Source organism: Mustelus asterias, chromosome 4 (assembly GCF_964213995.1).
Source record: "Mustelus asterias chromosome 4, sMusAst1.hap1.1, whole genome shotgun sequence".
Lineage (NCBI taxonomy): Eukaryota > Metazoa > Chordata > Chondrichthyes > Carcharhiniformes > Triakidae > Mustelus > Mustelus asterias.
The window spans coordinates 152343268-152561356 of NC_135804.1; the positions used below are offsets into that span (position 1 = coordinate 152343268).

Sequence of the window (218089 nt, forward strand, 5' to 3'; positions counted from 1 at the left end):
CCCCCTAGTAATTGACTCTTCCACCCTGGGAAAAAGCTTCTGACTATCCACTCTGTCCATGCCTCTCATAATCTTGTAGACTTCTATCAGTTCTCCCCTCAACCTCCGTCGCTCCAGTGAGAACAAACCAAGTTTCTCCAACCTCTCCTCATAGCTAATGCCCTCCATACCAGGCAACATCCTGGTAAATCTTTTCTGTACTCTCTACAAAGCCTCCGCATCCTTCTGGTAGTGTGGCGACCAGAATTGAACACTATATTCCAAGTGCGGCCTAACTAAGGTTCCATAAAGCTGCAACATGACTTGCCAATTTTTAAACTCAATACCCCAGCCGATGAAGGCAAGCATGCCGTATGCCTTCTTGACTACCTTCTCCATCTGCGTTGCCACTTTCAGTGACCTGTGTACCTGTACACCCAGATCCCTTTGCCTATCAATACTCTTAAGGGTTCTGCCATTTGCTGTATATTTCTTATCTGTATTAGACCTTCCAAAATGCATTACCTCACATTTGTCTGGATTAAACTCCATCTGCTATCTCTCCGTCCAAGTCTCCAACTGATCTATATCCTGCTGTATCCTCATCACTATCTGCAAATCCACCAACCTTTGTGTCGTCCGCAAACTTACTAATCAATCCAGTTACATTTTCCTCTAAATCATTTATATATATTACAAACAGCAAAGGTCCCAGCACTGATCCCTGAGGAACACCACTTGTCACAGCCCTCCATTCAGAAACGCACCCTTCCACTGCTACCCGATGTCTTCTTTGACTGAGCCAGTTCACCTTTGATCCCATGCGATTTCACCTTCTGCACCAGTCTGCCATGAGGGACCTTGTCAAAGGCCTTACTGAAGTCCATGTAGACAACACCCACTGCCCTATCCTCATCAATCATCTTCGTCACTTCCTCGAAAAACTTGATCAAGTTCGTGAGGCATAACCTCCCCTTCACAAAACCATGTTGCCTCTCACTAATGCATCCTCTTATTTCCAAGTTGGAATAAATCCTGTCTTGAAGAATCCTCTCCAATAATTTCCCTACCACTGATGTAAGGCTCACCGGCCTGTAATTACCTGGATTATTCTTGCTACCCTTCTTAAACAAAGGAACAACATTGACTATTTGCCAATCCTCTGGGACCTCCCCTATAGCCAGTGAGGATACAAAAATCGGGCCTGGATTCAATTCCCGGCTTGGGTCACTGTCTGTGTGGAGGTTGCATATTCTCCCTGTGTCTGTGTGGGTTTCTTCCGGGTGCTCTGGTTTCCTCCCACAGTCTGAAAGACTGCTAGTTCGGTGCATTGGCCATGCTAAATACTCCCTCAGTGTCAGGGGAATTAGCAGGGTAAATACATGGGGTTGTGGGGATAGGGTTTGGGTGGAGTTGCTGTTGGTGCAGACTTGATGGGCTGAATGACCTCCTTCTGCAATGTAGGGGTTCTGTGATTCACAAGATGTGGTTTGGAATCATTATGCTGAGTGAGGTCTCACTGTAAACCAATTTTTCCTTCCTTTTGGTCATTTGGTTTTTGACAAAAATAGAATCTGAGAGATTTTGGATTCAAACTGATCACCACTGTTGTGGGAAAATTGCCACTTCGGAGTCAGATTTGGAGGTTTCAACAACACAGTTTTATTTGACGAAGCTTTGTGGAGAAAGGCACTGGCACTCCGCAGTACACCAGGCAGCTCCCTTCTCTCAATGATACAATAGGAGTGGTTAATTTTTATACTTTTCAGACAATGGATAGTCCGGACATTAGCCATTTAACACATCGTTACAGCCAGACATATACAGACATTGGCTTTTAACATCATGTTGTTTCATAGAATGGATACATTTCCTCTTTCAGTGATTTATCAATGACTTTAGTTTCGGTCTATACATACAGTAATTGGTTTTCCTGCATTTATGTATTCCTGTTCCCATCTGTGGCTAATCTCTTAATCAGACCCTATCACCCTTATCTTAAAGTGCCTCAAGCCCTGGCTGTTTCCTGTAGTATTTGTTCCCTGCATGTTTAACTTTAAATAACTGTCCGTCCTGTATGTTTCAATTTCAAGTAGCTGTCTGCACTGAAAGCTAGTGCCTGTTTCATGTCTCTTTCCCAGGTGACTGTTTATGTGCCAGACAGCCATTTTAAGTGTTATGTGCCCATCTTTATGTTTTCCCCACTTCACCACCAATACAATTTTTTGCAATACATAAGGAGTGAGCTTGTCTAATATGTTTTTTGATACCAAACAGATGCAATGCTGGAAAAAATGAAGTTATTGCCCATTTGTGACTCAAACTGCAGCATTCCTTGTGGTGACAATGCTTCCACAATAATCGGTGTCAATGCAGTGGAACTGAAGGAATGACAAATGGTGAAAAGAGAGAAATTACATAATGGAATTAGGTTCTTTGGGTGATCCAGCCAGTGTTGGGAGTTTATCCAGAACATCAGGGGAGGTGAAGGCCGAGTGGGATTATCGCTGGACTATTAATCCAGAAACTCAGCTAATGTTCTGGGGACCCGGGTTTGAATCCCGCCATGGCAGATGGAATTAAGAATCTACTGATGACCATGAAACCATTGTCAATTGTCAGAAAAACCCATCTGGTTCGCTAATGTCCTTTAGGGAAGGAAATCTGCCGTCCTTACCCGGTCTGGCCTACATGTGACTCCAGAGCCACAGCAATGTGGTTGACTCTCAACTGCCTTCTTAACAAGGACAACTAGGAATGGGCAATGAATGCTGGCCCGCCAGTGATGCCCATGTCCCACAAATGAATAAAATAAGTAGTACTCTAATCCCATATGCCTGAACTGTTTACATCACTTTATTGTCCTTATGTACTGATCCTTAAATGTCAACAGTTTCTGTTTGAATAATTGATATTATCTGCATCTGCTTTTCTTTGCATTGTTACCTCAGATCTCGCCACCGCCACCCCCCCGCCCCCCCCCCCCCCCCCCCCCCCCCCCGCCGCCCTCCCTCACCACCAAAGATTTATCTTTGGCCCTGTCCTATTTTTCATTTTCTTGCTGGTCTAATGGTTAAAATTCAATGCTTTCACTGCTGTGGCCTGGTTCCATTCATGGCCACTTTCTGTTGAGTAGACTAGGCCCATGTTCTTGACAGGGTAGACATTGAGAGGTTGTTCCCCCTTACTGGGGGAATCTAGAGCACGTTGTGATGAGGACACTGTCTCTTAGAATCATACAGTGCAGAAGAGCCCCTTCGGCCCATCAAGTCTGCACCGAAGCGTGAGAAACTCCTCATCTCCCATCCAATCCCATCTGCCAGCACTTGGCCCAAAGCCATGAATGTTATGACGTGACGCGTGGTCATTATTATTCAGTTATTAATCTAAACATCTTCCCAGCATTCCAGTTTAATGAGGCAAACACGAACAGGAGTCGACTCTTAATTAATACAACAATTTATTTATTTATTTAACACTTTATGTACCAACTCAACCCTAAACAGTTGCAACTTATTAACTCTTTTACTGAACTTTAACTCTTTTACTGAACTTGAACTGTTAACTGACTATTAACTTTTACTTATTTAACTGAAAATAGATACTTGGAAAACCTTGGCCAAGAAATATCCTCGATGTAGAATCTATCTTCTCTCTGAAGATTCCTTCAGGGCACGTTTCTTATGATAGTTAATCTCAAGAGTTGTCATTGCCAAACAAAGGGCTGCAATGTCTTTTATCTACAAATTCTTTCAAATGCTTCCAGAAGATTCTCTGTCATCCAGCCAACTGTGTGACCAGAAATGGATCACATGGCTCGAACGTCCAATGAAATTACTTGTACAGGGGCGGCACGGTAGCACAGTGGTTAGCACTGCTGCTTCACAACTCCAGGGTCCTGGGTTCGATTCCCGGCTCAGGTCACTGTCTGTGTGGAGTTTGCACATTCTCCTCGTGTCTGCGTGGGTTTCCTCCGGGTGCTCCGGTTTCCTCCCACAGTCCAAAGATGTGCGGGTTAGGTTGATTGGCCAGGTTAAAAATTGCCCCTGAGATTCGTAGGTTAGCGGGATTAGCGGGTAAATATGTGGGGGTAGGGCCTGGGTGGGATTGTGGTCGGTGCAGACTCGATGGGCCGAATGGCCTCCTTCTGCACTGTAGGGTTTCTATGTTTCTATGTTTCTAAACGACACCATTACGCTTACTTCAGATGACATGTCCCACACACAACAGCAATAAAATTCAATGCCACCAAGCCGACTTGAAAGTAAACAACTTCCATTATTTAGTCAACACAGGAAGGTCAGCATGATTTGGACAGGCTGAGTGAGTTGGCATCTGCATGGCAGATGTAGCATAATGTGGATAAATGTGAGGTTATCCACTTTGGTAGCAATAATAGGAAGACAGATTATTACTTGAATGGGTGTAAATTGAGAGAGATGGATACTCATCGAGACCTTGGAGTCCTTGTGCATCAGCTCCTGAAAGTAAGCATGCAGGTACAGCAGGCAGTAAAGAAGGCAAATGGTATGTTGGCCTTGATAGTGAGAGGATTTGAGTATAGGGATAGGAATGTTTTGCTGCAATTGTACAGGGTGTTTGTGAGGGCACACCTGGAGTATTGTGTGCAGTTTTGGTGTACTTATCTGAGGAAAGATGTCCTTGCTATAGAGGGAGTACAGCGAAGGTTTACCAGGCTGATTGCTGGGATGGCAGGTCTGTCAGGCGTTTGATAAGGTGCCCCATGCAAGGCTCATTGAGAAAGTGAAGGGGCATGGGATACAAGGGGACATTGCTTTGTGGATTCAGAACTGGCTTGCCCACAGAAGGCAAAGAGTGGTTGTACATGGGTCTTTTTCAGCATGGAGGTCGGTCACCAGTGGAGTGCCCCAGGGATCTGTTCTGGGACCCTTGCTCTTTGTGATTTTTATAAATGACCTCGATGAGGAAGTGGAAGGATGGGTTGGCAAGTTTGCTGATGACACAAAGGTTGGTGGTGTTGTGGATAGTGTAGAGGGATGTCAGCAGTTGCAACGAGATATAGATAAGATGCAAGACTGGGCGGAGAAGTGGCAGATGGACTTCAACCCAGATAAGTGTGTGGTGGTTCATTTTGGCAGGTCGAATAGGATGGAAGAATATAATATTAAGGGTAAGACGCTTGGCAGTGTGGAAGATCAGAAGGATCTTGGGGTCCGGGTTCATAGGACGCTCAAAGCAGCGTCACAGGTGGAGGCTGTGGTTAAGAAGGCGTATGGAATACTGGCCTTCATCAATAGAGGAATTGAGTTTAGAAATTGGGAGGTAATGCTGCAGCTGTATAGGACCCTGGTCAGACCCCACCTGGAGTACTGTGCCCAGTTTTGGTCGCCTCATTACTGAAAGGATGTGGAAGCTATAAAAAGGGTGCAGAGGAGATTTACAAGGATGTTGCCTGGATTAGGTGGCATGCCTTATGAGGATAGGTTGAGAGAGCTAGGTCTTTTCTCCTTGGAGAGGCGAAGGATGAGAGGTGACCTGATAGAGGTGTATAAGATGTTGAGGGGTATTGATAGAGTGGATTCTCAGAGGCTTTTACCCAGGGCTGAAATGGTTGCCACAAGAGGTCACAGGTTTAGGGTGCTGGGGAGTAAGTACAGAGGAGATGTTAGGGGTAAGTTTTTCACTCAGAGGGTGGTGGGTGCATGGAATCGGCTGCCGGTAGTGGTGGTGGAGGCGGATTCGATAGGGTCTTTTAAGAGACTTTTGGATAAATTCATGGAAGTTAGTAAGATAGAGGGTTATAGGTAAGCCTAGTAGGTAGGGACATGTTCGGCGCAACTTGTGGGCCGAAGGGCCTGTTTGTGCTGTAGCTTTTCTATGTTCTATATGAGAAGAGACTAAGTTGGTTAGGATTAAATTCACTGGAATTTAGAAGAGTGAGAGGGGATCTCATAGAAACTTATAAAATTCTAACAGGGTTAGACAGGGTAGATTCAGAAAGAATGTTCCCACTGGTGGGGGAGTCCAGAACTAGGAGTCATAATTTGAGGATAAGGGGTAAACCTTTTAGAATGAGGTGAGGAGAAATTTCTTCACCCACAGGGTGGTGAATGTGTGAATGTGGCTCAAAGGCTGAATGGCCTACTCCTGCTTCTAGTTTCCATGTCATAGTTTCCAGACCAGAACCCTGACTCGGTAACTTTACGACCTGTACCTGCTTTTAATTATAAGTTATCCAGAAATCCCAGCATGCTTAGCTCTCAGCCAGAATAGCCATTTTAAAGCCACTGTTGCCATTATTGTTGTAGCCATTATTTCTCCATTTACATCATCCAGGTACTTTATAAAGGATGTGAGGGAACCCGCCTCTACCACCCTCCCAGGCAGCGCATTCCAGACCGTCACCACCCTCTGGGTAAAACATTTTTGGCATGACACTATGGAGTTCTGTGGAACAAAGAGACCTTGGCGTGTTTGACCATAGATCTCTGAAGACAGTAGGGCATGTTAGCCGGGTTCACCAGACTGATTCCTGGAATGGCAGGACTGACATATGAAGAAAGGCTGGATTGACTGGGTTTGTACTCACTGGAATTGAGAAGAATGAGAGAGGGTCTCATAGAAACATATAAAATCCTGATGGGACTGAACAGGCTAGATACGGGAAAAATGTTCCTGATGTTGGGGAAGTGCTAGAACTAGGGCTCACCATCTAAGAATAAGGGGTAAGCCATTCAGAACTGAGATGAGGACGAGATGAGGTGGTGCAGGTAAGTGATTGGCTGGTGATGAGTAAGTCGTTTTTCTTTTTTTTTTCTCTTGGCATTGTAGTTGTTGTTGGAAGTTAACTTAAGGGTTAAGTCATGGCTGGAGATCCTAGACCCGTGTCATGCTTCTCTTGTACAATGTGGGAATTCAGGGACCCTTCCGGTGTCCCTGGCGCCTTCACATGTAAGAAGTGTGTCCAACTGCAGCTCCTGTTAGACCCCTTGACAGCTCTGGAGCTGCGGATGGATTCACTTTGGAGCATCCACGATGCTGAGGAAGTCATGGATAGCATGTTCAGTGAGTTGGTCACACTGCAGGTAATCATTACTGAGGGAGAAAGGGAATGGGTGACCACCAGATAGAGAAAGAGTAGGAAGGCAGTGCAAGATCCCCTGTGGTCATCTCCTTCCAAAACAGTTATAGCATTTTGGATACTGTTGGGGGAGATGGCTCACCAAGGGAAGGTGGCAGCAGCCAGGTTCTTGACACCGTGGCTGGCTCTGCTGCGCAGAAGGGCAGGGAAAAGAGTGGCAGAGCTATAATGATAGGGGACTCAATTGTAAGGGGAATAGACAGGTGTTTCTGCAGACGCAAACGAGACTCCATGATGGTATGTTGCCTCCCTGGTGCAAGGGTCAAGGATGTCTTCGAGCGGCTGCAGGACATTCTGGAGGAGGGAGGGTGAACAGCCAGCTGTTCCCTCATCCAAATGATTAATATATATTGTGAATAGCTGGGGTCCCAGCACTAATCCCTGTGGCACCCCACTAGTTACTGCCTGCCAATTTGAAAAGGACCCATTACTCCTACTCTTTGTTTCCTCTCTGCCAACCAGTTTTCTATCCATCTCAATACACTTCCTCCAATCCCATGCACTTTAATCTTGCACGATAATCTCTTATGAGGGACTTTGTCAAACGCTTTCTGAAAGTCCAAATATACCACATCGACTGGCTCCTCCGGTCAACTCTACTAGTTACATCTTTTGTTTCCCTTTCAAAAATCCATGCTGACTCTGTCTGATTTTGCCACTGCTTTCTAAAAGCTCTGCTATAAAGTCCTCGATAATGAATTCGAGAATTTTCCCCACTATCGATGTTAAGCTTACTGGTCTATAATTCTCTCTTTTCTGTCTACCTCCCTTTTTGAATATTGGAGTGACATTTGCTACCCTCCAATCTGTAGGGACTGTTCCTGAGTCTATAGTATCCCGGAAGATGACCACCAATGCATCCACTATTTCCAGACCCTTAAATACTCTGGGATGTAGCTTATCCTGGGGATTTATCCACCTTCAATCCTATCAAAGTAGATGTCAAAGTCGATACTTCTGTAGATTTCTAATGTCAAATTTAATATTTGATACATCCATCCAATTCAAAAAAGGGCAGATGTCAAACATACAGTCAAACATCCCAGAAAATGAGTTCAGTGGAACAAAGCTTCATAGGAAAGTGTGTTGCTGGAATCTTGGAAACAATGAGATGCTTTGGACATCTAAATGAAGGCACATTCATCATGAGCATCTTATTTTGTATTTTGGCTACACTATAGAACATAGAACATAGAACATTACAGCGCAGAACAGGCCCTTCGGCCCACGATGTTGCACCGACCAGTTAAAAAAAAACTGTGACCCTCCAACCTAAACCAATTTCTTTTCGTCCATGAACCTATCTACGGATCTCTTAAACGCCCCCAAACTAGGCGCATTTACTACTGATGCTGGCATATACATATATTATATATAGATACACGAGCTTCATAAATATTAAATTATGGGTCCTTAATCTTAGTATTCTGCTCGATTTAATACGTGGCTAATCATTTGTCAACTGTGAAGTATTGGAGCGTTTATCGAAGACTAAAGATTAATCTGATTTGCTGTTGAATTGCACATTTATAATTCAGAACTTTTGCTTGCATGGCATGAGTGAACAAAGAGCAACATTTATTTTAAGAACAGCAAATACATAATGTATGTCCCACTTTAAACCACAAACTGGATTCACATTTAATAACGGCAGGAGCAGGTTTCCACAAACATCCCCATTCTCAGCCATAGACAAACTAACATGAATGCAAAAGATTGGGATGCTGAGTGGATGATGCTCCTTAGAAACATAGACAATATGTGCAGGAGTATTCTGCTCTCCACTCAGTGTGATCATGGCTGATCATGCACTTTCAGTATCCCACTCCCGCTTTCTCTCCATACCCCTTGATCCCTTTAGCCACAAGGGCCATGTCCAGCTCCTTCTTGAACATATCTAACGAACTGGCCTCAACAGCTTTCTGTGGTAGAGAATTCCACAGGTTCACAACTCTGAGTGAAGAGTTCTTCCTCATCTCAGTCCTGACTGGCTTACCCTTTATTCCATGACTGTGAACCCCGAGTTCTGCAGTTCCCCAAGAATCATAGAAACATAGAAGATACGAGTAGGAGAAGGCCATTTGGCCCTTCGAGCCTGCTCCACCATTCATTAAGATCATGGCTGATCATCCAACTCAATAGCCTAATCCTGCTTTGTTCCCCAAAACCTTGGAGCCCATTTGCCCCAAGTGCTATACCCAGCAGCCTCTTGAATACTTTCGATGTTTTGGCACCAACTACTTCCTGCGGTAATGAATTCCACAGGCTCACCACTCTTTGGGTGAAGAAATGTCTCCTCACTTCCGTTCTAAATAGTCTACCCTGAATCCTCAGACTGTAACTCCTGGTTTTGGTCTCCCCCACCATTGGGAACATCCTCCCTGCATCAATTCTGTTTAGACCTGTTAGAAATTTATAAGTCTCTATGAGATCCCCGCTCGTTCATCTGAACTCCAGCGAAAACAATCCTAATCTAATCAATCTCTCCTCATACATCAGTCCTGTCATCCCCGGAATCAGCCTGGTAAACCTTCGCTGCACTCCCTCGAGAGCAAGAATATCCTTCCTCAGAAAAGGAGACCAAAACTGCACACAATACTCTAGGTGTGGCCTCACCAAGGCCCTGTATAATTGCAACAACACATCCCTGCTCATGTACTCGCAATGAAGGCCAACATGCCATTTGCCTTCTTTAACACCTGCTGCACTTGCATGCTTACCTTCAGTGACTGGTGCACAAGGACACCCAGGTCCCACTGCACACTCCCCTCTCCCAATTTACAGCCATTCAGATAGTAATCTGCCTTCTTGTTTTTGCTTCCAAACTGAATAATCTCACACTTATCCAAATTATACTGCATCTACCAATGATTAGCCCACTCACCCAACCTGTCTAGATCATGCTGAAGGATCTCTGCATCCTTGTCACAATTCACCCTCCCACCCAACTTGGTATCATCTGCACATTTTGAGATGTTACATTTTGTTCCCTCATTCAAATCATTAATATATATTGTAAAGAGTTGGGGTCCCAGCACCAATCCCTGTGGCACTCCACTAGTTACTGCCTGCCAATTTGAAAAGGACCCATTAGTTCTTACTCTTTGTTTCCTCTCTGCCAACCAGTTTTCTATCCATCTCAATACACTTCCTCCAATCCCATGCGCTTTAATCTTGCACGATAATCTCTTGTGCGAGACTTGGTCAAACGCTTTTTGAAAGTCCAAATATATCACATCTACTGGTTCCCCCTTGTCAACTCTACTAGTTACGCCTTTAAAGATTTCCAACAGATTTGTCAGACATGATTTCCCCTTCATAAATCCATGCTGACTCTGTCTGATCCTGCCACTGCTTTCTAAATGCTCTGCTATAAAGTTCTTGATAATGGATTCAAGAATTTTCCCCACTACTGATGTTAAGCCTACTGGTCTATAATTCCCTATTTTCTCTCTACCTCCTTTTTTGAATTTGGAGTGACATTCGCTACCCTCCAATCTGCAGGGATTGTTCCAGAGTCAAAGAACAATACAGCACAGGAACAGGCCCTTCGGCCCTCCAAGCCCGTGCCACTCCCCGGTCCAGGATTGAATCCTGAATCCAGGATCCCCGCCCAATTTTCCAGCCTATCTACATCCTAATATCCTATCCACCGAGCTGTCCCTCACAGCTACGATGCTTTGTTCATCACAACCTATTAACTCACCCCCACCCCCCCATTCCAGACCATGTGATCTCCAGGGAGAGGCGAAAACCCAGAGTGAAAACCCCAGGGCCAATATGGGGAAAATAAAATCTGGGAAATTCCTCTCCGGCCCCCTGTGGCGATCGAATCCTGGAAGATGACCACCAATACACCCACTATTTCTAGAACCACTTCCTTAAGTACTCTGGGATGTAGATTATCAGGCCCTGGGGATTTATCTGCCTTCAATCCCAACAACTTTCCCAATACCATTTCTCTGCTAATATTGATCTCCCTCAGTTCTTCCCTCTCACTAAATCTTGTATTTTCCAACATTTCTGACATCTGATTTGTGTCCTCTTTTGTGAAGACAGAACCAAAGTATGTATTCAGTTGCTCGGCCATTTCTGTCCCCTATTATACATTCCCCCGTTTGATAAGGTTCACCATGGTAGGCTTCTGCAGAAAATGCAGATGTATGGGATTGGGGGTGATCTAGGAAATTGGATCAGGAATTGGCTAGCGGATAGGAAACAGAGGGTGGTGGTTGATAGTAAATATTCATCATGGAGTGCGGTTACAAGTGGTGTACCTCAGGGATCTGTTTTGGGGCCACTGCTGTTTGTAATATTTATTAATGATCTGGATGAGGGTATAGTTGGGTGGATTAGCAAATTTGCTGATGACACCAAAGTCGGTGGTGTGGTAGACAGTGAGGAAGGGTGTCGTAGTTTGCAGGAAGACTTAGACAGGTTGCAAAGTTGGGCCGAGAGGTGGCGGATGGAGTTTAATGCGGAGAAGTGTGAGGTAATTCACTTTGGTAGGAATAACAGATGTGTTGAGTATAGGGCTAACGGGAGGACTATGAATAGTGTGGAGGAGCAGAGGGATCTAGGTGTATGTGTGCATAGATCCCTGAAAGTTGGGAATCAAGTAGATAAGGTTGTTAAGAAGGCATATGGTGTCTTGGCGTTTATTGGTAGGGGGATTGAATTTAGGAGTCGTAGCGTTATGTTGCAACTGTACACAACTCTGGTGCGGCCGCACTTGGAGTACTGTGTGCAGTTCTGGTCCCCACATTACAGGAAGGATGTGGAGGCTTTGGAGAGGGTGCAGAGGAGGTTTACCAGGATGTTGCCTGGTATGGAGGGGAGATCCTATGAGGAGAGGCTGAGGGATTTGGGATTGTTTTCGCTGGAAAGGCGGCGGCTAAGAGGGGATCTTATTGAAACATATAAGATGATTAGAGGTTTAGATAGGGTGGATAGTGATAGCCTTTTTCCTCTGATGGAGAAATCCAGCACGAGGGGGCATGGCTTTAAATTGAGGGGGGGTAGTTATAGAACCGATGTCAGGGGTAGGTTCTTTACCCAGAGGGTGGTGAGGGATTGGAATGCCCTGCCAGCATCAGTAGTAAATGCGCCTAGTTTGGGGGCGTTTAAGAGATCCGTAGATAGGTTCATGGACGAAAAGAAATTGGTTTAGGTTGGAGGGTCACAGTTTTTTTTTTAACTGGTCGGTGCAACATCGTGGGCCGAAGGGCCTGTTCTGCGCTGTAATGTTCTATGTTCTATGTTCTATCTGTAGGGGACCTACATTTGTCTTCACCAACCTCTTTCTCTTCACATTTCTATAGAAACTCAGTGTCAGTCTTTATGTTCCCTGCAAGCTAACTTTCGTACTGTATTTTCCCCTTCTTAATCAATCCCTTGGTCCTTCTTTGCTGGATTCTAAACTGCTCCCAATCCTCAGACATATTATTTTTCTTGGCCAATCTGTATGCTTCTTCCTTGGATCGGATACTTTCTCTAATTTCCTTTGTAAGCCATGGATTGGCTCTCTTACCTATTTTGCTTTTGTGCCAGACAGGAATAAACAGTTGCTGCAGTTCCCCCATGCGTTCCTCGAATGTTTGCCATTGTCTATCCACTGTCATCCCTTCAAGTAACTCTCCCCACTCTTTCAAAGCCAACTCACACCTCATATCCTCATAGTTTCCTTTATTAAGATTCAGCAGCCTAGTCTCCGAATCAAATACTTCACTCTCCATCTTGATAAAAAACTCTATCATGTTATGGTCACTCATTCCCAAGGGGTCTCGTACAGCGAGATTGGCAATGATTCCCTTCTCATTACATATAACTCAGTCTAAGATGGCCTGCTCTTTAGTTGGTTCCTCCACATATTGGTCGAGAAAACCATCCCGTGTACACTCCAGGAATTCCTCCTCTACGGCATTGTGGCTAATTTAATTTGCCCAGTCTATGTGCAGATTAAAATCATCATGGTCACTGATATTCCCTATCACATGCATCTCTAATTTCATGTTTAATTCCATTCTCAACATCACCACTGCAGTTTGGGGGTCTATATATGACACCCACTAATGTTTTTTGCCTCTTGGTATTTCTCAACTCTACCCATACAGACTCCACATTGTCAGAGCTAATATCCTTTCTCACTATTGTGTTAATTTCCTCTTTAACCAGCAGTGCCATTCTACCACCTTTTCCTTTATGCCTGTCCTTCCTAAATACTGAATACCCTGGGACATTCAATTCCCACCCCTGGTCACCCTGCAGCCATGTCTCCGTAATCCCAATTATATCGTACCCGTTTATATCTATCAGCGCGATTAGTTCATTCAATTTATTGCAAATGCTCCACACATTAAGGTACAGAGCATTTAATCGGAAATATCCTTCCCACATCTAGCCTGTGTAGTCCCATCAGGATTTTATATGTTTCTATGAGATCCCCTCTCATTCTTCTAAATTCCAGTCAGTTCAAGCCCAGTCGATCCAATCTCTCTTCATATGTCAGTCCTGCCATTCCGGGAATCAGTCTGGTGAACCTTTGATGGACTTCCTCAATAGTAGGAATGTCCTTCCTCAAATCAGGAGACCAAAACTACACACAATACTCAAGGTGTGGCCTCACCAAGGGCCTTTATAACTGCAGCAAGACATTCTTACTCCAAACTCAAATCCTCTTGCTATGAAGGCCAACATGCCATTGGCTTTCCTCACCGTCTGCTGTACCTCCATACCAACCTTCAGCAACTGTTCCACCATGACACCCAGGTCACATTGCACTTCCCCTTTTCCTAAACAGCCACCATTCAGATAATAATCTTCCTTCCTGTTCTTGCCACCAAAGTGGATAACCTCACATTTATCCACTTTATATTGCATTTGCCAAGTATTTGCCCACTCAACCAGCCTGTCCAATTCATCCTGCAGCCTCTTAGCATCCTCCTCACGGCACACACTGCCACTCAGCTTAGTGTCACCTGCAAATTTGGAGATTTGCTTTCAATTCCTTTGTCCAAATCATTAATGTATATTGTGAATAGCTGGGGTCCCAGCACTGAACCCTGCAGTACCCCACTAGTCACTGCCTGCCACTCTGAAAAGGACACATTGATTCCCACTCTCTGCTTCCTGTTTGCCAACCAGTTTCCTATCCACATCAATACATTACCCCCAATACTATGAGCTTTAATTTTGCTCAATAATCTCGTGTGGGACCTTGACAAAGGCCTTTTGAAAGTCCAGATACGCAACATCCACTGGTTCACCCTTGTCCACTCTACTGATCACATCCTCAAAAAATTCCAGAAGATTTGTCAAGCACAATTTCCCTTCTGTGAATCCATGCTGACTTGGACCGATCCTGTCACCACTTTCCAAATTCTCAGTTATTGCATCCTTAATAATTGACTCCAGCATTTTCCCCGCCACCGATGTCAGGCTAACTGGTCTATAATTCCTTGTTTTCTCTCCCACCTTCTTAAAAAATGGGGTTACATTAGCTATCCTCCAATCCACTGGAACTCTTCCAGAGTCTATAGAATGCTGGAAAATGATCACCAATGCATCCACTATTTCTAGGGCTACTTCCTTGAGTACTATGGGATGCAGAGCATCAGGCCGTGGGGACTTACTGGGTTTTAATCCCAGCAATTTCCCCAATACAATTTTGTGACCAATATGGATTTCTTTCCTTCCTCCTTCATGCTAGACCCTTTGTCCCCTAGTATTTCTGGAAGGTTATTTGTGCCCTGCTTAGTGATGACAGATCCAAATTATTTGCTCAGCTGGTCTGCCGTCTCTTTGTTGCCCATTATGAATTCACCTGATTCTAACTGTACGGGACCTACATTTGTCTTCACCAGTCTTTTTCTCTTCACATATCTATAGAAGCTTTTGCAGTCAGTTTTTATGTTTTCTGCAAGCCTACTCTCATATTCTATTTTCCTCTTCCCAATTACACCCTTTGTCCTCCTCTGCTGGATTTTAAATTTCTCCCAGTCCTCAGGTTTGCTGCTTTTTCAGGCCAATTTATAAGCCTCCTCTTTAGCTTTAACACTATCCCTGATTCCCCTTGTTGGCCATCGATGAGCCACCTTTCCTGTTTTACTCTTATGCCAGACAAGGATGTACAGTTGTTAAAGTTCATCGATGTGTTCTTTAAATGTCTGTCATTGCCTACCCACTATCAACCCTTTAACTATCCTTTGCCAGCTTATCCAAGCCAATGCACATCTCATACCATCAAAGTTAGCTTTCCTCAAGTTCAGGACCCTAGTCTCAGACTTGAGAACTGTGTCATTCGCCATCTTAATGATGAATTCTACCATAATATGGTCACTCTTCCCCAAAGGGCCTGATGGAATCTATCCAATGCTGCTCAGGGAGACGAGAGATGAAATCACTGGGCCTCTGACGCAAATCTTTGTCTCGTCACTGGACACAGGTGAGGTCCCAGAGGATTGCTAATGTGGTCCCGTTATTTAAGAAGGGTAGGAAGGATAACCCAGGTAATTATAGGCCGGTGAGCTTGACGTCCGTGGTGGGGAAGTTGTTGGAGAAGATTCTTAGAGATAGGATGTATGCGCATTTAGAAAGGAATAAACTCATTAACGATAGTCAGCATGGTTTTGTGAGAGGGAGGTCATGCCTCACTAACCTGGTGGAGTTTTTTGAAGAAGTGAACAGAATGGTTGACGAGGAAAGGGCCGTGGATGTCGTCTAAATGGACTTTAGTAAAGCGTTTGACAAAGTCCCTCATGGTAGGCTGGTGAAAAAGGTTGGATCTCATGGGATAAAGGGGGAGGTGGCTAGATGGGTGGAGAACTGGCTTGGTCACAGAAGACAGAGGGTGGTAGTGGAAGGGTCTTTTTCCGGCTGGAGGCCTGTGACTAGTGGTGTTCCGCAGGGCTCTGTATTGGGACCTCTGCTGTTTGTGATTTATATAAACGATCTGGAAGAAGGTGTAACTGGGGTGATCAGTAAGTTTGCGGACGACACAAAATTGGCAGGACTTGCAGATAGTGAGGAGCATCGTCAGAAGCTACAGAAGGATATAGATAGGCTGGAAATTTGGGCAAAGAAATGGCAGATGGAGTTCAATCCAGATAAATGCGAAGTGATGCATTTTGGTAGAAATAATGTAGGGAGGAGCTATATGATAAATGGCAGAACCATAAAGGGTGTAGATACGCAGAGGGATCTGGGTGTGCAAGTCCACAGATCCTTGAAGGTGACATCACAGGTGGAGAAGGTGGTGAAGAAGGCATATGGCATGCTTGCCTTTATAGGACGGGGCATAGAGTATAAAAGTTGGGGTCTGATGTTGCAGATGTATAGAACGTTGGTTCGGCCTCATTTGGAATACTGCGTCCAGTTCTGGTCGCCACACTACCAGAAGGACGTGGAGGCTTTGGAGAGAATACAGAGGAGGTTTACCAGGATGTTGCCTGGTATGGAGGGGCTTAGTTATGAGGAGAGATTGGGTAAACTGGAGTTGTTCTCCCTGGAAAGATGGAGGATGAGGGGAGACTTAATAGAGGTGTATAAAATTATGAAAGGCATAGATAGGGTGAACGGTGGGAAGCTTTTCCCCAGGTCGGTGGTGACGTTCACGAGGGGTCATAGGTTCAAGGTGAAGGGGGGGAGGTTTAACACAGATATCAGAAGGACATATTTTACACAGAGGGTGGTGGGGGCCTGGAATGCGCTGCCAGGCAAGGTGATGGAGGCGGACACACTGGGAACGTTTAAGATTTATCTAGATAGCCATATGAACGGAGTGGGAATGGAGGGATACAAAAGAATGGTCTAGTTTGGACCAGGGAGCGGCACGGGCTTGGAGGGCCGAAGGGCCTGTTCCTGTGCTGCATTGTTCTTTGTTCTTGATTCTTTGTTGTTCAAAGGATCTCTCATCACAAGGTTGCTAATTAATCCTCTCTCATTACACAATACCAGTCTAGGGTAGGCTGCTCTTTAGTTGGTTCCTCGACATATTGGTTGAGAAAACTATCCCTTATGCATTTCAAGAAATCCTCTTCCAACACATTGCTACCAGTTTGGTGAGCCCAACCAATATGCAGATTGAAGTCACCCATAACAGAGGAGGTGGTGCTGGAAGTCTTAAAGCGCATCAAAGTAGATAAATCCCCGGGACCTGATGAAGTGTATCCTAGGACATTGTGGGAGGCTAGGGAGGAAATTGCGGGTCCCCTAGCAGAGATATTTGGTCATGGGTGAGGTGCCTCAAGATTGGAGAGTGGCAAATGTTGTGCCTTTGTTTAAAAAGGGCTGCAGGGAAAAGCCTGGGAACTACAGGCCAGTGAGCCTCACATCTGTGGCGGTAAGTTGTTGGAAGGTATTTTGAGAGACAGGATCTACAGGCATTTAGAAATGCAAGGACCGATTAGGGACAGTCAGCCTGGCTTTGTGAGTGGAAAATCATGTCTCACAAATTTGAGTTTTTTGAAGGGGTAACCAAGAAGGTAGATGAGGGCAGTGCAGTTGATGCTGTCTACATGGACTTTAGTAAGAGTTTTAACAACACCAGGTTAAAGTGTAGAAACTTGATGCGTGTGTCGATATGTGCGATCTTGTTGGAGATCCTCTCCACTTGGAACCGGCAGTTTGCGGTGTCGATGGTAGTCATGATGTGGAGATGCTGGATACGGCATCTCCACATACATGGACTTTAGCAAGGCCTTTGACAAGGTACTGCATGGTAGGTTGTTGCATAAGGTTAAATCTCACGGGATCCAGGGTGAGGTATCTAAATGGATACAAAATTGGCTTCTTTCGTTGTAGAGACTTGTTTTTTCAAACTGGAGGCCTGTGACCAGCGGTGTGTCTCAGGGATCAGCGCTGGGTCCACTGTTATTTCTCATTTATATTAACGATTTGGATGAGAATATAGGAGGCATGGTTAGTAATGTTTGCAGATGACACTAAGATTGGTGGCATGGTGGACAGTGAAGAAAGTTATCTCCAATTGCAATGGGATCTTGATCAATTGGGCCAGTGGGCTGACGAATGGCAGATGGAGTTTAATTTAGACAAATGCGAGGTGATGCATTTTGGTAGATTGAACCAGGGCAGGACTTACTCAGTTAATGGTAGGGCGTTGGGGAGAGTTACAGAACAAAGAGATCTAGGGGTACATGTTCATAGCTCCTTGAAAGTGGAGTCACAGGTGGACAGAGTGGTAAAGGCGGCATTTGGCATGCTTGGTTTCATCGGTCAGAACATTGAATACAGGAGTTGGGACGTCTTGTTGAAGTTGTACAAGATATTGGTGAGGCTGCACTTGGAATACTGTGTGCAATTCTGATCACCCTATTATGGAAAGGATATTATTAAACTAGAAAGAGTGCAGAAAAGATTTACTAGGATGCTACCGGGACTTGATGGATTGAGTTATAAGGAGGGGCTGGATAGATTGGGACTGAGGGGTTGATCTTATAGAGGTCGATAAAATAATGAGGGGCACAGATCAGCTAGTCAATATCCTTTCCCAAAGGTAGGGGAGTCTTAAACTAGAGGGCAGAGGTTTAAGGTGAGAGATACAAAAGTGTCCAGAGGAGCAATTTTTTCACACAGAGGGTGGCGAGTGTCCGGAACAAGCTGCCAGAGGTAGTAGTAGAGGCGGGTACAATTTTGTCTTTCAAAAAGCATTTAGATAGTTACATGAGTACGATGGGTACAGAGGGATATGGTCCAAATGCGGGCAATTGGGATTAGCTTAGAGGTTTAACAAAAAAGGACGGCATGGACAAGTTGGGCCAAAGGGCCTGCTTCCATGCTGTAAACCTCTATGGCATAACTGCTGTACCTTTACTGCATGCATCTCTAATTTCCTGCTTGATGCCATCTCCAATCTCACAAATACCATTCGGTGGTCTGTACACAATTCCCACTAGCGTTTTTTGTCCTTTGGTGTTCTGCAGCTCCACCCATAGATTCCACATCATCTAGGCTAATGTCCTTTCTTACTATTGTGCTAATCTCTTTAACCAGCAATGCTACCCCACCCCATTTTCTTTCCATCCATCTTCCCTGAAAATTGAATACCTTTGGATGTTGCGTTCCCACCCCTCGTCACCCTGCAGTCAGGTCTCCATGATCTCAGTTACATCATATTCATTAATGACTGTCTACACAGTTAATTCATCCACCTTATTACAAAAGCTCCTCACAATGAGACCCTAACCCTTATGCAGATACAGAACCTTCAGGCTTGTTTTTTTGGCATTTATTGCCTTCTTAGAATATGATGTAATGTGGCCCTTATTGATTTTTATCTTTGGTTTTTCTGCCTCCCACTTTTCCCCTTGCTGTCTTTTGTTTCTGACCCCACTTCCCGCATCAGTTCCCACTTCCATGCCACATTAGTTTAAACACTCCTCAGCAACACTAGCAAGCACTTCCCAAGCTCCCAATCCCTTGGACATCAGCGTCCAGCTAATTCAGTTCACTCGATGATGCAAATACTACGAGCTGCAGTGTTTTTTTGGGGGTGGGGGAAGGAGGTACGCTCAAAACATATATTTTCCCTTTGCAGTAATGTAGTCAGGAGGCATTGGGGGCTGGGGACCAATATGCATCAACAAGAACGATGGGTGAGCATGACTTGCTGTAGGATAGGATATGGCAGGCAGAATTTTGGAAGAATTAGAGGTTTACGGAGGGTGGAGTAGGAGAGTTTTGGAGTAAATCAAGCTGGAGGACTGGAAAATCAATTAGTTTTAAAATTAGATTGTTAGCCACGTAACTCACTCCAGATGCTCTGTTGACTCAGTGTGCTTAATGAATGTTACAACCAAGGTCAACTTTGACAGGACTTGATTCCGAAAACCCAGTTAATCTGTAATACTATTGATGAACAAACAACTTTAAATCTAAGGCAGATATACTTTTATTAAAAACATTCAATGACTAAGTGTTTTAGACAAAAAGTAACACCATGATACTTAGAAACTAAAAACGTTAAATACATTAAAAAATGGGAATGTGGCAACTTCTTCCTGGTGTTTTGTGTCGAATGTCATAAAGGCAATTTTATCTCCACATGAATTCAAAGCTGCAATACCCGACATCAGTGAACATTTTACATTTCAGTCCTTACTTTGAATAAGCATTCCTCACTGCATGCAAACAGAATCACTATTAAACATTATTTACTGCACAGGAAAAACATCATGAAGTTTCATTTAAACTTTTCCCAAATCTGTGACCTACAGGGAATACAGATGCTGTATAGCAAAGTCTCAGGAACAAAGGTGAACATTTCCAAACACTCCAAAAATTCGACAAACATAATGAGACCAGTAGATACAGATGTAAAATAGGTTGAAGGGTGACCAGGCTATATACATCACCACAAACTGCAGTGTAGGCTTTATGCCAAAACTTACATTGTTCCTTATTTAACAGTGCAGCTTTAAAGCAATTGATGAACACTGTTGTGGTAATATAGCTCTTATAATGGCCGCTTTGAACACACAGAAATGCAGGATCACCATCTGACATTAAAACCCGAATCAAAATGCATCCTGGCCCAAAGATGGATGCAAATAGTTTGTTATTTATTCCCAAGTCCAGGAGCAATATTTTGTTAGTTTTTTTAATTTGATTCCGGGAACTGGTGCATTGTTGACAAGTCAGCATTTATTGCCCATTCTAAAAGTACTGAAGTAGCAGCATGCCCAATTATTGAACCACTGCAATTGTGTATGTAGTAGTTTGATATTAAGTCAATTTAAATTTGCTTGGCTCTTTCAAAGCAGTTAAGAATCAACCACATTTGCATGGACTGGAGTCACACACAGTCCCGACCAGGTAAAGATGGCAGATTTCATTCCATAAAGGACATCAACATTTTTAAGACTGACAGCTTCACGGTCACTTTTATCGATTTTGAAACTTAATTCAAATTTTGCAGATGGAATTTCAATTCCTGTTCTCTGGATTATTTGTTCAGGCCTGTGGGTTACCAGTCCAGTATCAACTGCTGACCTATCATTCCTTTATTAGAAAGCATGGCAGCCAATACCTGCTCAACTTAATCTTCTTCAGCCAGGTTTCTTAAGAAATCAGTAATCCAGGCTAAATTCACATTCAGAGTGTGTTTGGAAACCTGGGGCATTTGCCTCCAATGAAATGATTGCAATTAAAAGACCATTAAAATAACAAGTGCCAGGAAATACTTTTCCCTATCTAGGCTGGAACAGATAATAGAGAGACTGCTACAGGTAAGTCACCAGAGAAAATCAGAAAATTTGCCCCATTCAAATGGAATGACAATTACAAAACAGACTTCACCAGAGGATTTGACCACAACATCTTCCTGTTTCATATTTAAGGCACTTATATGTCCATTAAATATAAACCTTGGATTTGCACAAACAGATTGTTTAACTAGCCAGTATTTAAAAAATCAACAGTTTTAACAGGACAATTACCAATTTTGACAGTGCAATAAAAATGAAATAATAAGTTCATACCGTAGGTTGCTAAATACAATTGGTATTTGTCATTTTGCTAGTAACTGGCTTCCATTATTAGCTGAAATTGGCCCTCAGCTTCACATCAATAAGTAAAAATAAGGAAATCAGACTGGTGACATTCAGAGAGAGAAACATTGCGACAACTGTTGCTTCACTGTTAGTGATAATCTTAGAGGAAGAGCAAAGTACACAATTTCCACAAATCTGTATCATGTTTAGCCCAAAACAAATTTCATCTTTTGGTTGAATTGCGTTAGCTACAGGTTCAGTCATTAAGCACTTTCATTTAATGCTAATTTTCCTTTTGTATATTTTGATCATTTCCCTTCAATCGTTTCAAATTACAAATCCTGTGGTTTGAATAATGTTGCAAAATTACCAGATGACAGTCCAAACATCAGGGTTCATTTAATGCGTTCAGCCCTGTGTACATCACAATCCATAGTATTCGGCTCAGTAGCCCCCATTAGTATCACATGGTAGAATAATGGGAGGCCAATTTCTTGCCAGCGATTCCTCAATATCAATGTCAGCACAATGAGTGGATACTTGGCACTGTTCCATCGGAGAGAGAAGGAAACTGGTATTACTTCTAGACAGAATTACAAATACATTTCCTTCCTTCAGACACAAAGGTGTAAATAAAGCAGCAAAATAGGCCAGTTAATAAAATCTTCAATATTTTGTAACCTACGAGTGTCTATAACACAATGAAAATAGCAAATACTTGGAAAGACAAAAGTGAATTAAGTTCGAAGAAATTAAATGGAAGCAGTTCACATAGATTTTCAAAAAAATTGAGAAGGTCCCATAATAAAAGACAACATGGCAATAATGGCAAGTAGAACGAAGGAGAATGTGGCCACAAGGAATGAGATGGTTGCACATCGATAGAAATAAGATTTTAGGGTCTCCCAATCAAGGAAGATGTTTCATGGCTGTGTGGGGCCGTTGGGAAGAAACCCAGGCTTGACACTGAGTGAATTGCATCAAAGTTTGCAGATGACACCTCGCATATTTTGACAATAGGGCGGCACGGTAGCACAGTGGTTAGCACTGCTGCTTCACAGCTCCAGGGTCCCGGGTTCGATTCCCGGCTCGGGTCACTGTCTGTGTGGAGTTTGCACATTCTCCTCGTGTCTGCGTGGGTTTCCTCCGGGTGCTCCGGTTTCCTCCCACAGTCCAAAGATGTGCGGGTTAGGTTGATTGGCCAGGTTAAAAATTGCCCCTTAGAGTCCTGGGATGTGTAGGTTAGAGGGATTAGCGGGTAAATATGTGGGGTGGGATTGTGGTCGGTGCAGACTCGATGGGCCGAATGGCCTCCTTCTGCACTGTAGGGTTTCTATGATTTCACAATGACTATGAAAGGATGCACAAGGATAGAAAATAAGACAGTAGTACGAGCAGATAGAATTCAGTACTGAGAAATGTGAAGTAATTTACTTTGGGATTAATAGGAAAAGATTTTGCACCTCAAATTGTAGGCTTTTGAATGGAGCAGAGATAATTTTGTTCCCAAATACACAGGTCAATAAAAACTGCAGCACAAGTAGATAAGTCATGTAAAAGAATGTTTGGCGGAGAAGTGGCAGATGGACTTCAACCCGGATAAATGTGTAGTGGTCCATTTTGGCAGGTGAAATGGGATGAAGGAGTATAATATCAAGGGTAAGACTCTTAGCAGTGTAGAGGATCAGAAGGACCTTGGGGTCCAGGTCCATAAGACTCTAAAATCGGCCCCGCAGGTGGAGGAGGTGGTTAAGAAGGCGTATGGTGTGCTGGCCTTCATCAATCGCGGGATTGAGTTTAGGAGTCAGGAGATAATGATGCAGCTTTATGAGACCCTCGTCAGACCCCACTTGGAGTACTGTGCTCAGTTCTGGTCGCCTCATTACAGGAAGGATGGAGAAATTATTGAAAGGGTGCTGAGAAGATTTACAAGGATGTTGCCTGGATTGGGTGGCATGCCTTATGAGGATAGGCTGAGGGAGCTCGGTCTTTTCTCCTTGGAGAGACGAAGGATGAGAGGTGACCTGATAGAGGTGTACAAGATGTTGAGAGGTATAGATCGGGTGGATTCTTGGAGGCTTTTTCCCCAAAGCTGAAATGGCTGCTACGAGAGGACACAGGTTTAAGGTGCTGGGGAGTAGGTACAGAGGAGATGTCGGGGTTAAGTTTTTCACTCAGAGGGTGGTGGGTGAGTGGAATCGGCTGCCGTCAATGGTGGTGGAGGCAAACTCGATAGGATCTTTTAAGAGACTTCTGGATGAGTACATGGGACTTAATAGGATTGAGGGTTGTAGGTAAGCCTATATATAAGCCTAGGTAGGTAGGGACATGACCGGCGCAACTTGTGGGCCGAAGGGCCTGTTTGTGCTGTAGTTTTTCTATGTTCTATCAATTGGACACAAAAATGAGGATGCACTGTTCAACAAGACTGTAGACTGCAGGTGGAGCTGTGCCTGCAGGTTTGACCAGTCTACGATTGATATATAAGCAATGCAAAAAATGCATTGCAGACGTTGCCAAGAATGAGGAGAAATTAGAGAAACCAAACATCTTTTCCCAGAATGGAGAAGGTTAAGGACTGGCCTGACAAGGGTTTTCAGCTTTACAAAGGGTTAGAAGGCAAACAGCAATAGACTATTTTCAACAAGGCTATAAGGGGCCACAGCTTTAAATAAAGTTAAATGTTTTTTGGGTGGGGGGGGGGGGGGGGGGGGGGGAGAAACATTCTTAACATAGGGTGGCTGGAATGTGGAACTAACTCATTGGAACATTCTAGTTGGAGTTATTTTCAAAGGGAATAAGATTGCTGCTTTAAAGAGTGAAATATTAAAATACATCAAGATGATACATGAAAGTGGGACACGGCTCACAGAGAAAAATGCAGACTGTTTGCTATTTATGATTCGATGGGAGAGGCCAATGGCCTGCTGCAATGCTGGAATATTATCTTGCTGTATGAACAATGAACATAATATTGCTTTCATACATAGAGGAACATGCTGCCTTCTTTCGACTCCTTTTGCCAGAGTACGAGACAGAAACCCTCAATCTAGGACATCATACAGTCACCAGGCCAAGAGCAGCCAGCCAGACACATTTTGAACAGCACATTTGCCAAGGTGAATAGGAGGGAGGCCTGAAGCTTTCCTAATTGGTTAGTATTATCACTGACTTTATACATTCTTTTGAAGCATTTTTACACGAGTCACTATATTCAAGCCTTTTAACATTTAATTCCTGTCCATCTCACAGAGCGTCAGGGAGATACATTTTTATATTTTTGGATATTAATCAACGTCAGATAATCTGGAAGACAGATGGTCAACAGAAGGATAAACTAACCCACAAAAAAGGAATGCTGTAGCCTGTTTTTGTGTGGGACAAATTCTACTGAATTCACTAACAATTACTAGTGCAGGATGAACAGAATGTGATGACATTTGATATTTTGATCTGGACATGGAGCTCAGAGGAAGCTTTCTGTGGAATTCACTACTTCAGAGCATGGTGGATGCTGGGACATTGAGTAAATTTAAGCAGGACAGATTTTTAATTAGTAAGGATTTGAAAGGCGACGGCGAACAGGCAGGAAATTGGAGTTGAGTCGGTTAGGATTATATTTGCTGGAGTTTAGAATAAGGGGGGATCTCATAGAAACTTATAAAATTCTAATAGGATCAGACAGGGTAGTTGCAAGCAGGATATTCCTGATGGTGGGGGTGTCCAGAACCAGGGATTATGGTCTAAGGATACAGGGTAAATCTTTTAGGACATAGATGAGGAGAAATTTCTTGATCGAGATTGGTGAGCCTGTGGAATTCGCTACCACAGAAAGCAGCGAAGGCCAAAACATTGTATGTTTTCAAGGAATTAGATATAGCCCTTGGGGCAATGGGTATCAAAGGATATGGGGGCAGGAGGATCAGGCTATTGAGTTGGATGATCAGTCATGATCATAGTGAATGGTGGAGCAGGTTCGAGGGGCCAAAATCACCAACAACCGCTCCTAATTCATAATATTCCCAAGTGCTGCAGTGAAGACATTATTGAGGCTTATTGCCTCAGACCATATTATCCACCAATAGATAGAAACCGTAGTTATACCTGCATCTCTTCAACTATATCTTACTGAGACTCAGTGATATATATGCATATCACTTTGAATGTTTTAGAATGAAAAACTAAAACTGAATACAAATGATTGCCCCCCCCGCCCCACAATCTAGACAGAATAATGTAATACCCAGAAGCAAATATACACAAGTCACAAGAAAATCAGGTTGGTTGTAGGCATTGAATTGAATGATAATGGTTCAAAGACTATTTCCTCAGTTGGATGGAGCTATTACAAGGGGGCATAACTATAGGGTTCATGGTGGGAGATACAGGAAGGATATCAGAGGTAGGTTCTTTACGCAGAGAGTGGTTGGGGTGTGGAATGGACTGCCTGCAGTGATAGTGGAGTCAGACACTTTAGGAACATTTAAGCGGTTATTGGATAGGCACATGGAGCACACTAGGATGATAGGGAGTGGGATAGCTTGATCTTGGTTTCAGATAAAGCTCGGCACAACATCGTGGGCCGAAGGGCCTGTTCTGTGCTGCACTGTTCTATGTTCTATGTACCATCTGGAAATCACCAGTTGATCCTTGCTGGGTAGTTGGGATTTCATTAATTTCTGGAATTTTTCCCTACCAGAGGCATTGATTCCTTCTTGGGCGTTGGTCGCATTCCACTATCTAGTTTGGCCGGGTGGTTAACAGTGAGATTGAGTGTCTTGGGCTACAAGAGAATATGGACGGAATGGTCAAATGGGCAGATAAGTGGCAGGTGGAATTTAACCCTGAAAAGTGAGGGGTGAAGGTGCAATTTGACAAGAAAGTACTCAATGAATGGTAAGACAATAAGTTCTGTGGAACGAAGGGACCTTGGCATTTGTCCACAGATCTCTGAAAGCGGAAGGGCATGTTAGTACGGTGGTGAAAAAGGCATATGGGACACTTGCCTTTATTAGTTGAGGCAAAGATTACAAAAGGAAGTCATGCTGGAGTTGTATAGAACTTTGGTGAGGCCACAGCTAGAGTACTGTGTGCAGTTCTGTATACTATTATTGGAAGGATGTGATTGCACTGGAGGGGGTGCAGAGGAGATTCACCAGGATGCTGCCTGGGATAGAACATAGAACATAGAACATTACAGCGCAGAACAGGCCCTTCGGCCCACGATGTTGCACCGACCAGTTAAAAAAAAAAACTGTGACCCTCCAACCTAAACCAATTTCTTTTCGTCCATGAACCTATCTACGGATCTCTTAAACGCCCCCAAACTAGGCGCATTTACTACTGATGCTGGCAGGGCATTCCAATCCCTCACCACCCTCTGGGTAAAGAACCTACCCCTGACATCGGTTCTATAACTACCCCCCCTCAATTTAAAGCCATGCCCCCTCGTGCTGGATTTCTCCATCAGAGGAAAAAGGCTATCACTATCCACCCTATCTAAACCTCTAATCATCTTATATGTTTCAATAAGATCCCCTCTTAGCCGCCGCCTTTCCAGCGAAAACAATCCCAAATCCCTCAGCCTCTCCTCATAGGATCTCCCCTCCATACCAGGCAACATCCTGGTAAACCTCCTCTGCACCCTCTCCAAAGCCTCCACATCCTTCCTGTAATGTGGGGACCAGAACTGCACACAGTACTCCAAGTGCGGCCGCACCAGAGTTGTGTACAGTTGCAACATAACGCTACGACTCCTAAATTCAATCCCCCTACCAATAAACGCCAAGACACCATATGCCTTCTTAACAACCTTATCTACTTGATTCCCAACTTTCAGGGATCTGTGCACACATACACCTAGATCCCTCTGCTCCTCCACACTATTCAAAGTCCTCCCGTTAGCCCTATACTCAACACATCTGTTATTCCTACCAAAGTGAATTACCTCACACTTCTCCGCATTAAACTCCATCCGCCACCTCTCGGCCCAACTTTGCAACCTGTCTAAGTCTTCCTGCAAACTACGACACCCTTCCTCACTGTCTACCACACCACCGACTTTGGTGTCATCAGCAAATTTGCTAATCCACCCAACTATACCCTCATCCAGATCATTAATAAATATTACAAACAGCAGTGGCCCCAAAACAGATCCCTGAGGTACACCACTTGTAACCGCACTCCATGATGAATATTTACTATCAACCACCACCCTCTGTTTCCTATCCGCTAGCCAATTCCTGATCCAATTTCCTAGATCACCCCCAATCCCATACATCTGCATTTTCTGCAGAAGCCTACCATGGTGAACCTTATCAAACGCCTTACTAAAATCCATATATACCACGTCCACTGCCTTGCCCCCATCCACCTCCTTGGTCACTTTCTCAAAAAACTCAATAAGGTTAGTAAGGCACGACCTACCTGCCACAAAACCATGCTGACTATCACCTATCAATTCATTACTCTCCAAATAACTATAAATCCTATCCCTTATAATTTTTTCCAACATCTTGCCGACAACAGAAGTGAGACTCACCGGTCTATAATTCCCGGGGAAGTCTCTGTTCCCCTTCTTAAACAATGGGACAACATTCGCTAACCTCCAATCTTCTGGTACTATACCATTTGGATGGAGCATTTAAGTTATGAAGAGAAGCTGATTAGGCTTGGGTTGTTTTTGTTGGAGCAGAGAAGACTGAGGGGCGACCTGATCAAGGTGTACAAGAGTATCAGACATATGGACAGGGTGAACAAGCAGCAGATGTTCACCTTACAATGAACAATACAGCACAGGAACAGGCCCTTCGGCCCTCCAAGCCCGCGCCGCTTCCTGGTCCAAACTAGACCATTCTTTTGTATCCCTCCATTCCCACTCCGTTCATGAGGCTATCTAGATAAGTCTTAAACGTTCCCAGTGTGTCCGCCTCCACCACCTTGGCCGGCAGCGCATTCCAGGCCCCCACCACCCTCTGCGTAATATACGTCCTTCTGATATCCGTGTTAAACCTCCCCCCCTTCACCTTGAACCCATGACCCCTCGTGAACGTCACCACCGACCTGGGAAAAAGCTTCCCACCGTTCACCCTATCTATGCCTTTCATAATTTTATACACCTCTATTAGGTCACCCCTCATCCTCCGTCTTTCCAGTGAGAACAACCCCAGTTTACCCAATCTCTCCTCATAACTAAGCCCTTCCATACCAGGCAACATCCTGGTAAACCTCCTCTGCACTCTCTCTAAAGCCTCCACGTCCTTCCGGTAATGTGGAGAAAAAGATTGACAAAAACGAATGTAGGCCCCTTACAGTCAGAAACAGGAGAATTCATAACGGGGAATAAAGAAATAGCTGAGGAATTAAATTTGTACTTTGCTTCAGTCTTCACAAAGGAAGACATGAATAATGTACAGAAGTGCTGAGAGGAACAAGTTTTAGTGAGGAGCTGAAATCAGCATTAGTAGAGAAATGGTTTTAGGGAAATTGATAGGATTGAAGGTGGATAAATCTCCAGGTCCTGATCATCTTCATCCCAGAGTACTTAAGGAAATGGTCCTGGAAATAATAGATCCATTGGTGGTTATTTTCCAAAATTCTTTGGACTCTGGACTGGTTCCTACAGATTGGAGGTTAGCTAATGTAAGCCCACTATTCAAAAAGGGAGGTAGAGAGAAAACAGGGGACGAAGACCAGTCACAAAAACAGAAAATGCTGGAAAATCTCAGCAGGTCTGACATCTGTGGGGAGAGAATAGAGCCAATGTTGAGTCACCCTTGGCTCTGACAAGGGCTCATCCAGACTTGAAACGTTGGCTCTATTCTCTCCCCACAGATGCTGTCAGACCTACTGAGATTTTCCAGCATTTTCTATTTTTGTTTCAGATTCCAGCATCCACTGGACCAATGATACTGCTCCAACATCAGTACTGGGTAAGTTTCTAGAGTTTATTATCAAGGGTTCATAACTCAGCATATGGAAGGCAGTGGTATAATCAAACAAAATCAACATGGGTTTACAAAAGGGCAATCATGCTTGATGGATCTATTGGAATTCTTTGAGGATGTAACTAGTAGAGTTGACTGAGGAGAACCAGTGGATGTGGTTTATTTAGACTTTCAGAAAGCTTTCGACAATGTCTCACATAACAGACTACTAAATAAAGTTAAAGCACATGGAATTGCAGGTAATGTCGAGATGGGTAGAAAGCTGGTTAGCAGATAGGAAGCAAAGAGTTGGCATAAATGGGTTGTTCTCTGATTGGCAGTCAGTGACTCATGGGGTTCCACAGGGATTTGTGCTAGGACCCCAACTGTTCACATTATATATTAATGATTTGGAAGAGGGAACTGAATGTATTATCTCCAAATTTGCAGATGATACAAAATTGGGCGGGAAGATGAGCTGCGAGGAGGATGCAGAGATGCTTCAGCATGATTTGGACAGGCTGAGTGTGTGAGCATCTGCCTGGCAGATGCAATATAATGTGGATAAATGTGAGGATATCCACTTTGGTAGCAATAATAGGAAGACAGATGATTACTTGAATGGGTGTAAATTGAGAGAGATGGATACTCAACGAAACCTTGGAGTCCTCATGCATCAGTCACTGAAAATAAGCGTGCAGGCATAGCAGGCAGTAAAGGCAGCAAATGATATGTCCTCGACAGCAAGAGGATTTGAGTATAGGGATAGGGATGTTTTACTGCAATTGTATATGGCATTGGTGAGGCCACATCTGGAGCAGTGTGTGCAGTTTTGGTGTCCTTAACTGAGGAAGGATGTCTTTGCTATAGAGGGGGTACAGCGAAGGTTTACCAGGCTGATTCCTGGGATGGCAGGTCTGTCATATGAGGAGACTCTAAGTCGGCTAGGATTAAATTCACTGGAGTTTAGAAGAGTGATAGGGGATCTCATAGAAAGTTATAAAATTGTAAAACACGATTAGACAGGGTAGATTAAGAATGTTCCCAATGGTGAGGGAGTCCAGAACTAGGGGTCATAGTTTGAGGATAAGGGATAAACCTTTTAGAACTGAGGTGAGGAGAAATTTCTTCACTCACAGGGTGGTGCATGTGTGGAATTCACTGCCACAGAATGTAGTTGAAAGCAAAACGTTGCGTGATTTCAAAAAGAAATTAGATATAGCTCTTGGGGCTAAAGGGATCAAGGGATATAGGGGAGGAAGGGGGGGATCAGGATACTGAATTCGATGATCAGCCAGGAATGAATAGCGGAACAGGTTGAAAGGGCCAAACGGCCTACTCCTGCTTCTAGTTTCTATATTTCTACACGCATTGACTCCCTTGTCAATTAAGAATCTAGCTTACTGACCTATTGGACGCACTAGCCTTCCAGCATCTACACTAGCTTTTTAAAAAAAACACAGGCTGATACCAGAATGCTCATTAACATACAGTACCACCCATTGCAAGTGACACATTAAATATCCAAATAAACAATCTTTGCAACAGAAGTTTGATTTTCACATTTGTGTAATAGGAGTAAAAAGCAATGCATATATAGACTTCGAAGATTTCCAGTGCTGCTGAGGTCTGGGGTTAGAAATTTGAACTAACTCAGCAATGTGGTATAATTGGAGTTCTTGGAGAATGAGAAAAGTTAAGGAATTCAGTTCCTGTCTCCAACATTGCAACATTACTTTCATTTGGTTTCCATGTTTTATCAATATAATAAATACCTCTTAGATATAGGAACAGGAGGCAGCCATTCAGCCCCTCGAGTCTGTGTGCCTCGAGTGCAGACAGAGTGTTAAGAAGTTATAAGGAATGGCTGTTATATGAACAGATATGACAGCAAAATACGGCAATAATTGATTGGAGATAAACTGCTGCTTGCAAAACAAAAGTTTTGTTTTTCAGCTGGTACAGAAGGAAAAAGCTCAGGTTCACTGGGGCATGAAAATTTCTGGAGTTAATGGTACAAACAGGACCAGTGAACAAGCCTGACCTGCATTGCCATTGAGTATGCTGCAAAAATAAGGAAAGCAAAGAAATGGCTAAAAACCAATTAAAAAAGTTAAGTGACAAATAGTTTTGAAGGCCTTTCATTATGATCTATTCTATAGATTTGCACTTAACTTGGAGCCCACAGTTTGTCCATTGTCACATCAACATCTGTTCTGACAAGCAGCAGATTCTGAACATTTTAGAAACTTATTTTTTAAAACACAATGTTTACAATCAGATGCTTTTTAAAAAATATACTACATCCAGTCTGTGTGCTAATGCCATTTTTGCCATTGCCGCATTTTACACACACTGAGTTTATATCTTCTGCAGTTTCTTTCTCTTTATTCATTCATGGGATGTGGGCATTGCTGTCTGGGCCAGCCCTTACTGCCCATCACTAACTGCCCTCCATTTCAGAGGGCATTTGAGAGCCAACCACATTGCTGTGGATCTGGGGTTACATATAGGCCAGACCAGGTAAGGATGGCATTCTCTGAAATGGAGGGCAGTTCGGGATGGGCAATCAATGCTGCCCCAGCCAGCAATGCCCAAATCCCATGCATGAATAAGTGCACTTGCCAGAAAAGGCAATTATCATGATTTTTGAACAACATACAACTATTTTGAAAAAGAGCAAAACACAATGTTTTCTGAGCTATTTTAGTCAAGACCACAGAACCGGGCAAAATAAACCATGGGTGAAGTATTGCCTAATCTTATTACAAGCAACCTGTGGGAAATTAAAGCATTTTACAGGAAATACAATTAATTGAGACCAAGAATTTTTGGTCTAAAATACTGATGCTGGCAAAACCAACATGTAAAAACATTCAGCTGGGCAACTTTCAGAACACATGTAAAAACAAGGGCATTTGATAACCAGGTACATTTAGGCATCAAAACAACACAACAGAAAATATACATAATTATAAAATGAATACTTTGTTTAGCTATTCAAACCAAAAAAAGATTGAAGGGCTGGAGGACAGTGCATCCACTGCTGACAGATTAACATCTTGCCTAAATTTAATTTTTTGTCCTGGCAGTTACTTTTAACATCTAGATAGGTGAGGTGTGAATAAGGAACCCGACTATAAACAGCACTATTTATTAATCAGAAACAACCTAATTCTAAAATATTTTTTATTCTGAAGGCCTAACCTTTACAAAGAAAACCACAATCACAGGAAGGAAATTAAGGTGGAAATAATATACTTTATATACTGTTGTAAATCTAGCAATAGTCAAAGCCATTCATTTCCATTAAAACATTTAATACAGACTTCAACACTTAAACTAAACCATGATTTCATTGGCAATGCTATTTGCACCAGTATGTTTGACTAGGCTGTGATTAGCTGACCAAGTTAGACCTTGGCCGTTGCACAGATTGCAGTTTCAGTCGCACGTTTCTGAAGAACTTCCATTACGCCTTAAATAAAAACATGGGTCAGTCTCATGCTGTTCAAGAAGGGTCACCACCACCTGGGAACTGACTCATCTCATCTCTCTGCATCCTAGATTTTCATCAGTTGTTCCCAGATGGGGTGCAGTGGAATTGTGGAACTGGGAGACATATCCGTGCCCAGCTCGGTGCCTGGCTTTACGGAGCATCATCACCCTTCAGTATGGAGATCTGGATCATCCCATTACGTGGACTCATCCATCGTGAACTAGGTTGGAACTGTAAATGCATTTTTGCTTAGGACTGCCCGCTAATCAAGATCTTTGTGGTGAAAATACCTTATTCTAGTCATTGGATTGGAGATTTAAATTTGAGCTTTTATTTTCAAACTCCTCTTGTTTGATGTTGAGCTCCAGGTGCACCCAAAAGTGCACACCCTTGTGTTGTTCCCTCTCATGGCCCTCATTATGCAAAGGAGTATCAGCAGATCAGCTCGCACTATCTAATCATGATTCAGCAAATCAAATTATTTCAATTCAAACGGCTGGAATAAAAGATATTCTAAATAATCCATTTCATGGAATCTCTTGATCAGAAAAAGCAGGTACATTAGCCGTGCTAGTTCACTACATTGTCTCCCTTCCTGAGGAGGAATATTGACAGAACAAAAAGATTTCTTGAAAGATCTTTGGATATTTCTATGCTTCTCACGAGCCCATTAGCGTTTTGAGCACAATATACCAGCCTCATCCACTCAGTCCACAGGCATTTTCTTGGCACTTTCCTGTATCCAAGGCTCCGTTAGTTTCTCTGTTCAACATAAAGGGAAAAAAACAGTTGGCCAAAGTTATTTGCATTGCAATCTGTCTGACAACCCATACAACATGCAATATTACCTCTAGAGATTCAGGCATCCATTAAATCAGAAGGAATTTGAATGCATTTTTCTATACCTCTTCTAAGACCTAATGAACAAACAAAAAATGACTATTACTTTTTATGATTTTAAACTTGGCTAACCTGCTTTCAGCACTAATAAATATGAATGCCTGTGTCTTTGTTCCTCTCTTGTTAATGTACACCTCCATTAAGTGCCAACAGGATCTTCTGCTCCAGTATGTCACCCAAACCCCCAGTCTCCTTGTTAATACAGACATGAGCAACAAGAGGTATTCAAACACCACCTTCTTTTCTCTCGCCGTGACAGCCCACCCTCTGCACTCATCAATCCTACATTTCTAGCATGGGCCAGTGAATAGTAATCAGAAACAAATATGATTTTTTTTACAGGAATTAACATTCCCTGGTCCAAAGATTAGAGGTAAACTCCAGCACATGAAGTGGTAAATAGTTAAAGCTTTGTGTGGTTTACTGTCATGTCGGCCTCCGGAAACAGCCTGGACAGGCATGTTCTAAACTACATTTCATTTGATAGAGGTTTACATTATAATGACAGGTTCAGATAAGATAGACAAAGAAAAGCCGTTTTGGTCACACCAGGGCCATGGGAGGCAGACAAGTGGGTAACGTCCAGGAAGGGGAAAGCTCGGGTGATAGAGAGCACCTCGGTGGATGTGCCCCTTCACAATAAGTACTCCTGCTTGAGTACTGCTGGGGGGGACAGCCCACCTCGGGGAAGCAGCAGTGGCTGTGTCTCTGGGGCAGAGTCCGGCCCTGTAACTCAAAGGGCTGAGGAAAGGAGGAGGAAGGCAGTATTAATTGGGGACTCAACAGTAAGGGGGTCAGACAGGCATTTTTGCGGAGGCAGACGGGAGTCTCGGATGGTGGTCTGCCTCCCTGGTGCCGGGATCCGGAATGTCTCTGATCGCGTCCCTGATATCCTGAGGTGGGAGGGAGAGGAGCCAGAGGTCGTGGTACATATTGGTACCGCTAACATAGGTAGGAAGAAGGAAGGGGTCATGAAAAGAGAATATAGGGAGTTAGGTAGACAGTTGGGAAGGAGGAACGCAAAGGTAGTAATCTCAGGATTGCTGCCTGTGCCACGGGAAAGTGAGAGCAGGAATGGAGTGAGGTGGAGGATGAATGCGTGGCTGAGGGACTGGAGCAGGGGGCAGGGATTCAGGTTCCTGGATCATTGGGACCTCTTTAGGGGCATGTGTGACCTGTACAAAAAAGACGGGTGGCACTTGAATCCCAGGGGGACCAATATCCTGGCAGGAAGGTTGGCTAAGGCTACTGGGGAGACTTTAAACTAGAAAGGTTGGGGGGAGGGAATCATGATGAGGTGACTGAGAGCGAGGAGGTTAGCCTACAAATAGAGAAGGATTGTAGACAGTGTAAGAGGGAGAATAGACGGGTGATGGAGAAGGAGAGAGCTCAGACCAAAGGTTTGAGATGTGTCTAGTTTAACGCCAGGAGTGTAGCGAATAAAGTGGATGAGCTTAGAGTGTGGATCGATGCTTGGAAGTGTGATGTGGTGGCCATTACCACCAAAGGGAAAGACTCTTAGTACGGTAGAGGATCAGAAGGACCTTGGGGTCTGGGTCCACAGGACTCTGAAATCGGCCCCGCAGGTGGAGGAGGTCGTAAGAAGGCGTATGGTGTGCTGGCCTTTATTAATCGAGGGATTGAGTTTAGGAGTCCGGGGATAATGACCCCACTTGGAGTACTGTGCTCAGTTCTGGTCGCCTCACTATAGGAAGGATGTGGAAAAGACTGAAAGGGTGCAGAGGAGATTTACAAGGATGTTGCCTGGATTGAGTGGCATGCCTTATGAGGATAGGCTGAGGGAGCTCGGTCTTTTCTCCTTGGAGAGACGAAGGATGAGAGAAGACCTAATAGAGGTGTATAAGATGTTGAGAGGCATAGATCGGGTGGACTCTCAGAGTCTTTTTCCCAGGGTAGAAATGGCTGCTACGAGAGGACACAGGTTTAAGGTGCTGGGGGGTAGGTACAGGGGAAATGTTAGGGGTAAGTTTTTCCACATAGAGGGTGGTGGGCGAGTGGAATTGGCTGCCATCAGGGGTGGTGGAGGCGAACTCAATAGGGTCTTTTAAGAGACTCCTGGATGAGTACATGGAGCTTAATAGGATGGAGGCCGCCCAATAGCAACAGGGATGTTGAGGAGCAGATCGGGAAACAGATCCTGGAGAGATGTAGTAATAACAGGGTTGTCGTGATGGGAGACTTTAATTTCCCAAACATTGATTGGAATATCCCTAGGGTAAGGGGTTTGGATGGGGAGGAGTTTGTTAGGTGTGTTCAGGAGGGTTTCCTGACACAGCATGTGGATAAGCCTACAAGAGGAGAGGCTGTACTCGATCTGGTACTGGCTAATGAGCCTGGACAGGTGTCGTATCTCTGTGGGGGAGCATCTTGGGGATAGTGATCATAACTCTATCTCCTTTACACTAGCATTGGAAAGAGATAGGATCAGGCAAGCTAGGAAAGTGGTTATCTGGAGTAAGGGGAAATATGAAGCCATCAGGCAGGAGATTAGAGGCGTAAATTGGAAGGAGGCATTCTCGAGGAAAAGTACCGAAGGTGGCAGATTTTCAAGGAATGTTTGTCTGGAGTTCCGCATGACAACATTCCGATGAGACAGGGAGGTTTTGGTAGGTTACGGAAACCGCGGTGCACGAAAGCTGCGCTGAACCTAGTCAAAAAGGAAAGGAAAGCGTACAAAAGGTTCAGAGAGCTAGGCGATGATAGGGATCTAGATGAGTATACGGCTTGTAGGAAGGGACTTAAGAAAGAAATTAGGAGAGCCAGAAGGGGTCACGAGAAGGCCTTGGCAGGTAAGATTAAGGAGAACCCTAAGGCGTTCTATAAATATGTGAAGAGTAAAAGGATGAGACGTGAAGGAATAGGACCTATAAGGTGAAGGTGAGAAAGTCTGTACAGAACCGGAAGAAATAGCAGAGGTGCTTAATGAATATTTTACCTCGGTATTCACGGTGGAAAAAGACCTGGGTGGTTGTACTACAGGATTGAGGTGGACTGAAAAGATTGAGTATGTGGACATTAAGAAAGAGGATGTGTTGGAAATTTTGAATAGCATCAAGATAGATAAGTCGCCGGGACCGGATGGGATGTACCCCAGGTTTCTGTGGGAGGCGAGGGAAGAGATTGCAGAGCCTCTGGCGATGATCTTTGCGTCGTCGATGGAGACAGGAGAGGTTCCGGAGGATTGCGGATGTGGTTCCTATATTCAAGAAAGGGAATAGGGATAGCCCAGGAAATTACCGACCGGTGAGTCTAACCTCAGTGGTTGGTAAGTTGATGGAGAAGATCCTGAGGGACAGGATTCATGAACATTTAGAGAAGTTCAGTATGCTCAAAAGTAGTCAGCACGGCTTTGTCAAAGGCAAATCGTGCCTTACGAGCCTGGTGGAGTTCTTTGAAAACGTGACTAAACACATTGACGAAGGAAAAGTGGTGGATGTGGTTTACATGGACTTCGGCAAGGCGTTCGATAAGGTCCCCCATGCAAGACTTCTCGAGAAAGTGAGAGGGCATGGGATCCAAGGGGCTGTTGCCTTGTGGACCCAGAACTGGCTTGCCTGCAGAAGGCAGAGAGTGGTTGTAGATGGGTCTTTTTCTGAATGGAGGTCGGTCACCAGTGGAGTGCCCCAGGGATCTGTTCTGGGACCCTTGCTGTTTGTCATTTTCATAAATGACCTGGATGAGGAAGTGGAGGGATGGGTTGGTAAGTTTGCCGACGACATGAAGGTTGGTGGTGATATGGATAATTTGGAGGGATGTCAGAAGCTGCAGCTTGACATAGATAGGATGCAAGACTGGGCGGAAAAGTGACAAATGGACTTCAACCCGGATAAATGTGTAGCGGTCCATTTTGGCAGGTCAACTGGGATGAAGGAGTATAATACCAAGGGTAAGACTCTTAGCAGTGTAGAGGATCAGAAGGACCTTGGGATCCGGGTCCATAGGACTCTTAAATCGGCCTCGCAGGTCGAGGAGGTGGTTAAGAAGGCGTATGGTGTGCTGGCCTTCATCAATCGAGAGATTGAGTTCAGGAGTTGGGAGATAACGATGCAGCTTTATAAGACCCTCGTCAGACCCCACTTGGAGTACTGTGCTCAGTTCTGGTCGCTTCATTACAGGAGGGATGTGGAAATGATCGAAAGGGTGCAGAGAAGATTTACAAGGATGTTGCCTGGATTGGTTGGCATGCCTTATGAGGATAGGTTGAGGGAGCTTGGTCATATCTCCTTGGAGAGACGAAGGATGAGAGGTGACCTGATAGAGGTGTACAAGATGTTGAGAGGTATAGATTGGGTGGATTCTCGGAGGCTTTTTCCCCAAGGCTGAAATGGCTGCTACGAGAAGACACAGGTTTAAGGTGCTGGGGAGTAGGTACAGAGGAGATGTCAGGGGTAAGTTTTTCACTCAGAGGGTGGTGGGTGAGTGGCATCGGCTGCCATCAGTGGTGGTGGAGGCAAACTCGATAGGGTCTTTTAAGAGACTTCTGGATGAGTACATGGGACTTAATAGGATCGAGGGTTATAGGTAAGCCTATATATAAGCCTAGGTAGGTAGGGACATGACCGGCGCACTTGTGGGCCGAAGGGCCTGTTTGTGCTGTAGTTTTTCTATGTTACTATAAGAGGGCACAGGTTTAAGGTGAAAGGTGGCAAGTTTAGGGGAGATGTGCGGGGAAAGTTTTTCCACACAGAAACAGGTGCCTGGAATGCACCACCAGTGGATGTGGAGGAAGCAGGCACATTAGCAACTGTCAAGGTGTATCTTGATCGACACATGAACAGGAGGCAAACAGAGGGATAGAAACCGTGCATCGGTGCAGGCCCGCTGGGCCAAAGGGCCCGTTCCTGTGCTTTATTGCTCTTTTTTATTAGTTGACGGTTCAAGGACTAGGAAGCAGAGTGTTACAGGGAAGAGCTTTAACTCAGTGAATGGCAATAACCTGAAACTCTGTCTATGAAGGTGGTGGCAAACTTAATTCCAAACTTTGCCATTTAGTTCTTCCCCCACTATTAGATCAAGGATAAAATTCAATCAAGACTAAGTAATGCCAACAATACTGAGTCTGTACAAAAATCCTAAGAAAGTGTGAAAGTATTAATGAGAAGCAAAAACCAACAACAATGGGATCACAAGGTGAGGAATACAATCCTCCATCAATAAACCAACAAACAATAGCTTGTTTTGCTATGTAGACAGGATGCTTCCATCTGGAGAAAAATTGAGATGATTTTCCCAAGTACCAGCATTTTAGTATTTGTCAAATACAATGGCACCTCCCTCCACCACCACTGCCACAACGATCCTCATGTACCTCTCGGTCACGCTCAGCTTCTTGCTCTCTGCCGCAGCGCGAGACACTTTCTCTTTCTTCATCCTCCTCATCTCGGTCATCATTTCCACTGTGGTTTTTACAGTAAAGCCTGTCAAACAAACCTATTTTAACATTCAAAAATCTCAAACTTGGATTTCAATTTTCTAAATGCAAGTTGTTTTAAAAAATAGCACTAAATATAAAATAAAATCTCAGCCAGGGATTCTCAATTTTTTTTGAGAAAAGCGTGTAATCACTCCCATTCCAACAAATGAAAATGACACAATATAAAATTACTGCTTTCCTGAGCATGCTAAACAGTCTGCCAAAGCAACATCATTTCCTGCACCTTCCTTTATCCTCTTTTCTTTCTGTCCTCTTACTGCCTTTTTCCCCCTCTGAAATTCACTTTGTCCTTCACTCATTTTAAAATCTTTTCCTTCCTGATCTATAGCAGTTTTTCACAGTTCAGAAACCTAAGTTACTCTTTGGGGAGCTTGATAGAGAAGTCTGCTGCTGAAGAAGACTGCAAAGCAGGCTGCCAATGTGACAGAAAATAGGTACAGCAATAGGCTATTCAGCCCTTCAAGCCTATTCCTCCTTTCACATAAACTGGTGGAATCCAATCAATGGACATCCATTTCGTACAAGTTATGCCATCACATGATAATGGCATAAAAGCTAATGGCATTTGTTACCAAATAAACCTGTTGGACTTTAACCTGGTGTTGTTAAAACTCACTGTTTATCACATGATAAGACAGTGACCAATAGGAATGCAGTGACCAATAGGAATACAGTGACATATAGCATCAACCAATGGAGACATACATACCACCACCCCCTCCCCTAATTGAGCAGGTGGTGGTGGTGAGCTGCATTCTTGAATCACTGCAGCCCATGTGGTGTTGAAAGAGGCTTGATGAGTTAACACAGTGCATCTTGTACATGATACAGAGCTACCGCTGGTGGAGGGAGTGAATGTTTAAGGTAGTCGATGGGTACTGATCAAGCGGGCTGCTTCATCCTGGAGGTGTCAAGCTTAAGTGTTGTTGGGACTGCACTTATCCTGATAAATATATTCCATCACACATCTAACTTGTGCCTTGCAGATGGTGGACAGGCTTTAGAGAGTCAGACGGCGAGTTACCCTCTTTGGAATTCTCAACCTCTGACGTGCTCTTGTAGCCACAGTATTTAGATAGCTGGCCCAGTTAAGTCTCTGGTCAATGAGAAGTGCAAGGAAAGACGTACTGACCTCCGGAATTTAGCTCTTTTATCCATGTTTGGATCAAGGCTGTAACAGGGTCAAACTGTTGCTGAGTATAAAATATTTCCAGCTGTGGCTCAGTCGATAGCACTTTCAACTGCTAAACAAAGTTCCCGATTCAAGTTTCATTTAGAGCTTGAACACAAAAATCCAGGATGGCATGCACTCTGATGCAGTACTCAGAGACTGTTGCACTGTCAAAGGTGATGTCTTTTGGAGAACAAGCTCAATTTACTCAGCCTCTCACTATAGGACAACCCCCTACTCCTCCAACAGATTCCAGGTCTGGTCGCACCAAAGCCCTGTACAATTGCAGCAAAACTTATTTATTGTTGTACTCTAAACCCCTGTAATAAAGGCTAACATTTGCCTAATTGCTTGCTGTACCTGCACGCTAACTTTGTGTTCCTTGGAAATGTGCACCCAACTTTTCATAAAAATTCTTTTATGGGATATGAACGTCACTGGCTAGGCCAGAATTTGCTGCCCACCCTTCGTTGTCCTTCAGAAGGTGGTGGTGAGCTGCTTTCTTAAACTGCTGAAGTCCATGTGATGTAGGTGCACCCACGGTACTGTTAGGAAGAGAGTTTCGGGATTTTGACCCAGTGACAGTGAAGGAATGGTGATATATTTCCAAGTCAGTATGGTGTGTGTGGCTTGGAAGGGAACTTGCAACTGATAGTGTTCCCATGTGTCTGCTGCCCTTGTACTTCTGGAATTATAAAATTGTTACAGCATAAAAGGCGCACTGTGTCCATGCTGGCTCTCTAAGGAGCAGTGCACATACTGCCACTCCCGTCCACATCCCTCTTATATTCAGAAAATGACGAAAAATGTACAGCACAAAAGAATGCCACTGTTGCCCTCATGCCTACACCGGCCAAAAAATAAGCCACCCCAGCCTAATCAAGAGGGCTTAATCTGTAGATTTGCAGGCTACGGCACCCATATCCAGACAGCTTTTAAATGAGTTGAGGATTTCTACCTCTACCATCCTTTCAGGCAGGGAGCTCTGTAGCCTTCTGGGTGAAAAATGTTTTCCTCATCTCATTATGAGGGCAACACCCTTATAACTCTGCTCTGGACTTTCTCTGGTGCAATTACATCCCTCCTGTAATCAGGTGAGCAGACTGGACAGAGTATTCAATTTGTGGCACAGTGGTTAGCACTGTTGCCTCACAGTGCCAGGGACCTGGGTTTGATTCCCGGCTCGGGACACCGTCTCTGTAGAGCGTGCACATTCTCCCCGTGTCTGTGTGTGTTTCCTCCAGATGCTCTTGTTTCCTCCCACAGTCGGAAGGAAGTGAGGTTAGGTGCATTGGCCATGCTAAATTCTCCCTCAGTGTACCCGAACAGGCACCGGAGTGTGGTAACCAAGGGATTTTCATAGTAACTTCATTGCAATGTTAATGTGAGCCTACTTGAGACTAATTAACTTATATTCTATGCCTTGGCTAATAAAGGAACATTTTCATATTCCTTGTTAAGCACATTATCAATCTGTCTTGCAACCTTCACGGATCTGTGGAGGTCCCTCACTTCCTTTACACCTCTCAGTATCCACAGGAGTTATCACAACTTGATAAAATTTAATAAACAGTTTGAGAGTAAAAAACTTGTGTCTGAAACAACTGTGTTTAACTTAAATAAATTGAATTATAATGAAATGAGGATAGCATTAGTTAAAATGGACTGGGTGGATAGATTAGCTGCAAAGACAGTAAGCAGGCATTGGCAGGCATTTAAAGAGGTAATTTGCGAATCAGCAAAAATATATCCCAGTAAGGAGGAATGACTCTAAGAGAGGGATAAACAAACCATGGCTAACCAAGGAAGGAGAGTATTAAGAAAAAGCATCCAAGGAGCCAAAAGTCAGTGATAGCACTGAAGACTGGGGTAAATTCAGAATCCTGCAAAGGAGGCTAAAAAGATAGAAAGTAAACTACGAGGCAAACTCAGGGGCAGCATGGTGGTTAGTACTGCTGCCTCACAGAGCCAGGGGCCCGGGTTCGATTCCTGGCTTGGGTCACTGTCTGTGCGGAGTTTGCCACATCGAGAGCCACTCTGGATGTCCTCCAGGAGCAAAGACAGCCGGACCTGCGAGAGACACTGACTGGGGCAATGCATAAATACAGCATGAGGCTCGGGGCCTTCATTCACCTTGCGGGAGCGGAGACAGCCAGACCTGTGAGGAATATAGCTACTGGGGCAGTGGGCTGACTTTGAAAAGCAATCAGGAATGGCTTGACAGGAAAACGGTAATTTCATTGGTTGGTAAGTAACTACTAATTTGAATTACCTAGTCTAAGTTGCTTTCAGATTAAGAACAAAAGTGCACAGCACGTGAACTGTTCCTTTGGCCCACCAAGTCAAAGAACAAAGAACAGTACAACACAGGAAACAGGCCCTTCAGCCCTCCAAGCCTGTGCCGCTCATTGGTCCAACTAGACCATTCGTTTGTATCCCTCGCAGGATCCAGACTGCGCATGTGACTATCCAGGTAAGTCTTAAACGATGCCAGCGTGTCTGCCTCCACCACCCTACTTGGCAGCGCATTCCAGGCCCCCACCACTGTGTAAAATACGTCCCTCTGATATCTGAGTTATACCTCGCCCCTCTCACCTTGAGCCCGGTAGCGACATAGATGCCTCTCTAATCTAATATTTTCTTGCCCCTATGTGGTCCATATCCCTCTATTCCCTGCCTATTCATGTATCTATCCAGGTGACTATCTAGCTGACCTGTGCCCCTCATTATTTTATAGACCTCTATAAGATCACCCCTCAGCCTTCTACGCTCCAGAGAAAAATGTCCCAGTCTATTCAGCCTCTCCTTATAACTCAATCCATCTAGTCCCAGTAGCATCCTAGTAAATCTTTTCTGCACTCTTTCTAGTTTAATAATATCCTTTCTATAATAGGGTGACCAGAACTGTACACAGTGTTCCAAGTGTGGCTGTACCAATGTCTTGTACAACTTCAACAAGATGTCCCAACTCCTGTATTCAATGTTCTGACCGATGAAACCAAGCATGCCCAATGCCATCTTCAGCATTCTGTCCACCTGTGACTCCACTTTCAAGGAGCTATGAACATGTACCCCTAGATCTCTTTGTTCTGTAACTCTCCCCAATGCCCAACCATTAACTGACTAAGTCCTGCCCTGGTTCAATCTACCAAAATGCATCACCTCGCATTTGTCGAAATTAAACTCCATCTGCCATTCGTCAGCCCACTGGCCCAATTGATCAAGATCCCGTTGCAATCGGAGATAACCTTCACTGTCCACTATGCCACCAATCTTGGCATCATCTGCAAACTTACTGACCATGCCTATATTCTCATCCAAATCATTAATATAAATGACAAATAACAGTGGACCCAGCACTGATCCCTGAGGCACACCACTGGTTACAGGCCTCCAGTTTGAAAAACAACCCTCTACAAACCACTCTCTGGCTTCTGTCAAGAAGCCAATTTTGTATCCATTTAGATACCTCACCCTGGATCCCGTGAGATTTAACCTTATGCAACAACCTACCATGTGGTACCTTGTCAAAGGCCTTGTTAAAGTCCATGTAGACAACATCAACGGCACTGCCCTCATTTACCTTCCTGGTGGATGTGGATTTACCAGTTTGAGGGTAAATCCACATCTGGCATGTGGGAGTCTTTTAAGGAACAGTTGTTAGGGCTACAGGACAGGTATGTGCCTGTAAAAAAGGATAGGAAGAGTAGGATTCGAGAACCGTGGATAACCAGGGAAATTGAGGGACTGGTCAAAAAGAAAAGCGAGGCGTACGTTAGGTCCAGGCAGCTAAAAACGGAGGGAGCTCTGGAGGAATACAAAGAAAGTAGGAAATAACTCAAACGGGGAATTAGAAGGGCACAAAGGGGTCACGAAATGTCCCTGGCAGACAGGATTAAGGAGAATCCCAAGGCATTTTATTCATACGTTAGGAACAAAAGGGTTGTCAGGGAAAAAATCGGACCTCTCAGGGACAAAAGTGGGGAATTATGCTTGGAGCCCAAAGAATTAGGGGAGATCCTAAATGAATACTTTGCGTCGATATTCACAAAGGAGAGGGATGAGTTGACTGGGAGTGTCTCGGAGGGGAGTTTTGAACCGTTGGAGAAAATCTCCATTACAAGGGAGGAAGTGTTAGGTTTGTTAGAGAATATAAAGACAGACAAATCCCCAGGGCCTGATGGAATCTATCCAAGGCTGCTCAGGGAGACGAGAGATGAAATCGCTGGGCCTCTGACGCAAATCTTTGTCTCGTCACTGGACACAGGTGAGGTCCCAGAGGATTGGAGGATAGCTAATGTGGTCCCATTATTTAAGAAGGGTAGGAAGGATAACCCGGGTAATTATAGGCCGGTGAGCTTGATGTCTGTGGTGGGGAAGCTGTTGGAGAAGATTCTCAGAGATAGGATGTATGCGCATTTAGAAAGGAATAAACTCATTAACGATAGTCAGCATGGTTTTGTGAGAGGGAGGTCATGCCTCACTAACCTGGAGGAGTTTTTTGAAGAAGTGACCAGAATGGTTGATGAGGGAAGGGCCGTGGATGTCGTCTATATGGACTTTAGTAAAGCGTTTGACAAAGTCCCTCATGGTAGGCTGGTGAAAAAGGTGGATCTCATGGGATAAAGGGGGAGGTGGCTAGATGGGTGGAGAACTGGCTTGGTCACAGAAGACAGAGGGTGGTAGTGGAAGGGTCTTTTTCCGGCTGGAGGCCTGTGACTAGTGGTGTTCCACAGGGCTCTGTATTGGGACCTCTGCTGTTTGTGATTTATATAAACGATCTGGAAGAAGGTGTAACTGGGGTGATCAGTAAGTTTGCGGACGACACAAAATTGGCAGGACTTGCAGATAGTGAGGAGCATTGCCAGAATCTACAGAAGGATATAGATAGGCTGGAAATTTGGGCAAAGAAATGGCAGATGGAGTTCAATCCTGATAAATGCGAAGTGATGCATTTTGGTAGAACTAATGTAGGGAGGAGCTATACGATAAATGGCAGAACCATAAAGGGTGTAGATACGCAGAGGGACCTGGGTGTGCAAGTCCACAGATCCTTGAAGGTGACGTCACAGGTGGAGAAGGTGGTGAAGAAGGCATATGGCATGCTTGCCTTTATAGGACGGGGCATAGAGTATAAAAGTTGGGGTCTGATGTTGCAGATGTCCAAAGATGTGCGGGTTAGGTTGATTGGCCAGGTTTAAAATTGCCCCTTAGAGTCCTGGGATTCGTAGGTTAGAGGGATTAGCGGGTAAATATGTGGGGGTAGGGCCTGGGTGGGATTGTGGTCAGTGTAGACTCGATGGGCCGAATGGCCTCCTTCTGCACTGTAGGGTTTCTATGATTCTATGTATAGAACGTTGGTTCGGCCGCATATGGAATACTGCGTCCAGTTCTGGTCGCCATACTACCAGAAGGACGTGGAGGCTTTGGAGAGAGTACAGAGGAGGTTTACCAGGATGTTGCCTGGTATGGAGGTGCTTAGTTATGAGGAGAGATTGGGTAAACTGGGGTTGTTCTCCCTGGAAAGACTGAGGATGAGGGGAGACTTAATAGAGGTGTATAAAATTATGAAAGGCATAGATAAGGTGAACGGTGGGAAGCTTTTCCCCAGGTCGGTGGTGACGTTCACGAGGGGTCATAGGTTCAAGGTGAAGGGGGGGGAAGTTTAACACAGATATCAGAAGGACATATTTTACACAGAGGGTGTTGGGGACCTGGAATGCGCTGCCAGGCAAGGTGGTGGAGGCGGACACACTGGGAACATTTAAGACTTATCTAGATAGCCATATGAACGGAGTGGGAATGGAGGGATACGAAAGAATGGTCTAGTTTGGACCAGGGAGCGGCACGGGCTTGGAGGGCCGAAGGGCCTTTTCCTGTGCTGTATTATTCTTTGTTCTTTGGTTACCCCTTCAAAAAACTCAATCAAATTTATGAGACATGATTTTCCACTCACAAAGCCATGCTGACTGTCCCTAATCAGTCCTTGCATCTCTAAATGCCTGTAGATCCTGTCTCTTAAAAATACCTCCCAACAACCTATCCACCACAGATGTGAGGCTCACTGGCCTGTAGTTCCCAGGCTGTTCCCTACAGCTCTTTTTAAACAAAGGCCACTCTCCAATCTTCAGGCACCTCACCTGTGACTATCAATGATTCAAATATTTCTGTTAGGGGACCCGCAATTTCCTCCCTAGCCTTCCCACAATGTCCTGGGATATACTTCATCAGGTCCCGGGGATTTATCTACCTTGATGCGCTTTAAGACTTCCAGCACCTCCTTCTCTGTAATATATACACTCAAGACATCACTATTTATTTCCCCAAGTTCCCGAACATCCATGCTTTTCTCAACAGTAAATACTGATGAGAAATAGTCATTTAGGATCTCACCATTTCTTGTGGATCCGCACATAGATGACCTCATTGATCCTTACGAGATCCTACGCTCTCCCTTGTTAATCTTTTGCTCTTTATCTATTTATAGAAGCTCTTTGGATTATCCTTTGCCTCATCTGCCAAAACAATCTCGTGTCCCCTTTTCGCCCTCCTGATTTCTCTCTTAACTCTACTCCTACACCCTCTATACTATTCAAGGGATTCACTTGATCCCAGCTGCCTATGCATGTCATGTACCTCTTTCTTAGGCAGGTGGGATCAGTCTATATTGGGGAAGTTAAAATCACCCATCATAACAACCCTGTTGTTTTTACATCCTCCGAGAATCTGCTGACATATCAGTTCCTCCACTTCACGCTGGCTGTTGGGAGGTCTGCAGTACAACCCCAACAGTGTGATTGCATCACTCCTGTTCCTGAGTTCTACCCATTTGGCCTCACAGTATGATCCCACCAAGGTGTCCTCCCTCTGTATAGCTGTGGCATTCTCCCTGGTCAGTAAAACAACACCCCACCTCTTTTGTCACCCTTTCTATCTTGCCTGAAACATCTAAACCCTGGAATGCTAAGCTGACAGTCCTGCCCTTCTTTCATTCAAATCTCCGTAATTGCCACATCATCATAGTTCCATGGAGTAATTGAAGGTAATAAGGAGAAATATTTTACAGATCAAGAAGCTAAAAACCAGTTATAAGTTTAAACAAAAACAAATTAAATAAAATAAGAATGGAGGGAAGGTGTGCTGTTCCTGCATTACGTGGGAACCGCTGGCCCCCATTGTGGGTTCCGAGTGAACACATCTGTAGCAAGTATTGGTTTCTTGAGGAACTCTGGATCAGAGTTGATGAGCTGGAGTCTGAGCTTCGAACACTGTGACACTTCAGGGAGGGGGGAAAGATACCTGGTCTCTGTTTCAGGAGGTAGTCACACCCTTTACATTAATGACCGTTAATTTGGCCAATGGCCAGAGACAGGGCGGTATGACTTGTGAGGCAGGTAGAGGGATCTAGGAAGTAGGTTGCACAAGCCTCAGCCATTGTCCTTTTCCAACAGGTTTGAGATTCTTGCTTCCTGTGTGGACGAGAGCAGGGACTGTAGGGAGGATGAGAAAGGTGACCACAGCACAGTGGTACAGGGAGCCATTCAAGTGGGGAAAGAGATGAGAAATGTTCTTGTAATCGGGAACAGTATAGTTAGGGGCATAAACACTGTTCTCTGTGACCAGATTCATAGAAACTAGAAGCAGGAGTAGGCCGTTCGGCCCTTCAAGCCTGCTCTGTAATTCATTTTGGTCATGGCTGATCATCCAATTCAATATCCTGATTCCGCCCCCCGCCCCCCCCTCCCATATCCCTTGATCTCTTTAGCCTCTAGAACTATAACTTCCTCTTGACATCAGACAATGTTTTGGCCTCAACTACATTCGGTGGTAGTGAATTCCACACATTCACCACCCTCTGGGTGAAGAAATTTCTCCGCACCCCAGTTCTAAAAGGTTTACCCCTTATCCTCAAACTATGACCCCCAGTTCTGGATACCCCCCCTTCAGGAACATTCTTTCTGAATCTACCCTGTCTAACCCTGTTAGAATTTTATAAGTTTCTATGAGATCCCCTCTCACTCTTCTAAACGCCAGTTAATTTAATCCTAACCAACTTAGTCTCTCATGTGACAAACCTGCCATCTGAGGAATCAGCCTGGTAAACCTTTGCTGCACTCCCTCTATAGCAAGGACATCCTTCCTCAGTTAAGGACACCAAAACTGCAAACAATGCTCCATGTGTGGCCTCACCAATGCCCTGTACAATTGCAACAAAACATCCCTATCCCTATACTCAAATCATCTCGCTATCAGGGCCAACATACCATTTGCCTTCTTCACTGCCTGCTATACCTGCATGCTTACTTTCAGCGATTGATACACGAGGACACCAAGGTCTCACTGAGGATCTACCTCTCTCAGTTTATGAGAGTAATAATCTGTAAGTAATAATCTGTCTTCCCATTATTGCTACCAAAGTGCATAACCTCACATTTATCCACATTATACTGCATCTGCCATGCCTATCCCCACATATTCAGGCTGTCCAAATCATGCTGAAGCATCTCTGCAAACTCCTCACAGCTCATCCTCCCACCCAATTTTGTATCATCTGCAAATTTGGAGATAATATATTTAGTTCTCTCTTCCAAATCATGAATATATAATGTGAACAGTTGGGGTCCTAGTACAGATCCCTGCAGAACCCCACTATTCACAGACTGCCAATCAGAAAAAGATCCATTTTACCAACTCTTTGCTTCCTATCTGCGAACCAGCTTTCTAGCCATCTCAAGACATTACCTGCAATCCCAAGAGCTTTCAAGAAACTACAAATGGTCATGAATGATGCCCAGCCCATTACTTAAACCAGCCTCCCATCCATTGACACTGTCGACACTTCCCGCTGCTTCAGAAAAGCAGTCAGCATAATCAAAGACCCCACCACCCCGGACATTCTCTCTTCCATCTTCTTCCGTCGGGAAAAAGATACAAAAGTCTGAGATCACGTACCAACCAACTCAAGAACAGCTTCTTCCCTGCTGCTGTCAGACTTTTGAACGGACCTACCTCACATTAAGTTGATCTTTCTCTACACCCTAGCTATGACTGTAACACTACATTCTGCACTCTCTCCTTTCCTTCTCTATGAATGGTATGCTTTGTCCATATAGAGCGCAAAAAACAATACTTTTCACTGCATATGCATATGTGACAATAATAAATCAAATCAAAATCAAATAACTTTCCATCGTAGTCTAGATCGCAAGTCCGTGGGTTGTGTTGCCTGCCTGGTGCCAGGGTTCAGAATATCTCATCTGGGTTGCAGAGGAACTTGGACTGGGAGAGGAGTGATCCAGTTGTCGTGGTCCGCATAGGTATCAATGACAGATACAAGAAGGACAGAGGTTCTGCTGAGGGAACATGAGCAGCTAGGGGCTAAATTAAAAAGCAGAACCAAAAAGGTAATGATCTCCAGATTGCTACCTGAGCCACAAGCTAATTGGCACAGGGTCAATAAGGTTAAAGAGGTAAATGTGTGGTTCAAAGATTGGTGTGGGAGAAATGGGTTCAAGTTCATGGGACACTGCTCCTGTACTGGAGAATGATGGAACTGTTCAAATAGGACGGTCTTTGCCTGAATAATGCTGGAACCAGAGTCCTGGTGACTCGCACAATTAGGCTTGTAGATAGGGCTTTAACCTAAGTGGGGGGGGGGTCAGTTACACGGAAAATTAGAAAATCAAAATTAAATCATAGAAATCATAGAAACCCTACAGTGCAGAAGGAGGCCATTCGGCCCATCGAGTCTGCACCGACCACAATCCCACCCAGGCCCTACCCCCACATATTTTACCCGCTAATCCCTCTAACCTACGCATCCCAGGACTCTAAGGGGCAATTTCTTTAACCTGGCCAATCAACCTAACCCGCACATCTTTGGACTGTGGGAGGAAACCGGAGCACCCGGAGGAAACCCACGCAGACACGAGGAGAATGTGCAAACTCCACACAGACAGTGACCCGAGCCGGGAATCGAACCCGGGACCCAGGAGCTGTGAAGCAGCAGTGCTAACCACTGTGCTACCGTGCCGGAGAAGGTAGGAGTGCAGGTTAGTGATGAAGCGGATTGTTACCAGAAAATAAAAGGAAGGGACAGAAAGTGTGAATGTCATTTTGCAACAAGGAATGATCAAGAATAGGGAAAATTGATAATAGAACAAACTTAAAGGCTTTGTGTCTGAATGCACGAAGCATTTGAAACCAAATTAATGAGTTAACAGCACAAACAGAGACAAAGGGGGTATGATTTGGTAGCGATTGCTGAGACATGGTTACAAGGAGACCAGGTCTGGGAATTAAATATCAAACGGTACTCAGTATTTCAGAAGGATAAACAGAAAGAAAAAGGAGGTGGTGTAGCTTTTCTCGTGAAGGAAGGGATCAGTGCTGTAGTGAGAAATGATATAAACATTGGATATCAAGATGTAGAATCAGTCTGGGTAGAAATAAGAAATAGCAAAGGAAAGAAGTCCCTGGTAGGTGTAATCTATAGGTCCCTAAACAGTAGTTTCGCAGTGGGACACAGTATCAACCAGGAAATACAGGGGACTTGTAAGAAAGGTACGGCAATAATCATGGGTGAATTAAAATGCACATAGATTGGATTAACCTAATTGGTAAGGGTAGCCTCAAGGGAGAGTTCAATGAATGTATTAGAGATTTGTTTCTTGGAGCAATATGTTGTGGAACCAACCAGAGAGCAAGCTATTCTAGATTTGGTATTGGGTAATGAGCAGGGATTAATTAATGACCTCATAGTTAAGGATCCTCTCAGGGAGAGTGATCATAGCATGATAGAATTCAAAATTCAGTTTCAGGATGAGATACTGGCGTCCCACACTCGCATTTTGGAGTTAAACAAAGCTCATCACATAGGCACGGGGGCAAACGTGGCCCTCGTAGACTGGGCAGGAAGGCTAAAAAGTAGGACAGTTTATGAGCTTAAATGGGACACCGCTTATTTTGAAACCGTGTCCCCCTAATTCTAGATTCTTCCATGAGGGGAAACATCCCCTTCCCATCAAGCCTACTTAGAATCGTATGTTTCAATAAGATCACCACTTCTAAACTTCAACGGGCATAGGCCTAACCTACTCAACCATTCCTCATAAGCCAATCACTTCATTCCAAGAATCAGCCGAGTAAATTTTCTCTCAACTGCCTCCAATTCAACAATGCCCTCTCTCTGAACTGCCTTCAATATAACTATGCACTTAAGGTGGGCAAAGCTGGACACAGTACTTTAGGTCTGCTCTCACCAATGCCCTGTACAGTTGCAGCAAGCCTTTCCTATACTCCAACCGCTTTGCATTAAAGGTCAACATTCTGTTAGCCTTCTTAATTACTTGCTGACCTGCATACTAACTTTTTTGTGATTCTAACAGGCCTGTAGTTTGTTTCCTCTCTCCCTCCTTTCTTGAATAGCAGTGTTACGTTTGCTGGGACCATTCCAGAATCTAGGGAAAATTGGAAAATCATAACCAGCACAATCATTACCTATGTAGCTATCGCTTTTAGAATCCTGACACATAGGCCATCTGTCCTTAGGACTTGCTGGATTTTATTCCCTCATATTGCCACAGGACTTGTTCCCTAGTGATATTAATGCCTTATTTTCCTCACGCACCTTGGTTGCCTTCCAATTTTTGTATGCAACTCATGACTTCTATGGCGAAGATAGACAAAATATTTGCTCAATACCCCTGCCATTTCCTCATTCCCCATACTAATTTCTCCTGTTTCTTCTTCTAAAGGGACCAATTTTTGCTTTAGCTACTCTCTTCCTTTTTATATATTTGTAAACACATCTACAATGTTTTCTATTGCTGGGGTGGGGCAAATTCTGGAACACAATTTCTTAGTTCCACAGTCTGGTTTTTATAAAGGACTACAGCCTTTGCTGTATCTAGTGCCTTCAGCTGTTTCTGATATCACAAATTGGTGTAAGGCTGATATTATGATGTTGGGATGCTTATACGTCACACAACAAAAGGAGGAAAGTATAGACCTTAAAAAGATTAAAATGGGGAAATAAAAAGGATAAGTAACCATTAATAGTAGAGTTCAGTACCTGTAGATCCCTCGATCAAGATTCTCAATGAATTTGGCTCTATCTTCAACTGCACAGTGGTAATGATAAGTCTTGATGCAAGCTTTAATTTCACAGCCAATGGTTGCACCTATTTGACTGCATAATGTACATTTCTGAAATTTTACAAACAAGTTATTCACATTTAGAAAAATAAACCATTGCTTACGCAAGCGCTATCCACTACAAAAGAAACAGATTGCCAGGTTTCTCCCCCATTTCTTTGACAGCTCAAAAAAATAAAGCCCAATAAACAGTTAAACTGTGAAAGAGCCCACATTGTGGAACACTACACTACCCGAGCACAGTAACAACGAAAATTTCATGCACGTTGAATTGCTGGCATGAATTGTGTAGATTGTTATTCTATAATTTAATAAACTGTGCATAATGCTGAAGTATATTGGAAGCAAAACATTTTGATTAGACAAATGAAGAGGAAACGTTTGCAGGGTTATGAAGAAACAGCAAGGCAATCAGATTAACAGTTACTTCCACAAGCCAGCACAGTCACAATGAGTCTTCTGTGCATTAATTGTTATACGCTTATTCCCAATATCACAATACAAGTATTAAGAAGCTTAAGATCTACTCAGGATAAATAAGCAGAGCTTATACTTTGCATCAAGTCAAACTGTCCAGTCAATAAAGTACATCATACACTAAATGGTCAACATTCTGATTTGATCATAATTATATCTAAAACTTTGACTGAACAGAAACAATGGTACCATTCAGAGTATTAATTCACATAGCAAATTTTGCACAAATTGAATTAGGATACGAACCATTCTTTTTCCCCTTTTGATTTCTTGAATGACTGTTTTAATATCAAAATCGCCAAAATCTTTTCTAGATGAATTTGTAAGTTGGACAGTACCAGAAGAAAATAGCTGGAATTAAAAACAAGCTTTATTAAAATATTGTGCCGCATACAGCTATTTGTAACTAAAGTTTACTTAAAGTTTTAACTAAAGATTTTGGTCAGAAGAGCCCAGGACCAGATTTTGTAGATTCCTTTTTTGTTTAAGTTAGGGATGAGAGGGGCCAAAGTTCAAAAGGTCTGAAAATTTATGACAAGGAGTATAGATTTATTATAACGCAAAGTGGCAAAGTCACTGCAAAGTGAGGGGTTGGAAAAATATAGAATCTTTAAGATCTGTGGTGAAATGCAAAAGATCTCCAAAGATGTGCAGGTTAGGTTGACTGACCATGCTAAATTGACCCTAGTGTCGGGGGATTAGCAGGGTAAATATCTGGGGTTGTGGGAATAGGGCCAGGGTGGGATTGTGGTCAGTGTGAACTTGATGAGCCAAATGGCCGCCTTCTGCACTGTAGGGATTCTATGATTCTATCAAAGCCACATCAAATGGGTGGAATCGGAACAGTATTATGAGATGAATGCAGTTCAGTACATTGATGGACTCAAAACCTAACCGTCATCTGATTGAGCTAGGATGCTGGCTTTCCTCTTGCTGGACAGTAAGGCAGAGAGGGAGGGGAGCGCGTGCGAGCTGCGGGAGATCGGAGTGATTGTAAAAATCCATTTGGCTCACTCATGCCCCTATTTAGCAAATATTGTTCAATCGTGGAATTAGATCTAATATTGGACATGCTTTGAGTTTTACAAGCACAAGCTGGTTGGGTATGGTCAGTACCTTGCCTGTTGTAAACAGCAGAAGGGACATTCTGCTGACACTAAGATGGTCAGTCGGACTCGCAGTGTGGCTCTTTTGCATGTACTTGAAGCTACATTTACAGGGCCCTGTTCTTTGCAGACAGAAAAAACATGTACGCACATCACAGCTTCCTTAGCTAAAAAAGAAATGGTAGCCATTTGCTGGTTCATTCCATACAGTAATGTCTTGACCAGAGTCAAGCTGCCCGATTTAAATTTCAAACAATGATTGGCAGTTAACTGTCAGTCACCATTAACTGGTGCACTCTTCATGGCAACACCGTTACCAATCAAAGCCCACCTGCCAACCAATCAGCATCCTCTTCTCATGCAGCAGAAAGTTGTTTCCCCTGACATGGGAATTCTTGCGATTGTACTGATGAGTTCAAGACGAAAGGTTTCGATAAAATGTATTTTCTCAGCAAAATTTAAATACAGATTTTCTCATTTTCCAGCGCTACATAATCATTCATAATGATTTGAATTTCAGAGAATAAATCTCCACATTGGGATTTCTAACATTAAACAGATCATTTTGGGGTAATATTTAATAATTTGAGCTCCAGTGATTTAATTTGGAGATCTTACTTATACAGCCACGATGCCAGAAATGTCAGATGGGCGTTGGATGATTTGAAATGATTTGGATCCCATTGCACTGAGTTTTCTCTGGGACCTGCTTTGATCTGCCCTCAGCGATTCAACATGATGGGTTACATGTCTTTCTGAGCCATTTCAAAACATAACATAAGAAAGAGGAGTAGGCCATCTAGCCCCTCAAGCCTGCTCCGCCATTCAATAAGATCATGGCTGATCTGATAGTGGGTTCAGTTCCACTTACCTGCCCGCTCCCCATAAGCCTTAATTCCCTTAATGGTTAAAAATCTGTGATTTAAACACATTTAACGAGGTAGCCTCTACTGCTTCATTGGGCAGAGAATTCCAAAGATTCACTAGCCTCTGGGAGAAGAAGTTCTTCCTCAACTCTGTTCTAAATTGACTCCCCCGTATTTTGAGGCTATGCCCCCTAGTTCTTGTTTCCATTGTAAGTGGAAATAACCTCGCTGCTTCTACCCTGTCTAGCCCCTTTATTATCTTATATGTCTCTATAAGATCTCCCCTCAACCTTCTAAACTCCAATGAGTACAGGCCCAGTCTACTCAATCTCTCCTCATAAGCTAACCCCCTCATCTCCGGAATCAACTTGGTGAACCTTCTCTGTACCCCCTCCAAAGCTAATATATCCTTTCTTAAATAAGGGGACCAAAATTGTACACAGTACTCTGGCTGCGGCCTCACCAGTACCCTGTACAGTTGCAGCATGACCTCCCTGCTTTTATACTCCATCCCTCTAGCGATAAAGGCCAACATTCCATTTGCCTTCTTGATTACCTGCTGCACCTGCAAACTGAGTTTTTGTGATTCATGCACAAGGACCCCCAGGTCCCTCTGCACAGTAGCATGTTGTAATTTTTCACCGTTTAAATAATAGTCCATTTTACTATTATTCCTTCCAAAGTGGATAACCTCACACTTACCAACGTTATACTCCATCTGCCAGATCCTTGCCCACTCACTTAGCCTATCCAAATCTCTCTGCAGACTCTGTGTCCTCCACGCAATTTGCTTTCCCACTCATCTTTGTGTCATCCGCAAACTGTGTTACTCTACACTTGGTCCCCTCCTCCAGATCGTCTATGTATATGGTAAATAGTTGAGGCCCCAGCACCGATCCCTGCGGCATGCCACTAGTCACTGATTGCCAACCGGAAAAGCACCCATTTATTCCGACTCTCTGCTTTCTGTTGGATAGCCAATCCTCAATGCACGCTAACACTTTACCCCCAACTCCGTGTACCTTTATCTTGTGCAGCGACCTTTTGTGAGGCACCTTATCGAATACCTTCTGGAAATCTAAATACACCACATCCACCGGTTCCCCTCTGTCAACCGCACTCGTTATATCCTCAAATAATTCCAGTAAATTAGTCAAACATGACTTTCCCTTCATGAATCCATGCTGCATCTGCTTGAATGAACCATTCTTTTCCAGGTGTCCTTCTATTTCTTCCTTAATGATAGATTCCAGCATTTTCCCAATTACGGATGTTAAGCTAAGAACATAAGAAATAGGAGCAGGAGTAGGCCATCTAGCCCCTCGAGCCTGCCCCGCCATTCAATAAGATCATGGCTGATCTGAAGTGGATCAGTTCCACTAACCGGCCTGTAGTTACCTGACTTTTGTCTACCTCCTTTTTTAAACAGTGGCATTACATTAGCTGTTTTCCAATCAGCTGGCACCTCCCCAGAGTCCAGTGAATTTTGATCAATTACAACTAATGCATTTGCTATTACTTCTGCCGTTTCTTTTAGTACCCTGGGATGCATTACATCCGGACCAGGGGACTTGTCTACCTTTAGTCCCATTAGCCTACCCAGCACTACCTCTTTAGTAATAGTGATCGTTTTAAGGTCCTCACCCCCTACAGTCCCATGACCGTCAATTATTGGTATGCTATTTGTGTCCTCCACTGTGAAGACCGACACAAAAAACTTGTTTCAGGCCTCGGCCATTTCCTCGTTTCCTATTATTAAATCCTTCTCATCTTCTAAGGGACCAACATTTACTTTACCCACTCTTTTCCGTTTTATATATTTGTAAAAACTTTTACGATCAGTTTTTATATTTTGTGCTAGTTTACTTTCATAATCTATCTTTCTTTTCTTTATTGCTTTCTTAGTAGTTCTTTGTTGTTTTTTTAAAGCCTTCTCAATCTTCTAGTTCCCCACTAATTTTGGCCACTCTGTATGCATTGGTTGTTAATTTGATACTCTCCTTTATTTCCTTAGTTATCCATGGCTGGTTATCCCTTTTCTTACATTCCTTCTTTTTCACTGGAATATATTTTTGCTGAGTACTGAGAAAAGTCTCCTTAAAAATCCTCCACTGTTCCTCAGCTGTCCCTCCAATTAGAAACATTTGGGAGTTTCCTGCCATGGACAGATGTATTATGCCACACTGTTCACTTAACATGCTTTACACAAAACATAAAATGAAAACTATGAAGTACGACAAACATGACAAATAGGACAGAGAAACTCTGATGCTTAGATGTAAAAACCGGCCCAAAATACAACAGACTGAATGAAATATATTGGTAATGCCTATCCCCAAGTGTTTTGAACACTATTCAATGCACTTACCATGCATTTGTAATGTGCTGCAACCTTTTTAGCATTTGACGTGTGGAGTTTTCCTCTGCTCTCATTTTCTTCATCGCCAGCATGACAGAACCCACACTTTGGTCCTGTAATTGTGGGACTGCTGCAATGAGGAGACCGTTCCCTCTACAAAGGTGAATGTACACACAAAGTAAAAACAAAGGCAAGAATCATTTACAACATCATAAAGACAAGAAAATATTACAGAATCACTAAATGGTTACAACACAGAATGAGGCCATTCAGCCCATTGTATCTGCACCAGCTCGCCACATGAGCAATTCACCAAGTGTCATTCTTCCATCGTCACCCTATAACCCTGAACATTTTTCCTTTTCAGATAAGTCTAATTCTCTCTTGAATGCTTTGACTGAATGTACCTTCACCACACTCTCAGGTAGTGCATTCCAGACTAACTACACATTGTGTGAAAAAGTCTTTCCCTATGTCACCACTTTTTTAACTAATTACTTAAAATCTGTGCCCTGAAGTAGGCAATTTTCCAAAAGCCATATTGGCACCATTCATAACGTGCCTACAATGCAGAAGGGAACACCCGGATGGATATTCGTTCAAACCCCCTCTGCACAGCTGAGAGACCTTTAAATTTCAAAGCCAACGAAAGATCCTTAGTCTGCCCAGCAACAGCGCAAAGCTGCATTTTAAACCGGCCTTTGGCCAAGGAAGATCGGGATATCTGCGAGTCAAGACCGAGAGTGGGCTATATGGCATAACCAGACTATCAATAAAATATTACAGGAATAAAATGGCCAAGGCAGGCAAAGAAATTTAACAAACTAGGGTAAAAGGAATAAAAGATTAGATTAAATCTCCCTACACACAGCAGGACAAAATGACATTAACACCTAATCTCGCAAGCAGGGAACACAGACACAAAACAATGAGGTCAATTCAGATAAGGGGACACATAGAGGGGATAATGGGAAACACATTAAAACACCGGGGCAAGAACAGGTAGTCCCATTAACACAAACACACACCATACAAATGCAAATTGACAAGCCTCCCAGAGAACTTCCTGACCCGACAGACCACTTTATACATATTGTAAAAATGCATAATCAAATGTTCCCGCTCGAATTTGGATCCCTATAAAGATCCAGAGCTGATGTGAAAGGATTGAGATCAACGTGGCCAAGCCACTGTTTCGGAGCTGGTTACGTTGGTTCTCCCTGGGTTCCCAGTAATTGTACAATAAAGGAAAACACTTTGAACGTTGCCTTGCGACTCGACTTCTTTGAATGCACTGGTACAAGGGATTTTTCCCTACAACAAATGGCGTAGTCGGCTCAGGATTTGATATCTGACTTCTGACTGGTGGCCACGGTCTGGAAGCCGGGATCAAATTTAAACGAATCTGATAAAAATCCAGAGCAGTCAAGGGCGAGTACAAGTCTCCGTTCAAAGTGAGGTACCTTTAAGGGTTAGGGTTTGTCTGTGTTAAATATTGTTGTCTTGTAGAACTGTATAATCTTGCCTAAGTTTTTTAATTGAAGGTACAGGTCAGAACGACCGCGTGGAAGAAGGTAAGTAACTTTAATAGGAATAGAGGACCAGAGGTAAAGATAACAGGTTTTGGGCTATTTGATAACGGGAATAAGGAATTAAGACTAATATAAAGATAAGAACCGCATGCAGAACTAATTGGTGTAACTAACCCAGGATTGTAGACGAAACCGCTGTCTGTGCCAAGGCAATAGGACAAGGGAGTGCTTGACTCAAGGTGCCCTACCCTAAACTGGACGTTAAGAGGCGAAATCTCCCACGCTAAGGTTGGGTTTTGAAGTGGGCGCCAAGAGGCACAGGCACTCAGGGTGCAAGGCACGGACAAAGAACAAAGAACAAAGAACAATACAGCACAGGAACAGGCCCTTCGGCCCTCCAAGCCCGCGCCGCTCCCCGGTCCAGGATTGAATCCTGAATCCAGGATCCCCGCCCAATTTTCCAGCCTATAATGTAAATTATAGGCTGGAAAAAAGTGTAAATCGGGTAACAACACAGACTCTGAAGGGACGAACAACCTCAGAGTCGATACAGTTACTAACTATAACAGGGGCTTTGATAACAGATACATATGTGTAAGTGTTGAGGAAAAGGGGACCCGATCCATCCTGACCAAGAGACACGACGACGGAGGATCCATTAGGGACCCGGGCGGAGTTTGATAACCTTGTTCGTCTGTAGGGAACACCACAGTCCATAGCAGGGTACCAGGTTTTGGGGTAACGGATCAACCTTGCTAGTGGAGGTGGTGGCCAAGCGGGAGGCGTTGTACTTAAAGGGGCTGGGGACAGGGGCCGACAAACCCACTAAAAAAACCAGCACACATCCCAATAAGACAACACAAAATAGACCAAGCGCGAGGTGTCAGGAATAGTTGGGGGAGCACAGGGGAAGAGACCCACTGGGACCCCACTACGAGACCCTACAGCAATACAGACGGTGCTGGAGCAGTATCAGTGACAGGAGATAAGAGAGAGAGTTGGGGCACTTTTACTGTTGGAACCAGCATACAGGGGTTGCAGGACTGCTAGACAGAAAAATGGCAGACCACGTTGTTAAGGGAGAAACTGCAGTAGCTCTCATTTTGAAGTATTTGTTAGCCAGAGAAGCGATTGTTGCAAAGATGAAACGGAACGGGTGGAACGCATCACAAACTTTAGAAGATCAAAGAAAGTGGGTAGACGGAGTTAAACGGGACAAAACAAAAGTAATGGGAATAATGTTAGTGACCCAGTTAGCTGGACTAATTGAGAAGGTAAATGCCTCAATGGAGGAGAGACACAAAGAGACAGAACAAATTAAGGTATTGCAGGAGAGAGTGAGGGAATTAGAACACAGAAGCCACACTGCAGAGATAACGCAGAGATCAGAGGAAACGGACCCTCGGCGCTCATACGAGTCAGTGCAGAAATATACAACCGCTCCAGCATCAGAAGGAGACATAAAAAATTATAATCTAGCGCCAGTCACCAGAGGAGGGACGTTAGCACAACCAAAAGCAACCTATAAGCCTTTTACCCCAGGGGAAAGGCAGCAGATTATGGCATCCCTAGGGAAGTTAAAACCCAGAAGCGCAAACCTGGGATTTTGGGGCGAATTGGATTCACTCTGGGTAGGACACCAGTTACATTTAAGGGACATACACCAGCTGGTCAGGGCAGCCTGTCCAGCGGATAAATGGAGGTTGGTGGCAGGAGGGCCAGCGACCCAAGCAGCACAGGACTATAATGGAGGAAGGTGGACACATGCCATTCCTACAACGGCTGAGATAGACGACCATAGAAATCATAGAAACCCTACAGTGCAGAAGGAGGCCATTCGGCCCATTGAGTCTGCACCGACCACAATCCCACCCAGGCCCTACCCCCACATATTTACCCGCTAATCCCTCTATCCTACACATCCCAGGATTCTAAGGGGCAATTTTTAACCTGGCCAATCAACCTAACCCGCACATCTTTGGACTGCACCAGCAGGCACCCTTTACATTATTTAAGACCGAAATCCAACGGGTCTTAGGGAATTCCCCCACTAATTGGAGCAGGATCACAAATACTAAACAAGGACAGGGGGAAAGTGCATCGGAATTTGGAGAGAGATTATTCCAGGTATATAGGGAGTGTTCAGGACAGGACAATGTGGATAGGAGAGACAGGGCTTTTATCCAGGCATTCAAGGACGGGCTATCAGAGGTACACCAAGAAATCCTTAAGATGGGGGTGATAGCATCCCAAGACTATGACGAGCTAGTTGAGTGGGCTAGCGGGATAAAAGAAGGGAAGGTTGCCCAGGCAAAGCCCAGACGAGAGAGAACTGGAACCCCCCATAACGGAGATAAGGGGAGAACCGGGTTCAGCTGCTACACGTGGCCAGCCAGGGCATACGGCTAGATTCTGCAGGGAAGCACCATTCGAAGGGAAACCCGAGAATGGCGGGCCCCGCTGTGACCACTGCCACAGGGCAGGGCACACCGAGGCAACATGTTGGGGGAAACAAACAAAGAACAGTACAGCACAGGAAACAGGCCCTTCGGCCCTCCAAGCCTGTGCCGCTCCTTGGTCCAACTAGACCAATCGTTTGTATCCCTCCATTCCCAGGCTGCTCATGTGACTATCCAGGTAAGTCTTAAACGATGTCAGCGTGCCTGCCTCCACCACCCTACTTGGCAGCACATTCCAGGCCCCCACCACCCTCTGTGTAAAAAACGTCCCTCTGATGTCTGAGTTATACCTCGCCCCTCTCAGCTTGAGCCCGTGACCCCTCGTGATCGTCACCTCCGACCTGGGAAAAAGCTTCCCACTGTTCACCCTATCTATACCCTTCATAATCTTGTATACCTCTATTAGATCTCCCCTCATTCTCCGTCTTTCCAAGGAGAACAACCCCAGTCTACCCAATCTCTCCTCATAGCTAAGACCCTCCATACCAGGCAACATCCTGGTAAACCTTCTCTGCACTTTCTCCAATGCCTCCACGTCCTTCTGGTAGTGCGGCGACCAGAACTGGACGCAGTACTCCAAATGTGGCCTAACCAGCGTTCTATACAGCTGCATCATCAGACTCCAGCTTTTATACTCTATACCCCGTCCTATAAAGGCAAGCATACCATATGCCTTCTTCACCACCTTCTCCACCTGTTGTCACCTTCAAGGATTTGTGGACTTGCACACCTAGGTCCCTCTGTGTTTCTATACTCCTGATGACTCTGCCATTTATTGTATAACTCCTCCCTACATTATTTCTTCCAAAACATGGGAGACCCCGAGACAACTACAGACCAACCCCGGGGGCACCACATTCCCGGAATCCACTAGGGTGACTAGAAGAGACCCCAAACCAGGGAGATGGGAGACAAGAGAGGATTAGTGTAGCCACGCCCACAGAAGACAGTGAATCCCGACAAAAGCCGGTGTCCGTCCACTCTACTTATCGGCCAACACTGGTCGAAATCTCACAACCCGTAGCTCCCATCCAAAACAGGAAAGAGGGGGAGAGAATATATGTAGAAGCCGGGGTAGGGAATGCCACATGTTAGTAGATACGGGAGCAGCCATATCAATTACAAACCTACCCCTGCCACTGACCAACAAAAGAATACACATAACCGGGGTAGGGGGAGAGAGAATACCCGCCTATCTTAGTGAAACCACACTAGTAGAAATCAACCACAAGTACATTCCAATGCAATTTTACGTTTGTCAGAATAATGAGGGCACAATCATGGGGAACGATTTAATGAGGGAATACCAGGTGCTGATAGATTGTGGGAAAGGGAAACTAATTTGGCCACAACGTGACGGTAGGAAGACCGGAATAGGGACATTAGCTAGCCACCTGGGGACGGTTGGGATAGCCACCATAGTGGCCCGAGATTGGGATCAGGAAAAAGGGTTCAGAGCCATCTGCGCTTCCATTCCCGAAGCCTGGGCTAGGACGAAATTAGATACCGGACTAACCGACACAGAACCAATAAAAGTCCCAGGACCGGAACACAAGCCCCACCGACAATACCCTATCAAGAGAGAAGCGCAAGGGGCAGAGGTAGAAATAGTCAAGGGTTTAATAGAAAAGGGAATCCTCAGGGAAACCACCAGTACCACCAATTCCCCCACATGGCCAGTTATAAAACCTGACGGGAGCTACCGGCTCACCATCGATTACACAGGTTTGAACAAGGTAACACCTAAATTACACCCCATTGTGGCAAACCCCTCGACTATTTTAAACGGATTGGCACAAGACCACAAAATTTTCACGGTGCTAGATATAGCAAATGGGTTCTGGTCCCTTCCACTGGACTCAGAATCCCAAAACAAATTCGCCTTCACTGTGGGAGAGAAACAGTATACATGGACTCGCATCCCACAGGGATTTCATAACAGTCCTGCCATATTTCACAGAACAATGAGCGATATCCTGAGTAGGGTGAAATTGCATGAGGACAATACAGTCCTCCAGTATGTGGACGATGTGTTAATAGCGTCCAAAACAGAAAAAGGGCACAAGGCAGCCCTGTATGCAGTACTAGAAGGATTGGCAAAAGCCGGGCTGAAAGTCAGCCCACATAAGGCACAAATTGCAAAACCCCAGGTCCTGTACTTAGGACACCTAATTTCCCAGGGAATTAAAGAAATGCCCGCAGACCGCAAAACCGCGATTAAAGAAATGCCGCGACCAGTTACAATAAGAGGGGTCCGAAAAGTTTTAGGACTATTCAATTACAGTAGGAGTTTTATCCCTGACTTTGCAAGAATCGCGGAGCCAATTCAGAGACTAGTGAAGGGAGGAAAGCCAGCCTTGGAAAGTATAGAGTGGAGACAAGAGCAAGAGACAGCATACGCAGAGTTGAAAGCTAGGTTAATTTCAGCCCCAGGGCTGGGACTGCCAGATGGAAGCAAGAAGTTCCACATCTTCTGTGACAACCAGGACGGCTTCTATTCTGCCGTAGCGGCACAGACTCATGGAGATAGAAAGAGACCCGTAGGGTATTATTCAACGGCTGAGGGACCAGTAGTCACCGGGATGCCCAGGTGCATAGCCGCCCTAGATTGTGCAGCATGGGCTGTGAGGATAAGTGAGCCCATTGTCATGACAGGAGATATTGTGCTACACACAAAACATACATTGGTAGAGATGCTAAACACGGGCAAACTCAAAACAGTCTCACATATAAGGAGGGCAAGGTGGGAGGCCACACTCCTACCACCTAACAAGTCAGTCACCATCATTAGGGACACGGAAGAAAATCCCGCGGAAGGGATTTTAGATATTGGGGAAGCGCACAGCTGTGGAGAAATTGACAAAGATAACAAGGAAGGAAAGATTAGAGACGAACCCCTTCCAACAGCAGATAAGACCTTCTATGTGGATGGGTCCCGCAAATATGTATCAGGATCACCAAGGACAGGGTGGGCAGTAGTAGACCAGAACCTGGAAACCCTAGAATCAGGAAGGATCGACGGGGGTCAGTCCGCTCAGGTAGCAGAATTAGTTGCCCTCACCCAAGCCTTAAGATTAGCAGCAGGGAAAACAGTCAATGTGTATACAGACAGCCAATATGCGTTTGGTGTGATCCATGATTACATGCCCGCATGGGGGAGAAGGGGGTTCATTACTACAGGAGGTACCCCCATTAAACACCAACAGCAGATAAGGGCGCTGCTAGCAGCTAGTGAACAGCCTACAGAGGCCGCAATAATTAAAATAAAAGCCCACCAGCGGGAACCCGGAAGGGACACCCCGGGGTGGATTCATTTCAAAGGGAATCAAGCCGCAGACACAGCGGCACAGCAAGCACTAGAAAACAGCGACATTAAAAGCCTGCCCCTTGCAGCGATAGTGGTAGAACCGGAAGAAATTGACATACAGAAATTACACGGGGACATTACACAGCAAGAACGAGATAGATGGGAGGAGCTGGGCGCAGTTAAAGGGACTGACGGGGTGTGGAGAAAAGATAACCGGGTATTGGTGCCAGGATGTATCCAGAACACATTACTGGAACTACACCACGGGCTTCCCCATACAGGCAGGGATGCAATGATACAGAGCCTGGGGAGAGAGTGGTGGTGGAAAGGATTGGGACGAGATGTGGCCACATACTGCCGCAGATGCACTATATGTGCACAGCACAACCCCGGGAAGCCCATAAAGGTAAAGATGGGACACCAACCCAGACCGAAGGGACCCTGGGAACAGATACAAAGGACAATACAGCACAGGAACAGGCCCTTCGGCCCTCCAAGCCCGCGCCGCTCCCCGGTCCAGGATTGAATCCTGAATCCAGGATCCCCGCCCAATTTTCCAGCCTATCTACATCCTAATATCCTATCCACCGAGCTGTCCCTCACAGCTACGATGCTTTGTTCATCACAACCTATTAACTCACCCCCACCCCCCCATTCCAGACCATGTGATCTCCAGGGAGAGGCGAAAACCCAGAGTGAAAACCCCAGGGCCAATATGGGGAAAAAAAATCTGGGAAATTCCTCTCCGACCCCCTGTGGCGATCGAAACGAGTCCAGGAGATCACACTGGCCCTGATCAGAAAATGCTTCCCAACCCTATTCATTTCCACCATCTGAATTCCCTGCCCCCGAGACAGGTTCTCAACTATCCGCAGTCTCGCTCTGTACTGGCACCAGCAAGATGATCATAGAATGAAGCCTTGAAACGAGAAACAAAGAACAATTAGCCCGCGCCGCTCCCTGGTCCAAACTAGACCATTCTTTTGTATCCCTCCATTCCCACTCCGTTCATATAGCTGTCTAGATAGTCTTAAACGTTCCCAGTGTGTCCGCCTCCACCACCTTGCCCGGCAACACATTCCAGGCCCCCACGACCCTCTGTGTAAAATATGTCCTTCAATGGACTTCATAGGACCATTGCCCCCCTCTCACGGGAAAACATACTGCCTGGTAATAGTAGATCAATTCACCAGGTGGGTAGAAGCATTCCCCACAACCAATTGTACAGCCCTAACGGTAGCCAGGATATTGGCAGCAGAAGTCATTCCCCGATGGGGGATGCCAATTCAAGTTGATTCGGACCAGGGAACACATTTCACAGGAAAGGTTATGAAAAACATTTGCCAACTATTAGGAATAAAACAGAAATTTCACATCCCCTATCACCCACAAAGTTCCGGGATGGTGGAGAGGGTGAATCGGACTCTAAAAATAACCATGGCAAAAGCAATGCAATCCTCAGGTAGAAATTGGACAGATGTCCTACCTGCAGTTCTGATGAGGCTTAGGACGACCACAAATCGAACTACCGGCTTGACTCCATACGAGCTGATGACCGGGCGAGCAATGCACTTACCCGAAAACATTATTACAGGCTGGACAGATGTGGGTCCGATAAAGGATAAGATCCGTCAATACATCCGAGACCTTAGCACCCAATTGAAGGGGATGCGCCGGTCCGTAATTTTTAATCAGGCACAGGTCGATACAGAGGAGGACTCAGAAATATTACCAGAGGTCCCAAAGGCCGGGAGCCGGGTATTAACAAAAGTGCTTCCTGCAAAACCAGGATTTGCCCCAAGATGGCACGGACCTTACGAGGTCATTATTAGCGGAGATACCTGTGCCTGTATAGATATAAGGGGACAGGGGGTCTGGAAACACTGGACCCAATTAAAGCTGTATGAAGACAAATGAACTAAAGAATACCGTTTTCGTTCATTCAAATTCCACAGGAACCAGGACCAGATCTACTATCAAGACGTCGGAACAAACTACTTTTAATTTGATTGCCTGTTTATTTTCTGTATATACTATAACTGTAAAAATACTGTTGAGAAAAAAACGATATGGGAACAGGGACATATTTGATAATAACCATGACCATTGTAAATACGCTCCAACACATGGGGGTTAGGGGAGCAGAACCCCCAATCATGGAAGGAAACCTATTCCTGAAAACACACATCCAGATCTATGGGAATAGGATCGCTTGTTACCCTTCAGCGCGATCAGTAAATTCCCTATTCATCGCAACACCAGGGTGGCTCCCACAAGAGTTATTCACTATTGACACATCGGGGGCACCCTGCAAGGAACATATTGGGTACTTTAAACAAGGGATACAAGGAAGGTGTGTAGAGCTCACTGAGCCGGGAATTCTAAGGGGGATGGGATTCCAACAGGAGGAGACACATGGGAACTACCCACAATGTTTTAAGGGAGAGGGATGGGGGTGCGTGCATGCCTTTGTCCCTAAAAATGATTCGTGCGCTGAGGCACATTGTGCTCTCCAGGAGTGCTGGGTCCGGGAAGGACACTTCACTTGTGACTGCAAGCAACAAAAATGCATTGCAGTCACCGCGGGTAGGCAGCTTATGTGTGGCAAGTGCAACGGCACCCACGTAAGCTCAGCCTCGGGGACATACCCATTTGATTCTCACCAAGGGGTACAATCAAGTGGACAGTCCCGGGGGAGGGAAGGTTCCACAAGATGGGACCATGTGGTCAAACGACCCCGGGGTAATGCATGTTATCGGGTTAAAGAAGGTTACGTGTTTTTATTCAAAAATGTATACATGACGGCCACAGACAGGCCTCCAAGGTTCTTTTCCGTAGGGACAATCAGACCTCTCACGGTTCCGTGCCCAAGCGAGGGACGTGTCCAGAAACGCATAGTGACCAGGGCCATCAGCACAGAATTCTGTCACATTAGGGTCTTCTCTGGGGTATGGATTTCTGGGGACACTATCCCTAGGAGGCGCCGCAGGGGTGATCAGCGCCAGTAATAGGAATTTCTTCATATGTGGACTGACCATTTTAGGAAACAACACCCTACAAGCACTGGGTGCAATTGACCAAGAACTCGCAGAACTCAGACTATACACACAGCAAACAAGATATGCAGTAGACTATCAGCTAGCCAGACAAGGAGGGGTATGCACCATCATCAAAGGAAAATGCATCACATATGTACACGACGAGACACTAAACATAACAGCAGCCATGTCCGGGATACAAAAGCAATTGGATAGCTTTAAACAGGGATTAACAGGGACTGATGGGTGGTTAGGGTGGCTGTTTAACACAGTTTGGGGAGCATACATTATGAAGGGATTAATCTTAGTAGTAGCCATCCTGTTCACACTCTGCCTGGGCCTAACCTGTATTAAAGTGATATGTGCAAATATTACATCAAGAATGCTACCCACTGCCAGTATCCAGATGCAAGAATCCGGATGCAAGAATCAGTACTCCCCTCAACAAACACTGTCCCTCTCCTGTGTGAATACCGATGAAATATATTCATTTAGTGCCTCTCCTATCTCTTCAGACTCCACGCACAACTTCCCCACTACTGTCCTTGACTGGCCCTAATCTTACCCTAGTCATTCTTTTACTCCTGACATACTGATAGAAAGCTTTAGGGTTTTCCTTGAACTACCTGCCAGAGACTTCTCATGTCCCCTCCACTCATTCTCCACTCCACCTGACGAAGGGTGGGCGCTCCGAAAGCTAGTGGCATTTGCTACCAAATAAACCTGTTGGACTTTAACCTGGTGTTGTTAAACTTCTTACTTGATCATAGAAGACAGAGGGTAGCAGTGGAAGGGTGTGTTTCTGAGTGGAGGGCTGTGACAAGTGGCGTTCCTCAGGGATCAGTGCTGGGAGCTTTGATGTTCGTAATATATATAGGATTTGGAAGAACATTTAACTGGTTTGATTAGTAAGTTTGCGGACGACACAAAGGTTGGTGGATTTGCGGATAGCGCTGAGGACCACCAAAGGATACAGCAGGATATAGATCGGTTAGAGGCTTGGGCGGAGAGATGGCAGATGGAGTTTAATCCGGACAAATGTGAAGTAATGCATTTTGGAAGGTCCAATAAAGATAGGAAATATACAGTAAATGGCAGAATTCTTAAAAGTATTGATAGGCAGAGGGATCTGGGTGTATGGGTACACAGGTCACTGAAAGTGGCAATGCAGGTGGAGAAGGTAGTCAAGAAGGCATACAGCATGCTTGCCTTCATCGGCCGGGGTATTGAGTTTAAAAATTGGCAAGTCATGTTACAGCTTAATAGAACCTTAGTTAGCCTCACTTGGAATATAGTATTCAATTCTGGTCGCCACATTACCAGAAGGATGTGGAGGCTTTGGCGAGGGTACAGAAGATTTACCAGGTTGTTGCCTATCATGGAGGGCATCAGCTAGGAGGAGAGGTTGGAGAGACTTGGTTTGTTCTCACTGGAACGACGGAGGTTGAGGGGCAAGCTGATAGAAGTCTACAAGATTATGAGGGGCATGGACAGAGTGGATAGTCAGACTCTTTTTCCCAGGGTGGATGAGTCAATTACTAGGGGGCATAGATTTAAGGTGCGAGGGGCAAGGTTTAAAGGAGATGTACAAGGCAAGTCTTTTTTACACAGAGGGTGGTGAGTGCCTGGAACTCACTGCCGGGAGAGATAGTGGAAGCAGATACGATGGTAAGTTTTAAGGGGTGCCTGGACAAATACATGAATAAGAACATAAGAACATAAGAAATAGGAGCAGGAGCAGCCATCTAGCCCCTCGAGCCTGCCCCGCCATTCAACAAGATCATGGCTGATCTGAAGTGAACCAGTTCCACTTACCCGCCTGCTCCCCATAACCCTTAATTCCCCGACCGATCAGAAATCCATCTATCCGTGCCTTAAACATATTCAACGAGGTAGCCTCCACCACTTCAGTGGGCAGAGAATTCCAGAGATTCACCACCCTCTGAGAGAAGAAGTTCCTCCTCAACTCTGTCCTAAATTGACCCCCCTTTATTTTGAGGCTGTGCCCTCTAGTTCTGGCTTCCTTTCTAAGTGGAAAGAATCTCTCCACTTCTACCCTATCCAGCCCCTTCATTATCTTATGTGCCTCTATAAGATCACCCCTCAGCCTACTAAACTCCAACGAGTACAAACCTAATCTGCTCAATCTCTCCTCATAATCGACACCCCTCATAGAAACATAGAAAAACTACAGCACAAACAGGCCCTTCGGCCCACAAGTTGTGCCGAACACATCCCTACCTTCCAGACCTACCTATAACCCACCATCCTATTACGCTCCATGTACTCATCCAGGAGTCTCTTAAAAGACCCTATTGAGTTTGCCTCCACCACCACTGACGGCAGCCGATTCCACTCACCCACCACCCTCTGTGTGAAAAACTTACCCCTAACATCTCCCCTGTACCTACCCTCCAGCACCTTAAACCTGTGTCCTCTCGTAGCAGACATTTCCACCCTGGGAAAAAGCCTCTGAGAGTCCACCTGATCTATGCCTCTCAACATCTTATACACCTCTATTAGGTCTCCTCTCATCCTTCGTCTCTCCAAGGAGAAAAGACCGAGCTCCCTCAGCCTATCCTCATAAGGCATGCCACTCAATCCAGGCAACATCCTTGTAAATCTCCTCTGCACCCTTTCAATATTTTCTACATCCTTCCTATAGTATCAACCTAGTGAACCTTCTCTGCACTCCCTCCAAGGCCAATATATCCTTTCGCAAGTAAGGGGACCAAAATTGCACACAGTATTCCAGCTGCGGCCTCACCAATGCCTTGTACAGATGCAGCAAGACTGCTCTGCTTTTATATTCTATCTCCCTCGCGATAAATGCCAACATCCCATTTGCCTTCTTGATCACCTGTTGTACTTGCAGACTGAGTTTTTGCGACTCATGCACAAGGACCCCCAGGTCCCTTTGCACAGTAGCATGTTGTAATTTTTTTCCATTTAAATAATAATCCAATTTGCTATTATTTCTTCCAAAGTGAATAACCTCGCATTTGCCAACATTATACTCCATCTGCCAGATCCTCGCCCACTCACTCATCCTATTCAAATCTCTCTGCAGACCTTCCGCTTCCTCCACGCAATTCACTTTCCCACTTATCTTCGTGTTGTCAGCAAACTTTGTTACCCTCCACTCAGTCCCCTCCTCCAGATTATCTACGTAGATAGTAAACAGTTGAGGCCCCAGCACCGATCCCTGCGGCACGCCACTAGTCACCATCTGCCAACCAGAAAAGCACCCATTTATTCCAACTCTCTGCTTCCTGTCGGATAGCCAATCCTCAATCCACGCGAACACCTACCCCCAACTCCGTGTGCCCCAATCTTCTGCAGCAACCTTTTGTGAGGCACCTTATCGAATGTCTTTTGGAAATCTAAAAACACATCTACCGGTTCCCCTCCGTCAACCGCACTAGTCACATCTTCATAAAAATCCAGTAGGTTCGTCAAACACGACTTTCCTCTCATGAATCCATGCTGCGTCTGCTTGATCGAACCATTCTTATCCAGATGGTCTGCTATTTCTTCTTTAATGATGGATTCCAGCATTTTTCCAACTACAGACGTTAAGCTAACCGGCCTGTAGTTACCCGTCTTTTGTCTACTTTTTTAAACAGCGCGTAACAGTAGCCGTTTTCCAATCAGCTGGCACTACCCCAGAGTCCACTGAATTTTGATAAATAACCACTAACGCGTCTGCTATTACCTCTGACATTTCTTTCAGTACCCTGGGATGCATTCCATCCGGGCCCGGGGATTTGTCCACCTTCAGTCCCGTTAGTCTACCAAGCACTGCCTCTCTAGTAAGAATAATTGTATTGAGTACCTCTCCTCCTACCAACCCTCTATCGTTAATATTCGGTAAACTATTTGTGTCTTCCACCGTGAAGACCGACACAAAAAACCTATTTAAAGTCTCAGTCATTTCCTCGTTTTCCACTATTTATTCCCCCTCTTGTCCTCCAAGGGTCCAACATTCACTCGAGCCACTCTATTCCTTTTTATATATTTGTAAAAACTTTTACTATTATTTTTTATGTTTTGAGCTTGTTTAGTTTCATAATCTATCTTTCCTTTCTTTATCGCTTTCTTAGTCATTCTTTGTTGTTTTTTAAAGCTTTCCCAATCTTCTAAGTCTGCACTATTTTTGGCCACTCTGTACGCATCGGTTTTTAATTTAATACTCTCCTTTATTTCCTTCGTTATCCACGGCTGGCTATCCCTTTTCTTACAGTCCTTCTTTATCACCGGAATATATTTTTGCTGAGTACTGAAAAACTCCTTAAAAATCCTCCATTGTTCCTCAGCTGTCCACTCTCCCAGTCCACCCTAGCCAATTCAGCCCTCATCCTATCGTACTCCCCTCTGTTCAAGCAGAGGACATTGGTTTGGGACCCTACTTTCTCCCCCTCCATCTGCACCAGAAATTCGACCATATTGTGATCACTCGACCCAAGAGGGTCCTTCACAAGAAGATAGGATGGGAATAGAGGGGTATGGTCCCTGGAAGGAGAAGGGGTTTTAGTTCAGACAGGTAGCATGGTTGGTGCAGGCTTGAAGGGCCGAAGGGCCTGTTTCTATGCTGTAATTTTTTTTCTTCTTTGACATGGAGGGAAGAGTGAGAGAGAGAGAGAGAGAGAGAGCGCGAGCCTGGACAGTTGCTGTCCCATTGAAAGAAAAGAAAAATATAAAATTGAAGAGAGCAGTAAAGAGAAAGCAGTGGAACCAGGGGCAGTGCGACAGAAGGGCAAGCAATTCATCAAAATTCTTTGACCTGTCATGGATTGTGGCAGTCTTCCGTCTTTTAAGATGCTTTGTGCTGAGATAGTCAACTCAGTGTGGAGCAGCACCTGGTCAATGGTAGAGCAGTCTCTACTGCATCCGCTCAGATGGAGACAGTGGGCCGAGAAGATGCACAGTTCACTGGCTTGTTTTCATTGGTGTGGAGATGCCGGCGTTGGACTACGTCATTGATGAAGACGAACATCTCGTCAAGGCCATCCCCACACCCCCACTTCTTGCCTTCAAACAACCGCACAACCTCAAACAGACCATTGTCCGCAGCAAACTCCCCGGCCTTCAGGAGAACAGTGACTACGACACCACACAACCCTGCCACAGCAACCTCTGCAACACGTGCCGGATCATCGACACAGATGCCATCATCTCACGTGAGAACACCATCCACCAGGTACGTGGTACATACTCTTGCAACTCGGCCAACGTTGTCTACCTGATACGCTGCAGGAAAGGATGTCCTGAGGCATGGTACATTGGGGAAACTATGCAGACTCTGCGACAATGGATGAATGAACACCGCTCGACAATCACCAGGCAAGACTGTTCTCTTCCTGCTGGGGAGCACTTCAGCAGTCACGGGCATTCGGCCTCTGATATTCGGGTAAGCATTCTCCAAGGCGGCCTTCGCGACACACGACAGCGCAGAGTCGCTGAGCAGAAACTGATAGCCAGGTTCCGCACACGAGGACGGCCTCAACCGGGATATTGGGTTCATGTCACACTATCTGTAATCCCCACAGCTTGCCTGGACTTGCAGAATTTCACTGACTGTCCTGTCTGGAGACAATACACATCTCTTTGACCTGTCTTGGTGCTCTCTCCACTCACATTGTTTGTACCTTTAAGACTTGATTAGCTGTAAGTATTCGCATTCCAACCATTATTCTGAAAATTGAGTTTGTGTCTTTATATGCCCTGTTTGTGAACAGAATTCCCACTCACCTGACGAAGGAGCAGCGCTCCGAAAGCTTGTGGCTTTTGCTACCAAATAAACCTGTTGGACTTTAACCTGGTGTTGTTAAACTTCTTACTTGTTTTCACTGGGCCCTCTTCTTGCTAGCTGAGCTTCTCGTTTCTGCACATCTTCTAATATCCTTCCAAATAGTCAGCTTCCAGAGGTCATAGAAACATAGAAAAGGCCATTCGGCCCTGCACCACCATTCAATATGATCATGGCTGATCATGCACTTTCAGTATTCCACTCCCGCTTTCTCTCCAAACCCTATGATCCCTTTAGTCACAAGGGCCACATCCAGATCCCTCTTGGACATATCCAACGAACTGGCCTCAACAGCTTTCTGTAGTAGAGAGTTCCACAGGTTCACAACTGAGTGAAGAAGTTCTTCCTCATCTCAGTTCTGAATGGCTTACCCCTTATTCTTAGACTGTGATCCCTAGTTCTGCACTTGCCCAACATCAGGAACATTCATCCCGCATCTAGCCTGTCCAGTCCCATCAGGATTTTATACGTTTCAATGAGATCCCCCCTCATTCTTCTCAATTCCAGTGAGTACAAGCCCAGTCAATCTAGTCTTTCTTCATATGTCAGTCCTGTCATTCCGGGAATCAGTCTGGTGAACCTTTGCTCAACTCCCTCAATGGCAAGAAAGTCCTTCCTCAGACTAGGAGACCAAAACTGCACACAATACTCAAGATTTGATCTCACCAAGGCCCTGTTAACTGCAACAAGACATCCTTACTCCTATACTCAAATCCTCTTGCTATGAAGGCCAACATGCCATTAGCTTTCCTCACCGTCTGCTGTACCTCCATACCAACCTTCAGCAACTGTTCCACCATGACACCCAGGTCACATTGCACTTCCCGTTTTCCTAAACTACCACCATTCAGATAATTTTCCTTCCTGTTTTTGCCACCAAAGTGAATAACGTTCCTCGTGGTCTCAGAATTTTTACAGTGCAGGAACTTATTCTGCCTATCGTGCTTGCACCAGCTCTCAGTACAGCACAGGAAACAGGCCCTTCGGCCTCTCCAAATGAGCCACACTCTGGCACCTGTTCGGGTACACTGAGGGAGAATTTAGCATGGCCAATCAACCTAACCAGCACGTCTTTCAGACTGTGGGAGGAAACCAGAGCACCGGAGGAAATCCACGCAGACATGGGGAGTGTGTGCAAACTCCACACAGACAGTGACCCAAGCCAGGAATCAAACCCAGGTCCCTGGCGCTGTGAGGCAGCAGTGCTAACCATTGTGTCACCATGCCACCCCATCAAATTTTCTGAGTTAGTGATCTTATGCTGCCAGGAGATGCTGAGGATATGTCTGAGACAGCGAAGTTGGAAACTTTTCAGTCTTTTCACCTGCCTAACGTATGTTGCCAGGATTGGGCTGCTCCCAATGCCTCGTGCCAGTGAGGCTAACAATAGGAAGTTAGTACAATTGAATGCTTGGCTAAAGGACTGGTCCAGGAGGGAGGGCTTCATTTTCCAAGATCAATGGGAAGTTTTCAGGAGAGGATGGCACCTGTACAAGAAGGACGGGTCACAACTAAGTTGGAAGGGCACGAATATCCTGGCTGGGAGTTTTGCTAGTGCAGTTCGGGGGGGTTTAAACTAGTATGGCAGGGGGGGTGGGGATCAAAATATTAGGTCTACAAGTGTAGAGGCTGGGGACGAGCTTGGGGCTGGGACAAGGCTGGCAAAGAAGAAGAGCACTCTGGGGGAGGATGACCTCACTGGGCCTGGAGGTCTGGAGTGCTTATACTTCAATGCAAGGAGCGTAGCAGGTAAGACAGACGAACTTAGGGCCTTAATGTTCACAAGGAATTTGGATGTGGTTGCGGTGACAGAGACTTGGTTGAAAGAGGGACAGGACTGGCAGCTGAATATTCCGGGGTACAAGTGTTTTAGACGAGACAGAGGAGGGGCCAAAAGAGGTGGGGGAGTAGCAGTATTCGTTGGAGAGCATATTACAGCGGTGCAGAGGGAGGACAATTCAAAGGGGTCGTGTAACGAGTCACTCTGGGTGGAGCTTAGAAACAGGAAGGGCGCAGTCACTATGTTGGGGGTATACTACAGGCCCCCCAACAGCCCAAGGGAAGTGGAAGAACGGATATGTCACGAGATACTGAATAGGTGCAGGAAAAATAGGGTTGTTGTAGTGAGAGACTTCAATTTCCCTGGTGTAGACTGGAAATCGCTGAGAACTGGGACTCTGAATGGGGAGGAATTTGTAAAATGTGTACAGGAGGGTTCTTTGGAACAATATGTAGATAGCCCAACTAGAGAGGGGGCTATACTGGACCTAGTACTGGGGAATGAGCCCGGTCAGGTCTTCAAAGTTTCGGTTGGGGAACATGTGGCAAATAGTGACCACAATTTTGTTAGCTTTAGGATAGTGATGGAAAAGGATGAGTGGTATCCCACGGGTAAGGTGTTGGATTGGGGGAAGGCTAACTTTAGTGGGATTAGGCAGAAATTGGCAGCTCTTGATTGGGAGAGGCTGTTTGAGGGTAAATCCACATCTGGCATGTGGGAGTCTTTTAAGGAACAGTTGTTAGGGCTACAGGACAGGCATGTGCTTGTAAAAAAGGATAGGAGGGGTAGGATTCGAGAACCGTGGATAACCAGGGAAATTGAGGGACTGGTCAAAAAGAAAAGAGAGGCGTAGGTTAGGTCCAGGTAGCTAAAAACGGAGGGAGCTCTGGAGGAGAACAAAGAAAGTAGGAAAGAACTCAAATGGGGAATTAGAAGGGCAAAAAGGGTTCACGAAATGTTCTTGGCAGACAGGATTAAGGAGAATCCCAAGGCATTTTATTCATACGTTAAGACCAAAAAGGTTGTCAGGGAAAAAAATCGGACCTCTCAGGGACAAAAGTGGGGAATTATGCTTGGAGCCCAAAGAAGTAGGGGAGATCCTAAATGAATACTTTGCGTCGATATTCACAATGGAGAGGGATGTGTTGACTGGGAGTGTCTCGGAGGGGAGTGTTGAACCGTTGGAGAAAATCTCCATTACAAGGGAGGAAGTGTTAGGTTTGTTAGAGAATATAAAGACTGTCAAATCCCCAGGGCCTGATGGAATCTATCCAAGGCTGCTCAGGGAGACGAGAGATGAAATCGCTGGGCCTCTGACGCAAATCTTTGTCTCGTCACTGGACACAGGTGAGGTCCCAGAGAATTGTAGGATAGCTAATGTGGTCCCGTTATTTAAGAAGGGTAGGAAGGATAACCCGGGTAATTATAGGCCGGTGAGCTTGTCGTCCGTGGTGGGGAAGTTGTTGGAGAAGATTCTTAGAGATAGGATGTATGCGCATTTAGAAAGGAATAAACTCATTAACGATAGTCAGCATGGTTTTGTGAGAGGGAGGTCATACCTCACTAACCTGGTGGAGTTTTTTGAAGAAGTGACTAGAATGGTTGACGAGGGAAGAGGCGTGGATGTCGTCTATATGGACTTTAGTAAAGCGTTTGACAAAGTCCCTCGTGGTAGGCTGGTGCAAAAGGTTGGATCTCATGGGATAAAGGGAGAGGTGGCTAGATGGGTGGAGAACTGGCTTGGTCACAGAAGACAGAGGGTGGTAGTGGAAGGGTCTTTTTCCGGCTGGAGGCCTGTGACTAGTGGTGTTCCGCAGTGCTCTGTATTGGGACCTCTGCTGTTTGTGATTTATGTAAACGATCTGGAAGAAGGTGTAACTAGGGTGATCAGTAAGTTTCTGCACGACACAAAATTGGCAGGACTGGAAGATAGTGAGGAGCATTGTCAGAGGCTACAGAAGGATATAGATAGGCTGGAAATTTGGGCAAAGAAATGGCAGATGGAGTTCAATCCTGATAAATGCGAAGGTAGGTTCTTTACGCAGAGAGTGGTTGGGGTGTGGAATGGACTGCCTGCAGTGATAGTGGAGTCAGACACTTTAGAAACATTTAAGCGGTTATTGGATAGGCACATGGAGCACACCAGGATGATAGGGAGTGAGATAGCTTGATCTTGGTTTCAGATAAAGCTCGGCACAACATCGTGGGCCGAAGGGCCTGTTCTGTGCTGTACTGTTCTATGTTCTATGTTCTATGATGCATTTTGGTAGAAATAATGTAGGGAGGAGCTATACGATAAATGGCAGAACCACAAAGGGTGTAGATACGCAGAGGGACCTGGGTGCGCAAGTCCACAGATCCTTGAAGGTGACGTCACAGGTGCAGAAGGTGGTGAAGGCGGCATATGGCATGCTTGCCTTTATAGGACGGGGCATAGAGTATAAAAGTTGGGGTCTGATGTTGCAGATGTAGAGAACGTTGGTTCAGCCGCATTTGGAATACTGCGTCCAGTTCTGGTCGCCACACTACCAGAAGGACGTGGAGGCTTTGGAGAGAGTACAGAGGAGGTTTACCAGGATGTTGCCTGATATGGAGGGGCTTAGTTATGAGGAGAGATTGGGTAAAGTGGGGTTGTTCTCCCTGGAAAGACGGAGGATGAGGGGAGACTTAATAGAGGTGTACAAAATTATGAAAGGCATAGATAGGGTGAATGGTGGGAAGCTTTTCCCCAGGTTGGTGGTGACGTTCACGAGGGATCATAGGTTCAAGGTGAAGGGGGGGAGGTTTAACACTGATATCAGAAGGACATATTTTACACAGAGGGTGGTGGGGGCCTGGAATGCGCTGCCAGGCAAGGTGGTGGAGGCGGACACACTGGGAACATTTAAGACTGAGCTAGAAAGCCACATGAACGGAGTGGGAATGGAGGGATACAAAAGAATGGTCTAGTTTGGACCAGGGAGCGGCACGGGCTTGGAGGGCCAAAGGGCCTGTTCCTGTGCTGTATTGTTCTTTGATATGAACACTGTAGAGGAATGCACCAAGGATGCTGGCATGGCAGATTCAGTTTGGTATTCTGTCAGGTTGCTGTTGTTCCATATTTTCTTACCCAACTTGGACTTAACATCTGCAGCTTTCGCAATGTGTATTGATATAAATGTCAAGTGATAGATTGCTGGTGAATGAAGGGCTTAAATATTGAGAAACCATCAACAAGCTCTAGTGTTACATTGTCAATGCTGATAGATCATAGCATGGCAACATCCTGGACCATGATATTTGTTTTCCTGATGCTGACAGTCAAACCAAACTCTGCAGACTCTGTCCATTTGCAAATGGACAGAATCCACCTATCAATTTTGTGGCAAATGGTTGTTTTACAGACTGGAGGATGGCAGGTAGTGGTATTCTCGATGGGTCAGTGTTAGGGCAACTGCTTTTATGGAGATATATATATATATATATATATAATATATATATATATATATATAAAATATATATATATATATTGTGTGCCCCCCTTGATCCCAGTATAATCAGCTAATAGGAACAGCTTTCCTTTGCCGACTTTATCCAACCCTGTCATAATCTCGTACACCTCTGTCAACAACTCAATTTCACCAATCTATTTGCATAGCTGAAGTCTATCATCCTTGGAACTACTCTTCTAAATCTCCTCTGCATCCTTTCAAGGAGTTTCACAACCTTCCTAAAGTGTGGTGACCAGAATTGGATGCAATACTTTAGCTGTGGCCTAACAAGAGTTTTATAAAAGTTCAACATGACTTCCCTACTTTTATGCTCAGAACCTTTATGTTTTGCTAACTACTCCCTCAATACGTCCTGCCATCTTTCAAGATCGATGCAGATGAGCCTCCAGTACCCTCTGTTCCAGAAGACTCTTTAGAACTGTGCCATAAGGTCTATTTTGCCACTCTCCATTCTTCTGCCAAAATGCATGACCTAACACCTCTCTATTAAATTCCACCTGTCACTTGTCTGCCATTCTCCTAGGCTATGTCCTGTTGTAGTCAATTAGCATCAACTTTACTCATTTTCTGCCACATCTCCAATTTTTGTTACGTGGATTAAATTTGAAATTTTTGTTATATTTCTATGCTTGGATTTCACAATAACTTTTGTGTTTTGTAGAATGTTACCATCACAAAATGACTAAAAGATTCAGGAACATATGTCCACACTTTACTAAAAAGAACAGAAATCAATTGTAAATCATTTCCAGGTTGAGAAAATAGGGTCTTGGGGAGAGAAAAGAAAAAATGAATGAAAATCACTCTTGACCAATATATTTTCATTACTCACATAGGAACTGCAACTAGTTTCATCTTTTCCTTGAGACGATGTGGACATGGCATCATCTGACTCATCTTTTGAGTTTGGAGCTCTTCGCTTCTCTCTGTGTGCTCTCTGAGTACCTCTGCGAGGACCTGTGGAATGTTCAGTCAGATTTCCTTGCAGCCCATCTGTCAGCAGCATCAACAGACAATATTAGACGGTTTACTTTGTTTTTAAATTTGCACCTTAAATGGGTATTTATCAAAATTGTGGATATTTATCAAAATTTGCTGGATTCTGTGGTGCCGGCGGATTGGAAAACGGCTAATGTTACGCTGCTGTTTAAAAAAAGAAATAGACAAAAGGCGGGTAACTACAGGCCGGTTAGCTTAACGTCTGTAGTTGGGAAAATGCTGGAATCCATCATGAAAGAAGAAATAGCAGGCCATCTGGATAAGAATGGTTCGATTAAGCAGACGCAGCATGGATTCATGAGGGGACAGTCGTGCTTGACGAACTTGTTGGATTTTTATGAAGATGTAACTAGTGCGCTTGACGGAAGGGAACCGGTGGATGCGGTGTTTTTGGATTTCCAAAAGGCGTTTGATAAGGTGCCTCACAAAAGGTTGCTGAAGAAGATTGGGTCACACGGAGTTGGGGGTAGGGTGTGAGAACATAGAACATTACAGCGCAGTACAGGCCCTTTGGCCCTCGATGCTGCGCCGACCAGTGGAACCAATCTAAAGCCCCTCTAATCTACACTATTCCAATATCATCCATATGTTTATCCAATAACCATTTGAATGTTCTTAATGTTGACGAGTCCACTACTGCTGCAGGCAGGGCATTCCACGCCCTTACTATTCACTGAGTAAAGAACCTACCTCGAACATCTGTCCTATATCTATCACCCCTCAATTTAAAGCTATGTCCCCGCGTGCTAGTCAACACCATCCGAGGAAATAGGCTCTCACTATCCACCCTATCTAATCCTCTGATCATCTTGTATGCCTCTATTAAGTCACCTCTTAACCACCTTCTCTCTAACGAAAACAACCTCAAGCCCCTCAGCCTTTCCTCATACGATTTTCCCACCATACCAGGCAACATCCTGGTAAATCTCCTCTGCACCCTTTCCAACACTTCCACATCTTTCCTATAACACGGCGACCAGAACTGTACGCAATACTCCAAATGTGGCCGCACCAGAGATTTGTACAGTTGCAGCATGACCGCCTGGCTCCGAAACTCAATCCCTCTACCAATAAAAGCTAACACACCGTACGCCTTCTTAACAACCCTATCAACCTGGGTGCCAACTTTCAGGGATCTATGCACATGGACATCCAGATCCCTCTGTTCATCCGCACTACCAAGTATCTTTCCATTAGCCCAGTACTCTGTATTCCTGTTACTCCTTCCAAAGTGAATCACCTCACACTTTTCCACATTAAACTCCATTTGCCACCTCTCAGCCCAGCTCTGCAGCTTATCTATGTCCCTCTGTAGCCTGCCACTTCCCTCTGCACTGTCTACAACTGCACCGACTTTGGTGTCATCCGCAAATTTACTCATCCATCCTTCCACGCCCTCATCCAGGTCATTAATAAAAATGACAAACAGCAGTAGCCCCAAAACAGATCCTTGCGGTAACTGAACTCCAGGATGAATATTTCCCATCAACCACCACCCTCTGTTTTCTTACAGCTAGCCAATTCCTGATCCAAACCATTAAATCACCCTCAATCCCATGTGTCCGTATTTTCTGCAAAAGCTTACCATGGGGAACCTTATCAAACGCTTTACTGAAATCCACATACACCACATCAACCGCTTTACCCTCATCCACCTCTTTGGTCACCTTCTCAAAGAACTCAATAAGGTTTGTGAGGCACGACCTCCTCTTCACAAAACCGTGCTGACTATCCCTAATCAAATTATTCCTTTCCAGATGATTATAAATCCTATCTCTTATAATCCTTTCCGATACTTTGCCCACAACAGAAGTAAACAACAATAGATCCCTGAAAGTTGGGAATCAAGTAGATAAGGTTGTTAAGAAGGCATATGGTGTCTTGGCGTTTATTGGTAGGGGGATTGAATTTAGGAGTCGTAGCGTTATGTTGCAACTGTACACAACTCTGGTGCGGCCGCACTTGGAGTACTGTGTGCAGTTCTGGTCCCCACATTACAGGAAGGATGTGGAGGCTTTGGAGAGGGTGCAGAGGAGGTTTACCAGGATGTTGCCTGGTATGGAGGGGAGATCCTATGAGGAGAGGCTGAGGGATTTGGGATTGTTTTCGCTGGAAAGGCGGCGGCTAAGAGGGGATCTTATTGAAACATATAAGATGATTAGAGGTTTAGATAGGGTGGATAGTGATAGCCTTTTTCCTCTGATGGAGAAATCCAGCACGAGGGGGCATGGCTTTAAATTGAGGGGGGGTAGTTATAGAACCGATGTCAGGGGTAGGTTCTTTACCCAGAGGGTGGTGAGGGATTGGAATGCCCTGCCAGCATCAGTAGTAAATGCGCCTAGTTTGGGGGCGTTTAAGAGATCCGTAGATAGGTTCATGGACGAAAAGAAATTGGTTTAGGTTGGAGGGTCACAGTTTTTTTTTTAACTGGTCGGTGCAACATCGTGGGCCGAAGGGCCTGTTCTGCGCTGTAATGTTCTATGTTCTATGTTCTATGTAAAGCTCACCGGTCTATAATTACCAGGGTTGTCCCTACTCCCCTTCTTGAACAAGGGGACAACATTTGCTATCCTCCAGTCTTCTGGCACTGATCCTGTAGACAATGACAACCCAAAGATCAAAGCCAAAGGCTCTGCAATCTCCTCTCTAGCCTCCCAGAGAATCCTAGGATAAATCCCATCTGGCCCAGGGGACTTATCTATTTTTACCCTTTCCAGAATTGCTAACACCTCCTCCTTATGAACATCAATCCCATCCAGTCCAACAGTACTCCCCTCGACAACACTGTCCCTCTCCAGTGTGAATACAGACGTAAAATATTCATTTAGTGCCTCTCCTATCTCTTCAGACTCCACGCACAACTTCCCACTACTGTCCTTGACTGGCCCTAATCTTAGAAACATAGAAAAACTACAGCACAAACAGGCCCTTCGGCCCACAAGTTGTGCCGAACACATCCCTACCTTCTAGACCTACCGATAACCCTCCATCCTATTAAGCTCCATGTACTCATCCAGGAGTCTCTTAAAAGACCCTATTGAGTTCGCCTCCACCACCACTGACGGCAGCCGATTCCACTCGCCCACCACCCTGTGTGAAAAACTTACCCCTAACATCTCCCCTGCACCTACCTCCCAGCACCTTAAACCTGTGTCCTCTCGTAGCAGACATTTCCACCCTGGGATAAAGCCTCTGAGAGTCCACCTGATCTATGCCTCTCAACATCTTATACACCTCTATTAGGTCTCCTCTCATCCTTCGTCTCTCCAAGAAGAAAAGACCGAGCTCCCTCAGCCTATCCTCATAAGGCATGCCACTCAATCCAGGCAACATCCTTGTAAATCTCCTCTGCACCCTTTCAATCTTACCCGAGTCATTCTTTTACTCCTGACATACCTATAGAAAGCTTTAGGGTTTTCCTTGATCCTACCTGCCAAAGACTTCTCATGTCCCCTCCTGGCTCTTCTTAACTCTTTCTTAGGTCCTTCCTGGCTAACTTGTAACTCTCAAGCGCCCTAACTGAGCCTTCACGTCTCATCTTTACATAAGTCTCCTTCTTCCTCTTCACAAGAGATTCGACGTCTTTTGTAAACCACGGTTCCCTCGCTTGACTACTTCCTCCCTGCCTGACAGGTACATACTTATCAAGGACACGCAGTAGCTGTTCCTTGAACAAGCTCCAAATTTCAATTGTGCCCATTCCTTACAGTTTCCTTCCCCAAATCTCGCAACCTAAATCTCGCCTAATTACATTATAATTTCCTTTCCCCAGCTATAACTCTTGCCCTTCGGTATATACCTATCCCTTTCCATCACTAAAGTAAACATAACCGAATTGTGGTCACTATCACCAAAGTGCTCACCTACCTCCAAATCTAACACCTGGTCTGGTTCATTACCCAGTACCAAATCCAATGTGGCCTTGCCTCTTGTTGGCCTATCTACATACTGTGTCAGGAAACCCTCCTGCACACATTGGACAAAAACTGACCCATCTAAAGTACTCGAACTATAGCTTTTCCAGTCAATATTTGTAAAGATAAAGTCCCCCATAACAACTACCCTGTTACTTTCGCTCCTATCCAGAATCATCTTTGCAATCCTTTCCTCTACATCTCTGGAACTTTTCGGAGTCCGATAGAAAACTCCTTAATCACCTGCAAACTAATTCCTTGTGATTCTTGCACAGGGACACCCAAGTCCCTCTGCACAGCAGCATGCTGCAATTTTTAAAATAATAGTCCTGCTGTTATTCCTACTAAAATGGATGACCTCACATTTACCAACATGATCTCACATTTACCAACAGAGTCATAGAGGTTTACAGCATGGAAACAGGCCCTTTGGCCCAACTTGTCCATGCCACCCTTCTTTTTTAAACCCCTCAGTTAATCCCAATTGCCCGCATTTGGCCCATATCCCTCTGTACACATCTTACCCATGTAACTGTCTAAATGCTTTATAGAAGACAAAATTGTACCCACCTCTACTACTACCTCTGGCAGTTTGTTTCGAACACTGTGAAAAAATTGCCTCTCTGGACACTTTTGTATCTCTCCAATCTCACCTTAAACCTATGCGCCCTAGTTTTAGACTCCCCTACCTTTGCAAAAGATATTGACTATCTCGCTGATCTATGTCCCTCATTATTTTATAGACCTCTCTAAGATCACCCCTCAGCCTCCTACGCTCCAGGGAAAAAAGTCCCAGTCTATCCAGCCCCTCCTTATAACTCAAACCATCAAGTCCCGGTCGCATCCTAGTAAATCTCTTCTGCACTTTCTAGTTTAATAATATCCTTTCTATAATAGGTGACCAGAACTGTACTCAGTGTTCCAAGTGTGGCCGTACCAATGTCTTGTACAACTTCAACAAGACATCCCAACTCCTGTATTTGATGTTGTGACCAATGAAACCAAGCATGCCGAATGCCTTCTTCACCACTCTGTCCACCTGTGACTCCACTTTCAAGGAGCTATGAACATGTACCCCTAGATCTCTCTGTTCTGTAATTCTCCCCAATGCCCTACCATTAACCTAGTAAGTCCTGCCCTGGTTCAATCTACCAAAATGCATCACCTCGCATTTATCTAAATTAAACTCCATCTGCCATTCGTCAGCCCAATTGATCAAGATCCTGTTACAATCCGAGATAACTTTCTTCACTGACCACTATGCCACCAATCTGCAAACTTACTAACCTTGCCTTCTATATTCTCATCCAAATCATTAATATAAATGAGAAATAACAGTGGACCCAGCACTGATCCCTGAGACACACCGCTGGTCACAGGCCTCCAGTTTGAAAAACAACCCTCTACAACCACCCTCTGTCTTCTGTCATCAAGCCAATTTTGGATCCATTTAGCTCCCTCACCCTGGATCCCGAGAGATTTAACCTTATGCAACAACCTACCATGCGGTATCTTGTCAAAGGTCTTGCTAAAGTCCATGTAGACAACATCAACTGCACTGCCCTCATCTACCTTCTTGGTTACTCCTTCAAAAAATTCAGCCAAATTTGAGAGACATGATTTTCCACTCACAAACCAAAGCTAACTGTCCCTAATCAGTCCTTGCGTTTCTAAATGTCTGTAGATCCTGTCTCTCAAAATACCTTCCAACAACTTACCAACCACAGATGTGAGGCTCACTGGCTTGTCGTTCCCAGGCTTTTCCCTGCAGCCCTTTTTGAACAAAGGTACAACATTTGCCACCCTCCAATCTTCATTCATCTCACCTGTGACTATCGATGATTCAAACATCTGTGCCAGGGGACCCACAATTTCCTCCCCAGCCTCCCACAATGTCCTAGGATACACTTCATCGGGTCCCGGGGATTTAGCTACCTTAATGCGCTTTAAGACTTCCAGCACCTCCTTCTCTGTAATATGTACACTCCTCAAGACATCACTATTTATTTCCCCAAGTTCCCTAACGTCCATGCTTTTCTCAACAGTAAATACTGATGAGAAATATTCATTTAGGATCTCACCCATTTCTTGTGGATCCGCACACAGATGACCTTGTTGATCCTTAAGAGGCCTTACTCTCTCCCTAGTTATTCTTTTACCCTTTATGAATTTGTAGAAACTCTTTGGATTCTCCTTTGCCTCATCTGCCCAAACAATCTCGTGTCCCCTTTTTGCCCTCCTGATTTCTCTCAACTCTACTCCTACACCCCCTATACTCTTCAAGGGATTCACTTGATCCCAACTGCCTATGCATGTCATGTGCTTCCTCCTTCTTCTTGACCAGGGCCTCAATATCCCGAGTCATCCAGCGTTCCATACTTCTGCCAGCCTTGCCCTTCACACTAAGAGGAATGTGCTTACCCTGAACCCTGGTTAACACACTTTTGAAAGCCTCCCACTTACCAGACATCCCATTGCCTTCCCACAGACTCCCCCAATTAACTTTTGAAAGTTCCTGCCTGATACCATCAAAATTGTCCTTGCCCCAATTTAGAATTTTAACTTTTGGGCCAGACCTATCATTTTCCATAGCCATCTTACAACTAATAGAATTATGGTCACTGGTTCCAAATGCATGGGGTTATTGGGATAGGGGTCGGTTCAGACTCGATGGGCCGAATGGCCTTCTTCTGCACTGTAGGATTCTATGAAAAAAGTCGAGTTCAAGTCAACTGGCTAGCTGCAGCCACATGGCAAATTCATGTGATGGTGGATAGTCCCAAAAGCTACAGAACTTTTGTGCGGCACCTTGTTGAATGCCTACTGGAAATCCAGATAAACCACATCCACTGGTTCCCCATTGTCCACCGCGCTCAAGACCTGTTCAGCAACAGGTACCATTCTGGTTTACATGATACAGTCTTGCATGGTGTGAAAATAAGACGCACTAATGCTGGAAATGATTTAAAGTTGAAAGCAGGAGACGGAAAGTTTAAGAGCAGACCAAATGTAGAAACCAAGAACAGTGTGGAGAGCATGGAAAGAATACAATCATTTAGGCACAGGAGACCATTTGGCCTATCGTGTCTGCACTCCCTCTCCAAACGAGCATTATGGCCTTGTGCTATTTTCCGGTTCCCCTGATTATAGGTGATGTTCAAATAATCATCTGATGCCCTCTTGAATGCCTCAATTGAACCTGCCTCCACCACACTTGTAGGCAGTGTATTTCAGAACTGAACCACTCGCGTGAAAATCTCACATCACATTTGCTTCTTTTGCAAACCACCTTAAATCTGTGCCTTCTCCTTCTTGATCCTTTTACCAGGACAAACAGTTTCTCCCTATCAACTCTGTCTAGTCCTCTCACTGAGGACATTACGAGCGTGGTGGACAATGGGTAACCGGTGGATGTGGATTTATCTGGATTTCCAGAAGGCATTCAACAAGATGCTGCACAAAAGGCTGCTGCATAAGATAAAGGTGGTAAGAAGTTTAACAACACCAGGTTAAAGTCCAACAGGTTTATTTGGTAGCAAAAGCCACACAAGCTTTCGGAGCTCTAAGCCCCTTCTTCAGGTGAGTGGGAATTCTGTTCACAAACAGAGCTTATAAAGACACAGACTCAATTTACATGAATAATGGTTGGAATGCGAATACTTACAACTAATCAAGTCTTTAAGAAACGAAACAATGTGAGTGGAGATATTGGGATATTGGGTTCATGTCACACTATTTGTAACTCCCACAGTTGCGTGGACCTGCAGAGTTTCACTGGCTGTCTTGTCTGGAGACAATACACATCTTTTTAGCCTGTCTTGATGCTCTCTCCACTCACATTGTTTTGTTTCTTAAAGACTTGATTAGTTGTAAGTATTCGCATTCCAACCATTATTCATGTAAATTGAGTCTGTGTCTTTATAAGCTCTGTTTGTGAACAGAATTCCCACTCACCTGAAGAAGGGGCTTAGAGCTCCGAAAGCTTGTGTGGCTTTTGCTACCAAATAAACCTGTTGGACTTTAACCTGGTGTTGTTAAACTTCTTACTGTGTTTACCCCAGTCCAACGCCGGCATCTCCACATTAAGATAAAGGTGCACAGCGTTACGGGTAATGTATTAGCATGGATAGAGGATTGGTTAACTAACAGAAAGCAAAGAGTGGGGATAAATGGGTGTTTTTCTGGTTAACGATCAGTGACTAGTGATGTGTCTCAAGGATCAGTGTTGGGACCACAATTGCTTACAATTTACATCGATGATTTGGAGTTGAGGACCAAGTGTAGTGTGTCAAAATTTACAGATGACACTAAGATGAGTGGCAGAACAAAGTGTGCAGAGGACACTGAAAGTGTGCAAAGGGATTATAGTTTAAGGAAGTGGACAAGGGTCTGGCAGATTGAGTACAATGTTGGTGAGTGTGAGGACATCTATTTCAGTCGGAATAACAGCAAAATGGACAATTATTTAAGTGGTAAAAAAATTGCAGCATGCTGCTGTGCAGAGGGACCTGGGTGTCCTTGTGCATGAATCGCAAAAAGTTGGTTTGCAGGTATAGCAGGTAATTAAGAAGGCAAATGGAATTTTATCCTTCATTGCTCGAGGGATGGGGTTTAAAAACAGCGAGGTTATGTTGCAGCTGTATAAGGTGCTGTGAGGCCTCATCTGGAGTACTGTGTACAGTTTTGGTCTCCTTACTTGAGAAAAGATATACTGGCACTGGAGAGGGTACAGAGGAGATTCACTAAGTTGATTCCAGAATTGAGGGGGTTGGCTCATGAAGAGAGATTGAATAGACTGAGACTATATTCATTGGAATTTAGATGAGGGGGATCTTATCGAAGCATATAAAATTATGAAGGGAATAGATAAAAGCAGGAAGGTTGTTTCTACTGGCAGGTGAAACTCGAACTAGGGAGCATGGCCTCAAAATAAGGGGGAGCAGATTTAGGACTGAGTTGAGGAGGAACTTCTTCACACAAAGTGAATCTGTGGGATTCCCTGCCCAGTGAGGAGTTGAGGCTATCTCGTTGAATGTTTTTAAGACAAAGAAAGATCAATTTTTGAACAGTAAAGGAATTAAGGGTTATGGTGAGCGGGTGGATTAGTGGAGCTGAGTCCACGAAAAGATCAGCCATCATCTTATTGAATGGCGGAGCAGGCTCAAGGGCCAGATGGCCGACTCCTGCTCCTAGGTCTTATGTTATGTTCTAATGATTTTGAACATCTCAAACAAATCTCTTCATAGCCACCTTCGCTCCAAGGAGAACAGCCCTAACAAGTCCTGGAACCATTCTTAGAAACCTCTTTTGCACTCTCTCCAATGCATTCACAACCTTCCGAGTGTGGCGCCCACAGCTGTATACAATAATGTAGCTGAGTCTAAGAAAGAACAGTACAGCACAGGAACAGACCCTTCGGCCCACCACGTCTGTGCTGACAAAGATGCCCCTCTCATCTCATATTGTCTTGCCTCGACGTGGTCCATATCCCTCTATTCCCTGCCTATTCACGTATCTATGTTGTTGTTAAACAAAAGAACAAAGAGAGTGGTGGGAGTGTGGAATGAGCTGCCGGATAAAGTGGTAAATGCGGGGTCACATTTAACATTTAAGAAAAACTTGGACGGGTTCATGGATGAGAGGGGTGTGGAGGGATATGGTCCAAGTGCAGGTCAGTGGGACTAGGCAAAAAATGGTTCAGCACAGACAAGAAGGGCCAAAAGGCCTGTTTCTGAGCTGTAATTTTCTATGGTTCTAACAATACAGCACAGGAACAGGCCCTTCGGCCCTCTAAGCCCACGCCGCTCCCTGGTCCAAACTAGACCATTCTTTTGTATCCCTCCATCCCCACTCCGTTCATGCGGCTATCTAGATAAGTCTTAAACGTTCCCAGTGTGTCCGCCTCCACCACCTTGCCCGGCAGCGCATTGCAGGCCCCCACCACCCTCTGTAAAATATGTCCTTCTGTTATCCGTGTTAAACCTCCCCCCTTCACCTTGAACCTATGACCCCTCGTGAACGTCACCACTGACCTGGGAAAAAGCTTACCAGCGTTCACCCTATCTATGCCTTTCATAATTTTATACACCTCTATTAGGTCACCCCTCATCCTCCGTCTTTCCAGTTAGAACAACCCCAGTTTACCCAATCTCTCCTCATAACTAAGCCCCTCCATACCAGGCAACATCCTGGTAAACCTCCTCTGCACTCTCTCTAAAGCCTCCACGTCCTTCTGGTAGTGTGGCGACCAGAACTGGACGCAGTATTCCAAGTGCGGCCGAACTAACGTTCTATACAACTGCAACATCAGACCCCAACTTTTATACTCTATGCCCCGTCATATAAAGGCAAGCATGCCATATGCCTTATTCACTACCTTCTCCACCTGTGACGTCACCTTCAAGGATCTGTGGACTTGCACACCCAGGTCCCTCTGCGTATCTACATCCTTTATAGTTCTGCCATTTATCGTATTGCTCCCCCGTACATTAGTTCTACCAAAATGCATCACTTCACATTTATCTGGATTGAACTCCATCTGCCACTTCTTTGCCCAAATTTCCAGCCTATCTATATCTTTCTGTAGCCTCTGACAGTGTTCCTCACTATCTGCAAGTCCAGCCATTTTCGTGTCGTCCACAAACTTACTGATCACCCCAGTTATCCCTTCTTCCAGATCGGCGGTCCCAGGACAGAGCCCTGCGGAACACCACGAGTCACAGGCATCCAGCTGGAAAAAGACTCTTCCACTACCACCCTCTGTCTTCTGTGACCAAGCCAGTTCTCCACCCATCTAGCCACCTCCCCCTTTATCCCATGAGATCCAACGTTTTGCACCAACCTATCATGAGGGATTTTGCCAAACGCTTTACTAAAGTCCATATAGACGACATCCACGGCCCTTCCCTCGCCAGCCATTCTAGTCACTTCTTCAAAAAACTCCACCAGGTTAGTGAGGCGTGACCTCCCTCTCACAAAACTGACTATCGTTAATGAGTTTATTCCTTTCTAAATGCGCATACATCCTATCTCTAAGAATCCTCTCCAACAACTTCCCTACCACGGATGTCAAGTTCACCAGCCTATAATTTCCCGGGTTATCCTTCCTACCCTTCTTAAATAACGGGACCACATTAGCTATCGTCCAATCCTCTGGGACCTCACCTGTGTCCAGTGACGAGACAAAGATTTGCGTCAGAGGCCCAGCGATTTCATCTCTCGTCTCCCTGAGCAGCCTTGGATAGATTCCATCAGGCCCTGGGGATTTGTCAGTCTTTATATTCCCTAAAAAACCTAACACTTCCTCCCTTGTAATGGAGATTTTCTCTAACGGGTCAACACTCCCCTCCGAGACACTCCCAGTCAACACATCCCTCTCCTTTGTGAATACCGACGCAAAGTATTCATTTAAGATCTCCCCTACTTCTTTGGGCTCTAAGCATAATTCCCCACTTTTGTCCCCGAGTTGTTATACAATCTGCTTCCACCACCTCCTCTGGCAGCGCGTTCCAGGCATTCACCACCCTGTATGAAGAACTTGCCCCTTACATCTCTTTTCAACTTTCTCCCTCTCGCTTTCAACCCATGTCCCCGAGTAATTGACCCTTCGACCCAGAGAAAAAGACTCTCGATTATCCACTCCATTCAAGCTTGTCATAATCTTGTAAACCTCCATCAGGTCCCCCCTCATCCTCTGATGCTCCAATGAAAACAATCCAAGTTTGTTCAACCTTTCTTCATAGTCCATGTCCTCCAAACCAGGCAACATCCTGGTAAATCTCTTCTGCACCCTTTCCAATGCATCAACATCCTGGTGACCAGAATTGTACACAATACTCCAAATGCAGCCTAACCAAAGTTCTATACAGCTGCAAGATGATTTTCCAATTCCTACACCCAATACCCTGACCGATGAAGGCCAGCATGCCATATGCATTCTTGATCATCTTGTCCACCTGCCACCTTCAGGGAACTGTGAATCTGCACATGTAGACCCCTCTGTATGCTAATATTTCCAAGGGCTTTACCATTTACTGTATACTTTCCTTCTGCAGTATACCTTCTAAATCGCATCACCTCATATTTGTCCGGGTTAAATTCCATCTGCCATCTTTTGGCCCAGGTCTCCAGCTGATTAAAATCCTGCTATATTCTCTGACAATCCTCCTCACTATCCGCTACTCCCCCAATTTTTGCATCATCTGCAAATTTACTAATCAGACCACCCACATTTTCCTCCAAATCATTCATATATGTTACAAACGACAGAGGCCCCAACATTGATCCTTGTGGAACACCGCTTGTCACAGACCTCCAGTTAGAAAAGTACCCTTCCACTGCTACTCTCTGCTTTCTATGCCCAAGCCAGTTTTGTAGCCATCTTACCAGCTCACCTCAGATCCCATATGACTTCACCTTCTGTATCAGCCTGCCATGAGGAACCTTATCGAAGGCTTTACTAAAGTCCATGTATACAACATCCACTGCCCCGCCCTGGTTAATTTTTCTTGTCACTTCCTCAAAGGGCTTAATCAAGTTTGTGAGACACGACCTCCCCCTCATAAAACCATGCTGCCTATTGCTATAAGCCTATTCTCTTCCGGATGTGAGTATATCCTGACCCTAAGAATCTACTCCAATAATTTCCCCACCAATGATGTAAGGCTCACAAGTCTGTAATTTCCCAGATTATCTCTTCTGCCCTTCTTAAACAGAGAAACAATGCTAGCTGCACTCCAATCCTCTGGCACCTCGCCTGTGACTAAAGAGGATACAAAGATTTTGGTCAAGGTCTCAGAAATTTCTCCCCTCGCCTCTCTCAGTATTCTGGGGTAGACCCTATCTGGCCCTGGGGACTTTAATGCTTTTCAAAACCTCCAATATTTTCGGCACCTACCCAACAAATGTGGAAAATTGCCCCGGTATGGGCTGTACACAAAAAGCAGGACAAATCCAACCCAGCCAATTACCGCCCAATCAATCTACTCTCGATCATCAGTAAAGTGATGGAAGGAGTCATCAACAGCGCTAGCAAGCAACACCTGCTCAGCAATAATCTGCTCAATGACGCCCAGTTTGGGTTTCACCAGGGTCACTCAGTTCCTGACCTCATTACAGCCTTGGTTCAAACATGGACGAAAGACATGAATTCCAGAGCTGAGGCGAGAGTGACAACCCTTGACATCAAGGCTGCATTTCACCAAGGTGTGGCGTCAAGGAGCCCTAGCAAAACTGGAATCAATGGGTATCAGGGGGCAACACTCCATTGGTTGGGGTCATACTTGGTACATCGGAAGATAGTTGTGGTTGTGGAGGGTCAGTCATCTCAGCTCCAGGACATCTATGCAGGAGTCCCTCAGGGTAGTGCCTTAGGCCCAACAATCTTCAGCTGCTTCATCAATGACCTTCCCTCCATCATAAGGTCAGACGTGGGGATGTTCGCCGATGATTGCACAATGTTCAGCACCATTCGGGACTCCTCAGATACTGAAGCAGTCCATGTTCAAATGCAACAAGATCTGGACAATATCCAGACATGGGCTGACAAGTGGGCAAGCAACATTCATGCCACATAAATGCCGGGCAATGACCATCACCAATAAGAGACACTCTAACCACCGCTCCTTAATATTCAATGGTGTTATCCCACTGTAAAGATCCTTGCGGTTACCATTGACCAGGAGCTTAACTGGACTCACAACATAAACACAGTGGCTACAAGAGCAGGTCAAAGACTGGGAATACTGGAGTAACTCACCTCCTGGCTTCCCAGAGCCTATCCACCAACTACCTACAAGGCACAAGTCAGGAGCGTGATAGAATACTCCCCACTTGCCTGAATGGGTGCAGCTCCAACAACACAAGAAGCTTGACACAATCCAGGACAAAGCAGTCCACTTGACTGGCACCACATTTACAAACATTCAATCCCTCCACCACCGACGCTCAGTAGCAGCTCCCTTTTCATCTCAACATGTCCTAGAATGTCAACATCCTCCTCTCCACACTCACCATCCACCACATCCTTCTCCTTTGAATACTAATGGAAAGTACTAGTTAAGGACCTCACCCACCTCATCTGGCTCCACACACAAATTCCCTCCACTGTCCTCGAGTGGACCTACCCTTTCCTTAGCTACCCTCTTCCCCCTTATATACGCATAAAAAGCCTTGGGGTTCTCCTTAATCCTGCCTGCCAAGGACATTTCATGGCCCCTTTTTGCCCTCCTAAGTCCCTGTTTAAGTTATTTCCTGCTACCTTTGTATTCCTCAAGAATCCTATCCATTTTCAATTTCCTGAAATATATGTATGCCACCTCCTCCTTTTTCACTAAATTCACAAACTCTTTGTCATCCAAGGCTCCCAAATCTTGCCATCATTTTCCATCATTTTAAAAGGGATACTTGTCCTGAATTGTTGACAACTGACCTCCAGTTAGAAAAGTCTGACTAGTGTCTTGTACAAGTTCAGCCTAACCTCCTTGCTGTTGTACTCTATGCCCCTTTTAATAAAGCCCCGAATACTCTATGCTTTATTAATTGCTCCTCCACCTGTCCTGCCACTTTCAATGATTTGATTTGTTATTGTCACATGTATAAGTATACAGTGAAAAGTATTGTTGCTTGCACATTATACAGAAAAAGCACACCGTATAGAGGAGGAAAGGAGTGCAGAATGTAGTGTGACAGCCAGAGCTAGTGTGCAGAGAAAGATCAACTTAATGCAAGGTAGGTCCATTCAAAAGTCTGACAGCAGCAGGGAAGAAGCTGTTCTGGAGTCGGTTGGTACGTGACCTCAGACCTTTGTATCTTTTCCCCGACGGATGAAGGTGGAAGAGCGTACATCCTGGATACGTGGGGGCCTTAATTGTGCTGGCTGCTTTTCCGAGGCAGCGGAAGTGCAGACAATGCCAATGGGTGGGAGGTTGGTTTGTGTGATGGACTGGGCTTCATTCACGCCCCTTTGTAGTTTCTTGTGGTCTTGGACAGAGCAAGCTGTGACACAACCGGAAAGAATGCTTTCTATGGTGCATCTGTAAAAGTTGGAGAGAGTCATAGTGGACGTCCCAAATTTTCTTCGTCTCCTGACAAAATAGAGGCATTGGTGGGCTTTCCTAACTATAGTGTTGGCATGGAGGGACCAGGATAGGTTGTTGCTGATCTGCACACCTAAAAATCTGAAGCTCTTGACCATTTCTACTTCGTCCCCATTGATGTAGACAGGGGCATGTTCTCCTTTACGCTTCCTGAAGTCAATGACTATCTCCTTCATTTTGTTGACATTGAGGGATAGATTATTGTTGCCGCACCAGTTCCTCTCTTTCCTGTACTCTGTCTCGTCATTGTTTGAGATCCAACCCACTACGGTGGGTTGACGAATGGCAGATGGAGTTTAATTTAGACAAATGCGAGGTGATGCATTTTGGTAGATCGAACCAGGGCAGAACTTACTCAGTTAATGGTAGGGCGTTGGGGAGAGTTACAGAGCAAAGAGATCTAGGGGTACAGGTTCATAGCTCCTTGAAAGTGGAGTCACAGGTGGACAAAGTGGTGAAGAAGGCATTCAGCATGCTTGGTTTCATTGGTCAGAACACTGAATACAGGAGTTGGGATGTCTTGTTGGAGTTGTACAAGACATTGGTATGGCCAGACTTGGTATACTGTGTACAGTTCTGGTCACCCTATTATAGAAAGGATATTATTACATTTCTTAATTTCAAACTGAAAACCGGAAGTGGGCTGCTAAGGAGTCTGGGAAGGGTTTTTTTTTACTTTAAAAGTCAGTTACCTGGGAGGATCACCCTCACTGTTCCACTGGAGCAAGCAGAGAGGGAGTGATTTGTGGCAGGAGTGCTGGTGAGAGAATTATTTATTTATTTATTTATTCAGTTAGTGTGGTTTTTTTTGCCTTTATTTTTGTAGTAGTATTTTTCTTATATTTTAAACTGAAAACCGGAAGTGGGCTGCTAAGGAGTCTGGGAAGGGTTTTTTAAGCGCACTAAGTATAAAAGGTAGGCTGCAGTATACAGCGGGCAGCATCAGGAGCGGGCAGGGGAGTGAGTGGGAAGCAGAGTGTGAGCTGTAAGGGCTTTGGCTCACAGGGCTTTGGGGGGCAGGGCGAGCAGGGGTGAGTTTTTTTTCATTCTTGTTTACTTTTCTCTGTGTACCTTGATAGAAAGGGGCAAATATGAGTGTGAAGCCAGCATATTGTTCCCAGTGTAGGATGTGGGAGGTCCTGGAGGCACCTGGCCTCCCGGACATCCACATCTGTGAGGGGTGTGTCGAGCTGCTGTTCCTGAGGGGCCGTGTTAGGGAGCTGGAACAACAGCTCGAGGATCTTAGGCTGTTAAGGGAGAATGAGGAGGTGATAGACAAGAGCTATCATCAGGTGGTCACATCAGGGCCACGGGTGGAGGCCAAGTGGGTGATGGCTAGGAAGGGTAAAGCTCGGGTGATTGAGAGCACCCCGGTGGATGTGCCCCTACACAACAAGTACTCCTGCCTGAGTACTGCTGGGGGGGGACAGCCCGCCTGGGGGAAGCAGCAGTGGCCGTGTCTCCAGAGTGGAGTCCGGCCCTGGATCTCAGAGGGCCAAGGAAAAGAGGAGGAAAGCAGTGTTAATCGGGGACTCGACAGTAAGGGGGTCAGACAGGCATTTTTGCGGAGGCAGACGGGAGTCTCGGATGGTGGTCTGCCTCCCTGGGGCCGGGATCCAGGATGTCGCTGGTCAACTCCCGGAAATCCTGAGGGGGGAGGGAGAGGAGCCAGAGGTAGCGGTACATATTGGTACCGCTGATGTGGGAAGGAAGGAGGAAGGGGTCATGAAAAGAGAGTATAGGGAATTAGGGAGACAGCTGAGAAGGAGGAAAGCCAAGGTAGTAATCTCAGGATTGCTGCCTGTGCCAAAGGAGGGTGAGGGCAGGAATGGAGTGAGGTGGAAGATGAATGTGTGGCTGAGGGACTGGTGCAGGGGGCAGGGATTCAGGTTCCTGGACCATTGGGACCTCTTTAGGAGCAGGTGTGACCTGTACACAAAAAATGGGTGGCACTTGAATCCCAGGGGGACCAATATCCTGGCGGGAACGTTGGCTAAGGCTACTGGGGAGAGTTTAAACTAGATAGGTTGGGGGGAGGGGATCGAGACGAGGTAACTGGGAGCGAGGAAGTTAGCTCGCAAACAGAGAAGGGTTATAGACGGTGCAAGAGAGAGGATGGACGGGAGATAGAGGAGGGGAGATGTGTTTACTTTGATGCCAGGAGTATAGTGAATAAAGGGGATGAGCTCAGAGCGTGGATCGATGCCTGGAAGTGTGATGTGGTGGCCATTACGGAGACTTGGATGTCTCGGGGACAGGACTGGATACTACAGGTGCCGGGATTCAGATGTTTCAGGAAGGACAGGGAGGAAGGCAAGAGAGGGGGTGGACTGGCACTGCTGATCAGGAATAGTGTCACAGCTGCAGAGAAGGTGTATGCTGTGGAGGGATTGTCTATAGAGTCTCTGTGGGTGGAAGTTCGGAGTGGGAAGGGGTCGATCACTTTGCTGGGAGTTTTCTATAGGCCGCCCAATAGTGACAGGGAGGTGGAGGAGCAGATAGGGAAACAGATCCTGGAGAGTTGCAATAATAGCGGAGTTGTTGTGATGGGAGACTTCAATTTCCCAAACATAGATTGGAATATCCCTTGGGGAAGGGGATTGGATGGGGAGGAGTTCGTTAGGTGTGTTCAGGAGGGTTTCCTGACACAGCATGTGGACAAGCCAACAAGAGGAGAGGCTGTACTTGATCTGATACTGACCAATGAGCCTGGACAGGTGTCAGATCTCAGTGGGAGAGCATCTTGGGGATAGCGATCATAACTCTATCTCCGTTATGCTTGCAATGGAAAATGAGAGGATCAGACAAGCTAGGAAAGCGTTTATATGGAGTAAGGGGAAATATGAAGACATAAGGCAGCAAATTAGAGGAGTGAATTGGAAGGAAGTATTCTCGGGGAACTATATCGAAGAGAGGTGGCAGTTTTTCAAGGAATGTCTGTCTAGGGTTCTACAGGAGAATGTTCCGAGCAGACAGGGAGGAGTTGGTAGGTTAAAGGAACCGTGGTGCATGAAAGCTGTGCGGGACCTCGTCGAGAAGAAAAGGAAAGCTGAGGCTAGGGGAGAAAAAAACCAGAGGGCATGGGTTAAAGGTGAAAGGAGAAAAGTTTAAAGGGAATATTAGGGGGGGGCTTCTTCACGCAGAGAGTGGTGGGAGTGTGGAATGAGCTGCCGGATAAAGTGGTAAATGCAGGGTCACTTTTAACATTTAAGAAAAACTTGGACGGGTTCATGGATGAGAGGGGTGTGGAGGGATATGGTCCAAGTGCAGGTCAGTGGGACTAGGCGAAAAATGGTTCGGCACAGACAAGAAGGGCCAAAAGGCCTGTTTCTGAGCTGTAATGTTCTATGGTTCTATGGTACAAAAGGTTCAGAGAGCTTGGCGAAGATAGGGATCTAGATGAGTATATGACTTGTAGGAAGGGACTAAAGGAGGAAATTAGGAGAGCCAGAAGGGGTCACGAGAAGGCCTTGGCAAGTAGAATTAAGGAAAACCCTAAGGCGTTCTATAAATATGTAAAGAGTAAAAGGACGAGATGTGAAGGAATAGTGCCGATAAAAGGTGAAGGCGGGAAAATCAGTACGGAACCAGTAGAAATGGCAGAGGTGCTTAATGAGCATTTTGCCTTGGTTTTCACAGAGGACAATGACATGGGCCGGTGTACCATGGGCTTGCGGTGGACTGAAAAGATTGAGTATGTGGACTTTAACAAAGAGGCTCTGCTGGATTCTTTGAATGGCATCAATGGAATCTTTGAATGGCATCAAGATAGATAAGTCATATACATTGATTTTAGTAAGACGTTTGATAAGGTCCCCCATGGTCGGCTTATGATGAAAGTAAGGAGGTGTGGGATAGCCGGAAAGTTGGCCGATTGGATAGGTAACTGGCTATCTGATCGAAGACAGAGGGTGGTGGTGGATGGAAAATTTTCGGATTGGAGGCAGGTTGCTAGCAGAGTGCCACAGTGTTCAGTGCTTGGTCCTCTGCTCTTTGTGATTTTTATTAATGACTTAGAGGAGGGGGCTGAAGGGTGGATCAATAAATTTGCTGATGACACCAAGATTGGTGGAGTAGTGGATGAGGTGGAGGGCTGTTGTAGGCTGCAAAGAGACATAGATAGGATGCAAAGCTGGGCTGAAAAATGGCAAATGGAGTTTAACCCTGATAAATGTGAGGTGATTCATTTTGGTAGGACTAATTTAAATGTGGATTACAGGGTCAAAGGTAGGGTTCTGAAGACTGTGGAGGAACAGAGAGATCTTGGGGTCCATATCCACAGACCTCTAAAGGTTGCCACTCAAGTGGATAGAGCTGTGAAGAAGGCCTATAGTGTGTTAGCTATAATTAACAGGGAGTTGGAGTTTAAGAGCCGTGGGGTTATGCTGCAACTGTACAGGACCTTGGTGAGACCACATTTGGAATATTGTGTGCAGTTCTGGTCACCTCACTATAAGAAGGATGTGGAAGCGCTGGAAAGAGTGCAGAGGAGATTTACCAGGATGCTGCCTGGTTTGGAGGGTAGGTCTTATGAGGAAAGGTTGAGGGAGCTAGGGCTGTTCTCTCTGGAGCGGAGGAGGCTGAGGGGAGACTTAATAGAGGTTTATAAAATGATGAAGGGGATAGATAGAGTGAACATTCAAAGACTATTTCCTCAGGTGGATGGAGCTATTAGAAGGGGGCATAACTATAGGGTTCATGGTGGGAGATATAGGAAGGATATCAGAGGTAGGTTCTTTACGCAGAGAGTGGTTGGGGTGTGGAATGGACTGCCTGCAGTGATAGTGGAGTCAGACACTTTAGGAACATTTAAGCGGTTATTGGATAGGCACATGGAGCACACCAGGATGATAGGGAGTGGGATAGCTTGATCTTGGTTTCAGATAAAGCTCGGCACAACATCGTGGGCCGAAGGGCCTGTTCTGTGCTGTACTGTTCTATGTTCTAAGTCGCCGGGTCTGGATGGGATGTACCCCAGGTTACTGTGGGAGGCGAGGGAAGAGATTGCAGAGCCTCTGGCGATGATCTTTGCGTCGTCGATGGAGACGGGAGAGGTGCCGGTGAATTGGAGGATTGCGGATGTGGTTCCTATTTTCAAGAAGGGGAATAGGGATAGCACAGGAAATTACCGACCGGTGAGTCTAACCTCAGTGGTTGGTAAGCTGATGGAGAAGATCCTGAGGGACAAGATTTATGAGCATTTAGAGAGGTTTAGTATGCTCAAGAATACTCAGCATGGCTTTGTCAAAGGCAGATCATGCCTTACGAGCCTGGTGGGGTTCTTCGAAAATGTGACTAAACACATTGACGAAGGGAAAGCGGTACATGTGGTTTATATGGATTTTAGCAAGGCATTCGATAAGGTCCCCCATGCAAGGCTTCTAGAAAAAGTGAGAGGGCATGGGATCCAAGGGGCTGCTGCCCTGTGGATCCAGAACTGGCTTGCCCAAAGGATGTGGAGATGCCGGCGTTGGACTGGGGTCAACACAGTAAGAAGTTTAACAACACCAGGTTAAAGTCCAACAGGTTTATTTGGTAGCAAAAGCCACACAAGCTTTCGGAGCTCTAAGCCCCTTCTTCAGGTGAGTCATGCTCACCTGAAGAAGGAGCTTAGAGCTCCGAAAGCTTGTGTGGCTTTTGCTACCAAATAAACCTGTTGGACTTTAACCTGGTGTTGTTAAACTTCTTACTGTGTTTGCCCAAAAGAGGCAGAGAGTGTGTATAGATGGGTCTTTTTCTAATTGGAGGTCGGTCACCAGTGGTGTGCCCAGGGATCTGTTCTGGGACCCTCCGCTGTTTGTCATTTTCATAAATGACCTGGATGAGGAAGTGGAGGGATGGGTTGGTAAGTTTGCCGACAACACGAAGGTTGGTGGGGCTGTGGATAGTCTGGAGGGATGTCAGAAGTTACAGAGGGACATAGATAGGATGCAAGACTGGGCGGACAAGTGGCAGATGGACTGCAACCCAGATAAATGCGTAGTGGTCCATTTTGGCAGGTCAAATGGGATGAAGGAGTACAATATAAAGGGAAAGATTCTTAGTACGGTAGAGGATCAGAAGGACCTTGGGATCCGTGTCCATAGGACTCTAAAATCGGCCCCGCAGGTGGAGGAGGTGGTTAAGAAGGCGTATGGTGTGCTGGCCTTTATCAATCGAGGGATTGAGTTTAGGAGTCCGGAGATAATGATGCAGCTATATAAGACCCTCGTCAGACCCCACTTGGAGTACTGTGCTCAGTTCTGGTTGCCTCATTACAGGAAGGATGTGGAAAAGATTGAAAGGGTGCAGAGGCGATTTACAAGGATGTTGCCTGGATTGAGTGGCATGCCTTATGAGGATAGGCTGAGGGAGCTCGGTCTTTTCTCCTTGGAGAGACGTAGGATGAGAGGAGACCTAATAGAGGTATATAAGATGTTGAGAGGCATAGATCGGGTGGACTCTCAGAGGCTTTTTCCCAGGGTGGAAATGGCTGCTACGAGAGGACACAGGTTTAAGGTGCTGGGGGGTAGGTACAGGGGAAATGTTAGGGGGACGTTTTTCACACAGAGGGTGGTGGGCGAGTGGAATCGGCTGCCGTCAGTGGTGGTGGAGGCAAATGCAATAGGGTCTTTTAAGAGACTCCTGGATGAGTACATGGGACTTAATAGGATGGAGAGTTATAGATAGGCCTAAAAGGTAGGGATATGTTCGGCACAACTTGTGGGGCCGAAGGGCTGTTTTGTGCTGTAGTTTTCTATGTTTCTAAACTAGAAAGAGTGCAGAAAAGATTTACGAGGATGCTACCGGGACTTGATGATTTTAGTTATAAGGAGAGGCTGGATCGACTGTTACTTTTTTCTCTGGAGCGTAGAAAGCTGGGGTATGGTCCGACAGAGGGGCATAGATCAGCTAGATAGTCAATATCTTTTCCCAAAGGTAGGGGAGTCTAAAACTAGAGGGCATCGGTTTAAGATCAGAGGGGAAAGATACAAAAGGGTCCAGAGGAGCAATTTTTTCACACAGAGGGTGTTGAGTGTCTGGAACGAGCTGCCAGAGGTCGTAGTAGAGGCGGGTACAATTTTGTCTTTTAAAAAGCATTTATGCAGTTACGTGGGTAAGATGGGTATAGAGGGATATGGGCCAAATGCAGGCAATTGTGTTGAGCTTAGGGGCTTTAAAAAAAAGCGACATGGACAAGTTGGGCCGAAGGGTCTGTTTCCATGCTGTAAACCTCTATGACACGGTCTTTAGTTCTGTATTTGAACTATTTTTGCAAAAGCTGACAAAACCTGGTTGGGCGGCACGGTGGCATAGTGGTTAGCAGTGCTGCCTCACAGCGTCAGGTACCCGGGTTCGATTTCCGGCTTGGGTCACTCTCTGTGCGGAGTCTGCACATGCACCTCATGTTTGCGTGGGTTTCTTCCGGGTGCTCTGGTTTCCTCCCACAATCTGAAGGACGTGTTGGTGAGGTGGATTGGTCATGTGAAATTGTCCCTTAATGTCCCAAGATGTGTGGGTTAGGGGGAAATACATGGGGTTATGGGGATAGCGCCTGGGTGGGCTGTGTGTTGGAGAGTCAGTGCAGACTCGATGGGCTGCGTAGCCTCATTCTGCGATTCTATGATTCATAAAAACATAGAAGATAGGAGGAGGAGGAAGCCATTTGGCCCTTTGAGCCTGCTCTGTGATTCATTACGATCATGGCTGCTCGTCCAACTCAATGGCCTAATCCTGCTTTCTCCCCATAATCTTTGACCCAATTCGCCCCAAGTGCTCTACCTAGGTGCCTCTTGAATACATTCAATGTTTTGGTATCAACTACTTCCTGTGGTAATGAATTCTACAGGCTCACCACTCCTTGGGTGAAGAAATGTCTCCTCACCTCCGAATTAAATGGTCTACCCCGAACCCTCAGACTGTGACCCCTGGTTCTGGACTCCCTGGAGAGCGACATGTTGACTGGTAGTGTCTCAGAGAGACCCGTTAGAAAAACCTGGGTAATTATAGGTCGGTGAGCTTGACGTCCGTGGTAGGGAAATTGTTGGAGACGATTCTTAGAGATAGGATATATGCGCATTTAGAACTGAATAATCACATTAGCGATAGACAGCATGGTTTTGTACGAGGGAGGTCATGCCTCTCAAATTTGGTTGAGTTTTTTGAAGAGGTGACAAAAACGATTGACGAGGGAAGGGCCGTGGATGTTGTCTATATGGATTTTAGTAAAGCGTTTGACAAGGTCCCTCGTGGCAGGCTGGTGCAAAAGGTTAAATATCATGGGATAAAAGGTGAGCTAGCTAGATGGGTGGAGAACTGGCCTAGTTATAGAAGACAGAAGGTCGCAGTGGAGGGGTCTATTTCCAGTTGGAGGTCTGTGACTAGTGTTCCGCAGGGCTCTGTACTGGGACCTCTGCTGTTTGTGATATATATAAATGATTTGGAGGAAGATGTAGCTGGTGTGATCAGTAAGTTTGCGGACGACACAAAGATTGCTGGAGTTGCGGATAGTGATGAACATTGTCAGAGAATACAGCAGGATATAGATAGGCTGGAACATTGGGCGGAGAAATGGCAGATGGAATTTAATCCAGATAAATGCGAAGTGATGCATTTCGGTAGATCGAATGTAAGGGGGAGCTATACAATAAATGGCAGAACCATCAGGAGTATAGACACACAGAGGGACCTGGGTGTACAAGTCCACAGATCCTTAAAGGTGGCAGCACAGGTGGAGAGGGTGGTCAAGAAGGCATATGGCATGCTTGCCTTTATTGGACGGGGCATAGAATATAAAAGTTGGCATATGATGTTGCAGCTGTATAGAACGATGGTTAGGCCACATTTGGAATACTGCGTCCAGTTCTGGTCGCCACACTACCAGAAGGACGTGGAGGCTTTGGAGAGAGTACAGAGAAGGTTTACCAGGATGTTGCCTGGTATGGAGGGTCTTACCTATGTTCTTATGTTCTTATGAGAGATTGGGTGAACTGGGGTTGTTCTCCCTGGAAAGACGGAGGATGAGGGGCGACCTAATAGAGGTGTATAAAATTATGAAGGGCATAGATAGGGTGAACAGTGGGAAGCTTTTTCCCAGGTCGGAGGTGACAAACACAAGGGGTCACGGGTTCAAGGTGAGGGGAGCAAGGTTCAACACAGATGTCAGAAGGACGTATTTTACACAGAGGGTGGTGAGGGCCTGGAATGCACTGCCAAGCCAAAGGTGATTGAGGCGGACACGCTGGGATCGTTTAAGATTTATCTAGATAGCCACATGAACAGACTGGGAATAGAGGGATACAAACAAATGGTCTAGTTGGGCACATGAGCGGCGCAGGCTTGGAGGGCCAAAGGGACTGTTCCTGTGCTGTATTGTTCTTTGTTCCCCCACCATCGGGAACATCCTTCCTGCATCGACCCTGTCTAGTCCTGTTCAAATTTCATAAGTCTCTATGAGATCCCCCCTCATTCGTCTGAACTCCAGCGAAAACAATCCTAACCTAGTCAATCTCCTAATACATCAGTCCCGCCATCCCCAGAATCAGCCCGGTTTGCTGTACTCCCTCGAGAACAAGAACATCCTTCCTCAGAAAAGGAGACCAAAACTGCACACAATATTCTAGGTGTGGCCTCATCAAGGCCCTGTATAATTGCAACAACACATCACTGTTCCTGTACTGAAAACCTCTCGCAATAAAGGCCAACATGCCATTTGTCTTCTTTACCACCTGCTGCACCTCGAACATAAGAAATAGGAGCAGGAGTAGGCCATCTAGCCCCTCGAGCCTGCCCCGCCATTCAATAAGATCATGGCTGATCTGACGTGGATCAGTACCACTTACCCGCCTGATCCCCATAACCCTTAATTCCCTTACCGATCAGGAATCCATCCATCCGCGCTTTAAACATATTCAGCGAGGTAGCCTCCACCACCTCAGTGGGCAGAGAATTCCAGAGATTCACCACCCTCTGGGAGAAGAAGTTCCTCCTCAACTCTGTCTTAAACCGACCCCCCTTTATTTTGAGGCTGTGTCCTCTAGTTTTAACTTCCTTACTAAGTGGAAAGAATCTCTCCGCCTCCACCCTATCCAGCCCCCGCATTATCTTATAAGTCTCCATAAGATCCCCCCTCATCCTTCTAAACTCCAACGAGTACAAACCCAATCTCCTCAGCCTCTCCTCATAATCCAAACCTCTCATCTCCGGTATCAACCTGGTGAACCTTCTCTGCACTCCCTCCAATGCCAATATATCCTTCCTCATATAAGGGGACCAATACTGCACACAGTATTCCAGCTGCGGCCTCACCAATGCCCTGTACAGGTGCATCAAGACATCCCTGCTTTTATATTCTATCCCCTTCGCAATATAGGCCAACATCCCATTTGCCTTCTTGATCACCTGTTGTACCTGCAGACTGGGCTTTTGCGTCTCATGCACAAGGACCCCCAGGTCCCTTTGCACGGTAGCATGTTTTAATTTGTTTCCATTGAGATAGTAATCCCATTTGTTATTATTTCCTCCAAAGTGTATAACCTCGCATTTCTCAACGTTATACTCCATTTGCCATATCCTCGCCCACTCACTCACCTGCATGCATACCTTCAGCGACTGGTGCACAAGGACACCTAGGTCCTACTGCATACTCCCCTCTCTCAATTTACAGCCATTCAGATAATAATCTGCCTTCTTGTTTTTGCTTCCAAAGTGAATAACCTCACATAGAACATAGAAAGCCACAGCACAAACAGGCCCTTCGGCCCACAAGTTGCGCTGATCATATCCCTACCTCTAGGCCTATCTATAGCCCTCAATCCCATTAAATCCCATGTACTCATCCAGAAGTCTCTTAAAAGACCCCAACGAGTTTGCCTCCACCACCACCGACGTCAGCCGATTCCACTCACCCACCACCCTCTGAGTGAAAAACTTACCCCTGACATCTCCTCTGTACCTACCCCCCAGCACCTTAAACCTGTGTCCTCTCGTAGCAACCATTTCAGCCCTTGGAAATAGCCTCTGAGAGTCTACCCTATCCAGACCTCTCAACATCTTGTAAACCTCTATCAGGTCACCTCTCATCCTTCGTCTCTCCAGGGAGAAGAGACCAAGCTCCCTCAACCTATCCTCATAAGGCATGCCCCCCAATCCAGGCAACATCCTTGTAAATCTCCTCTGCACCCTTTCAATGGCTTCAACATCTTTCCTGTAATGAGGTGACCAGAACTGCGCGCAATACTCCAAGTGGGGTCTAACCAGGGTCCTATAAAGCTGCAGCATTATCTCCCTACTCCTAAACTCAATCCCTCGATTAATGAAGGCTAGTACGCCGTACGCCTTCTTGACCGCATCCTCCACCTGCGAGGCCGATTTAAGAGTCCTATGGACCCGGACCCCAAGGTCCTTCTGATCCTCTACACTGCTAAGAATGGTACCCTTCATATTATACTGCTGCTTCATCCCATTGGATCTGCCAAAATGGATCACTACACACTTATCCGGGTTGAAGTCCATCTGCCACTTCTCCGCCCAGTCTTGCATTCTATCTATGTCTCGCTGCAACTTCTGACATCCCTCCAAACTATCCACAACACCACCTACCTTGGTGTCGTCAGCAAACTTACCAACCCATCCCTCCACTTCCTCATCCAGGTCATTTATGAAAATGACAAACAGCAAGGGTCCCAGAACAGATCCCTGGGGCACTCCACTGGTCACTGACCTCCATGCAGAGAAAGACCCCTCCACAGCCACTCTCTGCCTTCTGCAGGCAAGCCAGTTCTGGATCCACAAGGCAACAGCCCCTTGGATCCCATGCCCTCTCACTTTCTCAAGAAGTCTTGCATGGGGGACCTTATCGAACGCCTTGCTGAAGTCCATATAGACCACATCCACCGCTCTTCCTTCGTCAATGTGTTTGGTCACATTTTCAAAGAACTCAACCAGGCTCGTAAGGCACGACCTGCCCTTGACAAAGCCGTGCTGACTACTTTTGATCATACTAAACTTCTCTAGATGATCATAAATCCTGTCTCTCAGGATCCTCTCCATCAACTTACCAACCACTGAGGTTAGACTCACCGGTCGGTAATTTCCTGGGCTGTCCCTGTTCCCTTTCTTGAATATAGGGAGCACATCTGCAATCCTCCAATCCTCCGGAACCTCTCCCGTCTCCATCGACGATGCAAAGATCATCGCCAAAGTCTCCGCAATCTCCTCCCTCGCCTCCCACAGTAACCTGGGGTACATCCCATCCGGTCCCGGCGACTTACCAACCTTGATGCCATTCAATAGTTCCAACACATCCTCTTTCTTTATGTCCACATGCTCGATCCTTTCTGTCCACCGCAAACCAGCAGTACAACCACCCAGATCCCTTTCCACCGTGAATACCGAGGTAAAGTATTCATTAAGCACCTCCGCCATTTCTAACGGTTCCGCACAAACTTTTCCCCCTTCACCTTTTAAGGGTCCTATGCCTTCACATCTCATCCTTTTACTCGACATATTTGTAGAAAGCCTTGGGATTCTCCTTAATCTTACCCGCCAAGGTCTTCTCATGACCCCTTCTCGCTCTCCTAATTTCCTTCTTAAGCTCCTTCCTACATCCCGTATACTCCTCTAAATCCTTAACACCTCCTAGCTCTCTGAACCTTCTGTACGCCTCTCTTTTCTTATTCACCAGGTTCATCACAACCTTCGTGCACCACGGTTCCCGTACCCTACCAACACCCCCCTGTCTCATCGGAACGTTGTCATGCAGAGCTCCAGACAAACATTCCTTGAAAATCCTCCACTTTCCTTCGGTACTTTTCCCCAAGAATGCCTCCTTCCAATTTACCCGTCTATCCAAATTATACTGCATCTGCCATTGATTTGCCCATTCACCCAACCTGTTTTCGGTCATAGAAGACAGAGGGTAGCAGTGGAAGGGTGTGTTTCTGAATGGAGGGATGTGACAAGTGGCGTTCCTCAGGGATCAGTGCTGGGACCGTTGCTGTTTGTAATATATATATATGATTTAGAGGAAAAATTAGTTTGATTGGTCAGTTTGCGACGACACGAAGGTTGGTGGATTTGCGGATAGCAATGAGGACCATCAGAGGATACAGATCAATTGGAGGCTTGGGCGGAGAGATGGCAGATGGAGTTTAATCCAGACAAATGTGAGATCAGGCATTTTGGAAGGTCTAATACAGATAGGAAATATACAGTGAATGGCAGAACACTTAAACAGTATTGATAGGCAGAGGGATCTGGGTGTTCAGGTACATAGGTCACTGAAAGTGGCAACGCAGATGGAGAAGGTAGTCAAGGCGGCATTTGGAATGCTTGCCTTCATCGGTCGGGGCATTGAGTTTAAAAATTGGCAAGTCATGTTGCAGCTTTATAGAACCTTAGTTAGGCTGCACTTGGAATATAGTGGTCAATTCCAGTCGCCACACCACCAGAAAGATGTGGAGGCTTTGGAGAGGGTACAGAAAAGATTTACCAGGATGTTGCCTGGTATGGAGGGCATTAGCTATGAGGAGAGATTGGAGAAACTTGGTTTGTCCTCACTGGAACGATGGAGGTTGAGGAGTGACCTGATAGAAGTCTACAAGATTATGAGGGGCATGGACAGAGTGGATAGTCAGAAGCTTTTTCCCAGGGTGAAAGAGTCAATTATTAGGGGGCATAGGTTTACGGTGCAAGGGGCAAGGTTTAAAGGAGATGTACGAGGCAAGTTTTTTTTAAAACACAGAGGGTAGTGGGTGCCTGGAACTCGCTGCCAGGGGAGGTAGTGGAAGCAGATACGATAGTGAGTTTTAAGGGACGCCTGGACAAATACATGAATAGGATGAGGAATAGAGGGATATGGCCCCTGGAAGGTTGGGGGGGTTTTAGTTCAGTCGGGCAACATGGTCGGCGCAGGCTTGAAGGGCCGAAGGGCCTGTTCCTGTGCTGTAATTTTCTTGGTTATTTGTCCAGATCATGCTGAAGGATCTCATAATTCTCATCACAGTTCACCCTCCCACCCAACTTGGTATCATCTGCAAAGTTTAAGATGTTACATTTTGTTCCCTCATCCAAATCATGAATATATATTGTGAATAGCTCAGGTCCCAGCACCGATCCCTGTGACATTCCACTAGTTACTGCCTGCCAATTTGAAAAGCACCCATTAATTCCTACTCTATGTTTCCTCTCTGCCAACCAGTTTTCTATCCATCTCAACACACTTCCTCCAATCCCATGCGCTTTAATCTTGCACAGTAATCTCTTATGCGGGACTTTGTCAAACGCTTTCTGAAAGTCCAAATATACCACATCGACTGGCGCACCCTTGTTAAGTCTACTAGTTACATCTTCAAAGAATTCCAACAAATTTGTCAAGCATGATTTCCCCTTCATAAATTCATGCTGGTTCTATCTGATCCTGCCACTGCTTTCTAAATGCTCCGCTATAAAGTCCTTGTTAATGGATTCGAGAATTTTCCCCACTACCGATGTTAGGCTTTCTATAAATAATCGATTTTAACAATTTCCCAACAACAGATGTTAAAGTAACTGGTCTATAGTTTCCTACTTTCTGCCTCCCTTTTTGCAAAAGGCTGTTACATTAGCATTTTGCTCATGCATTGGAATCTTTCCCACATCCACGGAATTTTAGAATACAACCAATAGATCCACTATCTCCACTGCCATTTCCTTTAATACTCAACAATGTAGGCCATCAGGTCCTGGGGACTTGTCTGTCTTTAATTCCAATGATTTGAGTACTATTTCCCTATTGATGATGTTTGTTTTACGTTTCTCCCTTCACATTACCTCTGCATTACCTGTTACTATTGGGATGGTACTAGTGTTCTCCGCCGTGAAAACTGAGGCAAAATACTGATTTAATGTCTCCACTATTTCTGTGTTCCCACTATGAACTCCCGGGTCTCATCCTCCAAGGGACCAACATTCACTTTACTTTCTTCCCTTTTACATACTTACAGAAGCTTTTGCTATCCTTTTTAATATTTTGTGCAATTTTTTTTCATAACTTACCTTTGCTCTTTTTATAACTTTTTCAGTAACCTTTTGTTCACCTTTAAGTTTCTAATCTTCCAGCCTGCCACTGGTCTTTGCAATATGGTATGCCTTAGTTTTTGTCTTTCAACTTCCTTGCTCCCTCACGGGTATGGGGAATTACAAAATCAAAGGTAAAGGAGAGGGTACGAGTGAAGGTTAATGATGAGGACATTCATCTAGTTAAAGGAGTCAAGGGCTCAGGCAGAGTAAAAAAGGTGACAAACACAAGAAGGGAGCTGGTCAACGCAGTGCAAGGAGATGGTCTGGGGCAGGATAACCAGTTTGCGACAGGTAGGGACAGAGCGTGCAATCAAAAGAATGCACTAACAAATTGGGTTCATATAAAGGCTAGCATAAAGACACTTTACCTGAATGCATGTAGCATTCAAAACAAAGTGAATGAGTTGATGGCACAAATCAGTACAAATGGGTATGATCTAGTGGCCATTACAGAAACGTGGTTGCAGCGTGACCAGGACTGGGAACTGAATATCCAGGGGTATCAGACATTTTGGAAGGATCGACAGGAAGGAAAAGGAGGTGGGGTAGCTCTGTTAATTAAAGATATCAGGGCGGTAGTGAGAGACGATATAGGCTCTAAGGAGCATAATGTGGAATCGTTGTGGGTGGAGATAAGAAATAGTAATGGGAGAAAGTCACTGGTGGGCGTGGTCCATAGGCCCCCAAATAATAACTTTGAGGTGGGTCAGGCTATAAACAAATAAATAATGGATGCATGCAAAAACGGAACAGCAATAATCATGGGGGGTTTTAACCTGCACATTGATTGGTTGACTCAAGTCGGACATACTTATAGAAGATTAGAATTACAACATGCAACTGTGCAAAGGGACCTGGGGGTCCTTGTGCATGAGTCGCAAAAACTCAGTCTGCAAGTACAACAGGTGATCAAGGAGGCAAATGGGATGTTGGCATTTATCGCGAGGGGGATAGAATATAAAAGCAGAGAAGTCTTGCTGCATCTGTACAAGGCATTGGTGAGGCCGCAGCTGGAATACTGTGTGCAGTTTTGGTCCCCTTATTTGCGAAAGGATATATTGGCCTTGGAGGGAGTGCAGAGAAGGTTCACCAGGTTGATACCGGAGATGAGGGGTGTAGATTATGAAGAGAGATTGAGCAGATTAGGTTTGTACTCGTTGGAGTTTAGAAGGCTGAGGGGTGATCTTATAGAGGCATATAAGATAATGAAGGGGCTGGATAGGGTAGAAGTGGAGAGATTCTTTCCACTTAGAAAGGAAACCAGAACTAGAGGGCACAGCCTCAAAACAAAGGGGGGTCAGTTTAGGACAGAGTTGAGGAGGAACTTCTTCTCTCAGAGGGTGGTGAGTCTCTGGAATTCTCTGCCCACTGAAGTGGTGGAGGCTACCTCGTTGAATATGTTTAAATCACGGATAGATGGATTCCTGATCGGTAGGGGAATTAAGGGTTATGGGGAGCAGGCGGGTAAGTGGAACTGATTTACTTCAGATCAGCCATGATCTTATTGAATGGCGGGGCAGGCTCGAGGGGCTAGATGGCCTACTCCTGCTCCTATTTCTTATGTTCTTATGGACACGGTGGACTTGAGGAAGAGTTCTTAGAATGCTGTCGGGATAGTTTCCTCGAACAGTATGTTACAGAACCTATGAGGGAGCAAGCTATCTTGGATCTGGTCCTGTGTAATGAGACAGGTAAAATTAATGACCCTCTTGTGAGGGATCCTCTTGGAATGAGTGATCACAATATGGTTGAATTTCTAATACAAATGGAGGGTGAGAAAGTAGGGTCCCAAACCAGTGTCCTCTGCTTGAACAGAGAGGAGTACAATAGGATGAGGGCAGAATTGGCTAATGTTGACTGGGAGCGCAGACTAGTTGGTAGGACAGCTGAGCAACAGTAGCGGATTTTTAAGAAGATTTTTCTCAGTACTCAGCAAAAATATATTCCTGTGATAAAAAAGGAGTGGAAGAAAAGGGATAACCAGCCGTGGATAACTAAGGAAATAAAGGAGAGTATTAAATTAAAAATCGATGCGTACAGAGTGGCCAAAACTAGTGGGGAATTAGAAGATTGGGAAAGCTTTAAAAAACAACAAAGAACTACCAAGAAAGTGATAAAGAAAGGAAAGATAGATTATGAAACTAAACTAGCACAAAATATAAAAACTGATAGTAAAAGTTTTTACAAATATATAAAAAGGAAAAGAGTAGCTAAAGTAAATGTTGGACCCTTAGAAGACAAGAAGGGGGATTTAATAATGGGAAACGAGGAAATGGCAGAGGCCTTAAATAAGTTTTTTGTGTCGGTCTTCACGGTAGAGGACACAAATAGCTTACCGGAAATTGATGGTCGTGGGACTGTAGGGGGTGAGATCCTTAAAATGATTACTATTACTAAAGAGGTAGTGCTTGGTAGGCTAATGGGACTAAAGGTAGACAAGTCCCCGGGCCCGGATGGAATGCGTCCCAGGGTACTGAAAGAAATGGCAGAAGTAATAGCGGATACGTTGGTTGTAATTTATCAAAATTCGCTGGACTCTGGGGAAGTGCCGGCTGATTGGAAAACAGCTAATGTGACGCCACTGTTTAAAAAAGGAGGTAGACAAAAGGCGGGTAACTACAGGCCGGTTAGCTTAACGTCCGTATTTGGGAAATTGCTGGAATCCATCATTAAAGAAGAAATAGCAGGACACCTGGAAAAAAATGGTTCGATCAAGCAGACGCAGCATGGATTCATGAAGGGAAAGTCGTGTTTGACGAATTTACTGGATTTTTATGAAGATGTAACGAGTGCAGTTGACAGAGGGGAACCGGTGGATGTGGTGTTTTTGGATTTCCAGAAGGCGTTCGATAAGGTGCCTCACAAAAGGTTGCTGCAGAAGATTAGGGTACACGGAGTTGGGGGTAAAGTGTTAGCGTGGATTGAGGATTGACTAACAGGAAGCAGAGAGTTGGAATAAATGGGTGTTTTTCTGGTTGGCAGTTGGTGACTAGTGGCGTGCCGCAGGGATCGGTGCTGGGGCCTCAACTGTTTACTATATACATAGACAATCTGGAGGAGGGGCCCGAGTGTAGGGTAACAAAGTTTGCGGATGATACAAAGATGAGTGGGAAAGCGAATTGCGTGGAGGATGCGGAAAGTCTGTAGAGAGATTTGGATAGGCGAAGTGAGTGGGCGAGGATCTGGCAGATGGAGTATAACGTTGACAAGTGTGAGGTTATCCACTTTGGAAGGAATAATAGTAAAATGGACTACTATTTAAATGGTGAAAAATTACAACATGCTACTGTGCAAAGGGACCTGGGGGTCCTTGTGCATGAATCGCAAAAACTCAGTTTGCAGGTGCAGCAGGTGATCAAGAAAGCAAATGGAATGTTGGCCTTTATCACGAAGGGGATGGAGTATAAAAGCAGGGAAGTCTTGCTGCAATTGTACAAGGTACTGGTGATGCCGCAACTGGAGTACTGTGTGCAATTTTGGTGCCCTTATTTGCAGAAGGATGTATTGGCCTTGGAGGGAGTACAGAGAAGGTTCACCAGGTTGATACCGGAGATGAGGGGGTTAGCTTTTGAGGGGAGGTTGAGTACATTGGGCCTGTACTCGTTGGAGTTTAGAAGGCTGAGGGGAGATCTTATAGAGACATACAAGATAATGAAGGGGCTAGAGGCAGAGAGATTCTTTCCACTTAGAAAGGAAACAAGAACTAGAGGACGCAGCCTCAAAATAAGGGGGAGTCAGTTTAGGACAGGAGTTAAGGAGGAACTTCTTCTCTCAGAGGGTAGTGAATCTTTGGAATTCTCTGCCCATTGAAGCAGTGGAGGCTACCTTGTTAAATATGTTTAAGTCACAGGTAGATAGATTTCTGATCAAAAGGGTTATGGGGAGCGGGCGGGGAAGTGGAACTAAACCACTATCAGGTCAGCCATGATCTTATTGAATGGCGGGGCAGGCTCGGGGGGCTAGATGGCCTACTCCTGCTCCAATTTCTCATGTTATGTCCTTGCTTAGCCATGGATATTTTTCACCCTTTTACAATCTTTTCCTCTCTGAAATATATTTTAGTTTCGAGGAATTGAATATCTTCTTAAACAACCCGCCACTGCTAATAAATGTCCTACCTTTTAGCCTTCCTGCCCAGAGGGCCACGTCTGACCCCATACCTATGTAATTACCTTGGTTTAACTTTAAAATGCGAGCATCTCACTCAAACTGAATTTTGAATTCTATCAAACTATGATCACTCTCCCTTCGAGGATCCTTAACTGTGAGTTTACTTAACTGAGTTTTACTTAACAAGAGTTTAAGGATTTCAAAGCAAATGGTATTCAGCATATAAAATCTGCACCCTATCATCCATCAACCAATGGATTAACTGAAAGACAGTAAGAAGTCTCACAACACCAGGTTAAAGTCCAACAGGTTTATTTGGTAGCAAATGGTATTTGGTAGCAATGGTATTTGCTACCAAATAAACCTGTTGGACTTTAACCTGGTGTTGTGAGACTTCTTACTGTGCTTACCCCAGTCCAACGCCGGCATCTCCACATCTTAACTGAAAGAGGCATAGAATCCTTGAAACATTCTTTAAAAGCTTCAAAAGAACAAGGCTCATTAACACATCATTAGCTTTTTGGCACCTTATAGAAACACTACTCATGCGACAATCCAAACTTCACCTGCATTAGTACTTTTAAAGAGAAAGTTGAGGACTTCATTTGCCATGAGTGAGAAATGGGTACCAGATAATTTTAGCAAAAACAGTTCCAATTTCTTACACAGTTCAAATGAAAGATGAGCTAGTTTGGTGATGCCATGCTGACCAGTTGTTGTCATCTCAAAAAGATTTCTCAGAATCATCTTCAGAAATACCAATTTCTTTGGTGTCTAGTGCTGTGAATACTACTACAGAAAACTGAGTTGCTTGATGATTGTGTCCATGTCACTTTACTACATGAGAGTGAAATGGAATTGGTTCCAAGAGAAGTGTCTACTAAAGTTCCAAATCATACTTTTAGCCACAAGGACAGCCAAATTTCAGAACACTGTATACAATCAAAGAAGAATTGACATCCTCCTGATCGACTTTGTTATTGACTGTGTACAACGATTAATGATGCATAGTACTGTGTCTAGTGTATTATCAATCCTATGTATAACATTGTAGTAATTTGTCGTCATGACCACACAAGTTCAGGGGGAAGGATGTTATATATCTAAAAGGGTTGCAGGTTGCTTTAAGAGCTGATCGCATGATTTGATGGTGATTTCATTAGGGTGTTGCCACAGGCTGCTGTTTTACTTTGCACTCTGTGCTGAGAACATTTTCAAGAATAAATCTGTTGTTAATTTGAATCGACGTGTGCAAACCAGGTTATTTGCTATTTGTTAAAAGCAAAGACATTATATTTACACATCCGGATTTTCCAAGCAAAGATGATTGCTCACTGGTATACTGATCTTATCCTTCATCAACAGAGCTGCTCCACCTCCCTTTGCTTTCTTCGTATGCTTCCAAAATGTCAAATAACCTTGAAAATGCATATCCCAGCTTTGGTCACTTTGCAACCATGTGTCTGTAATGACTATTCATGTCTTACTCTATTGCCATTGGTTCTATCAAAGAACACACCCGTCAACTCAACAGACTAATCAAGACCTTTGATCTGGACCTTCAGAGCACCCTCCTTGTTCTCATCCCACATACTCCCCACGTTGGAGATCTCTACTGCCTCCCGAAGATACACAAGGCCAACACACCCGGCTGTTCCATCGTATCAGGCAATGAGACCCTGTGCGAGAACCTCTCCAGCTACGTCGAGGACATCCTGAACCCCGCTGTACAAAGAACCCCCAGCTTTTGTCATGACACTATGGGCTTCCGACAGAAATTCAGCACACATGCAGCCTTTGAACCAGGAGCACTCCTCGTCACAATGGATGTCTCGACACTCTACACCAGCATCCCCCACGATGATGGCATTGCTGCAACTGCCTCAGTACTCAATGCCGACAACTGCCGATCTCCAGATGCAATTTTACAACTCATCCGCTTCAACCTGCACCACAACGTCTTCACCTTCAACAACCAGTTCTTCATCCAGACACACGGAACAAATTCGCACCTCAATATGCCATCTTCATGCACAGTTTCGAACAAGACCTCTTCACCATACAGGACCTTCAACCGATGCTATACACTAGATACATCGATGACATTTTCTTCCTTTGGACTCATGGCGAACAATCACTGAAACAACTATATGATGACATCAACAAGTTCCATCCCACCATCAGATTCACCATGGACTACTCTCCGGAATCGGTTGCATTCTTGGACACACGCATCTCCATCAAGAACAGTCACCTCAGCACTTCACTCTACCGCAAGCCCACGGATAACCTCACGATGCTCCACTTCTCCAGCTTCCACCCTAAACACGTTAAAGAAGCCATCCCCTGTGGACAAGCCCTCCGTATACACAGGATCTGCTCAGATGAGGAGGATCGCAACAGACACCTACAGACGCTGAAAGATGCCCTCATAAGATGAGGATATGGCACTTGACTCATCGATCGACAGTTCCGACGCGCCACAGCGAAAAACCGCACCGACCTCCTCAGAAGACAAACACAGGACACGGCGGACAGAGTACCCTTCGTCGTCCAGTACTTTCCCAGAGCGGAGAACTACGACATCTTCTCCGAAGCCTTCAACACATCATTGATGAGACGAACATCTCGCCAAGGCCATCCCCAAACCCCCGCTTCTTGCCTTCAAACAACCGCACAACCTCAAACAGACCATTGTCCGCAGCAAACTACCCAGCCTTCAGGAGAACAGTGACCACGACACCACACAACCCTGCCACAGCAACCTCTGCAACACGTGCCGGATCATTGACACGGATGCCATCATCTCACGTGAGAACACCATCCACCAGGTACACGGTACATATTCTTGCAACTCGGCCAACGTTGTCTACCTGATACGCTGCAGAAAAGGATGTCCCAAGGCATGGTACATTGGGGAGACCATGCAGACGCTATGACAACAGATGAATGAACACCGCTCGACAATCACCAGGCAGGAGTGTTCTCTTCCTGTTGGGGAACACTTCAGCGGTCACGGGCATTCAGCCTCTGATCTTCAGGTAAGCATTCTCCAAGGCAGCCTTCACGACACAATGCAGAATCGCTGAGCAGAAACTGATAGCCAAGTTCCACACACATGAGGACGGCCTCAACCGGTATCTTGGGTTCATCTATCTGTAATCCCCACGACTTGCCTGGGCTTGCAAAATCTCACTAACTGTCCTGGCTCTTTAACCTGTGCTTAACCCTCTCTCCACTCACTTTGTCTGTACCTTTAAGACTTGATTACCTGTAAAGGCTCGCATTCCAACCATTATCTTGTAAATTGAGTTCGTGTCTATATATGCCCTGTTTGTGAACAACTCCCACGCACCAGATGAAGGGGCAGTGCTCCGAAAGCTTGTGCTACCAAATAAACCTGTTGGGATTTTAACCTGGTGTTGAGAGACTTCTAACTGTGCTTACCCCAGTCCAACGCCGGCATCTCCAAATCATGGCTATCAATCAATCCATCTTGTTATGAATGCTGCGCTCACTCAGATAAAAAACCTTTAATTCTGCCCGTTTACTGTTTTTTCCTACTTTTACACAATTTGCCACACTGATTATCGTTAGCCGCATTGCTGTCCTGCATTATTGCCTTGTCCTTTCCCTTAATTTTTAAATCTCCCCTCACATGAACCCCCAACTCCAGGCCCCCACATTTAGTTTAAAGAATTTTCTAGCAGTCCTAGTTATTCTGTTCGCCAGGACACTGAAAGCTTCATGAACTGACAAGTCATTAAGTTTTTCATGCTTCCCTCTGCAAGCCACTCTGGCTTGATATATCCTCCAGAGGACCAGAACTCCATATTAATATTAATAGGTGCCAGTCTAAAATACTGCATTCAGTTTCAACCCCTTTCAGCAAACAAATTTTCTTGGCACCTAATTATATTAGAATTAAGTTATGGGATGCTGACCAGCATTTTTTGCCCATCGCTAGTGCCCTTGAGAAGGTGGCGGTGAGCTGCCTTCTTGAATTGCTGCAGTCCCCAAATGTAGGTACACCTACAGCACTGTTAGGAGGGTGTTTAGAATTTGAGGAACAATTCTCTGGCAGGAATGGAACCCGGGCCATGGCGGCAAAAGCACTGGCTCCCAACCACTAGACCCACCAGGTAAACTGACAAACAGCCAATGTATGCATGTCTGCAACACAGCCCTGCCTGATTGGACAATTGCAGTGACAAGGTCATACAGAAAATGTGAGAAAGGAAAAGGAAGTGGATTGCAGTTGACAATGACATGAATTGAACTGATTCACCCTTTGCCAGTTACCTTCACTGGAATCCTCGGCACCTTCTTTGTGTTTTTGACAGAGAATCCTGTCAAGAAAAGGATTTAAAAAGTACAGATCAGCATTTCAACTCTTCAAATAGTTAAACAACAGTCTACAAATAAATCTGAAATAAGTATGAGAAGTGTGCTGTACATACAAATAAATTCCCTGTGATGGGTCTTCCTTAATCTGGGCTTTATCAAGTTTTGCACAATAATAATGATATGTTCTGCGGCAAGTTTTTACATCACATCCAATAGTTGCTCCAGGTCGGTGACAGCAAGAGCAGCTCTATGGAAGGTAAGAAAATTATATTAATTTGCAACAATCAAATAAATCTATGGATTAAAAAAAGGTTCTCAATCTGACAAGTAAAAAGAGAAACATAGTAAGCCGAATGTAGATTTTGTTAGTCTAGTCTCCTCTTCTGATGCTCCACTGAAAGTAAAGATTCCCTTCCCAAGTGATCATTCTTCATGAGATAGTCTATGTTGCATCAAACTAACAGGGGCTGAAATTACAACACAAAATCAGTTCATGCTGCCATTTATCTGCTACTTGAGCTGTAGCCCTAGACTGACAACCTAATTTCCAGATCTCTTTCTCCGACAGCTATCAATCCGGTAAAAGCTACAATGGTATTGGTTTCAACTACTAACTCTAACAGTCCAACCTAGACTCTCAGCACTGAGTCCCCCACCCCCTCTGCTGCTGGTATTGTCACTGAATTGGCAATCCAGAGATTCAGTGTAATGGCAGCTGGAATTAAAAGTCGAATGATGAATATGAAACCATTGTCGATTATATACGAGGCGGAGTTTCTTCAGCCAGAGAGTGGTGAATCTGTGGAACTCTTTGCCACAGAAGGCTGTGGAGGCAAGGTCATTGATGTCGTTAAGATAGAGATAGATAGGTTCTTGATTAAAAAGGGAATATGGGGTTATGGGGAAAAGGCAGGAGAATGGAGATGAGAAAAATATCAGCCATGATCGAATGGCGGAGCAGACTCAATGGGCCGAGTGGCCTAATTCTGTTCCTATGTCTTATGGTCTTATAATAAAAAACCCATCTGGTTCACAAATGTCCTTCAGGGAAGGAAACCAGCTGTCCTCAGCTGGCCTATGATCCATAGAAATGTGGTTGAGGAGATAGCAGGGCATCTGGATAGAAATGGTTCGATCAGTCAGACGCAGCATGGATTCATGAGGGGAAAGTCGTGCTTGACGAACATGTTGGATTTTTATGAAGATGTGACTAGGGCGGTTGATGGAGGAGAACCGGTGGATGCGGTGTTTTTGGATTTCCAAAAGGCGTTTGATAAGGTGCCCCATAAAAGGCTGCTGAAGAAGATTAGGGCACACGGAGTTGGGGGTAGTGTGTTGAAGTGGATTGGGGACTGGCTATCCGACAGGAAGCAAAGAGTCGGAATAAATGGGTGTTTTTCCGGTTGGAGGAAGGTAATTGTGGCGTGCCGCAGGGATCGGTACTCGGGCCGCAACTATTTACCATTTATATAGATGATCTGGAGGAGGGGACGGAGTGTAGGGTAACGAAGTTTGCAGACGACACAAAGATAAGTGGAAAAGTGAATCGTGTGGAGGACGGAGAAGATCTGCAGAGAGATTTTGACAGGCTGAGTGAATGGGCGAGGATATGGCAAATGGAGTATAACGTTGAGAAATGCGAGGTTATACACTTTGGAGGAAATAATAACAAATGGGATTACTATCTCAATGGAAACAAATTAAAACATGCTACCGTGCAAAGGGACCTGGGGGTCCTTGTGCATGAGACGCAAAAGCCCAGTCTGCAGGTACAACAGGTGATCAAGAAGGCAAATGGGATGTTGGCCTATATCGCGAGGGGGATAGAATATAAAAGCAGGGATGTCTTGATGCACCTGTACAGGGCATTGGTGAGGCCGCAGCTGGAATACTGTGTGCAGTATTGGTCCCCTTATATGAGGAAGGATATATTGGCATTGGAGGGAGTGCAGAGAAGGTTCACCAGGTTGATACCGGAGATGAGGGGTTTGGATTATGAGGAGAGGCTGAGGAGATTGGGTTTGTACTCGTTGGAGTTTAGAAGGATGAGGGGGGATCTTATGGAGACTTATAAGATAATGCGGGGGCTGGATAGGGTGGAGGCGGAGAGATTCTTTCCACTTAGTAAGGAAGTTAAAACTAGAGGACACAGCCTCAAAATAAAGGGGGGTCGGTTTAAGACAGAGTTGAGGAGGAACTTCTTCTCCCAGAGGGTGGTGAATCTCTGGAATTCTCTGCCCACTGAGGTGGTGGAGGCTACCTCGCTGAATATGTTTAAAGCGCGGATGGATGGATTCCTGATCGGTAAGGGAATTAAGGGTTATGGGGATCAGGCGGGTAAGTGGTACTGATCCACGTCAGATCAGCCATGATCTTATTGAATGGCGGGGCAGGCTCGAGGGGCTAGATGGCCTACTCCTGCTCCTATTTCTTATGTTCTTATGATTCTTAATGCCCCAGATATAGCCTAGCAAGCCATTCAAGTTGTATCTGACCACTGCAAAGTCATTAAAAAAAGAAATAAGACCTGACAGACCAGCAGGCATCAATCTCAGCACTAAAAACAACGACGGCTAACCCAGCCCTGTCAGCACTGCCATTTCCTCCTTACTAACATCTGGGGACCTGTGCTAAAATTGGGAGAGCCGTCTCATAGATTAGTCAAGAAACTGCCTGACAGTCATAATCACAGAATCAAACCTTACAAACAATGTGCCAGACACCACCATCACCATCCCTGCCTGTGGGACAGAAATACCCAACAGAGTGGTCTACAGTTGGAAGGGAGTTACCTGGGTGTCCTCAACATCCATGCCATACCCCATGAAGTCTCATGACATTAGATCAAACGTGGAAAAGAAACTTCCTATTTATTACCATGTACTGACCCCCTTCAGCTGATAAATCACTGCTCCTCCATGTTGAATACCATTGGGAAGAAGCACTGAGGGAGGCAACGGCAGAGAACGTACTCTGGGTGGTGGACTTCAACGTCTATTACCAAGAGTGGCTCGGTGGTACCACCACAGACTGAACGAGCCAAGTTGTACTAAAATGGGACTGTGGCAGGTGGTAAGGAAACCAAGAGGGAAAAACATACTTGACCTCATCCTCACCAACCTGCCTGCTGCAGATGCATCTGTCCATGACAGCATTGGTAGGTGTGACTACCACACAGTCCTTGTGGAGACAAAATCCCATCTTCACACTGAGGATACCCCCCCAGCCTTTTGTACGGCATTACTACCGTGCTAAATGGGATAGACTTTGAACAGACCGAACAACTCAAAAGGCTGGACATCCAGGAAGCATTGTGGGCCATCAGCAGCAGCAGAATTGTACTCAACCACAATGTGTAACCTCACGGCCCGGCAGATCTCCCACCCCACCATTACCACCAAGTCAGGGGATCAATCCTGATTCAAAGAGTGCAGGAGCATCAGTAGGCATACTTAAAACGAGGTGTCAATCTGGTGAAGTTAAAACACAGGACTACTTGCGTGCCAAACAGCATAAGCAGCAAGTATTGACAGCTATGCGATTCCACAACTAGCAGATCAGATCGAAGTTCTACAGTCCAGCCAGATCCAGTTGTGAATGGTGGTGGGCAATTAAACAACTCACTGGTGGGGAAGGCACCACAAATAACGCCATGGTAAATGATGGAGGAGCCCAGCATATCAGTGCAAAAGATAAGGCTGAAGCATTCACAACAATCTTCAGCCAGAAGTGGCGAGTGGATGATCCAACTTGATCTCATCTGGAGGTCTCCAGCATCACAAATGCCTGTCTGCAGCCAATTTGATTCATTCCACATGATATCAAGAAACAGCTGATGGCACCAGATACTGCAAAGACTATGGGCCCTAACAACATTCCAGCAGTAGTACTGAAGACATTTGTTCAAGGACTTGCCACGCTCCGAGCCAAGCTTTTCCAGTATAAATACAACACTGGCACCTGCCCAACAATGTGGAAAATTATCCAGGTATGTTCTGTACACATAAAGCAGGACAAATCTAACACAGCCAATTACCACCCCATTAGTCCACTTTCAATCATCAATACAGTTATGGTCGGGGTCAAAGAACAAAGTACAGCACAAGAACAGGCCCATCAGCCCTCTCAGCCTATGACGATCATGCCCTTACTCGATCCGTATCCCTCTATTCCCTCACCCACCCACGTACCTCTAAAATGTTGCTCTTGTGCCTGCTTCCACAACCTCCTCTGGCAGCGCATTCCAGGCACCCACCATACACTGCATGAAAAACCTCCCTGCACACCTCCCTTAAGTTTTTCCCCTCTCACCTTGAACCTGTGCCCCCTTGGAAAAAGCCTCCGACTATCCATCCTGTCTGTGCCTCTCAACTTTGTAGACCTCTATCAGGTCTCTGGCTTTCCAGTGAAAGCAATAATTTATTCAACCTCTCAGAGCCAACATACTCAAGACCAGACAACATCCTGGTGACCTTCTTTGCACTCTCTCCAAAGCTTCCATGTCCTTCTGATAACGTAGTGACCAAAACTGCACACAATACCGCAAATGCAGCCGAACCAAGGTTTTATATAGCTGCAACAAGATTTCCCAACTCTTGTACCTTCTGCTTGCCAGACCTAGAATACCTGAAGCTAAAATGCTACTACCTTCCACGTGAATTCACCTCTGTTATCCTGATGGCAGTTTACATCCCACCCCATGCGGACGTGAAGATCACGCTGGACGAAATATACACCACTACGAATAGCCTCGAGACAAAACATCCCGAGGACTTGTTCATCGTGGCTGGGGACTTCAATCAGGCTAAGCTCAAAGTGTACTACCAAGTTACCACCAACACGTCTCCTGCTCTACCAGAGGCCCAAACATCCTAGACCACTGTGACACAAAAATCAAACATGCCTACCGCTCTATCGCCCGCCCACGCTTTGGCAAATCAGACCACAAGGCTGTGCTCCTGCTCCCGGCTTACAAGCAAAAGCTGAAACGGGAGAATCCATCAAAGAGAGTCGTGCAATGTTGTTCTGAGGAATCGGATGATCTCCTACAGGGCTGCTTGGAGTCAGTGGACTGGTCAGTATTTAAAAACTCTGCTACTGGCCTCCCAGACTACCTGGCTCCACTACAGTTTGCCGACCGCCGTAACAGGTCCACAGCGGATGCCATTTCCCTGACCCTGCACTCAACCCTGGAACCTAGATAACAAGGACACCTATGTCAGACTCCTATTTATTGACTACAGCTCAGCCTTCAACAATATTATTCCCACTATGGTAACTGACTTCATTAGTAAGTGTGTAGAAAACTGTGTGCCAAAGAAGCAAATCCATGTATTCCCCAACCCGAAACCATGGATGAATAGGGAAATCCACTGCTTGCTGAAGTCCAGGTCTGAGGCGTTCAAGTCAGACGACACTGACCTAAACAAGAAATCCAGATACCATTTAAGATCATCCATCAAAGATGCCAAAAGACAATACCCAACCAAGCTAGATAGGGATCTAGATGAGTATACGGCTTGCAGGAAGGGGCTAAAGAAGGAAATTAGGAGAGCCAGAAGGGATCACGAGAAGGCCTTGGCAAGTAGAATTAAGGAAAACCCTAAGGCGTTCTATAAATATGTGAAGAGTAAAAGGATGAGACGTGAAGGAATAGGGCCTATAAAAGGTGAAGGCGGGAAAATCAGTACGGAACCAGTAGAAATGGCAGAGGTGCTTAATGAGTATTTTGCCTCGGTTTTCACAGAGGAGAAGGACATGGGTGGATGTGCTGTGGGCTTGCGGTGGACTGAAAAGATTGAGTATGTGGACTTTAACAAAGAGGTTGTGCTGGAATCTTTGAATGGCAACAAGATAGATAAGTCGCCGGGTCCGGATGGGGTGCACCCCAGGTTACTGTGGGAGGCGAGGGAAGAGATTGCAGAGCCTCTGGCGATGATCTTTGCGTCGTCGATGGAGACGGGAGAGGTGCCGGAGGATTGCGGATGTGGTTCCTATTTTCAAGAAGGGGAATAGGGATAGCCCAGGAAATTACCGACTGGTGAGTCTAACCTCAGTGGTTGGTAAACTGATGGAGAAGATCCTGAGGGACAAGATTTATGAGCATTTAGAGAGGTTTAGTATGCTCAAGAATACTCAGCATGGCTTTGTCAAAGGCAGATCGTGCCTTCCGAGCCTGGCCAATCAACCTAACCCGCACATCTTTGGACTGTGGGAGGAAACCGGAGCACCCGGAGGATACCCACGCAGACATGAGGAGAATGTGCAAACTCCACACAGACAGTGACCCGAGCCGGGAATCGAACCCGGGACCCTGGAGCTGTGAAGCAGCAGTGCTAACCACTGTGCTACCGTGCCGCCCGAGTTGTCAGGGAGAAAATCGGACCTCTCAGGGACAAAGGAGGGAAATTATGCTTAGAACCCAAGGGACTAGGGGAGATCCTAAATGAATACTTTGCATCGGTATTCACAAAGGAGAGGGACGTGTTAACCGGGAGTGTCTCGGAGGGAGGTGTTGACCCGTTCGAGAAAATCTCCATTACAAGGGAGGAAGTGTTAGGTTTTTTAGGGAACATTAAAACTGACAAAGCCCCAGGGCCTGATGGCATCTATCCTCGACTGCTCAGGGAGACAAGAGATGAAATTGCTGGGCCTCTGACGGAAATCTTTGTCGCTTCTTTGGACACAGGCGAGGTCCCTGAGGACTGGAGGATAGCGAATGTGGTCCCATTGTTTAAGAAGGGTAGCAGGGACATTATAGGCCGGTGAGCTTGACGTCCGTGGTAGGCAAGTTGTTGGAGAGGATTCTTAGAGACAGGATGTACGTGCATTTAGAACGGAACAATCTCATTAGTGACAGACAGCATCTTTTTGTAAGAGGGAGGTCGTGCCTTAGAAATTTCGTGGAGTTTTTTGAGGAAGTGACAAAAACAGTTGACGAAGGAAGGACCGTGGATGTCGTCTATATGGATTTCAGTAAGGCATTTGACAAGATCCCTCATGGCAGGTTGGTTAAGAAGGTTAAGGCTCATGGGATACAAGGAGAAGTGCCTAGATGGGTGGAAAACTGGCTTGGCCATAGGAGACAGAGGGTAGCGGTCGAAGGGTCTTTTTCCGGCTGGAGGTCTGTGACCAGTGGTGTTCCGCAGGGCTCTGTACTGGGACCTCTGCTATTTGTGATATATATAAATGATTTGGAAGAAGGTGTAACTGGTGTTATCAGCAAGTTTGCGGATGACACGAAAATGGCTGGACTTGCGGATAGCGAGGAGCATTGGCGGGCAATACAGCAGGATATAGATAGGCTGGAAAATTGGGTGGAGAGGTGGCAGATGGAATTTAATCCAGATAAATGCGAAGTGAGGCATTTTGGAATAAATAATGTAGGGAGGAGTTATCCAATAAATGGCAGAGCCATCAAGAGTATAGAAACACAGAGGGACATAGGTGTGCAAGTCCACAAATCCTTGAAGGTGGCAACACAGGTGGAGAAGGTGGTGAAGGCATATGATATAAGAACATAAGAACTCGGAGCAGGAGTAGGCCATCTAGCCCCTCGAGCCTGCCCCGCCATTCAATAAGATCATGGCTGATCTGAAGTGGATCAGTTCCACTTACCCGCCTGATCCCTATAACCCCTAATTCCCATACCGATCAGGGATCCATCTATCCGTGATTTAAACATATTCAACGAAGTAGCCTCCACCACTTCAGTGGGCAGAGAATTCCAGAGATTCACACCCTCTGAGAGAAGAAGTTCCTCCTCAACTCTGTCCTAAACTGACCCCCCTTTATTTTGAGGCTGTGCCCTCTAGTTCTAGCTTCCTTTCTAAGTGGAAAGAATCTCTCCACCTCTACCCTATCCAGCCCCTTCATTATCTTATAGGTCTCTATAAGATCCCCCCTCAGCCTTCTAAATTCCAACGAATACAAACCCAATCTGCTCAGTCTCTCTTCATAATCAACACCCCTCATCTCTGGTATCAACCTGGTGAACCTTCTCTGCACTCCCTCCAAGGCCAATATATCCTTCCGCAAATAAGGGGTCCAATACTGCAGACAGTATTCCAGCTGCGGCCTCACCAGTGCCCTGTACAGATGCAGCAAGACATCTCTGCTGTTATATTCTATCCCCCTTGCGAGATAGGCCAACATCCCATTTGCCTTCTTGATCACCTGTTGCACCTGCAGACTGGGTTTTTGCGTCTCATGCACAAGGACCCCCAGGTCCCTTTGCACGGTAGCATGTTTTAATTTGTTTCCATTGAGATAGTAATCCCATTTGTTATTATTTCCTCCAAAGTGTATAACCTCGCATTTATCAACGTTATACTCCATTTGCCATATCCTCGCCCACTCACTCAGCCTGTCCAAATCTCTCTGCAGACCTTCTACGCCCTCCACACGATTCACTTTTCACTTTTAGCGGCACGCCACTAGCTACCATCTGTCAACCAGAAAAGCACCCATTTATTCCGACTCTCTGCTTCCTGTCGGATAGCCAATCCCCAATCCACGCTAACACCCTACTCGCAACTCCGTGTGACCCAATCTTCTTCAGCAACCTTTTGTGAGGCACCTTATCAAACGCCTTTTGGAAATCCAAAGACACCGCATCCACCGGTTCCCCTCCGTCAACTGCACTAGTCAGATGCTTGCCTTTACAGGACGGGTACAGAGTATAAAAGCTTGAGTCTGATGATGCAGCTGTATAGAACGCTGGTTAGGCCACATTTGGAGTACTGCGTCCAGTTCTGGTCACCGCATTACCAGAAGAATGTGGAGGCGTTAGAGAGAGTGCAGAGAAGGTTTACCAGGATGTTGCCTGGTATGGAGAGTCTTAGCTATGAGGAGAGATTGGGTAAACTGGGGTTGTTCTCCCTGGAAAGATGGAGAATGAGGGGAGATCTAATAGAGGTGTACAAGATTATGAAGGGGATAGATAGGGTGAACGGTGGGAAGCTTTTTCCCAGATCAGAAGTGACGATCACGAGGGGTCAGGGGCTCAAGGTGAGAGGGGCGAAGTATAACTCATATTAGAGGGATGTTTTTTACACAGAGGGTGGTGGGGGCCTGGAATGCGCTGCCAAGTAGGGTGGTGGAGGCAGACCCGCTGACATCGTTTAAGACTTAACCTGGATAGTCACATGAGCAGCCCGGGAATGGAGGGATACAAACGATTGGTCTAGTTGGACCAAGGAGCGGCACAGGCTTGGAGGGTCAAAGGGACTGTTTCCTGTGCTGTCCTGTTCTTTGTTCTTAATCACCTTGGCCATCTGTGTTGCCACTTTTAGGGAACTGTGGACCTGCACGCCCAGATCCCTCTGTATGTTAATGTTCCTCAGGGTTCTGCCATTTACAGTGTAATTCATACTTAAATTTGATCCTCCAAAATGCATCACCTTGCATTTGTCCGGATTCAACTCCATCTGCCATTCCTGTACCCAAGTCTCCAATCTATCTATATATCCTGTTTATCCTCTGACAACCCCTGGCACTATCAGCAACTCCGCCAATCTTCATGTCACCCGCAAGCTTACTAATCAGAACACCCACATTTTCCTCCAGATCATTTATATATACTCCAAACAGAGATCCCAGCACTTATCCCTACAGGACACCACTTGCTACAGATTTCCATTCTGAAAAGCACCCTACCACCACTACTCTGTCTTCTATAACCGAGCCAGTTCTGAATCCATCTGGCCAACCCACACCGAATCCCATGTGATATTAGTTTGTACTAGCCTGCCATTTGAGACCTTATCAAACACCTTATTAAAGTCCATGTAAACTATATCTACAGCCCTTCCCTCAATTATCTTTGTCACCTCTTCAAAAAACTCAATCAAGTTGGTGAGACATAACCTTCCCCGTAGAAAACCATGCTGCCTGTCACTAACAAGTCCATTTTCCTCCAAATGCGCATATAACCTGTCCCTCAGTATCTTCTCCTAAAGCTTCCCCACCAGTGACGTCAGGCTCACCGGTCTATAATTTCCTTTCAAATACATGAATAGGATGGGAATAGAGGGATATGGTCCATGAAAGGATAGGAGGTTTTAGTTCAGTTGGGCAGCATGGTCGGTTTAGGCTTAGAACATAGAACAGTACAGCACAGAACAGGCCCTTCGGCCCACGATGTTGTGCCGAGCTTTATCTGAAATCAAGATCAAGATATCCCACTCCCTATCATCCTGGTGTGCTCCATGTGCCTATCCAATAACCGCTTAAATGTTCCTAAAGTGTCTGACTCCACTATCACTGCAGGCAGTCCATTCCACACCCCAACCACTCTCTGCATAAAGAACCTACCTCTGATATCCTTCCTATATCTCCCACCATGAACCCTATAGTTATGCCCCCTTGTAATAGATCCATCCACCCGAGGAAATAGTCTTTGAACGTTCACTCTCTATCCCCTTCATCATTTTATAAACCTCTATTAAGTCTCCCCTCAGCCTCCTCCGCTCCAGAAAGAACAGCCCTAGCTCCCTCAACCTTTCCTCATAAGACCTACCCTCCAAACCAGGCAGCATCCTGGTAAATCTCCTCTGCACTCTTTCCAGCGCTTCCACATCCTTCTTATAGTAAGGTGACCAGAACTGCACACAATATTCCAAATGTGGTCTCACCAAGGTCCTGTACAGTTGCAGCATAACCCCACGGCTCTTAAACTCCAACCCCCTGTTAATTAAAGCCAACACACTATAGGCGTTCTTCACAGCTCTATCCACTTGAGTGGCAACCTTTAGAGATCTGTGGATATGGACCCCAAGATCTCTCTGTTCCTCCACAGTCTTCAGAACCCTACCTTTGACCCTGTAATCCACATTTAAATTGGTCCTACCAAAATGAATCACCTCACATTTATCAGGGTTAAACTCCATTTGCCATTTTTCAGCCCAGCTTTGCATCCTATCTATGTCTCTTTGCAGCCTACAACAGCCCTCCACCTCATCCACTACTCCACCAATCTTGGTGTCATCAGCAAATTTATTGATCCACCCTTCAGCCCCCTCCTCTAAGTCATTAATAAAAATCACAAAGAGCAGAGGACCAAGCACTGATCCCTGTGGCACTCCGCTCGCAACCTGCCTCCAGTCTGAAAATTTTCCATCCACCACCACCCTCTGTCTTCGATCAGATAGCCAGTTACCTATCCAATCGGCCAACTTTCCCTCTATCCCACACCTCCTCACTTTCATCATAAGCCGACCATGGGGGACCTTATCAAACGCCTTACTAAAATCCATGTATATGACATCAACTGCCCTACCTTCACCAACACACTTAGTTACTTCCTCAAAAAATTCTATCAAATTTGTGAGGCACGACTTGCCCTTCACGAATCCGTGCTGACTATCCCGGATTAATCCGCATCTTTCTAAATGGTCGTAAATCCCATCCCTAAGGACCTTTTCCATCAATTTACCAACCACCGAAGTAAGACTAACCGGTCTATAATTACCAGGGTCATTTCTATTCCCTTTCTTAAACAGAGGAACAACATTCGCCACTCTCCAGTCCTCTGGCACCATCCCCGTGGACAGTGAGGACCCAAAGATCAAAGCCAAAGGCTTTGCAATCTCATCCCTTGCCTCCCAAAGAATCCGAGGATATATTTAATCAGGCCCAGGCTTGAAGGGCCAAAGGGCCTGTTCCTGCGCTGTAATTTTCTTTGTTTTTTGTCCTTGTTCCTGGATTATCCCTGCTTCCTTTCTTAAACAAGGGAACAACATTGGCTCTTCTCCAGGTCTCTGAAACCTCACCTGTGGTCAAAGAGGATGTGAAGATATCTGTTAAGAGCCTAGCTATTTATCCCCTTGCCTCCCGCAGTAACCTGGGATAGATCCCATCCGGCCCCAGGGACTTGTCTACCTTAATGCAATTTAGGGTACCCAACATTTCCTCCTTGGATATATTGACACTCTCAAGAGCGTTCACACACCTATTTCTCACCTCAACATCTGTCATGGTGAATAGCAATACAGAATACTCAATAAGGATCTCACCCACTTCCTGAGGTTTCACGCATAGCTTACTTCTATTGTCTTTGAATGGACCCATTCTTTCTCTTGCTACTCTCTTCCTCCTAAAAATGCATAAAAAGCTTTGGGATTCTCCTTGACCCTGTTTGCCAAAGACATTTCATGGCCCCTTTTAGCCTTCCTAATTCCACGTTCGTTCCTACTTTCAACGTACTCAAGGGCTTTGACAGTTTTTAGATGCCTAGTCCTATCATATGCTTCCTTTTTCCTTTTGACTAAGCTTACAATCTCCCTTGTCATCCATGGTTCCCGAATCCTGCCATTCCTATCCTTCATTTTTGCGGGGACATGCCTGCCCTGCACTTCAATCCTTTAAAAGCCTCCCACATGTCAGACGTGGATTTGCCCTCAAATAGCCGTTCCCAATCCACATTCTCCAGTTTCTGTCTAATTTGGATGTAATTGGCCCTTGCCCAATTAAGCACCCTCACCCAAGGGCCATTCCTGTCCTTATCCATGACGACCCAAAATCTTATCGAATTACGGTTGCTAAGCCCAAAATGCTCCCCCACTGTGCCCTCCTGGACACATCTAACAAATTGCTCTCTGAGCCCTGACTGTAAGGGATTCCCAGTCAATATTGGGGGGTGGGGTGGGGGATGTGTGTGGGGGGGGGGGGGGGGGGGGGGGTGGAGGAAGAGGAGTAGTTAAAGTCACCCATCACAACTACCCTGCTTTTTTTCAAACACACCTGCTTCGCAATAAACTGCTCACTTATGGTGGAATCACCAGGGTCACAACTCAAACATGGACAATAGAGCTGAACTCTAGAGGCAAGTCAAGTGACTGCCCTTGACATCAAGGCAGTATTTGATCGAGTATGGCATCAAGAAGCCCTAGCAAAACTGGAGTCAATGAAAAATTAGGGGGGAACCCTCCGTTGGTCTGAGTTGTACTTAGAACAAAGGAAGATGGTTGCAGTGCTTAGAGGTCAATCGTCTCAGACTTGGGACATCACTGTGGTGGTTTTTTTATTAATTCATGGGATGTCAGCATTGCTGGCAAGGCCACAATAATTGCTCATCCCTAATTTACCTCGATTTGATTTGATCTATTATTGTCACTTGTATGAGTATACAGTGAAAAGTATTGTTTATTGCATGCTATCCAGACAAAAAGAAGGAAAGGAGAGAGTGCAGAATGTGGTGTTACACTCATAGCTAGGGTGTAGAGAAAGATCAACAAGAGCTAGGTCAATTCAAAAGTCTGATGGCAGCAGGGAGGTATGTGTCCTCAGACTTTTATATCTTTTTCCCCCGAAGGAAAAGTAAGAAGTCTCACAACACCAGGTTAAGTCCAATAGGTTTATTTGGTAGCATGAGCTTTTGGAGCACTGCTTCTTCATCAGGTGAGTGCAGAGTTAGGTCACAAACAGGGCATATTTAGATACATGCTCAATTGCAAGATACTGGTTGGAATGCGCGTCTTACAGGTAATCAAGTTTTTACAGGTACAGACAATGCGAATGGAGAGAGGGTTAAACACAGGTTAAAGAGGTGTGAATTGTCTCAAGCCAGGACAGTTCAAGACACGACAATGCACAATCGTCGAGCAGAAACTGATAGCCAAATTCCGCACACGAGGACGGCCTCAACCGGGATCTTGGGTTCATGTTTAATGCGGAAAAGTGCGAAGTGATTCACTTTGGAAGGAGTAACAGGAATACAGAGTACTGGGCTAATGGTAAGATACTTGGTAGTGTGGATGAACAGAGGGATCTGGGTGTCCATGTGCATAGATCCCTGAAAGTTGGCACCCAGGTTGATAGGGTTGTTAAGAAGGCGTACGGTGTGTTAGCTTTTATTGGTAGAGGGATTGAGTTTCGGAGCCAGGAGGTCATGTTGCAACTGGACAAAACTCTGGTGCGGCCGCACTTGGAGTGTTGCGTGCAGTTCTGGTCGCCGCATTATAGGAAGGATGTGGAAGTGTTGGAAAGGGTGCAGAGGAGATTTACCAGGATGTTGCCTGGTATGGTGGGAAAATCGTATGAGGAAAGGCTGAGGGGCTTGAGGTTGTTTTCGTTAGCGAGAAGGTTAAGAGGTGACTTAATAGAGGCATACAAGATGATCAGAGGATTAGATAGGGTGGATAGTGAGAGCCTTTTTCCTCGGATGGTGATGGCTAACATGAGGGGACATAGCTTTAAATTGAGGGGTGATAGATATAGGACAGATGTTAGAGGTAGGTTCTTTACTCAGAGAGTAGTAAGGGCGTGGAATGCCCTGCCTGCAGCAGTAGTGGACTCGTCAACATTAAGAGCATTCAAATGGTTATTGGATAAACATATGGATGATATTGGAATAGTGTAGGTTAGATGGGCTTTAGATTGGTTCCACTGGTCGGCGCAACATCGAGGGCCGAAGGGCCTGTACTGCACTGTAATGTTCTATGTCACACTATCTGTAACCCCCACGATATGCCTGGCCTTGCAAAATCTCACTAACTGTCCTGGCTTGAGACAATACACACCTCTTTAACCTGTGCTTAATCCTCTCTCCACTTGCATTGTCTGTATCTGTAAAGACTTAATTACCTATTAAGACTTGCATTCCAACCATTATCTTGCAATTGAGTGTGTGTCTATTTTTGCCCTGTTTGTGAACCCAACTATGCACTCACTTGACGAAGGAACAGCGCTCTGAAAGCTCATGCTAATAAATAAACCTGTTGGACTTTTAACCTCGTGTTGAGACTTCTTACTGTGCCCATTCCAGTCCAACGCCGACATCTCCACATCCCCGAAGGAAGAGGTGGAAGAGAGTAGGCCTGGGGTCCTTAATTATGCTGGCTGCTTTTCGGAAGCAGCGGGAAGTGCAGGCAGTGTCAATGGCTGGAGGGGATGGTTTGAGTGATGGACTGGGCTTTCAACATGGTCCTTTGTAGTTTCTTGCAGTCTTGGGCAGAGCAGGAGCCATACCAAACTGTGATACAACCAGAAAGAATGCTTTCTATGGCGCACTTGTAAAAGTTGATGAGTGTCATAGCTGACATGCCGAAGTAGAGGCATTGGTGGGCTTTCTCAACTATAGTGTCGGCATGGGGGGGGAGGAACCACGACAGGTTGTTGGTGATCTGGACACCTAAAAACTTGAAGCTCTCGACCATTTCAACTTCGCCCCCGCTGATGGGTCCATGTGGCTAGCCTGGGACTCGAGCTTGGTCCGCTACTGTCTTTTGGCATCTTTGATGGATCTCCTTTGTTCATATCCGGCCGTCTTGTATAGGTCTGGGTCGGCTGACTTAAACGTCTCAGACATGGACATGTCCTCTACTATGCTTCCTGAAGTCAATGACTATCTCCTTCGTTTTGTTGACATTGAGGGACAGATTATCGTTGTCGCATCAGTTCACCAGATTCTCTCTTTCCTGTACTCTGTCTCATCATTGTTTGAGATCCGACCCACTACGGTGGTGTCATCAGCAAAATTGAAAATCGGGTTGGAGGGGAATTTGGCCACACAGTCATAAGTGTATAAAGAGTATAGTTGGAGGCTATGGATACAGCCTTGTAGGGCACCCCAGGGTTGAGGATGAATGTGGAGTTGTTGCCTATCCTTACTGATTGCGGTCTGTATGTTAGGAATTTCAGGAACCAATCGCAGGAGGAGGAGCCAAGCCCCAGGCCACGAAGTTTCGAAGGATTAACGGTGTTGAAGCCTGAGCTGTAGTTGCTATGTAGGAGTCTGCATTAGGTGTCTTTGTTATCTAGGTGCTCCAGGGTTGAGTGCAGGGCCAGGGAGATGGTTTCTGCTGTGGACCTGTGGCGGCGGTAGGCGAACTGTAGTGGATCCAGGCAATCTGGGATTCTGGAATTGATTTGTGCCATGACTAACCTTGTGAAACACTTCATAATGTTGCATGTCAGAGCCACTGGACGGTCGTCATTGAGGCATACTGCTTGGCTTTTCTTTGGTACCAGGGTGATGGTCGTCTTCTTGAAGCAGATAGGGGCCTCAGATTGGTGTAAAGAGAGATTGAAGATGTCTGCGAATACCCCCGCCAGCTGGTACGCACAGGATCTGAGTGCTTGTTCGGGTACCCCATCCGGGCCAGTCACTTTGTGGTTTGACCTTTAAGAAGGCTGCTCTGACATCTGCAATGGTGACCTCAGATACAGGTCATCCGAGGCTTCTGGGGTGGAGGGCATGTTCTCGCTGACCTTTTGCTCAAAACGGGCATAGAATGCTTTGAGCTCATCAGGGAAGGTGGATTGGAGCCGGCGATTTTACACGCCTTCATCTTGGAGCCTGTTATGTCTTGCAGACCTCGCCATAATCAGTGAGCGTCCATGTGGCTAGCCTGGGACTCTAGCTTGGTCCGGTACTGTCTTTTGGCATCTTTGATGGATCTCCTTAGATCATATCTGGCTTTCTTGTATAGGTCAGTTTCGCCTAACTTGAGCACCTCAGACCTGGACTTCAGCAAGCAGTGGATATCCCTGTTCATCCATGGTTTCTGGTTGGGGAACACACGGATTTGCTTCTTTGGCATACAGTTTTCTACACACGTACTAATGAAGTCAGGTACTGTAGTGGTGTACTTGTTCAGGCTGGTCGCAGAGTCTTTAAATATCTAAGCAGTCCTGTAGGAGATCATCCGATTCTTCAGACCAACATTGCACAACTTTCTTTGATGGATTCTCCCATTTCAGTTTTTGCTTATAAGCCAGGAGCAGGAGCACAGCCTTGCAGTCTGATTTACCAAAGCGTCGGCGGGTGATAGAGCACTAGGCATGTTTGATATGAGGTGGTGGTGGTCTCACTTCTTGAACTACTGCAGTCAATGTGGATAGGCACATCCACAGTTCTATTAGGATTAGGTTTACAGGATTTTGACCAGCCACAGTGAAGGAATGGCAATATATTTCCAAGTCAGGATGGTGAGTGGCTTGGATGGGAACTTGCAGGTGACGGTATTCCTTTGTATCTGCTGCACTTGTTCTTCTCGAAAGTAATCGTTTTGGGTTTGAAAGGTGTTGTCTTAGAAACCTTGGTGAATTCCTGCAGTGCATTTTGTAGATGGTACACACTGCTACGACTGTACGTCAGTAGTGGAGGGTGTGAATGTTTGTGGAAGGGATGCCAATCAAGCAGGCTGCTTTGTTCTGTCAAACTTCTTGAGTGTTGTTGGAGCTGCACTCATCCAGGCAATTGGAAAGTATTCAATCATACTCCTGACTTGTGCTTTGTAGATGGTAGACAGGATTTGGGGAGGCAGGAGAATAGTTCCTTGGCACAGGATTCTTAGCCTCTGATCTGCTCTTGCAAACAAAGTATTTATATGGCTAGCCCAATTAATTTTCTGGTCAATGGTAACCTCCAAAATGTTGATAGTGGGGGATTCAGCAATGCCGTTGAATCTCAAAAGGCGGTATTTAGATTCTATTTTGTTGGAGATGGTCATTGCCTGGCACCTGTGTGCTGCAAATGCAACTTGCCACTTGTCGGCTGCAGCCTGGATATATGGGAACCATGAAATAACAGACACATATCGAAGGAAAAACGTAGTCGCTCTGCCTTAAAATAAATTCTGCACAGAGTTTTTACATGGAAACTAGAAGCAGTAGTTTGAGCCTACTCCGCCTCCATTCAATAAGATCATGGCTGATCGTTTCGTGGATTCAGCTCCACTTCACCGCCCGCTCACCATAATCCTTAATTCCTTTTACTGTTCAAAAATCTATCTATCTATCCTTACCTTAAAAACATTCAATGAGGTAGCCTCAACTGCTTCACTGGGCAAGGAACTCCACAGATTCATAACCCTCAGATCTTCAACTCAGTCCTAAATCTGCTCCCCCTTATTTTGAGGCCATGCCCCTTAGTTCTCATTTCATCCGCCAGTGGAATCAACTTCCCTGCTTCTTTCTTATCAATTCCCTTCATAATTTTATGTTTCTATAAGATCTCCCCTCATTCTTCTGAATTCCAATGAGCATATCACCAGTCGACTCAGTCTCTCCTCATAAGCCAACCCTCTCAACTCTGGAATCAACCTAGTGAATCTCCTCTGCACCCCCTCCAGTGCCAGTATATCCTTTCTCAAGTAAGGAGACTAAAACTGTTCACAGTACTCCAGGTGTGGCCTCACGAGCACCTTATACAGCTGCAACCTAACCTCCCTGTTTTTAAACTCCATCCCCCTAGCAAAGAAGGATAAAATGCCATTTGCCGCCTTAATTACCTGCTGAATCTGCAAACTAACTTTTTGCGATTCATGAAAAAAGAACACCCAGGGCCCTCTGCACAGCAGCATGCTGTGAATGGGGAGGAATGGGGAGGAATTTGTAAAATGCGTACAGGAGGGTTCTTTGGAACAATATGTAGATAGCCCGACTAGAGAGGGGGCTATACTGGACCTCGTACTGGGGAATGAGCCCGGTCAGGTCTTCAAAGTTTTGGTAGGGGAACATGTGGCAAATAGTGACCACAATTCTATTAGCTTTAGGATAGTGATGGAAAAGGATGAGTGGTGTCCCAAGGGTAAGGTGTTAGATTGGGGAAAGGCTAACTTTAGTGGGATTAGGCAGAAATTAGCAGCTCTTGATTGGGAGAGGCTGTTTGAGGGTAAATCCACATCTGGCATGTGGGAGTCTTTTAAGGAACAGTTGTTAGGGCTACAGGACAGGCACGTGCCTGTAAAAAAGGATAGGAAGGGTAGGATTCGAGAACCGTGGATAACCAAGGAAATTGAGGGACTGGTCAAAAAGAAAAGAGAGGCGTATGTTAGGTCCAGGCAGCTAAAAACGGAGGGAGCTCTGGAGGAGTACAAAGAAAGTAGGAAAGAACTCAAACGGGGAATTAGAAGGGCACAAAGGGATCACGAAATGTCCTTGGCAGACAGGATTAAGGAGAATCCCAAGGCATTTCATTCATACGTTAGGAACAAAAGGGTTGTCAGGGAAAAAATCGGACCTCTCAGGTACAAAAGTGGGGAATTATGCTTAGAGCCCAAAGAAGTAGGGGAGATCCTAAATGAATACTTTGCGTCGGTATTCACAAAGGAGAGGGATGTGTTGACTGGGAGTGTCTCGGAGGGGAGTGTTGAACCGTTGGAGAAAATCTCCATTACAAGGGAGGAAGTGTTAGGTTTGTTAGAGAATATAAAGACTGACAAATCCCCAGGGCCTGATGGAATCTATCCAAGGCTGCTCAGGGAGACGAGAGATGAAATCACTGGGCCTTTGACGCAAATCTTTGTCTCGTCACTGGACGCAGGTGAGGTCCCAGAGGATTGGAGGATAGCTAATGTGGTCCCGTTATTTAAGAAGGGTAGGAAGGATAACCCGGGTAATTATAGGCCGGTGAGCTTGACGTCCGTGGTCGGGAAGTTGTTGGAGAGGATTCTTAGAGAAAGGATGTATGCGCATTTAGAAAGGAATAAACTCATTAACGATAGTCAGCATGGTTTTGTGAGAGGGAGGTCATGCCTCACTAACCTGGTGGAGTTTTTTGAAGAAGTGACCAGAATGGTTGACGAGGGAAGGGCCGTGGATGTCATCTATATGGACTTTAGTAAAGCGTTTGACAAAGTCCCTCATGGTAGGCTGGTGAAAAAGGTTGGATCTCATGGGATAAAGGGGGAGGTGGCTAGATGGGTGGAGAACTGGCTTGGTCACAGAAGACAGAGGGTGGTAGTGGAAGGGTCTTTTTCCGGCTGGAGGCCTGTGACTAGTGGTGTTCCGCAGGGCTCTGTATTGGGACCTCTGTTGTTTGTGATTTATATAAACGATCTGGAAGGTGTAGCTGGGATGATCAGTAAGTTTGCGGACGACACAAAATTGGCAGGACTTGCAGATAGTGAGGAGCATTGTCAGAAGCTACAGAAGGATATAGATAGGCTGGAAATGTGGGCAAAGAAATGGCAGATAGAGTTCAATCCTGATAAATGCGAAGTGATGCATTTTGGTAGAAATAATGTAGGGAGGAGCTATACGATAAATGGAAGAACCATAAAGGGTGTAGATACGCAGAGGGACCTGGGTGTGCAAGTCCACAGATCCTTGAAGGTGACGTCACAGGTGCAGAAGGTGGTGAAGAAGGCATATGGCATGCTTGCCTTTAAAGGACGGGGCATAGAGTATAAAAGTTGGGGTCTGATGTTGCAGATGTATAGAACGTTGGTTCGGCCGCATTTGGAATACTGCGTCCAGTTCTGGTCGCCACACTACCAGAAGGACGTGGAGGCTTTGGAGAGAGTACAGAGGAGGTTTACCAGGATGTTGCCTGGTATGGAGGGGCTTAGTTATGAGGAGAGATTGGGTAAACTGGGGTTATTCTCCCTGGAAAGATGGAGGATGAGGGGAGACTTAATAGAGATGTATAAAATTATGAAAGGCATAGATAGGGTGAATGGTGGGAAGCTTTTCCCCAGGTCGGTGGTGACGTTCACGAGGGGTCATAGGTTCAAGGTGAAGGGGGGGAGTTTTAACACAGATATCAGAAGGACATATTTTACACAGAGGGTGGTGGGGGCCTGGACAACATCCTGGTAAACCTTCTCTGCACTCTCTCTAGTGCCTCCACGTCCTTCTGGTCGTGCGGCAACCAGAACTGGACGCAGTACTCCAAATGTGGCCTAAACAGCGTTCTATACAGCTGCATCATCAGACTCCAGCTTTTATACTCTATACCCTGTCCTATAAAGGCAAGCATATCATATGCCTTCTTCACCACCTTCTCCACCTGTGCTGCCAACTTCAAGGATTTCTGGACTTGCACACCTAGGTACCTCTTCGAATGAACAGAGAACATAACAGCACAGTACAGGCCCTTCGACCCTCGATATTGCGCCGACCAGTGAAACCAATCTAAAGCCCCTCTAATCTGCACTATTCCAATATCATCCATATGTTTATCCAATAACCATTTGAATGCTCTTAATGTTGACGAGTCCACTACTGCTGCAGGCAGGGCATTCCACGCCCTTACTACTCTCTGAGTAAAGAACCTACCTCTAACATCTGTCCTATATCTATCACCCCTCAATTTAAAGCTATGTCCCCTCGTGCTAGCCATCACCATCCGAGGAAAAAGGCTCTCACTATCCACCCTATCTAATCCTCTGATCATCTTGTATGCCTCTATTAAGTCACCTCTTAACCTTCTTCTCTCTAACGAAAACAACCTCAAGCCCCTCAGCCTTTCCTCGTACAATTTTCCCACCATACCAGGCAACATCCTGGTAAATCTCCTCTGCACCCTTTCCAACACTTCCACATCTTTCCTATAATGCAGCGACCAGAACTGTACGCAATACTCCAAGCGCGGCCGCACCAGAGTTTTGTCCAGTTGCAGCATGACCTCCTGGCCCCGAAACTCAATCCCTCTACCAATAAAAGCTAACACACCGTATGCCTTCTTAACAACCCTATCAACCTGGGTGCCAACTTTCAGGGATCTATGCACATGGACACCCAGATCCCTCTGTTCATCCACACTTCCAAGTATCTTACCATTATCTGTTCATATAAACGATCTGGAAGAAGGTGTAACTGGGGTGATCAGTAAGTTTGCGAACGACACAAAATTGGCAGGACTTGCAGATAGTGAGGAGCATTGTCAGAAGCTACAGAAGGATATAGATTGGCTGGAAATTTGGGCAAAGAAATGGCAGATGGAGTTCAATCCTGATAAATGCGAAGTGATGCATTTTGGTAGAAATAATGTAGGGAGGAGCTATACGATAAATGGCAGAACCATAAAGGGTGTAGATACGCAGAGGGATCTGGGTGTGCAAGTCCACAGATCCTTGAAGATGACGTCACAGGTGGAGAAGGTGGCGAAGAAGGCATATGGCATGCTTGCCTTTATAGGACGGGGCATAGAGTATAAAAGTTGGGGTCTGATGTTGCAGATGTATAGAACGTTGGTTCGGCCGCATTTGGAACACTGCGTCTAGTTCTGGACGCCACACTACCAGAAGGACGTGGAGGCTTTGGAGAGAGTATAGAGGAGGTTTACCAGGATGTTGCCTGGTATGGAGGGGCTTAGTTATGAGGAGAGATTGGGTAAACTGGGGTTGTTCTCCCTGGAAAGACGGAGGATGAGGGGAGACTTAATAGAGGTGTATAAAATTATGAAAGGCATAGATAGGGTGAACAGTGGGAAGCTTTTCCCCAGGTCAGTGGTGACGTCCACGAGGGGTCATAGGTTCAAGGTGAAGGGGGGGGGGGGGGGAGGTTTAACACAGATATCAGAAGGACAAGAGGGTGGTGGGGGCCTGGAATGCGCTGCCAGGCAAGGTGGTGGAGGCAGACACACTGGGAACGTTTAAGACTTATCTAGATAGCCATATGAACGGAGTGGGAATGGAGGGATACGAAAGAATGGTCTAGTTTGGACCAGGGAGCGGCACGGGCTTGGAGGGCCGAAGGGCCTGTTCCTGTGCTGTATTGCTCTTTGTTCTTTATTAGCCCAGTACTCTGTATTCCTGTTACTCCTTCCAAAGTGAATCACCTCACACTTTTCCGCATTGAACTCCATTTGCCACCTCTCAGCCCAGCTCTGCAGCTTATCTATGTCCCTCTGTAACCTGCCACTTCCCTCCGCACTGTCTACAACACCACCGACTTTAGTGTCATCCGCAAATTTACTAATCCATCCTTCCACGCCCTCATCCAGGTCATTAATAAAAATGACAAACAGCAGTGGCCCCAAAACAGGCACCTTGTCAAATGCCTTCTGGAAATCCAGACAAAACACATCCACCGGTTCCTCATGGTTCCCCCGTGCTCATAATGCCCTCAAAGAACTCCAGTAAATTAGTCAAACATGACCTGCCTTTCATGAACCCATGCTGCATCTGCCCAATGGGACAATTTCTATCCAGATGTCTCACTATTTGTTCCTTGGTGATAGATTCAAACATTTTCCCCGTAACAGAAGTTTAACAAACCGGCCTATAGTTACCCGCCTTTTGTCTACCTCCTTTTTAAAACAGTGGCATCACATTTGCTGTTTTCCAATCTGCAGAAACGACCTCAGACTCCAGCGAATTTTGGTAAATTACCATGAGTGCATTTGCTATTTCGCCCACCATCTCTTTTAGTCCCTTGGGATGCATTCCATCAGGGCCAGGAGACTCGTCTATCTCAATATTTAGCAGAAATTGCAGCTACTTTGCATACTTTGCACACAAGTCTCAAAATTTAATCCAGAATGTCTCAGTAATTATGAAAGTGACATACCAGCTTGTTTCCCCTTTTTATTTCCTTCTTGATATCTTCAAGCAAGAAACCGCCAAGAGTCTCGTTTTCGGAGTGCGAGGTCACCAGAGCAGAAGAAAATAACTAGAAATAGGAAGAAAAAGTACCATCAGTCTGCTTGCAGAACAAACTTGACATGTACAGCTTGCTGAGAACGTGTTTGACTGCACAACACATCTCCAAATTTAACACATGGATGATAGGTTCAGGTAGCATTTGGGCCAAATTCGAGGAACTCCTGGTGAATGGAAAAAGAGAATTTGCTAATGGAAGTAATGGAGGGAAACTGGACCAGCTGGAAGTCACTCAGTATAAAGGGATAGCTAGTGATTAGAACATGCAGATGACCACACTTTCTGCTGTTTCCCTAGCACAGTAGGAAAATACCATATGCAATACCATAGAATCCCTATAGTACAGGAGGCAATTTTTCTGATTGGCAGTCAGTGACTAAGAACAAAGAACAGTACAGCACAGGAAACAGGCCCTTCGGCCCTCCAAGCCTGTGCCGCTCCTTGGTCCAACAAGACCAATCGTTTGTATCCCTCCATTCCCAGGCTGCTCATGTGACTATCCAGGTAAGTCTTAAACGATGTCAGCGTGCCTGCCTCCACCACCCTACTTGGCAGCGCATTCCAGGCCCCCACCACCCTCTGTGTAAAAAACATCCCTCTGATATCTGAGTTATACTTCGCCCCTCTCAGCTTGAGCCCGTTACCCCTCGTGATCGTCACCTCCGACCTGGGAAAAAGCTTCCCACTGTTCACCCTATCTATACCCTTCATAATCTTGTACACCTCTATTAGATCTCCCCTCATTCTCCGTCTTTCCAAGGAGAACAACCCCAGTCTACCCAATCTCTCCTCATAGCTAAGACCCTCCATACCAGGCAACATCCTGGTAAACCTTCTCTGCACTCTCTCCAATGCCTCCACGTCCTTCTGGTAGTGCGACGACCAGAACTGGATGCAGTACTCCAAATGTGGCCTAACCAGCGTTCTATACAGCTGCATCATCAGACTCCAGCTTTTATACTCTATACCCCGTCCTATAAAGGCAAGCATACCATATGCCTTCTTCACCACCTTCTCCACCTGTGTTGCCACCTTCAAGGATTTGTGGACTTGCACACCTAGGTCCCTCTGTTTCTATACTCCTGATGACTGCCATTTATTGTATAACTCCTCCCTACATTTCTTCCAAAATGCATCACTTCGCATTTATCCGGATTAAACTCCATCTGCCACCTCTCCGCCCAATTTTCCAGCCTATCTATATCCTGCTGTATTGCCCGACAATGCTCTTCGCTATCCGCAAGTCCAGCCATTTTCGTGTCATCCGCAAGCTTGGTTACACCTTCTTCCAAATCATTTATATATATCACAAATAGCAGAGGTCCCAGTACAGAGCCCTGCGGAACACCACTGGTCACAGACCTCCAGCCGGAAAAAGACCCTTCGACCACTACCCTCTGTCTCCTATGGCCAAGCCAGTTCTCCACCCATCTAGCCACTTCTCCTTGTATCCCATGAGCCTTAACCTTCTTAACCAACCTGCCATGTGGGACTTTGTCAAATGCCTTACTGAAATCCATATAGACGACATCCACGGCCCATCCTTCATCAACGGTTTTTGTCACTTCCTCAAAAAACTCCACCAAATTTGTAAGGCACGACCTCCCTCTTACAAAACCATGCTGTCTGTCACTAATGAGATTGTTCCGTTCTAAATGCACATACATCCTGTCTCTAAGAATCCTCTCCAACAACTTCCCTATCACGGACATCAAGCTCACCGGCCTATAATTTCCTGGGTTATCCCTGCTACCCTTCTTAAACAACGGGACCACATTCGCTATCCTCTAATCCTCAGGGACCTCACCCGTGTCCAAAGAAGCAACAAAGATTTCCGTCAGAGGCCCAGCAATTTCATCTCTCGTCTCCCTGAGCAGTCGAGGATAGATGCCATCAGGCCCTGGGGCTTTGTCAGTTTTAATGTTCCCTAAAAAACCTAACACTTCCTCTCTTGTAATGGAGATTTTCTCTAACGGGTCAACACCTCCCTCCGAGACACTCCCGGTTAACACGCCTCTCTCCTTCGTGAATACCGATGCAAAGTATTCATTTAGGATCTCCCCTATTCCCTTGGGTTCTAAGCATAATTCCCCTCCTTTGTCCCTGAGAGGTCCGATTTTCTCCCTGACAACTCTTTTGTTCCTAACGTATGAATAGAATGCCTTAGGATTCTCCTTAATCCTGCCTGCCAAGAACATTTCGTGACCTCTTTTTGCCCTTCTAACTCCCCGTTTGAGTTCTTTCCTAACTCTCTCTGTATTCCTCCAGAGCTCCATCTGTTTTCAGTTGCCTGGACTTAACGTACGCCTCCCTTTTCATTTTAATCAGATCCTCAATTTCCCTGGTTATCCACGGCTCTCGAATCCTACCTTTCCTATCTTTCCTTTTTACAGGCACATGCCTATCCTGCAGCCTTATCAATAGTTCCTTAAAAGACTCCCACATGCCAGACGCGGAATTACCCTCGAACATCCTCTCCCAATCAACATCCACCAATTCCTGCCTAATCCGGCTATAGTCAGCCTTCCCCCAATTTAGCACCCTGCCCGTAGGACAACACTCATCCTTGTCCATTACTATCCTAAAGTTAACAGAGTTGTGGTCACTATTTGCCACATGTTCCCCTACCGAAACTTTGACGACCTGACCGGGCTCATTTCCCAGAACTAGGTCCAGTATAGCCCCCTCTCTAGTCGGGCTATCTACATACTGTTCCAAAGAACCTTCCAGTACGCATTTTACAAATTCCTCCCCGTCCGGACCCCCAGCTCTCAGCACTTTCCAGTCTGTGCCAGGGAAATTAAAGTCCCCCACTACAACAACCCTATTTTTTATGCACCTATCCAGAATCTCCTGACATATCCTTTCCTCCACTTCCCGTGGGCTGTTGGGTGGTCTGTAGTACACCCCCAGCATAGTGACTGCACCCTTCCTGTTTCTGAGTTCCACCCACAGCGACTCAGTACATGACCCCTCTAAGTTGTCTACCCTCTGCACCGCGGTAATGGCAGGGGGGTGGGGAACAAAACAGGAGGTCAGTAAATACTGAGGCTGGGGTTGAGCTGGGGGCCAGGGCAAGGCTAGCGGTAATATGCTCCTTAACTAATATCGCTACTCCCCCACCTTTTTTAGCGCCTCCTCTGTCTCGCCTAAAACACTTATACCCCGGAATATTCAGCTGCCAGTCCTGTCCTTCTTTTAACCAAGTTTCCGTCACCGCAACCACATCCAAATTCCGCATAAGCATTAAGGCCCTAAGTTCGTCTGTTTTACCCGTTACGCTCCTCGCATTGAAGCAGATGCACTCCAGACCTCCAGGCCCACTCAGGTCATCCTCCTCCAGAGTGCTCCTCTTCTTAGCTAGCCTTGCCCTGGCCCCCAGCTCAACCCCAGCCTCAGTATTTACTGACCTCCTGTTTTGTTCCCCACCCCCCTGCCACACTAGTTTAAATCCTGCCGAAACACTCTAGCAAAACTCCCAGCCAGGATATTTGCTCCCTTCCAGTTGAGGTGTAACCCATCCTTTCTGTACAGTTGCCATCCTGACTTGAAGATTTCCCAGTTATCTATGAATTTAAAACCCTCCCTCTTGCACCAGTCCTTTAGCCACGCGTTCAACTGTAGAATCTCCCTGTTCCGAGCCTCACTTGCACTAGACACCGGGAGCAGTCCAGAGATTGCTACCCTGGAGGCCTTACTTTTTAGCCTAGCACCCAACTCCCTGAATTTCTCTCGTATGACCCCCCTGCTCTTCCTACCTACATCATTTTCACCAATGTGTACAATCACATCCGTTTGACTACCTTCCTTTTTAAATATGCTTCCTACCCTCTCGGAGACATCCGCAGGGATCTGTGCTAGGACTCCAACTGTTCACATTATACATTTATGATCTGGAAGAGGGGACTGAATGTATTATCTCCAAATTTGCAGATGATACAAAGTTACGTGGGAAGGGGAGCTGTGAGGATGATGCAGAGATGCTTCAGCATGATTTGGGCAGGCTGAGTGCGTGGGCACCTGCATGGCAGATGCAGTATAATGTGGATAAATGTGAGGTTATCCACTTTAGTAGCAATAATAGGAAGACAGATTATTCCTTGAATGGGTGTAAATTGAGAGAGATGGATACTCAACGAGACCTTGAAGTCCTCATGCATCAGTCGCTGAAAGCAAGCGTGCAGGTACAGTAGGCATTAAAGAAGGCACATGGTACGTTGGCCTTCACAGCGAGAGGATTTGAGTAAAGGGATAGGGATGTTTTGCTGCAATTGCACCTGGAGCAGTGTGAGCAGTTTTGGTGTCCTTGTCAGAGGAAGGATGTGCTTGCTATGGACAAAGTACAGTGAAGATTTACCAGGCCGATTCCTGGGATAGCTGATCTGTCATATGAGGAGAGACTAAGTCGGTTAGGATTATATTTACTGGAGTTTAGAAGAGTGAGAGGGGATTTCATAGAAACTTATAAAATTCTAACAGGGTTAGACAGGGTAGATTCAGAAAGAATGTTCCCAATGGTGGGGGAGTCCAAAACTAGGGGTCATAACCCTTTTAGAACTGAGGCGAGGAGAAATTTCTTCACCCAGAGGGTATTCACTACCATCGATTGTAGTTGAGGCCAAAACATTGTCTGATTTCAAGAAGAAATTAAATATAGCTCTTGGGGCTAAGGGGACCAAGGGATATGGGAGAAAGGGGGGGGGGAATCAGAACTTTGAATTCGATGATCAGCCATGATCAAAATGGATGACAGAACAGGCTCAAAAGGCCGAATGGCCTACTTCTGTTTCTAGCTTCTATGTGTCTACACAAACAATAGTCCCATCTAGGCCCTATACCTATAACCCCACGTATTTACCTTGCTGATCACCCTGACATGATGAGGTAATTTAGCGTGGCCAATCAACCTAACTCGTACATCTTGGCACTGTGGGGGGAAACCAGAGTACCCAGAAGAGACCCATGCAGACACGGGGAGAATGTGCAACTCCACACAGTCACCCGAGGCTGGAATTGAACCCGGGTCCCTGGCGCTGTGAGGCAGCAGTACTAACCATCATACACATCAGAGGTCATGCAACCAATTCCTATGCAAAGACAAACAGAAAATCTTAGCAGGTCTGAGCTTACATTTCAAGTCTGGATGTCTCTTCATCAGACACAATCTGGATTCAAGCATGAAGATGACTGAATCTTGGTCATTCTCTTGATGCTCACTGAAAGCACCAGCACCAACCAATCATTTTAGCAAATCCTAAATTTCAAGTAAGAAATCAGAGGAATGTTAAGATGGAAAGATGCATCCTTTCCAACCTAACTAGCTAAGGCTCCACATGATTCCTGCTTCTTTTCACTTACCATACATTTGTGATGTGCTGCCATCTTCTGGCTTTGGGCTACTAACAACTGGCCACAATGCTCCTCTTTATTGAGTTTACAGAAAGCACATTTTGGTGGTCTTGAACCCCTCTTCTTCCCCTTGGAATCAGCCGCCATCATGCAAATTGACCTCAAACTGAAATTTTCAAAATGTATAAAGAAAGACTGAATTATTGAAATGGATAGGCAAGATTATTTAACATATTTATAGTTTTAAAACCATTTTGAGTTATTAGAATATTGTGTTAATTGCCTAATTTTTAAAAATGGGGGAATTCTTTGCACTCAAAATGATCGAGAGAATGTTATCATGCTTTGTCATTTTCTTATTGAAACTTGCAATGGATGCCCCTCTGTGCACAATGCACCAATTTGTTTTCTTTTCACATATCTGAACACATAAAATGCCAAGCAATTTAAGTCCTACTTGGAAATGACCAGTTATCTTTTTAAATGCCTGCACACTCCATGAAATGACGTTATCAGGGTCATCACTAATTTTTGGCATAACAGGAAAACACAAATATTTAGATATGTTTGATATACGATTGGTTTGATGTCCACTCAGGTATTGCAGATAATGATAATGAAAACATTGTGTACACCTGCAATCAATACTTTCAAATATGGAATCTAGATATAACACTAAGGTGAGCTACAGATAAAAAATAACGAGAGAAACTATAAAGTCACACTGGAGTGGGCACATGCCTTCAAATTGCTGTTTTAAACATCAATCAGCAATTGGAACACTCCATGAAAGTTGGTTTTTAGAACTGCTACCAACCTGTTGAATGCACCATCTCTGAAAACCTCAGGCAATGTAATGACTTAAATCTATAATCATGTCTGCAATCCATCCAGCTTTGCTTACATCAGTCCCCTTTTTACAGAAAGATACTTTGAGGTTTGGTTGATTTCTCCCTGTTCAATTTTACTTCAGACGACATTGCATCTTGCAATTGTATCTAAATATTAAGTCACTCCCACCAGTGGGTGGAGCACAGTCTCTTGCAAGAAAATCTGAGATTTTATTAACATGCAAACAAAACCAATTGTAACATAAGTAAAAAAGCAGAATTTAGGGAGCTAGGAAGCAAGCTGAAAAGTAGGACCTCAAAGGTAGTGATCTCAAGATTACTACTTGTGCCACGTGCTAGTCAGAGTAGAAACCGCATAGATTCCTACAGTGCAGAAGGAGGCTATTCGGCCCATCGAGTCTGCATTGACCACAATCCTATCCAGACCCTATCCCCATACCTTTACCCTAGCTAGTCCCCCTGACACTAAGGGGCAATTTAGCATGGCCAATCCACCTAACCCACACATCTTTGGACAGTGCGAGGAAACCAGAGCACACCCTGGAGGAAAGCCACACAGATACAGGGAGAACGTGCAAACTCCACACAGACAGTAACCCAAGCCAGGAATCGAACCCGGGTCCCTGGTGCTGTGAGGCAGCAGTGCTAACCACCGTGCCACCATGCCACCTTAGGATACATAGGATGATTATGTGGCTGGAAAGATGGTGCGAGGGGAAGAGTTTCAGAGTCCTAGCGCATTGGGACTGGTTCTGGGGAAGGTGCGACATGAACAACTGGACGGGTTACACCTGGGGGCATTTGCGAGAGTGGTTGGGGAGGATTTAAACTAATATGGCAGGGGGGTGGGAACCTTTGCAAGGATTCAGAGCAGGGGGAATTAAGAACAAGAGGAAAAGAAAGTAAGGAGAATAAGGAAAATGATAGGCAGAGAAATCAAGGGCCAGAGTCAGATAAGGACTGAGTAAAAAATAGTAGGAAAAGGAAAAAGAAATGTTAAAAGTGCCACCTTAAGGTTTGGTACCCGAATGCTCGGAGCATTTGAAACAAAATGGATGAATTAGTTGCACAGATAGGATGTAAAGGGGGATGATATAGTTAGCATTCCAAAGACTTGGCTCCAAGGTGAGCAAGGATGGGAAATAAACATTGAGGGTTATTCAATGTTTATGAAGGACAGACAGGAAGGAAAAGGTGGTGGAGTTGCATTGTTGATTAAAGATGATATTCAAACGATACTAAGGAAAGATATTAGCATAGGTGATGTGGAATCTGTATGGGCTGAATTAAGAAACCACAAGGAGCAAAAAAATATTGGTGGGGGTGGTACACAGACCACCAAACTGTAGGGTAATGTTGGGAAAAACATTAGACAGGAAATCAGAGATGCATGTGTTAAAGGAACATCTATGATTATGGGAGACTTTAATCTGCATATAGATTGGGAGAGTCAAATTAATCACAGCACAATAGAGGAGGAATTTCTGGAGTGCATACGGGATGGTTTTCTGAGGAACCAACAAGGGAGCAGGCCATCTTGTACTGGGTGTTGTGCAATGAGAAAGAGTTAGTTGGCAATCTAGTTGTGAGAGAACCCTTGGGGACGAGTGACCATAATGTGGTAAAATTCTTTGTCAAGGTGGATAATGGTGTAAAAGCAAAATACTGCGGATACTGGAATCTGAAACAAAAACAGAAAATGCTATAAAATCGCAGCAGGTCTGACAGCATCTGTGGGGAGAGAATAGAGCCAACATTTCGAGTCTAGATGACCCTTCATCACCCATGGCTCTGACGAAGGGACATCTAGACTCAAAACGTTGGCTCTATTCTCTCCCCAAAGATGTTGTCAGACCTGCTGAGATTTTACAGCATTTTTTGTGGATAATGATGTAGTTGATTCTCAGACCAGGGTCCTGAATCTCAATAAAGGTGACTATGATGGTATGGGGCATGAATTGGCCATGATGGATTGGGGAATATTACTACAAGAAAAGACAGTGGACAGGCAATGGCAGGTATTTAAAGAACGAATAGGTGAACTCCAGAAGTTGTTTATTTCTGTTTAGCGCAAGAGTGGTAAGGGAATTGTGACCAAACCCGTGGCTTCCAAGGGAAATTAGAGATAGTATCAGATTCAAAGAAGAAGCATACAAATTGGCAAGAAAATGCAATAGGCCTGAGGATTGGGAGCAGTTTAAAATACAGCAAAGGTAGACCAAGGGATTAAGGGTAAAAATAGAGTATGAAAGTAAATTAGTGGGGAACATAAAAACTGACTGTAAAAGTTTACAGATATGTAGAGAGAAAAAGATTGACAAAAACTAATGTAGGCCCGCCCCTCACAGTCAGAAATGGGAAAATTCATAACGGGGAATAAAGAAATGGCACAGGAATTAAATTTGTACTTTGTTTCAGTCTTAACAAAGGAAGACATGAATAATATGCCAGAAGTACTGAGAGAAACAAGTTTTAGTGAGGAGCTGAAGGAAATCATCATTAGTAGAGAAATGGTTTGGGAGAAATTGATGGGATTGAAGGTGGATAAATCTCCAGGTCCTGATCATCTTCATCCCAGAGTACTTAAGTAAGTGGCCCTGGAAATGGTAGATCCATTGGTGGTTATTTTCCAAAATTCTTTGGACTCTGGAATAGTTCCTACAGATTGGAGGGTAGCTAATGTAAGCCCGCTATTCAAAAAGAGAGGTAAAGAGAAAACAGGGAACTATAGACCAGTGAGCTTAACATTGGTACTGGAAAAGTTACTAGAGTCTATTATCAAGGATTTCATAACTCGGCATTTGGAAGACAGTGGTATAATCAGACAGTCAGCATGGATTTACAAAAAGGATGAATCTATTGGAATTTTTTGAGGATGTAACCAGTAGAGTTGACCGAGGAGAACCAGTGGATGTGATGTATTTAGACTTTCAAAAGGCTTTTATCAAGGACTCATATAACAGACTACTATAGAACCATAGAAAATTACAGTGCAGAAACAGGCCTTTTGGCCCTTCTTGTCTGCGCGAACCTTTTTTTGCCCAGTCCCACTGACCTGCACCATATCCCTCCTCACCCTTCTCATCCATGAACCCGTCCAAGTTTTTCTTAAATGTTAAAAGTGACCCCGCATTTACCACTTTATCCGGCAGCTCATTCCACACTCCCACCACTCTCTGCGTGAAGAAGCCCCCCCCTAATATTCCCTTTAAACTTTTCTCCTTTCACCCTTAACCCATGCCCTCTGGTTTTTTTCTCCCCTAGCCTCAGTGGAAAAAGCCTGCTTGCATTCACTCTATCTATCCCCATCAAAATCTTATAACCTCTATCAAATCTCCCCTCATTCTTCTACGCTCCAGGGAATAAAGTCCCAACCTATTCAATCTCTCTCTGTAACTCAGCTTCTCAAGTCCCGGCAACATCCTTGTGAACCTTCTCTGCACTCTTTCAACCTTATTTACATCCTTCCTGTAACTAGGTGACCAAAACTGTACACAATACTCTAAATTTGGCCTCACCAATGCCTTAACTATGTAAAGTTAAAGAACATGGGATGGCAGGTAATGTCCTGAGATGGATAGAAAGTTGGTTAGCAGATAGGAAGCAAAGAGTTGGCATAAATGGGTCTTTTTCTGATTGGCAGTCATTGACGAGTGGGCGTCCACAGTGATCTGTGCTAGGACCCCAACTGTTCACATTATATATCAGTGATCTGGGAGGAGGAACTGAATGTATTATCTCCAAATTTGCAGATGATACAAAGTTGAGTGGAAGGGTGAACTGTGAGGAGGATGCAGAGATGCTTCAGCATGATTTGAACAGGCTGAGTGAGTGGGTATGTGCATGGCAGATGCAATATAATGTGGATAAATGGGAGGTTACCCACTTTGGTAGCAATAATAGGAAGACACATTATTACTTGAATGAGTGTAAACTGAGAGAGATGGATACTCAATGAGGCCTTGGAGTCCTCGTGCATCAGTCGCTGAAAATAAGCACGCAGGTACAGCAGGCAGTAAAGATACAAATGGTATGTTGGCCCTGATAGCAAGAGGACTTGAGTATAGGAATATGAATGTTTTGCTGCAATTGTATAGGGTGTTGGGGAGAACCTAACAACGTAACTAGGAGCAGGAGTAGGCCATCTGCCCCCACGAGCCTGCTCTGCCATTCAATAAGATCATGGCTGATCTTTTCATGGACTCAGCTCCACTTACACGCCCACTCCCCATAACTCTTACTTCCTTTACTGTTCAAAAATTTATCTATCCTTGCCTTAAAAACATTCAATGAGGTAGCTTCAACTACTTCCTTGGGCAAGGAATTTCACAGATTCACAACCCTTTGTGTGAAGAGGTTCCTCCTCAACTCAATCCTAAATCTGCTAAATCAGACAGAGGGTGGTGGTTGATGGAAAATTTTCGGATTGGAGGCAGGTTGCGAGCGGAGTGCCGCAGGGATCAGCGCTTGGTCCTCTGCTCTTTGTGATTTTTATTAATGACTTAGAGGAGGGGGCTGAAGGGTGGATCAGTAAATTTGCTGATGACACCAAGATTGGTGGAGTAGTGGATGAGGTGGAGGGCTGTTGTAGGCTGCAAAGAGACATAGATAGGATGCAAAGCTGGGCTGAAAAATGGCAAATGGAGTTTAACCCTGATAAATGTGAGGTGATTAATTTTGGTAGGACTAATTTAAATGTGGATTACAGGGTCAAAGGTAGGGTTCTGAAGACTGTGGAGGAACAGAGAGATCTTGGGATTCATATCCACAGATCTCTAAAGGTTGCCACTCAAGTGGATAGAGCTGTGAAGAAGGCCTATAGTAGCTTTTATTAACAGGGGGTTGGAGTTTAAGAGCCGTGGGGTTATGCTGCAACTGTACAGGACCTTGATGAGACCACATTTGGAATATTGTGTGCAGTTCTGGTCACCTCACTATAAGAAGGATGTGGAAGCGCTGGAAAGAGTGCAGAGGAGATTTACCAGGATGCTGCCTGGTTTGGAGGGTAGGTCTTATGAGGAAAGGTTGAGGGAGCTAGGGCTGTTCTCTCTGGAGCGGAGGAGGCTGAGGGGAGACTTAATAGAGGTTTATAAAATGATGAAGGGGATAGATAGAGTGAACGTTCAAAGACTATTTCCTCGGGTGGATGGAGCTATTACAAGGGGGCATAACTATAGGGTTCGTGGTGGGAGATATAGGAAGGATATCAGAGGTAGGTTCTTTACGCAGAGAGTGGTTGGGGTGTGGAATGGACTGCCTGCAGTGATAGTGGAGTCAGACACTTTAGGAACATTTAAGCGGTTATTGGATAGGCACATGGAGCACACCAGGATGATAGGGAGAGGGATATCTTGATCTTGGTTTCAGATAAAGCTCGGCACAACATCGTGGGCCGAAGGGCCTGTTCTGTGCTGTACTGCTCTATGTTCTATGCTCCCCCTTATTTTGAGGCCATGTCCCCTAGTTCCACCCACCAGTGGAAACAACTTCCCTGCTTCTATCTTATCTATTCCCTCCATAATCTTTTATGTTCCTATAAAATCGCCCCTCATTCTTCTGAATTCCAATGAGTATAGCCCCAGTCTACTCAGTCTCTCCTCATAAACCAACCCTCTCAACTCCGGAATCAACCTAGTGAATCTCCTCTGCACCCCCTCCAGTGCCAGTATATCCTTTCTCAAGTGAGACCAAAACTGTACACAGTACTCCAGGTGTGGCCTCACCAGCACCTTATACAGCTGCAACATAACCTCGCTGTTTTTAAACTCCATCCCTCTAGCAATGAAGTACAAATTTCCATTTGCTTTCTTAATTACCTGCTGTACCAGCAAACCAACTCCTTGTGATTCTTGCACAAGGACACCCAGGTCCCTCTGCACAGCAGCATGCTGCAATTTTTTATCATTTAAATAATAGTCCATTTTGCAGTTATTCCTATCAAAATGGCTAACCTCACATTTACCAACATTGTACTCCATCTGCCAGACGCTCACCCACTCACTTAGATTATCTATATCCCTTTGAAGACTTTCAGCACCCTCAAGACACTTTGCTCTGCCACTCACCTTAGTGTCATCTGCGAATTTTGACACACTACACTTGGTCCCCAACTCCAAATCATCTATGTAAATCGTAAACAATCGCAGTCCCAACACTGATCCGAGGCACACCACTAGTCACTGATTGCCAACCAAAAAAACACCCATTTACCCCCACTCTTTGCTTTCTGTTAGTTAACCAATCCTCTATCCATGCTAATACATTACTCGTAACACCATGCACCTTTATCTTATGCAGCAGTCTTTGGTGCGGCACCTTGTCAAATGCCTTCTGGAAATCCAGCTACACCACATCCACAGGTACCCCATTGTCCACTGCACATGTAATGTTCTCAAAGAATTACACCAAATTAGTCAAACATGACCTGCCCTTCTTGAACCCATGCTAGAATCATAGAAACCCTACAGTACAGAAAGAGGCCATTCGGCCCATCGAGTCTGCACCGACCACCCAGGCCCTATCCCCATATTCCTACATATTTACCCACTAATCCCTCTAACCTACGCATCTCAGGACAATTTTAGCGTGGCCAATCAACCTAACCCACACATCTTTGGGCTGTGGGAGGAAAACGGAGCACCCGGAGGAAAGCCACGCAGACACGAGGAGAATGCGCAAACTCCACACAGACAGTGACCCAAGCCGGGAATCGAACCCAGGTCCCTGGAGCAGCGTCTTACCAATGGGACAATTTATATTCAGATGTCTCACTATTTCTTCCTTGGTGATAAATTCAAGCATTTTCCCTGCTACAGAATTAAGTTCACCAGCCTATAGTTACCCACCTTTTGTCTACCTCCTTTTTTAAACAGTGGCGTCACATTTGCTGTTTTCCAATCTGCGGGAACCATCCCAGAGTCCAGCGAATTTTGGTAAATTACCACTCGAGCATTAAAAATTTCTCCCGCCATCTCTTTTAGTTCCCTGGGATGCATTCCATCAGGGCCAGGAGACTTGTCTACCTTTATCCCCATTAACTTGCCCAACACTACCTCTTTCGTTATAATGATAGTTTCTAGGTTTTCACCTGCCATAGCTTTCCTGTCATCAATTTTTGGCATGTTTTGTGTCTTCCACTGTGAAGACCGACACAAAATACCCATTCAAAGCCTCAGCCATTTTCTCATTTCCAGTTATTACATCCACCTTCCCATCCTCTAAAGGACCAATGTTAACTTTAGCCACTCTTTTTCATTTTATATATTTGTAGAAACTTTTGCTTTCTGTTTTTATATTCTGAGCTAGTTTACTCTCATAATCTATCTTACTTTTCTTTATAGCTTTTTTCGTGGCTTTCTGTTTATCTTTAAAGATTTCCCAATCCTCTAGGTTCCACTAATCTCTGCCACTTTATATGCATTTTCTTTCAATTTGACACCCTCCTTTATTTCCTTAGATATCCTTAGATATCTGCACAGTGCAATCTCTTTTTCTACAGTCCTTCCTTGTCACTGGTATATACTTTTGCTGTGCACTGTGAAACAAACATCGCTTTGAAAGTCCTCCACTGTTCCTCAATTGTCCCACCATAAAATTTTTGCTCCCAGTCTACCTTAGCCAACTCCTCCCTCATCCCTTTATAGTCTCCTTTGTTTAAGCACAAGACACTGGTATTGGATTTTACTTTCTCACTCTCCATCTGTATTTTAAATTCAACAATACTGTGATCGCTTCTTCCTAGAGGATCCCTAACTGCAAAATCATTAATTATTCCTGTCTCATTTCATAGGACCAGATCTAGGATAGCTTGCTCCCTCCTGGGTTCCATTACATTCTGTTCAAGGAAGCTATCGCGGATACATTCTACGAACTCCTCCTCAAGGCTGCCTTGACCAATCTGGTTTGATCAATTGATATGTAGATTAAAATCCCCCATAATTGCTGTACCATTTTTACATGCATCAGTTATTTCTTTGTTTATTTCTCGCTCCACCATGATGTCATTATTTGGTGGCCTATAGACTACGCTTATCAGTGACTTTTCCTCCTTACTATTTCTAATTTCCACCCAAATGTATTCAACCTTTTTTCCCATAGAATCGATATCATCTCTCACTACCGTCCTGATGTCATCCTTAAATATCAGAGCTACACCACCTCCCTTACCTTCCTGTCGGTCCCTCCAAAGTCTGATACCCCTGGATATTTAACACCATTCCCATCCTATTCATGTCTTTGTCATGACACCCCTTAAAAGTCACTATCGTATCTGCTTCCACTACTTCCCCCGGCAGCGGGTTCCATGCACCCACCACACTGTGGGTAAAAAAACTTTCCTCGTACATCTCCTTTAAATCTTGCCCATCGCACCTTAAACCTATGCCCCCTAGTAATTGACTCTTCCACCCTGGGAAAAAGCTTGACTATCCACTCTGTCCATGCCCCTCAATCTTGTAGACTTTGTATCAGGTCGCCCCTCAGCCTCCGTCGTTCCAGTGAGAACAAACCAAGTTTCTCCAACCTCTCCTCATAGCTAATGCCCTCCATACCAGGCAACATCCTGGTAAATTTTTCTATACCCTGTCCAAAGCCTCCACATCCTTCTGGTAGTGTGGCGACCAGAATTGACCAGTGTGGCCTAACTAAAGTTCTATAAAGCTACAACATGACTTGCCAATTTTTAAACTCAATGCCCCAGCCAATGAAGGCAAGCATGCCATATGCCTTCTTGACTACCTTCTTCACCTGTGTTGCCACTTTCAGTGACCTGTGTACCTGTACACCCAGATCCCTCTGCCTAGATAGAATGGGCGTGGAGAGGATGTTTCCACTAGTGGGAGAGACTAGAACTTGAGGGCACAACCTCAGAGTGAAGGGACGCTCCTTTAAAACTGAGATGAGGAGGAATTTCTTCAGCCAGGTGGTGGTGAATCTGTGGAACTCATTGACACAGAGGGCTGTGGAGGCCAAGTCATTGAGTGTCATTAAGACAGAACTTGATAGGTTCATGATCAATAAGGGGATCAAGAGTTACAGGGAGAAGGCAGGAGAATAGGGATGAGAATCATAACAGCGATGATTGAATGGCGGAGCAGATGCAATGGGCCGAATAGCCTAATTTTGCTCCTATATTTTATGGTCTTATAAAAGCATGAAATACTGGGAGGATTGGATAGTAAAGTTACATACATGACACAAAGATAAGTGGAAAAGTGAATCGTGTGGAGGACGGAGAAGATCTGCAGAGAGATTTGGACAGGCTGAGTGAGTGGGCGAGGATATGGCAAATGGAGTATAACGTTGAGAAATGCGAGGTTATACACTTTGGAGGAAATAATAACAAATGGGATTACTATCTCAATGGAAACAAATTAAAACATGCTACCGTGCAAAGGGACCTGGGGGTCCTTGTGCATGAGACGCAAAAGCCCAGTCTGCAGGTACAACAGGTGATCAAGAAGGCAAATGGGATGTTGGCCTATATCGCGAGGGGGATAGAATATAAAAGCAGGGATGTCTTGATGCACCTGTACAGGGCATTGGTGAGGCCGCAGCTGGAATACTGTGTGCAGTATTGGTCCCCTTATATGAGGAAGGATATATTGGCATTGGAGGGAGTGCAGAGAAGGTTCACCAGGTTGATACCGGAGATGAGGGGTTTGGATTATGAGGAGAGGCTGAGGAGATTGGGTTTGTACTCGTTGGAGTTTAGAAGGATGAGGGGGGATCTTATGGAGACTTATAAGATATTGCGGGGGCTGGATAGGGTGGAGGCGGAGAGATTCTTTCCACTTAGTAAGGAAGTTAAAACTAGAGGACACAGCCTCAAAATAAAGGGGGGTCGGTTTAAGACAGAGTTGAGGAGGAACTTCTTCTCCCAGAGGGTGGTGAATCTCTGGAATTCTCTGCCCACTGAGGTGGTGGAGGCTACCTCGCTGAATATGTTTAAAGCGCGGATGGATGGATTCCTGATCGGTAAGGGAATTAAGGGTTATGGGGATCAGGCGGGTAAGTGGTACTGATCCACGTCAGATCAGCCATGATCTTATTGAATGGTGGGGCAGGCTCGAGGGGCTAGATGGCCTACTCCTGCTCCTATTTCTTATGTTCTTATATATATTCACTACTTATATTGCATCTTTAACATAATAACCACATAGATTTATGGGAATTTACAAAAGAACCTGGGTCAACACAAGAAGAAATATTTTTTCCATAACGAGTTATGATCATTTGGAACGTACTCCCTGAAAGAGGAAGCAGATTCAAAAGTAATATTCAAAAGGCACTTGAATGTGTGACAATTCAACCTTCCATTCATATGGTGAATTAGTGTAGTAAAAGTTCTCAAGGATTTTCATGGGATTGTGATCCAGAATCATACAAAGTCACATAAGGAGATATTGTGGTCGGTGCAGACTCGATGGGCCGAATGGCCTCTTTCTGTACTGTAGGGTTTCTATGATTCTATGGAGCAAGTGGGTGGCACAGTGGTTAGCACTGCTGCCTCACAGTGCCAGGGACCCGGGTTTGATTCTCGGTCTGGGTCATCGTCTGAACGGAGTTTGCACATTCTCCGTGTCTGTGTGGGTTTCCTCTGGGTGCTCCAGTTTCCTCCCACAGTCCAAAAGACATGCTGGTTAGGTGCATTGACCATGCTAAATTGATCCTCAATGTACCTGAACAGGTGCCAGAGTGTGGCGACTAGGGGATTTTTACAGTAACTTCATTGCAGTGTTAATCTAAGTAGTGCACTAATATATAAACTTAAACAAAAAGTAGTAGTTTTTCAGAAGTATTTGAGAGGGGAAAAGACTAATGTTCCCTCTGATGTATAAGGCCCTCAGATGTATAAGATCACACAGCAATCCATAAAGTACTGCACAGTGCAATAATAGGCTATGCACAACAAAAAGAAAAGATGAACACTATTTTGGAAAAATTTAGAGAAGGATTTCAGAGTTTAGGGTCCTGTAACTGAAGACATAGCCATAGTGGATCAATTAAAATCAGGAATGCTGAGACACCAGAATGAGAGAAGTACAGAGATCTCAGGTTGATGGGGTTCAGTTAGATTACAGAGAGGAGGAGTGAAGCAATGTAGAGATTTGAAAACAAGGATGAGAATTTTAAAAGTTGAAATGTTGTTTTACTGGGAGCCAATATAGTTCAGAGAGCACAGAGTGAATTGGACTTACCCCACATTGAGAGCCAGGCAGCAGAGATCTGGGTGACCGTCAGGTTCGAGGAGTGTGGACTGTGGCAGGAGGGTGCTGGAAGAGGCAAGTTGGTGCTAACAATAACATAGATTTGAGAAACAATGTGTGGGACTCTGGGGAAAGAACAGAGATTAGCATTAATGGGATGTATCCAGCAAAGGGATAGCACCAACAGGATGGGACGAAAGACCTCCAACGTGAGCGGTGCCTGGATGAAGCATTGCTGAGAGCAGATGGAGGATCCGAATGAGGAGCCACAGCGGGAGGATGGATGAATAAAGACTCGGGGCTCTGGGCCGCGTGCGGCTTCATAGCGGCTGCCGCTCACAGAGAAGGAAAAGGGAGGGAGCTCCAGTCAGCGGTAGGCCGGAGCTCGGAGAGGGGGGAGCGGGACACGGCCGGGGCTGCATGCTTGGTCCAGGCCCGGGATGAGGGTCCTGCCCGGCCTGCGGTACCTACCAGAGAGCCGCTCCCTCCCGCTGCCGGACACAGGCCCCGCGCCTGCCCGCGCGCTCCACTGACGTCACCGCGCTACCCGCGCGCTCCACTGACGTCACCGCGCTGCCCGCGCGCTCCACCAACATCACCGCGTCCGCCCGGGCTCTCCATTGACGTCACGGCGTTCCGCGCACCGGCAAGCTCTCCTGAATGGTCAAAACGACGCTGAGGCAGCACGTGCACAGATAAGAAGCAGAGTTGGCACAAATGGGTCTTGTTCTGTTGGGATACAAGGAGAAGTGGCTGGATGGGTGGAGAACTGGCTTGGCCATAGGATGTGGAGATGCCGGCGTTGGACTGGGGTAAACACAGTAAGAAGTTTAACAACACCAGTTTAACAACGCTGCGACAACGGATGAATGAACACCGCTCGACAATCACCAGGCAAGACTGTTCTCTTCCTGTTGGGGAGCACTTCAGCGGTCACAGGCATTCGGCCTCTGATATTCGGGTAAGCGTTCTCCAAGGCGGCCTTCGCGACACACGACAGCGCAGAGTCGCTGAGCAGAAACTGATCGCCAAGTTCCGCACACACGAGGACGGCCTCAACCGGGATATTGGGTTCATGTCACACTATTTGTAACTCCCACAGTTGCGTGGACCTGCAGAGTTTCACTGGCTGTCTTGTCTGGAGACAATACACATCTTTTTAGCCTGTCTTGATGCTCTCTCCACTCCCATTGTTTTGTTTCTTAAAGACTGGATTAGTTGTAAGTATTCGCATTCCAACCATTATTCATGTAAATTGAGTCTGTGTCTTTATAAGTTCTGTTTGTGAACAGAATTCCCACTCACCTGAAGAAGGGGCTCAGAGCCTCGAAAGCTTGTGTGGCTTTTGCTACCAAATAAACCTGTTGGACTTTAACCTGGTGTTGTTAAACTTCTTACTGTGTTGGCCATAGGAGACAGAGGGGAGTGGTCGAAGGGTCTTTTTCCGGCTGGAGGTCTGTGACCAGTGGTGTTCCGCAGGGCTCTGTACTGGGACCTCTGCTATTTGTGATATATATAAATGATTTGGAAGAAGGTGTAACTGGTGTAATCAGCAAGTTTGCGGATGACACGAAGATGGCTGGAATTGCGGATAGCGATGAACATTGTCGGGCAATACAGCAGGATATAGATAGGCTGGAAAATTGGGCGGAGAGGTGGCAGATGGAGTTTAATCCAGATAAATGCGAAGTGATGCATTTTGGAAGAAATAATGTAGGGAGGAGTTATACAATAAATGGCAGAGTCATCAGGAGTATAGAAACACAGAGGGACCTAGGTGTGCAAGTCCACAAATCCTTGAAGGTGGCAACACAGGTGGAGAAGGTGGTGAAGAAGGCATATGGTATGCTTGCCTTTATAGGACGGGGTATAGAGGATAAAAGCTGGAGTCTGATGATGCAGCTGTATAGAACGCTGGTTAGGCCACATTTGGAGTACTGCGTCCAGTTCTGGTCGCCGCACTACCAGAAGGACGTGGAGGCATTGGAGAGAGTGCAGAGAAGGTTTACCAGGATGTTGCCTGGTATGGAGGGTCTTAGCTATGAGGAGAGATTGGGTAGACTGGGGTTGTTCTCCTTGGAAAGACGGAGAATGAGGGGAGATCTAATAGAGGTATACAAGATTATGAAGGGTATAGATAGGGTGAACAGTGGGAAGCTTTTTCCCAGGTCGGAGGTGACGATCACGAGGGGTCACGGGCTCAAGCTGAGAGGGGCGAAGTATAACTCAGATATTAGAGGGATGTTTTTTACACAGAGGGTGGTGGGGGCCTGGAATGCACTGCCAAGTAAGGTGGTGGAGGCAGGCACGCTGACATCGTTTAAGACTTACCTGGATAGTCACATGAGCAGCCTGGGAATGGAGGGATACAAACGATTGGTCTAGTTGGACCAAGGAGCGGCACAGGCTTGGAGGGCCGAAGGGCCTGTTTCCTGTGCTGTACTGTTCTTTGTTCTTTGATTGGCAGTCAGTGACTGGTGGGGCTTCACAGGGATCTGTGCTCGGGCCCCAACTGTTCACATTATATATTAATGATCTGGAAGAGGGAACTGAATGTATTATCTCCAAATTTGCAGATGATGCAAAAGTGGGTGGGAGGGTGAACTGTGAGGAGGATGCAGAGATGCTTCAGCGTGATTTGAACAGGCTGTGTGTGTGGGTATCTGCATGGCAGATGCAATATAATGTGGATAAATGTGAGGTTACCCACTTTGGTAGCAATAATAGGAAGACAGATTATTACTTGAATGGGTGTAAATTGAGAGAGGTGGATACTCAACGAGACCTTGGTGTCCTTGTACATCAGCTGCTGAAAGTAAGCATGCAGGTACAGCAGGCAGTAAAGAAGGCAAATGGTATGTTGGCCCTGATAGCAAGAGGATTTGCGTATCGGAATGGGATGTTTTGCTGCAATTATATAGGGCGTTGGTGAGGCCACATCTGCAATATTGTGTGCGGTTTTGGTGTCCTTATGAGAAAGGATGTTCTTGATTATAGAGGGAGTACAACGAAAGTTTACCCGATTGATTCCTGGGATGTCATATGAAGAGAGACTAAGGTGGTAAGGATTATATTCACTGAAGGTTAGAAGAGCGAGAGGGGATCTCATAGAAACTTATAAAAGTCTAACAGGGTTAGACAGGGTAGATTCAGAAAGAATGTTCCGAATGGCAGGGGATTCCAGAACTAGGGGTCATCGTTTGAGGATAAGGGGTAAACCTTTTAGAGCTGAGGTGAGGAGAAATTTCTTCACCCAGAGGGTGGTTTGGAATTCACTACCACAGAATGTAGTTGATGCCAAAACATAGTCTGATTTCAAGAGGAAATTAGATATAGCTCTTGGGGCTAAAGGGATCAAGGGATATGGGAGGAAGGGGGTGGCGGGGGGATCAGGATATTGAATTTGATGATCAACCATGATCAAAATGAATGGTGGAGCAGGCTCGAAGGACCAAATGGCCGACTCCTGCTTCTAGTTTGTATGTCACCTCTCTTGGCTGGGACATGTGAACAGCCTCCATGACATGTGGAAGTGTTGGAAAGGGTGCAGAGGAGATTTACCAGGATGTTGCCTGGTATGATGGGAAGATCATCTGAGGAAAGGCTGAGGGACTTGAGGTTGTTTTCGTTAGAGAGAAGAAGGTTAAGAGGTGACTTAATAAAGGCATACAAGATGATCAGAGGATTAGATAGGGTGGATAGTGAGAGCCTTTTTCCTCAGATGGTGATGGCTAACATGAGGGGACATAGCTTTAAATTGAGGGGTGAGAGATATAGGACAGATGTTAGAGGTAGGTTCTTTACTCAGAGAGTAGTAAGGGCATGGAATGCCCTGCCTACAGCAGTAGTGGACTCGTCAACATTAAGAGCATTCAAATGGTTATTAGACAAACATATGGATGATATTGGAATAGTGTAAATTAGAGGGGCTTTAGATTGGTTTCACTGGTCGGCGCAACATCAAGAGCCGAAGGGCCCGTACTGCACTGTAATGTTCTATGTGGACAAGGTGAAACACTAGATGATTACGTTATTTCAGAGAATGGCCTCCTACTGTGCTGTAACAATTCTGTGATTCCATGAAAATGATAGACATTCAGCATTTACTACCAACACTCCATTCAATTTTACACTTTGGAATCCTTCTGTACTTGGTGCATTATTCCTCCCCAACATGACAGAAAAGTTGGTAATGTGACAGAGGAAGCTGTGGTCTTGTCTTTTTGAGTAGCACCTGCCTCAGAATTTGTATTTCCTCAGGGTTAAACTCCACAATACAGGTTCAGTTGCAAATGAGTACAAACTTAAGTTTTCAAAGTAATAATACTTCACAAATTAACATTTCTAGATTGATATTCATCTACCTCAGCATGACTTTGTCAAAGGCAGATCGTGCCTTCCGAGCCTGGTGGAGTTCTTTGAAAATGTGACTAAACACATTGACGAAGGGAAAGCGGTAGATGTGGTTTATATGGATTTTAGCAAGGCATTCGATAAGGTCCCCCATGCAAGGCTTCTAGAAAAAGTGAGAGGGCATGGGATCCAAGGGGCTGCTGCCCTGTGGATCCAGAACTGGCTTGCCCAAAGGAGGCAGAGAGTGTGTACAGATGGGTCTGTTTCTAAATGGAGGTCGGTCACCAGTGGTGTGCCCCAGGGACCTGTTCTGGGACCCTTGCTGTTTGTCATTTTCATAAATGACCTGGATGAGGAAGTAGAGGGATGGGTTGGTAAGTTTGCCGACGACACGAAGGTTGGTGGGGTTGTGGATAGTCTGGAGGGATGTCAGAAGTTACAGAGGGCCATAGATAGGATGCAAGACTGGGCGAAGGAGTGACAGATGGACTTCAACCCAGATAAATGCATAGTGGTCCATTTTGGTAGGTCAAATGGGATGAAGGAGTACAATATAAAGGGAAAGACTCTTAGTACTGTAGAGGATCAGAAGGACCTTGGAGTCCGGGTCCATAGGACTCTAAAATCGGCCCCGCATGTGGAGGAGGTGGTTAAGAAGGCGTATGGTGTGCTGGCCTTTATCAATCAAGGGATTGAGTTTAGGAGTCCGGGGATAATGATGCAGCTATATAAGACCCTCGTCAGATCCCACTTGGAGTACTGTGCTCAGTTCTGGTCGCCTCATTACAGGAAGGATGTGGAAAAGATTGAAAGGGTGCAGAGGCGATTTACAAGGATGTTGCCTGGATTGAGTGGCATGCCTTATGAGGATAGGCTGAGGGAGCTCGGTCTTTTCTCCTTGGAGAGACGTAGGATGAGAGGAGACCTAATAGAGGTGTATAAGATGTTGAGAGGCATAGATCGGGTGGACTCTCAGAGGCTTTTTCCCAGGGTGGAAATGGCTGCTACGAGAGGACACAGGTTTAAGGTGCTGGGGTATAGATACAGGGGAAATGTTAGGGGTAAATTTTTCACACAGAGGGTGGTGGGTGAGTGGAATCGGCTGCCGTCAGTGGTGGTGGAGGCAAACTCAATAGGGTCTTTTAAGAGACTCCTGGATGAATACATGGGACTTAATAGGATGGAGGGTTATAGGTAGGCCTAAAAGGTAGGGAAATGTTCGGCACAACTTGTGGGGCCGAAGGGCCTGTTTTGTGCTGTAGTTTTCTATGTTTCTATATTGGAATAGTGTAGGTTAGATGGGCTTTAGATTGGTTTCACTGGTCGGCGCAACATCGAGGGCTGAAGGGCCTGTACTGCGCTGTAATGTTCTGTTCTGTTCTGTTCTAAAACTGTACATAGTACTCCAGGTGTGGCCTCACCAGCACCTTATACAGCTGCAACATAATCTCCCTGTTTTTAAACTCCATCCCTCTAGCAATGAAGTGCAAAATTCCATTTGTCTTCTTAATTACCTGCAAACCAACATTTTGTGATTCATACACAAGGACACCCAGGTCCCTCTGCATAGCAGCATGTTGCAATTTTTTACCATTTAAATAATAGTCCATTTTGCTGTTATTCCTACCAAAATGGATGACCTCACATTTACTAGTTTCGCTAGTTAGAGGCACAGGCAGGCGTTTCTGTGGCCACAATCGAGACTCCAGGATGGTGTGTTGCCTCCCTGGTGCCAGAGTCAAGGACGTCTCTGAGTGGTTGCAGGATATTCTTAAGTGGGAGGGTGAGCAGCCAGAAGTTGTTGTACATATTGGTACCAACGACATAGGTAGGAAAAGGGATGAGGTCCTGAAGTGTGAATACAGCGAGTTAGGCAGAAGGCTAAAGTGCAGGACCTCGAAGGTAGTAATTTCAGGACTACTACCGGTGCCACGCGCTAGTGAGAGTAGGAATAGGAGGATTAGGCAGATGAATGCGTGGCTTGAGAGCTGGTGCAGGGGGCAGGGATTTAGATTTTTGGATCATTGGGATCTCTTCTCGGGAAGGGCTGACCTGTTCAAGAAGGATGGGTTACACCTGAACTGGAGGGGGACTAATATCCTGGCGGGGAGATTTGCTAGAGCCACTTGGGAGGGTTTAGATTAGTTTGGCAGGGGGGTGGGACCCAAAGCAGTAAGGAGACAGAAGAGAAGGTTGAGGACAGCACGGAAGTTAAGGAGAGCACATTAAGTAGTAAAGGCAGTGTCAGTAATCCTAGTACCAGACAGATCAGGCAAAAGCAAGACAGAGAGCAAGGGAAGTCCAGATTAAACTGCATTTATTTCAATGCAAGAGACCTGACAGACAAGGCAGATAAACTCAGGGCATGGATGGGTACGTAGGACTGGAATATTATAGCAATTACTGAAACATGGCTAAGGGAGGGACAGGACTGGCCGCTCAATGTTCCAGAGTACAGATGCTATAGGAAAGATAGAACAGGAGATAAGAGAGGAGGGGGAGTTGCACTTTTGATTAAGGAAAACATCACAGCAGCACTGAAAGGGGATATATCTGAGGGTTCGCCGACTAAGTATATGTGGGTTGAACTGAGAAATACGAAGGGGGAAGTCACTTTGATAGGGTTGTACTATAGGCCCCCAAATAGTCGGCGGGAAATTGAGGAGCAAATATGTAAGGAGATTACAGATAGCTCCAAGAAAAATCGGGTAGTAATAGTAAGGGATTTTAACTTTCCCAACATTGACTGGGACAGCCATAGTATTAGAGGGTTGGATAGAGAGAAATTTGTTGAGTGTATTCAGGAGGAATTTCTCATTCAGTATGTGGATGGCCCGACTAGAGAGGGGACAAAACTTGACCTCCTCTTGGGAAATAAGGAAGGGCAGGTGACAGAAGTGTTTGTGAGGGATCACTTTGGGACCAGTGACCATAATTCCATTAGTTTTAAAATAGCTATGGAGAATGATAAGTCTGGCCCAAAAGTTAAAATTCTAAATTGGGGCAAGGCCAATTTTGATGGTATCAGGCAGGAACTTTCAACAGTTAATTGGGGGAGTCTGTGGGAAGGCAAAGGGATGTCAGGTAAGTGGGAGGCTTTCAAAAGTGTGTTAACCAGGGTTCAGGGTAAGCACATTCCTCTTAGAGTGAAGGGCAAGGCTGGCAGAAGTAGGGAACCCTGGATGACTTGGGATATTGAGGCCCTGGTCAAGAAGAAGAAGGAGGCACATGACATGCAAAGGCAGCTGGGATCAAGTGGATCCCTTGACGAGTGGAGAGGGTGTAGGAGTAGAGTTAAGAGAGAAATCAGGAGGGCAAAAAGGGGAAACGAGATTGTTTTGGCAGATAAGGCAAAGGAGAATCCAAAGAGCTTCTACAAATATGTAAAGGGCAAAAGAGTAACTAGGGACAGAGTAGGACCTCTTAAGGATCAAGGTCATCAATGTGCAGATCCACAAGAGATGAGTGAGATCCTAAATGAATATTTCTCATCTGTATTCACTGTTGAGAAAATCTTAGGGAACTTGGGAAAATAAATAGTGATGTCTTGAAGAGTGTACATTTAACAGAGAAGGAGGTCTGGAAGTCTTAAAGCGCATCAAGGTAGATAAATCCCCAGGACCTGATGAAGTGTATCCCAGGACACAGGGAGGCTAGGGAGGAAATTGCAGGTCCCCTAGCAGAGATATCTGAATCATTGATAGTCACAGCTGAGGTGCCTGAAGATTGGAGGGTGGCAAATGTTGTGCCTTTGTTTAAGAAGGGCTGCAGGGAAAAACCTGGGAACTACAGGCTGATGAGCCTCACATCTGTAGTGGGTAAATTGTTGGAAAGTATATTGAGAGACAGGACCTCCAGGCATTTAGAGACGCAAGGACTGATTAGGGACAGTCAGCATAGCTTTATGAGTGGAAAATCATGTCTCGCAAATTTGCTTGAGTTTTTTGAAGGGGTAACTGAGAACGTAGATGATGGCAGTGCAGTTGATGTTGTCTACATGGATTTTAGCAAGGCCTTTGACAAGGTACCACATGGTAGGTTGTTGCATAATGTTAACTCTCAAGGGATCCAGGGTGAGGTAGCCAAATGGATATAAAATTGGCTTGATCACAGAAGACAGAGGGTGGTTGTCGAGGGTTGTTTTTCAAACTGAAGGCCTGTGACCATCATTTACATTAATGATTTGGATGAGAATTTAGTAGGCATGGTTAGTAACTTTGCAGATGACACCAAGATTGGTGGCATAGTGGACAATGAAGAAGGTTTAATCGGATTGCAACAGGATCTTCATCAATTGGGCCAGTGGGCTGATGAATGGCAGATGGAGTTTAATTTAGATAAATGCGAGGCGATGCATTTTGGTCGATTGAACCAGGGCAGGACTTACTCAGTTCATGGTAGGGCATTGGGGAGAGTTATAGAACAAAAAGATCTTGGGTACAGGTTCATAGCTCCTTGAAAGTGGAGTCACAGGTGGACAGAGTGGTGAAGAAGGCATTCAGCATGCTTAGTTTCATTGGTCAGAACATCAAATACAGGAGTTGGGACGTCTTGTTGAAGTTGTGCAAGACATTGGTAAGGCCACACTTGGAATACTGTGTACAGTTCTGGTCACCCTATTATAGAAAGGATATTACTAAAATAGAAAGAGTGCAGAAAAGATTTACTAGGATGCTACCGGGACTTGATGGTTTGAGTTATAAGGAGAGACTGGATAGACTGGGACTTTTTTCTCTGGAGCGTAGGAGTCTTAGGGGTGATCATATAGAGGTCTATAAAGTAATAAGGGGCATAGATCAGCTAGATAGTCAATATCTGTTCCCAAAGGTAGGGGAGTCTAAAACTAGAGGGCATGGGTTTAAGGTGAGGGGGAGAGATACAAAAGGGTCGAGAGGGGCAATTTGTTCACACAGAGGGTGGTGCGTGTCTGGAACAAGCTGCCAGAGGCAGTAGTAGTGGCGGGTACAATTCTGTCTTTTAAAAAGCATTTAGACAGTTACATGGATAAGAGGGATGTGGAGGGATATGGGTCAAACGCGGGCAATCAGGACTAGCTTAGGGGTTAAAAAAGGAAGCGGCATGGACAAGTTGGGCCGAAGGCCTGTTTCCATGCTGTAAACCTCTATGACTCTACCAACATGTACTCCATCTGACAGACCCTTGTCCACTCACTATCTACATCCCTTTGCAGACTGTCAGTATCCTCTGCACACTTTGCTATGCCACTCATCTTAGCGTCATCTGCAAATTTTGACACACTACACTTGGTCCCCAACTCCAAATCATCGATGTAAATCATAAACAATTGCGGTCCCAACACTAATCCCTGAGACACACCATTAGTCACTGATCGCCAACCAGAAAAACACCCATTTAACCCCACTCTTTGCTTTCTGTTGGTTAACCAATCCTCTATCCATGCTAATACATTACCCATAACACCATGCACCTTTATCTTATGCAGCAGCCTTTGATACGGCACCTTGTCAAATGCCTTTTGGAAATCCAGATACACCACATCCACAGGCTCCCCATTGTCCACCATGAAAGTAATGTTCTCAAAGAATTCCACCAAATTAGTCAAATATGATCTGCCCTTCATGAACCCATGCTGCATCTTCCTAATGGGACAATTGATTTCCAGATGTTTCGTTCTTTCTTCCTTGATGATAGATTCAAGCATTTTCCCTACTACAGACGTTAAGCTAACCGGACTATAGTTACCCACCTTTTGTCTACCTCCTTTTCTAAGCAGTGGCGTCACATTTGCTATTTTCCAATCTGTGGGAACCACCCCAGAGTCCAGCGAATTTTGGCAATTTCCGATAGTGCATTTGCTATTTCCCCCACCATCTCTTTTAGCACCCTGGGATGCATTCCATCAGCAGCACCAGGAGACTTGTTTACCTTTAGCCCCATTAGCTTCTCCAACCTCTTTCGTGATATTGATAGTTTCTAGGTCCTCACCTGCCATAGCCTTCCTGTCATCAATTTTTGGCAGGAGAGAGCAGTACAACCTGTCGATAAATCCCTCACCCTAGCACTGAGAAGAAGCCAAGTCAATCCATTTTAAGCCTGCATTCCCTCAGAAAGAAAAACGTATATGGCTTTTCGATAAGTGTCCTTTTTCCCTTTGTGTTATCGCAAGCAAGAATGAAGAAAGGCAGTGGCCTCTATTATAGAATCTCAGCATCAGGTCTGTAAGGGCTTTGGCTCTAAGGGCTCAAGCAGAAAGGGTGAGGCGGGGTAAGTTTAATTCGTTTTGTTGTCTCTTCAATTGCAAATCTTAAGTTCAGTCCGTGTGGATTCTGAGGAAAAGGGGGGGAAAATAGCTCATTGTTCCATTGAAGCAACTCTATCTGCTAGTGGTATTGGCAAGGTATCTAGAGGGGATGAGTGTGAAGGCAGTGCAATGTTCCTCTTGCAGTATGTTTGAGGTGAGGGACGCCGTCAGTGTCCCTGCTGATTACACCTGTGGGAAGTGCACCCATCTGCAGCTCCTCCAAAACCATGTTAGGGAACTGGAGCTGGAGTTGGATGAATTTAGGATTATTAGGGAGGCAGAGGTGGCCATAGACAGAAGCTTCATGGATATAGTTACTCCAGGAAAGGAAAATAGATGGGTGACAGTGAGAGGGGCTGAGAGGAAGCAGTCAGTGCAGGGATCCCCTCTGGTCGTTCCCCTTAGCAACAAGTATTCCGCTTTGGATGCAGTTGAGGGGGACGACATACCAGTGGTGAGCTGCAGTGAGAAGATCTCCAGCATTGAGTCCATCCCTGTGGCTCGGGAGGGTAAGGGGGAGAGCGGGAGGGCAATAGTTATTGGGGACTCGTTAGTTAGAGGGATAGATAGGAGGTTCTGTGGCAGCAAAAGAGACTCACGGATGGTATGTTGCCTACCGGATGCCAGGGTCCGTGATGTCTCGGACCGTGTTTTCCGGATTCTTAAGGGGCAGGGGGAACAGTCACAAGTCGTGGTACACATTGGTACCAACGACATAGGTAAGAGAAGGGACGGGGATTTAAAACAGGAATTTAGGGAGCTGGGCTGGAAGCTGAGAGCCAAGACAAAACATGTGGTCATCTCTGGTACGTTGCCGGTGCCACGTGATAGCGAGTTGAGGAACAGGGAGAGAGTGCAGTTAAACATGTGGTTGCAGGAATGGTGTAGGAGGGAGGGTTTCAGCTCCGTGGATAATTGGAACACATTCTGGGGAAGGTGGGACCTGTACAAACAGGACGGGGTGCACCTGAACCAGAGGGGCACGAATATCCTGGGAGGGAAATTTGATACGGCTCTTCAGGGGGGTTTAAACTAATTTGTCAGGGGGGTGGGAAAAGGAGTTGTAGTCCGGAAGTCAGTGTTGAGGGTAGTGAGGTATTGGGGAAGGTATCAAGGTCAAGGGTGGGTACCAGTAGACTGGAAGGTGGGTTGAAGTGTGTCTACTTCAATGCAAGGAGCATCCGGAACAAGGTAGATGAACTTGGGGCGTGGATTGGTACTTGGGACTACGATATTGTGGCCATTACGGAGACATGGGTAGAACAAGGACAGGAATGGTTGTTGGACGTTCCGGGGTATGGATGTTTCAGTAAGTGTAGGGAAGCTGGTAAAAGAGGTGGAGGAGTAGCATTGTTAATCAAGGATAGTTTAACGGCTGCGGAAAGGCACTTCGAGGGGGATCTGCATACTGAGGTAATATGGGCTGAGGTTCGAAATAGGAAAGGAGCGGTCACGTTGTTAGGAGTTTACTATAAGCCCCCAAATAGTAATAGAGATGTGGAGGAAGAAATTGCTAAGCAGATTATGGATAGGTGTGGGGGTCACAGGGTAGTTGTCATGGGGGACTTTAACTTTCCAAATATTGATTGGAACCTTTGTAGGTCGAACAGTTCGGATGGGGCAGTTTTTGTACAGTGTGTGCAGGAGGGTTTCCTGACACAATATGCGGATAGGCTGACAAGAGGTGGGGCCACATTGGATTTGGTACTGGGAAATGAACCGTACCAAGTGTTAGATTTGGTTGAGGGAGAGCACTTTGGAGATAGTGACCACAATTTGGTATCTTTTGTTATTGCAATGGAGAAGGATAGGGCCGTACAGCAGGGCAAAAGGTTTATAATTGGGGGAGAGGTAATTATGATGCGATTAGGCAAGAATTAGGGGGCATAAGTTGGGAACAGAAACTGTCAGGGAAAGTGAAACTCATGAAAAGTGGAACTTTTTCAAGGAACAAATACTGTGTGTCCTTGATAGGTATGTCCTGTCAGGCAGGGAGGAAATGGCCGAGTGAGGGAACCATGGTTCACAAAACAGGTGGAATGTCTTGCAAAAAGGAAGAGGGAAGCTTATGTAGGGATGAGGAAACAAGGTTCAGATGGCTCGATTGAGGGTTACAAGTTAGCAAGGAATGAGCTGAAAAAGGGGCTTAGGAGAGCTAGGAGGGGGCATGAGAAGTCCTTGGCGGGTCGGATCAAGGAAAACCCCAAGGCTTTTTACTCTTATGTGAGGAATAAAAGAATGACCAGGGTGAGGTTAGGGCCAGTCAAGGACAATAGTGGGAACTTGTGTATGGAGTCAGGAGAGGTGATGAATGAATACTTTTCTTCAGTGTTCACCAAGGAGAGGGGCCATGTTTTTGAGGAAGAGAAGATGTTACAGGGTAATAGGCTGGAGGAAGTAGATGTTCGGAGGGAGGATGTATTGGCAGTTTTGAATAAACTGAAGGTCGATAAGTCCCCTGGGCCTGATGAAATATATCCTAGGATTCTTTGGGAGGCAGGGGATGAGATTGCAGAGCCTTTGGCTTTGATCTTTGGGTCCTCACTGTCCACGGGGATGGTGCCAGAGGACTGGAGAGTGGCGAATGTTGTTCCTCTGTTTAAGAAAGGGAATAGAAATGACCCTGGTAATTATAGGACGGTTAGTCTTACTTTGGTGGTTGGGAAGTTGATGGAAAAGGTCCTTAGGGATGGGATTTACGACCATTTAAAAAGATGCGGATTAATCCGGGATAGTCAGCACGGATTCGAGAAGGGCAAGTCGTGCCTCACAAATTTGATAGAATTTTTTGAGGAGGTAACTAAGTATGTTGTTGAACGTAGGGCAGTTGATGTCATATACATGGATTTTAGTAAGGCGTTTGATAAGGTCCCCCATGGTCGGTGTTGTGGGAAAAATGCCACTAGTAGTCAGATCTCAAGGTTCCAAAATACAGTTTATTCAACGGAGCTCCGTGGAGACAAGGCACAAGTCAGTAGCAAAGGTGAAGGGGGAAAAGTTTGTGCGAAACCGTTAGAAATGGCGGAGCTGCTTAATGAATACTTTACCTCGGTATTCACGGTGGAAAGGGATCTGGGTGGTTGTACTGCTGGTTTGCGGTGGACAGAAAGGATCGAGCATGTGGACATAAAGAAAGAGGATGTGTTGGAACTATTGAATGGCATCAAGGTTGGTAAGTCGCCGGGACCGGATGGGATGTACCCCAGGTTACTGTGGGAGGCGAGGGAGGAGATTGCGGAGCCTTTGGCGATGATCTTTGCATCGTCGATGGAGACGGGAGAGGTTCCGGAGGATTGGAGGATTGCAGATGTGGTCCCTATATTCAAGAAAGGGAACAGGGACAGCCCGGGAAATTACCGACCGGTGAGTCTAACCTCAGTGGTTGGTAAGTTGATGGAGAGGATCCTGAGAGACAGGATTTATGATCATCTTGAGAAGTTTAGTATGATCAAAAGTAGTCAGCACGGCTTTGTCAAGGGCAGGTCGTGCCTTACGAGCCTGGTTGAGTTCTTTGAAAATGTGACCAAACACATTGACGAAGGAAGAGCGGTGGATGTGGTCTATATGGACTTCAGCAAGGCGTTCGATAAGGTCCCCCATGCAAGACTTCTTGAGAAAGTGAGAGGGCATGGGATCCAAGGGGCTGTTGCCTTGTGGATCCAGAACTGGCTTGCCTGCAGAAGGCAGAGAGTGGCTGTGGAGGGGTCTTTCTCTGCATGGAGGTCAGTGACCAGTGGAGTGCCCCAGGGATCTGTTCTGGGACCCTTGCTGTTTGTCATTTTCATAAATGACCTGGATGAGGAAGTGGAGGGATGGGTTGGTAAGTTTGCTGACGACACCAAGGTAGGTGGTGTTGTGGATAGTTTGGAGGGATGTCAGAAGTTGCAGCGAGACATAGATAGAATGCAAGTCTGGGCGGAGAAGTGGCAGATGGACTTCAACCCGGATAAGTGTGTGGTGATCCATTTTGGCAGATCCAATGGGATGAAGCAGCAGTATAATATGAAGGGTACCATTCTTAGCAGTGTAGAGGATCAGAAGGACCTTGGGGTCCGGGTCCATAGGACTCTTAAATCGGCCTCGCAGGTGGAGGATGCGGTCAAGAAGGCGTACGGCGTACTGGCCTTCATTAATCGAGGGATTGAGTTTAGGAGTCGGGAGATAATGTTGCAGCTTTATAGGACCCTGGTTAGACCCCACTTGGAGTACTGCGCGCAGTTCTGGTCACCTCATTACAGGAAAGATGTTGAAGCCATTGAAAGGGTGCAGAGGAGATTTACAAGGATGTTGCCTGGATTGGGGGGCATGCCTTATGAGGATAGGTTGAGGGAGCTTGGTCTCTTCTCCCTGGAGAGACGAAGGATGAGAGGTGACCTGATAGAGGTTTACAAGATGTTGAGAGGCCTGGATAGGGTAGACTCTCAGAGGCTATTTCCAAGGACTGAAATGGTTGCTACGAGAGGACACAGGTTTAAGGTGCTGGGGGGTAGGTACAGAGGAGATGTCAGGGGTAAGTTTTTCACTCAGAGGGTGGTGGGTGAGTGGAATCGGCTGACGTCGGTGGTGGTGGAGGCAAACTCGTTGGGGTCTTTTAAGAGACTTCTGGATGAGTACATGGGATTTAATGGGATTGAGGGCTATAGATAGGCCTAGAGGTGGGGATGTGATCGGCGCAACTTGTGGGCCGAAGGGCCTGTTTGTGCTGTTCCTTTCTATGTTCTATGTTCAAACCTTCTCTCAGTAAAATGACGGGAACGGTCCATCTTTATACTTTTTACACAATAGATGGACCGGAGATTTGAACATTATCACATCGTTATAGGCAGATACAAACAGATACAAACATTTAACATAGTATTGTTCTTATGAATGGGTACATTTCCTATGTCTGTGGCTATCAATCGGCTCATTCAGGTGCTAATCGGTTTTCCTGCATTCATATTTTCCCGCTCTTTCTATGACTAATCCACTCCCTTTGTCTCGGGTTTTCCCTTATCTAAAAGATGTCTCGATCCTTGGCTGGCTTCCTGAAGTGTTTGTTAACTTTAAATCACTGTCTGTGATTCTAAATGGCTTGTCTGTTGGGTTTGATTTCAAGTGATCTTTGTCTAAGTGGAAGCCGGTGTCTGTTTTATGGTTCCTTTCCCAGTTAACTCTTTGTGTGCCAGGCAGTCATTTTAAAGTGTGCTTTCCTTATGTTTTTCCCCTTACAGTCCCTCCTTTTGGTCGGATTATAGGTTCAACAATCCCGAGACCAACAATTATACATTCACATATACAAATTCTCGTTCTTTTCTCCTTCTTCGTTTCTTCTGATGTCTTCGGGGATCTTCATTAGGGGCTCTTCTTCGATGTACACACTGGCTCCTGGCACAATTCTCGTCAACATTATTTTAAAACAGACTTTAAGGCATCCAACAGTCAGACAACAGACAATTATAATTGCAATGAGTATGACCAATCCATGTAACAGGTATGACTCCCAGGACCCCCCCACTAGCCATTCCAGCCAACTACTTCCTCTCTTGGGTCCCTGTCTGAAGCTATCAAGTTGTTTCCTGATGTCGTTGATGACCTGTGTAATGTTGTAAGACTCATCTGTGACATGGGTTATGCATTTATTGCCTCTGATTGCACATACTCCCCCTTGTTGTGCTAACTGGTAGTCCACTGCGTATCGTGTCTGCTGTGCATATAATCTCAGTTCAACCATTTCTTGGTTAACAGCCTCCAGTGCTTTTGAAGTGCTGTTTCCCCGGATTGTTAGTCCACAAACAATATGGTTTCTATTCTTTGCTCCAATTACTCTGGCTGACCCCCCCAGAGATAAAGCTCCAAGGAACAGACAGGGAGGAGTTGGTAGGTTAAAGGAACCGTGGTGCACGAAAGCTGTGCGGGACCTAGTCGAGAAGAAAAGGAAAGTGTACAAAAGGTTCAGAGAGCTTGGCGAAGATAGGGATCTAGATGAATATACGGCTTGTAGGAAGGGACTAAAGAAGGAAATTAGGAGAGCCAGAAGGGGTCACGAGAAGGCCTTGGCAAGTAGAATTAAGGAAAATCCTAAGGCGTTCTATAAATATGTGAAGAGTAAAAGGATAAGACATGAAGGAATAGGGCCTATAAAAGGTGAAGGTGGGAAAATCAGTACGGAACCAGTAGAAATGGCAGAGGTGCTTAATGAGTATTTTGCCTCGGTTTTCACAGAGGAGAACGACCTGGGTGGATATACTGTGGGCTTGCGGTGGACTGAAAAGATTGAGTATGTGGATTTTAACAAAGAGGTTGTGCTGGCATCAAGATAGATAAGTCGTCGGGTCCGGATGGGATGTACCCCAGGTTACTGTGGGAGACGAGGGAAGAGATTGCAGAGCCTCTGGCGATGATCTTTGCGTCGTCTATGGAGACGGGAGAGGTGCCGGAGGATTGGAGGATTGCGGATGTGGTTCCTATTTTCAAGAAGGGGAATAGGGATTGCCCAGGAAATTACCGACCAGTGAGTCTAACCTCAGTGGTTGGTAAGCTGATGGAGAAGATCCTGAGGGACAAGATTTGTGAGCATTTAGAGAGGTTTAGTATGCTCAAGAATACTCAGCATGGCTTTGTCAAAGGCAGATCGTGCCTTACGAGCCTGGTGGAGTTCTTCGAAAATGTGACTGAACACATTGCCGAAGGGAAAGCGATAGATGTGGTTTATATGGATTTTAGCAAGGCGTTCGATAAGGTCCCCCATGCAAGGCTTCTAGAAAAAGTGAGAGGGCATGGGATCCAAGGGGCTGCTGCCCTGTGGATCCAGAACTGGCTTGCCCAAAGGAGGCAGAGAGTGTGTATAGATGGGTCTTTTTCTAAATGAAGGTCGGTCACTAGTGGTGTGCCCCAGGGATCTGTTCTGGGACCCTTGCTGTTTGTCATTTTCATAAATGACCTGGATGAGGAAGTAGAGGGATGGGTTGGTAAGTTTGCCGACGACACGAAGGTTGGTGGGGTTGTGGATAGTCTGGAGGGATGTCAGAAGTTGCAGAGGGACATAGATAAGATGCAAGACTGGGCGGAGAAGTGGCAGATGGACTTCAACCCAGATAAATGTGTAGTGGTCCATTTTGGCAGGTCAAATGGGATGAAGGAGTACAATATAAAGGGAAAGACTCTTAGTACTGTAGAGGATCAGAAGGACCTTGGGGTCTGGGTCCATAGGACTCTAAAATCGGCCCCGCATGTGGAGGAGGTGGTTAAGAAGGCGTATGGTGTGCTGGCCTTTATCAATCGAGGGATTGAGTTTAGGAGCCCGGGGATAATGATGCAGCTATATAAGACCCTCGTCAGACCCCACTTGGAGTACTGTGCTCAGTTCTGGTCGCCTCATTACAGGAAGGATGTGGAAAAGATTGAAAGGGTGCAGAGGCGATTTACAAGGATGTTGCCTGGATTGAGTGGCATGCCTTATGAGGATAGGCTGAGGGAGCTCGGTCTTTTCTCCTTGGAGAGACGTAGGATGAGAGGAGACCTAATAGAGGTATACAAGATGTTGAGAGGCATAGATCGGGTGGACTCTCAGAAGCTTTTTCCCAAGGTGGAAATGGCTGCTACGAGAGGACACAGGTTAAGGTGCTGGGGTATAGGTACAGGGGAAATGTTCGGGGGAAGTTTTTCACACAGAGGGTGGTAGGCGAGTGGAATCGGCTGCTGTCAGTGGTGGTGGCGGCAAACTCAATAGGGTCTTTTAAGAGACTCCTGGATGAATACATGGGACTTAATAGGATGGAGGGTTATAGGTAGGCCTAAAAAGTAGGGATATGTTCGGCACAGCTTGTGGGGCCGAAGGGCCTGTTTTGTGCTGTAGTTTTCTATGTTTCTATGAACCCATATCCCAGTGAGGATCCCATTGTGCCCGGGGCTTCCCAGTCAGCGCAGAATTCCTTGCTAATAGCCCGAGTTACTATTCTTCTCTGAATATACCCCTTCTGAGGGCATGGAACAGTCAGTGGTCCGATTGTTCCTACTGCAAAACGGTTTGGGAGGTTTGGTGTTTCTGTCATGTAGGTACCATTGAAGAGGAACACATATCCCTTCTTAGCCCAGTAACATTTAGTGTCTCGATTATGAGTTTGCTCATACTGCCAATTGTTCAGTTTACTTGGCTTCCCGTTTGATTCCACCACCTGGTAAGTATCAAAGGGGTATGTCCATTTGGCTGAGCTTACGTGAGTTCCATTGCATTGCCCGCAAATAAGCTGTCTTCCCGCGGTTATATTTAAACATTTCCGTTCATCACAAATACACGTAATCTGTCCCTTGTTAACCCGACAATGTTGTCGGACACACTGCGTCTGTATGCAAGAATCATTCTTAGGGACTAAGGCATGGGCACATCCCCATCCCTGCCCCGTAAAACAAAGTGGATAGCTTGCAGTATCTGAACAAGTTTTTCCTCCCACCTGTTGGGATCCCCCGCATGTAGGATCTGTGGGGTTTACAAGTCCCACACATCTCCCCTGTATACCTCTTTTATATTTGCCAATTTGTCCCTTACAGGGTGTATCTGATGTATCTACAGTATATAAGTCATGAGGGGTCCACCCAGGGGTGGCTACAAATAGGGCTTCTACCGATTGTGTTAACAGGTAACATACAGTTCGATTCCCGTGTAAATGTATGTGAGCTTTGTAAAACAAGTTATCTTCCAACCCAGTTAAATTTACAGTCGCAACAACGCAAAATACTACAGTTACATACGCGATTACATACATATCCGCAACAGTCATATATCAAACTTAACACTATAATTCAATCTTTACAAGTTATTTTATCTATTAGCCCGCGCACGCCAGCCATTCTTGCTTGCAGTCTTTGCCTGTGTTGAGGAAAGCAGTTCTGTTAGTTCATCAATTTAGCTACTTATCCCCTTTGTATAATTTCAGCTGCGTCCCTCTTATGTCTATACAGGCACAGGTGTCCCCACTAATTATAATTTCATATGGCCCATTCCACTTTGGTGCAAACCCTGGTTTGTCGGGTAACGTTTTCACTCGGACGCGACTTCCCGCTGTTGGGACATCAGGGAGCATTTCCAGCGCTCTCTCTGCGTCTTTTATTTCCTGATTGTCTTTTACCAATTTGCGCATCCCTTTTAGTTGGGTGCTCAGGTCCAGAACGTATCTCCTGATTTTATCTTTTAGTGGACCTACATCGGTCCCACCTGTTATGATGCTTTCTGGTAATTGCATCGCCCGTCCTGTCATTAGCTCATAAGGGGTTAATCTGGTTGTCTGGTTTGTGGTAGCTCTTAATTTCATTAAAATAGTGGGCAATACCTCTGTCCACCTTCTCCCTGATGTCTGCATGGCTTTAGCTAGTGCATTTTTTAGTGTTCTATTCATGCATTCCACCATTCCAGAACTCTGTGGGTGGTAGGGGATGTGAAATTTTTGTTTTATCCCCATTAATTGGCATACTGTTTTTACCACCTTTCCAGTGAAGTGGGTTCCCTGGTCCGAATCGATTTGTACTCCCCATCTTGGGATTACCTCCTCTGCCAATATCCTAGCCATGATGTGGAGATGCCGGCGTTGGACTGGGGTAAGCACAGTCAGAAGTCTCACAACACCAGGTTAAAGTCCAACATACATATTCATATTTTTGGACTTTAACCTGGTGTTGTGAGACTTCTTAATATCCTAGCCACCATGGTAGCAGTACAGTTTGAAGTAGGGAACGCTTCTACCCACCTGGTGAACTGGTCTATGATAACTAGACAGTAAGTTTTGCCATGGGACTGTGGTAGTGGCCCTGTGAAATCTATTTGTAGATGTTCCCAGGGTCCCTTTGGTCTCGGCTGGTGTCCCATTCTAATTTTTATGGGTCTACCAGGGTTGTGTTGCGCGCACGTCATGCATTGGTGACAGTGTCGGGTGATATCTCTTCCCATTCCCTTCCACCACCACTCCTTCCCGATATTAGTTATCATGGCCTCTCTACCCACATGTGAGAGTCCATGATGTAGCTCCAATAGGGTGTTATGTATGCACTCTGGTGCCATTACCTTATCCTCCCATCTCCAAATGTCATCAGTCCCTTTGACTGCTCCCTGTGCTTCCCATTTCTCTTTTTCTTCCTTTGGGGTATCCTCATGCAAGCCCCGAATGTCTACTTCGGCTCCTGTCTGTTCTATTGCTGCTATTGGCAACTCGTCAATTATTTCCTGTTCTAGGGCTAACTGTGCCGCCCTATCTGCGGCTTAATTTCCTTTGAAATTTAACCAGTCCGGGTTATCTCTTCCGGGTTCTTTCTGGTGCGCTTTAATTTTGATTACTGCGGCTTCTCTAGGTCTCTCGCTAGCTCTCAACAATGCCTCAATTCTTTGCTGGTGCTTGATAGGGGTTCCCCCTGTGGTTATGAACCCTCTCCTTCCCCATGCTGTCATGTAATCATGTATGACTCCGAATGCATAGCGACTATCTGAATAGATGTTTACTGTTTTACCCTCAGATAACTCAAGTGCCTGTGTGAGTGCCACCAGTTCTGCCACTTGTGCAGATAAGCCTCCGTCAATTCTACCTGACCTTACTGTTTCTAATTTGTCATTCCCTACTGCCCATCCTGTCCGTGGTGATCCTCCCACGTATTTGCGTGACCCATCCACAAAAAGGGTCTCCTCAACTGTTATTAGGGGCATATCCTTTATCCTACCCTCTCCTTCATCCATATCCATATCCCCACAATTGTGTGGCTCTCCTTCGTCTAAGATCCCTTCCGCTAGGTTATTCCCTGTATCCCTTACTATTATTACGGACTTGCTGGGAGGTAGGAGGACAGCTTCCCATTTACCCCTTCTCATGTTTGAGACTGACTTTAGTTTTCCCGTGTTCAGCATTTCCACCAAGGTGTGTTTGGTGTGAAGGATTATATTCCCTGTCATGATGACTGGCTCGCTAACCTTTACGGCCCAGGCAGCACAATCCAAGGCGGCTATGCACCTTGGCAGTCCGGTGACTACCGGCCCTTCTGCGGTGGAATAATACCCTATGGGTCTCTTTCTGTTGCCATGGTCCTGTGTTACCACTGCGGAATAGAACCCTCCCTCATTACTACAATGAATATGGAAGTCCTTGTTAAGATCGGGTAATCCTAGTCCAGGGGCTGATATTAGTTCTATTTTTAGTTTATTGTAAGCTTCTTCTTGCTCGGGTCCCCACTCTACGGGATCTAAAGCTGGCTTTCCCCCTTTAACGAGTCTTTGTATGGGTTCTGCGAGTTTTGAGAACCCTGGGATGAAACTCCGGCTATAGTTGAATAATCCTAGCACCTTTCTAACCCCTCTTATGTTGACGGGTCGCGGCATCTGTTGTATTGCCTTTTTCCTTTCCTTTGGCATTTCTTTAAGTCCTTGGGATATAAGGTTCCCTAGGGAGAGGACCTGTGTTTTCCCGATCTACGCCTTTTTGGGGCTGACCTTTAACCCTGCGGCTTTTAATTCGTTTAGTACTAAATATAAGGCTTCTTGATGTCCTGACTTGGACTCTGAAGCTATTAAGATGTCATCTACATATTGTAGGGTCGTGCTACCCTCTGGCAGTTCTGCCCTGTTCAGGATGTCACTCCTTACTCGATGGAATATAGCGGGGCTGTTGTGGAATCCCTGTGGTAAACGAGTCCAAGTGTACTGCCTGTCCCCCACTGTAAAGGCAAATTTGTCTCGGGATTCAGGGTCCAATGATAAGGACCAGAATCCGTTAGCTATGTCCAGTACTGTGAACATTTTATGCTCCTGTGGCAGTCCATTCAGGATTGTCGAAGGGCTTGCTACAATGGGGTGCAGCTTGGACGTGACTTTATTAAGTCCAGTGTAATCTATCGTGAGCCTATCGCTTCCGTCAGGTTTGCTCAATGCCATGTTGGGGAGTTAGTGGTGCTTGTGGTTTCTCTCAGAATCCCTCTTTCCACTAACCCTTTAACAATCTCTACTACAGCTTTCTCTGCCTCTGGTTTGATTGGGTATTGTCGGTGTGGCTTATGCTCTGGTCCCGGTACCTTTATTGGGTCTGTTTTAGTCAAACCGGTATCTAACTTTGTTTCAGCCCATACTCTGGGGACGGAAGCACAGATGGCTCCAAACCCTCCTGTCTCTAATTCCCAATTTCTGGTGGTGACTGTGGCCACCTCAATGGTTTTGAGGTGACTTGTAAGTTTCCCTATCCTAGTTTTTCGACCGTCCTGTCTTGGCCAGATTAATTCTCCCTTCCCACAGTCTATCAAGATCTCATATTCTTTCATCAAATCATTCCCCATTATTGTACCCTCGTTATTTTTGCACACATAGAACCTCATTGGTATATACAGATTATTTATTTCTACTAACGTGGTCTTGCTCAGGTAGGCGGGTGTTTTGTTCCCTCCTATCCCGGTCAGATAAATCAGTTTATTTGTAGTGGGTAAGGGTAGGTCGGTAACGGATATGGATGCCCCTGTGTCCACCAGCATCTCACATTGCCTGCCCCCTACTAGTGCTGACACATAAATCCTTCCCTCCTTTTTACCCTTGTGAACAGGGGCTGCAGACCGTCAACCTTGCTGACCCCGGGGGTTCTGTGGTTCCTCCGGTTCAGCTGGGGACATGGATCGGGTCAGGGGTCTCCCATGCTTATTCCAACATACTGCTTCTGTATGTCCGTGTTTATTACAGTGGCTGCAATGTTTCCCACTGTTCCCAACTTTGTTCCTTTTTTGTGGAGTCCTGCAATCCCTCGCAAAGTGCCCTTGTCGGCCACAATTGTGGCAAATCAGTTTAGGCTTTGTTCCATTCCCGTTACTGTAGGCTGCTATTCTTTCTAGCCTTGCTCTTGCCTGGGGTTTCTCTTCCCCTGGGATGCCGCTAGCCCATTCTACCAGCTCATCGTAATCTTGGGACATAATCACTCCCATTTTTAGGATGAGCTGGTGAGCACTAGAGAGTCCATCCTTAAAAGCCTGGATGAACGCTCGATCTCCTTGCCCTGGATTCCCTTGTCCTGAGCAATCTTGGTATATCCGGGACAGTCGTTCCCCGTACTCAGAAGCTCCTTCTCCTTTTAGCTGCTTTGTGGTGGTAATTCTGCTCCAGTTAGTGGGAGCATTCCCTAAGACCCTCTGAATTTCTTCTTTAAACTGTAAGAAGGGTACCTGTTGGGCATCTATCTCTGCTGTTAGGGGGATTACATGTGTCCACCGTCCCCCATTATAATCCTGTGCTATAGGGGCGGCGGGTCCACCTGCTACCTGCCTCCACTTATCCGCTGGACAGGCTGCCCTGACCAGCTGGTGTACGTCTCTTAGGTGTAATTGGTGTCCTACCCAGATTGTGTCTAATTCTTCCCAGAATTTAGTGTTTGCGCTTCTAGGTTGTAAGTTACCCAGGGAAGCCATTATCTGCTGTCTCTCACCTGGGGTAAAGGGTTTATAATTTGCCTTTGGTCGCGCTGCTGTTCCCCCTCGGGTTACTGGTGCTAAATTGTGTTCTCGCGCTTCCCAACCCTCCGAAGGAGCGGTTGGTCCCTGCTGTGTGGACTCATAAGAAGGTAGAGGATCAGTTTCCCCTCCCCACTGCCTTTCTAAAACCTGGTTTTGCTTTTCTAGCTCCCTCACTCGGGATTCTAATTCTTTAATCCTTTCTTTATCTTCACTCCACTTCTTAGTAGAGGCAACTACTTGCTCAATTAGACCAGCTAACTGATGTGTTAACATTACTCCTATCTTCTTTGTCTTGTTTCTCTTTTCTTTATCTATCCACTTTCTCTGCTGCTCTAAGGTTTGAGAAGTATCCCAGCCATCTTTTTGCATTCCCTTTATTAACTCCTTCCTGTCTGCCATGTAAATTTCAATCAGGGAACCTGCAGATCCCCTTTTAACTCCACTATCTGCCATTTCGCAGAAATCACTAACCCCGGCCACGATTACTCTTTAGTAAAGTGTGCTCTCTACCGTAGGGACTTCACTACCCCCGGCCACTATTGCTATTCTCACACCGTGTTTCACTGCCGTTACAGGGTTTCAAGTTATACTCACGACTTCCACGATTACCACCTCGACAACGTGCTTCTCCACCGGAGTCCGGTTTAGGTCAGAGTTGATCAAACTCCTGTTCTGCCCCGCTTTTCACAACATTGACAGTACAGTTCCCAACTTTTCAAACTTTCATGCAATCAGATGGCAACTCTGCGTCTGTTCGCCACTACAGAGTTTGATGTTAAACCGACTTCTGCCCCTTTTGTGCTTCACAATCCTTCATGCCCTTGGTGTCTCTCACTCACTTCAATTCCTGACCTTCACGTGGCAGATTTCTGCTCTTAATAGGCAGTCTAAGGCAGAGATTTTGAGACAGGCACTACCTTGTCCTTTTGTCGATCAGCACAAGTCACAGTTACTTATTACTATCAGCAGTTAGTACTTATCACTATATCAGATACACAGTACAAATACCCTTTAAGTTTCCCCCTTGTAAACTGTATTTTTGATCCGGTCTGACTCTCACAGATTCCGTGATCTCTACCCCGGTTCCGATCGTGGCCAATCGATCTCACCGGTAATAAGATCCTAGCCGACTACGCCAATTGTTGTGGGAAAAATGCCACTAGTAGTCAGATCTCAAGGTTCCAAAAATACAGTTTATTCAACGGAGCTCCGTGGAGACAAGGCACAAGTCAGTAGCAAACCTTCTCTCAGTAAAATGACGGGAACGGTCCATCTTTATACTTTTTACACAATAGATGGACCGGAGATTTGAACATTATCACATCGTTATAGACAGATACAAACAGATACAAACATTTAACATAGTATTGTTCTTACGAATGGGTACATTTCCTATGTCTGTGGCTATCAATAGTTGGTTTCGGCTCATTCAGGTGCTAATCGGTTTTCCTGCATTCATATTTTCCCGCTCTTTCTATGACTAATCTACTCCCTTTGTCTCGGGTTTTCCCTTATCTAAAAGATGTCTCGATCCTTGGCTGGCTTCCTGAGGTGTTTGTTAACTTTAAATCACTGTCTGTGATTCTAAATGGCTTGTCTGTTGGGTTTGATTTCAAGTGATCTTTGTCTAAGTGGAAGCCGGTGTCTGTTTTATGGTTCCTTTCCCAGTTAACTCTTTGTGTGCCAGGCAGTCATTTTAAAGTGTGCTTTCCTTACATTTTTCCCCTTACAGTCGGCTTATGATGAAAGTAAGGAGGTGTGGGATAGAGGGAAAGTTGGCCGATTGGATAGGTAACTGGTTATCTGATCGAAGACAGAGGGTGGTGGTGGATGGAAAATTTTCTGACTGGAGGCAGGTTGTTAGCGGAGTGCCACAGGTTCTAACTGCTAGCGGAGTGCTTGGTTCTCTGCTATTTGTGATTTTTATTAATGACTTGGAGGAGGGGACTGAAGGGTGGATCAGTAAATTTGCTGATGACACCAAGAATGGTGGAGTAGTGGATGAGGTGGAGGGCTGTTGTAGACTGCAAAGAGACATACATAAGATGCAAAGCTGGGCTGAAAAATGGCAGATGGAGTTTAACCCTGATAAATGTGAGGTGATTCATTTTGGTAGGACAAATTTAAATCGGGATTACGGGGTCAAAGGTAGGGTTCTGAAGACTGTGGAGGAACAGAGAGATCTTGGGGTCCATATCCACAGATCTCTGAAGGTTGCCACTCAAGTGGATTGAGCTATGAAGAAGGCCTATAGTGTGTTAGCTTTTATTAACAGGGGGTTGGAGTTTAAGAGCCGTGGGGTTATGCTGCAACTGTACAGGACCTTGGTGAGACCACATTTGGAATATTGTGTGCAGTTCTGGTCACCTCACTATAAGAAGGATGTGGAAGCGCTGAAAAGAGTGCAAAGGAGATTTACCAGGATGCTGCCTGGTTTGGAGGGTAGGTCTTATGAGGAAAGGTTGAGGGAGCTAGGGCTGTTCTCTCTGGAGCGGAGTAGGTTGAGGGGAGACTTAATAGAGGTTTATAAAATGATAAAGGGGATAGATAGAGTGAACGTTCAAAGACTATTTCCTCGGGTGGATGGAGCTATTACAAGGGGGCATAACTATAGGGTTCATGGTGGGAGATATAGGAAAGATGTCCGAGGTAGGTTCTTTACTCAGAGAGTGGTTGGGGTGTGGAATGGACTGCCTGTAGTGATAGTGGAGTCAGACACTTTAGGAACATTTAAGCGGTTAATGGATAGGCACATGGAGCACACCAGGATGATAGGGAGTGGGATAGCTTGATCTTGGTTTCAGATAAAGCTCGGCACAACATCGTGGGCCGAAGGGCCTGTTCTGTGCTGTACTGTTCTATGTTCTATATCTTTAGGCTTCCCAACCTCATATTTTAGAAGGCCAAGGCATAGGTCATGTAAAGTCAAATCTCATAGAAATCATAGAAACCCTACAGTACAGAAAGAGGCCATTCGGCCCATCGAGTCTGCACCGACCACAATCCCACCCAGGCCCTACCCCCATATCCCTACATATTTTACCCACTAATCCCCCTAACCTACGCATCTCAGGACACTAAAGGGCAATTTTAGCATAGCCAATCAACCTAACCCGCACATCTTTGGACTGTGGGAGGAAACCAGAGCACCCGGAGGAAACCCACGCAGACACGAGGTGAATGTGCCAACTCCACACAGACAGTGACCCAAGCCGGGAATCGAACCCAGGTCCCTGGAGCTGTGAAGCAGCAGTGCTAACCACTGTGCTACCGTGCCACCCCCTCTGCGAACATAGTGGTTTCTGTAGACTTCATAAGTTTTGGCAATCACTTCATTCATCCTTTTTGAAGCATAACTACAATATATGAAGCATATTCATATTTTCTGAGAGACAGGATCAACAGGCATTTAGAGAGGCAAGAACTGATTAGGGACAGTCAGCATGGCTTTGTGAGTGGAAAATCATGTCTCACAAATTTGATTGAGTTTTTTGAAGGGGTAACCAAGAAGGTAGATGAGGGCAGTGCAGTTGATGTTGTCTACATGGACTTTAGCAAGGCCTTTGACAAGGTACCACATGATAGGTTGTTGTATAAGATTAAATCTTGTGGGATCCAGGGTGAGGTGGCCAATTGGATACAGAATTGGTTTGATGACAGAAGACAGAGGGTGGTTGTCGAGGGTTGTTTTTTCCAAACTGGAGGCCTGTGATCAGCGGTGTGCAAATTATCGACCGGTGAGCCTGACATCAGTGGTGAGGAAGCATTTGTAGAAGATACTGACGGACAAGATGTATGCACATTTGGAGGAAAATGGACTAGTTAGTGACAGGCAGCATGGTTTTGTCTGGGGTAGATCATGTCTCACTAACTTGATTGAGTTTTTTGAAGAGGTGACAAAGATAATTGAAGAGGGAAGGAGGGCTGTGGATGTAGTTTATATGGACTTTAGTAAGGCGTTTGACAAGGTCCCACATGGCAGAATGGTACAAAAACTAAAAGCATGTGGGATTTGGGGTGGGTTGGCTCGATGGATACAGAACTGGCTCAGTTATAGAAGACAAAGGGTAGTGGTGGAAGGATGGTTTTCAGAATGGAGATCTGTAGCTAGTGGTGTTCCGCAGGGGTCAGTGCTGGGACCGCTGTTGTTTGTAGTATATATAAATGATCTGGAGGAAAATGTGGGTGTTCTGATGAGTAAGTTTGCAGATGCCATGAAGATTGGTGAAGTTGCTGATATTGTCGGGGATTGTCAGAGGATACAACAGGATAGAGATAGATTGGAGACTTGGGCACAGAAATGGCAGATGGAGTTTAATCCAGACAAATGCGAGGTGATGCAGTTTGGAGGGTCAAATTTAGGTATGAATTATACTGTAAATGGCAGAATCCTTAGAAACATTAACATAGAGGGATCTGGACGTGCAGGTCCACAGTTCCCTGAAAATGGCAACACAGGTGGCCAAGATGATTAAGAAGACACATGGCATGCTTGCTTTTATCAGTCAGGGTATTGAATACAGGAGTTGGGAAATCATGTTGCAACTATATAAAACCTTGGTTAGGCCACATTTGGAGTATTGCGTACAGTTCTGGTCACCACGTTATCAGGATGTGGAAGCTTTGGAGAGAGTGCAAAGAAGGTTCATCAGGATGTTGCCTGATCTCAAAGATGTATAAGGACAGGTTCAATCAACTAGGAGTTTAAGCGAGATGTGTGGGTGAGGTTTTTTCATGCAGAGAGTGGTGGGTGCCTGGAACGCGCTGCCAGGGGATGTGGTGGAAACAGGCACATTAGCAACATTTAAGAGGCATCTGGATGGGTACGTGAATAGGGAGAGAATGGAGGGATATGGGCCAAGTAAGGGCAGAAGGTTTCTTTTACTTTGGGCATCATGATCGGCACAGGCTTGGAGGGTCGAAGGGCCTGTTCCTATACTGTACTGTTCTTTGTACCTTGCCTATAACACCATGGACTCTTATCTCATTTAGCAGCCTCCTGTGCGGCACCTTGTCAAAGGCCTTCTAGAAATCCAAGTAGATAACATCCACTGGCTTTCCTTTGTCTAACCTGCTCGTTACCATCTCAAAGAATTCCAACAGATTTGTCAGGCATGACCTCCCCTTGATGACACCATGCTGATTTCACCCTATTTTATCAAGTATTCCAAAGTCGCATCCTTAATAATGGACTCTAAAATCTTACCAACAACCGAGTTCAGGCTAACCGCCTGTATTTTCCTATCTTTTGCCCCCCTCCCTTCTTAAACAGGGGTGTTACATTAACCTTTGTCCTGTCCTCTGGACCCTCCGACTCCAGTGATTCCTGAAAGATCACCGCTAATGTCTCCACTATCTCTTCAGCTTCCCTAGCACCTTCTCCTTAGTAATGGCCACCATACTCACCTCTGCTGCTGACTCTCTATGTTACTGGGGTCTTCCACTGTGAAGAGTGATGCAGAGTACCTATTCAGTTCCTCCACTTTCTCTTTGTTCCTCATTACTACTTCTCCAGCCTCATTTTCCAGCAGTCCAATGTCCACTTTTGCCTCCCTTACTCTTTATGTATCTAAAAAACACCTCTTGTAATCCTTTTTTATATTACTGGCTAGCTTACCCTCATTTTTCATCTTCTCCCCCATCATTTCTTTTTTAGTCAAATGTCAAAAATGCATCGGAAAAAAACAAATGATCAGGTGGCATTCATATGGTAAAGCTTTATAAGTTCTGTCATGGCCAGAAAAGCCACATCAGTCCTTTGAAAGATTTAACACGGTGGTTTGAGTAGGAGATGGCTGAAATGTAACAATATATATGTTTTGTATTAATTTTCACTGTTGAAGATGATACATCGGTAGGTATAAACGCTTCAGATATTATCTGGAAGTGCTGGCATTGGACTGGGGCGGGAACAGTAAGAAATTTCACAACACTAGGTTAAAGTCCAACAGGTTTATTTGGTAGCATGAGCTTTTGGAGCGCTGCTCCTTCATTTATTGCTTCAGATATTGACACCTTAAATGCAAATGCAGAAATAGCCTTATCCTGGATTGAAGCACGGAAGATTGACTAGGCTGCTGGACCAGATAATATTTATCCTCGAATGCTGTAGAAAATTGGAGAGGTACAATGCGAGGCATTAATTTAGCTGACTAATGCTCTTTGAGATCTGGACTAATTTGAATTGACTAGAAAAAGCTTGATGCATGTATGCTTGCACACATGTACCAAGCGACTGTGTGCAAGGGGTTGGGAGGTAGAGAGCATGTGCAAGAGGTGGAGGGAAAAGAGAATGTGTGAGTGGGGTGGGGGTAAAAGGATATATGTGTAAGGAGCGAGGAGGTAGAGAGAGTGTGTGCACGAGGGGTGGGGGGGGGGGGGAAGAGAGAGTATGTGCATGGGGTGTGAGGAATAGGATATATGTGCGAGAGACAGAAAGGAAGAAAGTGTGTGCACCAGGGGTGGGGGGGAAAGAGTGTGTGCAACAGGCAGGTGTAGTCACTTGCTTCAGCCGTTATCAACAACAAAGAACATTTATTAACAGTAACAACTGTTTACAGATGCAGATTCGATGCTTCAAGTCATGCCTCCAGCCTTGGGGTGAGTCTATGTGGAGTTTGCACATTCTCCCCGTGTCTGCGTGAGTTTCCTCTGGGTGCTCCGGTTTCCTCCCAGAGTCCAAAGATGTGCAGGTTAGGTGAATTGGCCGTACTAAATTGTCCTTTAGTGTCCTAAAATAAGTTAGGGGGATTAGCAGGGTAAATGTGTGGGGTTTGGGCGATAGACTGGGGGTTCAGGGTCAGATGCTCCTTCTGCACTGTCGGGATTCTGCGATTCTATGATCTAACTGCCCCACAAGCCCAGTAAAGTTGGAATCAAACCCCAACTTTGTTCCTAATTGGTCAGCCTGGGTCATGTGACCCTTTCAGGATCACCCCTTAAAGAGGCCAGACACTACAGTGGGAACAAAGAGTTGTGTGTGGTTGGAGTGTGGGGGGCAGTGCACGGCGACAGTGAAGGTTCCACAAACTGTAAATCCCCCTCTGAATTCTGGCCTAGCCACCAATGCCCATATCCTCTCAATTATTTTTTTTCAAATGGAAGTATCTGAGGAGTCACGAATGTTGCTGAACATTGCATGAATATCCCCACTTCTGACGGCATGATGGAAGGAAGGTTATTGATGAATCAGCAAAGGATGTTTGGATAAAAGCAAAATACTGCAGAAGCTGGAATCTGAAATAAAAACAGAAAATGCTAGAAAATCTCAGCAGGTCTGACAGCATCTGTGGAGAGAGAATAGAGCCAACGTTTTGAGTCTTGATGACCCTTTGTCAGAGCTGAAAGCAAAGAGAATCAGCAGAAATATATACTATTTTGGTGGGGTTGGGGGAATTGGACAAAGGAAATGTAAATGCAGAAGGCTGAGCAGATGCTAAAAGTGTCCATTGAGTGATCAGAATGCATGAATGGCAAAACAAAGGTACAACTTAGTTAAGGCAAATTATTGCGGATGCTGGAATCTGAAACTGAAAGAGAAAATGCTGGAAAATCTTAGCAGATCTGACAGCATCTCTAAGGAGAGAAAAGAGCCAAAGGTGAGTCCAGATGACCCTTCGTCAAAGCTTCGTAAAGAACTGCCTGAGAAATGGAGGAGGGAGGGTGGGGGGGATGGAAAGGAGGGCGATAAAACTGAGAATGAGATGAAATAAAATAAACGGAAATAGGGTGAAGGTGGAGGGGAGAGTTCATGCACTGAAGTTGTTGAACTTAATGTTCTGTCTGGAAGGCTGTAAAGTGCCCAATCGGAAGATGAGGTGCTGTTCCTCCAGTTTGCATTGGGGTTCACTAGAACATTGCAAAAGGCCGAGGACAGACATGTGGACAGGAGAGCAGGGTGGTGTGCTGAAACTGCAAGTGGCAGGAAGGTCTGGGGCCTGCTTGCGGACGGACCAAAGGTGTTCAGCAAAGCAGTCACCCAATCTATGTTTGCTCTGTCCGATGTAGAGTAGACCGCATTGGGAGCAGCAAAAGCAAAAGACCAGATTGAAGGAGGTGCATGTGAAGCGCTGCTTCACCTGAAAGGGGTGTTTACGACCTGGGATGGTGAGCAGGGAGGAGGTAAAGAGGCAGGTGTTGCACCTTCTGCGATTGGATGGGAAGGTGCCATGGGCAGGGGGGCGAGGAGTTGGGTGTGATGGAGGAGTGGACCAGGGTGTCCCAGAGAGAATGGTCCCTGCGGAATGCTGACAGAGGGAGGGAAGGGAAATGTGTTGAATGATGGCATGGAGTTGGCAGAAATGGCAGAAGACGATCCTTTGGATGTGGAGAATAGTGGTGTGAAAAGTGAGGACAAGAGGGACCCTATCCTGGTTCTAGGAGGGAGGGGAGGGGGTGAGAGCAGTCGTCCGGGGGATGCTTTGGACATGGTTGAAGGCCCTGTCAATCACAATGGGTGGAAAACCATGATTGAGGAAGAAGGAAGACATATCAGCAGCGCTATTTTGGAAAGTGGCATCATCAGAACAGATGCAGCGGAGGCAATGGAACTGAGAGAATCGGATGGAATCCTTACAGATGCAGGGGGTGAGGAGCTGTAGTCAAGGTATTTGTGGGAGTCAGTGGGCTTGTAATGGATACTAGTGGACAGTTTATCACCAGAAATGGAGCCAGAGAGGTTCTTTACGCCATTTCTTTACGCAGAGAGTGGTTGGGGTGTGGAATGGACTGCCTGCGGTGATAGTGGAGTCAGACACTTTAGGAACATTTAAGCGGTCATTGGATAGGCACATGGAGCACACCAGGATGATAGGGAGTGGGATAGCTTGATCTTGGTTTCAGATAAAGCTCGGCACAACATCGTGGGCCGAAGGGCCTGTTCTGTGCTGTACTGTTCTATGTTCTAGAGGTCAAGGAAGGAAAGCAAAGTGTCAGAGATGGACCATGTGAAGGTGATAGAGGGGTGGAAATTGGAAGCAAAATTGATAATTTTAAGTCTAGACGAGATGTTTGGGCTTCGGACACTATAGGAACTCCTGTAGTGATGTCCTGGAACTGAGGGATTGACTTCTCTATTTGTACCAGGTATGACTCCAGCCGGTGGAGTATTTTCCTCCATTCTGATTGACTCCACTTTTGCTAGAGTTCCTTGGTGCCACACTTGGTCAAATGTCATCTTGGTGCTCACCTTTGGAATTCAGCTCTTTTGGCTATGTTTGAACCAAGGTCGTCCAAGGGGGAAGCAGCAGTGGCCGTGTCTCCGGAGTGGAGTCCAGCCCTGTAACTCAGAGGGCTAAGGAAAAGAGGAGGAAGGCGGTATTAATCGGGGACTCGATGGTGAAGGGGACAGACAGGCGTTTCTGCGGAGGTAGGCGGGAGTCTCGCATGGTGGTCTGCCTCCCTGGGGCCGGGATCCAGGATGTCGCTAGTCGCGTCCCGGAAATCTTGAGGTGGGAGGGAGAGGAGCCTGAGGTAGCGGTACATATTGGTACCGCTGATGTGGGTAGGAAGGGAGAAGGGGTCATGAAAAGGGAGTACAGGGAATTAGGGAGACAGCTGAGAAAGAGGAAAGCAAAGGTAGTAATCTCAGGATTACTGCCTGTGCCACGGGAAGGTGAGGGCAGGAATGGAGTGAGGTGGAAGATGAATGTGTGGCTGAGGGACTGGTGCAGGGGGCAGGGATTCAGGTTCCTGGACCATTGGGACCTCTTTAGGGGCAGGGGTGATCTGTATACAAAAAACGGGTGGAACTTGAATCACAGGGGGACCAATATCCTGGCCGGTAGGTTGGCTAAGGCTACTGGGGAGAATTTAAACTAGATAGGTTGGGGGGAGGGGAGCTAGAAGAGTTGACTAGGATCAAGGAACTAATTGATGGGGGGGAGGATGCAGGGGTAAGGGGAATTACAAAATTAATGGTAAAGGAGAGGGTGCAAGTGAATGAAGGCGGTAATTTAGATAAGGGAGTAGAGGGAGAGGGTGTTCGCGACTCATCAAAGCGGGTCCAGATAAAAGCTGGAATAAGGACACTTTGCCTGAATGCACGAAGCATTCGGAACAAGGTAAATGAGTTGATGGTGCAAATCAGCACAAGTGGGTACGATCTAGTGGCCATTACAGAAACGTGGCTGAAAGGTGACCAGGACTGGGAGATGAATATCCAGGGGTATCAGGCGTTTAGGAAGAATAGACAGGAAGGAAAAGGTGGTGGGGTCGCGCTATTAATAAGAGATAATATCAGGGTAGTACTGAGGGATGACATAGGCTCTGAGGAACAAAACGTGGAATCATTATGGGTAGAGATGAGGAATAGTAGAGGGAGAAAGACACTAGTAGGTGTGGTATATAGGCCCCCAAATAATAACGTTGAGGTAGGGAGGGCTATAAACAAGCGGATAAGGGATGCGTGTAAAAACGGAACGGCAATAATCATGGGGGACTTCAACATGCACATTGACTGGCAGACTCAAGTCGGTAAGGGTGGAATGGAGGAAGAGTTCTTAGAATGCTGTCGGGATAGTTTCCTTGAACAGCATGTTACGGAACCGACAAGGGAACGAGCTATTTTGGATCTGGTATTGTGTAACGAGGTAGGTAGAATTAAGGATCTTATTGTGAAGGACCCTCTTGGGTCTAGTGACCACAATATGGTCGAATTTCTGATTCAGATGGAAGAGGAGAAAGTTTGGTCCCAAACCAGTGTCCTCTGTTTGAACAGAGGGAAATATGATAGGATGAGGGATGAATTGGCTAAGGTAGACTGGGAGAGCAGGCTGGCAGGTAGGATAGCTGAGGAACAGTGGAGGATTTTTAAGGAGATCCTTTTCAGTTCTCAGCAAAAATATATTCCAGCAAAAAACAAGGATTGTAAGAAAAGGGAGAACCAGCCGTGGATAACGAAGGAAATAAAGGAGAGTATTAAAATAAAAACAGCTGCGTACAGAGTGGCCAAAAATAGTGGAGAAACAAGTGATTGGGAAAAATTTAAGAAACAACAAAGAGAGACTAAGAAAGCGATAAAGAAAGGAAGGATAGACTTTGAAGCTAGGCTAGCAATTAATATAAAAAATGATAGTAAAAGTTTTTATAAATATATAAAAAGGAATAGAGTGGCTAGAGTGAATGTTGGACCCTTGGAGGACGAGAGGGGGGAGTTAATAGTGGGAAATGAGGATATGGCTGAGTCTTTAAATAAGTTTTTTGTGTCGGTCTTCACGGTGGAGGACACAAATAGTTTGCCAAATATTAACGATAGAGGGTTGGCAGCAGGAGAAATACTTAATACAATTAATGTTACCAGAGAGGCAGTGCTGGGTAGACTAATGGGACTGAAGGTGGACAAGTCCCCGGGTCCGGATGGAATGCATCCCAGGGTATTGAAAGAAATGTCAGAGGTAATAGTGGATGCGTTAGTGATTATTTATCAAAACTCGTTGCATTCTGGGGTAGTGCCGGTTGATTGGAAAACGGCTAATGTTACGCCGCTGTTTAAAAAAGGAAGGAGACATAAGAACATAAGAAATAGGAGCAGGAGTAGGCCATCTAGCCCCTCGAGCCTGCCCCGCCATTCAATAAGATCATGGCTGATCTGACGTGGATCAGTACCACTTACCCGCCTGATCCCCATAACCCTTAATTCCCTTACCGATCAGGAATCCATCCATCCGCGCTTTAAACATATTCAGCGAGGTAGCCTCCACCACCTCAGTGGGCAGAGAATTCCAGAGATTCACCACCCTCTGGGAGAAGAAGTTCCTCCTCAACTCTGTCTTAAACCGACCCCCCTTTATTTTGAGGCTGTGTCCTCTAGTTTTAACTTCCTTACTAAGTGGAAAGAATCTCTCCGCCTCCACCCTATCCAGCCCCCGCATTATCTTATAAGTCTCCATAAGATCCCCCCTCATCCTTCTAAACTCCAACGAGTACAAACCCAATCTCCTCAGCCTCTCCTCATAATCCAAACCCCTCATCTCCGGTATCAACCTGGTGAACCTTCTCTGCACTCCCTCCAATGCCAATATATCCTTCCTCATATAAGGGGACCAATACTGCACACAGTATTCCAGCTGCGGCCTCACCAATGCCCTGTACAGGTGCATCAAGACATCCCTGCTTTTATATTCTATCCCCCTCGCAATATAGGCCAACATCCCATTTGCCTTCTTGATCACCTGTTGTACCTGCAGACTGGGCTTTTGCGAGACAAAAGGCGGGTAACTATAGGCCGGTCAGCTTAACGTCTGTAGTAGGGAAAATGCTGGAATCCATTATTAAAGAGGAGATAGCAGGGCATCTGGATAGAAATGGTTCGATCAATCAGACGCAGCATGGATTCATGAGGGGAAAGTCGTGCTTGACGAACATGTTGGATTTTTATGAAGATGTGACTAGGGCGGTTGATGGAGGAGAACCGGTGGATGCGGTGTTTTTGGATTTCCAAAAGGCGTTTGATAAGGTGCCCCATAAAAGGCTGCTGAAGAAGATTAGGGCACACGGAGTTGGGGGTAGTGTGTTAAAGTGGATTGGGGACTGGCTATCCGACAGGAAGCAAAGAGTCGGAATAAATGGGTGTTTTTCCGGTTGGAGGAAGGTAACTAGTGGCGTGCCGCAGGGATCGGTACTCGGGCCGCAACTATTTACCATTTATATAGATGATCTGGAGGAGGGGACGGAGTGTAGGGTAACGAAGTTTGCAGACGACACAAAGATAAGTGGAAAAGTGAATCGTGTGGAGGACGGAGAAGATCTGCAGAGAGATTTGGACAGGCTGAGTGAGTGGGCGAGGATATGGCAAATGGAGTATAACGTTGAGAAATGCGAGGTTATACACTTTGGAGGAAATAATAACAAATGGGATTACTATCTCAATGGAAACAAATTAAAACATGCTACCGTGCAAAAGGACCTGGGGGTCCTTGTGCATGAGACGCAAAAGCCCAGTCTGCAGGTACAACAGGTGATCAAGAAGGCAAATGGGATGTTGGCCTATATCGCGAGGGGGATAGAATATAAAAGCAGGGATGTCTTGATGCACCTGTACAGGGCATTGGTGAGGCCGCAGCTGGAATACTGTGTGCAGTATTGGTCCCCTTATATGAGGAAGGATATATTGGCATTGGAGGGAGTGCAGAGAAGGTTCACCAGGTTGATACCGGAGATGAGGGGTTTGGATTATGAGGAGAGGCTGAGGAGATTGGGTTTGTACTCGTTGGAGTTTAGAAGGATGAGGGGGGATCTTATGGAGACTTATAAGATAATGCGGGGGCTGGATAGGGTGGAGGCGGAGAGATTCTTTCCACTTAGTAAGGAAGTTAAAACTAGAGGACACAGCCTCAAAATAAAGGGGGGTCGGTTTAAGACAGAGTTGAGGAGGAACTTCTTCTCCCAGAGGGTGGTGAATCTCTGGAATTCTCTGCCCACTGAGGTGGTGGAGGCTACCTCGCTGAATATGTTTAAAGCGCGGATGGATGGATTCCTGATCGGTAAGGGAATTAAGGGTTATGGGGATCAGGCGGGTAAGTGGTACTGATCCACGTCAGATCAGCCATGATCTTATTGAATGGCGGGGCAGGCTCGAGGGGCTAGATGGCCTACTCCTGCTCCTATTTCTTATGTTCTTATGTTCTTATGTAATGAGGTCAGGAGCTGAGTGAACCTGACGGAACCCAAACTGAGTGTCCATGAGCACCTGTTGTACCTGATGATCGAGAGTTGGGGAGATAATGGCCAGGTTAGGAGACAGGACTCAGAATACACTGGAATTTTCAAATTTAAATTATTTGCTATTAACGTGCAGCTAAACCCATAGAAATTATCTTTAAGGTACAAAAAGGCAGCATCTTTAGTTTAATTTATTTATTTTTAATCTGGTGCAAAATTAAATATCTTTTCCCGTTCCGCTCCACAATATTTCAGTCCAAAGATGTGCGGGTTAGGTGGATTGCCCATGCAAAAAAATTGCCCCTTAGTGTCAGGGGGACTAGCAGGATAAATACATGGGGTTACGGGGATAGGGTCTGTTGTTGTCGGTCAGTATACTGCAGGGATTCTGTGATTCTATGAATATCCAGTTAAATAAAATGATTCAAAGTAACTTCAAAGCTGTACTTCGGTGTTTGCACCCAACGCAGATTTGATTGGACAAATGAGCTCTTTCTGTGCTGTAACATTCTATCACAACAACTATTGTAACAGCAGAAATAGCCTGAGAATAACTCCGGAAAGATGGATTTTGGTCTATATTTTATAACTGAAACTGTGAATGGGTAAAACAATTTGGTGCCACATAACCGACAGGGAACCAACAAGAATTTAATTCCACGAACCAATTATTGCTGATAAATAGAATCTACACTGGAACCAAGTGATAAATTCATGTCACTTATTCAGAAAATCAATTTTAATATCTTCAACTGGGCCCAAGGATGGTGAACGAGAGAAATGTTTGTGCAACAACTCCAGGGCTTCCTTGTTTTGAGCATGTTGATATTTCTCCTTGCTCAGTTCAGTCTTCACTGTGTCCAATTCTGTTTGTAGTTTCTTCAGTTCTAAGCTTGATTGCCCTTTCAATCTCTCCACCAAATGGCCTATTTCCAGCTGCTGCTGTAGTGCCAGCTGCTTCAAATCAGAGCGGAGATTCTCCTTTTGTAGACATAAATCCTGGGTTTCCAGCCTGCTCCGTTGCAATTGAGAGCTCAGGTTACACGTAGTCAGTACTTTTTCCTGCAAATCTTTTTTAAGACTTTGAATCTGCAAGTCTTTTTTGAAGTTCCCTTGCATGATGTGTCTGAGATACAAGGTTCTGTTCTGTAATTCTATTTTGATCTTACTAAGTTCAGTCTCTTTCTTTTCCAGACACAATACAAGTTTCTTGCTGCTTGCCTTCAACTCTGCTGCCTGCAAATACGCCAGTGCCAGTTGTGCTTTTAAATTTTGTTGCTCAAAGGCCTTTCTACACTTTGTTTCACATAAAACTGTTAGTTCCTCAGTGTTCCACAGATGCTGCTCTTCCACTTCATCAACACTATTCTCAGTACTTTTCTTTGAACTGTCTGATTTACATTTGCCAACTTGACTGTGACAATAGCCTTGTGATTCCAGCTCTTTGATGGAAGCTTGAGGAATTGCTTCGGATTTAATCAGTCCTGAAATATAGGCATTTCTTCTCAGTTTCTGTTCTTGTTGAAAATTCTTTATTTTCTGCTGGTAAAGATTTTCAATTCTTTTGGCTCTCCTGGCTGCAAAGACTTCTGAAATCAGCACAGGCTCCAAAGTAACATCCACCCCAATAAGGTCCTGCACATTGAAATGTGGAGGAAATAACTCTTGAACCCAATGTTTCTCTTCCATCTCTCAAAAGTTCTATTAAATAAAAGCAACCATATGTTATAGACATAGACATAGCACAGAACAGGCCCTTCGGCCCATGATGTTGTGCCGAGCTTTATTTGAAACCAAGATCAAGCTATCCCACTCCCTATCATCCTGGTGTGCTCCATGTGTCTATCCAATAACCACTTAAATGTTCCTAAAGTGTCTGACTCCACTATCACTGCAGGCAGTCCATTCCACACCCCAACCACTCTCTGCGTAAAGAACCTACCTCTGATATCCTTCCTATATCTCCCACCACGAACCCTATAGTTATGCCCCCTTGTAATAGCTCCATCCACCCGAGGAAATAGTCTTTGAACGTTCACTCTATCTATCCCCTTCATCATTTTATAAACCTCTATTAAGTCTCCCCTCAGCCTCCTCCGCTCCAGAGAGAACAGCCCTAGCTCCCTCAACCTTTCCTCATAAGACCTACCCTCCAAACCAGGCAGCATCCTGGTAAATCTCCTCTGCACTCTTTCCAGCGCTTCCACATCCTTACAGTGAGGTGACCAGAACTGCACACAACATTCCAAATGTGGTCTCACCAAGGTCCTGTACAGTTGCAGCATAACCCCACGGCTCTTAAACTCCAACCCCCTGTTAATAAAAGCTAACACACTATTGGCCTTCTTCACAGCTCTATCCACTTGAGTGGCAACCTTTAGAGATCTGTGGATATGGACCCCATGATCTCTCTGTTCCTCCACAGTCTTCAGAACCCTACCTTTGACCCTGTAATCCACATTTAAATTAGTCCTACCAAAATGAATCACCTCACATTTATCAGGGTTAAACTCCATTTGGCATTTTTCAGCCCAGCTTTGCATCCTATCTATGTCGCTTTGCAGCCTACAACAGCCCTCCACCTCATCCACTACTCCACCAATCTTGGTGTCATCAGCAAATTTACTGATCCACCCTTCAGCCCCCTCCTCCAAGTCATTAATAAAAATCACAAAGAGCAGAGGACCAAGCACTGACCCCTGTGGTACTCCGCTAGCAACCTGCCTCCAATCCGAAAATTTTCCATCCACCACCACCCTCTGTCTTCGATCAGACAGCCAGTTACCTATCCAATCGGCCAACTTTCCCTCTATCCCACACCTCCTCACTTTCATCATAAGCTGACCATGGGGGACCTTAACAAACGCCTTACTAAAATCCATGTATATGACATCAACTGTCCTACCTTCATCAACACACTTAGTTACCTCCTCAACAAATTCTATCAAATTTGTGAGGCACGACTTGCCCTTCACGAATCCGTGCTGACTATCCCGGATTAATCCGTATATTTCTAAATGGTCGTAAATCCCATCCCTAAGGACCTTTTGCATCAATTTACCAACCACCGAAGTAAGACTAACCGGTCTATAATTACCAGGGTCATTTCTATTCCCTTTCTTAAACAGAGGAACAACATTCGCCATTCTCCAGTCCTCTGGCACTATCCCCGTGGACAGCGGGGACCCAAAGATCAAAGCCAAAGGCTCTGCAATCTCATCCCTTGCCTCCCAAAGAATCCTAGGATATATTTCATCAGGCCCAGGGGACATATCGACCTTCAGTTTATTCAAAACTGCCAGGACATCCTCCCTCCGAACATCTATTTCCTCCAGCCTATTAGCCTGTAACACCTTCTCTTCCTCAAAAACATGGCCCCTCTCCTTGGTGAACACTGAAGAAAAGTATTCATTCATCACCTCGCCTATCTCTACTGACTCCATACACAAGTTCCCACTACTATCCTGTTCTTATGAGGGCATCTTTCAATGTCTGGAGGTGTCTGTTGCAATCCTCCTCATCCGAGCAGATCCTGTGTATTCGGAGGGCTTGTCCGTAGGGGATGGCTTCTTTAACGTGTTTAGGGTGGAAGCTGGAGAAGTGGAGCATCGTGAGGTTATCCGTGGGCTTGCGGTACAGTGAGGTGCTGAGGTAACCGTCCTTAATGGAGACGCGTGTGTCCAAGAATGCAACCGATTCCGGAGAGTAGTCCATGGTGAGTCTGATGATGGAGTCTGATTGATGACACAATCCCACCCAGGGCCCATTCCCTGAGATCAGATACGGGTTGTTTTCTTTGGAGCAGAGGAGACTGAAGGGGGACGTGATTGAGAGGTATAAAACGATGAGGGGCATAGATAGAGTAGATAGAAAGAAACTTTTCCCCTTGGTGGAGGGATCAATGACTAGGGGGCATAGAGGAGGTTTAAAAGGGATGAGAGTAAAAGCTTTTTCATCCAGAGGGTGGTGGGAGTCTGGAACTCACTGTCTGAAAGGCTGGTGGAGGCAGAGACCCTGATAACATTTAAGAAATATTTAGATGTGTGCTTACGATGCCAAGTCATACAAGGCTATGCACCAAGTGATGGAAAATGGGGTCAGAACAGTTAGGTAGTTATTTTTAACTAGGGCAGGTATGATGGGCCTTTCCTATGCTGTGGACTTGTATGGTTCTGTGACAATAACTCTTCCCCCGCTCAGAATCTCCCCACCCCAACTTTGGAATCACACACTTCTCGCACCCCTTGGAATCTCTTCCCCCCGCCCCCACACCCCATCCCCTTGTAATCTCTCCCACCCCCCCGACCCCCTTGGAATCTCTTCCCCCCCCCCCATCCCCTTGGAATCTCTTCCCCCCCCCCATCCCCTTGGAATCTCTTCCCCCCCCCCATCCCCTTGGAATCTCTTCCCCCCCCCCCATCCCCTTGGAATCTCTCCCCCCCCCCATCCCCTTGGAATCTCTCCCCCCCCCCCCCCACCCCCTTGGAATCTCTCCCCCCCCCCCCCCACCCCCTTGGAATCTCTCCCCCCCCCCCCACCCCCTTGGAATCTCTCTCCCCCCCTCCCCATCCCCTTGGAATCCCTCCCATCCTCCCCCCATCCCCTTGGAATCTCTCCCCCCCCCCCCCGCTCCCATCTCCTTGGAATCTCTCCCCCCCCCCTCCCCCTATCCCCTTGGAATCTCTCCCACCGCACCCTCCCCCATCCCTTTGGAATCTCTCCCCCCCCCCCCCCCTTGGAATCTCTCTCCCCCCCCCCCCCCCCCCCCTTGGAATCTCTCTCCCCCCCCCCCCCCCCCCCCGCTTGGAATCTCTCCTCCCCCTCCCCGCCCCTTGGAATCTCTCCCACCGCACCCTCCCCCATCCCTTTGGAATCTCTCCCCCCCCCCCCCCCTTGGAATCTCTCCCCCCCCCCCCCCCCCCCCCCGGCTTGGAATCTCTCCTCCCCCTCCCCGCCCCTTGGAATCTCTCCCACCATTCCCCCACATCCCCTTGGAATCTCTCCCACCCTAGCCTCATCCCAGATTCCTTCTCTCTCTCCCCCCCCCCCCCCTGTCTCTCCCCCCCCCCCCCCCCCCCTGTCTCTCCCCCCCCCCCGTCTCTCCCCCCCCCTCCCCCCGTCTCTCTCCCCCCCGCCGTCTCCCCCCCCCCGTCTCTCCCCCCCCCGTCTCTCCCCCCCCCCGTCTCTCCCCCCTCCCCGTCTCTCCCCCCTCCCCGTCTCTCCCCCCCCCCCCCCCCCGTCTCTCCCCCCCCCCCCCCGTCTCTCCCCCCCCCCCGTCTCTCCCCCCCCCCCCCGTCTCTCCCCCCCCCGTCTCTCCCCCCCCCCCCCGTCTCTCCCCCCCCGTCTCTCCCCCCCCCGTCTCTCCCCCCCCCGTCTCTCCCCCCCCGTCTCTCTCCCCCCCCCCCCGTCTCTTCCCCCCCCCCGTCTCTTCCCCCCCCCCGTCTCTTCCCCCCCCCCCGTCTCTTCCCCCCCCCCCCGTCTCTTCTCCCCCCCCCCCGTCTCTTCCCCCCCCCCCGTCTCTTTCCCCCCCCCCCCCGTCTCTTCCCCCCCCCCCCCGTCTCTTCCCCCCCCCCCCGTCTCTTCCCCCCCCCCCCCCGTCTCTTCCCCCCCCCCCCCCGTCTCTTCCCCCCCCCCCCCCCGTCTCTTCCCCCCCCCCCCCCGTCTCTTCCCCCCCCCCCCCGTCTCTTCCCCCCCCCCCCCCGTCTCTTCCCCCCCCCCCCCGTCTCTTCCCCCCCCCCCCCCGTCTCTTCCCCCCCCCCCCCCCGTCTCTTCCCCCCCCCCCCCCCGTCTCTTCCCCCCCCCCCCCCCGTCTCTTCCCCCCCCCCCCCCGTCTCTTCCCCCCCCCCCCCCGTCTCTTCCCCCCCCCCCCCCCCCCCCGTCTCTTCCCCCCCCCCCCGTCTCTTCCCCCCCCCCCCCCCCGTCTCTTCCCCCCCCCCCCCCGTCTCTTCCCCCCCCCCCCCCCCCCGTCTCTCCCCCCCCCCCCCCCCCGTCTCTTCCCCCCCCCCCGTCTCTTCCCCCCCCCCCCCCCGTCTCTTCCCCCCCCCCCCCCCCCCCCGTCTCTTCCCCCCCCCCCCCCCCCCCGTCTCTTCCCCCCCCCCCCCCCGTCTCTTCCCCCCCCCCCCCCCGTCTCTTCCCCCCCCCGTCTCTTCCCCCCCCCCCCCCCCCCCGTCTCTTCCCCCCCCCCCCCCCCCGTCTCTTCCCCCCCCCCCCCCCCCGTCTCTTCCCCCCCCCCCCCGTCTCTTCCCCCCCCCCCCCCGTCTCTTCCCCCCCCCCCCCCCGTCTCTTCCCCCCCCCCCCCGTCTCTTCCCCCCCCCCCCCGTCTCTTCCCCCCCCCCCGTCTCTTCCCCCCCCCCCCGTCTCTCCCCCCCCCGTCTCTCCCCCCCCCGTCTCTCCCCCCCCCCCCCGTCTCTTCCCCCCCCCCCCCCCCCGTCTCTTCCCCCCCCCCCCCCCGTCTCTTCCCCCCCCCCCCCCCCGTCTCTTCCCCCCCCCCCCCCGTCTCTTCCCCCCCCCCCCCCCGTCTCTCTCCCCCCCCCCCCCCGTCTCTCTCCCCCCCCCCCCCCCGTCTCTCTCCCCCCCCCCCCCCGTCTCTCTCCCCCCCCCCCCCGTCTCTCTCCCCCCCCCCCCCGTCTCTCTCCCCTCCCCCCCCCCGTCTCTCTCCCCTCCCCCCCCCCCCCCCCGTCTCTCTCCCCTCCCCCCCCCCCCCCCGTCTCTCACCCCTCCCCCCCCCCCGTCTCTCTCCCCTCCCCCCCCCCCGTCTCTCTCCCCTCCCCCCCCCCGTCTCTCTCCCCTCCCCCCCCCCGTCTCTCTCCCCTCCCCCCCCCGTCTCTCTCCCCTCCCCCCCCGTCTCTCTCCCCTCCCCCCCCCCCGTCTCTCTCCCCTCCCCCCCCCCCCGTCTCTCTCCCCTCCCCCCCCCCCCGTCTCTCTCCCCTCCCCCCCCCCCGTCTCTCTCCCCTCCCCCCCCCGTCTCTCTCCCCTCCCACCCCCCCCGTCTCTCTCCCCTCCCCCCCCCCGTCTCTCTCCCCTCCCCCCCCCCCGTCTCTCTCCCCTCCCCCCCCCCGTCTCTCTCCCCTCCCCCCCCCCGTCTCTCTCCCCTCCCCCCCCCCGTCTCTCTCCCCTCCCCCCCCCCGTCTCTCCCCCCCCCCCCCCCCCGTCTCTCTCCCCTCCCCCCCCCCCCCGTCTCTCTCCCCTCCCCCCCCCCCCGTCTCTCTCCCCTCCCCCCCCCCCCGTCTCTCTCCCCTCCCCCCCCCCCCCCGTCTCTCTCCCCTCCCCCCCCCCCCCGTCTCTCTCCCCTCCCCCCCCCGTCTCTCTCCCCTCCCCCCCCCGTCTCTCTCCCCTCCCCCCCCCCCGTCTCTCTCCCCTCCCCCCCCCCCGTCTCTCTCCCCTACCCCCCCCGTCTCTCTCCCCTACCCCCCCGTCTCTCTCCCCTACCCCCCCGTCTCTCTCCCCTCCCCCCCCCCCCGTCTCTCTCCCCTCCCCCCCCCCGTCTCTCTCCCCCCTCCCCCCCCCCGTCTCTCTCCCCCCTCCCCCCCCCCCCGTCTCTCTCCCCTCCCCCCCCCCCCCCCCCCCCCCCCGTCTCTCTCCCCTCCCCCCCCCCCCCCCCCAAGTCTCTCTCCACCCCCCACCAAGTCTCTCTCCACCCCCCACCAAGTCTCTCTCCACCCCCCACCAAGTCTCTCTCCACCCCCCACCAAGTCTCTCTCCACCCCCCACCAAGTCTCTCTCCACCCCCCACCAAGTCTCTCTCCACCCCCCACCAAGTCTCTCTCCACCCCCCACCAAGTCTCTCTCCACCCCCCACCAAGTCTCTCTCCACCCCCCACCAAGTCTCTCTCCACCCCCCACCAAGTCTCTCTCCACCCCCCACCAAGTCTCTCTCCACCCCCCACCAAGTCTCTCTCCACCCCCCACCAAGTCTCTCTCCACCCCCCACCAAGTCTCTCTCCACCCCCCACCAAGTCTCTCTCCACCCCCCACCAAGTCTCTCTCCACCCCCCACCAAGTCTCTCTCCACCCCCCACCCCAAACCTCTTTCACTCCTCCCAACCCTGCCCTCCTCCAAAGTCCAGCCTCTTGGAGTCTCCCTCTCTTCCTACCTCAGATCTCTCTTTCACTGCTCTTTGGGGAAGAGAATTCTAAAAACTAATGACACTTCTGAGAAAGAAATTCCTCCTCATCTTTCTTAAATGAAAGCCATTTATTTTTAAAACTGTTTCCCCTAGTGCTAGATGCCATATCTCTCTTCCACCCCACTCCCCGAAAGAATCATGGGATACATGCGTCACTGGCTAGGCCAGCATTTATTGCCCATCTCCAATTATCCTTAAGGTGGTGGCGGTGGTGAGCTGCCTTCTAGAACTGCTGTAGTCCAATGCTATTAGAGAGTTTTGAACCACCAACAGTGAAAAACGGTGATATATTTACAAGTCAAGATGATGAGTGCTGCCATTCTGCATGGGTGGTGGAAGGATTGAATGTTTGTGAAGGAACGTCAATCAAGCAGACTGCTTGGTCCTGGATGCTATAAAGCTTCGAGTGTTGTTGGAGCTGCACTCATAAAATCAGAGTGCAGAAGAGGCCCTTCGGCCCATCGAGTCTGCATCAACACACGAGAAACACCCGAACTCCCACCCAATCCCATTTACCAGCACTTGGCCCATAGCCCTGAATGTTATGATGTGCCAAGTACTCATCCAGGCACTTTTTAAAGGATATGAGGCTTCTCACCTCCACCACCCTCCCAGGCAGCGCATTCCAGACCGTCACCACCCTCTGGGTAAAAAGGTTTTTCCTCACAACTCCCCTAAACCTCCTGCCCCTCACCTTGAACCTATGTCCCTTCATGACTGACCCTTCAACTAAGGGGAACAGCTGCTCCCTATTCACTTTGTCCATTTCTCTCAATTTTGTGCACCTCAATCAGGTCGACCCTCGATCTTCTCTGCTCCAACGAAAACAACCTCACTGTTAACCACACAGCCGATCTTTGTGTCATCGGCAAACTTACTAATCCTATCTCCCCCACATAGTCATCAATGTCATTTATATAAATGACAAATAATAGGGGGCTCATCCAGGCAAGTGGAAAGTATTCCATTACACTCCTGACTTGTGCCTTGTAGATGGTGGGCAGGTTTTGGAGCATCAGGAGGCGAGTTTCTCACTGCAAAATTCCCAGCCTCTTACCCGCTCTTGTAACCACAGTATTTACATGGCTCGTCCAGTTCAGTTTTCTGATCAATGATAACCCTGCTCCCCTCTCCGCGCCCCTGGGTTGACAGTGGGATATTCGGTAATGGCAACACCGTTGAATATGCTTCACCTTTGGTCACATTCAGTCTCCGAGTGCTTTTTCTCCACTGACCAGAATTGTTTCCTCTTTTGGCCCCTCCTTTTCCACTATTCTTGGGATGAAACATGTTCTTCTGCTTCCCTGAGAATAATTACCCTTTATCTAACATTGTCTCTCCACATTCTTCCAGCCAAAATAAACATTTCGTAATTCTGGCCATTAAATTTCATCTCCCACCCATCAAACCAACCTGGCTCAGAGATGTTAATATTCTCTACAATCTCCTCACGGAACTTGGTGGGAATTGTTCCCCGTCCAACATCAAGATTAAATACTGTAGGGATCTCCGGTCACTCTGCGCTTCTCTTCCGGTTGCTCCGGAAGTTCTCGCCTCGGGCACCATGGAGATGACCACAGTCAAATTGCGTGCGCAGGGCGATTGTAATTTTTATATAATTGGGTGGTGTATGACGTCACTGATATAGTAGCTGAGTGGTTAAGATGCTGGGTTAGAATCCCGGCGGCCGCAGGTTCGAAGCTCACTTCCGTTAATAAGGGAATTGAAGTTATACAACATCAACACAATAAAATCAAGCGACGTTTTAATTCAGATGAAGATAAGTTGTATTGGAGATCAGAAAATCAACAGTCCAGAAAAGAGACCATTCAGCCCATCAAGCCTACACTGAAAACAATCCCACCCAGGCCCTATCCCTGCAACCTCATGTATTTAGACAGCTTTGACAAAGGGTCATCTGGACTCGAAACGTAAGTCTTTTCTCTCCTTACAGATGTTGCCACACCTGCTGAGATTTTCCAGCATTTTCTCTTTTGGACCTCATGTATTTACCCTGCTAGTCCCCCTGACACCAAGGGGCAATTCAGCATGGCCAATCCACCTAACCTGCATATCTTTTGGACTGTGGGAGGAAACCGGAGCACCTGGAGGAAACCCACGCAGACATGGGGAGAATGTGCAAACTTCACACAGACAGTGACCCAAGGCCAGAATTAGAATCATAGAAACCCTACAGTGCAGAAAGAGGCCACTTGGCCCATCCACAATCCCACCCAGGCCTTACCCCCATATCCCTACACATTTACCCGCTAATCCCTCTAACCTACGCATCTCAGGACACTAAGGGGCAATTTTAGCATGGCCAATCAACCTAACACGCACATATTTAGACTGTGGGAGAAACCGGAGCACCCGGAGGAAACCCACGCAGACACGAGGAGAATGTGCAAACTCTACACAAACAGTGACCCAAGCCGGGAATTGAACCCGGGTCCCTGGCGCTGAGAGGCAGCAGTGCTAACCACTGTGAAACAGTGTTGCCAAGGTCTTGAATATCTCTGGCAGTTGATGTTTTTAGCTCACACTTGCAGTCTTTAGCTTTTATTTAGGTCTTATGGTGGAGTGGATAGCATCCCTTACTCTGAGCCAGAAGCCAGCTCTTGATGACTTGTGGCACTTATTCAGCAATAACCTGCCCACTGACACTTATTCCCTTTGAGATCTGATATAAAAGACCACAATGTCAGTGGAAGTATACTAACTGGAACTGTTTATTAACACATCTGTTCTCCAGGACAGTCAGCACAAGACTGGCGAGGCAAGCTCCATCTGTTCTCTTAAAGGGGTATGCCCCAACATACAGATCAACATTTAGGCCGGAATTTTATCAACTTGCCCGCCCCGGAATTGGGGCGGGCGAGGCTTGCAGAACGGAATTCTTCGTTTGCCTCAGGCAGAATTTTACAGACCTCGCCCGAGCAAGGTTGTAAAATAGCGCCCTTAGTTTGGGTTCATCCAGGACCACTCAACTCCTGACCTCATTACAACCTTGGTTGAAACATGGACAAAAGAGCTGAACTCCAGAGGTGAGGTGAGAGTGACAGCCTTTGACATCAAGGCAGCATTTGACTGAGTGTGGCAACGAGGAGCCCGAGCAAAACTGGAGTCAATCAGAATCGGGGAGAAAACCCTCCACTGATTGGAGTCATACCTGGTATTGTAATGCAGGTCAGAAACTCCAAATGTTTTGTGAAGTCAGCCGAGACCATAAGTTTTCCACTTTGAATTTTGGCATGGGTAAGCATAAGATGTTTCACTCCAGGTATGATTCAAGTGACACAAGGGAGCTTTTATCAAATTTTATTCAAGAATACAGTTAACAAATAATAAGGCAAATAGCAATAACTTTTACCAATTACAAACAAGAAAATAAAGCCATGATATTGTACAAACATTAACATCTATGAATACTGTTCCAATACAGCGGGAAGTTGAGGAGCATATATGAAAGGAGATTACAGATAGCTCCAAGAAAAATAGGGTGGTAATAGTCGGGGATTTTAACTTGCCCAACATTGACTGGGACAGCCATAATAGTAGAATTTGTTGAGTGTATTCAGGAGGAATTTCTCATTCACTATGTGGATGGCTCAACGAGAGAGAGGGTAAAACCTGACCTCCTCTTGGGAAATAAGGAAGGGCAGGTGACAGAAGTGTTAGTGAGCGATCACTTTGGGACCAGTGATCATAATTCCATTAGTTTTAAGATAGTTTCAGATATTAGAGGGATGTTTTTTACACAGAGGGTGGTGGGGGCCTGGAATGCGCGCCAAGTAGGGTGGTGGAGGCAGGCACGCTGACATCGTTTAAGACTTACCTGGATAGTCACATGAGCAGCCTGGGAATGGAGGGATACAAACGATTGGTCTAGTTGGACCAAGGAGCGGCACAGGCTTGGAGGGCCGAAGGGCCTGTTTCCTGTGCTGTACTGTTCTTTGTTCTTTGTTCTATAGCTATGGAGAATGATAGGTCTGGCCCAAAAGTTAAAATTCTAAATTGGGGCAAGGCCAATTTTGATGGTATCGGGCAGGAACTTTCAAAAGCTAATTGGGGGAGTCTGTGGGAGGGCAAACGGACATCTGGTAAGTGGGAGGCTTTCAAAAGAGTGCTAACCAGGGTTCAGGGTAAGCACATTCCTCTTAGAGTGAAGGGCAAGGCTGGCAGAAGTAGGGAACCCTGGATGACTTGGGATATTGAGGCCCTGGTCAAGAAGAAGAAGGAGGCACATGACATGCATGAGCAGCTGGAATCAAGTGAATCTCTTGAAGAGTATAGCGGGTGTAGGAGTAGAGTTAAGAGAGAAATCAGGAGGGCAAAAAGGGGACACGAGATTGTTTTGGCAGATAAGGCAAAGGAGAATCCAAAGAGCTTCTACAAATACATAAAGGGCAAAAGAATAACAAGGGAGAGAGTAGGGCCTCTTAAGGATCAACAAGGTCATCTATGTGCGGATCCACAAGAGATGGGTGAGATCCTAAATGAACATTTCTCATCAGTATTTACAGTTGAGAAAAGCATGGATGTTAGGGAACTTGGGGAAATAAATAGTGATGTCTTGAGGAGTGTACATATTGCAGAGAAGGAGATGCTGGAAGTCTTAAAGCACATCAAGGTAGATAAATCCCCGGGACCTGATGAAGTATCCCAGGACGTTGTGGGAGGCTATGGAGGAAATTGCGGGCACCCTAGCAGAGATATTTGAATCATCGATCGTCACAGGTGAGGTGCCTGAAGATTGGAGAGTGGCAAATGTGCCTTTGATTAAAAAGGGCTGCAGGGAAAAGCCTCGGATCTACAGGCCAGTGAGCCTCACATCTGTGGTGGGTAAATTGTTGGAAGGTATTTTGAGAGGTAAGATCTACAGGCATTTAGAGATGCAAGGACTGATTAGGGACAGTCAGCATGGCTTTGTTAGTGAAAATCATGTCCCACAAATTTAATTGATTTTTTTGAAGGGGTAACCAAGAAGGTAGATGAGGGCAGTGCAGTTGATGTTGTCTACATGGACTTTGACAAGGCCTTTGACAAGGTACCGCATGGTAGGTTGTTGCATAAAGTTAACTCTCACGGGATCCAGGGTGAGGTATCTAAATGGATACAAAATTGGCTCCTTGACGAAGCGAGAAGGTGGTTGTAGAGAGTTGTTTTTCAAACTGGACGCCTGTGACCAGCGGTGTGCCTCAGGGATCAGTGCTGGGCCCACTGTTATTTGTCATTTATATAAGACCATAAGACCATAAGACATAGGAGCGGAAGTAAGGCCATTTGGCCCATCGAGTCCACTCCACCATTCAATCATGGTTGATTTCAACTCCATTTACCCGCTCTCTCCCCATAGCCCTTAATTCCTCGAGAAATCAAGAATTTATCAATTTCTGTCTTGAAGACGCTCAACGTCTCGGCCTCCACAGCCCTCTGTGGCAATGAATTCCACAGACCCACCACTCTCTGGCTGAAGAAATTTCTCCTCATCTCTGTTCTAAAGTGACTCCCTTTTATTCTAAGGCTGTGCCCCCGCGTCCTAGTCTCCCCTGTTAATGGAAACAACTTCCCTACGTCCATCCTATCTAAGCCGTTCATTATCTTGTAAGTTTCTATCAGATCTCCCCTCAACCTCCTAAACTCCAATGAATATAATCCCACGATCCTCAGACGTTCATCGTATGTCAGGCCTACCATTCCTGGGATCATCCGTGTGAATCTCCGCTGGACCCGCTCCAGTGCCAGTATGTCCTTCCTGAGGTGTGGGGCCCAAAATTGCTCACAGTACTCCAAATGGGGCCTAACCAGTGCTTTATAAAGCCTCAGAAGTACATCCCTGCTTTTGTATTCCAAGCCTCTTGAGATAAATGACAACATTACATTTGCTTTCTTAATTACGGACTCAACCTGCAAGTTTACCTTTAGAGAATCCTGGACTAGGACTCCCAAGTCCCTTTGCACTTTAGCATTATGAATTTTGTCACCGTTTAGAAAATAGTCCATGCCCCTATTCTTTTTTCCAAAGTGTACGACCTCGCACTTGCCCACGTTGAATTTCATCAGCCACTTCTTGGACCACTCTCCTAAACTGTCTAAATCTTTCTGCAGCCTCCCCACCTCCTCAATACTACCTGCCCCTCCACCTATCTTTGTATCATCGGCAAACTTGGCCAGAATGCTCCCAGTCCCGTCATCTAGATCGTTAATATATAAAGAGAACAGCTGTGGCCCCAACACTGAACCCTGCGGGACACCACTTGTCACCGGTTGCCATTCTGAGAAAGAACCTTTTATCCCAACTCTCTGCCTTCTGTCTGACAGCCAATCGTCAATCCATGTTAGTACCTTGCCTCGAATACCATGAGAGAATATTAGGAGGCATGGTTAGTAAGTTTGCAGATGATACCAAGATTGGTGGCACAGTGGACAGTGAAGATGGTTATCACGGATTCCAACGGGACCTTGATCAATTGGGCCAGTGGGCTGACGAATGGCAGATGGAGTTTAATTTCGACAAATGCGAGGTGATGCATTTTGGTAGATTGAACCAGGGCAGGACTTACTCAGTTAATGGTTGGGTGATGGGGAGAGTTACAGAACAAAGAGATCTAAGGGTACATGTTCATAGCTCCTTGAAAGTGGAGTCACAGGTGGACAGAGTGGTGAAGAAGACATTCGGCATGCTTGATTTCATTGGTCAGAACATTGAATACAGGAGTTGGGACATCTTGTTGAAGTTGTACAAGACATTGGAAAGGCCACACTTGGAATACTGTGTGCAATTCTGGTCACCCTATTATAGAAAAGATTTAGTAGGATGCGACCGGGACTTGATGGATTGAGTTATAAGGAGAGGCTGAATAGACTGGGAATTTTTTTCTCTGGAGCGTAGGAGGCTGAGGGGTGACCTTATAGAGGTCTATAAAATAATGAGGGGCATAGACAAGGCAGATAGTCAATATCTTTTCCCAAAGGTAGGGGAGTCTAAAACTAGAGGTCATAGGTTTAAGGTGAGAGGGGAGAGATACAAAAGTGTCCAGAGGGGCAATTTTTTTACACAGAGGGTGGTGAGTGTCTGGAACAAGCTGCCAGAGGTAGCAGTAGAGGCGGGTACAATTTTATCTTTTAAAAACCATTTAGATAGTGACATGGGTACGATGGGTATAGAGGGATATGAGCCAAATGTGGGCAATTGGGATTAGCTTAGGGGTTTTAAAAAAAAAAGGGCGGCATGGACAAGTTGGGCCGAAGGGCCTGTTTCCATGCTGTAAACCTCTATGACTCTATGACTAATACAAAATATCTGAAATTAAGAGTCTACTGATGACCATTAAACCATTGTCGATTGTCGGAAAAACCCATCGTGTTCACTAATGTCCTTTAGGGAAGGAATCTGCCGTTCTTACCCGGTCTGGCCTACATGTGACTCCAGAGCCACAGCCAATGTGGTTGACTCTCAACTGCCCTCTGAAATGGCCTAGCGTGCCACTCAGTTGTGTCAATCACTACAAAGTCTCAACAAAGAAATGAAACCGGCCCTCCACCTGGCATCGACCTAGGCACCAGAAAAGACAACGGCAAAACAAACAGCCCTGTTGACCCTGCAAAGTCCTCCTTACTAACATCTGGAGAATTGTCTCACAGACTAGTCAAGCAACAGCCTGACAAAGTCATTCTCACAGAATCATACCTTACAGATTACACCCCAAACATAGAACATTACCATCCCTGGACATGTCCTGTCCCACCAGCAGTACAGACCCAGCAGAGGTGGCAGCACAGTAGTTTCCAGTTGGGAGGGATTTGCCCTCGGAGTCCTTAGCATCGACTCCGGACCCCATGAAGTAACCCATCCTTTCTGTACAGTCTCATGACTTCAGGTTAAACATGGGCAAAGACACCTCTTACTGGTTACACGTACCGTCCCCCTTCGGCTGATGAATCAGTATTCCTCCAGGTTGAACAACACTTGGAGGAAGTACTGAGGGTGGCAAGGGCGCAAAATGTACTCTGGGTGGGGGATTTCAATGTCCACCACCAGTGGCTGAGCAGCAGCATTACTGATCGAGCTGGTCGGGTCCTAAAGGATATAACTGCTAGACTGGGTCTGCAGCAGGTGGTGAAGGAACCAACAAGAAGAAAAAATATACTTTACCTCATCCTTACCAATCTGCCGGCTGCAGATGCATCTGTCCATGATAATATCGGTAAGAGTGACCACCACACAGTCCTTGTGGAGACAAAGTTCCGCCTTCACATTGAAAATAACCTCCATCGTGTTGTGTGGCACTATCACCGTGCTAAATGGGAAGACTTCGAACCGATCTAGCAACTCAAGACTGGGCATCCATGAGGCGCTGTGGGCCATCAACAGCAGTGGAATTGTACTCCAGCACAATCTGCAACCTCATGGCCCGGTATATCCCCCACTCAACCATTACCATCAAGCCAGGGGATCAACCCTGGTTCAATGGAGAGTGCAGGAGGACATGCCAGGAGCAGCACCAGGTATATGTAAAAATGAGGTGTCAACCTGGTGAAATTGCCAAGCAGGACTACTTGCATGCCAAATGGCAAAAACAGCAAGTGATAGACAGAGCTAAGCGATCCCACAACTAAGGGATCAGATCTAAGCTCTGCAGTCCTGCCACATCCAGTCGTGAATGGTGGTGGACAATTAAACAACTCACTGGAGGAGGAGGATCCGCAAATATCCCCATCCTCAATAATGGAGTGGCCCAGCACATCAGTGCAAAAGATAAGGCTGAAGCATTCGCAGCAATCTTCAGCCAGAAGTGCCAAGTGGATGGTCCATCTCGGCTTCCTCCAGTGGTCCCCAACATCTCAGATGCCAGCCTCCAGCCAATTCGATTCACTCCACGTGATATCAAGAAACGGTTGGAGGCACTGGATACTGCAAAGACAACGGGCCCTGATAACATTCCGGCAATAGTACTGAAGACTTGTGTTCCAGAACTTGCCACTCCCCTAGTCAAGCCCTTCCACTACAGTTACAAAACCCGCATCTACCCAAAAAAGTGGAAAATTACCCAGGTTTGCCCAGACACCTATTTATTAATGACAGCTCAGCCTTCAACACCATTATTTCGACAAAACTCATCTCCAAACTCTGTGGCAAGGGCCTTCGCTCCTCCCTCTGTGACTGGATCCTGAACTTCCTAACCTACAGACCGCAATCAGTAAGGATAGGCAACAATACCTCCTCTATGATCATCCTCAACACTGGTGCCCCACAAAGCTGTGTTCTCAGCTGTATACTCCTTATTCACCTATGGCTGTGTGGCCAAATTCCCTTCCAATTCGATTTTCAAGTTTGCTGATGACACCACCGTAATGGGTTGAGACAGAGTATAGGAATGAGATAGAGAATCTGGTGAACTGGTGCGACGACAATAATCTCTCCCTCAATGTCACAAAACGAAGATTGTCATCGACTTCAGAAAGCGTAGAGGAGAACACGCCCCTGTCTACATCAATGGGGATGAAATAGAAAGGGTCAAGAGCTTCAGGTTTTTAGGTGTCCAGATGACAAACAACCTGTCCTGGTCCCCCCATGTCGACACTATAGTTAAGAAAGCCCACCAACATCTTTACTTTCTCAGAAGACTAAGGAAATTTGGCATGTCAGCTACGACTCTCATCAACTTTTACAGATGCATCACAGAAAGCATTTTTTCTGGTTGTATCACAGCTTGATATGGCTCCTGCTCCACTACAAAAGGTCGTGAATGTAGCCCAATCCATCAAGCAAACCAGCCTCTCATCCATTGACTCTGTCTACACTTCCCATTGCCTCGGAAAAGCAGCCAGCATAATTAAGGACTCCACGCACCCCGGACATTCTCTCTTCCACCTTCCTCCGTCGGGAAAAATATACAAAAATCTGAGGACATGAACCAACCGACTCAAGAATAGCTTCTTCCCTGCTGCCATCAGACTTTTGAATGAACCTACCTCGCATTAAGTTGATCTTTCTCTAACCCAAGCTATGACTGTAACACTACATTCTGCACTCTCTCCTTTCCTTCTCTATGAATGGTACACTTGGTCTGTGTAGCATGCAAGAAACAATACTTTTCAGTGTATACTAATACATGTGACAATAATAAATCAAATCAAATCAAATCAGGTATGTCCTGTACACAAAAAGCAGGACAAATCCAGCCAATTACCGCCCAATCAGTCTACCCTCGATCATCAGTAAAGTGATGGAAGGGGTCATCAACAGTGCTATCAAGCAGTACCTGCTCAGCAATATCCGGCTCAGCGATGCCCAGTTTGGGTTTCACCAGGGTAACTCAACTCCTGACCTCATTACAGCCTTGCTTCAAACATGGACGAAAGAGCTGAATTCCAGAGGTGAGGTCATAGAGTCATAGAGGTTTACAGCATGGAAACAGGCCCTTTGGCCTAACTTGTCCATGCCGCCCTTTTTTAAAACCCCTAAACTAATCCCAATTGCCCGCATTTGGCCCATATCCCTCGATACCCATCGTACCCATTTAACTATCTAAATTCTTTTAAAAAGATAAAATTGTACCCGCCTCTATTACTACCTCTGGCAGCTTGTTCCAGACACTCACCACCCTCTGTGTGAAAACATTGCCCCTCTGGACACTTTTGTATCTCTCCCCTCTCACCTTAAACCTGTGCTCTCTAGTTTTAGACTCCCCTACTTTTGGGAAAAGATATTGACTATCTAGTTGATCTATGCCCCTCATTATTTTATAGACCTCTATAAGGTCACCCCTCAGCCTCCTACGCTCCAGAGAAAAAAATTCCCAGTCTATTCAGCCTCTCCTTATAACTCAATCCATCAAGTCCCGGTCGCATCCTACTAAATCTTTTCTGCACTCTTTCTAGTTTAATAATATCCTTTCTATAATAGGGTGACCAGAATTGCATACAGTATTCCAAGTGTGGCCTTACCAATGTCTTGTACAACTTTAACATTGAATACAACTCCTGGATAACTCCTTCCAAAGTGAATCACCTCACACTTTTCCGCATTAAACTCCATTTGCCACCTCTCAGCCCAGCTCTGCAGCTTATCTATGTCCCTCTGTAACCTGCCACTTCCCTCCGCACTGTCTACAACTCCACCGACTTTGGTGTCATCTGCAAATTTACTAATCCATCCTTCCACGCCCTCATCCAGGTCATTAATAAAAATGACAAACAGCAGTGGCCCCAAAACAGATCCTTGCGGTATACCACTAGTAACTGAACTCCAGGATGAATATTTCCCATCAACCACCACCCTCTGTTTTCTTACAGCTAGCCAATTCCTGATCCAAACCACTAAATCACCCTCAATCCCATGTGTCCGTATTTTTTGCAAAAGCTTACCATGGGGAACCTTATCAAACGCTTTGCTGAAATCCATATACATCACATCAACCGCTTTACCCTCATCCACCTCTTTGGTCACCTTCTCAAAGAACTCAATAAGGTTTGTGAGGCACGACCTACCCTTCACAAAACTGTGCTGACTATCCCTGATCAAATTATTCCTTTCTAGATGATTATAAATCCTATCTCTTATAATCCTTTCCAATACTTTGCCCACAACAGAAGTAAGGCTCACCAGTCTATAATTACCTTAGCTGAAAGGTTCGAAACAGTTTTTTGCTTGACGCATGCTCAATGTATGTGGCTTTTAATTTTATTCTCATGAGGATGGCGCTGCATGACTGCACAGTGGTGCTGCCTGCCAGGGACCCAGGTTCTATTCCAGCCTCGGGTGCCTGTGTGGAGCTTGCACATTCTCACTGTGTCTGCGTGGGTTTCCTCCGGGTGCTCCGGTTTCCTCCCACAGTCCAAAGATGTGAGGTTAGGAGGACTGGCCATGTTAAGGCCATGCACATTAGTAACATTTAAGAGGCATCTGAATGGGTACTTGAATAGGGAGGCAATTGAGGGATACAGTCCAAGTAAAGGGGGAAAGTTTTTTTTTAGATAGTTAGGGCATCATGATCGGCATAGGTTTGGCGGACTAAGGGGCCTGTTCCTGTGCTGCACTTTGCTTTTTGTTCTTTGTAAATTGCCCCTTAGTGTTCAAGGTGCGAAGGTTAGGGGGATTGGCCGCGATCAATGCGTGGGGTTTGGGTGGGGAATTGGGCCTAGATGGGGTCTCTTTTGGAGAGATGGTGCAGACTTGATGAACTGAATGGCCTGTTTTGCATGGTAGGGATTCTATGATTTTAACTATACGTATAACTCAATATGGCGATGTAAGTATAGAGCAGTGAGAGCAGGCTGTGATGTTAGTTGCTGCACAGTTCACGCTGCCTGGGCTATCTGAATTCTCTCCAATCTGATGGTCTCTGCATTGATGACCTATTGGGGATTGAGCTGAGATTTGGGCTGGAGTAGATGGTTAGGAACACACTCAGCTTCCACATGGCTGTATTTGCTGTTTTTAACTTTAATCGCCGGTATCAATGAATAAAGGGTTGAGCAGGAAGTTTCCTCTTGCTCAGAAAGATATTTAGACCGCCCAGGGGAAAGGCTATGTTAATAAGGAGGCGGGAGCGCGATGTCATGTTAACGAACGGGCCTCCCGATCGTGTTAATGAGGGGGCGGGACATCCGTGTCATGTTAATGAGGGGGCGAACATTTGCATTATATTAACGAGGGGCGGGACATTCGCATTATGTTAATGAGGAGGTGGGTTTGATCACGTGCTTTCTCCGCGCCACTTTCCGAAAGTCGGCTGGCGGCGGTGAGAAAGCGAGCGCGAGGAGCGGCCCCGAGTTTCCCCCTCCCCCGGACCCGAGACCTTGCACTCACACCCCCATCCCGAGAGCTGATCCTGCCCCTGATCGGTCCTCAGAAGCGGCTCCGACCCCGATCCGGAGCCCGGCCTGCAGTGGCGCTTATTCAGAGAGCCAGTGGCAGCCCAGAGAGGCCGAGCCGGCACGGCCTCGACCCAGAGACGCCGCTTTGTGTCGAGGCGGGTAAGTACCGCGCTTAACCCGCGGGCCGCGGAGAAGGGCCGAGCTCCGCCCCCCCTCCCGCAG

The 218089-nt window shown here is 46.1% G+C and overlaps 3 protein-coding genes across 11 annotated transcripts in view; 1 reads left to right on the forward strand and 2 right to left on the reverse strand.

The window, feature by feature from the left end:
• Positions 1-19991: 19991 nt before the first annotated feature.
• On the reverse strand, positions 19992-159724 carry phf6 (PHD finger protein 6). 9 transcript variants are annotated; one of them, XM_078211984.1, is made up of 14 exons: positions 159653-159724; positions 159173-159306; positions 147133-147289; positions 141683-141784; positions 118558-118691; positions 118400-118446; positions 79772-79932; positions 57533-57676; positions 53439-53543; positions 52633-52766; positions 39263-39371; positions 33882-33950; positions 33727-33795; positions 19992-22155 (listed from the first exon to the last, which is right to left on the reverse strand). In XM_078211984.1, exons 3-12 carry the CDS (start codon positions 147271-147273, stop codon positions 33933-33935), a joined length of 1095 nt encoding a protein of 364 aa, XP_078068110.1. In that variant the 5' UTR covers positions 147274-147289; positions 159173-159306; positions 159653-159724; the 3' UTR covers positions 19992-22155; positions 33727-33795; positions 33882-33932. The 9 variants fall into 9 exon arrangements, with proteins under 9 accessions (XP_078068110.1, XP_078068113.1, XP_078068108.1 ...); XM_078211987.1 differs by lacking the exon at positions 33882-33950; XM_078211982.1 differs by lacking the exon at positions 33727-33795.
• Positions 159725-197119: 37395 nt separating this feature from the next.
• ccdc160 (coiled-coil domain containing 160) lies at positions 197120-206585 on the reverse strand. The gene is made up of 2 exons (XM_078211990.1): positions 206456-206585; positions 197120-198617 (listed from the first exon to the last, which is right to left on the reverse strand). Exon 2 carries the CDS (start codon positions 198603-198605, stop codon positions 197634-197636), a length of 972 nt encoding a protein of 323 aa, XP_078068116.1. The 5' UTR covers positions 198606-198617; positions 206456-206585; the 3' UTR covers positions 197120-197633.
• Positions 206586-217291: 10706 nt separating this feature from the next.
• Positions 217292-218089, forward strand: part of LOC144493182 (uncharacterized) — a 40506-nt gene continuing 39708 nt past the window's right edge. The window contains exons 1-2 of the mRNA XM_078212077.1: positions 217292-217299; positions 217779-218026. Of these exons, the coding sequence (XP_078068203.1) occupies positions 217292-217299; positions 217779-218026 (256 nt within the window). The remainder of the gene's footprint in view (positions 217300-217778; positions 218027-218089) is intronic.

Bases quoted from the DNA above. Each gene is read 5' to 3' on its own strand.
- phf6 (XM_078211982.1), bottom strand. From the start codon at position 147,273: ATGATGGCGGCTGATTCCAAGGGGAAGAAGAGGGGTTCAAGACCACCA. The intron at 141,785-147,132 runs GTAAGTGAAAAG...TCCTATTTCTAG, and splicing joins CAGCACATCACAAATGTATG to TTATTTTCTTCTGCTCTGGT. The intron at 118,692-141,682 runs GTATGTCACTTT...TACCTTCCATAG, and splicing joins TAAAAAGGGGAAACAAGCTG to AGCTGCTCTTGCTGTCACCG.
- ccdc160 (XM_078211990.1), bottom strand. From the start codon at position 198,605: ATGGAAGAGAAACATTGGGTTCAAGAGTTATTTCCTCCACATTTCAAT.